The sequence below is a fragment of the Bubalus kerabau genome, chromosome 9 (genome assembly GCF_029407905.1).
Source record: "Bubalus kerabau isolate K-KA32 ecotype Philippines breed swamp buffalo chromosome 9, PCC_UOA_SB_1v2, whole genome shotgun sequence".
NCBI lineage: Eukaryota > Metazoa > Chordata > Mammalia > Artiodactyla > Bovidae > Bubalus > Bubalus kerabau.
Window position 1 is genome coordinate 52791383 of NC_073632.1, and position 265373 is coordinate 53056755.

The 265373-nt window shown below is 38.2% G+C and overlaps 4 protein-coding genes, 1 long non-coding RNA gene and 2 pseudogenes across 41 annotated transcripts; 3 read left to right on the plus strand and 4 right to left on the minus strand.

Annotated features, from left to right (window-relative positions):
• Positions 1-293: 293 nt before the first annotated feature.
• BVES (blood vessel epicardial substance) lies at positions 294-46441 on the plus strand. 6 transcript variants are annotated; one of them, XR_008698205.1, is made up of 9 exons: positions 915-967; positions 9058-9294; positions 11439-11563; positions 14104-14291; positions 15274-15382; positions 25242-25409; positions 26330-26471; positions 37742-37865; positions 38890-38904. XR_008698205.1 is itself a non-coding variant. In XM_055535326.1 (8 exons), exons 2-8 carry the CDS (start codon positions 9069-9071, stop codon positions 45948-45950), a joined length of 1083 nt encoding a protein of 360 aa, XP_055391301.1. In that variant the 5' UTR covers positions 294-431; positions 9058-9068; the 3' UTR covers positions 45951-46441. The 6 variants fall into 6 exon arrangements, 5 of the variants coding, with proteins under 5 accessions (XP_055391301.1, XP_055391303.1, XP_055391305.1 ...); XM_055535326.1 differs by lacking the exons at positions 915-967; positions 37742-37865; positions 38890-38904 and adding exons at positions 294-431; positions 45826-46441; XM_055535328.1 differs by lacking the exon at positions 37742-37865 and having other exon boundaries at positions 914-967; positions 38890-41405.
• LOC129619881 (uncharacterized) lies at positions 1876-22895 on the minus strand. Its single transcript, XR_008698224.1, has 3 exons — positions 22766-22895; positions 12487-12575; positions 1876-2001 (listed from the first exon to the last, which is right to left on the minus strand). It is a non-coding gene; the product is annotated as an uncharacterized LOC129619881 (long non-coding RNA).
• Positions 24080-54973, minus strand: LOC129619879 (uncharacterized). 20 transcript variants are annotated; one of them, XR_008698215.1, is made up of 6 exons: positions 52864-53390; positions 51553-51724; positions 48599-48766; positions 30803-30981; positions 26272-26508; positions 24080-24351 (listed from the first exon to the last, which is right to left on the minus strand). XR_008698215.1 is itself a non-coding variant. In XM_055535333.1 (5 exons), the coding sequence occupies exons 1-5, from the start codon at positions 53351-53353 to the stop codon at positions 24314-24316; spliced, it is 603 nt and encodes a 200-aa protein (XP_055391308.1). In that variant the 5' UTR covers positions 53354-53390; the 3' UTR covers positions 24080-24313. The 20 variants fall into 20 exon arrangements, 2 of the variants coding, with proteins under 2 accessions (XP_055391308.1, XP_055391309.1); XR_008698219.1 differs by having other exon boundaries at positions 26433-26508; positions 48533-48766; XR_008698214.1 differs by having other exon boundaries at positions 48533-48766.
• A 9157-nt stretch (positions 54974-64130) lies between these two features.
• LIN28B (lin-28 homolog B) lies at positions 64131-207693 on the minus strand. 6 transcript variants are annotated; one of them, XM_055535337.1, is made up of 6 exons: positions 207382-207693; positions 198391-198439; positions 190125-190312; positions 116998-117182; positions 92725-92766; positions 64131-66792 (listed from the first exon to the last, which is right to left on the minus strand). In XM_055535337.1, the coding sequence occupies exons 2-6, from the start codon at positions 198422-198424 to the stop codon at positions 66432-66434; spliced, it is 810 nt and encodes a 269-aa protein (XP_055391312.1). In that variant the 5' UTR covers positions 198425-198439; positions 207382-207693; the 3' UTR covers positions 64131-66431. The 6 variants fall into 6 exon arrangements, with proteins under 6 accessions (XP_055391312.1, XP_055391313.1, XP_055391315.1 ...); XM_055535338.1 differs by lacking the exon at positions 207382-207693 and adding an exon at positions 206484-206620; XM_055535340.1 differs by lacking the exon at positions 92725-92766.
• On the plus strand, positions 73836-74372 carry LOC129619884 (60S ribosomal protein L23a-like; annotated as a pseudogene).
• Positions 206502-226137, plus strand: LOC129619883 (uncharacterized). Of its 8 annotated transcripts, none has more exons than XM_055535344.1 (5): positions 206502-206993; positions 219034-219199; positions 219749-219918; positions 224012-224142; positions 225294-226137. In XM_055535344.1, exons 1-3 carry the CDS (start codon positions 206502-206504, stop codon positions 219808-219810), a joined length of 720 nt encoding a protein of 239 aa, XP_055391319.1. In that variant the 3' UTR covers positions 219811-219918; positions 224012-224142; positions 225294-226137. The 8 variants fall into 8 exon arrangements, 3 of the variants coding, with proteins under 3 accessions (XP_055391319.1, XP_055391318.1, XP_055391321.1); XR_008698225.1 differs by lacking the exon at positions 224012-224142 and adding an exon at positions 217012-217126 and having other exon boundaries at positions 206873-206993; XR_008698227.1 differs by lacking the exons at positions 206502-206993; positions 224012-224142 and adding exons at positions 207357-207433; positions 217012-217126.
• A 1550-nt stretch (positions 226138-227687) lies between these two features.
• On the minus strand, positions 227688-233624 carry LOC129659886 (eukaryotic translation initiation factor 4E-like; annotated as a pseudogene).
• Positions 233625-265373: the final 31749 nt, after the last annotated feature.

Here is a 265373-nt window from a genome sequence, read left to right on the forward strand (position 1 = left end):
CCCCAAGACGTTGCCCGCCCCTCACTCGTGCCGAAACACGGGCAGAACCCAGAAGAAGAGAGGAAACCAGAAAAGAAAAGGCGGGTGTTTCAAATGGACCACACTTGTGCCGACGCGGCAGCGGAGTTGCAAGAGCCAGGACGGGAATCCTGGCTGAGGCCAGGGACTCCGCCCGCCGGGGGGCGCAGGGACGCCGGGCGCGTGCGCGGTGCGGCCCCAACCCCAGCCGCAGCTGCCGCGATGCCTATTTTAGTCAAAGCCGCTGCCGGCGCCAGGACCCGGCACCGGAGGAGCAGCATCTCAACCCGGGATCGGCTGAGGTTTTCGCGTCGCGCGCCCGTCGGGTGGCCAAGTCTGTGTCCCCCTCAGCCGCCGCTGCTGCCCTAAACTTTGGCCAGCTCCGCCCGGGCTCCGCGCCAGGGACGAGCCAGGTAAGGAGCGAGAGGAACAGCTGCCTCGGGCTCCCTCCAGGGCGCCCGGTTATTTGCAGGCTCGCGCTCTCTAGGCTAAATTGGGAAGTGAAAGTTAGATCCCTGCTCCGCTGGGAGCAACTTTGTCCTCCCGGGCGGTGGCTGCGGGATCTCCGTGCTCCGGACCACTGGGAACCCCGCCCTCTCCTCTCTGGCCGCGCCCTCGTGGGGTTCCCTGTCCTTGGAAGCCGCCCTTCACCCGGGGTCTGGACAGCACGGTCACAAACCTTCAAATGTCAACTGCTGCCACTCGAGTCTGGCAATGCCAGCGTCCTCGGGTGCCCCGGCCCCTTCGGGTGTCCGTTCCCGCAGTCTGCTGCCCGTAAGCCCTGGGTGAGCTCAGCCTCTCCACTCCCCGCAACGCTCCCAGGGCTCCCCACCCGCGAACCCAGTACCGCTCTTCCTCACCCTCTGTAGGGCCTCCGGGTCCCACGAGTAGGCAGCGCGCACCCGGGCGCACCGTGTCGCCCGCCCTGGACTGCCGCTGGGAATGCGAGGTGAGTCAGGGCGCTCACTGCACACCCCTTGGGCCCGAGAGCTTCGGACCAAGAACAGTTGATACGGCCTTTCCTCTTTGAGGAGCGAGGTGAACCGGGCGCCTGGGGAGTGCAGATGGATAGGGGACCGGTGATCGACCCGCGCCCTCTCTCCGTCGTTTCGGAGGCTTTGGGAAACCGATTGTCGGCCAGACAACTCCCAGAAACTGCTGGCTTTTGAAGCAGGAGTAAGTGTGAAAAGACTTAGTAACATAATGCCTTTTACCATTCCGAAAATAAACAAAGGTTCAGTTAGGGTTATGGAATGAACTGAGCCAGTCTAGGAGCACAACTTTTGCTCATTGTTGTTACCTTTTACATTTCTGCAGTTTGGTAAAGGATTAAGGTTAGTTTCACCATCTAGCTACTGAGCCCTGCACACACCTATTTGAAAACCAACAGATCAACAGAACTTTACTAGAACAGGGAATTTAAGAAATTAGACTCCAAGGAAACTAATACAAGAAAGAAAATTGCTCTTGATTTAGTCAGAATTAATGTGAATGCTTATCATTTTACCCGTCTAACCGCTCTCCGTTAGACCCGTGCATTCTCTGCATAAGGATAATTCAGTGTAAGCCACATGAATCCATTAGGTAGTCGTCAAAAGAAATTGAAACCGGCAAGATCCTATCAATATTTATTGACAGTAGATCACTGGCATTTCAAAATAGACATATAGAAAAGTATACACAGGTAAATACTAGACCTATAGATAAATAGTAGACATATAAACATACAAGTAAAATGAATCATATGTTAACTATATAGTATATAGACTATGTATTTTAATAAGGTGTTAATAACTATATAGTATATAGACTATGTATTTTAATAAGGTGTACTACATCAAAATATGTTATAGGATTAATTCACTTTTTAAAAATCCATGTTACTGTGTCCTTGGTTCTTGGGCTAGTAGATCATAGTTTTCCTGTCATTTTTCTTGACCATAAATTGGTACTTTTAGTTCCACTTGGAGAACTTTTAAAAGCCTGAAATTGAATTACAGTGGATTAATTGACGTGGATGTGAGAGAGAATACGTATTAATTAACTGACTGTGTAAATCTCTATTAGAGCCACAGGCTGTTAAAACTTGAAAAGGTTTCAATGACCATCTAGTCCAGTTGTCTCAATTCCCAGGAAGAAACCCACCCAAAGAGCAGAAGTGACTTTCTCTTACTTAGGTTGGCTTTCCTGGAGCTCATAGTACAGAACCTGACTCTCAACCTCTGGAAGGCTTGGCACTCTCCTGCTTTTACTGCTAGGCTTGGGGAGACTGAAAGGTAGTTTCTAAAAGTGTTTGTCATTTTTGTATACCTTACATATGGCTTTTACCTCTGCCTCTGGCATTCTCTACAGAGACTAGGCTTGGATATACCTAGATGAATATGACATAGTCTGCCTTGTAGGGAACATATGGTAATTTGAGGAACAAATGGGACAATGGAAATGAAAACACATTCTAAAATGCAGTAGAAATGGCAGTTAATTTTAGCTTATATGATACTAATGCATAGGCTGATGTTGACATCATGAGTGATAGAGAAATTTAATATCATTCTCCCTCTTGAAAAAATTGTGAGATTAATTCTGATTTGGTTCTTGAAAATAAACTTTGTATAAATTGAGTTATTAAAATAATGATTCCACCATCCTAAAATGGGCTTGAATAAGCCTATTCAAATCCTTGAATAGGCTTATATTTTTATTGATTCAAACATTTGGAAAGTAGAGATTAAGAGGTACAAGCTATTATACAATAAAATAAGCTACAAGTATATATTGTACAACAACACAGAACTATAGCCAGTATTTTATGATAACTATAAATGGAGCATAACCTTTAAAAATTGTGAATCACTGTATCATACACTTGTAACATATAATATTGTACATCAAGTATACATCAATTAAAAAGTAGTTGAATTTCTATGATTTCTTTCTTTTCAGCAAATCAGTATCTAAGTCAACTATTTCTTATATGTATGAACCGTTTTAGAATTATGAGATGAGATCTTTGACTTGTTTATTTACTGTTTGTAAATTTAGGCATGCGTGTTTTTCTATCATCTTAAGAGATGTGGAATTCTTTCACATTAATGTATTAATAACATCCTTGAAAAATGGCCAACCTGATACCAATTCATTCTATCACCTGAAACCTTTACTTCAGTATGATGAAAAAGAAAGAAATGGAAACATATGGCTTATTGTGTGAACTTATTGGAAGGAAATTCATATTTTTAAATGAAATGTTTAACATATTTTGGGTCTCCATTTGGAATTCTTTCCCTGAAACAGAACAATTCACTTATTCTGTAAATCTACATAGTTTTTGTCAGGGACCAATTTGTATAATTAATAACAGAATTTTTAAAGTACCAGAGAAGACTGATCATATAGTCGTGAAGTAGTGCCATTTTGTGTTAAGGTTTATGTAAACGTGTAAAATGTATTTTCTTTGAAATGTATTTGCTACTGATTCTAATATTAAATAGTCAAATGCATACTTATGACCCCTCCTACATATAAAGAACCTGGAAGTTTATTACTTTTCAATTTGTGAGATCCTTCTAACTAGAATTTTTATGGGAAAGAAAGTAAATGTTTAAATTAGAAGGTTAAAGGAGTAAATGTTAACTCTCTCTGTATATATAAATGACTATAGTAATATAGTTATTATGTGTGTATATGTTAATGTCTTCTTCATGGAGCACAGCCTTATCACAGCGAAGGTGCTTGTGTAACTCAATGAAGCTATTAGCCATGCTGTGCAGGGCCACTAAAGTTGACTGGTTCTATGAAGATCTACAACGCTTAGAACAAACACCAAAAAAAAGATGTCCTTTTCATCATAGGGGATTGGAATGCAAAAGTAGGAAGTCGAGATATCTGGAATAACAGGCAAGTTTGACCTTGGAGTACAAAATGAAGCAGGGCAAAAGTTAACAGGGTTTTGTCAAGAGGACATGCTAGTCAGAGCAAACACCCTTTTCCAACAACCCAAGAGAGGACTCTACACCTGGACATCACCAGATAGTCAATACCAAAATCAAACTGATTATGTTCTTTGCAGTCAAGGATGGAGATGCTATATATATTCAGCAAAAACAAGACTGGGAGCTGACTGTGGCTCAGATCATGGGCTCCCTATTGCAAAATTCAGGCTTAAGTTGAAGAAAGTAGGCAAAACCACTAGGCCATTCAGATATGACCTAAATCAAATCCCTTATGATTATACAGTGGAAGTGACAAATAGATTCAAAGGATTAGGTCTGGTAGACAGAGTGCCTGAAGAGCTATAGATGGAGGTTCATAACACTGTACAGGAGGCAGGGACCAAAACCATCCCAAAGGAAGAGAAATTCTGCAAGATGGCAAAGTGGTATTCTGAGGAGGCTTTTCAAACAGCTGAGGAAAGAGGAGGAGCAAAAGGCAAAGGAGAAAGGGAAAGATATACCCAACTGAATGCAAAGTTCCAGAGAATAGCAAAGCAAGATAAAAAAAAAAAAAAAAAAGCCTTCTTAAATGAACAATGCAGAGAAATAGAGGAAAACAGAATAAGAAAGACTAGAGATCTCTTCAAGAAAATTGGAAATATTAAGGGAACATTTCATGCAAGTTCAGTTCAGTCACTCAGTCATGTCCAACTCTTTGCAACCCCATGGACTGCAGCTCTCCAGGCTTCCCTGTCCATCACCAATTCCTGGAGCTTGCTCAAACTCATGTCCATCAAGTCAGTTATGCCATCCAACCATCTCATCATCTCTCGTCCCCTTCTCCTTCTGCCTTCAATTTTTCCCAGCATTAGGGTCGTTTCCAGTGAGTCAGTTCTTCGCATCAGGTGGCCAAAGTATTGGAGCTTCAGCTTCTGCATCAGTCCTTCCAATAAATATTCAGGACATGGAACAACAGACTGGTTCCAAATAGGAAAAGGAGTACGTCAAGGCTGTATATTGCCACCCTGCTTATTTAACTTATATGCAGAGTACATCATGAGAAATGCTGGGCTGGAGGAAGCACAAGCTGGAATTAAGATTGCCAGGAGAAATATCAATAACCTCAGATATGCAGATGACACCACCCTTATGGCAGAAAGTGAAGAAGAACTAAAGGGCCTCTTCATGAAAGTGAAAGAGGAGAGTGAAAAAGTTGGCTTAAAGCTCAACATTCAGAAAATGAAGATCATGGCATCCGGTCCCATCATTTCATGGAAAATAGATGGGGAAACAGTGGAAATAGTGTCAGACTTTATTTTGGGGGGTTCCAAAATCACTGCAGATGGTGATTGCAACCATGAAATTAAAAGACACTTATTCCTTGGAAGGAAAGTTATGACCAACCTAGACAGCATGCAGAAACATTACTTTGTCAACAAAGGTCCATCTAGTCAAGGCTATGGTTTTTCCAGTAGTCATGTGTGGATGTGAGAGTTGGACTGTAAAGAAAGCTGAGCGCTGAAGAATTGATGCTTTTGAACTGTGGTGTTGGAGAGGACTCTTGAGAGTCCCTTGGACTGCAAGGAAATCCGACCAGTCCATCCTAAAGGAAATCAGTCCTGAATATTCATTGGAAGGACTGATGCTGAAGCTGAAACTCCAATACTTTGGCCACATCATGTGAAGAGTTGACTCATTTGAAAAGACCCTTATGCTGGGCAAGATTGAGGGCAGGAGGAGAAGGGGATGACAGAGGATGAGATTGTTAGATGGCATCACCAACTCAATGGACATGGGTTTGGGTGGACTCTGGGAGTTGGTGATAGACAGGGAGGCCTGGTGTGCTGAGGTTCATGGGGTTGCAAAAAGTTGGATACTGAAATGAATTTCCTTTAGGACCGACTGGTTTGATCTCCTTGCAGTCCAGGGGACTCTCAAGAGTCTCCTCCAACACCACAGTTCAAAAGCACCAATTCTTCAGCACTAAGTTTTCTTTATGGTCCAACTCTCACATCCATACATGACTACTGGAAAAACCATAGCTTTGACTAGATGGATCTTTGTTGGTAAAGTAATGACTCTTTTTTTTAATATACTGTCTAGGTTGGTCATAGCTTTTCTTTCAAGGAGCAAGAGTCTTTTGATATCATGGCTGCAGTCCCATCTGCAGTGATTTTGGAGCCCAAGAAAATGAAGTCTATCACTGTTTCCATTGTTTCTCCATCTATTTGCCATGGAGTGATGGAACTGGATGCCATGATCTTAGTTTTCTGAATGTTGAGTTTTAAGCCAGCTTTCTCACTCTCTCTTTACTTTCATCAAGAGGCTTTTTACTGCCTTTCACTTTCTGCCATAAGGGTCGTTTCATTTGCGTAACTGAATTTATTGATATTTCTCCCGGCAATCTTGATTCCAGCTTTCATGCAATGGTGGGCACAATAAAGGACTGAAATGGTAAGGACCTAACAGAAGCTGAAGAGATTCAAAAGAGGTGGCAAGAATACACAGAAGAACATTACAGAAAAAGGTCTTAATGACCTGGATAACCACAATAGTGTGGTCACTCACCTAAAGCCAGACATCCTGGAATGTGACATCAACTCTATACAAAGCATTACTACAAACAAAGCTAGTGGAGGTGACAGAATTTCAGCTGAGTTATTTAAGATCCTAAAAGATAGTGCTGTTCAAGTGCTCTACTCAATATTTCAGCAATTTTTCAAAACTCAGCAGTGGCCACAGGACAGGTAAAGGTCAATTTTCATTCCAAACCCAAAGAAGGGCAATGCCAAAGAATGTTTGGGCTTCCCTTGTGGCTCAGACAGTAAAGAATCCACCTGCAGTGCAGGAAACCTGGGTTCGATCCCTGGGTTGAGAATAACCTGTGGAGGAGGGCATGGTAACTAATTTTGGTATTCTTGCTTGGAGAATCCCCATGCACAGAGGAGCCTGGTGGGCTACAGTCCATGGGGTTGCAAAGAGTCGGACATGGCTGAGTGACTAAGCACAGCACAGCAAAGAATGTTCAAACTATTGTACAGTTGCATTTATTTCACATGTTCACAAGGTTATACTCAAAATTCTTCAAGCTAGGCTTCAGCAGTATGTGAACCAAGAACTTCTAGATATACAAACTGGGTTTCAAAGAGGCAGAGGAACCAGAGATCAAATTACCAACATTCACTGGAATCATGGAGAAAGTAAGTGAGTTCCAGAAAAGCATCTACTTTTGTTTCATTGACTATGCTAAAGCCTTTGACTGTATGGATGACAACAAACTGGAAAATTCTTCAAAAGATGGGAATACCAGACCACCTTCCCTGTCTCCTGAGAAACCTGTGCAGCTGAAGAAGCAACAGTTAGAACCAGACATGGTTCAAATTTGGGAAAGAAGTACATCAAGGCTGTATATTGTCACCCTGCTTATTTAACTTATATGCAAAGTACATCATATGAAACGCCAGGCTGGATGAATCACAAGCTGGAATTAAGATTTCCAGGAGAAATATCAACAACCTCAGAAATATCACCATCTACAGATGATATGCTCTAATGGCAGAAAATATAGAGGAACTGAAGAGCCTCATGATGAGGGTGAAAGAGAAGAGTGAAAATGCAGGCTTAAAATTCAACATTCAAAGAACAAACATCATGGCATCTGGTTCCATAACTTCATGGCAAATAGAGGGGGGAAAAGTGGAAGCAGTGATAGATCTTATTTTCTTGGGCTCCAAAATCACTGCAGATGGTGACTGCAGCCATGAAATTAAAAGACGCTTGCTCCTTGGAAAGAAAGCTATGACAAACTTAGTGTATTAAAAAACAGAGACATCACATTACAGACAAAGGTCTGTCTAGTCAAAGCTATGGTTTTTCCAGTAGTCATGTATGGATGTGAGAGTTGGTCCATGAAGAAGGCTGAGCACCAAAGAATTGATGATATTGAATTATGCTGGAGAAGACTCTTGAGAGTCTCTTGGTCTGCAAGGAGATCAAAGCAGTCAATCTTAAAGGAAATCAACCCTGAATATTCATTGTAAGGACTGATACTGAAGCTGAAGCTCCAATACTTTGGCCACCTGATGGGAAGTGCTGACTCACTGGAAAAGACCCTGATGCTGGGAAAGATTGAAGGCAAAAGGAGAAGGGGGTGGAAGAGGATGAACTGGTTAGACAGCATCACCAACTCAATGGACGTGAATTTGAGCAAACCCAGCAGAAGACAGTGGAGAACAGAGGAGACTGGAGTGCTACAGTTCAAGGGGTCATAAAGAGTTAGACATGACTTAGTGACTGAACAACAATATGATAATGCAGTACATACGTATATATGGTATAGTGATTAACAACGGCATTAGTGGTAAAAAATTCACCTGCCAATGCAGGAGATGCAAAAAATGCAGGTTTGATCCCTAGGTCGGGAACATCCCCTGGAGTAGGAAATATCATGCTACTCCCATTTTCTTGCCTGGAAAATTACATGGGCATAGGAGCCTGACAGGCTGCAGTCCATGGGGTTACAAAGAGTCAGACACGACTTAGTGACTAATCAACAACAAAACATCCTAACCCTTCAAATAGTAAATAACAAGTTGTTAATTTTTCAAAGTATTCAGAAAACCCATTTTCTAGTCATTTTTCCTGTGTTTGGATTCAGTGTCTCTAATGGCAGCATAATAGAAAACTATATTAAATAACTTTTAAATTGCTGTGGTTTATGAATATTGGTGATTGTTTATAGGCTAGTTAAATCCCTCCTTCCTCTCTACCCCACCAAGTATGTTTAGATACAAACATATTAATAGATAAATGTAGATATGTATAGGTATATACATCAGGGAATAGTTATGCACTATCCTAAGTATTTTATGTATTTCATCATAAAGTCAGTGAAGTATTATCATCATTAACAGATAAGAAAATGGATACATTTAATATGTGACAGAGTGGGAACTTGAACCTAGGTCTGTCTAATTCATAAGCACCAGACAAGTCTATTTACCAACATCTAGTTCACAGAAATAATTTTGGTATAATACCCATAGGGGTGGGTGATAAGATACAGCTGTCATTTTTTGACTGTCCTTTCGTTTTTTCATTTTTACAGGAATTTTCAAGATGAATTATACGGAGTCCAGCCCACTGGCAGAAGCAACTGCAATAGGTTTTACACCTGAGTTAGAAAGAATCCTACCTGTGCCTTCCAATGAGACCACTTGTGAAAACTGGAGAGAGATACATCATCTAGTTTTTCATGTGGCAAATATTTTTTTCGCAGTTGGATTGGTTATTCCAACTACACTTCACCTTCATATGATACTTCTTAGGGGGCTGTTAGCTGTAGGTAAGATACTTAACTGATGTTATATAAAATTTTTCTATAACTTGCATCCGATGGGCTTTGTATTGGAGAGGGTCTATAGCATACCAAAACTGTGAGCCTTCATTGGCAAATTAGCAGTACATCGAGTAAGTTAGAACATAGGCCTTCGCCCTTTTGTACTTTAGATAAAGCTAACAACATGTTCATATGTTGTTTAGATTTTCCAGACATCAGAAATCCATTTGTGTGTAATACTGCAAACTTTGGAGCCAGACTGTGTTATTACAATACTGGTTCCAGCACTTGCCAACTGTTTTGAACTGGGGCAATAACCTTTCTATAGCTCAGTTTCCCCAGGTGCCAAATAAGGGTAAAAATAATACCACCTCCTGGGGTTTGAGAATAAGGTGAGTGTTTATGAGTGTGTGTGTATATGTGATATTTGACTTACAATAGTGCCTGGCATATAGTAAATACTCTATAGTTTTAACTATCATTATTTGAATAGTCGTTTACTTGCTGGGAGCAGTAAAGCAACCCTGGGAACAAAAATAGTTGCCCAGACACAATAGTTCAAATAAAATTTTAGGGAGATACTCTGTGAACCCTGATGAAGCAAGTTAAATTAATCCATATCAAAATACTAAAACAGACGAATTTACCATTTTAGCCAGTGATTCTGGACAAGTTACTCTCTATGTGATTATGTCCCTGGTGATTCATTTATTCAGATGCATTTTTGAGCATGTGTAAAATGTCAGACAGAAAGTGAACAATGAAGTCTGCATCCTTGAGAAAGACACTCTTTGGGGGGCCAGAGAGAAACAGGTGGGCAGTCACATAGGACACATCAGATGCTGTGATGCAGGTGGGCGTTGCAGTGCCAGGGAGAAACGAACAGGGTGATGGGCTCAGCGGGAAAGCAGACCAGGATACACTGCAGAGACGGCAGTGGAGCTGGCTTTGGGAAGATGAAGGGTTCCTCATCTCACACTCAAAGGATTACTTTGAGTGTGAGTATGTGTGGTATCCAGGTAAAAGGACAGGAGGCGGAGATCCAGCACATTGAGGGAGGATGAAAAGTAGCTCACTGTGCCTGAAATATATGATAATGACAAGGAAGGGTCAAAGAAAATGCTGGAAGGATGGCTGGAAGGTAGGGTTCTGTGGCTGTTACCTCTGGGTCAGGTAGGGATTATAGCAGGAGGAACAGAGTATTGAGGGAAGAAATAAAACCACACTGTATAAAAAAGCAAAAGCTAATTATGACTTTTAAGACAGAACTTTGGAGGTGGAACAGACCAAGGGAGATCACCTAGTCCATCACTGTAGAAACAGAGCAAGTGAGGCCTTGGAGAAATCAAATCAATCATCCAAGGTTAAGACCAGAGAACACTAGCCAAACCAGGACTATAATTCAGGTCCTCCAGTTTCCCAGTCAGTCCTTCCATCATGTTACCCTGTCTCCTTTAAGTAATAAGATTTTACATGACTTCAGTACTTGCTATGGCAACCCACTCAAGTATTCTTGCCTGGAAAATCCAATGAACGGAGGAGCCTGGTGGGCTACAGTCCACAGGGTCGCAAAGAGTCGGACACGACTGAAGCGACTTAGCAGCAGCTTGGTCATAACTTTCCTTCCAAGGAGTAAGTGTCTTTTAATTTCATGACTGCAATCACCATCTGCAGTGATTTTGGAGCCCCAAAAAATAAAGTCTGACACAGTTTCCACTGTTTCCCCATCTATTTCCCATGAAGTGATATGAAGTGCTTTAATGAAATGAGAAAATCACTGCAATAAATAAAAAAGTAAGTTTTAAATTGTAGATTCATTAGGTTTCCCATCAGTTAAAAATACAGAAAAACTATGAGCCCGTATTAACTATCAACAGTGGCTATCTTTTAAGTAGCAGAATTATGAGGTCCTGTTCTCCTTTTAACGATGATTTTTATACTTTACAAATTTTCTGCAACAACATGTGGTTTGGTTTGGTAATCAAACAAAAACCAAAATGTGACAAAGTGATATTTGACAGGTATTTCCAAGGTGTGTTTGGTTTATTTCATATACAGAGGATGACAAATGTATTAAGCTACATGCTGAAGCTAGAAGACAAGCTTATTAAGCTACAAGACATCTAACATGCCCACTTCGTGGTTCACAGGATGTGCCCTTTATGTCGTCTGGGCCACTCTCTACCGATGTGCCTTGGATATCATGATCTGGAACTCAGTGTTCCTGGGGATCAACATTCTGCATCTTTCATATCTTTTGTACAAGAAAAGACCGGTAATTACTAACAATTAATTGATAAGTAAGAGATTTTAAAGCTAATCAAGTACTTTTTTCATATTTGAGAATGAGCATCTAATATCTTTAGGCCCTTTAATATCATTTTTCTGAAGATGAGACTTTTTGTGTATATATGCCTGAAAATGAAATATTTGAATAGCATGAAATTTGTTCCAAAGCAAGTTTTTAAAACATTTTTAATCATTAGGGCAATTTAGACATGAAAGAACATGACAGTATTCTTTCTTCTTAGTCATAAGTTCATTATTTCTTCTTCCTATTGATGTTCAAATGTCATTTGATAATATCTTTGCCTAGTTATAAAATTAAGTGCTCATAGACAACTTTTAGAACACACTAATGATTTACAAATAGCTCATGTTATGTTTTATGCTAGTTTTTAAGTGTAATAGCTTTTTTTTTTCCTATGTCCAAAATACTCATTTAAGGAAATCACCATTTTCAGTGAGTTGTAATGAAAACAGTAATATCTAACTTTTTCTTTTCCACTCCAATTTATCTTGCTGTGTTTCCTTGGTTATACCAAGAACAAACTGATGCTAACAAAAAAGGAAAATAGCATGGCCTCTAGCAATCACTGCATAGCTGTTTGTTGACTGGTGACTGTCAAAGCACATGCAAATATTCAGTAGAGCAAAAGACAACATGCTTGCTCTAATCTTATGTTCAAGGCCAGACATGCACATAGAAAAGTGTTAGAAACGATAATTCTTAGGAAGTGACAATTTCCCTGATACAGTTTGATATGTGTCATAGACATTCCACTAGATTGTGACCTCCTCAAACATTGTAACCCACTGTTTTGCTTACTGTATTAGTCAGTTTTCACTACGTTATGCTGTGTAACAGTCTGAAAGTCTCAGTGCCATATAACAGCAACACCTTTTTTCTTCACTCACCTAATATATGGACTGTGGCAGCTGTGTACAGCTGTAATTCTATTCCACGTGTCTTCTTCATTTCAGGGCCTCTGCTGAAGCAGCAGGTTCTATTTGGACATGCATTGTCACGGCAGAGAGAAAAATAGAACAAAAGAAACACTTATTGTTTCTAAAAACTTCTGCTCAGAAGGAGCATATATCAATTCCGCTTGCCAGAGCAACTGACATGACCAAGCCTAATGATGTGGAGTAGGATGGGGTAAGAGGATATATGATCCTCTTTCAGGGGTGGAAGCAGCCAGGAGCTGCAAACAATAGGATCATCTACCACACTTACTGTTGTGTTTCCTGTTCTGGCCAACCATGGCTGGCACGTAACTGGTGCTCAAGGAAACCTTTGATAAGTGAATGCTTTCAAAGAGAGGAATTTAGAGGGCTTCATGGAAGAACTGGGGCTTGAGCTAAAGCTGGCAGGATGAGCTGATTATGAATTTAAGTCAGTTTTTCAGTTCATATGTTTATCACGCCACACTGGCTAGTGTGCATGCTGAAAGTGAGACATCTATGAATTAAACACTCATTACGAAAGCTCTAGAGTGGAGAAGGTAGATGATAGTAATAATAAGGATTTCAGCTTCTCAATAACAGAATTTACTAGAATCCCACGTTCTGAACGTAAGATTCAGTAGTCATTGATGTGATAGTGCCGCCAAGGAAGTAAATCACTCAGTATCTGTGCTTTTGTTTCTTCTCAGGCTATAAGCCTATCTTTTTGAAAAATATAAATGCTAATTCTTCATTAAAATGAAACAGCAGGAAAGTGAGAGTGTCAGAAAGGCTGCAAGTGACATCTGAGCAGCCCTGATCTCCTGGGTCTGTAGCTTCATGGCATAGCTGCCACAGATTTCATTGAGATGGATGATCACTTGAACATCAAAGTTCATTTGCATGCAGTACAGATTTCCCAGACTAATGCTGGGCACACGGATAGGCTTGACTTGGGCCTTGGATAGTCTGACAACAGAGGCGACTGAGCCATTTGAATTTTACATTCTTCACTGTGCTTTGGAATAAATACATGAGAAGTAGTAATTACAGCTAAGGATATTTGATTTCCTGTATTAACTCACTAGATAATAATTGCACATAAGTAAAACATTCAATGCATCAATCTTCGTAAATGTATTTCCAAGTTGATTCCTAATTTATGTACTTATTTCCTTGCTGTAATATTTCAGAGTTAGTGTAACTTCCTTCTGTGAAATAGAAATGTTCTAAAATGAAAAGCTTTTATTAATATGTTATTTATAGAAAATGCTAAGATGGGCAAGGTGAATCCTGTGACAACAATCAGAACCTCCACGGTTGCTTGACAGTGCGTAGAAAGAGATGTAATCAGCGGTGCAGATCTTCACCATATGCCGTCAGAGTTCAGCTTAATTGCAAAAGTGCCCTTTTAGCATCTAAACTTACATCACCACTTACTCTTGGTGTCAGATTCCACTGACCAAAATATAGAAGGGTGATGGCATGTATTGCAGATCCATTTATTCTGAAAACTCTACTTAGACCACAGCAGCTGATGTTTCGGGGTTGCTGCATTAGATGTGGCGTTCGGTCACTGCTTCCTTTCAGGTAAAGATCGAAAAGGAACTCAAAAGCATCTACCGGCGATTGTTTGAACCCCTCCGTGTGTCTCCAGATTTGTTCAGAAGATTAACTGGACAGTTTTGCATGATCCAAACGTTGAAAAAGGGCGAAAGCTATGCTGTAGAGGAGCTAACCTCAGTTGACGACCGTCTAAGTATTCTCCTGAAAGGAAAGTAAGTGCTCTATGGAAATCAAAATGCCTTGTTTGCCTGGAATCTTCTGGCCTCCAGGTAGGAAATGAAAGAAAGGGAATGTTGTCAACTAATGGAGTAAGCGGTCATGGAGGTAAATTTTCAACTGGACGACTGCATTATAGAATGTTAGAGAGTAACGTGGTAAAGTTACGCAGGATTTATCTCAGTGAATCATGTTGCTATCAGGATTTTTACTTGTGAATAATTTTCACCTTTTTAGTAAGTTTAATGAGGCAGAACTGGAATAGGTTTAAATTGGGTATTAAAATTTAAGAAGCTTATGCGTGTTTTAGAGGTGACTTGCTTATTTTTTTGAATATCACAAAAATGCAACTTCTAGGAATATCAGTCTCCTAGGGAGACAGCATTGTCTGTTCTCTCTCAGAAGTATACCAGTTTGAATAATGAATTATGTGGTCATTCCAGCTAGACACTCGGAGAAGGCAATGGCACCCCACTCCAGTACTCTTGCCTGGAAAATCCCATGGACGGAGGAGCCTGGTGGGCTTGCGGTCTATGGGGTCACGAAGAGTTGGACACGACTGAGTGACTTCACTTTCATTTTTCACTTTCATGCATTGGAGAAGGAAATGACAACCCACTCCAGTGTTCTTGCCTGGAGAATCCCAGGGACAGGGGAGCCTGGTGGGCTGCCGTCTATGGGGTTGCATAGAGTCAGACACGACTGAAGTGACTTAGCAGCAGCAGCAGCAGCAGCTAGACACTGATGAAATTAGACATGTCTGCTTCAATATGGACACTTTTTTCCCCTTGTGGTTAGTGAAACTCATTTTGAAACTAATATGTGTGCCCCGGGAAGTGCTTTTTAATTAAGTCAGTCTCCTGTGGGGTCTTTAAGTTTTTACAAAATAAAAAAACCCATAAGATTATGGAGATTTTAAGGCTTGTCATGTTATGTGTGAATTATTATGCATTTATTAACACTAATTTCTGTTATCAGAATGAAGGTTTCCTATCGAGGACATTTTCTGCATAACATTTACCCCTGTGCCTTTATAGATTCTCCTGAATTTAGATCAACCCAGATGCACAAAGGTGAAAAATTCCAGGTATGTTTTGGCATGATTTTAAAGAAGATTGAAACTAGGTAATGTTTTATTCAAAATCCAAAGGATATGGATGGAAAAGTGGCCATGATTTATTGAAAAAACAGATTACCATATGGTATATAAAGTATGATCCCATTTTTTGCAAAAATTTTTAAAAAATTATTTTTGGCAGTCCTGGGTCTTCATTGCTGCATGTGGGCTTTTGTCTAGCTGCAGAGAATGGGAGTTACCCTTCAGTGTGGTGTGTAGGCTTCTCATTGAGGTGGCTTCTCTTGTGGTAAGGGCTTAGTTGTTTTGTAGCATGTGGGATCTTCCTGAACCAGGGATCAAACCTGTGTCCCCTGCACTGGCAGGCAGATTCCTAACTACTGGACCATCAGGGAAGTTCCTTGTTAAACTGAAAGTGGTGTGTATAGGTACACAAGAAGAGATCTAGAAAGATATATCCTGATTTAGCTATTATGTTAACACATATTTCTGAACGTTTGATTGCTTTGTTATCTTCCTTTTTGTTTAGTTGAATTTTTATATTTTTCCCATAGAGAACATCTAATGCTTTTGTTATTAAAAAAAAAAAGGAAAAGGTCAGTCATGGATAATCAGTGTGCTTAAAACATGTAATTGGTTACTTTTACTGCGGAAAAGCAGGAAATTGATTTTGCCCTAGAGAACCTACTTTGTTAATCCTCATGAAAAAAAAAATTTAACCACTATACTCTTTTAAATGTAATGAATATATTTAAGGGCAAAGAATGAAGTTCTTTACAGTTAGAATAATTTGAAGTACTCAGCCTGACTCTTTTAATATCTTAAAAAAAAATGAAAATGCTCCATTATGTGATACTTTGTTCTGATTCTTCCTGTAAATGTCCAGCTGTCCTATTTTATTCCCCTCAGTATTGTCAGGAAAGTAACCAAGAAAATGGATGAGAGTTTCCTTAGTCTGAGCCTCTAGCTAAACAGCAGTAAGGAAGTATCCTGAGAATAGGGTTTCTTATGAACGGGAGCCACGTTAGGCATTACTGACAGGAGGGTAAATGTAAACATTTAGGTGGGAAATGGAATAGAAGGGGATGCTACCACCTGACAGAGGAAAAATCAGTGTTTCTTGGTGACAAAGTCTTATTGTTGAGTCTCATTTTGAGATCCCACACTCTTGGGGATGCCACATGGAGATACAAAGGGACATTCACAGACACTAGTTAAGTGGATTTACAATGGTTTCAGGCCTGCTGCGCTCCTACCCTGCCTGAGTAACCACACAACATGTTAAAGTTATGTGCATTTACTAGAGGGTCTCATAAAAATTTACTACCTGGCTGCAATGCTGTCCCCAGGCTTGCTGAGCTAAAGATACAGGAGGAAAAAGCAGAACTTACATCCTGCCTCCTCTAACTTACACACTCCCTTGGGTTTTTCTGGGGTCAGCTCTGCACTGAGATGTATTCTTACAGTATCTTTAATCACTACCATCTATAAACTGGTCCAGGGCCACTTCTTTCCTCTCTCCCTCTTTTCCTCTGACCTGCTTCCAATTTCTTCTTCCAAAGTCCAACATTTATCTGTTGCATCTATTTCTGATTATAGTAGCAAGTGATTTTACACAATAACTGTTTCATAGGATCCTGAAGAGACCAGCATTTGGGGAAAGGAAGGGGACTGAACCTCCTGTGTTTCCAGCAGCTTGTAGCCCCTGGGACATAGCATGTACTGTCTTTAACACCGGACTTCAAATTATATGTGTAATTAAATTAACATACAAAGGAATTTCTACCTCTCATCACACTTCTCAGGGATTGGGATTTGGCATTTGAGAAATAGTCCTCATGATTGATTTGCTTCTCATGTTTCTAAAAACATGACCAAACTCAAGGTACCCTAACTGGGTGAAAGATATTGGTTCAGCCTCCCCAAGCACTAATTAGCTTTTCTCTGCATAGAGTCTGGTGTGGCTGATTGATCAATGGATAAAAACTGCTCTGGCATCATTGAGCCTAAGTCCCATACAGTTGGAGAAGACTCCCATCAGAGTAAGCCCTCGGGAGAGATTCTGTTTTGATTGTCACCAAATGTTCCTATTGGCGGATACTCAAGAGTAAAAATAGCTGTTGCACATCTGTGTAGGAGTATATTGCCTCTTCCTGAAGCGAGTTCCCAGATGAAAACCATCATGTGCTGCCAGGATCAGCTTTTCGCTCTCTATGCCAATGGCAGAGGACACTTGAAATTGTCAGTGGCCAGACTTCTGCACCCACACACCCTTTTACCTGCTAATTTCATTTTTCTCTAACTCTGGCGAGTTATAAGTGTTCTGACAAGGCGCTGCTTCCTTTGCATTTTTGCTTCTTTAAATTCATTCTTTGGTAGGGGTGCTAGTGAATTCAGCAGTAGGATGAAAGGAGGAAAGGAAGCCAGTAGAATTGGCGGCTGTCCCTTGAGATCACACAATGACTGTCGTTCAGGATCGTGCGGTAATAATGATGACAGGCAGTGACAGAGCTGACACACCAACTCTAAACATCCAGCTGCTCCCTTGGTACTCCGCTAGGACCTACAGACACAGGCTGCTGCTGAGAACTCTTGGGAGAATCTTGAGTATCAATATCACAAAAGGCAGAAGTAGTGTTTTGTGTCTTATTTCTTCTTTGTACAGTTATTTCATCTCCAGTGAGCTTTGCCATTTTCATTTTTCTTTTGGGTTCTACCTTCCGCTGTTGCCTTCCCATAATCGATAGCACATCCTGTGCTGTGAAGCTTGAAAAACAAACCTTTATTGACTTTAAGGGAAAAAGAATGTCTTGGAGGCAGATGTCCAGGCTCTGGTGAAATAAAGGAACACTGAGTTTTAACTGCTTTTAAATAAAACCTTCTCTTAGTGTTAAGTAAATCTTTGGGTTAAATTGCAAAGCAATTTAATCTGCCAGCCTTGGCTCTGCTGTGTTTTAGTGCAGATGAGAACTCAATAAAAATTAGCTGAATGGACCACTTCTGGGACATTTTCATGTGTGAAATGTTGTGTAGTACACAAAGAAAATAATAAATTCTCCCCTGAGGATAGTCAGTCAGTCATAATGTCAGACTGCCGTTTCCCATGCTAGCACATTCAGCATTTCCTTCCGACACCCTGGTTCTTGATAAGGTGTTTTCATTAAGTGAGGGTGTAAGATAGGTTTGGGACTAATCCAGCACCTTGAGTAATTGCAGCAAACCTGGTTACAAATGCTTTGTCTATTCTCTACTTGAGAGAAATTCTTTTGTCTTCCACTACTGTGTAGGCTTTTATTTCTTCTGTAAAATTCTTCACAAGAACTCAAGCATGGCACTGCCGAGATACCCTAATAATCTAAAAAGCAAATGTATTTTATGGAAGCTTTAAGAATTCCTAGGTGCTTCAAAAAATTCCTCATTAAAGATAGGTTTCACTTGGCTGCTGTGACAGGAAATCATTAAGTAAAACTGCCTATTTGACAGAAATGAAGCGTTAGCTATCGAGTGAAATGGCCTCAGTCAATATGCTAACTACCTGCTTCCAACTAAATGCTTGACCTTGACTTGGAAGACTCAACTTCCCAGGTATTGCTAGTGGTTAAGAACCCTCCTGTCAATGCAAGAGACATACGAATCAGGTTCCATCCCTGGGTTGGAAGATCCCCTGGAGGAGGACATGGCAATCCACTCCAGTATTCTTGCCTGGAGAATCCCATGGACAGAGGAGCCAGGGGGACTATGGTCTGAAGGATCACAAAGAGTTGGACACAACTGAAGTGGCTTAGCATGCATGCATAGCTTATTATATGAATAATAATTTAAACAGGTTTAAAGTAGTTTTCAACCGTCAATAAAAAATGGTTGCTTAGTCACATGTAAATCAATGAAGTTAGAATACACCCTCTCACCCACACAAAGATAAACTCAAAATGGCTTAGGGACTTAAACATAAGACATAATACCATAAAACTCTTAGAAGAGAACGTAGGCAAAACATTATCTGACATAAATCATACCAATGTTTTCTTAGGTCAGTCTCCCAAGGCAATAGAAATTAGAACAAAACAAACAAATGGGGCCTAATTTACACGCTTTTGCACAGCAAAGGAAATCATCAACAAAATGAAAAGACAACCTGCAGAATGGGAGAAAATATTTGCAAACGATGCAGCTGACAAGGGCTTAATTTCCAAAATATACAAATAGCTCATACAACTTGACAACAACAAAAAGTCCAATGAAAAAATGAGCAGAAGACCTAAATAGACATTTCTCCAAAGAAGAAATACAGATGGCAAATAGGCACAAGAATAGATGCTCAACATCACTAATTATTAGAGAAATGCAAATCAAAACTACAATGAGGTACCATCTCACACTGGTCAGAATGGCCTGGAGAGGGTGTGGAGAAGAGAGAACCCTCCTACACTGTTGGTGGGAATGTAAGTTGGTGCAGGCACCATAGAAAACGGTATGGCGGTTCCTCAGAAAACTAAATATAGAATTACCATATGATCCAGCAATCCACCTCCTGGGCATATGTCCATACAGAGCTATAAGTCAAAAAGATACAAGCACTCCATTGTTCATTGCAGCACCATTTACAACAGCTAAGACATAGAGAAACCTAAATGTCCATCAACAGATGGATGGATCAAGATGTGGTCCATACATATAATGGAATATTACTCAGTCATTTGCAGCAACGTAAATGGAACTAGTGTGGATCGCAATAAACTGTGGAAAATTCTGAAAGAGATGGGAATACCAGGCCACCTGACCTGCCTCTTGAGAAACCTGTATGCAGGTCAGGAAGCAACAGTTAGAACTGGACAGGGAACAACAGACTGGTTCCAAATAGGAAAAGGAGTTCGTCAAGGCTGTACATTGTCACCCTGCTTATTTAAGTTCTATGCAGAGTACATCATGAGAAACGCTGGGCTGGAAGAAGCACAAGCTGGTATCAAGATTGCCGGGAGAAATATCAATAACCTCAGATATGCAGATGACACCACCCTTATGGCAGAAAGTGAAGAGGAACACAAAAGCCTCTTGATGAAAGTGAAAGAGGAGAGTGAAAAAGTTGGCTTAAAGCTTAACATTCAGAAAACTAAGATCATGGCATCTGGTCCCATCACTTCACGGGAAATAGATGGGGAAACAGTGGCTGACTTTATTTTTCTGAGCTCCAAAATCACTGTGGATGGTGATTGCAGCCATGAAATTAAAAGACGCCTACTCCTTAGAAGGAAAGTTATGACCAACCTAGACAGCATATTAAAAAGCAGAGACATTCCTTTGCCAACAGAGGTCTGTCTAGTCAAGGCTATGGTTTTTCTTTTTTTTTTTTTTTTTAAATAGAAAATTATTTTTATTTTTTTTTAATTTTTTTTAATTTTTTTTTAATTTTATTTTATTTTTAAACTTTACATAACTGTATCCAGTAGTCATGTGTGGATGTGAGAGTTGGACTGTAAAGAAAGCTGAGCACCGAAGAATTGACGCTTTTGAACTGTGGTGTTGGAGAAGACTCTTGAGAGTCCCTTGGACTGCAAGGAGATCCAACCAGTCCATTCTAAAGGAGATCAGTCCTGGGTGTTCATTAGAAGGACTGATGCTGAAGCTGAAACTCCAATACTTTGGCCACCTGATGTGGAGAGCTGACTCATTTGAAAAGACCCTGATGCTGGGAAAGATTGAGGGCAGGAGGAGAAGGGGACAACAGAGGATGAGATGGCTCGATGGCATCACCGACATAATGGACATGGGTTTGGGTGGACTCCGGGAGTTGGTGATGGACAGGGAAGCCTGGCGTACTGTGGTTCATGAGGTCGCAAAGAGTCGGACACAACTGAGTGACTGAACTGAACTGAAATGGAACTAGTGATTATCAAACTAAGTAAACTAAGTCAGAAACACAAATACTATATGATGTCACTTATATGTGGAACCTAAAATATGGCATAAATGAACCTATCTACAAAACAAACAGACTCACAGACATAGAAAACAGATGTATGGTTGCCATGGAGGAGGGGGTTAGAGAGGGGTAAAGTGGGAGTTTCAGGTTAGCAGATGTAAGGTATTAAGTATAGAATGTTTAAACAACAAGGCCCTACTCTATTGCACAGGGAACTATATTCAATTCGTATGATAAACAATAATGGAAAGGAATATTTAAAAAGAATGTATATATGTATAACTGAATCACTTTGCTATATAGCAAAAGTTCAGTTCAGTTGATCAGTCACATCTGACTCTTTGCAACCCCATGGACTGCAGCACACCAGGCCTCCCTGTCCATCATCAACTCCCGGAGTTTACTCAAACTCATGCCCACTGAGTCGGTGATGCCACCCAACCATCTCATCCTCTGTTGTCCCCTTCTCCTCCTGCCTTCAATCTTCTCCAGCATCAGGGTCTTTTCAAATGAGTCAGTTCTTCCTATTAGCTGGCCAAAGCATTGGACTTTCAGCTTCAGCATCAGTCCTTCCAGTGAATATTCAGGACTGATCTCCTTTAGAATGGACTGGTTGGATCTCCTTGCAGTCCAAGGGACTCTCAAGAGTCTTCTCCAACACCACAGTTCAAAAGTATCAATTCTTCAGTGCTCAGCTTTTTTTATAGTCCAACTCTCATATCCATACATGACCACTGGAAAAACCATAGCCTTGACTAGACAGACCTTTGTTGGCAAAGTAATGTCTCTGCTTTTCAATATGCTATCTAGGTTGGTCATAACTTTTCTTTCAAGGATCAAGCGTCTTTTAATTTCATGGCTGCAGTCACCATCTGCAGTGATTTTGGAGGCCCCCAAAATAAAGTCTGTCACTGTTTCCACTGTTTCCCCATCTCTTTGCCATGGAGTGATGGGACCAGATGCCATGATCTTAGTTTTCTGAATGATAAGTTTTAAGTCAACTTTTTCACTCTCCTCTTTCACTTTCATGACGAGGTTCTTTAGTTCTTCTTCACTTTCTGCCATAAGGGTGGTGTCATCTGCATATCTGAGGTTATTGATATTTCTCCCGGCAATCTTGATTCCAGGTTGTGCTTCATCCAGTCCAGCATTTTGCTTGATGTACTCTGCATATAAGTTAAATAAGCAGGGTAAAAATATACAGCCTTGATGTACTCCTTTCCCAATTTGATGTCACAAGGAATGGTATTCAATCTTACAATAACCTATAATGAAAAAGGAGAAATATATATGTATAAACAAATCCCTTTGCTATATACTTGAAACACTAAATCAACTAAACTTCAATTTTTAAAAATAGTTCTAAGCAATGGTTCTAAGCAAACTATAATATGTTAAAAGTATTTTTGCCTCGTGGAAAACTTGAGGTTATTAAAATGGTTGAAAAAAAGTTAAATGCATGTGCAATACATCACCTGTGCAATGGCTTCTTCTTTTCCTGGATGATTTCCAACTCATCCTTTACTTCTTCCCCCACTGTGCATGAATTGTATCTTCCAAAGGCATGGATGACGTCTTTGCAGAATGAAGGGACTTCAACTCTCCTAACCCTTTCTTCAATGCTTGGGTGCAGGACTGGGTCATCCTGAGTGCCCGGTGCTCACCTTCTCTAAAAATACTCCCTCCTCGAGAATATTATTCAGTCGGCTTTTGTTTACATACACATCTCCTACTGTTTCTGGGAACTCCTAAGGACAGGCTTCTATGTCTCTTGATCTTATACTTTTCTTCCTATAAATCTTTTTGTTCTTGGTCACGTATCCGTACTTACTACCAGCTTGCTCCACTAGAATGTAGGCTTTATAACAGTATGTTCAGTTATTCTTTACACAGAGGATTCTCGATGGTGAGTCAGCCTTACGCTCACTTCACCAAATGGCTTTCTCGGTGATTGTCTTGATGAATCTAGAACATATTGGATTTCCCACCTGGTGGGAAAACATGTCTGGGCTGCAAGTCAGAAGCACTCACTCCACTGTTCATTAACATGTGTCCATATGGAAATTTTTTGGTGCTTATTTGGCATCTGGAAAATGAGGAAGAATGTTATCTGTCTTATCTCAAAGGCAGTTTTAAGGATCTGCTTACATGATAGATATAAAAGCACCTTAAATGTTTCAAAATACAATATATTCTTAAAGGAAGGGCATTATGTGTACCTGGAATTTCCTAGTCATTCTCTTCCATTTTCCGCTGTCCTGTAATTTGTCAAAACACTTACTGCCACCTGAGGTTGTCACATTTCTTTATTATCAGCTTCCTCCACTAATGTAAGCATCACAGGGCTAGGATCTTGTTTTCTTGTTCACCGTGATAACCTCGGTGCCTTGAACTGGGTCTGGCATAAATTACTAGCCTAAAAATGTATGTTGAAAGAATAAATGGAATTTAGCGTTTTATGGAACCATAGAGCTGCTGATGCGTTTCTTAAATGCCAATGTATTTGGTTTGGTGGATTTATTATTTAATATTATTTAATATAATATTTTAACATTAACATGATAAATAAGTACAGTTTTATTTTCCTGGGAACACTGACCCATCTTTTGTAGTCAAACCCTCTGATTTACTAAGGATCAGATTTCAGCCACTGACACAAGGAGAGAAGCTAGGTTTTTTGTTTTCTCTCCTAGTAGAGAGAAAACATATCTTGTCATCTGAAATACATTTAGTTCTGACTAACAAAGGGTAAAGAGCTCCTTTGGAAACATTTGCTCTGAGCCCAGATATGACTTCATGTCAATTTTGAAAACTTTTATTAATCTCCCACTTGGCATTGGGTTTAATGTTAAAGATATAAAAACACTTTTTGCCTTAAGTATTTGTGTTCATCTGTTAATTCCTTCATCAGTAAATCTGCACTGAGCACCACTCTGTGTTGAAAGCCAGGCACTCAGTATGAAGATGCAGTCCCTGCCCTCAGGGTGCTCAGGAGAGAGAATGGACCACGGATGAGCTGGAGTTCAGTGATAGGCATGCCATGTGAAGCTGATGGAAGGACCTGCATGGGAGGAATGGCATGTGAGGATGCGCTCCTCGTTCTGGAGAGAGGATTTCTTTACGGAATACTTGAGCTCTGCACAGTGCAATTACAATGCTCTCCCACTTTCTTATGTAATGACACTAAAGGAAATAGTATGTTTCCCAGTTCTGAGCTGGCTGGGGCTTCTCTGTGTGTCCCCATTGTGCTACCCTTGGTAGTCCACACACGAGAAATACCTATGACAGAAGGAACCAAAAAGGACCCCTACTAGCCTTGTTCATCAATGACAATCTGGGTGCTAAAATCAATTCACATGAGTTCATTTTTTCATTCTCTAGTATAATAATCCAGGTATAAAGAAATATTTAGCCATCTTGAACACCCAGTTGGGACATCAGTCTAGTACACTCTAGCAGTGCTATTGACATGGAGGCCAATCTTCTATCACCAGACCTCACAAAACAGAACAACAAAACCTGAAGACTTTATTTTCACTTAGTCTGCTGATTGCATACTCAGTTGCTTCAGTCATGTCCGACTTCCTACAACCCTATGGACCATAGCCCACCAGACTCCTCTGTCCATGAGGATTCTCCAGGCAAGAATACTGGAATGGGTTGCCATGCCCCCCTCCAGGGGATCTTCCTGACCTGGGGATTGAACCTCCATCTCTTATGTCTCCTGCACTGCAAGCGGGTTCTTTACTGTACACTGGGAAGCCCAGTGTACAGACTACTTGATTTTAAACATAATGTTATATTTATAGAAGCTTATGTTTATGAATCCTATTTTAACTTATATGATAAAACATTGCTATAATAATATCCACTAAATTATTCCACTCTTCCCTTGTCCCACGTTACTGACATCATAATTCATATACATTTTTCTTTCTGTTTCTTTGGCAGGTCACCATTATTGCAGATGATAATTGCAGATTTTTATGCTGGTCAAGAGAAAGATTAACTTACTTTCTGGAATCAGAGCCTTTTCTATATGAAATATTTAGGTATCTAATAGGAAAAGACATTACAAACAAGCTCTACTCATTGAATGATCCCACCTTAAACGATAAAGTACGTATTTTTCTGAGTCCTTTTACTTTGTTAAATATGTAGAGTGAGGTATCCCTCCTTTATGCAGTGTATAGGTTCCTGAATCTTCATTAACTAATCATGAATTAGTTCTTTGTTAAATGAAGTGGGGATGCTTATAATTGAGAGACCCTTCAGGGGATCATTTCTCAAGAGTGAGAAAATACCATGTAATTATTATATTTCCCATGACCTAGTGAGGTGTCTGCACATGTCAGACACCTCATGTGTAGTGAGGATGTGCTGTCCTCTTCATAATGTCTTTCAAGGAATCTAAAGAAGATGGTAATTGAGACGGAGGACTAAGGGCGATGTGTGTAGGCCAGGGGAGGCAGGGCAGACTGATAAATGCTGATCAACCCCAGCAAGCAGGAGGCTGGCATTTTAACCCCATGTCTTCCAGTCTTGCACATCCTACTGATCAGGTCCCTTTCCAGAAAACCCATAAGTGACAAGAGAGGTATAGGATGGAAGCCCGTGGCCATTCAGTGAGGCATTTCAGAGCTGTATGGATCTTCAACAATTTGATCTTCATTTCCCCATGTTTGATGAGAAAGAAATTTAAATGAGTCCAGAAGAGAACTTGTAAAACATTGTTTCCATAAGTATTGTTCCCCAGGGACTATGAGTATGGGTGTGTGCACTCTTCAAGTTATCTTGTCTAGGCTGTTATCAAATTAGGTTGGTGCTTAGCATTTTTCAGATTAATAAATAGTCCAGTGAGTATATTAAATTTTTATAATGTATCTGCAGTAATAGCTTATAATAAAAAATTATAGCTACTATTTATTTGGGACTATGTACCAACAGTTCTTTGTTTCAAGGAAAAGTAAATGCTACTTACAGGAAAGCTATGATCTAAGTCCCGTAGCATTCAGAAATCTTAAAACTTTGCTTTACAGAAGATCAAAAAGTTGGACCACCAGCTCAGCCTTTGCACTCAGTTGTCCATGCTAGAAATGAGGAACAGTATAGTCAGCTCCAGCGAAGACGAAGAAGGCTTACACCAGTTTCTTCGGGGCACCTCCAGCGTATCCTCTCTTCGTAAGTTATCCCCACCCTGGGATTCTGATGGATGTTGCTAGAAAAGGACAAATGACAACTTTGATCAGGAAAGTAACTTTTCAAGTTGAAATTATTTGACAACCTAAAGGTAACAATAAAAATAATCACTTTTTCTAGCTTTTTTTCTCTATTGCCCACCAGTTAAAATCTAACTCTAGAATTCCTATTTCCATTTCAGAAGTTGTCCACTTGTTTTGCCATATACTTTTCTCAAACTATTGAGTGGAATAGTATGAAACAGTCCATATGGCTTTCTGGGCATGGTCTTCTTGTTTTCAGATTTTTGTGGAAACTACACCCAGTGTTTAAAATGGTGGGAAGCAACAGCTGGAGGTTATACTGCCAGCTGGTTATCTCAATGTGACCACCCAGAGTTAACAGGTGGTCAGTTAACAGAACTTTCCCTAAGATGAAGGAGGCCACTCAGCTCCACTGTGAGTCCCCTCATTCACCAAAAGGCAAGTTTTTCAAGATTCTGCTATAGCTTAGATTGCTTTAAAACATTTTAAATGGCACTAATGACACAGATGTTGAGGTTAATAAGATGAAACAGAATTATTTCAAGAGATGCTTAATGTTAATACTTAAAATTATTTTATAATAAGAATTATTCCAATAATGGCAGTGTAATAATGTTGAACCAATTCATGGGAAATAGCAGACAGGCAGATTCTCTCGCTGCATAAACTAAAAACTATTCATCTTTGCAATCATATGTAAAACCAAAGTAACTTTAAGAACATCCAGATACACATTCAACAATCCTAAACATGTATGTAAATGGCCTTGTAACTTTGGATGCTTTAGAGAAAATGGATTAAGGATTTTAAGTATTGCACAGTATTGCTGGAATTGACAAGGCCATGTAATTAGTGTAAGTGTCAAAGCAAAGACTAGGCGCAGAAGTGCATTATGGGCCTAAAGGAGATTTCAGAAGTAATACAGATGAGAACCTGGAAATGGCTACATTTTATTCCAAAGTAACTGTTTGAAAGTACAACTGAGGTTGACCAAACTCTGAATCTACTAGCATGTCAGATGTATTATCTGCCTTATTGAAACATTTTGGTGGTCATTAATAAGCATTTTCCAATGGACCCATCTTAATTACTTGTACAGTGATTTCTAAGAAAGGCCAGCAGAAGGGGAATTACACTGAAATATTGTATGTGATTATTCTTCCTGTAGAATGGCTTTTTTTGTAGTCTTTACAGTTCTGCAGTATTGCTGAGGAAGCCCTGAGAACAAGCAGTATATGGGATGGCCATTCATTTTCTTAAAATCAGCTTGGTTTTTCTGTAGTACTTTATTGTATAATCTAAAGCTTTTGGACATTTTGAAAGCAAAAGTGTTCATTGCTCATTCATGTCCGACTCTTTGTGACCCTATGGACTGTAGCCCACCAGGCTCCTCTGGCCATGGGGATTCTCCAGGCAAGAATACTGGATTGGGTTGCCATTTCCTTATCCAAGGGATCTTCCCAATCCAGGGATCAAACCTGGTTTTCCTGCATTGCAGGCAAATTCTTTACCGTCTGAGCCACCAGGGAAGTCCTTTGGACATTTTAACATTTTAGAAAAGAAAACCTTCTCTAGGGTATGTTGTTTAAACAGAATGAGAACATTTTTTCAAGATTAACATCTGTACTATACTTGCCTCCAGAAGCCTAGATTTCCAGGTATCTTGTGGATAGATCACACATCTTGTGCATACAGACCTGGGTCCTTGCTCTAGTAATTATTAGTTGTATGACTTGGAATAAATTGCATGACCTTTCTAATCTGACATGAGCTGTCATATCAGATTGTCAGGGCACAATTCCTGGTCTGTTTCCTTCCCTCTTCCTTATAGTGAATTGTGAGTTTAATCCAAATGGCTGTTTCTTGCATGGGTAATTGAAACGTCCATGTCTGAAGAGGCAGGCAGCCCTGGGAGACAGGGTGGCAGCTTTCCTTCTCAGTTCCCTTGTTCAGTTGCACTTTGCTGTACTAAAAATGTGTACAGCCTGCTTATGTTGTTTATTTAATTATTAAATATATACTTTAGCCTCAGGTTTATTATACAAGTTATGATGTAAATGCATAGAGCCACATATATGCATAGTTCTGAGTGTGTGTGTGTGTGTGTGTGTGTGTGAACTGCACAGCAGATGGACGTTCATCCCTGCTTCCTTTTTAACAGTCCTCATTCTGAGTTTCTCAGCTTCACCTCTGCAGCTTAATGGAAGACATTAGTATTTGAGCACAACACTGATATTAATTATGAATTATTCATCCTACATGTGATTCATTAAAAATTGGTTAGTTCTTACTTTTTCTTACTTAGATTTTGTCCCAGAACTATGGAAGGCTGTTTTTGTTTTTCTTTTGCCCAACCCATCAATAGGGCATCAACTTATCCAATTTACATTCCTTGTAAAACAGAGAATACAAAACCAATCCCTTAGGACTGTCAGGCTGAAATAACAAAATTCAGCACACTTTGAGCATGTGAGGTCCCCAAAACAAATGCCTAAGCTCTGATTATTCTGGATTTTTGATGTGCACATGGGGGCAGCCAGGGCAACTGGACTCAGCAACAGTAAGTATCAGCTTCATGAATGCTAGTGGAAAGAAGGGAACACACATTTATTGACAATAGCAATTATTATTTTTTCAGGTACTCTCTAAACATAATCACATTTAATTTTCACTGCAGTCTGCATGGAAGAGCGGTATCTTAGCTTTCACTAGACGAAACAGTGCTAACAGATGGTTCCCCCAACCTCTGGCTATGATAGAGAGGCTGCTTTCTTTCTTTCTCACATGCACACAGGTGCTGCTGGGTCCTCCTCACTCTGGACACTGAAGGAGCAGCTGCTGTTTGGGTCACTGCCACTCGTGGCTGAGGGAAGACAGTGATGGCAGAATCACAACACAGCTCTTAAAGCTGTTTAATTCTTTTTTGCTCTCCTGTTGCTTCATTTGCTTGAGTTCCATGTTTGAAAGTGTGATTGTGAGACAGGATGTCAGGATGTGTGAGGAGGATTTAATGCCCTTATATAGATATAAGCTTTCTTCTCTCTGCTCCTGGACCAAGGTGTTCATCGAGGTGCCTTGTCATCTCTGTCTTCCCCTCCTTACAGGTTTAGCTCCCTACATGTAGTATATAAAACACGCATGCAGACTGACTGTCCTTGGCAATTCCATCATGATAAGTGGTGCTGAGCACAGGCATTGTCATGGCAACAGGTGGACATACAATGTTTCTTTGCAAGTTGAGAACTTTATTTTAGTTAGTTGGAGTTAAATAACCTATTGTTTGTTTTTTAAAAATCCTGAGTCAGTGTAGGTGATCCAGTCTGTTAGAACTCATCTTTGAAAGATTTTGCTAATTTAAACCATGTTTTTCAGAAATTATAATTAAAATTTATGATTTCTTTAACAGACTATGGAATAGTTAAGAGATATTTCTTCCTGACCAAAAAAACCTTTTCAAGTATTTTTTTGTTATTAATGTCAAGAAGGAGCTCTGGACAGTCTACTAATTTCATATGACCTAGGGAAAAGTGAAAGTGAAAGTCACTCAGTCATATCCGACTCTTTGGGACCCCATGGACTCTTTGGGACCCCATGGCCTGAATTCTCCAGGCCAGAATACTGGAGTGGATAGCCTTTCCCTTCTCCAGGGGATCTTCCCAAACCAGGGGTCAAACCCAGGTCTCCGCATTGCAGGTGTATTCTTTACCATCTGAGCCATCAGGGAAGCCCGACCTAGGGGTACAGATCTGTGCTAAGCTGAGTTCGTTTGCATCTGGTTAGTATTCTTGTCTGCTAAGACTAGGCAGCTTATCTGACATAATAAGTTTCCCTCAGCTCTCTTATATATTTCTTTACCTGGAAATATACAAAAAACCAATTCCATCTTCTGAGTTTCATGAAATAATCTTTTCAATCCAATTTGTATTTCATTTCCCCTGTGAACAACTGTAGGCTTACAAACAGGATTATAGGGAGAGGTGGAAAGGCAGCAGGGACCCGGAGATGAGCCTAAGAACTGTTCTCAGACCCACCAGAAGGGCTAGTGAAAAGCAGTGCCCCCACTTCGTAGATGAGCTGAGTGCAGCTTAGGGAGGTTAAACAACCTGCTCAGGGCCACTCGCCAGCCCTGAAACTAAGAAGTACTGAATTGGTTCCAAGGTCTTGCTTTGCCTCTGACCTTACAAATACCCGTGCATGAGTATAAACTTGTTTGGGAATATTCAGCCCCTGTTGCAGCCACTGACACATCCTGACCACTGTCATACATGTTCTCATTTCATCTTCACTGACCTTCACAAGGTAAGTGTTGTATTTCCCCCTTTTCATGGCAAGGAATATGCCATTCATCTCCTCTGGGACCTTAGCACACAAGCTCCTCCTGGCTGCCGGACCGTCTCCAGGGCCCCGGCCCTCACCAGTTCTTTAAACGGCCTCTCTCTTCACCCAGCATGTTCTCATCTGTGAAATGACTGTAAAAGAATTTTATTGGGCTGTGTACTTTCAGTCTTTTAATAAAATAAAATTAAAATTATCAAGTTAATATACAGTTATCAAATAATAAAAAAAATTTTTTTCAATGAAAAGAACTGACCCCTTCCAACCTAACCAGTCTTTAAGAGCAATCATATTGGAACAATTTTTGTCCAAAATGCTAAATAGTGTGCTGTTATTTATTGATTTATCCTCCTAACCTTTATCTTCTAACCTAACTTAGCTCACTTTTAACTTCCCTTCGCGCTTCTGCTCAGTATAAAATATGACTAGTTTTTATCCCTTTATTGTTTACATTTGTAACATTAAATAATACATATAAACCTCTATTCCTTTTTCTCTCTGAAAAGAAAGAAAGAAAGAAAGTCGCTCAGTCATGTCCAACTCTTTGCGACCCCATGGATTGTAGCCTACCTACCAGGCTCCTCTGTCCATGGGATTTTCCAGGCAAGAATACTGGAGTGGGTTGCCATTTCCTTCTCCAGGGGATCTTCCCAACCAAGGGACTGAACCCGGGTCTCCCACATTGTAGGCAGACGCTTTACCATCTGAGCCACCCGGGAAGTCCTTTCTCTCTGAAGCACTTCTAAGGTGAGGACATTAGCTTCCCTACAGTTACTTATTCTTTCCCCTTCTACCTTCAAACTCCTGTCTCTTCTTTAACTTTTCAACAATCAAGGTTGAAAACATATTTCTATTCCTTCTTTTTTCTTATTTATTTTTTAATCGGAGGAATACTGCTTTACAACATTGTGTTGGTTTCTGCCATACAACAATGCAACAAAATTAGTCAACATTTTATACATGTATATATATATCTCCTCCCTCTTGAGCTTCCCTCTCAGCCCATCCCACCCCTCTGTGTTATCACAGAGCACCAGGCTAGGCTCCCTGTGTTATACAGCAACTTCTCAACATGTTTTACACATGGTAGTGTATATATATCAATGCTTTTCAATTCATCCCACCCCCTCTTTCCTGCACTGGGTCCACAAGTCCATTCTCTATGTCTGCATCTCTATTCCTCCCCTGCAAATAGGTTCATCAGTACCATTTTTCTAGATTCCATATAAATATGCATTAATACACAATATTTGTTTTTCTGACTTACTTCACTCTGTGTAACAGGCTCTAGGTTAATCCAACTCACTACAACTGACTCAAGTTCGTTCCTTTTTATGGCTGAGTTATATTCCACTGTATGTATGTACCACGATTTCTTTATCCATTCATCTGTCATTGGACATCTAGGTTGCTTTTATGTCCTGACTCATTGGAAAAGACTCTGATGCTGGGAGGGATTGGGGGCAAGAGGAGAAGGGGACGACAGAGGATGAGATGGCTGGATGGCATCACTGACTCAACGGACGTGAGTCTCAGTGAACTCCGGGAGTTGGTGTTGGACAGGGAGGCCTGGCGTGCTGCGATTCATGGGGTCGCAAAGAGTCGGACACGACTGAGCGACTGATCTGATCTGATCTGATTGTAAATAGTGCTGCAGCAAATGTTGGGGTGGGTACTTGTGTCTTTTTGAATTGTGGTTTCTGGGGGTATATGCCCAGTAGCTGGACTGCTCCATCATATGGTAGTTTTATTCCTAGTTTTTTTTAAGGAATCTCCATAATGTTCTCCCTAGTGGCTGTATCAATTTACATTCTCACCAAAAGTGCAAGAGGGTTCCCTTTTCTCCACACCCTCTCCAGCATTTATTGTTGTAGACTTTTTGATTATGGCCATTCTGATTGGTGTGAGATGATACCTCTTTGTAGTTTTGATTTGCATTTCTCTGATAATGAGCGATGTTGAGCATCTTTTCATGTGTTTATTGGCCATCTGTTGTCTTAACTGGAGAAATGTCTGTTTAGATCTTCTGCCCATTTTTTGATTGGGCTGTTTTTCTGATGTTGAGCTACATGAGCTGCTTACATATTTTGGAGATTAATCCTTTGTCAGTTGCTTCCTTTGCAATTATTTTCTCCCATTCTGAGTGCTGTCTTTTCATCTTGTTTATAGTTTCCTTTGCTGTGCAGAAGTTTTTATGCTTTTTTAATTGGAGGAAAATTGCTTCACAATGTTGTGTTGGTTTCTGCTGAATTGTTTTTTAATGTGGTAAAATACATGTAACACACAAATTACCCATCTTATCCATTTTTTAAATGTACAGTTCAGTTTCAGTTCAGTTGCTCAGTCGTGTCCGACTCTTTGCGACCCCATGAATCACAGCACGCCAGGCCTCCCTGTCCATCACCAACTCCCGGAGTTTACCCAAACTCATGTCCATGGAGTCGGTGATGCCATCCAGCCATCTCATCCTCTGTCGTCCCCTTCTCCTCCTGCCCCTAATCCCTCCCAGCATCAGGGTCTTTTCCAATGAGTCCGCTCTTTGCATGAGGTGGCCAAAGAATTGGAGTTTCAGCTTCAGCATCAGTCCTTCCAGTGAACACCCAGGACTGATCTCCTTTAGGATGGACTGGCTGGATCTCCTTGCAGTCCAAGGGACTCTCAAGAGTCTTCTCCAACACCACAGTTGAAAAGCATCAATACTTTGGCACTCAGCTTTCTTTACAGACCAACTTTGACATCCATACATGACCACTGGAAAAACCATAGCCTTGACTAGATGGACCTTTGTTGGCAAAATAATGTCTCTGCTTTTTGAATATGCTATCTAGGTTGGTCGTAACTTTCCTTCCAAGGAGTAAGCGTCTTTTAATTTCATAGCTACATTCACCATCTGCAGTGATTTTGGAGCCCCAAAAAATAAAGTCTGACACTGTTTCCCCATCTATTTGCCATGAAGTGATGGGACCAGATGCCATGATCTTCATTTTCTGAATGTTGAGCTTTAAACCAACTTTTTCACTCTCCTCTTTTACTTTCAAGAGGCTTTTTAGTTCCTCTTCACTTTCTGCCATAAGGGTGGTGTCATCTGCATATCTGAGGTTATGGATATTTCTCCCGGCAATCTTGATTCCAGCTTGTGCTTCTTCCAGCCCAGCGTTTCTCATGATGTACTCTGCATAGAACTTAAATAAGCAGGGTGACGATATACAGCCTTGATGTACTCCTTTTCCTATTTGGAACCAGTCTGTTGTTCCATGTCCAGTTCTAACTGTTGCTTCCTGACCTGCATACAGATTTCTCAAGAGGCAGGTGAGGTGGTCTGGTATTCCCATCTCTTTCAGAATTTTCCACAGTTTATTGTGATCCACACAGTCAAAGGCTTTGGCATAGTCAATAAAGCAGAAATAGATGTTTTTATGGAACTCTCCTGCTTTTTTGATGATCCAGCAGATGTTGGCAATTTGATCTCTGGTTCCTCTGCCTTTTCTAAAACCAGCTTGAACATCTGGAAGTTCATGGTTTAAAAGGTATTAAATATGATTATTCTCTCTGCCAATTGTAGTTAGGTCTTCCTTGCTTCATCCATGGCTTATTTTATAAAGTTTAAAGCAAATGAATAATATTGACATTATGCTTTATTCAGAATAGTGGGCTATGACTACATTGCTTTCTTTGGGTTCCAATGTCATCATGATTCTTGATCTGTTCAAAGGAGGCTGTTCCTGATAAGTTCAAATGGATTCTCCTTTTGTAAAAACACAAATAATGCCACAGTAGTTTACTTCCTGCCATGCCTCTCCTTTTTTCCTTTAAAGTTTTTTTTTATGCCTAGCTGTCAGGACCGTCTTATTCACCAGATCCCCAGTATCTGCTAGTGGCTTTTTGCTTTGGGTGAATCATTTCATTTCTTCTTTAAGTCTGAGTAGTTATTTGATATTTGAGCCATGCCTTTTCCTACTGCTTTTTGTTTTCATGGGTATCTCTAGTGGCCTCTCTTTTTCCTTATCCTTACCTTTTTGGTCTCACATCCTTATTCTCCCCAGCCATCAGTTCCATGTCCCCTTTGTCTCAGACCTTCCTCTTGAAGCCTCTTACCCTCCTACCTCACCCCAAACTGGTGATTCTCTGGCTCGGCTACACAGCTGTCATCCTTGAACTGCCTTTCCTGTTCCCTTGAGCTTATCCACCAGCTCTGCAACCCTAAAGCTTTCTCTTTAGTGCAGAAGAGGACTCAGGCTATTCCTTGACTACTCACACCTGTTGCCCGGGCCTCTCAGGGCCCCGACCACCCATCTGAGAAGCCAGGAATTGATCTGAGAACCTCCTCTTGAGAGCCACTAGCCTCCTAATCCTCCCCATTTGCCATAATTTGTATAATTCTTTGCTGAGTCCCTCAGTGGTGCTGACTCCCTTTAAGGAAATTAGGTCTAAAGGCATACCTACTCTTCAGTATTATTGTTCAGAAAACTTCCATCCAAACTCAGTTTCTACAATCTGAAATAATCTTATGACCTCAATGAAAAACACATTTTTTAAATTTAACAAAGTCTTATAATATACATAAGGCAAAGGCATAAAGGGGATGATAATCCTTTTCTAGCAAAAAAGCCATTACATTTTTCCCCATCCTCATACATCAAAAAATGTATAATCTAATTAAAATTCTAAACCCCTGTAAGGTTTTTAATTACTTGTTAAAGCAGTCGGCCAGATGGTTAAACATAATAAAAGAACACTTTGAAAGGAATGAAGAAAATGTCATCAAAGTTAACAAAGGAAAGGGGAAAAACATCTTACCACAATTATACTGGAGAGTTTATAAAAGTGTCATTCCTTGTTAAAATTTCTGAAGCAGAGAGAGAAGTCACTTGACAAACTTCATATCCTGGTCCTTTGCTTACTTAAAGATCAAACTTGAGGTCACTTACTCATTCTCTGGAACAAGTGTGACCTTCACTCTGGATTTAATAAGAACAACTATGTCTGTTTACTTTCTCTGGCAAGGAGAAGCCCTCAGGCCCTCATGTAATCAGAAGCACACCAAAATAGAAATAAGCTCAATAAGGATAGAGCTCTGTCAAAGGGCATTTCTCCTACCTAATTTTTTAGCACTTATAGGAGAGTTTGGACGGATGGTTATGTAAGATCCCCTGGGTCTCTGTACAAAAAGGCTTCCTGTGTTTAATTCGGGACTTTAAGGTACAAGGCCTGGCAGGGCAGCCGGAGCCCATCGTCCGTGGAGGCGCCTGGCTGGTCTGCCCGTGCCGGCAACAGCCCTCAAGGGCACAAAGCGCTTCTTCGTTGCCAGCTCCTTTTCTTTTCAGCTGGGTTCACGCACAAGCTGCTAAGCAGGTGTGCTGAGAAGAGACCCTGCTTCCTGGATCCAAAGCCGCCTGTGGGTGTCCTCCTGTGGTCTGGCATGAGTAGAGGTGTCCACTGTTTGGTTCCTCTAAGTCTGTCTTCTGCATTTGCTCAGAGCCCATGTTTTTCAGTTTTACTCTCTTACATCCTAAGGAGGATGGCTACCTGGTGCTCCCATTCTCTTTCCCACCTAACACACCGAATTGGCACACAGCTCAGTCAGTTCTGCTCTGCTGGCTGTGTGTTCTCCAGGCCTTGCTATCTATGGAAGCAAGTATATGTCTTCTTGACAGAATTTTTTTTTTGCTAAGCAAAAGTAACTCTTGATGTAGCTGTTAAACAAGTTCACACCTGATAAGTCTGGATTGAAGTTCAGTCTGAGACATTTGTTTTATTTACTTTTAGAATAAATTGTGTTAATTGGCAGCTAGGGGCAATTGGATGATATTGATAACTAAAAGCCAAATATAATGCTAGTTATCACTTCTTGATTATAATAAATATCAAAGATACAGTTAACCACTTCTGTCTCAACTGTAGAAGTGGCTTTAAAAGAAGGATAAAAATCAGTTTCCCAGAAAATTTATGGAGATGGAATTATGTGCCCCTCTAGAATTTGGAATAAATGAAAAGTTAAGCATTATACAGAGGTCATGAACCTCATCGTCATGTCCTTGAGAGGCAAAAGTAATTTGAAAATGCACTCAGCTAAAGATTAGCTCAATTTCTCCCTCTGTTCTCTCCTCATGCTCTCACACTTAGGGTAGATATTGGGCCTTCTGGGCAAACTTCTGATGATGCATCAGTGCACAAGGTTAGTGAAAAACTGGGCAAACTTGCAGAAAGAATTTTTATTAATGCTCAATTTTTGAAATGTAACTAGTCCCCTTGAAGCAGGATATTCTTTTGTTGTTGTTGTTCACACTCCAAATTGGGTTTTCATTAGTGGACAAAAATGATTTCTGGCAGCATGGTGATGGCCTCTGAGTCTTGCCACTGAACCAGTGGTTCTCCTACAGAGGGCAGAGACCACCAGGTCAGGGTCAGTGAGCTCTTCTCCAGGAAGCTCCTGGCTGTGACTCTGGCCGATTCCCAGGTAGGGCCAGATGACTGTCATACTTGGCTCTTAGTGGTACAGAAGCCAGGCCACCTGAGGTTGAGACAAACAGCGGGCTCTCTCTGAGACTCCGATTCCTCTCGGGGGTCAGACAGCCTGCTGGCGCTGGCAGCTTCTGGCAGCTGTAAGTCAGGCTTCATTCCGGTCACCTTTCAGTGCAGCGGTCTGCTCGATGGAGAAAACAGCAACAGGCGCGGTGGTGGGAACTGGGATGAGGGGACTGTGGGCTCTAATGCACCACACAGCCTGAATTTAGTCTTCTCCGTGTGGAAAAAAAAAATCTTTAGCTGTCAATCTTGCTGGGCTGTCAGCATCTCCTGCTTTGCCCTGGCCAGTTCTGTTTCTCAGTGGTTCCCTCTCTGGTGGGAACGGGGTTCATCCACATCATCTCCCAGCTATTTATTCTTTTTTCTTAGGTGTCCAGGTTGTCTCTGCTTTAGCCTCTGAGTATAAAGTAGAAATACTGATATGGATGCCGTGAGGATGAATCGCTCCTCTATTGTACAATGGAGTTTCTGAGAAGACAGCGGCAGAAACTAGGTTTGGTTTGATTTCCCTAACATTTAACCTAGCCTCTTGGACAAGGTAGTCCCTTGGGGATTGTCTAGGCCGACTGGATGAAAACTCTGTAGCAGGTGACAGCAGCGATGCACCTCGCTGATGCTGACTCGGACGGACGGTACCCCTGCCTGGGCTGTAAGAACTGTCGAATCATTAGTGATATGAGTGATTTCCCTCAAGGCGTGTAGCACAGAAGCCAGTGATAACAATCACTTTTTGCAGTGAGGTGTTACTGTAAACAGACCTGCATGCATTTGAGGGCCACTGGTGGTGGTCCACCGGCAGGACTTGGACTTGACCCATCAGAGTTCAGTGTGTGGTTGTGTGGTTTCCCCACGTCCTCAGGGAAGGCCCCATGCAGAGTTTCGGAGCGGGATTTTTCTCATGTACCAAGTAGTTATCAAGGACCTAGCTACATGCGGGTACTTCAGAGAGGCTGCCCGAGAGAAAAGGCTGTGATGACAGCCCACAAGATGCCTGTTTTCTAGTAAGGGAGGGATGCAAGTACTTGTCTTTTGGTGGAAAACAGAATCTTCCTAGAGAAGGAATTAGGGAAGACTACAAATGAAGGAGGTAGGGCTTGAGGCTCACCTTGCGGAGTGGAGAGGCATTTGGTGGGGAGAGTGGAGAAACCAGTTGACGAGGGGAGAAAAGCAAGAGGAGAAGAGGAAAACACTGGGCTGGATTTGGGGCATTGCGAGTTGGCCAGGAGGGAGGGGGGCCCCGGGATGTCACCCCAGGACTGGAAGTTAACTCTTGCTTTACTTTTTAATGTTACATCCTAAGACTACAGTTCTTCCTTTCTCAGGCAAATAGAGTGGGAACAGAATAAATTCTTTCTCAGAATAGTGGTAAACAATCTGCCTGCCAATGCAGGAGACAAAAGAGATGTGGGTTCAATCCCTGGGGTGGGAAGATCCCCTGGAGTAGGGCATAGCAACCCACTCCAGCATTCTTGACTGAGCACGCATCAGTGAAAAAAAAATGCTTTCTGTCGTATCAGTAAACAAGATATTGCAGTCGTCAAGTCATCTCATGACAGCCACCCTGATGGTGAGCCCCGAGGGAACTCAAGATTCAAACAGGATGCCTGCCTCGTAGCAGTTAACCGCTGGAGCCACCCTGATCACACACCCTGAGGAGACTCAGGATGAAAAAGCACAGGACGCTGGCCCCAGACAGCTGAGGTGCACGGCAAAGGAGTGATTTCAGTCAGTGCAAACTCTTGCATCTTCTCATACATAGAAAAGTGCTAAATTACTTGAGATGTCTGCTGCTACTGCTAAGTCACTTCAGTCGTGTCCGACTCTGTACGACCCCATAGACGGCAGCCCACCAGGCTCCCCCGTCCCTGGGACTCTCCAGGCAAGAACACTGGAGTGGGTTGCCATTTCTGGTTTTCTTTAATTAACAGTAATCTTTTGATATTCTGACTACCTGGTCTTTGTTGCAAAAAATCCTGTATATCCAGGCCCCTCCCTTCCCTCCTGGGACCAGTCTCTCAGATATCTGAGAGACTATGTCCTGGGCTTAAGTCCTCAGTTTTGTCTGCCAAATAAAACATAATTCTCAACTTTTAATTGTGAATTTTTTTCAATTGACAATAGAGAAGCTAAAAGTTCTTCCAGAGTTTCTCTAAGTCATTTCTAGTTGTATTGGTTCCTCTCTTCATTCTCTCTCAACAGAAAAAGGCAGTGATTGGTGAGTTAGCTCAAGGGGCAGATAACATTTTGGCCCCAACGTGGATAACTATCTCAGATTGCTATAGAACCTGTAGTTCCATGCCTTTGGTTGGATAGTTCTATACGTTTAGTTCTCTAGTTTGATAGATGGGCTTAAAATCTACAGACCAGTTCTCCCCACTTGCCCAGCCAAAATGCAAAGGGCATGTTCGTGTTACGTGTATCGTAGGTCTTCGTACGTCTGGATGCTCTGCATAATTGATTTGGCATAATGCTCTTAGGCATGCCATTTTGCTTGTTCTCAGGGTTTATCTGATTGCAGATACTCAGCCTAAGTTAATATTTCATGAGATTCAATCATAACTTGAGGCTACAAATATGATGGAAGTCATGGCTATTGTTTTTCTTAAAAAAATAATAGACAATTTTGCTGCACTCTTACACTGAGCAACACAAAATGCTATTTGAGCACAAGTCTCATTTCCTTTATCTGCTATTCCTATGAGCGATGATGAATTTTAACAAGTTTTCTAATGATTTAGGCCATTGCTCTCCTAAGGCCATATTATTAAGTCATTTTACTGACTTATATTTACAAAGGGATTATGATATCCTAGGCACAGATATAAGAATTTAACAAGTTTGAGTCATGTAATTCTCTTAACAACCATATGAAATACATGCCATTATTATGACTTCTATTTTACAGATAGAGAAATTGGGGCACAGAAAAGTGAAGTAACCTGCCCAAGGTCACACAGATAGGTTACATTGCCATTTGAATAATTCACATGCAAATTCCAGGTTATGTTTGTTATGTCTGCTGTAACCTGTGTGAAAAAGGATAAAAAGAATATGTCTGAGAGATTCTCCCATGCTGTGCTCGAGGCAGAATTGTGTTCCTAGACTGTTTTAATAGAAGCTAATTTTCTACCAGTTACATCAGTAGTTGTCTCCCTGTAAACTCAGTATTTTAACTAACTGCAAATGTTGAAAAGTGAACAATTTCCATTTATATATGACAAACACACTAGCTCTGCCAAAGTCCAGCTCCGCACTATATAATTACGATCTTTTATGTTGAAAGATGTAGCTGTGGATCATGGCATCTTCCAAGATGGCGATGACTATACAGTTAAAATAAATGACAGTTACTGTACATAACTTTTTGTATATACTTTTTGCTTCCCCTTGTCCCCCTGAAAAAAACTCAGCCATAAAAAAAGAATGAAATGTTGCTATTTGCAACAGCATGAGTAGACTTGGAAGGTATTATGCTAAAGTGAAATAAGTCACACAGAGAAAGACAAATACTGTATGCTATCACTTCTGTGTGGAATCTAAAAAAATACAGTGAACTAGTAAATATAACAAAAAAGACACAGACTTATAGAAAGCAAACTAGTGGTTACTAGTGGGGAGAGGGAAGGGGAGGAACAATATAGAGGTAGGGAATGAAGAGGTACAAACTGCTATGTATAAATAAGTTACAAAGATATATTGTATACCATAGGAATCTAGCTAATATTTTATAATAACTATAAGTGGAATATAACCTTTAAAATTGTAAATCACTCTATTGTACACTTGTAACTTACAGTATTGTACATTGACTATACTTCAATAAAATTAACAACAAAAAATGTTAATGTTTATGTAATGGTGTTATATGAATCTCTAACTGGAAAACAGTGATAAATGTTATATATGCCAAAGAGACTTAAGTGAAAATAATTTATATGTAAACGAATCCTTTCTTTGATGGTATTGATGTGCTAACAATGGTGACTGATTCTGAAGCTGTCAATGGAAGGAACAGAGTCCCCAGAAGTCATTTTCCCAAGTATCTTTATCCTGATCTCAAAATTCGATCTAAAATAAGCAATGTACACAAGTTGAAATACATATATATATCTTGAAAAAAAAATGACAGCAACATTTTATATGTGCGAAGCACATTCCATGATTATTTTGTTTAATCCCCTGAACAACCCCATGAGGCAGGTCCTGTGAATGTCTCCTTTCCACAAAGGTGGAAACAGGCCTAGAGAGGTTTAATAATGGAGGACTGGTCACACAGCTAGGAAGCAGCACAGCAGGGATCTGAACCTTGGAAGTGTTTCCTGAGCCTCTGTCTTGGCCACTGTGCTCTGCACCCTTACCCCTGTGCGTAGAGTACACAGCTGCCTCTGGCTAGGGATTAAGAGCTGATCCTGATAAATTTCTTGTTGCCTTTTTGTGTCTTCATAAGATCCCACTACTGTTCTTTGCTATAGAGCAAGTATTTGAAAAGTCAGATTTCTGCCATTGTTCCTCCTTCATCAACCTTACACTTAGTCTGAGTTCAGCATTTGCTGATATATTGATTGCTAACTGACCTTGCCCTGGAGGGCAGAGCAAGAATATGGCACAAGCCTGGGTGGGGCCAAAGGAGACCCTCATAAAGTGGAGCCTGACACAGAATGTGGGAACTAGACAGGAGGGAGTTTGTGTATGCTATAATAGTAGGCACCTTGAGAAGCCTATGCACTCATTTATAATAACTTCTACTCTTACTTTTGGACTGTTTTTTTCTTCCATCAAGCATGGTGTCCATTATAGTAGAAGCTCAATTAGCATTTGGTGAATGCATGAATGAATGAAGGACAGACAGAATGAATGGGTTATTTGGTTTCTTTGATATAAGGGCCTCTGCTGCTTTTCTGTGGAGAAGGCAATGGCACCCCACTCCAGTACTTTTGCCTGGAAAATCCCATGGACGGAGGAGCCTGGTGGGCTGCAGCCCATGGGGTCGCTAAGAGTTGGACACGACTGAGCGACTTCACTTTCACTTTTCACTTTCATGCATTGGAGAAGGAAATGGCAACCTTTCCTAGGAAGGTTCCTGGGATTGCCTATAGAATCCCAGGGATGGGAGAGCCTGGTGGGCTGCTGTCTATGGGGTTGCACAGAGTCGGACACAACTGAAGCGACTTAGCAGCAGCAGCTGCTTTTCTGGGTTATATTTGCTCCATCCAGCTCTTCCCTCATGCATGCCTGGATTCTCCTCCTTGCCCCCTCCTCTCTCTCCCTCTCCCCTGTAAGTCCAGGGAATGACTGGACAGTTGGTGGCAAGAAATATTCTTTGGGGTGATGTTCCAGATGGTAGAGGTTCTATACTTTCAGAGTAGAACCATTCCTTAGGGAAAGTAGGAGTTAAATCCATCTTCAAGGGACTAAAATTACCATCTATGATATTAATGTAGGAACATGCATTCTGAGTCCTAAGCAGACTTTGGTGCAAACCACTGGGAATTGCATATGTTTGAGAAGCTTATACCATCCAAGCACCTGAAGTGACATCCTCTCTACATCTGTTCTCATGGACTAACAACGGCTTTTTGACTTTGCTGCCTTGCAGAACATTGGTCTATAAGATATCTGGTCCATGCTAAGAGCTTGATGTTTACAGGACCATGTAGTGCTGTCTAAAATGTCCAAAGACATTCGGTCCATGCCAAAAGGTCCCTAATATTTGGTCTTGCCCAAAATGATTTGGCATGCACAGTGATCAGAGAAGAAGTAAAAGGGACCCAAATTGGAAAAGAAGTAAAGCTGTGACTGTCTGCTGATACCATGATACTATACATAGAAAATCCTAAAGATGCGACCAGAAAACAATACTAGAGCTTATCAGTGAATTCGGTAAAGTTGTAGGATACAAAATTAGTACACAGAAATCTGTTGCATTTCTATACACTAAGAAAGATCAGAATGAGAAATTAAGAAAACAATCTCATTTACCATCACATCAAAAAGAATGAAATATTTAGGAATAAACTTACCTAAGAAGATGAAAGACCTGTACTCTGAAAACTATTAAGACACTAATGAAAGAAATTGAAGATGACATAAACAGATAGAAAGATATACTGTGTTCTTGGATTAGAAGAATCAATATTGTTAAAATGACTATACTACCCAAGGCAATCTACAGATTCAGTGCAATTCCTATCAAAATACCAGTGGCATTTTTCACAGAACTAGAAAAAAGAATTTTATGGAAACATAACCCGAGAAGGCAAAGCAAACTTAAGAAAAATGGAGCTGAAGGAATCAGTCTCTCTGACTTCGCACTATATTACAAAGCTACAGTAATTAGAACAGTGTTGTACTGGCACACACACACACACACACAACAGAAATATACATCAATAGAAGAGGGTAGGAAACCCAGAAATAAACCCATTAATCTATGACAAAGGAGGCAAGACTATACAATGGAAAAGAGATCATTTCTTCAGTAAGTCGTGCTGGGAAAACTAGACAGCTACATGTAAAAGAATGAAGTTAGAACATTCTCTAACATCGTACATAAAATAAACTCCAAATGGATTAAAGACCTAAATTTAAGAATGAATACTATAAAACTCCCAGAGGAAAGCATAGGCAGGACACTCTTTGACACAAATCACAGCAATATATTTTTGAATCCATCTGCTCCAGAAAACAAAATAAACAACTGAGACCTATAATTAAACTTAAAAGCTTTTGCACAGCAAAGGAAGCTATAAACAAAATGAAAAGACAACCTAGAGAACGGGAGAAAATGTTTGCAAATGGTGCGACCAACAAGGGATTAATCTCTAAAACATATAAACAGCTCATGCAGCTCAATATTAAATGAATAACTTTAAAAATAAGATTTCAACAGACACTTCTCCAAAGAAGACATACAGATGGCCAAAAGCCACGTGAAAATATGCTCAATATCACTAATTATTAGACAGATGAAATCAGAACTGTGAAGTATCATCTCACACCAGTCAGAATGGCCATGATCAAAAAGTCTACAAATTAATAAATGCTGGAAAGGGTGTGGAGAACAGGGAACCCTAATACACTGTTGGTGGTGATGTAAATTAGTGTAGTCACTATGGATATCAGTATTTAGTTTCCTTAAATTGAAAACAGAGCTACCATATGATCCTGCAATTTCATCTTTGGCATATATCCAAAGAATACCATAATTCAAAAAGATACATGCACAATAGCCAAGATGAGGAAGCAATGAAATGTCCATTCCTCAAATGTCCATCAGAGGAATGGATAAAGAAGATGTGGCACGTACATACAATGGAATATTACTAAGTCATACAAAAGAATGAATGAATGCCATTTGCTGGGCTTCCCAGGCGGCACTAGTGGTAAAGAGCCCACCTGCCAATGCAGGAAACACAAGAGATGCGGGTTTAATCCCTGGGTCTGGAAGATCTCCTGGAAGAGGGCTTGGCAACCCATCCCAGTATTCTTACCTGGAGAATCCCCATGGACAGAGAAGCCTGGTGGGCTATAGCCCATAGGGTTGCAAAGAGTTAGACAAGACTGACGCGACTTAGCAAACACACGAAGCAACATGGAGGGACCTAGAGATTATCATACTAAGTGAAGTAAACCAAATATCATATGATATCACGTGTGAAATTTAAAAAAAAGATATAAATGAACTTACTTACAAAGCAGAAACAGACTCACAGACTTTGAAAATAAACTTATGATTACCAAAGGGGAAAGGTGGGGGGAGGAGGGATAAAATAGTAGTTTGGAATTAACATATGTACACTCGAGCTCAGTTGCTTCAGTCGTGTCCAGCTCTTTGCAACCCTTTGGACTGTAGTTCACCAGCTTCCTCTGTTTGTGGGACGTTTCAGGTAAGAATACTGGAGTAGGTTGCCACTTCCTATTCCAGGGGATCTTCCCAACTCAGGGATCAAACCCGCCTCTCCTGCATTTCAGGCAGATTTTTACTTGCTGAGCCAAAGAAACCTCTACATGTACACACTACTACATATAAAATAATCAACAAGGACTACTGTATGGCACAGGGAACTTTACTCAATATTCTGTAATAACCTATATGGGAAAAGAATTTGAAATAGGGTAGATGTATGTGTAACTGAATCACTTCACTGTACACCTGAAATACAGCATTGTAAATCAACCACACTCCAATATAAAATAAAAATTCAATTTAATGTTGATGTATGCAGAAACCAACACAGCATTGTAGAGCAATTATTCCCCAATTAAAAATAAATAAAATTTTAAAAATTAAATTTAAAAAAAAGAAGATGCAGTATTAGGGAAACTGCATTCCTGGTACCAGCTATTATCTCCCAGAGAGTTTTATTTTCCAGTTGGAGTTTTTCACTGATACATCATGCCAGCATCAGAGCAGGCTCTACATTAAGTGGTTTTCCTTTCTGTGTCTTTGACAGATGTACCATCCCCACACCAGCGAGCCTCGCCCAGGATGAAACCGATAGAAGAAGGGGTGGAAGATGACGACGAGGTCTTTGAACCTGCACCTCCAAATACATTTAAAGTTCGTCAGTGGCCTTGATCCCAAGAGAGGATTCAAGTTACCCAGAGGGAAACTGTCTTGGAGAGATCCTGAAAAATACCAGCACTTTTTCACGGCTTTTAGATTTTTTTTCTGCTTTCATACACCCAGCTTGGTAGAGTCTGAGGGCAGGAAAGTGAGGGAAATTCAAAAATGGGAAGGTTACCTTCACTTTTTACTGGTCAGCTTTCAGTTTCACTGAGCCTTCTGACTAAAATGTGTGCTCTTTTTGAGAGAGACATTTTCACAGTGTTTTCTAGATATCATTTAAATTTTAAAAATTCTTAGTGCTTTGTCATTTCAAATCCCTTCACTTATCTTTCCAAGCTGTTGTTTGCTTTCATCAGAGAGTTTATTCTCTGCTGTGGCAATGGGGTTGTCCATTTGATTGAGGTGGAGGAAATGTTTTTTAAAAAATAAAAGGCAGGGAATCTCAGGCTTTGCTCAATGGATTTTCTGGCTGGAAAATTTTAAAGAAAGATGTGGTGTGACTCATGTATATTTTTCTCTCAGGCCAGATACATCATTCTACTAGAACATCTCACATTTGTGGACACTGTATGGATAGGTTGATAATGGACAAAGCTCATGAGACTTTACTCACATTACCCTGATATTACACTGTTTGGAAGTTGGGATGAACCCTAGACCTGGAAAGGTAACAGTGGGAGCAGTTCTGAGCTCAGGGTCACCCTTTGGCTAAGCCAGCTCAGCTGTGATGTGGGGCCATCTCGCCCCACGCTCTGCTGTAGGAAGCACATTACGGCAGTCAAGCGGCCAAAGAAGTGTCACAGAATGACGAGGCTGACAGAGCCACTGCGCTCGCTGGCTACTACTCTGACGTTCAGATGTTTCCTCCAGGGGCACAGATGGCTCCTTACTGTGTGTGGGGGATACCAGATGCCAGGGCTGCAAACGGAGACACAGCTGTGAGGCAGACGGTCCACCACAAGCTCTGCCGTGATCACCCAACCTAGAGAGTGCTGTGAGGACCTTGATTCTACATCTCTCTTTTCCACCAGTTGTGATTCCAGACATGGTGGTACTTGGGAAATTTGCGTAAGTCATCTAGCGGGTCAGTGTGACCGTGTCCCTTCACAGGCCACCCATTTGGGGGAAGCCCCCCTGAACAGCTGTGCTCCATCGTGCCCCTCTACCTTTATTTTGTGTACTCTGACTGAGTTAGTCCCATTATGTTAAATAATAAGAAAAGTTCAATATGAAATTATTTTCAGGTGAGCTGAGCCAAAAGCATCTTTTGCCAAGAGGTGATTTCTATGAGAGAAGATTTAAAACTTAAGTACTCCAGGGTCACTTCATTTTCCTAAACTCATTTTTTAAAGCCAGTTATTTTAGTAATTTCAATTGAGTCAAATTTACATGCTTGATCACTCACAGAAAAATTCCACAGACTGGGTATCCAGCTCCTAACACATTCATCAAATGAATAGCTTGTTAACCTCACCATAGAAAGACTGATTTCACTTTCTGCTGTAGTGGTCTCTTCTGTTTGCTAAATTAAGATTTTATTTTGGGGAAATGAAACAAAGGTGAGTGAATGACTTTACCTTGACTTTAAGACTTAAGATACAACAGGTTAAACTCTCTCAGTGCCTGAATCAAGTGTATGAAGTAATGGTGTTAACACCACTTTAACTATTGAAGTGATGCTATGTAGGCCATTGAGTTTATACATGCATAGGACTAATTTATAAAATCGTTCAACAGAGTAATTAGATATTACATCCTTGTCTAAGTAGAAAGCAATTTTAGATTCTACAAAAGCCATGTTTGTAATGTTCTATGAGTCCACAGAACCTTGAGATTTTCTTACCCTGACCCATTTTCAGACGCGTCTCACTTAATCAACCTTAGACAGCAGAGGGGAGCATCTCTAATGATCAACCTGGATGTGTTTAGAGGTTAATTTCTGTAGTGCTGGAAAAGCACACTGTTTAAAAGCACACTGCTAAAATTAGGTGATATGAAGTCATTTACTTTTTTAATGTGTTTGTGTGTGTCAGTGCCATCGATAATGAAGATTATAATCTCAAGATTAGGAATCTTCAAAGAGCCACTTATCTTGAATAGGAAACATAAAACTATCTGTAAATACATCCCTCTAAGGATGACAGTGAAGGAGCCAAAGCCATTGAGTAGTCCTCCCATTAGACTTGATAGCAACGAAGCAGATAAGAAAACATAAAAGATCTCCTATGGATGATTTTTATAGATTCATGGACACAAGTGTATCTTTGTATAACATGTAGATAAAAAACGAATTTGTTGCCAAAGCGACCAATAAAATGCTTCCTGTGTTTTTTTGGCCTTCACTTAGCTGTGTGACCAAGGTCCAGAAAATGGCCTACAAAAATTACTCTATCACCCCAAATCCACTATGTTGAAATGTAACATCAAATTCCTTGTATGAAGCTGGAGCCAACATTTATACCAGAATGTGTGGCATTTGTAATATTCTGCAAGCTCTCATAAATGTATTTATAAAATAATAGCACAAACCCTATGATGTTTATAGATTTAAATTAGTAATAATGGGTGCTATATAATTATTTTTCCGTTACCTCCTTGGCTTCCTGGGATCTTTTCTGTTTCTCCCTGTGGTTCACTTCACTTTAGTCATTTTGTACCTTTGTGCTTTGCTGCCAACAGTGTGCTGTGCCCGCCGGGAGACACCACCTTCGTCGCATCTGGTTCTCCTTCCACACACCTGAAGCTTTTCTGATTTTGTAACTTGGAGCTGCTGATTCTTGCTTCCCAGGTCCTAGCGTGGCCTCAAAGGCAGAGTCACTTACATGCTAGAAAAAATATTTAGTAGAGAAAGTTATGTAACTGTATACTTAGCTCTGCCCGTGGTGCACCCAGGTGACGACCTTGCCCTCTGGTGAGGATGTAATGCTAGCGTGCGTGGCACCCAGCCCAGCCCTTGGGCATGCTGGTTGGTCCAGACCCTGGGGTGCAGCTCCAAGGATTCACTGTTATTGTTTTTAAATCCATTTTCCTGGTCATTTGTAAAGCTGCTCTACAGAAACCGTTGACTTGGCCATGTTTCCCCTCCCTTCCCTCTTTCCTAACCTGGTTTCACAACCTTTTTCTAATTATGCCCAACTAGAGTGATTAGAAATTCCCACCCACTCAATTCCAATTCTCCATGTGAAGGGATAGGACTGTGCAGGGAACTCAAGGTTGTTCCACACTCACGACACATCTCACTGACACTCTGATCATTACAGGACCCCCATGACATACTGTAGGGGAAGTTTAAGAAACCCACTTTAAGCACTATTTACAGATTTTACCAATATACCTACAACCTAGTTTTAAAGTACCTGAGAATTTTGTGAATGCTTTATACAGATATAGTATTTCAAGGAATTGCATTCTTTCTGCTTTTAGGTGCCATTTACATGGATATCATTTTACTTTATAATAAATTTACATTTTGTCTGAATAGAGCTTTATAGTTTAAAATATCTTCATATTTTGTCATTTGATCAAATAAACTTCTTACTTGGAATAATGTACACCTTTTAAAATTTCATCTCTCTTATATGTAGCTGGTTTGCTCTAATGCCATGCCCAAAGGTTCAAGAAAGAACCTTCAGAGGTTATGGGAATTGCTCTGGTTTAGGCAATCTGAGCAGACATGCACAAGGCGTGCTCCTGGGTTAGCTCCACTTAGTTCCTAAGGCCTGCTATCTTGCTGCCTTTGGTCATGAAAAGGGTGGGCCACGAGGCAGTGGACAATCCTGCCTGGATGCAGCGACTGAGAAGCCTCCAGACTTTCAATGTGAGGATACATATATTTCAAATTTTTAATCCACTGTATTTGAAACTTCACTTCTGGTTTTCGTAAGGTTCAGCAATACAAGGAATCACATGAAGGGGACAGAACACGTCCCCTGGGTCTACTCTGTGGTGGGCAGTCTTTCTTTTCATAAAGAAACTCATATTTGCTTCTCTCACCTGTGCTCGATGTTAAAAAGGGACTGGAAAGCCCATCTCTTGGCTGTTTGTAGTAGGTCCTCGACACCTAATTAACTTGCCCTGATCAGCACCAAGACGAGACCCAGCTGGACCGGGCATCTTACACCACTAAAGAGTTAATTCTCTTGCCCGATAAGGCATGTCATTCAGGCCTAATGTCTGGTTCTAAGCCCTGACTTTCAACCTGACCCATCTTTGGGGCAGCTTCCCCTTACCCAGACTGTGCTGTGAAACTTAAGAGTTTCCCATTATGCCCATGAGGGGTTTTCTGTAGATGGGTGTGGGTACAACCCAACATGAGCTAAAATCAACAGGACTTGGTTCCAGATTTGTGGGAGCAGAGATGGTGGTGAGAGGGGAGAGTGTCACAGAGCTCCAGCTGGAGTTGCTGCTGGTTACTCCCTGGTGAGCACCAGGTTTGAGTGGAGAGACTGCTTTCTTCATGCTGTGTTTGAGGGGCCTCTGGGACAGCAGAGGGGTGTCAAATCTGGAACTCAGAGGAGGGCTTGGGGCCAAGGATACAGGTTTCTGAGCTGAAGATGGCACTGTGAGCTTGACAGCTTCCCGATAGGTCAAAATTTTCTGTTAAAGGGTGTGTGTGTGTGATGAATAAATATGAACGAATACACTACACCAATATTTCCTTAATGTGGATGGACCTAGAGATTATCATACTAACTGAAATAAATCAGAATGAGAAAGACAAATATATGAAATTGCTTATATGTAGAGTCTAAAATATACAGATGAAATTATTTACAAGTCAGAAACAGACTCACAGACATAGAAAACAAACTGACTGTTACCAAATGGAAAAAGGGATGCTACTGCTACTGCTAAGTCACTTCAGTTGTGTCCGCCTCTGTGCGACCCCATAGATGGTAGCCCACCAGGCTCCCCTGGTCCCTGGGATTCTCCAGGCAAGAACACTGGAGTGGGTTGCCATTTCCTTCTCCAATGCATGAAAGTAAAAAGTGAAAGTGAAGTCGCTCAGTCGTGTCCGACCCTCGGCAACCCCATGGACTGCAGCCTTCCAGGCTCCTCTATCCACGGGATTTTCCAGGCAGGAGTACTGGAGTGGGGTGCCATTGCCTTCTCCCAAAAGGGATGGGGATGGTATAAATTAGGAGTTTGGGATTTGCAGATACAAATCACTATACATAAAATAGGTTAAAAACAACAACAACAACAAAAACAAGGTCCTACTGTAAAAAAATTTTTCCTTGCTATTTACTAAGGGCAAATATATCCCCACTGACCTTCAGGTTCTCCCAGCCTCCTCTGTCATCCTGTCGCAAGATGATTCCCATCTTCCCAGCTGACAGCTAAGCTTTCTGCTTTTCTGCCCCGTTCGCCTGGTCCAGCCGCTCAGTACAGGCAGGACCCCACATCACAGGACTGACCCCGGGCCTGCTCCTGGGAAAGCAGCACCGTGGCTCAGGATTTCACTCTGACTTCTTGCACAACAGACCAGCAGAGGCAAATGTGGCTTGAATGAAGCTAAACTACCTTACAGCTGAGTAAACGAAGGCTCACAACCAAAACCCGACTGGTAGAGGAAGGGAGCCTTCAGGGAAAAATGATTAGCGCCATTTACCTCTTGATATTTCTCTGCGAATGCTGAAAACTTCAGAGCTGCTCCTGTTCCTTGGTGGTTACATATAATTAGGTCATTTGTGTAGAGACGGACAGAGATGAATCTTGGAGTCCCCTTGAAAAAGTTCGGACAGGGGCCAAGTTTTAGGCCCTGGCCTCCCACGGGGGTGATGCTGCACAGAAAACAGAACAACCATCAGAACGACCACTCTGAATTTCTTTCTTTTTAAAGGGTTTCTGTTATCTTGGAGGCCTCCCTAATGTTTTTCAGTGTGCTTCCCACTATTTCTATTGTTCTTATCTAACCTCTTTAACTCTTCTCTTTATTAGTACGGATACATTTTGCTATGAGAATAATTACAATATAATGTAGTAGTAATAGCTATCTATTAAGTGCATATTATTTACCAGAGATTGTTAAAGACATTTAAAACACACAATTTAGTATTTTCACAAAAATCCTGTAAGGTGGTTAACACAACAGAACTGAAGTTCAAATAAGCTGATTTTGCCAGAACAAACCAGCCAGGAAAAGGGCCGTGTTCCATCCCAGATATCTCAGCCTGTGGCCCTGCTCAACCTGCTGCTCTTTCCAGTCCTCTTCGACAGGAAGCCTGCAGCCGCCACTACCACCTGTTCTCAGCTTCTCACCTTAGGTTATCAAAGGAGTTTCCATGCTGAAATTAAAGACTATAATACTTCGTATTTTTTGTACAAAAAAATATGTATTTTTTTTAGGGAGAGGCTTTTTTTTTTTAGAAAAATGAAAAGCCAAGATTTGATATTGACCTTTAATATAATCTCGGAGAAGGCAATGGCACCCCACTCCAGTACTTTTGCCTAGAAAACCCCATGGACGGAGGAACCTGGTGGGCTGCAGTCCATGGGGTCGCTCGAGTTGGACATGACTGAGCGACTTCACTTTCACTTTTCACTTTCATGCATTGGAGAAGAAAATGGCAACCCACTCCAGTGTTCTTGCCTGGAGAATCCCAGGGATGGGGGAGCCTTGTGGGCTGCCGTCTATGGGGTTGCACAGAGTCGGACACTACTGAAGCGACATATCTATCTATCTTTAACATAATCTATCAGCTCATGTGAAAATATAGGGTCCTAAATACATGATGTCCCAAACTGGTTTCTAATCTCTGCTGTCCACCTCTCTCAGCTCAAAGCACCAACCTGAAAAAGGAGGCAGAGTCTTTGTCCTTGGACATGACTTTGAAGTCAGACAGATGTAGTTCTGAACATGGGCTTTGACCATGTGATCTTCACCAAGTTCTTATGCCTTTTAAAACTACTGTGTCCTTACCTGTATTCTGCTACTGCTAAGTCACTTCAATCGTGTCAGACTCTGCACGACCCCACAGATGACAGCCCACCAGGCTCCCCTGTCCCTGGGATTCTCCAGGCAAGAACACTGGAGTGGGTTGCCATTTCCTTCTCCTGTATTCTAGAACCTTTCCAAAGGCATAGTTGGCACAAAGTACAAGTTTGTTCTCATCCCCTTTTCCCTTTGGTTGCTACGTTGAACCCTTAATGATTCTGGAGTCTCGGTAACCACAGTTCTTGTAAAGAGTCAGAGAGTTGGTACCAGCAGGACCTGAAGGACAGGCAGGGTAGGGGACAGGCACCAAGGCCCCTCCTGCTCACAGCAGAAATGTCTGCAGGCCTAGGGTGCAGCTCCTAAGCTGCGGTCTCTCTGGACCTCTTTGGCTGAGGCAGAGAGAAGCCCATCTTGACTTCCACACGTGGCCCCAGAAAGCTGGAGGCGGGGAAAGGAGGCTGTAGGTTCCTCTCATGGGAAGTTGCTGTGAGTAGAAAATGCCAGCATTAGGTTAAATGAGGCTTTCCAGGAGGTGAAGAGATGACTGTCTTCAGCTGTGGTTGTTTTGAACAAATAAATATCTTTTGTTGAGCTCCCCACAGGGGCCACGTGAGAGCCAAGAACAGGTGTGCTGGATACGCGTGGATGGAGAGAAGCTCCTCTAGACCCCAGAGAGTAAGGGTGGAAGGGGAGGTCTCAAACACTAAGGAGATGTGTATTCCTAATGCAGTTTGATTATTCAAGAATGCTAGGAGCCTGGGCAGCTCATGTCTCCTAGGGGGGCCCCAGTTTTATCTGTAAAAGGAGGTGCAACCAGATGAGGGAGAGATATGCCAGTTCTGGTAGTTTAATTCCCAGTGTGTGGGCTTCTTAAGGAGTGCCATGTTGTCTTTTTGCTCCAAGTGTGCCGTGTGGTCCAAGCGACTCACGATTCTTTGTTTTGTTTTTGCTTGAGGATGACTTGAGTTAGGCAATGTCTCACCTGCTGTCTTTCTATCCAGAATTCCCCCATTCTTGGACTGTCCTTCACAAATGCTGTATCATCTGTGTGAAGTTGGAATAGTATTATCACGGCAATGACTCGCATCACCATGCAGTCTGTGATTCTGGTGTATCATTTAAAGTTTTCTCGAAAGTTGTCTTCAAAACAGTCAGCTTGCTGACAAATCCCTTCCAGACCTTTCCAGAATGGTGTGGATTGGGGTTTTCCTTTGGAGGGGACAGAACTGTAGAATTTTAGAGCAGGTAGGTAAATTTCACCAGGATCACCTGGAGGACCCTATTAAAAACCAGCTTGGGCACAGGTGTGGCGTTCTGCCTGCCCTAAAAGTCTTGCAAGTTCTGGCCTCTTATTGGAGCCTTTTGATGCTGCCCCGGGTTCTGCCCCCAGACCTCAAAGCCCCTGATGACCAGTATGTGAAGGACACCTGGAGAAGGAAATGGAAACCCATTCCAGTATACTTGTCTGGAGAATGCCAGGGGCAGAGAAGCCTGGCAGGCTACAGTCCATGGGGTCACAGAGTTGGACACCACCAAGTGACAAAAACACACACACACACACACGATGGAGCTTTCCCAGTGGCTCAGTGGTTAAAAAAATCTGCCTGTAATGCAGAAGCCTCAAGCGACTATGGTTGGATCCCTGGGTCTGGAAGTTCCCTTGGAGGAGGGGATGGGAACCCACTCTAGTATTCTTGCCTGGAAAATCCCATGGACAGAGGAGTCTGGTGGTCTACAGTCCACGGGGTCACAAAGAGTCAGACATGACTGAAGCAACTTAGCACACACACGTGAAGGACAAATTTAGGAAACATAGGACCATTGGTTATAAGGAGGCCAAGGGATTCTTGCAAGAGTGCTATAACAACAAGTTAATGAAAGCAGACAAAATGCAACTATAAAAGCATGTTTGGAATCTCCCTACCAGAAGAAAAACTTAATGCCATTTGTGGTGAACAGATTGGTAAATTGCAGGAGCTGATGCAAGAAGCCACTAATCCCAATGGGCAATTTAGTACTAGTGAGTCTAGGAAACCAAAATTTTAGTCTATACAATAAAGTTTAACAAAGGGAGAGGGTAACAACTCACCGGATCCCATCCCAGAATTTGAATTGATATAGCTGGGGTAGAGACAGAATGCTGCAGTTCTAAGTTCCCAGATAATGTTGATGCTGCTATTAAAGGGACCATTCTTTGAAGTCCCCTTAACTATTCCAACCCCCATTATTAGCAGATGAGAAGGGTGAGTGGCTGAGAAAACTGAACCCAAGAAAAACTAGAACCCAAGTATCCTTGTCCATAGTCCGATGGCTTTCAGTTAAAAAAATCAGCTTTTTTTTTTTTTTTTTTGCTCTAGATCAATAGTTCCCAAACTTTTAATGAGTCAATTAGGGAGTCCGTTAAAATCTGGCTCCAGTAACTCAATACACCTAGAACAGTGAGTCTTAACCTTGGCTGTACATTGGAGTCAGAGATTCTGATGTAATTTATCTGAGCATCAGGATTCTTGAAAGCTCCCCAAGTAACTCAAAGTGAAAGAAAGTGAAGTCACGCAGTTGTGTCCGGCTCTTTGCGACCCCGTGGACTGTAGCCTACCAGGCTCCTCCTTCCATGGGATTCTCCAGGCAAGAGTACTGGAGTGGGTTGCCACTTCCTTCTCCAGGGGATCTTCCCAACCCAGGGATCGAACCCTGGTCTCCCGCATTGCAGGCAGACGCTTTAACCTCTGAGCCACCAGGGAAGCCCAAGTAACTCAAAGAGGGTAATAAATTTGAAAAGTTTTGGTCTGGAGGAAGGTCAGAAAGCTTTACTAGTCCAGACATCCCAGGTAATTTGGCTGTAGCTGCAGGCTGGTCTGTACTTTGCAGGCAAAGGTTTTCCTGATCTTACTTCCTGGTTTAGGAAAACACTGAAGTGTTAGTGTGAGGTTTGAAGAGTGAATACCAGGGGCATAGATGGGTCTATTTTCCTATGTATAACAATATTTATTTTTGGAACATTTAGTCTCTTTTTATTAAGACATAATTAACCTAGAACAGTATATTAATTTCAAATGTACAACCTAATGGTTTGATATTTGTACATATTGTGAAATGATCATCAAAATATGTCTGATTAACATCCATCATGACACATAGTTACAAATTATTTTTCTTGTGATGAGAACTTTTACGATTGACTCCCTTAGCAACTTTCAAAGGTGTAAAACACTGTTTTACTAGGGTCACCATGTTGTACGTTACATCCACAGGACTCATTTGTAGCTGGAAGTTTGTACCTTTTGACCACTGTTGGTGTGTGATTTTGATTCTTCCAACTCCCTTACTTTCTTTGGCTCCCTGTGGCTTCCTATGTATCAGAATTAGAAAGAAGCTTTCTACCTGGTTTTGGTGTTTGGGAGAAAAAAAATTAATTAGAAGCAGAATCCTGAAGTGTCTTTTCTAGTTCCAAGTCTGTTTGTGTGACCTGAGCAGTTAATGTCATCTCCCTAAGTACAATTGTACATTTCTTTGTAATACAGAAATAGTTATATCTGCCATCTTTACCTTAGAAGGGCTTTGTGAAAACCAGACTTCAAAGCCCCTATAAACTATAAAACACTATAAAAGTGAAAGCTATTATTAACTAGCGACACACAAATGGGAGCTTAAAGTGAAAGAAATCTCTCTTCACTAAACTATGCCTGGGAATTCTGTTGGAACTTGTGTCTAATTTGTCCTTGCTCTTAGACTCCAACATTCAAACCCCAAATCCAGAAGACCTGGGTATGATAATGTGAGCACTTTAACAAAATATGGTTTCTTCTCAGATATTGGGAGCACAGACAGACTTAGTAAGATGTCTAAAGTGAAAAAAACACCACCAAAGATTTAGGTAATAAAATACCAAACAAAAATTTTAAGTCTTTTATTTCTTACAGCTTGAAAGGTAGATGAGAATTTCTGGGGTAATAATGCAACATGAGTATTTAATTCTCTAGGGTTGTTTACCGTTTTGAAGTTTCTTATTACAAGAAAACTTAGATAAAATACTTTGAAACAAGTTAGCATTATCAGTATCCCTTCAGCATCATTAACTCCACAATGACAGTCTCTCTCTCTTGTTCATAAGAGCCTATAAAGCCATTACTTATAAGTACACATTTTTCTAGGCAGAAATTTTCCTAGATAAGTTTATCAATCATGATCAGAAATTCAAATATGTAGTAGCTGAGGTGATGCAAAGTGAGTGAAGAGTGCCCTCTGGTGGTGTCATGCATAACTGAACTGTATCGAGGTTGTTTTAGTCGCTAAGTCCTCTCACGGACTGTAGCACGCCAGGCTTCTCCTGTCGGTGGGATTTCTCAGGCAAGAATACTGGAGTGGGTTGCCCTTTTTTTCTCCAGTGGATCTTCCTGACCCAAGGATCATGCTTGGTCTTTAATTGAAGAATTACTATACTACTGTTCTACAGTTTCTTAAAAATCAGACTTTCATCTTTTTTTCTTTGAATAGTTTTATTTATTTGGCTGTGCTGGATCTTTGTTGCTGCGCTGACTTCTGTGTAGTTGCAGGGAGCGGGAGCTACTCTATTTGAGCTGCACGGGCTTCTCATTGCCGTGGCTTCTCTTGTTACAGAGCATGGACAGGTGGCGGAGGCTTCAATAGTTGTAGCATATGGGCTAATAGTTGGGGCTCGAGGGCTCTAGAGCACAGGTTCAAATGTTGTGGCTCATAGGCTTAACTGCTCTGTGGCATGTGGGAGCTTCCCAGACCAGGGAGTGAACCCGTGTCTCCTGCATTGGCAGGCAGATTCTTTAGCACTGAACCACCAGGAAACCCCCAAAACGGAATTTCATCTTAATCAGAGAGAATTTTTACATCTCCAAAGGCCTATCGTAAAATGGACTGCATTAGATCACACCTTTTAATTGTTGTGTTATTTAGGTTATCTTTTACAGAAGTCCTAAAGAAAATTCTAATTGAGAGTGTTCCATTAAGAAATAATTTTTAATTAAATAAAAGCACTATAGGTTGTTAATATGGCACCTCCAAATGGAATCTCTTAAATAATCTGACCCTGGTCCAGAGTTTTTTCTATTGCTTATTTGTTTTGGTTTGGTTTGGGGTTGGGTTAGGAATTGTGTTGGAACATTTAGACATTGTCCTAGGGTTTTTACGGGACTTGTTGAATCTTTTCTGGCAGGCTTGGGAATAAAATCTGGGATGATCCATGTGATCTAGGCAAAGACAGAATATTGGCCCAAATGACAGTCTAGGGTGTCTTCCAACTGCTTTGTTCTATGTTAAACTTTCCTTGGCAATCTGATACATCTCCATTATTGCTGTGCAGTATTAACAAGTAGAAGGAAAATACAAACCTAAGGAAATAGAATGAGCTCTGCCACATCTCCAGAATGGTTCTGCAACGGCTGCTCACACTTCGGCCCCTCCTCTGTATTTTTTCCAATTTTTTACCATGAGAAAGTTTATTGTGGTTGTAATGAGATTTTATTATTGTTGTTTCAAATGGATTGTCCTGAATGAGTGGCAGAAGCAAGTTTAACACAGGACCGGCAAATTAATATCTGGACTAGCTAATGAAAGTTATTTGATCAGAATTAATTTCATGAAAAAAATGAAAGAATTTGAAGAGCCCATGTGAAGATAACTGTCGTGGCTTGAATACGTGAAATGACAATCTAAATGAAAGAAGTGATTATAAATAGGACTTGAAATATCTGCCATAAATACTTGAGGCCACATTCCTAGAGAAAAATGTGGAAAATACAAAGTATTACATGTCAATAATACACATATCTGAACTAAGTCAAATCAAATATGGTTTGTGTCTTAAATTTGAAATTATCTTTCACTATACCTTGATTTTTCAATATTGCTGCTGCTATAATACTTAGGTGTGAGTCCAGTTTTCCTGACAAAAGAACAGAATGAACCATGTCATTGGGGTGTAAGCAAAACACCGAAGGTTGAAAAGAATTTTTACAAACTGGAGCAGGCAGGTCTAGATGCTAGGCGGCTCGGAAATTAACTAACAATTGAGGCCCTTGACCTTAAAAAAAATAATTCACGTCTTCAAGAAACTTCATTAATTTTAGAAACAAAGTACACACACATGCGTCCTAAAGTCAGGAAGCTTTTAAAGTGGAAATACTGTGCTAAGGAACATGCCTGATATGCAGCCTCAGAGACATTTATCATTTTTCAAGGTACCTAAGATACTTCAGAAAGTATGTATGTGTGTGTGTGTGTGTGTGTGTGTGAGAGAGAGAGAGAGAGGATTAGACAGAGTAACATATGATGATTTCTGTACTGAAGATGGCTGAAATTACATTTGGATAACAGTAAAGGCTTTTCCTTTAAATTTCAATGGTTTCTAGAAAGCAAAACAAAGAATTCATAGAAGGAGTTTTTGAGGGGAAAGAAATCAGTATCATGAAAATAATAAGAAAACAGGACCAGGATTTAGCCACAAAATGGTAGACTGGCAAACAAACTTTTTTTTTTTTAATTTAGTAGCCTGGCAAGCAAAAGATTCATATCAAGGCTCTTACAAAAAGCTTATTCAAGAGATGGCTCAAACGCAGTGCTCTGTGGACATAGGATAGCCTAGGATTCTGGGGCTCCCTCTTATCCTGAATCCTGTACTCTGTAAGGTTGTTGCTGTTCAGTTGCTCAGTCCTATCTGACTCTTTTGTGACCCTGTGGACTGCAGCATGCCAGGCTTCCCTATCCTTCACCATCACCTGGAGTTTGCTCAAACTCATGTCCACTGAGTCCGTGATACCATCCAACCATCTCATCCTCTTATCATCCCCTTCTCCTCCTGCCCTCAATCTTTCCAACCATCAGAGTTTTTTCCAATGAGTCAGCTTTTCACATGAGGTGGCAAAAGTATTGGATCTTCAATTTTAGCATTTCCAATGAATATTCTGATTTCCTTTCGGATTGACTGGCTTGATCTCCTTGCAGTCCAAGAGACTCTCAGGAGTCTTCTCCAGCACCACAGTTCGAAGGCATCAATTCTTCTTTGGCGCATGACCCTTATTCCTAGGGTTCGCCCTACTGGGATCCAGACAAAAAGCTCAGGTGTTTACCAAGGCCCATCTCACTCTCTGAGAGTTCAGATTCTGTCTCTCTCCAGCAAAGATGGCTGAGGAAACATCCTGTAATTCCCTCAGCCTCCCAGCCAGCGGCCGCACTGGGACAGGACGAGGATGCTGCCTCGAGCAAGGCAGCTGCCTGAGTGGCACTCCTGAGCTTTTACACCCCAGACACTTCTCTGGCCTCATCCTAGTTGTGACTCTGCCCTCAACTGCTGTGTTCTGCTGGGTCTGCAGATTGTCAATGACTTGGAAGGAATCTGTATGAAGATTTTGGGGGCTCCCTTCTTCACAAGCCCTCCTCTCTGGGATTTACCCTCCCATTTTCTGTTGCTCCGATAGCCCTGCCTTTGTTTCCTCAGCTCAGTGAGACTGCCATCTCTGGTGTGGCCTGCCACCCTGTGTCACCTCCAAGACCTGGGAAGTGACCACAGGGGAAAAGCCTGGGGCAAATGTGCTCACCTCTCATGCTTTTTCCTTTGCAAACGGACACCCTTCACATTCCCGGCTGCATCAGTGGCCCTCCCCTACATTCAAAATGTTGCTTTTAAAAATGCTTTGTTTGGGACTTCCCCAGTGTTTCAGTGGCTAAGACTCTGCCCTCCCAATGCAGGGAGCCCGGGTTTGATCTCTGGTCAGGGAAGTAGATCCCACATCCCACAACTAACACTCAGTGCACCCAAATAAATAAATACTTAAAAAAATACTTCGTTCCACCAAATTCATCTCTTTACTGGTTGATTAAACATGCACTGCTTCGATTGGATTCCAACTTTTTGTTTATGCTATTTCTTCTGTCCCAGAATCTCTTTTTTCACCCTCCCAAACCAAGCCCATCTTCCTGCCCCACTGAATCTCACCTCCTCAAGCCACACCTGCACTTATCAAAAATGTTGATTTTGAACAATTTTTACTGATAAACAATATAAGATGTTAGAGTTGCAAACCATATATAATCTAATTTTATATTAAAATACCTGTATGTAATTTATTGAAAAAAAGACAATGAGAATGTTAATGGTTATTTATAAGTGATAAGATTTTATGAGTTTAAAGGTTGTCCATACTGGAAATTAATAAAATTTAAATTTAGAATAAAATGCAGGTGATGGGATTATATACCATTTTCTTTCAAAGTTCTCCGTATTTTCTGCAGTAAAGTACAGCACTACTTTTATAACAAAAAGCTACTATTTTCAATAATAATCAATGAAAGTAAACATGTTGAAATGTTTACTTAATAAGCTTCTCATGAGCATTCATGATCGAGCCCTTCACATCACTCACTGTTGCACGAGGTGAATATACTACACACTGCTGAACTGTACACTTAAAAATGGTAAAGATGATAAATGATGCTATGTTTTTTGCTTTTTACCATAATTAAAAGGTAAAAAGAGTCCAGCAGACCACAGCGGGGAAAAAGTGAATCATCCACGTTTAGACTGGAAATGAAAATCTGTGTGATGGTGAGGCTGGTCAGTTTATAGAACTCAGCAGTTTTATAAAGTTGGTTGCAGAGTATATCAAATCTACATTCATAGCTTGGTACTGGTGTCACAGGTCCCTGACTGTTCTTTTCAAATACTTAAATCCTTGGGAAAAAATTGCAGGAAAATTCTAAAATGGTTTCTCCAAAAGGGTGTGAACACTTTTGCTCCAGGCTACTTTTCCTGACCCCAGGAAGTATGTCTTGATTACCAAGCATGCACAGTCCATGCTGGTTGACACAGGATGACTCCTAATGAGGACAAGACCCACCTTTTCTCCTTCATTCAGGTGGAATTTATTCGCCATCTGTACTGTCACAGCTAAGTTTTATATTTAAAATCACTGCGACTTGAGGATATGCTAAAACTATTTAATTGATACTCATTTTGGTGTAAATACTAAGTAGCATTTTTACCCATTCATTAAATTTAGCCATCACACAACTCATGAAAACTCCAACACTCATCATAAATGCCAACGTTATATGTTTTATTTTTAATCAAGTAATTTCTTTAAACCTCAAAATATCCATAATTGACAGAATAAGACACTAGGCATGAGATGATAATATAAAATCCACGGTCTGCAGAAAGGCAAACAGTACTTGTAATCCATTGAGATGACTGTACACAAGTGAAAACGCCATTCTGACCATCTATTTCTTTTTTGTCCTTTAAAAACATACAGTTCAAGTGTTTTTTATTTTCACTTGTAAACAACATGAGCCAAAATGGACAATGAGGTCATCTAAAGACTACACAGGATAATTGTAAAACACTAGATAAAACACCATATTAAAGTCATATAGAAATCAGTGTTCACTTTGGTCTCTATTGTGGTTAAAGTTGTTAATACCAAAAAAGCAATACATACTAATTAAAGCCAGCTGGTGGTGGGTGCCAGTGGTTGGTAGCTGTAAGTAATTCAAGAGGTAGTCAACACCATCATTTTCAAGCTGGTTAACTCTCACACATGTGAAGCCACAGATATATGCAATGTTGCAATAGTTTCTCACTGTACAGTACATGACCATAACTTTGCAGCTTTGCTCCAGACAGACAATTTAACAATGATTCAGAGGTCAACCTCTCACTCTAACTGAACTATGACACAGATCACACAACCACCACATCTGAAAGAGGCTGTTGACAGCGATGTAAGACAGAATTTGATGCTTGTAACAAGTTGTTCTTCCCTAAAACAAATAAATCTCATTAAGACATCTAGAAAATTAAAGTCCGTGCAGCTGCACGTGTACACACTTTCCCAAATTTTATAACCAAAGGGGAAATACACATATATATTTTATGATAAACATTTCTTAGAGAAAACAGATAAATTAATTTAAATTATCTTTAAGACTTAATGAGATTTTCCATGTCCTGTATAACTCATCTTACAGTGAAAGTTACAAAGTCTATTAACACTTATGGGCTCCTATTCACAAACTACATACAACTAGCAGTAACTTGGGGCCACATTGGTGCAAAATAAAACTGGGCCAAAAAAAATATATATCGGCAATAGAAACACCTTTATATTTATTTGTAGATGGACCAATGCTAATAACATGACGTTTCTCGATCTTTTCCCATACATTGCACGCCAAATTTCCAAGTTATAAGCAGGTAAAAATCTTTCTAAATCTTTCAACTGTAAAAATACATCCAAAGGCTTCTAGTAAAGACGAAAAATGCAAGTATAAAAATGTTTCTACTATAATCTGCCACGTAGCAATGAATAGCTCACAGGGCTAGGAGACCGGTCGTGCATCTTTTCCTAGGAATTACATTTGTGTTGACGTGGGTGGGGAGAGGTCAAAGGGGAACTATTTCACAGACCTCCTGCCCAACCCATTAGCAACTCCAGTAAACTGATGCTTCACATGGATCCTACCCCTCAGTAGCTAGAAAGGGCATTGCACGTCCACTGTACGTTCACTCCTTGGCAGCCAGTGCTGTTAATTACGTGCCTGGACAACAATGCTGCAATCACTTGGCCTCAGGGCAGCACAGACACAAACGAAGGAGATTGGCATCTTTGATACTTTGGCCCAGCACACATACACTCATACAAGCAACCTCACTTCCTGACTTCTTCCCACTACCGACCTCTGGGCAAAGCAGCTATTTCGAAGATTGACTTGTGTGCTCTGTTTTGCTTCAGTAGAAGAGTCTATGTCTTTAAATACATGGTCACTTGAAGGAAATGCTCCGAGACTTTGCTAACTAGATGCTTCATTATTCACAAGTGTTTGTCAGAAATATGCAGTTATGAATTGCTATCTATACTTTAGATAAAAAGATTCTGTACCAGAGAATTATCAGCCACTGTAAGGCTGGAGCAGCATAAAGGTGTGCTATGCATCAACTATGAGGTAGCCTTTTGCTGTAAACAGAATATTTCACCCATGTAAATGGACACTGTGCTTATGTCAGTGATATTCACATCTGAAAGGAGTGGAGAAAGTCTCCTTGAGTAATTTTCACATGAAATTAAAAAAGGAGAGCTGATAATTGATATTTGGACATTTTGATCTATGTCAAACTCAGAGGTAGTTATTACTAACATCAGTACATAATACTTACATAAAGGTCTAAGTTATTTGGTTTGTTTTGAGTAAGCAGGACTGTAGACTATTCTGTAAAGAAACAACAATTATTATACGGTATGTTCCCTGAGCGAAGTTCTTTGTCCTGAGTATGTTTATGTAATAGTGATAATATTCTTATATAAAAAATAAACCCCAACTTTTCATCAAAGATAGGTTTGGTATGTGCTTAGTGCAGTCTGGTGAGATGCTGAAAAGTGATTTCAAATTGCACCCATAAGGTCCACAGTTATAAAATGTTTCTTTTTTTAAATCGTGATCTCAGCTCTGAACTTTTTATATGTAAACAGGGAATGTCCAATTCTCAAGTCCATAATTTCCTATTTCTAATAAGGTCAAGGAACTTTGGTTTGAATTTTCAAAGTGACTTATTACATTTTGCATTTTTACTGTTAACCTGCTTATTATACCTGCTAAAAATTAAGCAATGCCACTTTGATTTGTCTACATAATTTAAATAAGCTTACACTCCTCACATAAGGCAAGGAAGTACTTTTCTATACCTATTTATCACATTCAATATCGTCAAAGGTAAGCTTTGCATCACAGCATACTGAGATTTCAGTACATCCCATGGAGACTCTCACAAACACTGTCAACTCAAGCTGAGTTGGGAAGGGCTGGTGGCCCAGCCCCAGGCTCGCTTGCTCTCCTTCCACGTGGCTTGCTTACTGAAATGGGGGCAAAACCGTACAACAAGTCTCCCTCGGCAGGACAAGCTGGGAGGGAGCAGAAACTGTTCAGCAGAACGTGTCTCATTTGAATCATGCTATTTTCTGTTTCTGATTATCTGAGCTTACACCAACAGGCTTATACAAGACTCTATTTACTGCCAATGTTAAGCCTTACTACTACTTGGTACCTTCTTGGAGATGTTCCCAAAATTCATCCATAAGATCTAGAACCAGGATGACAGCAAAATGAGTGTTTTTCATGACTGGAAGCTGAAGGGATCAATACTGTGGTTGGCCCCTAGCCATTGACACTACTGTCTCTGTCTCCATCACTGAATGCTCATCCCGAATCTCCCATATTCGTCCCTTCAGTAGCAGTCATGAGGGAATTCTCGTAAGATCAACTGTATTGTATAAAGAACACTCCACTCTCTGGTAGGAGAGGTTTGGGAACCTTTCTCCCCAGGCTCGTCACTCTAGTCGCTTGCCACCAAACATGATGCTTTTTCATATTATTCAAGGTCATACATCATGGGCAATTGTGAGCATCCACTCAATATTCATTCTCAACCCTGGCATTTTACTGTGCTGTTTTGCGTGTTTGTTTTAGACACAAGTTAGGTAACTCTCCAGGGGGAATAAAAACAGCCACCAAAAACATACACCCAATGACTGGAGTTTTCCTCCAAGGTCTTCAGTAGTAAACAAGGAGGCCCCTGCTCGAAGTGATGGTTAGAAGGATTGACTTAGTCAAGGGGAGCTGCTGTCGCCAGAGTCCCTCAAAAACCTCACAACATGTAAGAGATTACAATGAGCTGGTATCAAAATACCACTGAAAACAATCACATCACTACATTTATACATTGCCCTCCCCCTTCATTTCTCTGAATAGGCATCTAATTTACAATCAAAACATTGGAATTGAAAACACTGAAATATCGGCACAGAGATTACACATTCATTGTCTTTTCTGGTTTGTATCCCAGATTCAAAAAAGCTTAAACGGCAGTCAGAGGCATATGGAGTTAAGGTACTGCCTTGAAAAGGGGTGGGGTTGGGGGATACACTGTACAGATACCAAGAAAAAGAGGCAATCCCAAATTCGGGAGAACTGATGTTTTAAAAACCTTTAGTACCATATGACGGGCAGCTCTGAGATCTGAAGTATATCCTTTGGTTCACATAAAAGGTAACAGTCTTTTTTTTCTCTAATGTAATGTAAAGGGAATGGTATTTCAAGAAAAATTCCAAGGGTTATTTTCAAAACCATCTAAAACTGCTTCACTGTGGGCTTTCAATTCTTGCAGGATGTCCAATTCTGTGAGAGAGGGTGTGTGCTTGTATCTCCATACACACATATATAAAGACAAGCCCTCTTTATATATATGTCTACATTCTAAAGAAAATTCTCCTACACACACACAGGCTCAGGCTCGCTCCCTCTCACACGTGTACATACAGATAACAGCATCTCATTCTCTGAGTCACATAACACATGACACCCTGCTCCAAGGTAATTTGCTTAGAGTGATTTGTCTGTTTAAAAACATTCACAGTTCCTCAACAGTAGTTAAAAAATCCCAGGTCAGCTGCTGTATGTGAAATCCTGTTCCCCTGAATTTGCATGAGGTAGACTTCCCAACCGGGGAGAGAAAATGATACGTTAAAGAAGGGTTATGTCTTTTTCCTTTTTTGAACGGAAGGCCCCTTTTTGCTTTGTTCTTCCGGTGCTGCAGACGACTTGGTAGAGGAAGCTTCTTGAGGGGACCTGCCTGGCCACTCTGAGAGCTCGGACCTCGCCTCCTGAAATGATGTACAGCCGTGCCCTCCCCCCACCTCCCGAGGGAACGCCGACGTGCACGGCTGGGGCTCCGCTTCCTGTCTTCCCTGAGAACTGGCTGGCGGCTGCACCGCAGTTTTGTGGGGGCAGTTCGCCACCATGTGCGTGATGCTCTGACAGCAATGGCACTTCTTTGGCTGAGGAGGTAGGCTACATTCCTTAGCGTGATGGTCAAGGCCGCCACAGTTGTAGCATCTGCAGCAAGAACAATGAAACACCTCTTAAGTAGGAGCAGGTATATCATAAAATATGTCAGAAATCGAAAATATGCTAAAATATAAGACTGTCCAAGAGATCAGCTGATTTCAGTACGCCTTCTTCACACACACACACAAACCGTGTTGTACTAAACACAAAAATGAAAAACCAGAATCTGAAAGCATGAAGGACTCATCACTTCCACAGATAAATGACTCCTTGATATTTGAGTCAGGTTATTGTAAAGGAAGTTTAGTCCATTAGAGGGCAGCCGCGTTCAACAAAAAACAACCAGCTAGCTTTGAAAAAAAGTTTAAAAACCCAGCAGTTGACTTAAAATGCAACACCAATTCAATCAGCAAATAGAAAAACTATAGAGCAAATTAAATTTTATGATTTAACAGTTCTTCAGGTGTTTATTATTTTGGCTATGGAAATTGGTTGAACTGGAGGAATTTTTTTCCTTTTGCACAGATGAGTGCAGCGAAATTTGATAAACAAAAAGTCAGACATCTATGGTGAATATCTGGGAAATTACCAAGTAATATTAGAGCAAAATAGAAAGTGCCTGATTCAGAAGAATGCTATAAAAGAAAGCTTCTAGATAGAAACCTACGTGAGATTAATAAAGGTTGATGCTAGTTCAGGAACAGGAAAAACTTTCTTTCTGTAAGAAATTAAGTTTTCCTTCAGGGTAAATTCTAAATTGAGATAAATATAAACCCATCTTTAATTAATAAATGCACACTGGGGGCACAGCTTGTACTATGTTTGAATTGACTAAGATTCTAAAAGCTGCGAAGTTATTCGGAAGATATATGTCAATGAGATTTTCTTTTAAAATTTCATATTAAAAACAATAAAACATCAAGAGAAAATGTATTTTTATATTTGTGAAGGTTTTTAATCTACTTAGTTACATAATACAAAATTTGTCTACAAATGAAATGTTTTAAGGGTTTTTCTATCCTAAATTTATTTTCCAAATACATTTATGATTCCATTAATTCTCATCAGGAAATACACACAATAGGTCATTTTACAAAATCAAAGCAAAATAGGTGGTAACTGGGAATCAGCTTAAGATCATGACAAACGAGTTAGTTATAATTCACTAGCCAGCTAGTGTGTGTGAGACTAGAAAGTTAGTAACTTAGATTGCCGAATATTTCCAAAACAAGCTACTATTAACCTACTGGGAAATATATGTAGGATTGTTGTTATTGTAACTGTTCAGTCGGTAAGTCATGTCTGACTCTTTAGGACCCCATGGACTATATATATGGCTCATCAGGCTCCTCTCTCTATGCCATTTCCCAGGCAAGAATACTGGAGCTGGGTATGCCATTTCCTTCCCCAGGGGATCTTCTCAACCCAAGGATTGAACACACATCTCATGCACTGGCAGGCAGATTCTTTAGCACAGAGCCACCTGGGACATCTGTTAATTAACTAGATGGGAGGAATTCTTTCAAAACACACATATATATCAAATCATCACAATGTACACTTTAAAAATCTTATAGTTTTACTTGTTGACTACACTTCAATAAACTGAAGTGGGGATGGGGCTTAGAATGTTTCCCTTAAAGGACTTTATGCCACCTTAACATTTTTTCTCTTCTCTCTTAGTTTATATAACTTTGCTAATTCACTGGGATAGAAACTCATTTGAGACAAAGGTCAGGAAACTTCTACTCGTTTTCAGCTCTACTATTCACCAACTCTCCATCTCACTTGCAAAACGGTGCTAGGACTTGACACCTCTTGATTCTCTTTCAACTTTATCTATGATCTTGGTCTCTCTCTAATTTCATAATGTGCAACTCAGTCTGATTTTAAGACTTTCTCCAAGAAATATCTGCCAGCCCTGTAGTGGGCAATGGGAGGGAGAAAGGATCCAAATTTATCTAGAGTTGGAATTGGGAAGGTGGATGGTGGGAAGCGAAAAAAGGATGAGGGAGACTTGTTTGTTCATAAAAGCATTACTGAAATGAGCCAGTCCAAGTTGGGAAGAGAGACTCCTGAGACCAGAAGCATCAATAGTCTTGAACTTCTCTAATTTCATTACCGTACCAATTATATAATCTAAATTCCAAGAACCTCTGGAATTGAGATTATATCATAATTATCAATTATTAATAATGAAATTATATAATAATTATCACTCAATTGCCCCACGCAATCCTAGTGCATCCAAAGCTGTTGGCAGAGAAAATCTGTTTAACATTATTCTATTCTACCTCCTGAATAATATATTAGTTACACAATTAAACAATTTTCTGATAATTGGTAAATAACCACATTGAATTTAAGGCTTTCATAGAAAAAAATAAGAAAATTTAAAAATGATGTGATCATCTAGAGGGATGATAAAATAATGAAATAAATAATGGCTATTTCATCATCTTTGTTATTGCACTGCCCAAGCTATTGTCTTATCTTTCCAGAAGGTATAAAATACATCAGGAGACAGGACTTTTGTTGTCTTTTTTTCTAACTCTTATTGAACACAGTTAAGAATTCAAAAATTTTTGTTTTCTGCCTAAGAGCAAAGAGAAAAAAACTGACAAGACATTTTGCAATTGTTAGATGGAAAAAAAATACAAATACAAAAAGACAGTAATACTCCAGACTCTAATGATGATGATGAAATTAATCATGTAAGCTAAATCTCAGATTATGAGTCTTCACATACTATATCCTAGAAATACATTTTATCAAACTCAAGAATCGATGAGTGAATAATATATGTCTATGGACAAAAAGGAAATTTATTCCTTAATTCTTCAGGGAGGATGTCATCAAGCAATATTTTTTGATGATACATGTTTGCTAAAAGGACATGCAACAGTATTCTTTCACCTTTTATCAAGTTTGTGCTAGGGAATTTACTTGACATGGTTCATAGGTGGAAAATGCTGAGGCACTTACTGAAACGAGATAAGTAGCACAGAAATGAAAACTCTCACTGAACTGATCATTCTAATCATATTTAGGAATATATGTGGGATATATAGATATATAGAACTAGATCCCACATATTTTTTTATCTTCTAAAATAAATAATAGAGTTTTTTTTAACATAGCAAAAACTAGGATAACGAACACCGTGCTTCTCCATTTATCAATATTATCTTGTAAATTTTAGAATAACGTGATCACAAGATGGGCTTTTATTTTTTCAGTAATTAACAAATACTTATGTCAGGGAAGAACAGTATCATATCTTCAAAAATTAAAGGGGAAAAAAATCACTTTTTAGAATTAAATTATTTATTATTATACTTTAATAAATTAATGAAATATTACAAAGCAGATTCAATACTGTTTTGGTGGTAATTTCTCAGAGATAATGCAAAATTAAACAATAAAAATTACTCACTAATGCTTAAATTCAGGGTCCCCAAATGTAGTCTAAAATGGCATCTTTGAGAAGTATAAGCCTATTACTTATAATAATGCTTTTCCACATACTTCTCTCCTATAAGTGCAAAGTGAATTCTTAAATTTGCCCATCTATAAAATACCTCCTTTTGAATTAAACTCACTTCCTTGAGGATAACACCCACTTAGGAGCTCATTTCTGAAGAGAGAGAAAATAGGTTAAAGGCTGAGTAATAGAGCTGCTCTCCCACAGACACATCAATTTCATCAGTCACTGTGGAATGCACACTGCTCTCCAATTCATGGAGCCACTTGCCCGCTCATTTACCAAGGGCCTCATGTCAGGATTTCATTTTTTTTCAAATGCGGTCTTCCATTATATTCCATATGTACATTTACCACTACATTTATTTGGGTTCTGAAAGTTACTTTTAAGAACACTGCATCATTTTGGTTTCCTTGCATTTTGATCTGCATAGTTAATTCACTCCCTTAGCTTTTCAGATTTGTTCTATGATTAGGCCAGACTGCCTTCCATGATGAAAAGACATTCAGTATATATGTGCTTAGCTTTAAAGGGGAGGAGTGGTATGTATTCTCCTCTTCTATTTAATCATTAAACGCCAATCACTATTTCTAAGAGTGCAGATCACACCCCATTAGGAAACCACTTCCTTCCCTAGGGACTGACACCAAAATGGAACAGCTCACAAATAATATCACACCACATTCTCTATACAAAGCTCTGCATGGTACTAGTCTCTTTTGTTCACTCTCACAACTCCTCCAAATCAGTTTGATTTGAATGAATTTTATGTTATGATGTGAGCATTAAAACAAGTCCCAAAAGTGACTTTAAAAAATGAGGAGTGACACTACATAGACAGAAATCCAGTTTTGTCTAAAAATGTAATGGAAAAAAAAAAATACAATGTAGGTGCTTCTAAATATTTGAAAGTCTTAATAAGAAGATATATAGAAACTTATATCCTGAGAGCTAAGAGGGAGGCATTAAGGATAATGATACAGGCACTTCCCTAGTGATCCAGTGGCTAAGATTCCACGTTCCCAGTGCAGCAGGTCCGGGTTCAATACCTGGTCAGGGAACTAGATCCCACATGCAGCAACTGAAGATCCCGTGTGCTACAACTAAGACCAGGTGCAGCCAAATAAATGAATATTAAGAAAAAAAGAAGATAAAGACACAGTGATCTGTAGGCTTCTAAAGAGAAAGGAAATGTTGAGAGAATACAAGTAAGGCAGTCTCAGTGAAAGAGAACAAAGTGGGATAAGTGCAGACAATAGGGCAGGAAGGAGGGATAAATACAGGAAAGGAGTACATAAAAATCCCTGGAAAAGAGAGTTGAAAGAAAAGATTAATCAAATTTCAAAATGGAAGTCCAGAGGGGTAAAGAAAAGTCAGGAAATGTGGTTCATCAACGTTTTCTAACTCTCCTCTTGGTATTTTGGGGGGTCCTATGTAGTGAATAAGCTATACCCCAGTTGTGAATTTAGCTTCTTGGGAAACTTTCAGACAAAATGGGGTCTTCTGGCCTACGAATCTGCCTCTCTTACCCTCAGAAGGTACAGGGGTGAGCAGACTGCATCTGTCACAGCAAGGCTGAATATACTGTTAAAACAGAGTTAAAATGATAATTATAGGAATACTGAAGTTCGATTTATTAAGAGCTTACTACATTCCAGACACTGTGCAAAAGGTTTTGAATATGTAAAATAAAACTGAATTCTCCCCTGAACCCTATGAAGTAGGTACTACAATATCAACATTGTATCAGGGCTTCCCTGATGGTTCAGCGGTAAAGAAGTGGCCTGCCAATACAGAAGACATGGGTGTGATCCCTGGTCTGGGAGGATCCCATGTGACACAGAGCAGCGGGACCCATACGCCCCAACTACTGAGTCTGTGCTCTGGAGCCTTGGAGCTGCGACTACCGAGCCCACACGCCACAAGCGAAGTCTGTGCGCTCTAGAGCCCACACTCCACAACAAAAGAAGCCTGAGCACTACAACTAGAGAGAAGCCAGTGTAGCAGTGAAGACCCAGTGTAGCCAAAAATAAATGAACGAATAAAAATTACTATAAAAACTCACAGCTTACTGCTGTTTATTAAAAAAGCAAAACAGTGTATTGATGAGAAAACGAAGTCTCGGACAGTATACAGAGAAGGAAATTTTAACTGAAAATAATACATTTCACTTGTATTTTCATTGTATAAAAACATTATACCCAACAATATTGATGTAAATGTTATCACATGTAATCTAAAAAATACAGGGTCCTCAATTTAAAACATCAACAAACACACGGATTTGAAGTTGATTTTTCTTGAGATTTGGTTATTGTTCTGTCACTGTCTGTGGGGAAGTGAGCTTCTCTTTTCATCTATAAAATGAAAAGCAGCAACTAATCCAGGCCAGACTTTTGACTGCCAATGCCCAGTTTTTTTCCTACTCCTCTTTTACTTTCTACTCCTCTTCTACTGTCCAAAGTTTTTGTCTAAAAAAAGCATTAAATAATTTTTCTGTTCTTCTTAATCATATATTTAAGACCCTAAGTTGGAACTTCAGGTTAATAAGCTATAATCAGAGCTATTAAAGTAACTCAAAGAAATTCCAGCCAAAATAAAGAAAATGAATTCCAATCACTGTAGTTGGAACTGCAGTTCCCATGCGGTAGTTGCCACTGCAGTGCCCATGCGATCACACTGATATAAACGATGTATTCAGGCCTTGAAATACAAACTGCAATGAGATTCTATTGGCTGAAGCAAATATAAATTGCTCTTGGAGGAAAATGTGATAGCATAATTCAAAATATTAATATATATCCTCTCTGAGCCAGCAACTCTAACTCTAGGAATTTGCCCTACAGGAATATTCACTGATAAGCACAATGATCTAGATACTAAAATATTAACTACAGTGTTGTCCATACTGGTAAAAAAATTGAAAAATTAAAATGATAATATCGCCAACAAGAATAAATGTTTATAGTCAAAACCAGGTAGTCTGGTTACAGGATCTTTGCTCTGTAACGGTGAGCTGGATATGTGAAAATGAGAAAGAAATTAAAGCCCATATACTGAGAAACACTCTACAGAAATTAAAAGGAATGAAGTAAAAGAATATTTTAAAAATAAGGTAGATCTCTATGTATTGACATGGAAAGATCTCCAAGATAAATTAAGTGAAAAAAGCAAAACACATAATAATACATAAAAGAAGGTATGATCTCCTTTATGTTTCAAAAACACTGCTGCTAAGTCGCTTCAGTCGTGTCCGACTCTGTGCGACCCCATAGACGGCAGCCCACCAGGCTTCCCGTCCCTGGGATTCTCCAGGCAAGAACACTGGAGTGGGTTGCCATTTCCTTCTCCAATGCATGAAAGTGAAAAGTGAAAGTGAAGCCGCTCAGTCGTGTCTGACTCTAGCGACCCCATGGACTGCAGCCTACCAGGCTCCTCCGTCCATGGGATTTTCCAGGCAAGAGTACTGGAGTGGGGTGCCATTGCCTTCTCCGTCAAAAACACTATATACAAGTAAATGTATGCATTTTTAGATGCATAGAAAACCACTGAAAGTGGTTACATCTGGAGAGAGTAGATGTAAGGTGAAGGGGAAGTTTCATATAAGAATTCCAGCCTTTTCATGAAGATGGCGCAGAAGGCGAAGAAGGAAGCCCCTGCTCCTCCTGAAGCTGAAGCCAAAGCAAAGGCTCTGAAGGCCAAGAAAGCCGTGTTGAAAGGTGTCCACAGCCACAAAAAAAAAAAAAGAAGATCCGTCGTCGCCCACCTTCCGGCGGCCCAAAACACTGCGGCTCAGGAGGCAGCCCAAATATCCTCGGAAGAGCGCCCCTAGGAGAAACAAACTTGACCACTATGCCATCATCAAATTCCCCCTCACCACCGAGTCAGCCATGAAGAAAATAGAAGACAACAACACACTGGTATTCATTGTGGATGTCAAGGCCAACAAGCACCAAATTAAACAGGCTGTGAAGAAGCTCTATGACATTGACGTGGCTAAGGTCAATACTCTGATCAGGCCTGATGGAGAGAAGAAGGCATATGTTCGACTGGCTCCCGACTATGATGCTTTGGATGTTGCCAACAAAATTGGCATCATCTAAACTGAGTCCAGCTGGCTAATTCCAAATATAAAAGTTTTCACTATGAAAAAAAAAAAAAAAGAATTCCATAAGTTCTTTATAGTTTCTTTTTAAAATAACCAGAAAATTTATAATTATTTGTACAATTGAAAAAGAAAAAAGAGCAATTCTAAAGCTGCATTTCCATTTTATAATTTGACCATTATTATTATCAGTCATCTAACAGTTTACTTGCACATGAGCAATTCTAGGACCACCTTGGAAGCTTTTTAAAAAATACCTATGCCTGGGTCCTATTGCAGACCACTAATCAGAATCTTTGAGGGCACACCCCGGGCATCAATACTTTTTTAAAAACTTCCCTGTTGATAGTGAGCAGCTACTTGAGAACCACACTGACAACTTTAACCAAGAGATCACCTCATGATCCCAACCACAAGAAATGTGGTTCAAAACTGAATACCAAATATTCCCCACTGTTTCACAGTTCACTGATGCCTGGAAAGGAAGAAGGCAGAAAGGAGGATGGGAGAGAGGAAAAAGGTTATGTATGGATCTTGTTTCTTTACTATGAACTAAAAATGATTCCCTGAAACTTCTGATTCTAACAGCACAAAAACCTACATCTTTTTATCATCACTGTGTGTGTCAGTTGCTCAGTAGTATCCAACTCTGCAACCCCATGGACTGTAGCCCACCAGGCTCCCTGCTGTCCATGGAATTCTCCTGGAAGAATACTGGAGTGGGTGGCCATTTCCTTCTCCACAGGATCTTCCCAATCCAGGGATCAAACCTGGGCCTTCTGCATTGCAGGCAGATTCTTTATCATCTGAGCCACCAGGGACGTCTCCTGCTTATTTTGGTAGGAAAAGACTACAAAAATCTATGGAGTCTAGGTTCCAAAGTAGTTTCTCTGTTTCTGACACCATTACTCAATTCTTAGTTCATCGTTATGTGTTAAATGTGTATGCACCCATATCATCAAAACAGATGATAACTTACAGCCATTGAATCAACAGCTCCTTTCTCTAAATTTCACTATTATCACCAATTAATATTTATTGACTTCTCATAATAATTCTTTTAATTCTCCATTTCTGTTGCCTCCATCTATAAATATTCTCAAAACCATATAAACTTGTTTCCTGTAGAGATATTCCTATATTTCTAATGGCCAAATATTTCTAATGGCCAAATTCTGTTGGCTATTACATACAAAATTAATATAAACATAATAAAAAGATCTCTGGTTTTATAAAGTATGTTAGCCATGGAATTTTTAAAACCTCTAAAATTTAAACTACATTTCACCTAAAAGACTGTCACTGATAAAATTACTCCTGCCTACTCTGTTTTTTTTTAAACTTAGAGATAAATAAAATGTATAATAGATTGTTGTTCAGTCGCTAACTTGTGTCTGACTCTTTGTGACCCCATGGACTGCAGCACACTAGGCTTCACTGTCCTTCACTATCTCCCAGTTTGCTCAAACTCATGTCCATTGAATTGGTGATGCTGTCTAATCATCTCATTCTCTGCTGCCCTCTTCTCCTTTTGATGTCAATCTTTCCCAGCATCAGGGTCTTTTCCAATGAGTTGGCTCTTTGGATCAGGTGGCCAAAGTATTGAGGCTTCAACTTCAGCATCAGTCCTTCCAATGAATATTGGTTGATTTCCTTTAAGATTGACTGGTTTGATCTCCTTGTAGTCCAAGGGACCCTCAAGAGTCTTTTCCAGCACCACAATTAGAAAGTATCAATTCTTCATTGCTCAGCCTTCTTTACGATCCAACTCTCACATCTGTACATGACTACTGGAAAAATCATAGCTTTGACTAGATGGACATTTGTCGGCAAAGTGATGTCTCTGCTTTTTAATATGCTGTCTAGGTTTGTCATAGCTTTCCTTCCAAGGAGCAAACATCTTTTAATTTCATGGCTGCAGTCTCTGTGCGCAGTGATTTTGGAGGCCAAGAAAATATAGTCTGTCACTGTTTCCATTGTTTCCCCATTTATTTGCCATGAAGTGATGGGACCAGATGCCATTATCTTAGTTTTCTGAATGTTGAGCTTTAAGCCAGCTTTTTCACTCTCCTCTTTCACCTTCATCAAGAGGCTTTTTAGTTCCTCTTCACCTTCTGCCATAGAGTGGTATCATCTGCATTCTGCCATAGAGTGGTATCATCTGCATATCTGAGGTTATTGCTATTTCTCCTGGCAATCCTGATTCCAGCTTGTGATTCATCCAGCCTGGCATTTCACATGATGTACTCTGCATGTAAGTTAAATAAACACGGTGACAACATACAGCCTTATCATACTCCTTTCCTGATTTTGAACCAGTCAATCATTCCATGTCCGGTTCTAACTGTTGTTTCTTGACCTGCTTACAGGTTAGACCACCCTAAGGATTGGTTTTCAATGCTATTTTTAAAAAGCGTAACTGAGTCTAACCGCCATTCAATTCTTTCTGGTGAATAAATGCTAGATGTTTGGATGGCTCTGTATGGCTTAGTGTTAGCATGCGTCAGTCTTATGAAGACAAAACTAACGTGAACTCTAAACCCTAAAACTACTAGCAGAGGAAATGCATATGCCTCTTCCAAACCTCAATATCCAGACCATTTGCTAAAGCTGAGTTCTAAGGGTACTTTTTACTTATCAACTGCTTTGCAGTAATGAAATTAAAAGACGCTTACTCCTTGGAAGGAAAGTTATGACCAACCTAGATAGCATATTCAAAAGCAGAGACATTACTTTGCCAACAAAGGTCCGTCTAGTCAAGGCTATGGTTTTTCCAGTGGTCACGTATGGATGTGAAAGTTGGACTGTGAGGAAAGCTGAGCGCCGAAGAATTGATGCTTTTGAACTGTGGTGTTGGAGAAGGCTCTTGGGAGTCCCTTGGACTGCAAGGAGATCCAACCAGTCCATTCTAAAGGAGATCAGCCCTGGGATTTCTTTGGAAGGAATGATGCTAAAGCTGAAACTCCGATACTTTGGCCACCTCATGCGAAGAGTTGACTCATTGGAAAAGACTCTGATGCTGAGAGGGATTGGGGGCAGGAGGAGAAGGGGACGAGAGAGGATGAGATGGCTGGATGGCATCACCGACTCAATGGACATGAATTTGGGTGAACTCTGGGAGTTGGTGATGGACAGGGAGGCCTGGCGTGCTGTGATTCATGGGGTTGCAAAGAGTCGGACACGACTGAGCGACTGAACTGAACTGAACCTCTTTTTACCACCTGATTCTACAATGTGCAATTACCTAAGATACCTTGCCTGTCAGTGGATTCAATTGCTTACAATACTCAAGCAATCACTTTCATAAATATATATGAAGAACAGGGAAAAAAACAAACAGTTAAGAATATCTACAATGAGTATGACTTCATACTAGATACTAATGAAATGTATGTGAATAGTTAGCTAAATGGTAATATATACGTGTGTGTGTGTGTGTGTGTAAAATCTTGTTTGATGTCTTCGCCTGACTGCTTTTTGGATTGCTTATGTTTATTAGTTTTTGGACACTCTCTCTGATTAATGCCATGGTCTGTCATCTGTATCATAACACCAGCTAAAAATGTACCGCAGTATCTTGACAACCGGCTAAAATATAGTAATAGCTCTATTCGCAAACCTTTCATCATCTTATAAAAACAAGAAGATAAGATGGAAAATGTGTGGGACAGACATGTGATGAATGATGGTGCAGGGTCAAGAGAAGTAGGGACAGAACATACAGCAGATTTTAAAGAATTGAGGACATGAAAGGGGAGAGAAAAACCATTGGAAAAATTGGGGCAAAGGGAGCCTTTTTCATGTAAGGGCCCTTCCATCACTTTTAAGTATAAACCAGGCATTTTTGTATTTCATTCCATTATGTTTAAAAGTACTTGGAAGTCATGCAGCAATTCCATGGAACAATAATTGTTTGTTGAGAACTGGCTACTTTGTACCACAACTTGAGAGGGAGCATTATAATGAATTCTAGGTCATAAGTTAAATCTGTATTTGGAATAGAAATGTTATCTCTCTTTTAGGTGGCAAACAACATGCCACATAGGTAATCTCTTCTGGCTAATGGAAAAGCTGAAAAAACAAGGAGAAAGATAGACTCAAACATAGATAACTTAATGCTTTCCAATTTCTGGGGAAGTCAAAACAGTCTGTTATACAACAGGACCCAATCTCACATGCAGTGGGCACTCTGACAGCTCAGCTTGCATGATCCCATCACAACTAAGAAGTGTCCAGGTCAGGACAACACGCAGACATACACATATACAAAAGTCATTGTCTTTTTGAAGTGGCAGAGTTGCAACTATCCAAACTGCTGGTTTAAATTCGCTCTAGTTGGAACCAAGGTCAATTTATCTATCATTTTTGGTCACACCGAACTTTAGGTATAAAGTGTTTTTAAAAGGTTAGTGCAGGTAGTAAAGTGAAAGAAAGACATTCAATATTTATCTATCTTGAGGTGGTTAAAATTAGGTATTTACTTTGATGAAAGAATCAGATTATAGTAATCTGATTACAGCAATGTGAAAATGTTGGTTCATTTACCTATTATAGCAGTCCTGCTGAAAACTTAAAACCCCAGTGCCGCTCGCTTTCCACCAGACCATTTCACATTCACCAGTGTCAGAGGTACGACACCTGCTGTAAATAAACACTGGTTTGCCCTGAAGAAAGATAATTCCATCACTGCTTTTATGTCAACTTTTATAAATTTTGGGTTTTTTTTTTTTTTTTTGCTCATTGCATGATTTCTTTTAGGCACTGGCTAAAAACTAGCTTTATTTTTATGGTTGCCATATTTCACAAATCATTCTAAAGTGGTATCTTTCTCTTATGTGTACACTGAATTTTTTATTAAACATTTGGTCCAAAGCACAAGAAATTTAAGAGGAATTTCATTATGATTACTTGATAGGTGAAAAAATAATTTGTTATCTACAGAAGTAGATATAAATATCAAAACAATTTATGAGATAATTTAAACACATAATAAAAATACTTAAAGATTAAAACACCTTAGGTATTCAAATAAGGACTGTAAAATTAAAAAGTGACTAGCTCCTATTTTGTCACACATACCTTCTCAGTTAAAGCATAAAAGGAAGAGACAGCATGAGAAATTTCAAAGGAAAGAATGATGTATAGAGGTCAAGAATCAATTTTAGTGGCATGACTGATGAACTGCACAGAATAAGGTTAGATAACAGTTCCAGATTTATGTTGGTTATTTGCAAGCTGGAAGCAAAAAAGAGGGCTGGATTAAGATGCAATCCTACTTTTAGCCAACTGAGGTATTGTTGTTGTTTTATTTAGCCAAACTGACTATTTAAAGCTTTGAAGTTACCACGGCTTAATTACCTTTGTGCCAATAATAATGTTGGTAGTGTTTGAGTTTCTATGAAGATAGTGTTAAAACAACTCCCTATTACTGAATCAATATTTTTCATATTAACACTGAATTGTTGCTATATTCCTGAATTAATAAGAACTACTTGTAAGCTTTCCATATTGACAATGTTTATATGAGTCATATTAAAATATGTTTTTAAAGGACCTATTGCCCTAGAGCATGTTGCTTGGTGTGATCCACCCAAAATGTCATTCTCAGGATTAATTCATGTGAAAGATGCAAAAGAAGATTGTGCCAAACCATCTTCCATCACTACAGCTACTCAAGAATCAGAAGGAGTTAAAAACTATCCTGCTGAAATCACCAAAGAAAGGTTTCTACTGATCGATAAGTTTGATCTCCTCCTGTTCCAGCACCAGCTACTGCTGAGGAAAATAATGAAGTACAGATGAGATGTAAATGACCTCTGTCCACTTCTCCCTCCAGCCCAATTGGTCTTCCTGTGACTGGCTATATAATATTGCGCTTTGTCAAGAATCAGCAGTTCTTACATCGTTTACCATGTCGGTATGTAGGTAAGTGCAAACTGAACAAAGAAAATCGCTACTATGTTCAGACAACCTTCATAAACTGTGATATTATCCCCTCTCTGTGTAGGTCTCATTCTGAAAATTAAAGCTTAAAATCATGTAGGGCTTCCCTGGTAGCTCAGCTGGTAAAGAATCCACCTGTAATGTAGGAGATCCCAGTTTGATTCCTGGGTTGGGAAGATCCGCTGGAGAGGGGATAGGCTACCCACTCCAGTATTCTGGCCTGGAGTAGTCCATGGGGTTGCAAAGAGTTGGACATGACTGAGCAACCTGGCTACTTCCTGTTTTCCTCCTTACTGGTTGCTGCCGCCCTTCATGTCATCCCATATGACTAAAGATTGATGGCCAAGCTGCTAAAGTATTCTTACAGATCTTCACTGATACCTTAAGAAATTTTGATTCCCTATTTGAGCATTTTAAGGCTGTGATTCTGTGAGTACACAGCCACTATAACAAAAAGAGATAACTGAGGAGCAAAGGATGGAGGTAAAATATGAACTATGAGAAGGGCAGGTAGCTCCATGGACACAGCTAAGCCAGGACTGTTTACCCACAACCAGATACTTTTTTTTTTTAATATTATTTATATTTATTTGCTGCACTGGGTCTCAGGCATGGCATGTGGGATCTTTAGTTGCACCATGTGAACTCTTAGTTGCAGCATGTGGGATTTAGTTCCCAGACCAAGGATTGAATCCAGACCCCTTGCATTGGGAACACGGAGACTTAAGTCACTGGACGACTAGGAACATCCCCCAATACTCTTAATAAGTAAAAACCATTAGGACTAGATTCTGCCCATTAATAAATTTACATTTGCAGATTCTATAAGCCAAACTATGGCTTGCCTTGGAAACAATTCATTTAACATTTGAATGATAAGAGTTTTCATCTCCTTTGGTCATCCTTTACATTTGGATGATAAAGTTTACACGAAGAATCTCATATATCTTCTCAGTGGGACAAAAGAAAGCCACTGAAGAATTTTTCTATGTGTCTCTAACAAAAAACTCTTTTCTTTTTTCACTGTGCCACACAGCTTACAGGATTTCAGTTCCCCAACTTGGGACTGAAACCAGGTCACAGCAGTAAAAGTCCAAAATCCTAACAACAAGGACACCAGGGAATTCCCTAACAAAAAAATTCTTGAAAAATATCCTAGTAGAATGGTAAAAGGAGGTGACCTTCTTTGGATAATACTTGATCTTTTCACTATAAAAATGTATGTATTTCAGAGAACAAATAAACACTGAAAAATATGATAGATGCAAGCGGCAAGGGGCTATTTATCACACTGAGTGTGAAGTTCTCTTTATATGTTTTATAATTAATTGCATACTTGTGTGCTCAATCGCTTCAGTCATGTTCGACTCTTTGCAGCCCCATGGACTGTAGCCCATCAGGCTCCTCGTCCATGGGATTTTCCAGGCAAGAATACTGGAGCGGATTGCCATCCCCTCCTCCAGGGGATCTTCCCAACCTGGGGATAGAACCCCCATCTGCCTGCGTCTCCTGCATTGCAGGCAGAGTCTTTATTTACCCACTGAGCTACCTGGGAAGCCTGAATACAACATATGTGTAAGGAAGAAGTAGTGCTTCACTGGAAAACTGCATTGTCTAGACCCAGCATTCACAATTATGGATTAGCTGATTCTGATTCTATGGGAGTTATCTTACAGCTCTTTAAATTGCCGATAACTGCAAAGTTATTCTTGCCCACACAGCGGCAAATTCTGCCCTGTCAGGTTCAATTAACTTTCCTTTCCCATGTGGAAAAAGCTAGTGCTGCCTCTATTTGCATGCTAATCTCAATATTTCTCATCTACACGTGTCTGTTCTTTGGATTCTCCTTTGAAAGTCTGTAACATCTGCTTGTTTCCCTCATTTGACTTTAAAAAAAATCTTTTAACACTTGCTTATTTTATATCTGTATGAAAGTCATGATGTCATCTTTTTTGAAAACTATCCTGTAATTCTCATACAGTACATCTATATAGAAGCCACTTCATGAGATGCAAAGATCATTATGACATCATGATGACCTTGTTTTTTAAGCACACAGAATCTAGAAAAGAGATCAGATGCATAAATGCACAGCTAACTCTAACCCTCAGGTTTTTTGTGTTGTTGTTATTGTTTTGGTTGGGCTAAATCTTCACTGCTGTGCAAGGGCTTTCTCTACTTGCAGCAAGTGGGGGCTATTCTTCGTTGTGGCACACGGCATAGTTGCTCCACAGCATGTGACATCTTCCTGGACCAGGGACTGAACCTGTGTCCCCTGTACTGGCAGGCAGATTCTTATCCACTGCACCACCAGGGAAGTCCTAACACTCAGGGTTAATGGACCGAATTTAAGTTTTTGTGTTTCTCTTCAGGAATGTTATTTTTCCTATACCTTGAAACATTTTGCTCTTTCATAATCCTGAGAAGTATATCCAACTATTGTAAGGAGTTGAAAAAAAAAATAAGAAAATTTAAATTTTTCCAGAGAAGATATACAAACAGCCAACAGGTACAAGATGCTCAACATCATTCATCAGGGAAAGCAAAGTAATATCACAATGAGTTTATCACCTTACACCTGTTAGAACGGCTGTCATCCAAAAGACAAGGGATAACAAGTGTAGGTGAAGATGTGAAAAAAAGAAAGGCTGTGCGCTGTTGGTGGGAATGTAAACTGGTGCAGCCATTATGGACAACAGCATGGAGATGCTTCCAAAAAATTACAAATAGAACTACCATAGGATCCAGCAATTCCACTCTGGGTACAGACCTAAGGGAAACGAAATCCTCACCTTGAAAAGATATCCCACTCTACCATTATTTACAATAGCTAAGACATAGAAACAACCTAAGCATTCACTGATGGATGAATGGATAAAGAAAATGTGGTATTTTTATACACAAAATGGAATATTATTTAGCCATAAGAAAGAAAGATCCTGCCGTTTGCAAAAACATGAATGAACCTCAAAGGGATTACACTAAATGTAATAAGTCGGACATTGAAAGACAAGTACTTACGTGGAACCTAAAAAAAAAAAAAATTGTCAAACTCATAGAAAGAAAAGTGGTTGCCAGGTGTTGGATGGTGGGAGAAATAGGGAGAGGTTGGTAAAAGGATACAAACTCTCAGCTATAAGTTCTGAAGATCTAATGTATAACATGGTAACTACAAATCATAATGCTGTATTGTATAACTGAAAAATGCCAAGAGAGTAGAACTTAAATGTTCTTACAAGAAAAAAAAAAGATAAATATGTGAGGTGATGGACATGTTAATTAACTAGATGGGAAGAATTCTTTAGTAATGTATACATATATCAAATGATCACAACGTACATTTTAAAAATTTTACAATTTAACTTGTTAACTACACTTCAATAAAGCTAGGGTGGGGAGAGGACTTAGAATGTTTCCTTTTCAGGACTTCATGCCACTTAATACTTTTTCTCTTCTCTTTTATTTTATATACCTTTCCTATTCTCAATTCACTGTGCTGGAAACTCACTGAGACAAATATCAGAAGACTTCCATTTTTGTTTTTAGCTCTACTATTAACTAACTCTCCATTACTTTGCATGCACTTGCCGGGCTTCCCAGGTGGTACAAGTGAAAAAGAACCTGCCTGCCAATATAGGAGACATAAGAGACGCAGGTTTGGTCCCTAGTCAGGAACATCCCCTGGAGGAGGGCATGGCAGCCCACTCCAGTATACTTGCCTGGAGAATCCCATGGATAGAGAAGGCTGGTGGGCTTTGGTCTAAAGGGGTGCAAAGAGTTGGACACAACTGAAACCACTTAGCAAGCACACACATCTCCGGTGCTAGGACTTGACTTTTCTTGATTCTTTCCCAACTTAAACTGTCTATATCTCTCTACTCTCATAATGCACAACTCAGTCTGATTTAATGATACTCTCCGAGAAATATCAGATCCATAGTGGGCAATGGTAGGTAAAAGAGACTCAAATTTATCTCAAGTTGGGGTTGGGAGGGGACCAAAGGATAAGGGGGACTAGTTTGCTCATAAAAGCATTATTGAAATGAGTCCATCCAAGCTGGGAGAGGGGCACTTGAGATCAGAAGCAACTCAGAGGATGAAAAAAGGGTGTGGGAGTGGGAGGGAGGATTTTAAATACCTAGACTCAAGAGTCTCAATCTTCTCTAATTTCATAACCCTAAATATCAATTATACTAAATTGATCACTCAAATGCCCTGCACAAACCTGGCATCCAGAACTGTTGGCAAAGAATCTGTTTAATATTATTCTGATCTGCCTCCAGAATAATCAATCAATTATACAATGAAATAACTTTCTGATAACTGGCAAATAACCATACTGAATTTAAAATTTTCACAGAAAATAAAGGAAAAAATTTATAAATGATGTGATCTAGAGGGATGATAAAATAATGAAAAAAATCGCTATTTCATTATCCTTGTTATTGCATTGTCCAAAGTATTGTCCGATCTTTCCAGAAGGTATAAAAGACATCAGAAGACAGGACTTTTGTTGTCTTTTTCTTTTTAACTCTTCACTGAACACAGTTGAGAATTCAGAAATTTTCACCTTTTGCATAATGGCAAAGGGAAGAAAACTGACAGAAGATATTTTGCAGTTGTTAGACGGAAAAGAACACAAATACAAAAAGATAGACAGTAATACTCCAGACTGTAATGATGATGATGAAATTAATCATATAAGATAAAGCTCAGATCATGAGTACTCGCATAATATATCCTAGAAATATATTTTAGCAAACTTATGAATCAATGAGTAAAAAATATACTTCTATAGACAAAAAGGAAATTTGTTACTCAGTCTTTCAGGGAAGATTAAATCATGTAATATTTTTTGAAAAGACATGTTTGCTACAAGGACATGTAACAGTATTTTTTCACCTTTTATCAAGTTTGTGCTAGGGAATTTATTTGATATGGTTCATAAGTGGACAAATGATGAAGGCACTGACTGTAAGGAGATACAGCACAGAAATGAAAAATCTCATTGAACTGATCATTCTAATCAGCATCTAAAATGAGAATATTTTGTTGCTATTGATTGAGGAAAATTACCACTCTCTTCCACAAAACTATGAACCATAAAGTTTTTAAAGCACTGTATTTTGATGATACAAGAAGAAACAGAGGTAATAAAAAGCTGGAATTCTTAGAAATATATTTGAAATCTGGATCACTGTAAGACGGCTATGTTCCAAGCTCATCCATGAGCAGTTACATTCATTCAAAGGATATTGCTCATTTTGGGTGTATATATCTTTACACCAGAAAAATATGGAATAAAATTTGAGTTTGTTACATTTAAATTCTTATTAACTTCCAATCCAGTTGTTTTTCACAACATCCCTTCATTTTTGTATCTGTAAATTATTTATAAAATGATTTTTTAAATATGTTTTACAAGAGGACACTGAACTCACAGAGTAACTGGCGATGACTATTCTTCCTGGTATGCTGCTGCTGCTGCTGCTAAGCTGCTTCAGTCGTGTCTGACTCTGTGCGACCCCATAGTCGGCAGCTCCCCAGACTCCCCCGTCCCTGGGATTCTCCAGGCAAGAACACTGGAGTGGGTTGCCATTTCCTTCTCCAATGCGTGAAAGTGAAAAGTGAAAGTGAAGTCGCTCAGTAGTGTCTGACTCTTCGCGACCCCATGGACTGCAGCCTACCAGGCTCCTCCGTCCATGGGATTTTCCAGGCAAGAGTACTGGAGTGGGGTTCCATTGCCTTCTCCGTCCTGGTATGCTGGTGGCTAATAAAATGTAGAGTTTGACAAATGGTGTAAGAGATAGAAAATGTTATATCTTTTTTCCAGATTAGTCATGGTCACAATTATTAGAGGCAATAAGAATGGTTTTGTAAGGGAGCTGACCTGGCTACAACAAGTTAGTCAAAAGCTACTTAAAATAAGTAAGATTTGTATAGATGGAAGAGAAAAAACACACCAGGTGAATCTATGGCTTGAATTAGAAGATGGAAGTGGAAAACTGGAGGATATATCTAGGAAGGCAACTGGTTAGCTTGCAAAAGCAAATGGAGAAGATTACTGAGCAGAATATTAAATATATTTTATAATTTAATATTTTTAAATCTTTCTTCCTAAGAGTTGAAAAAAAAATTGAGTTTCAAAGCTGATATATGCATTGCTCATGACCACAAACTTAATAATGGAAAGCCCAGGATTTCCCTCTACAACTCTAGTGATGCACGATAAATCACTTAATATTCTCTGGGTTTCCTCATCTAAAATAAGTTTCATCATTTAGGAATCCTTTTATAAAGATGATAATGATTCCCACTTACTTTTCATGGCCACTGTTGGTCTCAAGTGAGATAAATATTTTAAAATGCTTTGCAAACTACAAAGCTCTATATAAACAGTAGGTACAATTTCTCTCCCTTATCTTGGATATTATATTCCTGAAGCACTTCCACTTCATTGGTGGTGAGATAATGGTAGAAGAACTGAAGTTCTCATGAGTTAGGGTAAGAGAATGCAAAAATGAATAACAAGAGAAGCTTAAAATATCTTTTCAAGAATACTGAAGAAAACAAACTAAATAGCCTAATAATAATATTTTGCTTATCTTATAATGCTATATTTAATTTGTATTTACCATTCCTTGTCCACTCGGATTTTCTTTACTATCTCTTACTCTGAACTCTGATGAGCTATTAGCAAATTTATTTGGTTTGTTGCAGATGCCAAACATTTTTTCTTGTATATAGATAATTGTTGAAATGTTCAGTATTTTTCTGATTTATATCTTGGAGTACCTAAAAATCAAATGTAGAGTAACTTTGTTTTAATAAATTCTATCAGTAATTCTATAGATGAATAAAATTATAAAGACATTAATCTGTGTATACTGCAGTTTTATGTATGGCAAACTGGCTTACTATTTGCATATTCTAGAAACTACTTTTTTCATCTAGCTCTTAGGATACTGCTATAATGGCTTTCTTTCTACCTTTCTGACATAATTTGCCTAACTTATTCTCAGTATCTTCTTGGATTCACCAAGATCTAAATGTATGCTTATCTATTATCATCTCTCCTTTGAACAACTGATCCATTTCCTTAAGCAATTTTATTTATGTTGATCACTCATAAATTATTTCCACTTTGATGTCTTTCTGTAATCTCAAACCCAATTCATCTCTTCAAGGCCATCTGACCCCGTGTTTCCAGATGTCTTCCAATATTGATTAATTTTCCTGTTAGTTCCTTCATTTATCACTGCATTTCATAGTATCTACTGTCATATTAGTTGGTTGCCTCAAAGAAAAGGAAAAGGTATTATTAAAATCTACACTAACTTTTTGTCCTTTAGAAGCAAAATGGAAACATAAAGCTTATTCTTGGGTCAACTTTCCTAAACCTATAAACAGTCTTCTCAAGTACCTTGTCCATTTGGGGACATATTTCTGGTCTTCCATCATGATGTCATACCAAGACTGGTCGTTATAAGTGATATTCCAGGTACATCTATCAACCCACCTGTTCCACTCAATTACCAACCAGCAATGACCATGTTAGTATTATCTTAAATATTATAAGTGAAATATAAAAACTTATTAAGTTAGTCACCCTGTATTAGTTTTAGTAGCATGATAAAAAATTAACAGTGAAAAGGAAAATTACTATGAGCTGCTGGAAACTGAAGGTGGAAAGAGAGAATTTAGTACCAAAAGGGCATCATTATGCAAGTGAGTGAGGTATAGAATAACTAATGTCAAAAAAAAAAAAAAGAAAAGAAAGGCATGCATTCCCACCTACTTTACTTTCTGTACTGTCGTTACTATCATGTATTCTAGACAATACTGCAGAGGAAGAGGCACCTACTAGGCTGTCATATAACCCGAGGCAGCAGCCTTAGCTCCTGGGCAAAAACTACCAACTCAGCTCAATTTCCTCATCTTTTGACAAGTCTTTTGGACAAGCTTCAGTAATCACTACATAAGGAATTTGCAGAGACTTCCCTGGTGGTCCAGTGGTTAAGAATCCACATTTCAATGTAGGGGATTCAGGTTCGATCCCTGGTTGGGGAACTAAGATCCTACATGCTGGGGGGGAACTAAGATCCTACATGCTGGGGGGTAACTAAGCCTGTGTGCCAGAATGAAAGATTCCATGTGCTGCAACTAAGACCCAACGCAGCAAAATAAATCAGTAATTTTTAAAAAGGAGTTTCCAAAGAAGTTGTAACGGAAGAACTAAGTTATCTGTCAGCTGACATGCATTCTGGATGTACTGCTATTCTGAAAAAAAGAAAACACGAACACACACAAACAGCAAATTTACAAAAAGAGAAAGAAAAATGACATAAAAAATTTTAAATACACTAGCAAAAAAAAATTTTTTGAGGTGCTAAGGTTGAAGTTATGGATTTGGCAGACATCATTGAAAGGACAAATGGTAGTTTAAACTATAGGACAGAGGTCAACCAGCAAAACGTGAAGAGAACAGATCTGCAGACAAAGTTTTCAGAGATACTTCTATTTATAATTTTCAGGTGGAAGAACCAGCAAAATGTCTAACAAGAAATTGTCAAAGGGGTAGCAGTGTTGACTGAAAAAAACTGTACAACCTAAAAATTCAGTTATGTGAATTTTTTTTTTTTTTTCCGTTGACAGCAGGAAGGCAAGAAAAGGTTTTCTCCAGTTAAAAATGAAAATAGTTTTGTAGTGGAGAAAATGGCTAATAAGATGAGGTATTAAAATAACAGGTTGATGGATTTAGTAATCAGGCAGTAGTGAGAAGCCTCAGACAGAATATACAATAAAAACAAAAGAATTAAGGATCTAAAATTGAACTGCAGTGCCAGTATCAAACTTTACTTCCTGAGAGTCAAACACACATATCTTAGGGAAGTAGAAGTCTGTCAAAGAGTAGAGAAAAAGCCCTTTCCAAAGCTGTACACACTTTCTTGGAAAATCACCAGAATCAAATAGAAAAGCAGGAAAAAAAAAAAAAAGAAAGAAAAAGAAAACACAAACACACACAAACAGCAAATTTACAAAAAGAGAAAGAAAAATGACATAAAAAATTTTAAATACACTAGCAAAAATAAAATTTTTTGAATCATCCATACCAAAAACCCCATAACGAATTATATTCCCCTCAAAGTAGCATATAAAAATACTCTGACCATACCACCAAAAACAACTAAAAATACTGGACAAAATATTTTTAAAACATCTTTTGAAATGCATTACTGATCAGGCAAGAAAATAAGGAATGCTTAGAAGTCAAAAAGGAAGTGAAAACAGGAAACCAGGGTAGTAAGTGGAGCATTGAAACACTCTCACCCTGGAGGCATCCACAGAACCCTGCAAACCTTAAGCTTTGACCTTGTAAGGGGGATGATGAAGCAGAAGGGGAAGAAACAAACTCCAGGATATGCCCGGAAGTTGGGGCTGTCAGAGGAGATCCTCTCCCACGAGCTGGAACCCCCTCAAAACTAAACCCACAATGAAAAGATAAATGAAAAATAAATTTGCCCTGAAGAAGGGGATGGCATGGAAACTTTCCTAACCCCCAACATGATGCTGGGAGGAAGAGAAACCAATTTCCCCTGAGAAGTGATAACCACAACCCAGACTGCAGCTCATGTGGGGATGTGGCATGAGCTGAGCATGTCTTAAAAAATGGTTCCCAGTTGGTACAAATGTCTCCAGGTAAACACAAAAAATTCCTGGGAAAAAATGTATTTTTCAAGCTAGGAGCCAAAGAATTCCTATAGGTAAAAGTCCAAGAAATATGATTGGTTAAAAAAATAATAAAAAACAAAAGGAAAATAGGGTACCATGAACCAGCCAGCAGAATCAGACCCAAAGATCTCAGATATTGCATTGATTAGATTCAAACTGTAAAATAAATATTTTGATATGTTTAAAGCAATGGTTTTTATCAGGCCCATATCTACTTTTTTATAATAAATATTTTTGTAATGCCCCTATTTTTTTCATGAAAGAAATTTAATATAATCTACATACACATTATATACCATGTATTTATAAATACACATATGCAAAATATAAAATATAGGAGAAAAGTAATTAATAGTAAAGTAATATATATTTCAATAAAAAATGCAGTATCAAAACCACACTAGATGACACAGTAAAATTGTCAGTGGATGATACTTGATTATGAGAAATAAATCTGAACTTAAGAGAAGCCATTCTGTACAAGCAAAGGAAAATGAAAAGAGGTACAGAGGAATACTAGAAAAAAAGTTAGTGTGAATATACTATACACAAGGAGAAAGGGAATGACTGTAATTGAAGTAACATAACATATCAAGGCAGGTTTGAAAATAATCAACATATAAAATATGAGAAAATAACACTCTTTAAATGAGCTGCTGCTGCTGCTGCTGCTAAGTTGCTTCAGTCGTGTCCGACTCCGTGCGACCCCATAGACGGCAGCCCACCAGGCTCCCTTGTCCCTGGGATTCTTCTACAATTATGTAAAGTTTAAAAAAAAAAAAAAAAAAAAAGAACACTGGAGTGGGTTGCCATTTCCTTCTCCAATGCATGAAAGGGAAAAGCTACACCTTATTTATAATTGCAGTATCCCATTCCCCATACTGTAACATGGTAGACAATCGTGCTGAAGTACAGCAGAAAACATACATCTTTCAACTCTACCTCATAAATTCAAGACATAAATTCAGTGTCAAGTATATAAAAAGACCTTGGAAATCATGCCTTTTAACAGGTGACAAGAAATAGCTGATGAACTGGAAAATAAGATGATAATACGAGAGCTTGTAGAAAAATTGTTTCTGGAGACAGTATCACAGTAGCTCTCATAAACAACCTCCAACTCCCAAATAAATAATTTCTATGTTCAATTTTTAAATCTCTATGTTACAGAAAAATTAAGATTATACAGATTCAGTAGGCTTCTGACCATGACAGACTCACTAGACTTGCTCTTCTTCAGTAAACAACAACTGATAAAGATATATGAGGTAACTGTTTACAGGCACTGGATGGGACAACAGGCAGTGACCTGATGCTTTATGGAAAGTTAACATTCAGTGTAAGCAACTTTTGTGACCTGGCTTCTCAAGCAGACCTGGGACTAAGAGAGTCAGACAGACAGAATCCAGGCATAGCACAGTGATGTCCATGAGCAGAAGAATTAAAAATTTGAGTTAAAGGTTTACAAAGAAGTTCAAATTGTGAAACAGACTACTGGATAGAAGAAATCTATGCAAAAGAGCATCCCCTACCCCCATACACAGAGTGAGACTACTAAACACAGCAGAAAGAAGCTGTTACTTGGTGGAAATATAAGCAGATACCTAAGGTCACCCAGTGCTGTAAGATACAGGAGATCTACACAGACAAAGTAGTAAGACCACACTGGATTCCTAATCCAGTATCTTGGGCATTCATTTGAGATCCCAGTAACTAATAATTAGGAATAAGGAGCATACCCTAGAGGAAGGGCTGCATCCTAGGACTAAAACCAGAACAGATCTACACTAAGTTAGAATAAAAACAAGGCTGGCAGAATAAAAAACACTAACAGTAATTCAACTGCCCAGAAGAAAACTCAACATCTTATAAAGAAGGTCAAAAACTCAGACTCCCTACAACTATTAGCAGCAACATTCTGCGTTTAAAAAAAAAAAAAAATACTAGACATATAAAGAAGCACCGGGGGGGGGGGGGAGGCAGACAAAAGACGCTGAAAAGACCCAAATGTTGGAAATAAAAGAGCTCAACACAACTATGAGAAATATGTTCAACAACATAAAGGAAAAGGAAGACACGCTGAATTTTTAAAAATGGGGAATCTTGGCAAGAAGATAAACAAAATAAACTGACTGGAAATTCTAGAACTGAAAACTGTAGCTAAAACAAAAATTGCACTGACTAGCAATTTCAGAAAAAGAATCAGTGACTTTAAAAAGACTGCAAAATAACATGAACTGGATTTCAAATAAAATAAAGGACTGAAAAATATGAACAGAGTGTCTGTGACATGTGAGATAATATGAAATAGTGTGTTATATATATAAGTTGTCCCAGAAAAATAGGAGAGAATGGAGCAGGAAAAAAAATACTTGAAGAAATAATGGCCAAAAATGTCCTAAATTTTATGAAAAACATCTTGGATCAACAGATTTAAAATGCTCAGAGAACCCCAAACATGATAAATGCAAAGAAAACATACCTTAGCACATGATACTTACTACCAAAAATCCAAATATAGCGGCAAGGGGAACAAAAGGACACATTTCACACCATGGAACAAAGAAATGAATGACATTTAATGCCTTTTCAGAACTAATGGAGGCCAGATAACAAACAACATCTTCAAAGTAGTAAGATAAAAAATATACACTTTCAATTGAGTATTTTGAATCTTTAAAAATATCCTTCACAATTGAGGATAAAATAAAGATACCTGAGAGAACTTGTGGCCAGCAGACCTCCATAAGAAGAAATGCTAAAAAAAAAAAAGGAAAAAAATTTCTTCAGGCTCAAGGGAAATGCTACCACATGAAAATTTCGATCTATACAAAGAAATGAAGAGAAATGGAAATGGGCAGTGTGTACATAAACATAAAATGCTATTTTCTACTCTTACTTATTTCTAACATAAATATCAATCTAAAGCAAAAGTAATAACACTAAATTGTGGAATTTACAAGTTATATCAAAGTAAATATATGACATAATAGGACAAAGAATGACCTAATAGCACAAAGTGTGACATAGGAGTGAATGAAATTACCCTTTTCTAAGTGCTTACATTTTACAGCACATTAAACAATATAAAGCAAAAAAAAAAAAAAAAAAAAAGACAGGGAATGAAAAAAGAGAGGAAAACAGCTAACAAATAGCAAAGTTGTAGACTTACATCTAACTATACCAATAATTAAATACAAATAGTCTCAGTTCTCCAAATAAAAAGCAGATTGTCAGGTTTGATTTAAAAAAACCACATTTTTAAAATCAGTTTTTTATTTTAAAACACTGGTTTTGTGTCCTTGGGGCTCTCTATTATACTTTCTATCTAATAAAGAAGTTGAATTAGTAATAAAAAATTTTTTAACAAGTCCAGTGGTTTTACTGGTGAATTCTATCAAATATTTAAAGATAAAATCTTAAATAAATTATACAATATTACAAAATCTTTTTCCTTATAAGGAGGGAAATTGTTTATAAGATTTAAATAATCCTAATACCAAAGCCTCACAAATACATTATAAGAAAATAAAATTATATACCCATATCCTTCATGAATACACAAATCATAGCAAAATATTAGCAAAAAGAATCCAGCAATATAAAAGACTATGTATCATGACCAACTGAGGTTGATCCCAGAAATACATTATATGTTGGTACTATCATTGAAAAGTCAATTAATTGACTTAAAAGTCATATTAATAAAGGAGATAAAAACAGCTGATCATTTCAGTACATTCAAAGAAAAGCACTTGAGAAAATCCAACATTCATTCACAATTAAAAATTTTCAGAAATTACAAACAGGAGCAAACTTCCTCAAACTGGCAAAGGATTATCACAAAATAATTAATATTGAAATACTGAACACTTTCCTCCAAAGAATGAGAAGGTAATGATGTCCATCACTCCTAAGGAGAAAAAAAAAATAAAAAATAAAACCAAGAAAAAGGAAAGAAATAAAAGGCATAAAGATGAAAAAAGGGTTATCTTGACTGTAGACAATATGATGGTTAACACGTAAAATCCTAAGGAATCTACGAAAGATAATAGAATTAATAGATAAATACAGTACTTAAGAAGTCAATTGTATTGTTATATACTAGCAGCAAACGTTAAACAAAATTTAAGGAAATCATATATAATGGTATCCAAAACATAAAATACTCAAGAAAAAATTTAACAAATGATATGGAACGCTTTTAATACTAAAAACGGTAAAACATTTCTAAGAGACATAAAAGAAAGCTTAAATATAATGATTATACATCAGATTAACGAATCCAAAAACTCAAAATGGTTAAGATATAAATTCTCACTGAACTATAGATTAAATGTAATCCCAACCAAATTTCCAGTTTACAAGTTTATTTGTAATTTCTATAAAATGCAGAGGACTTGGAGAAGGAAATGGCAACCCACTCCAGTACTCTTGCCTAGAAAATTCCATGGATGGAGGAGCCTGGTGGGTTACAGTCTATGGGGTCACAAAGAGTCGGACACGACTGAGCGACTTCACGACTTTAAATATCCAAGGCAATTTTGAAAAAGATAAACAAGGTTGAAGGACTGATACCACCTGATTTCAAGAGTTACTGTAAAGATAAAGTTTTCCCGACCCAAGGACTGAATCCGCATCACCTGGGTCTCTTGCATTGTAGGCAGATTCTTTACCAACTGAGCCACCTGGGAAGCCCAAAGATAACGTAGGGTTCATCAATCTCAGCACTATGACATTAAGCCAAAAAATTCTTATTGTGGGGGCTGTCCTATATACCGTAAGATTTTTATCAGTGTCCCTAGCCTCTAAGCACTAGATGCCAGGAGCAACTCGGCTCCTCAACTGTACCAACCAAACATGTCTCCAGGCATTGCCAAATGTCCCTGCCAGGGCAAACTCAACCCCAACTCGCATACAATAAACAAGACAGGGTGATACTGGGACTAGGATGGACAACTAGGTTAGTATAAAAGAAAAGAATCCATAAACATGCTACCTTTGTGCAGCCAGTTGATTTTCAACAAAAATTGAAGTTAAATCAATGAAACAAAGAAAGTCTTCATTAAGAAGACATTACTAAAATGTAGGTAGGACAATGTGTGGGTCCTCTGAGACTGTCTCACACACTGAAATCATCTAACATTCCTAAATAGTTAACTACCCCTTCCCATTACTGACCAAAGTAGAGGAGATAATAAAAAAAAAAACCCTTTCCCATCACTGACTACCATTTGTAAGGAAAATAACCAAATCTCCCCCACAAATTTCCAAACATCTTCTGTGTGACAGAACTGTGCTCATAAAGAACCTCTGATCTAGAGAAATAACAAACGACTGAAAATATGATCATGAGCAAAAGGCAAACAGATTCAAAAAACAAACAGAGTACATAGAAATTTTTTAAAATGTAATTGGAACTAAAAAGCAAATGGATGTTTTAAGAAGTAGATCAGAAACAGCTGAAGAGAACATTAAGGACTTCTGCTTCCAGCAACATGACCAACCAGGTTCTCTAAACAATGCACAGATTAAAAAAAACATATACACTGGGCTTGCAGAAAATAAAGGTAACAGCCTCTCCAAATAAAAAGGTAAAGTTAGAGCAAGGAGCAGTGAGCTGTAAACAAGCTGGAAAGGCAGGGCTTCCCTAAGGATGAATAATATTAGTGCTGTAATAGGTGACTAGACTGAGTCATAGGCCCCACAGCACCTAACTGTCTTCTATACCAAAGCAAAGATTTTTGAAATTAGTTATAATGATCAAGGCTATGGAAAGCCATAGTTCCAGGCAGAAGCAAACACAATTCCTTCTAGAGGAAAGTTTTCTCACTTAAAGCATGTACTATTTCCATAGATTATAATCAAACACGTATGACCTTATAATCAAAGATGATGAGACACCAGGAAATAAACCACCATGAGGTAAGGGTCAGTAGAAACAACAAATCACCAAGTTAGATTTTTAAAATACTTAAATCGTAAAGAACAGCTTATAAAATAGCTAGAGACAAAGTTTATAAAGAAATAAAAGATGAAGTTATAAAAATGAACAATCAACAAGAGACCAGCAAAAATAACCAAGTATATTTGAAAATACAAAGTTCAATAGAACTGTTAGATATCAAACCAATACTGCTGACATTTCAAACTTAGTGGAGTTATAAAACAGCACTTGCTGCTGCTACTGCTAAGTCGCTTCAGTCGTGTCCGACTCTGTGCGACCCCATAGATGGCAGCCCACCAGGCTCCCCCGTCCCTGGGACTCTCCAGGCAAGAACACTGGAGTGGGTTGCCATTTCCTTCTCCAATGCGTAAAAATGAAAAGTGAAAGTGAAGTCACTCAGTCGTGTCCAACCCTCAGCAACCCCGTGGACTGCAGCCTTTCAGGGTCCTCCGTCCATAGGATTTTCCAGGCAAGGGTACTGGAGTGGGGTGCCATTGCCTTCTCCAAAAACAGCACTTAGACACAGCTAAAGGTTAGATTAGTAAACTGGAAAACAAATATGAAGAAATTGCATGGAATACAGCACAGACAGGTAAGATTAAAAATTTAAAAGAGAGTTTAAGAGATATTGAGAATAGAGTAAGAATGTTTAAAGTACATCATAAACATGTGTAATAAAGAGAGAGCATAGAGAAAATAACAGAAAGCAATATTTGAAGATATAATGGTTGAAAATTTTCCAGAAGGGAGAAAAACTTGGAATATACACATTAAGGGACTATTACTCATACTAAGCAAGACAAAGAGAAATGAATCTACATCTGTATAATACACTGAAAGTGTAAAAACCTAGGACAAAAAAATTTCACAAGCAGCTAGACAGAAAAAAAGCATCTGCAAAGAAACAGCAACCAGAATGATGGCAGATATCTTAACTACATTAATGGAAACCAAGAATCAGTATCATAATATCTTTATAATGCTGACAGAAAATATCTGTTAGTTAGAAACGCATACCCTGTGACACTAGTTTTTTAGGAATCAGAGTAAAATAAAGATATACTGAGATAAAAACAATAGAGTTTACTTCAAACAGGTGTACTTATGGAAAATTCCAGAATTGAGAAAAATTATCCCAGAAGGAAAGTCAGAGATGTAAAAAAAGTGAGTATACAATTCATTAAGCATGTATGTAACAGTGACTGATATAATATAAAAATTATAATAACGATAATAATTATTTATAAGGTCAAAAAATAAAAATTGAAACATAATATAAAGGTTTGGAGGAGGTTCCTAGGTTTTACTCTAGTATTACTGTTTGATGGAAAGGAAGCAAAAGCAGAAATAATACTAAAAATATTTAACAATTATTACATCATGGATACTAGCCAATCAGAATGATCAATAAAATAAACAGTATGGTAATACCAGACCATCTGACCTGCCTCTTCAGAAACCTGTATGCAGGTCAGGAAGCAACAGTTAGAACTAGACATGGAACAACAGACTGGTTCCAAATAGGAAAAGGAGTACGTCAAGGCTGTATATTGTTACCCTGCTTATTTAACTTCTATGCAGAGTACATTATGAGAAACACTGGGCTGGAAGAAGCACAAGCTGGAATCAAGATTGCCGGGAGAAATATCAATAACCTCAGATATGCAGATGACACCACCCTGATGGCAGAAAGTGAAGAGGAACTAAAAAGCCTCTTCATGAAAGTGAAAGTGGAGAGTGAAAAAGTTGGCATAAAGCTCAACATTCAGAAAACGAAGATCATGGCATTTGGTCCCATCACTTCATGGGAAATAGATGGGGAAACACTGGAAACAGTGTCAGACTTTATTTTTCGGGGCTCCAAAATCACTGCAGATGGTGACTGCAGCCATGAAATTAAAAGACGCTTACTCCTTGGAAGGAAAGTTATGACCAACCTAGATAGCATATTCAAAAGCAGAGACATTACTTTGCCAACAAAGGTCCGTCTAGTCAAGGCTTTGGTTTTTCCAGTGGTCATGTATGGATGTGAAAGTTGGACTGTGAAGAAAGCTGAGCGCCGAAGAATTGATGCTTTTGAACTGTGGTGTTGGAGAAGACTCGAGAGTCCCTTGGACTGCAAGGAGATCCAACCAGTCCATTCTGAAGATCAGCCCTGGGATTTCTTTGGAAGGAATGATGCTAAAGCTGAAACTCCAGTACTTTGGCCACCTCATGCTAAGAGTTGACTCATTGGAAAAGACTCTGATGCTGGGAGGGATTGGGGGCAGGAGGAGAAGGGGACAACAGAGGATGAGATGGCTGGATGGCATCACTGACTCGATGGACATGAGTGAACTCCGGGAGTTGGTGATGGACAGGGAGGCCTGGCATGCTGCAATTCATGGGGTCGCAGAGTCGGACACGACTGAGCGACTGAACTGAACTGAACTGATGATGACTATACCAATGCATTACTGATGAACATCAGCCTTAGTTAAGCTGCAGACTAACTTTAGACTTTGATAACTTATGTTAAGCATGGTAGAATTTCAAGGGAATCATAGAAGACTAGAAATACATGGTATAACTTCTATACAACTGAGGGGGAAAGGTGAAAGAAACAGAGAGTAAATGATTGAAACTTCAATCAAGGAAAGGAGAAAGGAAAACAACATAAAAAAAAAAATAAAAAATCCAGAGTGAATAGACAGCACAAAACCTATAGTAAAAATATATCAATAACAGCTTTTAATGTGTACAGACTATATGTACAAGTTTAAATACTAATTGTTAGACTAGATTTAAAAATATAAAAATCAGATATATGCTTATATATGTTTATAAGCAACATATAAAACAAAATAATATAAATAGATTGAAAAGAAAGAGATGGAAGAAATTATATTAGATCTTATATATCCCCTCCAACTGCAGACAGTAACTGCAGCAATGAAATTAAAAGACGCTTACTCCTTGGAAGGAAAGTTATGACCAACCCAGACAGCATATTGAAAAGCAGAGACATTACTTTGCCAACAAAGGTCCATCTAGTCAAGGCTATGGTTTTTCCAGTAGTCATGTATGGATGTGAGAGCTGGACTATAAAGAAAGCTGAGTGCCGAAGAATTGATGCTTTTGAACTGTGGTGTTGGAGAAGACTCTTGGGAGTCCCTTGGACAGAAAGGAGATTCAACCAGTCCATACTAAAGGAAATCAGTCCTGAATGTTCATCGGAAGGACTGATGCTGAAGTTGAAACTCCAATATTTTGGCCACTTGATGCGAAGAACTGACTCATTTGAAAAGACCCGGATGCTGGGAAAGATTGAAGGCGGGAGGAGAAGGGGACAACAGAAGATGAGATGGTTGGATGGCATCACCGACTCACTGGACATGAGTTTGAGTAAACTCTGGGAGTTGGTGATAGACAGGGAGGCCTGGCGTGCTGCAGTCCATGGGGTTGCAAAGAGTCGGATGTGAGTGAGGAACTGAACTGAACTGATCCCCTCCAAGGGGCTTCCCAGATGGCTCAGTGGTAAAGAATTCACCTGCCAGTGAAGGAGACATGGGTTCCCTGCCTGGTTTGGGAGGATCCCCACATGCCATAGGGCAACTAATCCCATGCACCTGTGCTCTAGAGCCTGTGAGCGCCAACTACTAAGCCCATGTGCCACAACTACTGAAACCTGTGTTTCCAGGAACCCATGCTGTGCAACAAGAAAAGCCACCACAATAAGGTGCCCATGCACTGCAACTTTAGAAAGTAGCCCCTGCTTGTTGCAACTAGAGAAAAAAGCACACAGCATTGACGGCCCAGCAGAGTCAAAAATAAAAATAATAAATAAATAAAATTACACACACACACACACAGTAATCAAGGTTAAATAAAGTCTTAAGGGTGATACTGTAATACAAAATGACTAGTACCCTTATAAGAAGAGGAAGAAACACCAGAATGTGAGGACATAGTGAAAAGGCACCATCTGCAAGCCAAGAACAGAGGCCTCAGGAGAAACCAAACCTGCCTTGATCTTTATACCTCGATCTTAGACTTTTAGCCTCTAGAACTGTGAGAAATAAATTATTATTTGAACCACCCATCTGTGTATTTGGTTACGGCAGTTTTAGCAGACTAGAACATCAGACAAATATTAACCAAAAGAAAGCGGATTTTATTGACATTTACAGTAAAAATATACTTTGAGGCAAAAATATATTCTTAGGAATAGAGGAGTATGCTACATAATGAAAAATAGTTCAATTTATAAATGCTTCTATACATACATACAAAAATGGACAAACATAGAGGGAGAAATTCACAAATTCACCACTTTAGATACTAATTATGTAAACCACCTTTAGAGGACATTTTGCAGTTATTTAGAAGAAATATGAATATGGTATGGGTTTCAGTTAAGATGAAAATGTGTAACAATGGAAAATAGATTAATGACTAAAAATTACCAGGTTATAGAAGAACCATATATTTAGGCAAATATGAATATATACATATGTAGACAAACACCCACACACAGACATTGGAAATATTTACCAATCACTAGTTATATACCACACTAGATATACAATAAGAAATAAGGAATATCAGATCCTATTCTCATGGATTTTATACGTCAAAGTAACTCAGATTGTAGGTCTCATGGCCTTCTGATCTATGACACACACTTCTATGAATCTTTTAAAAAATCCTTTGAGAGAACTGAACACAAAGCTAGAACAAAACATTCTTTAATAATTCAATTATAACTAGGTGTCCTCTGATTATCTGTTTCTTAAAAATTGAGTTATAACTAACATACAACATTAGTTTCAGGTGTATAACATAATGATTCATTTTATATATTGTGAAATGACAACCACAAAAGGCTAGTTAATATCCATTACAGAATTACAAAATATTTTTCCTGTGATGAGATTTACTCTCTTGGGAGCGGGGTTCAGGATGGGGAACACATGTATACCCATGGCGGATTCATATCAATGTATGGCAAAACCAATACAATATTGTAAAGTTATTAGCCTCCAATAAATAAATAAATAAATAACTAGACTAAAAAAAAAAGACTCTCTTAACAACTTCCCATTATAAGCACTTTTTTTTTTTTTCATTTAGATATACCTACTTAGCTGCGATTCATGGGGTGGCAAAGAATCGGACACGACTGAGCAACTGGACTGAACTGAACTGAACTTAGCCTACATGAGTCCTACATACCTTTTACATCATTTGTAAAACACAGTCTTCCATTTTATACCATGTATTGAATGTCCTAATAAAACAAAGTGGCTAAATCAACATTTCTCAGATACTTTGGTGATCTATATCTGATTTTGGAGAAGGCAATGGCACCCCACTCCAGTACTTTTGCCTGGAAAATCCATGGACAGAGGAGCCTGGTAGGCTGCAGTCCATGGGGTCGCTAAGAGTTGGACACGACTGAGCGACTTTACTTTCACTTTTTACTTTCATGCGTTGGAGAAGGAAATGGCAACCCACTCCAGTGTTCTTGCCTGGAGAATCCCACAGATGGGGAAGCCTGGTGGGCTGCCGTCTCTGGGGTCGCACAGAGTCGGACACGACTGAAGCGACTAAGCAGCAGCAGCATATCTGATTTAAGAAACAAATTTTTTAAAAATTAATGAGGCCTATAATTGACCTGATAATATAAAAATAGTGATTTTAAAACATTAAAATCCACTTAATATTGATCAAAATTATAACTATAAAAAATGCCAAATAGAAGGAAAACAGTTCATGAATTTAAGAATATGGAAGCTTCAGATTTTTTAAACAGCAGTATTAGATAGCAAGGACATTGTATACTGACCATTTGGAGGCATGTGGTAAAGTTTACAGATCTGAGTTCTGGCCAGGTTTTTGCTTAGCATCCAACCAACTGGACTTTGAAAAGGAGCGTGGCCATGCACAAGACATCAGACTTCCTTCCTGAGCCAAAAAGTGAGTGATTTTTTAAAAGCACGGCTCAAGTGTTTGCCCCTGGGTCGGGAAGATCCCCTGGAGAAGGAAATGGCAACCCACTCCAATCTTCCTGCCTGGAAAATTCCATGGGCAGAGGAGCCTGGCGGGCTACAGTCCACAGGGCCACAAACAGTTGTGCACAACTGAGCACACAAGTGTTTGCAGACGTGATAGCTTTTCAATTTCTTAAGAAAATATACTTTAAAATGACCGGGTAAAGGATCACTCAGTATTTAATTAAACAGATCTACCTATATAAAATGTACCTAGAATAGACAAAGAAACAAACGAAGCCTTCAGTTACTCACATAATTTTCAGTCTGTGATGGGATTATTTATCTGCTTTTCCTGTTTCTACTTTTAACAATTTAACTGCTATACATGAACATGTACCTATAGAATTATTGTTCCCTTTATTTAAAAAAGTCTATTTATTTATTTGGCTGTGTTGTGGCACATGGGATTTTATATCTTCGTTGCAGCACGCGAGCTTCTTTTTGCAGCATATGGGATCTAGTTCCCTGATCAGGGATCAAAGCCAGGACCTCTGCATTGGGAGTATGGAGTCTTAGACACAGGACCACCAAGGAAGTCCCCTCTCTTCTGTCTTTAACAACATCTTTTTAATACACCAGAGATCCAAATTTACTTATTGCATAGAGGTAAATTATTTTTAACAAATATAAAGATATTAAACTGTTGCCATTAAAGTAATATCCAATAACTGTATTAATACAATTTTTAGAATATGAAAAAAAAACAGATCAAGGTATATAAAGTCATAGTTTACAGCTATGATCAGACTTATGACTCTATTATGAAAATTTAAATTTCTATTTATAGTATTGTTCCTCAGATTTATCAATTGTAAAGTTGGGATTCCTGTACCTCAGGAATGAATAAAATGACTTGAATTCCTATCAAAATACCAGTGGGATTCTCTTGGTAGTGATGGGAAGACCTGACAAAGAGATTTAAAGTTCATCCAAGAGCTACAAGAATATTTTAGAACAGTAATAAAGGGAGAATTGTTTTCTAGGTATTAAAAGGTATTAAAAATACAGAGAAATAAAGACAACTGGGTGAAGAAAAATCAAGACAAACAATACAAAATTAGAGTCCTGAAACATACACATTAGAAATAATAATAGAAGAAATCATTATAAAACAAAAGAAATTTCATAGATTAATAGAGTTCAAACAAGAGATGCTGAGTATGCGGAAATTTAGAATGAAGCTTTATTTTAGGTAAATTTTCAAATCAAATTTTAGATGGATTTAAGAGTTAAAAGAAATAAACCAGAAAAGAATGTAGATCAGTATTTATCTGATATATAAGAAACAAAGACAGAAACAAAATGCAGGAACTCAACAAATGAAAGAGCAATAAAATCAGATACGCCAAAAATGATCAGAGATGAAGTAGAATTATTATTTGTAGGTAAAAACATTTCATACATGGGAAACCATAAATACTTTGAAAAATTATTAAACAAAATCAATTCTATTTAGAAAAAAAGATGATAAAAATAAAAGGAAAAACTGTCACTTTTAATAGTACCCAAACACATACACAATGATAATAGAATCCAGGATAGATTTTAGATGTGTTTACTTTTCTTTTACACTAACAAAGCATTCATTTTCTCTATTTAGGTCCCACATATTTCTCATTAATATTTGTTGCTAAGTGTTTTTGTGTTTTGTTCCTTTGGTAAATTAAATATATTCTTCAGTAAGCAGAGGAAAATACAGCTTCTCTCCTCTGCCCTCCATCCCTTCATCTCCCTATCTCCCTTAGCAGAAGGGTCATGTTTTCAGTCTACTGACAGCTCAGAACAGCAGAAACTATACTTTTCACAGCTTAGAGATTTGCCTCTACACAAGAAATGCTAAAAGGCAGTGCTGTATTCTTGTGAAGGGAAGGAAAACCATGACCTGAGAAATAAACAGTTGGGAGAAAAACATACGGACAATGTAATCTGATGAAGAAACATATTCCTTTAGAAAACGCGCCCACTGAAATTTCTCTGAAGAAAATTTTAACCTAAACCAGCTAGTTTAGAACAGAGGGGGAAAAGTCTGTCTGGAACTAAAAGCATGATTTTAAATTTTAAATTTAAATAGAAAGTACAGCGAAGGGAGCAAGTAACACCTGAGAACTCAATATTCTGGAAGTTCAAGAGGGACAATATTACAACAAAAAGTAAGACAGGAGATGGAAATGCTAAGTAAAGAAGAAACATTAAAGGCCAATTTTGGAACTAATGGTTGAATAAAAGGGCTCTAAAAAGAGAAGAAGGAAACAAGAAAAGAAATATGTGAACAAATTACAGTAGAAAATTTCTAAACACATAAAGAAATGGATATTTAGCACAGGCAACCCTGTTTTTGTACTATGACTTTATCAGTGAAGGAAATACGATGTTTTACATTATAGCACAAGTTCCTAGTGTTGTTGAAGAACGAAAGCAAACAGTTTGCAGACCTGCTTCTCTGGATAGCACTGTTTTATGGATATCAATTGTTTCTGCCTAACTCATCCAACATTTCTTTTCATAATAGCACTTTGGTTTCTTTTGGAGACTTCTCTTTCCTCTACTTTAAATCCTTATGGTTTGGATAGGGCTCACCTCACTCCTCAGCTCAAGGGTAGGCAAATGACTTCTGTCTAACAAATTAGAGTCCCACATTACAGGTTAGCCATAGACTCAATCCTGGGCTTCTGCTAGAACTGCTGTTAATTCTGTCCCTCCTGGCATGTGGATTGAGCACTTCAATTCAGATGTATCTAAAGCTATTCTAATTCTTGGAATTATAAAATTCTGTGTTAATACCTTTCCTCTTTTCCTCCTTTAGGAGGAACCAGTGGTTTGCAAACTTCAGAACACATCAAAATTATCTGGAGGGTTTGTTAAAAAAAAATAAAAGACAGACTGCTGAGGTCCACATCCTGAGGTAAATCTTGATGAGGCCTGAGACTCTCCATTTCTAACATTTCCATGTAATGCTGGTACAGTGACCACTGCCTTTATGAGTTGGTTCATTTACTTACACCAAAAGGATTAGTAACGAACATATCTCCAGCCAGGTGAAAAACAATGAAATAATCCTTGAAGCAAAAATTAAAGTGTTAGACACTCAGGCAAGTCCGATGCTTTGCGACCCCATAGACTGTAGCTCACCAGGTTTCTCTCTCCATGGAATTCTCTAGGCAAGAATACCTGAGTGGGTAGCCATTTCCTTCCCCAGAGGATCTTCTTGATCCAGGGATTAAGCCAGAGTCTCCTGCATTGCAGGAAGATTCTTTACCCTATAAACCACCAGAAAGCAAAATGAATACTAAAATGAAAATTTTAAGTTATCTAGAAAATAATTAGAAATTCACACCAAAAACCTATGCAACACAGTGAAGCTTTTCTTAAAGGAATACTTAAGTGAGATCTTTATTGTTAATAAAAATAATGACTAAAAATAAGTTAAATACTCATCTTCAGAAAATAGAAAAGTACAATAAAATTAACAAAAGCTGAAGACTTTTTACTGTAAGATCTGAAAGTAAAGAAGTAGAGAAAACCAACAAAAGCAGCAGAAACTATAAACAAGAGAAAAGCTAATTCTTTGAAAAGGTAATCCTCAAGAAGCCTGAACAGGAAGAGAGAAAATAAAAATGTAAAATCCTAGAGATTATTAAAATCCAACTGCATAATGGAAGAGACTAAAATAATTAAGTGACTCTCATTGCAACTTTATGGCTATATATACTGGTGGCACTAGTGGTAAAAAAATCCATCTGCCAATGCAGGAGATGCAAAAGTCGAGTTCAATCACTGGTCAGAAAGATCCCCTGTAGGAAGAAATGGCATACCACTCCAGTATTCTTGCCTGGAAAATTCCATGGGCAGAGGAGCCTGGTGAGCTACACTCTATGGGGGCACCAAAAGTCGGATGGGACTGAGCCCATGAGAAAATATAAAGGAAGTAAATAATTCCCCAGCAAAATATACTAAATTTGACCAATAGGAAGCACAAAAACCTAATAAAAAAGACTCTGAAAATTAAATTCTTTAAACTACAAAAGGCAAATGAGGGGCTTAGATGTTTTGTAGCTCCATTCTATAACCTTCTAAGCTGCGGGTTCCAAGTCATTTTGATCACACACACTAATCAGGAAAACATTTTTGAAAATCCATCCCAATATACGTATATTTGTTTGTATTCATAAAGTAGATGCACGTGAAAGTCACTCAGTTGTGTCCGACTCTTTGCAACCCCATGGACTATACAATCCATGGAATTCTCCAGGCCAGAATACAGTAGTGGGTAGCCTTTCCCTTCTCCAGGGGATCTTCCCAACCCAGGGATCAAACCAGGTCTCCCGCATTGCAGGCGGATTCTTTACCAGCTGAGCCATGAGGGGAGCCCAAAGTAGATGCCTGCTGCTGCTGCTAAGTCGCTTCAGTCGTGTCCGACTCTGTGTGACCCCATAGACGGCAGCCCACCAGGCTCCCCTGTCCCTGGGATTCTCCAGGCAAGAACGCTGGAGTGGGTGGATGCATGCTACTATACATAATAAAACAAAAAATAAAGTAAATAAAACAGTATCAAGACGTATTTGTTTCAAGTATGAAGAAAATGAATCTATTATCTTGTCTATCTATTAGAGTGTAGATTTTCCAATTTGAAGACCAGTACTTTAGTTCTCGGGGCTTCCCTGATCACTCAGTGGTAAAGAATCCACCTGCCAATACAGGAGGCCTGGATTAGATCCCTGGGTAGGGAAGTTCCCCTGAAGAAGGAAATGGCAACCCACTCCAGTATTCTTGACTAGGAAATCCCATGGACAGAAGACTGGCAGGCTATAGTCCACAGGGTCGCAAAAGAGTCGGACACAACTCAGTGATTAAACAACAACTTTAGTTCTTATGTATATTAAAATCCCTCACAACACAGAAATAGAAACCTCCCTAAAACATGAAATAAAGTAAACTTAATAATCAAATATGATGAGGAAAACACCTTTTACAGCCCAAGTTCATGAAGACAAATAAACAGGAAACTGAATACATTAGCATGTCATGACTAAGATGGGTTTCTCTGCCCCCAAGAATCTAAGAATTATTCAACTTCACAGACTTTGTAGATGTAATTCATTTTATCAATAACTTGAAGTAAAAAATTACAGAATTATGCTAACAGATGAAGTCTTTTGATATAATCCAATCTATTCACAATAAAGAGAAGGGAAACAATTAAAATGATGATTATTAACTTAAAAAATTAATAGATTAAATCTGAAATTTAATAAAATTAAATTTTAATTTTTAAATTAAATTTGAAATATCAATATTTTAAAAGTAACCCAGATTGATAAAGGTAGCTGTTTATTTGCTCATTTGGGCTTTTACTTCTTGATTTGTAGTCCTTTATACATTATGGATATTAATTCTTTCATGCTACACACATTGCAAATATCTTTTCCCACCCTATATTGTATTTTCTGACTTGGTTTACACTGTTGGTGCTGGACTATTTTATCTCAGTTTGGTTACGTCTGGTAACTATACTTTCCAGAGTCTTTTTCCTGGATGATTCCAGGTTGAATAATATTGCATGGATCACTCTGCAACTTGCTTTATTATTCAACATTATAGTGAGATTTTTAAAAGCAATCCACATTGATAAAGGTAGCTGGAGTCAGCCAGAAGAGAAACTGGTATCCTACAAGAAAGCAAAAATAAAGCAGAAGCCACAGTTGTTGGAAGGGTATCACGGTGAGACACAGTAGGCCACACAGGTCTGCCAGGCAGGCCCTAGTGTGTCCTCTGTGGCGCTCTGTACCTAGCTTGTCTTCCCAAATTTGGTCCTGCTGACCATCAGCCTGACACCATCACTTGTTTGCAAACCCAGAGCATGTGCATGCTCAGTGACTTAATCATGTCCGACTCAGCTCCCATGAGTTCTTTGCAAACCCAGAGAGGTGTGGCAACACAGAGGCAGCAGATTCCACAGCTCTCCCCAGTTCCTCTGCCATACCAGATATGCTTGGCTTTTCAGATTTCCCTGCGAGCTCTGATTTGTCTATCTAGTTCAGGGCTTCTGAAGACTGGTTAGTGAATAGTTCTCTAATGCGCTGACTCTTCCCTTCCCCACCAACTTTCCCACATTTGTCTAAGTTCTAAATCTTCGGTTTTCATAACCCTTAAAGTGGTACTATTTTCCTGACTGAAATCTTTGCCAGGTAGAAGTTTTGAATTCTGAAGTAGTGAATTTAACCTTATCCCTTAGAGTTTGTGTGTTCTGGGTCTTGTTTAAGAAAACTAAAATCCTTCCCAAATCTAAGAGCTGTAAGTTTGGCTTTATACTTTTAGATCCTTAAATATCAGAGTTTAGACATACAACTTCTACTTATTATCAGTTGCTTCTGGACCTTTTTTTTTTTTCCCAATAGGCATTACTTTACTCTTTATTTTGATTAGAATAAAACAGCAATCAGAAAATTAACCTAAAATTCTGATTATTTGCCACTTGGCTTCTGACCATTTTTATCAGTCATCTTGGGAGACCTATGCAGCGCCAAATGAAACTCAGCCCACACAATGTCTTGTGGAGGGTGATGAGAACAGCACATTGTCTGCCTGGTCTGAACAGAGGTCACAGCAGGGAGAGCATCTGCTAAGATAATGTGAATGAAGGAAACAACCATAATTGCCTCATTAAGAGATCTCTAGCCAAGTAATCACAAGAAGAAAGGAAACACCCTAAAATTAAGTATATAATAAGGAAAATTTGGGGGAGAATAAAACATGCAGGAGAATTAAGGAGACTTGGGTATTCCTTTGGTGTTACTAATTTCCTTAGTCACTGTATGAATGAATGGAAATGTGGACTCAACAGTTCAGTTATTCAACTCTAGTCCTTGCCAGTTATTAGTAGGGAAGCAGAAGATGCAAATTCACAGCTGTCCAGGCTACAAACGTAAAAGGGTGGTGGGAATTGCTTACTACAGACCAAAACTTAGGAATTAAGATTTAAAGTCTATTTAGAAATTACAATGAAAAGCATACAATTAAAGGCATAAGCAGGAAAGAGGTAAAATATAAAAGAGCAAAGTCTAGGAACTAGCAGGGAAAAAAAGGAAATTGTCTCCGCTTAATCAATTTACTTTCTTCTATTTTCTATCTCTACTTTTTAAAGAGATTTTTCTTAAAAGTCAGCAGCATATAATTACAACTAAAGCCTTGGTCACTTTAAATTATATACAACTGAACATATATTTTATTCAACATGTTGATAAAATAAAATTATTTCACATTCAAAGCTAAGGTTAATTTGTTCCCAATTTTAATTTAAATTAAGCATCTAAGCTGAATGAAAAACTAATATGTATTGAAATTGTGACATTTCCACATTTCCTGATATTTCAAAAGATGAAGCTTTATTAATTTGTATTATACAGTTAATAATATATAAATAGAATCTTGAGAATTATGATTATTAAAATTTTCTGATTCCAAAAAACACAGTAAAATTAGCTTGTTACAACCACAAGCCAGGTTTAAAATAAGCAAACTATTTGATGACTTTGATGTTTTGCACCCAAAATGTGCTGGCTAATTTTTCCATTCCATTTACCATTCCAGTCTTTAAACTGCCTTAATCTCCTGCCCTCAGATGTTGACCTTGTAAGAATAGGGGTCATAGGTCAGACTAGACAGACCTCAAAGGATCTGGACTATCAATTCATGCCTGAGAGATTTCTCTTCCACAATAGGAACCTACTAAACAGCAAATTCCTAAATCTAATCACACAAGGATCAGGGTGAAACAGTTATTTATTGGAATTTGTTGATTTACATTTTTTAAACATCTTCAGCATTTTTATTTTTCTTTTGGGAGCAGGTTCTGGGACATAATAAATATTAAAAAAAATTCACTGAAAGAACTTTTAATATAAAACAGATATCCTTAGTAAAATAGCACCATAACTAGGTATAGTTTCATTATTTCTGGAAATGCTATGTGGATTTCAAAAACATAGCACAAGAATTCCTAACTATAAAGTACCTGGAAAACGTCACATTATACCACAGAGATAATAGGAAGAGATTATTTTGCCATAGAGGTTTGTGGGGAGAGGTGTGGAGGAGGCTCACCACCAGTCAGTTTTGAGCCCCCTTGCTCTCAATGTGAATGAGGGCATTAAATAAATATTTTTTTCTTTTTAATAGACAAGTGAAAATATACAGTCCTTCAATGAGGACAAAGTAAATAGATTAAAAACAAAAGCAAAAAAAAAAATCATTAGGACTTCGAAACCTTGCAAATTTAAAGAATTTGAAATCACAGAACTAGGACCCTGTAAAAAATAATTCTTCTATCATACCGCTCTAATTTTTTTTAAAAGACAAGTAAGCTCTTCGAATAGAGAATAATTTAGACATATACAATGAGTTTCTATTTACATTCACCTTGTTCAAATAAAACAATGTACCATTCTAACACCATTTTAATACTGAACTATAAGGATTTTCAAATTTCATAATCAATTTTTAAGTCTAAATGAAAAACATCTTAAAAATGATAAATTAATAAGTATTTCTAACATGAACAAATGAAAGGAATTTCCTGCACTTCCATGCCAAAAGCAGTAATACTGAACATCATAACAATTAGCCTTCTTTCTAAACAAAAAACATTTAAACTTCAACTCATGTAGAAAATCAGGAAGCTTACTCATGTGCCAATGCAGTGATGCAAACGTATTACTGCCTGAAATAGAATAAAAGCAACACAACGTTGACATTATTTTCTAAGTTATTTTGTAAATCTCAAGTCAACATTGTTGAAAAGGAACTTGCATTATTATTATGAATACCACTTCTTGGACTGTGTGGTTGGGTCAAAAGATGTGGAAGGTTCAGGAGAACAAAGAAGATACTCACTCTGCTAGAAAAATATCAGAATAAAAGAGGAGGTTTAGAAAAAACATAAATTAAAAAAACACAGTTTTATGTATATACTCAATGTGTATATACCTATCATATATATATATATGCATTTCAAATATTTTAAAATTACACATATTTTTGTTCTTAAAGGATTAAAATCATTTAACCTACATATAGAAACATTATCATACCATCTGTTTCAGTTCACATCCTTTTTACTTAATCTAACACATTCATTAATAGGAACTAAAATTTCATTATATAAAATATTTAATTCTATATTATAGGTTGACATGATTATTTCATATAAATAGGAAAGATAGTGACAAAAAAATCATTCTATCTTCCCTCACAATTTTATTCTGTTAGAGGTCACTTTTTTCCCCTCAGAGTAAACTGCAGCTCTTCAAAGAAGAAAAAGATACCAAATATAGGCCAGTTTTTGAGAATGAGTTTTTAAATTTTTAATTAACAACAATTTTTATCAGTAGTATAAAGAGAGCTTTTATAAGATCATTAAATCTCTTTACTCTCTAATAATGAACATAAGAAAAAAGTAAACAGCAAATATAAATAAGAAATTATTCCATTTAAAATTTCAAGAGAATATTTTAAACAAGGAGGATTTAAAATAAAACAAGTTAACATGTACTGCTATTACATAGCTGGACACTACTATCGGCATACTAAACAGCATTCAGCAGAATTAAGACAGAATTTGAAAGTAAACCCATTTTCTTCTGTTAATAGTTTACTTAAAATTGACAGAATCTTTAAAATTATTTTTATTTCTTGCCACAGAACATAGATCTTCAAAACATATAATTCTGTTATATGTATATACATATATAGAACAAATAAGTTCTGAGTGATGAAACCAAATTTGAATGTGTTAAACATTGATACTATATAATAAAACTTTAAAGTTTTAATCTTTTAACCTGAAATGATAGAAATTAAGCTTTTTAATTTAAAACATTTCAAGAGAAAAGATATAGTTTTCAACAGATGTTGTTTCAACAATTCATGTTATTCAAAGGTGAAAAATGAGCCTAGACTTCAACCTCACACCTCACACAGGGGAAAAAACTTTGTGATTAATCAAATCTGGGGTTAATCAAAGATTTTTTTTAAACATGACATAGAGTAAAAGATTGATAAATATCTTTATCAAAATTTAAAACTTTAGCTCTGTAAGAGATTGGAAAGATAAACTATAAACTCAGAGGTAAAAATATCTGCAAATCATGTATCTAAGGACTTGTATCCACATTTTATGTAAAGAACTCTCAAAATGCAACAATAAGAAAAGAATCCAGTATGAAATAGGCAAAAGGTATGAACAGACACTTCACTAATGAGGATATAAGGATGACACAAAAACATAAAAGGAGCTGCTGCTGCTAAGTTGCATCAGTCATGTCCGACTCTGTGTGACCCCATAGACAGCAGCCCACCAGGCTCTGCCGTCCCTGGGATTCTCCAGGCAAGAACACTGGAGTGGGTTGCCATTTCCTTCTCCAATGCATGAAAAGTGAAAGTGAAGTCGCTCAGTCGTGTCCAACTCCTAGCGACCCCATGGACTGCAGCCCACCAGGCTTCTCCGTCCATGGGATTTTCCAGGCAAGAGTACTGGAGTGGGTTGCCATTGCCTTCTCTGATAAAAGGGGCTAAATATCAGTAAATACCACTAGCTACTCGGGAAATGGAAATTCCATGATGAAATATCACTGTAGATTAGAATGCTTAAAATTCTGTAAGAAGTACTGACAATACCTAATGCTGGTCAAGATGCAGAGCAACTGGAATACTCATATGTTGTTGGAGGGAATTCAAAATGGTACAATCGGTCTGGAGAAAAATCTGGCAGGTTCTTATAAAGTTAAACATAAACTTAGAACCAGATTATCCAGAAGCCTCACTCTTAGATAAATGAAAACTTATGTTCACACAGAAACCTGTACACAAATATCTGCAGCAGCTCTACTCATAATTATCAAATGGAAACTACCTAAATGTCTTTCAATAGTTAAGTGGAAAAACAGTGCTATGTTCATAAAATGGAATACTACTAAACAATAAAAAGGAATGAATTATTAGCCCCCATTGTCTATGGGGGATATTAATATATTGCAGGACCCTGAGAAAATGCCTGAAACCATGAACACCACCAAACCCTATACATAAGATGTTTTTCTATATACACACCTATGATAAAGTTTAATTTATAAATTAGGCATGTGTGCTTAGTCGTTCAGTCCTGTCTGACCCTGCAACCCCATGGACTGCAGCCAACCAGGCTTCTCTCTCCATGGGGATTCTCCAGGCAAGAATACTGGAGTGGTTGCCATGCCCTTCTCCAGGTGATCGCCACAGCCCAAGAATCAAACCCAGGTCTCCCACATTGCAGGCAGATTCTTTACCATCAGAGCCACCAGGAGATTAACAACAACTAATAAGAGAAACATTATAACAATATAGTATAATAAAAGCTATATGAATGTCTCTCTCACTCAAAACATCTTACTATATAAATTTAATGCCTTTCTCATCTTAACTATGAACTTATCATGCATTGTGACCATGACTTTTGCAGTTTGGTGTGCAACAGCAGAATTATCACAAACTTCCTCTTCCTTCTCACAACTTCATACACAGAATTCTTCATATTGTATATTAGTAACCTTAGCATATGATTTTTTTTCATTAAGTCAAGAACTTTCTCCTTTTCACTCAAAAGCAGTACTTCGTGGATATTCTTTGGCAAATCCAAATTGCCTGCATCACTACTCCTCTGCTTTGGCACCATTAGTAAGTTAAAAAAAGGGTTATGTGAACACAAGCACTGCAGTATCATGACAGTCAACCTAGTATACAAGATGGTACTAAGTGACTAATGACGGTATATGCTGGACAAAGCGATGATACAGATCCCTGGTAGGACAAAGAAAATGTTGCAAGATTTCATCACACTACTCAGAAGAGTGCACAGTTTAAAACTTACAAATTGTTTATTTCTGGAATTTTCCATTTAATGTTTTTGACAGTTGTTGACGATGGATAACTTTCTGGGATTTCATGAAGCCCCAGAAAACAAAACTGCAGATAAGAGGGAAATACTGTATTGATATATTCAAAAACCTGTATAAATTTCAAAACCATTATATTGAGTAAAATAAGTCAATTTCAAAGTCCGTTGCAAATGAACAAAGTCAAGATTAGTAGAAAGAAGAAAATAAAGACCATTAAATAGACAATAGAAAAGATAAATGAAACTGATATTTCGAAAAGATAAACAAAATAGACAAAGCTTGAGCCAAACTTAAGAGAACTCAAATAAATAAAATTGGAAACGAAAGAGAAGACATTACAACTGATCCAACAGAAATACAAAGATTATAAAAGACTGCCATGAGCAATTATACACAAGCAAATTAAATAAATTGGCTTCCCTGGTGGCTCAGATGGTAAAGAATCCTCCTGCGAATGCAAAAGACATGGGTTTGATCTGTGGGTTGGGAAGATCCTCTGGAGAAGGAAAGGGCAGCCCACTCCAGTATTCTTGCCTGGGAAATCCCATGAAGAGAGGAGCCTGACGGGCTATAGTCCACGGGGTTGCAAAAGAATTGGACACGACTTAGTGACTAAGCAACAACAAATTGAAGAAATGAAAATAAATAGATAAATTCCAAGAAACATGCAAACTACCAAGCCTGGATCATGAAAAAAGAAAATCTAAGCGCATCAGTTACTCGTAAGAATCAGTAATCAAAAGAGACTGAACGAGTAATCAAAAAAATCACACCTTATCATTCCCATCAAGATAAACAATTTCTTAATATTACTCTAATATCAATTCATATGAAAGGTCCCCAAGTCTCCTCTGGCAACCACCAATCTGTTTTCTGCTTACAAGACCTTGGTTTTTGCTTTTAGATTCTATATGTAAGGGAGATTACATAGTATTTGCAAGGCAAATCGTATCATATTTTATCATATACTATTTGATCATATGGTATTTTACTTAAATGTATACTATGTAAAAAATACATACAAACACACACATACATAAGTATATTTCACAAGCTGAAACAGATATTTCCTATCTATTTGAGAAAAAAGATTAATATGGTAAGTATACAAAGAGAATGTGAGATAAGAAGAAATATATTGGTCTCTGCCCCTACTTCCTGACACAGAGCTCCTAAAACCCTTGTAATTTCATAAGTGATAAGAACACTAGGAGTACCTCTTTATCTGGTATCAGTTTTTGACCTCTGTTCCTGACACAGGGCTCTTGAAACTCTTGTAATTTCCTACATGATAGGAGGGTCTTCCATTTAAGGAGGTGACAGACACTGAGTGGGCTCCTAGATGGCTCATGAGTGAGGGCTGGTCACTGGAAAGACCAAGCTATGATTGAAGCCTGGAATTTTCAGCCCTATCCCAATTTTCTTGAGAGTAGTGAAAGGGGCTGAAAATCAAGTCTATGTAATGAAATCTCCACCAAATTCCAAAAGTAAAGATCCAGAGAGCTCCCAGACTGGCATACACATCCACACCAGGAGGATAAAGCACTCAAACCCCTGAGAACAGAATCTCCTATGCTTGGGACCCTCCTCGACCTCATCCTATGTAAAATATCTCTATCTGTATCCTTTATCTGCTGTTATCATAATCTTTAATAAACTGGTAAATATAAGGATTTCTCTAAGTTCTGTGAGCTGCTGTAGCAAATTAATCAAACCTGAAGAGGGGGTCTTGGAAACCTCTGATTTAAAGCCAACTGAGAAAGAAGTTGCAAGGCAATCAGCATCTGAAATATGTTAGAATGGTCCTGTAAGACTGAGCCCTTAACCTGTGGGACCTGATACTATCTCCAGGGAGATGTTGTAAGAACTGAGTTCAACTGTAGAACATCCAGCTGGATTGTGGAGCATTTCTTGGTGTGGGGAAAAACCTCCGCACATTTGGTGATCAAAAGTTAAACATTCTGTGTAAAGGTAATAGAGAAACGAAGGAGGGAAACATAACATGGAAGAACTGAGTTTTTCCCAGCATAGGAAAGAGGAAAACTGAGATTTCTTTTTCTAAGAGAACTTAGAAATCAACAATGACAAATGAACATCTCAGAAGAAATAAGCAAAGGACAAAGAACATGCAATTCATAGAAGAAAAAAATAAAACTGAAAATCAACATATGAAAATATATTTAACCTTAGTCAAAGGATGCAAAGGAAAAAAATGAGCTGCATTTCTTAACCTATGTAATTGGCAAAATTTTAAAAGATGACATTATTCAATGAATAGTCCCACTTTTAAAGGGGTTATCCATTGACCTTATTTCTGAAGAACAGTTTGGAAACAGATATCAAAATTTTAAAAGGCATAGTCTCTGATCCAGATTTTTCAGTATTAGGTATGTATCCCTTAATGACAGAATCAGACAATTTTTTAAATGTACATATAAGCATTCTTACTACGGTGCTATCGGTAAATTAAAAATATTGGAAATAGCCTAAATTTAACAATTACATTAATTTAACAGAGCCTTGTTTAAATTTTGTTACATTCACACAGTGGGAATTTATGTAGATGACAAAGACTGACATGAAATGTTGCAAAATACACTGTTAAGTGAAAAAAAATGCAAAATCAAAAATATTGCACATATATCATGATTCCAACCTACCTGTAGTTAAGATATTTGGTGATTTTTTTTTTATATTTGAATTTTCAGTTGTGAATTATCTTTCAAAACAGTCAAAACAATGAGTATATTCTCATTTGAAACAAACAGGTGAAGTGTTAGGATGTACTGAGGGGCACCTACCTCTGTCTATTAGGAACTTCACTTATCTCAATAGTCTGGTGGAAACAGTGGTTAAGGGACTGCTGAGTGCCTAATGCTGAAGGCTCAGTTAAACATATTCTGCAGAGAGTTCAAATTGGAAGACAGCCTATATTTCTGATAAATTCTTTTCAAACACTCAGTGGTGGCATTTTATTTTATTGTGGCAAGATTTAATAGCATAATAAAAACATAAATTGAGATTTCAGAAATCTTTTCCAAATAAAATAAACTCACAGACTAACAAAGTAAAATGATTACCTGTCTCCCTTTGGTTTTCTCTTTTGTAGTGTCTTCCCTTTGGGTCTTCTTTCGCTTCCTAAACAGGGAGTCCCACCAGGTCCTGTTACCCGTATTGATTCAAGGCCTTTGGAAGATTTTTTAAATGTGAACTCCACTGGTTCTCCTTCTTTTAGGCTTCTAAATCCTTCCATGAATAATTTGCTCTGAGAAGAGCAGAAGAAGAAGAGAGAAAAAGAGATTATGATTATTATTAATGCTTTATAAATTATCTCATGAGTTTAAGATTAACATAGCAAGACATCTCCAGTTATTCATTATTAAGTATAAAATCATTTTTTTTCAAATTCAGTGAAAGGGATACATACCATTTAAAAGTTTCCTGTTGTAATAACGCTGGCAGTGAAAGAATAAACTCATACCATTTCATAAAGAATCTGCCTGCTTCTGCTAATGCAGGAGATGCAAGAGACAAGAGTTGAATCAGTGGGTTGGGGAGATCACTTGGAGAAGGAAATGCCAACCCACTCCAGTATTCTTGCCTGGGAAATCCCATGGTCAGAGGAGCCTGGAGGGCTAGAGTCCATGAGTTTGCAAAGAGTCTAAAGGGGACACAGCGACTAAACAACAATCACCCTGAAGTCCACCAATGGGGAACTGATTAAATACATTATAATAAAGCTATATAATGTAATACCACTGAATCATTAAAAGATCTACATGTATTACTGTGGGCAAGATATATCTGTAATACTGCTGAGTAAAAAAATTAAGGGGAAGAACAGTGTATCTACCATAATATTGTCTATACAGAGAAGTTTTTAAAAGGTACATGTTTACTTATATAGTTATGGGGTCTGGAATAACTGACAGCAAATTATAAATAGTCATTTTCTTCAATCTTTTTTGGGGGGGAAGCTCTTGGATACACACATTATTGTACCATTATAGCTTTTTTTGGGGGGGGGAATTTGAAAGATAACGTGATTTTTTTTTTAAATTTCCTGATTGTAAAAATGTAACTTAGGTTACAAATAATAATTGGCTCTTTCAACCTATGTGCCAATTCAAACAATAATAAAGTAATTAATTCATTCTAATTTTATTTATTTTTCCGAATTCCCTTGTATGCATTTAACAGATCTAGTTTCAAGTACCATGTAGCAGTCTTAAAGACTTGTTTGAATCTGGGGGAAAAAAGGAAGCCAATCTGAATATGGTAGGTAGGAAACCCTGATTCAAGTCCAATTCTTTAAGTCAACAGTCATGCAACTTTGAATGAGTCAATTCTCTCTTTTTTGAATTTATCTGTAAATTTAAGGAACAGTGTTCTGAGGAATAATAGTTAGGAAAAAGATTTCATGAGAAAAGGATGGTGGTAAAATAAGTTTGTGAATTGCTGCTAAATGTAGTTTCCTCTTAGTTGGATCATGTATATGCGTATGTGTGTGCTCAGTTGCTCAGTCATGTCCAACTCTTCTCAACCCCATGTCAGGCTCCTCTGTCCATGAGATTCTCCAGGCAAGAATATTGGAGTGGGTTGCCATTTCCTCCGCCAGGGGAATCTTCCCAACCCAGGTAGTGAACCCAGGTCTCCTGATTCTCCAGCACAGTAGGCTGATTCTTTACTGCTGTTAGCCTATTTAAGTCTGATATTTCATGCCCTCCCCCACCTCCACTAAAAAATCTTGTTTAACAATGTTTAACCCAGCAAATTCTCAACCTAATTGTTCACAGAGACCTTTCGTAGATATAACTACAGATGACTAACATCCTTAGAGAAATGCTGAATTAGAGAAATCTCTAACTTTCCCAAGTTATGACTCTAAAGGCAGCTAAATAATTACATATAATCAAATAATTACATGGAAAAGATAAAACCAACACTTCAAATTCCAATGCAAAAGGAGAATACTCATTGGAAAAGTAATACAACACACAAAACAGGGGGCTTTTTGGCAACTTAATTTTGTAAATTGAAGGATATTTGCTTTACAGAATTTTGTGATTTTCTGTCATACATCAACAAGAATCAGTCATAGGAACACCCATGTCTCCTCCCTCCCAAAACTCCCACCCCATCCCACCCTTATAGGTTGTTATAGAGACCCCAAAACAGGTTTTTTTTTTTTTTAAAGAAGTTTCTCATGCAGGTAATCTGACACTGAGAAGTCCCTCATGTGGAAGTATAATTTGGCAGCACTTTTCTGCTCTCTGATGCTATGTAGGAATCAGAAGGGAAAAAAAAAAAATCACCACTGCCTATACAGTATACAATTGTTTAAAAATTGTTTTTAGAGCTTTATATAGTATTTCAGAAAAACATCTATTTCTGCTTTAATGACTATGCCAAAGCCTTTGACTGTGTGGATCACAATAAACTGTGGAAAATTCTTTAAGAGATGGGAATACCAGACCACCTGACCTGCCTCTTGAGAAACCTATATGCAGGTCAGGAAGCAACAGTTAGAACTGGACATGGAACAACACACTGGTTCCAAATAGGAAAAGGAGTATGTCAAGGCTGTATATTGTCACCCTTCTAATTTAACTTATATGCACAGTACATCATGAGAAACGCTGGGCTGGAAAAAGCACAAGCTGGAATCAAGATTGTCGGGAGAAATATCAATAACCTCAGATATGCAGATGACACCACCCTTATTGCAGAAAGTGAAGAGGAACTAAAAACCCTCTTGATGAAAATGAAAGAGGAGAGTGAAAAAGTTGACTTAAAGCTCAGCATTCAGAAAACTAAGATCATGGCATCTGGTCCCATCACTTCATGGGAAATAGATGGGAAAACACTGGAAACAGTGTCAGACTTTATTTTTTGGGGCTCCAAAATCACTGCAGATGGTGAGTGTAGCCATGAAATTAAAAGACACTTACTTCTTGGAAGAAAAGTTATGACCAACCTAAATAACATATTCAAAAGCAGAGACATTACTTTGCCAACAAAGGTCCATCTGGTCAAGGCTATGGTTTTTCCAGTGGTCATATATGGATGTGAGAGTTGGACTGTGAAGAAAGCTGAGCGTTGAAGAATTGATGCTTTTGAACTGTGGTGTTGGAGAAGACTCTTGAGACGCCCTTGGACAGCAAGGAGATCCAACCAGTCCATCCTAAAGGAGATCAGTCCTGGGTGTTCTTTGGAAGGACTGATGCTGAAGCTGAAACTCCAATTCTTTGGCCAGCTCATGCAAAGAGTTGACTCATTGGAAAAGACCCTGATGGTGGGAGTGATTGGGGACAGGAGGAGAAGGAGACGACAGAGGATGAGATAGCTGGATGGCATCACTGACTAGATGGACTTGAGTTTGAGTGAACTCTGGGAGTTTGTGATAGACAGGGAGGCCTGGCATGCTGCAATTCATAGGGTCACAAAGAGTTGGACATGTCTGAGTGACTGAACTGAACTGAAGTATTTTTTTTCTCCTAAGCTCCCTCCTCACTAATTATAAATAGTCCTTTACTTTCATTCCCTTTCTCAATCCCCACTCTAGAAAGTGCAGATTATGAACTCAGATGAAGTGGAGCACAGGTCAACTACTATAATTAAGAGAAGGGAGAAATAGCAGTTTTAATTAGAGCTATCATATGTTCATGCTTTGTGTAATCAAAATTCTGTCACTTATTTCCTCATAGTTCCTAGTATATGGGTGCACTTAATTTGATTTCATTTTCTACTATTACAATTCTTGATATGGATCATCTGTAACTGAATTGCTCTTTCAAATCTAAAGTAAAATCCTGCTCTTACTTCTAATCTTCATAATATTCTGAAAGAAAACTTTTTTCCATTCTATCATATACTCCCATCCTTCCCCAAATGAGCACACAAGGCAATTTGGATTCACAGTCATTAACCAAAAAAAATCCCTAAGAAACTATAATGGCCTGTAAGAAAAGGACGTGAATTCACAGAGAATATTCTGCTATTATACCAAAATTGCTGCTACATAAGTCGGAAGGATTTGTTGAAAGATGGGGAATTAGCTCATTTTACTTCTTCAAAAAAATCAACTTCTTGCCTCAGCAATTTTTATTAAAGGTGCCTCCGTTTTTCCAGTCACACTGGTTCCAATCTTACATTTATCCAATCATTTATTGAATTGCATGCATCCTTTCTTTCACCTGCCCCAACCATTTCATTGGATTGCCACTGCCCTACTTCTGGTCCTAACTACCTTCTACCTGGATGAGTGTAATAGTTTTCTTATTGGTATTTCAGCATCAGAACTCCTCTCTTATCCTTAGCTTCTTCTACACCTGTATATGTTCTCTGAATAAACTGTAGCTGGTTGGTCTCCCTGTCTCAAAAATTTACAATACTTGTCTTAAATTATAGGTTAGACCACTCATAATGTTACCTCTAGATATATTTTCCACTTCCTTTCCCATTACTCTAATAAAGCTGGCTAACTTAGCTTCCCTGGTGGCTAAGTGATAAAGAATCCACCTGCCAATGCAGGAGAAGCAGGTTTGATCCCTGGGTCAGAAAGACCCCCTATAGGAGGAAATGGCTACTCACTCCAGTATTATTGCCTAGAAAATTCCATGGACAGAGGAGCCTGGTGAGCTACAGTCCATGAGGTTGCAAAGAGTCAGACACGACTGAGGGACTGAGCATACATGCACAACTTGTACTTTCCTAAACACACTTCATGTTTTCTTATCTCTGTAGTTCAACTTAGGCTGATGGGGGTACATTATTCTCTTCATCCTGGCTGTCTATCAAAATCTTACTGAAGAGTGAAGTATCATAACTCATGTGATCCTTTATGCATTCATTCTCAATCGCTCAGGTCAGAAATAATCTTCTCTCTCACTTAATTGATTCTTTTATCTACGTTTTACAATATATATCTACATAATGTGGTATTTGTGTATGCATTTGCACTTTTGGATTTATCTTCTCCTGAAGGCCAGGGGTTGTGATATATGTATCTTAATATTTCCCAAAGGACTTAGCCTAATACCTGCAAACAATTACCATTCAGTAAGTGCTTAAAGAATCCCGGATTTAGTATCAAATAGTATCAAATAGATTGTTAATGATTATTTAGTCCAAACCTCACTTGAAAAAAAGGTGAACTGAATTATAAGGGGTTAAGTGAATTGCTCATGCCAAGTCAAATTTCTCAGCTGCTACTTCTGCTATATAAAATAAGTTCTATTTTTAGTGCCAAGGTGACACCACACATGGTACCTTTGGAATAAAATACTGATAGGATTATAATGATTCATGGTAATACGTTATACTCTGACTCCATTCAGAGGTTTAAAGTGAAAGCGTTAGTCGCTCAGTCGTGTCGAACTCTTTGGGACCCCATGGACTGGAGACCACCAGGCTCCTCTGTCCCTGGGATTCTACAGGCAAGAATACTGGAGTGGGTAGCCATTCCCTTGTCCATGGGATCTTCCCAACCCAGGGATCAAACCTGGATCTCCTGCACTGCAGGTGGATTCTTTACCATCTGAGCCACGAGGGAAGCCATTCAGTGATTCAGTTCAGTTCAGTTCAGTCACTCAGCTGTGTCCAACTCTTTGCGACCCCATGAATCGCAGCACGCCAGGCCTCCCTGACCATCACCAACTCCCGGAGTTCACTTAGACTCACGTCCATCGAGTCAGTGATGCCATACAGCCATCTCATTCTCTGTCGTCCCCTTCTCCTCCTGCCCCCAATCCCTCCCACCATCAGAGTCTTTTCCAATGAGTCAACTCTTTGCATGAGGTGGCCTAAGTACTGGAGTTTCAGCTTCAGCATCATTCCTTCCAAAGAAATCCCAGGGCTGATCTCCTGCAGAATGGACTGGTTGGATCTCCTTGCAGTCCAACGGACTCTCAAGAGTCTTCTCAACACCACAGTTCAAAAGCATCAATTCTTTGGCGCTCAGCCTTCTTCACAGTCCAACTCTCACATCCATACATGACCACAGGAAAAACCATAGCCTTGACCAGATGGACCTTTGTTGGCAAAGTAATGTCTCTGCTTTTGAATATGCTATCTAGGTTGGTCATAACTTTCCTTCCAAGGAGTAAGCGTCTTTTAATTTTATGGCTGCAGTCACCATTTGCAGTGATTTTGGAGCCCCAAAAAATAAAGTCTGACACTGTTTCCAGTTTCCCCATCTATTTCCCATGAAGTGATGGGACCAGATGCCATGATCTTCGTTTTCTGAACGTTGAGCTTTAAGCCAAAATTTTCACTCTCCTCTTTAACTTTCATCAAGAGAGTTTTTAGTTCCTCTTCACTTTCTGCCATAAGGGTGGTGTCATCTGCGTATCTGAGGTTATTGATATTTCTCCCGGCAATGTTGATTCCAGCTTGTGCTTCTGTCAGTCCAGCGTTTCTCATGATGTACTCTGCATAGTAGTTAAATACGCGGGTGACGATATACCGCCTTGACGTACTTCTTTTCCTATTTGGAACCAGTCTGTGGTTCCATGTCCAGTTCTAACTTTTGCTTCCTGACCTGCATACAGATTTCTCAAGAGGCAGGTCAGGTGGTCTGGTACTCCCATTTCTTGAAGAATTTTCCACAGTTTATTGTGATCCACACAGTCAAAGGCTTTGGCATAGTCAATAAAGCAGAAATAGATGTTTTTCTGGAACTCTCTTGCTTTTTCCATGGTCCAGCAAATGTTGGCAATTTGATATCTGGTTCCTCTGCCTTTTCTAAAATCAGCTTGAACATCAGGAAGTTCATGGTTCACATATTGCTGAAGCCTGGCTTGGAGAATTTTGAGCATTACTTTACTAGTGTGTGAGATGAGTGCAATTGTGGGGTAGTTTGAGCGTTCTTTGGCATTGCCTTTCTTTGGGATTGGAATGAAAACTGACCTTTTCCAGTCCTGTGGCCACTGCTGAGTTTTCCAAATTTGCTGGCATATTGAGTGCAGCACTTTCACAGCATCATCTTTCAGGATTTGGAATAGCTCAACTGGAATTCCATCACCTCCACTAGCTTTGTTTGTCATGATGCTTTCTAAGGCCCACTTGACTTCACATTCCAGAATGTCTGGCTCTAGGTCAGTGATCACATCATCCTGATTATCTGGGTCATGAAGATCTTTTTTGTACAGTTCTTCTGTGTATTCTTGCCACCTCTTCTTAATATCTTCTGCTTCTGTTAGGTCCATACCATTTCTGTCCTTTATCCAGCCCGTCTTTGCATGAAATGTTCCCTTGGTATCTCTAACTTTCTTGAAGAGATCTCTAGTCCCATTCTGTTGTTTTCCTCTATTTCTTTGCATTGATCACTGAGGAAGGTCTTCTTATCTCTTCTTGCTATTCTTTGGAACTCTGCCTTCAGATGCTTATATCTTTCCTTTTCTCCTTTGCTTTTCACTTCTCTTCTTTTCACAGCTATTTTTAAGGCCTACCCAGCCAGTCATTTGCTTTTTTGCATTTCTTTTCCATGGGGATGGTCTTGATCCCTGTCTCCTGTACAATGTCACGAACCTCATTCCATAGTTCATCAGGCACTCTATCTATCAGATCTAGGCCCTTAAATCTATTTCTATCTTCCACTGTATAATCATAAGGGATTTGATTTAGGTCATACCTGAATGGTCTAGTGGTTTTCCCTACTTTCTTCAATTTAAGTCTGAATTTGGCAATAAGGAGTTCATGATCTGAGCCACAGTCAGCTCCTGGTCTTGTTTTTGTTGACTGTATAGAGCTTCTCCATCTTTGGCTGCAAAGAACATAATCAATCTGATTTCGGTGTTGACCATCTGGTGATGTCCATGTGTAGAGTCTTCTCTTGTGTTGTTGGAAGAGGGTGTTTGCTATGACCAGTGTATTTTCTGGGCAAAACTCTATTAGTCTTCGCTCTGCTTCATTCCGTATTCCAAGGCCAAATTTGCCTGTTACTCCAGGTGTTTCTTGACTTCCTACTTTTGCATTCCAGTCCCCTAAAATGAAAAGGACATCTTTCTTGGGTGTTAGTTCTGAAAGGTCTTGTAGGTCTTCATAATGTTAACTTCAGCTTCTTCAGTGTTACTGGTTAGGGCATAGATTTGGATTACTGTGATATTGAATGGTTTGCCTTGGAAACGAACAGAGATCATTCTGTCATTTTTGAGATTGCATCCAAGTACTGCATTTCGGACTCTTTTGTTGACCATGATGGCTACTCCATTTCTTCTGAGGGATTCCTGCCCGCAGTAGTAGATATAATGGTCATCTGAGTTAAATTCACCCATTCCAGTCCATTTGAGTTTGCTGATTCCTAGAATGTCGACAGTCACTCTTGCCATCTCTTGTTTGACCACTTCCCATTTGCCTTGATTCATGGACCTGACATTCCAGGTTCCTATGCAATATTGCTCTTTACAGCATTGGACCTTGCTTCTATCACCAGTCACATCCACAGTCTTTTTGCTTTGGCTCCATCCCTTCATTCTTTCTGGAGTTATTTCTCCACTGATCTCCAGTAGCATATTGGGCACCTACTGACCTGGGGAGTTCCTCTTTCAGTATCCTATCATTTTGCCTTTTCATACTGTTCATTCTATCATTTTGCCTTCAACATGGGATAGCTCCTCTAGGCCCTCCTGCGCCTGACATTCAGAGATTAATATGGATCTGTTTTTCTTGTTCTTCCTTCTTCTAATATTCTCTAATCAGTCTCATTGATAATATGCTTCACAATACATGATATTCTGCCTATAAGAACCAAGAAATACAGATTTATGTAGATTTTTATTCAATCTACATGTAAGACTTGCTTAAGGAGAAACATTTGGTGTTTGGGCTTACACTGTCATATGTGACATCTGTTTGGACAAAATAGGCATTTATTTTTTATAGGAAGTAATCACAATTGTTGAATAAATAAATGAACAAAGGAATGATGAGAAAAATACAGAAGCATTTAGAAGCTGCAGACATGCCTGCTAAAGATATCAGGCACTTACAAAGGGAATAGGCTGATTTTGAATGTGCACATATTGAGTTAACCATCTTCTAACACCTCTAAGACTCTCCCACTTCCCTTTATTCCACATTTTAAAATTCATGTTGGAAAAAAATTATTTCAGAATTATAAAAATACTGATGCTCAACTGTCTTGCTATATTCCTTTTCCTCCTCTGAATTGTTTTTAATTGACTTTCAAATAATGATAGAAACATGGAGTCAAATCAGAGTGGTCCAAATACTATACTTTGTTTGCCAAGTATTCTACCTACAGTTCTAGTTAGTAATGAGATTCCTTATCTCTTTTGGCATTTGCATTTTCTCTCCAACTAGACTGGGAAGGCAATGAAGTGTTGCCACAGTTTTATACTTGATTCTCCTTAGAGAAGCGTACGCTAACTTCCAATTTAAGACAGCAGGATGAATAAACATGTCTCATGTTACTCTTTAAAAGCCATGAAAACTAACAATAATAAAAAGAAATAAATTCACAATAAGGAAGAGAAAAAGAGGAGTGTCATCAAGAAATAGCAGACTTAAAGAAATTTCTGGAAATTAGAAAGATTGCTGACTGATCAACCAACGTGAAGGAGCCATATCCTAGGAAATGTCATAAAAGGATCTGCAGAAGAAGTAGGAACCAGCATTCCTAACAGAACTCAAAGAGACTGTGCTGAGACACGACATGTACTATGAAAACAGAAGGGTTAATGGAAAGTTTGTATATAGACTAGATGCCCATTTAATTCTCCCACCCCTCTCCCCACCTATACACGTGAAAACAGGCAAACAATATCCCAGTGCAAATAATGTGAGACTCTTCTGTTAAGAGACTAAAGGAAATATCTGGACAACTTGTGAAATACTGGATACTGCACATGAATCTCTATTCATTTTGACAGTTAGGAGGCTGCTGGTAAATGAGCTGTCTCCCTATCTACCCACTCAACTTTAAATCATTCCTATCCCTTATTCTTATATGTCCCCCATTCATACATCTGAAGGGTCAACCAAGAATCACTAAACATGCAGCATAATGAAGAAAAGCCAAGATAAATGAAGAAACAAAAGAAATTTTATCCACCATCTAATTAATATCTCCAGATATTTGAGACAACATACTATGAATAAAATAAGAACAAAAACAATCAGAGAAATTTAAAAATATACTCAGATAGTTAAAAATGACTGTTGAAATTGTGAGTTGGAAATAAACATTTAAGAAAAATCTCTTAGCACATAGAATAAACATAAATGGATCCCCAAAATATATGAAAGAAAGGAGAAACAAAGGATGAATCCAAAAGGGCAAATATCCAAACCTGGGACTAGGGGGTCCAGCAAAAAGAATATAAAACATGGAGGAAGATAAACTGAAATGAATAGTATGAGAAAATGTCCCAGAGCTAAGGGGAATGCCAAGGAAAAGCTTATAGTGGGTAAAGCGTATTTTATGGAATATGTATCATGGAAGCTTTTACATGTGAGCTACATTTTTGCATGCATGAAGAGAGAGTAAGATTTCAATGGGGAGTGAAGACAGTAATCCAAAGTGAGATAATGGTTTAATCATGTGCTTGTACAGCAAGAATAATTAACAGATACTTGGGGAAGGCAAGAAGCTTATTTTAAGTGTATTAGTGTGAAAAGGGTGACCAAAATGAGGCTGGAAAATGCAAGTTAAAGCTAGAAAATGGAAAACTTTGACTAATATCCCAAGCATTTTAGTCTGCATGACATAAACAATGATACTTTTTTGCTTTCACAAGTTGCAAGATCAAACCTGTGTTTTAAAAAATATATAACTTTTTTGGCAATATGGATGCATGGAGACATGAGGAATGTATGCCAGTTACAGGTGGATACCTGTTATAAGGTAACAGTCACAGTCTTAGCAAGAGATGGTTACAACTAAACCAAAAAATTAAAAGAGGAACTGGTTTTGCAGAACACATTCTGAGTCATACATATCACCTGGTATAAATTTATAATAATATATATTATTATAAATTATTATAATAATTATTAATTATTTGTCCCATGTAACAAATAATTGGTAAATGGATAGCTATGTTATACGAGTAACACAAATATCTTTGCAAGACTGCTCCAAGTGTTTCATCACAGAAAAGATTATCTGTTGATAACACTGTCCAGTGGAAGACAACAACTCTAAAAATCAAAATTTGGCATTTTTTAAAACCACCACTCCCTGAACAGGCCAATTAACACCTTCTTGATAGTTGACTTACTCTAATAACAACACACTTAAGTGATTCACTTCATTGTTAGACAGTATAATAAGAATATAATTAAAAATCAAGTTGTAGAAGAATGTCAGTCCAATAAAGCTGGGTGATAACAGGTTTGTTAGAAAAAAATTCTTGAATATCTTATAATATTAGGAGGCAAAAGTGCTGAAAAGTCCAATATATGGTTTCTTTCAATATTTTTATATATTTTTTATAAGGCAAAGACTATTTTTTCTAAGGTATCAGTGGAAAACTAAACAATTAGTGAAGGGCAAATATGCAGTAGAGATAGTACACAATATGCATGATTAACAGTCAAGACTCTTAAGGACAATATGCTTTTGATCTGCACGCCAAGATACTCCAAGAATCATGAAGTCTGAAGTCTGAACAATAACACAACAAAAATATCAAGAGACTTAAGTATTAGGCGATCTGGGATCTAGCCTTAGCAGAATCTTGCACAACAATGGACAAATTGCTTACGACTGAGTGGATCTCCTTCTTTTCTTTCTGTTATAGGACACAGGTCTTTATCCTTTGTTAAAATATATTTTTTAAATTCTATGACTTCACTCTATGTGGACATAAATTAAAATGAATGAGTATATATTTTCTAGTCAATGCTCAAATTTCCCTTTATGCTTTCTTATTATTTCCCAATTTACTAAAGAGGAACAAGACTTTAATTCTTAAACTTAAGTCAAATCCTTTAAGAAAACAGAAGCTAAAAGAAGTATGGTGGCGCTGTAGAAGTCAATGTTTACTGAGCTTTATCTGAACAGATAAAATTCAGTTTAGCCCCAGTCAAATCATTCAATTTCACATAAACAGGATTAAAAATAATGAGTTTTATACTTTCCTTGCTATTAAAGTAAACCTTAACTAAGTTCCTTCACCTGATCTGTACTTCAAAACTGAGAAGGCTACACTAAAACTGACAATATTGCTGGTCCAGTGGTTAGGAATCCAGCTGCTAATGCAGGGAACATGGGCTCAGTCTCTGGTCCGGGAAGACTCCACATGCCACAGGCAGCTAAGTCCATGCACCGCAGTTACTGAAGACCGCACGCCCTAGAGGCCATGCTCTGAAACAAGAGCCGCCACTGCAATGAGAAGCCCAAGCACTGCAAATGCAGAATCGCCCCTGCTGGCTGTAACTAAAGAAAGCCCACACGCTCAACAAACAGCACAGACAATAAATAAGTAAAAATATAAAATAAATATATATTTTTTAAGTTTTTTTAAAAAGAGACATAATGGAAAGCAGGCAGAGGTTAAAGCTGGATTTGAATACTAAATCCCAATTCTACTACTTACAACCTCACCTTGCACGACTAGAGACATGTTAAAAACTCCTGTGCCTAAGTTTCTTTATCTATCAACTGGGGATAATAATATCATCAACAAATAAAAAAACATCTACTACTCAGAGGACATGATTTTGAGCAAACCCCGAGAGATAGTGAAGGACAGGGAAGCCTGGCATGCTATATATAGTCCATGGCATCAGAAAGAGTCAGACAGGACTGGGTAAACAACACCAGTTAACAACAGTTATTATTATATTCTAAGTAATTAATGTAAAATGCCTAGAACAGTGCTTAGCAGGTTGAATAGCAGCTCAATAAATGGTTTATATTATTTCTATAAGCAGCCACTCTGCATATGGGAGAGAGGTAAGAGAAAAACAAACAGGTTCAAGAATCTATTCAAAAACAAGCACTGTCTCCACTACAGTAAAACAGAACAGTACTGGCACAAAAACAGATATATGGATCAATGGAACAGAATAGAGAATCCAGAAATAAACCTACACACCCATGGTCAATTAATCTTGACAAAGGAGGAAAGAATATACAATGGAGAAAAGACAGTTTGTTCAGCAAGTGGTATTGAAAGAGCTGGACACTCAGTGCAAATCAATGAAGTTAGAACACATCCTCACACGATACACAAAGATAAAGACAATGGCTTAAACAATTAAATATAAGACATGACATCATAAAATTCCTAGATGAGAATATAGACAAAATATTCTTTGACGTTAGTCATACCAATGTTTTCTTGGTCTCCTAAGACAATAAAAATAAAAGCAAAAATTAACAAATGGGATCTAATCAAATTTATTAGCTTTTGCACAGCAATGGAAACCATAAACAAAATGAAGACAACTTACAAAGTGGGAGAAAATATTTGCAAACTATGCAGTCGACAAGGGCTTAATTTCCAAAATATACAATAGTTCATACAACTCAGTAACAAAAATACAAACAAGTCAATAAAAAAAAAAAATGGGCAGGAGACTAAAAGACATGTAGATGACCAATAAGATACTCAACATTACTAATGAGTAAAGAAATGTAAATCAAAAGTACAATGATGTACCGCCTCATACCAGTTAAATGGTCATCACTAAGAAGCCTACAAATAATAAAGGCTAGAGAGGGTGTGGAGAAAAGGAAAGCATACTACCGTGTTGGTGGGAATGTAAATTGGTATAGCCAGAGTGGAAAACGGTACGGCGGTTCCTTAAAAAAAAAACTAAAAATAGAGTTGCCATGCAATCCAGCACTCCCACTCCAGAAAAACTAATTCAAAAAGATACATGCACCCCTTTATTTAAAGCAGCACTATTTGTGATAGCCAAGACATTGGTACAACCTAAATGTTCATCAACAGATATAAAGAAGATGTGGTATATATATATAGAATACTAATCGGGCATAAAAAAGAATACAATAATGTCATTTGCAGTGACATGGATGGACCTAGAGATAAACTGAAGACAGATATCTTCAGATATCTTCATTAACTGAAGACAGTCAGACAAAGACAGATATCGCATGATATCACTTATATGTGGAATGTAAAATTTGACACAAATGAATTTATTTATGAAATAGAAACTCACAGACACAGAAAACAAACTAATGGTTACAAAGGGGAAGAGGGTGGGGGAGGGATAAATTAGGAGTCTGGAATTAGCAGATACAAACTGCTATATATAAAATAGATACATAAGGTCCTACTATATAGCACATGAAACTATATTCAATACTCTGTCATAAATCATAACAGAAAACAAAAACAAAAACACAGGTACTTTCTGAATGCTTTCATTTGATCCAACCTATCCTTAGCCCGGACCACAACTTGGCAAATGTCTGCACATTACCAAGTTTCAGTTTAAACATTATCTCATCTTTAAACTTCTTCATGACATTGTTAAGCAAATACGAGTACCTTTTAATCATATATGGCATATATCACCATTTTAACATCTACCATTCTGCATTATCATGTGTTTTGTTATCAGGCTACAAACTTCCCCAGAAGAAATACCATAAATTTTCATTTATACCCTCATCCCAAAACCATTCCTGAAACACAGCAGGTGTTTAATATATATTCAAGGCAGAGGAGGACAATCAGGCTGGTAGGGAGCAAAGGAAAGAGGGAGGGAGGAAGGACAAAGTATCTGTGACTTTGTCTCTTTTAGATGAGGACACTGAGAGGTAAAATTTTATTAATGGTAGAGCCACAACTCAAAGTCAGATCTTTTGACACCAAAAGCCCTGTATGCCACAATGCCTAATGTAACATTCTCCGGAATATTTCTACTGTCCCTCAATATGAAGGTCAAAACATTAGGCTTAGAATCTTGAAGCTACAGGTCTCTATCAGGCCTCCCTACTCAACTCATGCTCTTCCTTTATCCCTTAATTGTTTGGTTAGATACTTTCAAAAAATTTTTGCAAAATTTCCTAGCTGATACACTGAATTGTAAGAGATCCCCAGGAGGAGGGCATGGCAAGCTACTCCAGTATTCTTGCCTGGATAATTCTATGGACAAAGAAGCCTGGCAGGCTACAGTTCAAGGGGTCACAAAGAGTTGGACATGACTGAACGATTCACACTTCATACATATTTAATCTATGTCTATTAGGACAAAGTGATTAATTGTATTTTTTAAGATTTTCTTTTGGTCCTAAGTGATTTTTGTTCTATCCACTTCTACCAATTGCTGTGAATAACCTATTTAAAAAACTCCAACTATGATTGGGCTTTGTCTGTTTCTCTTTATAATTCTGTCAATATTTGATTTATACCTTTCAGAGCTCTATTACCAGATACATATTTATGACTGTTATGATTTATTGCATGCATGTATGCTAAGTCGCTGCAGTCGTATCTGACTCTTTGTGAACCTATGAACCTTCCAGGCTCCTCTGTCCATGGGATTCTTCAGACATGAATACTGGAGTGGGTTGCCATGTTCTCCTCCATGGGATCTTCCCCACCCAGGGATCAAATCTGTGTATCCTGCAGCTCCTGGACTTCATTAAAATTAAAAATTTCTGTTCTGCAGAAGACAACGTCAAGAAAATAAGATATTGCACAGACAGAGAAACTTATGTGCAAAAGACACATCTGATAAAGGACTGTTATTCAAATATAAAAAGAACTCTGAAAACTCAACAGTAAGAACATAAACACTGATTTAAATATGGGCGAAAGATCTTAACAAACATCTCACTAAAAGATATATAGATAGCAAATGAACACATGAGAAGACACTCCATATCATATATCATCAGGGAAATGTAAATAAAAATGAAATATCATTATATTATCTATTAGAATGCCCCAAATCTGGAATACTGACAATGCCAAATGCTATCAGGATATTTAGCAACAAGAACTTTTATTCGTTGCTGGTGGGAAGACAATTTGGCAGTTAAAAAAAACTAAACATACTCTTACCACAAAATGCAGCAACTGCATGACACTCCTTGGTGTTTACTCAAAGAAGCTGAAAATTTATGTCTACACAAAAACCTTCACACAGATGTTTAATGTAGCTTTACTCATAACTGTCAAAACCTGGAAGCAACCAAGATGTCCTTCAGTAACTAAATGGATAAATACAGACATTGGAACATCTAGACAACCAAATACTATTCACCATTGAAAAGAAATCAGCTATCAAGCCATGAAAAGACATGGTAGAACCTTAAATGCATATTATTAAGTGAAAGCAGTCAATTTGAAAGGGCTGTATATTGTCTGATTCCAATTACATAATTTTGTGGAAACAGTAAAAAGATCATTATTTCCCAGGGATCTGTGGAAGCATGACTGATTGAACAGCTAGAACACAGAAGGCTTTTAGGGCAGTGAAAACACTATGATATTATAACAATGGTATATATCATTATATATTTGACCAAACCCACAGAATATAAAACAACCAAGACTGAATCTTAAGGTAAATTATGGACTTTGTGCTTTTACAGTGTGTCATGGTAACACACAGCTATAACAAATGTGTGACTCAAGCAGGAAATGTTGATAATGGGGGAGGCTAAGCATGTGTGGGAGCAGAGGGTATATAGGAAATCTCTGTAGTTTTATCTCAATTTTGCTATGAACCTAAAGTTACCTTAAAAAAACAAAATCATAAAGGATATAACTTCAGTTCAGTTCAGTCGCTCAGTCCTGTCCGACTCTTTGCGACCCCATGAACTGCAGCACACCAGGCCTCCCTGTCCATCACCAACTCCCAGAGTCCACCCAAACCCATGTCCATTGAGTCAGTGATGTCATCCAACCATCTTATCCTCTGTCATCCCCTTCTCCTCCTGCCCTCAATCCTTCCCAGCATCAGGGTCTTTTCAAATGAGTCAGCTCTTCGCATCAGGTGGCCTAAGTATTGGAGTTTCATCTTCAACATCAGTCCTTCCAATGAACACCCAGGACTGATCTCCTTTAGGATGCACTGGTTGGATCTCCTTGCAATCCAAGGGATCACAAGAGTCTTCTCCAACACCGCAGTTCAAAAGCATCAATTCTTCGGTGCTCAGCTTTCTTCACAGTCCAACTCTCACATCCATACATGACCACTGGAAAAACCATAGCCTTGACCAGAAGGACCTTTGTTGGCAAAGCGATGTCTCTGCTTTTCAATATGTTATCTAGGTTGGTCATAACTTTCCTTCCAAGGATAAGCATCTTTTAATTTCATGGCTTCAGTCACCATCTGCAGTGATTTTGGAGCCCAAAAAGATAAAGTCTGACACTGTTTCCACTGTTTCCCCATCTATTTGCCACGAAGTGATGGGACCAGATGCCATGACCTTAGTTTTCTGAATGCTGAGCTTTAAGCCAACTTTTTTACTCTCCTCTTTCACTTTCATCAAGAGGTCTTTTAGTTCCTCTTCACTTTCTGCCATAAGGGTGGTGTGATCTGCATATCTGAGGTTATTGATATTTCTCCCATCAATCTTGATTCCAGCTTGTGCTTCCTCCAGCCCAGTATTTCTCATGATGTACTCTGCATATAAGTTAAATAAGCAGGATGACAATATACAGCCTTGACGTACTCCTTTTCCTATTTGGAACCAGTCTGTTGTTTCATGTCCAGTTCTAACTGTTGATTCCTAACCTGCAGGTTTCTTAAGAGGCAGGTCAGGTGGTCTGGTATGCCCATCTCTTTCAGAATTTTCCATAGTTTATTATGATCCACACAGTCAAAGGCTTTGGCATAGTCAATAAAGCAGAAATAGATGTTCTTCTGGAACTCTCTTGCTTTTTTGATGATCCAGTGGATGTTGGCAATTTGATCTCTGGTTCCTCTGCCTTTTCTAAAACCAGCTTGAACATCTGGATATAACTTAAGATGTCATAAAGATAATTTTTTAATTTAAAAAAATGTAACTGATTTTACTCAAAGTGTGGCAGGATATTAAGTCTATGTATATTATGAAAAGTTTAAGAATGAAGACTTTGAGACAAGTATTTCTCAACCTGTTCTTCATCATCTCCTCTTAAGAAGCTTTTTTTATTTGTCTCTCCCATGAAATTTTAATAACATAGATATACTGAATATTAACTTATGTACTGTGGCTCTTTGCAGGGCCACAAACTAATACAATATCCAGGATTTTTTTTTTTTTTTCTCCTACCCCTAAAACCAATTTACACATTCTTGAGATATCATCCTATTTGAGAATGCAAGCCTTAGAGCAACCAATAAAAATAATGCCAAAAGGTATAATCAAAAAGTCAATGGGTGAATTAAAATAGAACTTTAAAAATATCATACCAATACAAAAGAAGGCAGAAATAGAATATGGGTACAAAAAAAAAAAAAAAAAACCAAGATAGGGTAAACAAAAATAGCATAGTAATAGATCTAAATCAAAGTATATAAATAATACATCATATATACATAACTTAAAACTCTAACCAAAGCACAAAGACTGATAGAATGGATGAAAAGGCAAGATCTGACTACTGGTTGTTTACAAAAGATATAGAACACACAAAAAAACGAGGATAGAAAAGACATGATGTGAAAGCAATAAGCAGTAAGAAGGCTACAGCCATGTTAATAACAGTAAATGTGACTTTAAGATAGAGTAGTACCAGAAATTAAAAAGGACACTTCAAAATGAAATAACACACAACTTAATAAGAAATCAGGGCTTCCAAGATGGTGCTAGTGGTAAAGAGCATGCCTGCAATGTTGGGCAGATCCTCTGGAGCAGGGCATGGCAATCCCCTCTAGTATTCTTATCTGAAGAATCCCACGGACAGAAGAGCCTAGTAGTCTACAGTCCACAGGGTCACAGAGAGTCAGACACGATTGAAGGGACTTAACACGCATGCATGCAATAAATAATAATGATCATAAATAGGTATCTGGTAATAGAGCTCTGAAACATATAAATCAAACATTAACAGAATTATAAAGAGAAACAGACAAAGCCCAATCATAGTTGGAGGTTTTTTAATATGCTATTTGCATCAACTGATAGAACTAGAACAAAAATAACAAGACAGAAAATCTTAAAAAATACAATTAATCACTTTGTCCTAATAGACATAGATATAAATATGGATGAAGTGAAGTATGAGTCACTCAGTCATGTCCAACTCTTTGCAACCACATGGACTGTAGCCTGCCAGGCTTCTTTGTCCATGGAATTCTCCAGGCAAGAATACTGGAATGGGTAGCCATTCCCTTCTCCAGGGAATCTTCCCAATTCAGGGATCAAACCCAGGTCTCCTGCATTTCGGGCAGATTCTTTACCATCTGAGCCACCAGGGAAACTCATAAATATGGATATACAGATATTATATAGATAGATAAAGATAGATCACATACATACATACATAAACTACATCCATTGACTACAAGATACAATTCTTTACAATTCCATATAGCCCATTCACCAGAGTCTCAATTCATTTCAGATGATCTTACAGAGTATATTCTCACATCAAAACAATTAAATAGAAAACAATACTAATTTAAAAATAGAAAAGTAAACAAATGTAAATATTTGTAAGTAAACAAGATACTTTTGATTAAACTGGTAAAGAAGAAATCCCCCCAAACTAGGAAAATGTTTTATATGAATGATAATGAAAAATACAACATAGCAAAATTTGTAGAATGTGGTTAAAACCATCCATAGATAAAAACTTGTAGATTTAAATGCTTATATCAGAAATAAAAGAGAGGTCTCAAATCCGTGTCATAGAGTTTCACCTAAGAATCAAGGAAACAAGAAAATCCAAAGTTAGTAAATGAAAAAAATACTAAGAGCATAAATCAATATAATAGGAAAAAATAGAGAAAACTAAGAAACTCAAAAGTCAGGGCTTTCAACCAAACCGATAAACTCATAGGTAGACTAATAAGAAAAAATTAGAACAAAATTACTCAAAGAAGGAACCAAAGAACTAGAGCCTACATTGAAAGAATAATAAAGGATATCATGAATTAAAGATTGCCAATAAAATTGGAGACCCAGGAGTAAAGGACAGTTCTTTGAAAAATAGGACTTAACAGTTGAAAGAGAAAATAGTAACTGAAAAGAAAATAAAACTCAACAAAAATTGTCAGCAAACTAGGAACAGAAGGAAACATCCCAATCCTTTAAATGACATGTATGAAAAACCTATAGCAAAATCACACTGAATAAGTATTGAATACTTTAATTCTCAGACTGGGGCTAAGCAAGGGTGCTCACTGTCAACACGTCTATTAAACATTGTGCTGGAGGTCCTAGCCACTGCAACAAGAAAGGGGGAGGGAGAGGTAGAAATATATTTGGTCTTCATCCCAATTTCTGACATAGAGCTCCTAAAAACCTTTGATTTTATTTAAGGTGTCTTTTGTTATGTTAATAAGGTGACTTTGGGATAGCATTGGGGGCGCTGGTTACCAAGGAAATTAATTCTGTGATTAGAGGGTTGGAACTTTCACTCCCCAACTTCTCATCAACCTCTGGGGATGGGAGTTGGGCTAGAGATTGAGTTCAGTTGCCAGTGGACAATAGTGTAATCAATCACTCCTTTATATTGAAGCCTCTATAAACACCAAAATAACTGAGTTCTGATAGCTTCTGGTTTGATGAACACGAAGAGGTGATGGAGAGTGGTGTGCCTGAAGAGGTCAGGGAAGATCCCTCCCTCTTCCCACACACCTTGCTCTATGAATCTCTTCCATTGAGTTGCTCCTTATTGATATTCTTTTATAATAAAATGTTACTCTGAGCTCTGTGAGCTGCTCTAGCAAATTAATCAAAACCAGTGAGAGGGTCATAGGAGTCTCTAATCTAACAGTTATTAGGTCAGGAGCACAAGTGACAAGGTGGACTTGCAGCTGCCATCTGAAGCGGGGGTTGCAGTTCGAGAGGACTAAGCCTTTAACCTGTGGGATGTGATGCTATCTCCAGAAAGACGACGTCAGAATTGAGTTGAATGTAGTACACCCAGTTGGTATCACAGAATTGCTTGGTAGTGCGGTCAAAAAATCCACAAATCTAAATTGGAGTCAGAATCTTATGCAACAGTTAAACTATCATAAATTGTAGGTAGGAGTATAAAATGATACGTCTACTTTGGAAAAAACTTCTGCAATTTTTAATAGACTTAAATATATGCCTGTCATATGGCCCAGTATTTCACTCCTACGTACTTACCCAAGAGAAATGAAAACATGTCCACCCAAAGATTTGTATGCCAACGTTTATTATAACAGGTTTATCCATAATAGCTAAAACCTAGGAACGGTGTCCTTTTTTCATCCTTCAATGAAAGAACAAATAAATAAACTGTGCAATGCATATACAACAGAATACTGAGAAATAAAAAGAAATGAACTACTGGTGTACATATCACAGTACTTGTCAAGAACTATAAAGGGTCTTTGATTTTACCCCAAATGCAAATTAAAAAATTAGCCTGCTAAAATTTCAGATTATGGCAGAAGGCATAGTACTACAGATTCACACACAAAGGACAGTTTATTATTCAAACCAATAGTAGTAACCAGGGACTATCAGCCTCTTTATGCTGGTTCAATAAGTCCTTACTCCTACAGGGTGATGTGAAAAAGGTCAAATAAAACATATACACTATGAGTTGCATTATAAGAGAGAAACACTGACCTCAGGGAACCTGAATTTTTATAATGGGCAGTACGCACTGCACTTTACACTGGAAGGAAACATCTGTCTCTATGTTCCAAGGCTGTTTGCTATATAAGTATTCTTGAAAATATAGCCGAGAACAAAAGAGTGTTAGTGCCTCACACATAAAACAGGCAGCAACCTAAGAAACCAAGAGAAAATTGTCTCCCAATGGTACTGGAGTGAAAGTAGATCTATACAAAAAAAGTACAGAATTGACTAGGAAGGACATAAGGGATCCTTTTGGAGCAATAATAATGTTTAACGTCTTAAAAGCGGCTCAGGTTACGAAAGTGCAGTCATCTGTCAAAGTTATTGAATGGTGCACTTACAGTTCGTGCATGTCATTGTATATCAATTTTTACTCAAGACAGACACTGAACTTTAGTTAATGATCTGCATACAGAAGGATTTAGGGAATGGTACATTGATGTTTGCAACTTCTTTTGAAACACATTAAAAAGACAGATTAATAGATCCATATTAAAATGAAAAATGAAAAAACTAATTAGGAAAATGCTAACTATACAATCTAGGTATTGCATATAATGGTTAACTGTTAAAAGTCAACTTTTCTGTATATTTCAAATTTTTCATTTAAAAATATTGTATAAATACATCTTTGATAGATACTTTGAATGAGAGATATGTTGCCATTCTTAAAACCGTTTTAAAGTACTCAGTTGAAATTAAAGTTATCATTATTATATTTATAAGGCAATTAATAAGACCAGTTTGTATATGGCACTGTATTGGTGATTACCCTCTAATTTTAGAAAATTAAATATTCGAGTGACTTCAACATCTAACATTTTTAGGGTCTGCCCTGATGGTCCAGTGGTTAAGAATCCACCTTCCAAACTGCATGGGACTCAGATTTGATCAGGTTGGGGAACTAAGATCACACATGCCACAACTAGAGAAAGCACACACACTGCAATGAAGACCCAGCACAGCCCCTCTCAAAACCTGCCATTTTATATTACTTGTAAAATTGGAAAAGGGGAGAGGTGGATGGTGGGGAGAAAGAAAAGATGAGTAAGAAATAATGAATATAAACATGATTGGAACTGAAAATAAATGAATATAAGAACTTTGGGATGAATTAGCAGAATTATTTTCAGACTCTACATTCTGGGCTGCTGCCTGAATTTGAAAGGCAGCAGGAAGGTGATTTAGACAACAGCACAGAAGAGCAAAGATCTTGAACCTGAAGAGGACAACTGAGAGAGGAATACTGCTCTCCATATTAGCATTTATTCTGAGAGGAATGACATTTGCTCCTTTCCTCCAAGGCAGTTTCTGCATGGAGCTGATTTGGGTTTGAGAACAACATGCTATTCACCTTTCAGTACAATGAACATTGGCAGGGATGGGTAGCAGAGAAGATGATTCAACAAGAAGCGCATCCACTTTCCCTTTAGAGCTAAGAAAAAAATTAGGAAATTCTCAAGCTGCACAGACGGTAACAAAAACTCCGAACTTATCTTTCTAGGTTTATCCAATGCAGAAAAAAAAAAATCAATAACTAAGGCTTCCCAAAATTCCCCTTATTTACCCCCATCTGAGGCCCTTTGAAAGAATGACTCTTAAACTTTGTTACTGAAAAAACTCTGGAATTCAGAGAAATACTTCAGTGATTCTACAATAATTGATTTGAATTTCTATTTTTAATTATCATTTTTAAGTCTGTAAAGATCTATAACTTGCAACAATCATAATATACACTTAAATTAAGTCAGTAGGACGTCTAACATATTATACAGTGCCACTAGCTTTATACATTTGGGTGGGGGGGCATGCAGATTTCAGAAGTTTCAACTAGTATCTTCCAGTGTATATATTAAAACTTGGGCTTCTGATTTAAAATAGTATAGCCTTCTATTGCTCTTTCATTAAAGCTTATGACTTGTTCAAGGCTACTCACAAAAAAATAAGAGCAATTACTTCTAAAGCACATGTGACATATACAAATGTGGCAAGACCCAGCCATATAATGTAAATTGTCAGCTGTTCATTAGGAAATAAACAAAACAAGCTTTGTTATAATATCTTAAGTGTTCCTCTGAGTTGAATATCAATGCGATGTGAGCTGAAAATAACTACTTTTAAAGTTAAAAAGAATTTTCTATTTCTTCCTTAAAAGTAGGACATTTAAAAATAAATGTGTTGAAAAAGTATATACATAAATAATATATCTGAATCACTCTGCTGTATACCTGAAACTAACACAATAAATATTGCAAATCAACTATACTTGAATAAAAAATAATAATTAAAAATATGTTGAGTCTATTTAGAATTAAAGCAAAACACATTTCCATTATACTGATAACAAACTGGTCAGTCGTTTCCACTATGTGAACAGTGTCCAAATCTTTCACATAAAATCATCATTTAAAGGCAAGAAAATATTATAACATTATTTCATGTGGGCATATTCCTTTTTGAAAATAAAATTTGTTCAAACATACATATATTTCAAATAATGAGGCTGAACAAAGTGTTTGTATGGTCACTGTCAAGATACTATATCATTTTCTAAAACAGAATGAAAATAAAGCTGTTAATTTATTTTTAAAGGAAATTAAACAACTTAGTGGTTTGGAAAACAAAATTATATCATTTCTTTAAAAAGTACTAAATGGAGTATTTTGGAAAAACAGTCATGGACAAGGAAAAAGCTTACTGGGTTAGCACGTAGTGCTGCAATGTCCCTGGGCTTACAAAGATAACATGGGTGGTAAAATTACAACAAAGTTTGAACATAAAGCACAAAATAAATGAAAGTTAGATTTAAAAAAATTTATCTAACTGAAAAGGTAGTAAAATATTTGAAGTATTTTTTAAATGATAAGATAGAATAATATAATTTTTAACAAGATTTTTTTTTAAATACATGTTTATTTTCACCCAAGACCAAGGTATCTGGTTGTTTAAAACCCCCAATTGGATGTTTATAATTCAAGAATCAAGGCAGCTGTTAAATACTGCCAGTCATTCAACACAGAAACAAAAATGTCCTACCATTCTCTCAAGCGTCTGAGTCTTTCTTGAAAAAAATAAACTGCTTTTGAGGAAAATAGTTCCTATCTTCGATAGAATATTAGTGGGTTTATTTTTACAACATTTTTTGAACACAGTAATTTTCAACAAGTTGTCAGGGGTGAGTGGCAGTTTGCAAGTCATATACCCATAGACTTTGAAGCTGTAAGGGAACTTAAGACATATTATTCTCTTTTTTATGCCTTTTCATACTGAGCTATTTCAAATTCTAAAAGATGATGTTATTAAAGTGCTGCACTCAACATGCCAGCAAATTTGGAAAACTCAGCAGTGGCCACAGGACTAGAAAAGGTCAATTTTCATTCCAACCCCAAAGAAAGGCAATGCCAAAGAGATATTCAACTACTGCACAACTGCACTCATTTCACATTCTAGCAAGGTAATGCTCAAAATCCTTCAAGCTAGGCTTCAACAGTACGTGAACCAAAAACTTCCAGATGTAAAGGTGGATTTAGAAAAGGCAGAGGAACCAGAGATCAAATTGTCAACATCCACGGATCATAGAAAAAGCAAGAGAATTCCAGAAAAACATCTACTTCTGCATTATTGACTAGGCTAAAGCTTTTGATCATGTGGATCACAACAGACTGTGAAATTTGTAAAGAGATGGGAAAACCAGACCACTTTACCTGCCTACTGAGAAACCTGTACACAGGCCAAGAAGTAAAACTTAGAACCGGACATGGAACAACGGACTGGTTCAAAATTGGAAATGGAGTACATCAAGGTTGTTTATTGTCACCCTGATTATTTAACTTATATACAGAGCATATCATGTGAAATGCCAGGTTGAATGAAGCACAAGCTGGAATCAGATTGGGGGGAGAAGTATGAATAACCTCAGATACGCAGATGACACCACCCTAATGACAGAAAGCAAAAAGGAACTAAACAGCCCCTTGATGAAGGTGAAAGAGGAGAGTGAAAAAGCTGGCTTAAAACTCAACATTCAAAAAATGAAGATCATGGCATCTGGTCCCATCACTGCACAACAAACATATGGGGGGAAAATGGCAACAGTGACAGACTTTATTTTCTTGAGCTGCAAAATCACTGCAGACAGGGACTGCAGTCACGAAATTAAAAGATGCTTGCTCCTTGGCAGAAAAGCTATGATCAACCTACACAGCATATTAAAAAGCAGAGACATTACTGTGCCAAGAAAGGTCCGTCTAGTTAAAGCTATGGTTTTTCTCAGTAGTCATGCATGGATCTGAGAGTTGGACTATAAAGAAAGCTGAACGCTGAAGAATTGATGATTTTGAACTGTGGTGTTGGAAAAGACTCAAGACAGTCCCTTGGACAGCAAGGAGATCCAACCAGTCAATCCTAAAGGAAAGCAGCTCTGAATATTCACTGGAAGGACTGATGCTGAAGCTGAAGCTACAATCCTTTGGCCACCTGAGATGAACAGCAGACTCACTGGAAAAGACCCTGATGCTGGGAAAGACTGAAGGCAAGAGGAGAAGGGGATGACAGAAGATGAGATGGTTGGATGGCATCATCGATGCAATGGACATGAGTCCGAGCAAACTCCAAGAGATAGTAAAGGACAAGAAAGCCTGGAGTGCTGCAGTCCATGGGGTCGCAAATAGTTGGACATGACTGAGCGACTGAACAATTCTCTTTTTAAAAAATAATTTATTCATTTATTTTTGGCTGTGCTGGGTCTTCCTTGCGGCATGGTTTTTTTTCCTCTAATTGTGGTGACTGGGGGCTAGTCTCTAGTTGCAGTATGTGGGCTTCTCATTGCCGTGGCTTTTCTTGTGGAGCACAGGCTCTAGGTCACTCAGGCTTCAACAACTGCAGCCTGTGCACTCAGTAATCACAGCTTGCCAGGCTCTAGGGCATATATTCATCAGTAGTTGTGGCACATGGGCTTAGCTGCTTTGAGACATATGGGATCTTCCCAGATCAGGGATCGAACCCACATCTCCAGCACTGGCAGGAGGATACTTTACGACTGAGCCACCAGGGAAGCCTAGGCATCCCATTCTTGAAAGATACATCTATAGTACAATCCATGAAAATGCAAGAGCATAAAGAAATTAAAGAACATACATAAGTGGAGTACCATTGTGATAGCCACTGTAGCTATTACAAACATTCTGGTTGTTCTCTCCCTCAGTATAAATCGTAGGCTTGTACTTAGCCAGTGTCTTTTAAATTGGGCATGGCCATGTGACTAGCTTTGGCCAACGAAATGTGAGTAGAAATGACTTCCGTAACTTTGGGTAGAACTTTTAAGGGCTAGTGCACAATCTGCTGTATTACCTACTCCTGCCTCATCAATTAGAGAAGTTAGTTTCATGATACAGCCTCCATTAGCCTGAGTCCTGAAGTGAGGATCATGAGTACAAGGTCCTGCAGACCACACTGTACATGTAAGAGAAAAAAAACTTTAATTGTATATGTCACTAAAAATTTGAGGTTGTCTGTTATCAAAATATAGATTTTCCTATGTGGTACAGAAAAAGGAATCTAGAACTGAGTTGTAACCATACCCCAAACCTAAAAGTATCTGCCATTATCTCACAGACTGGCAAGTGGGAGAAAACAAAATTATACTAGAAGGCAATCTATACCATGTGGTGTCAAGGCATTCAGTGAAACTGTCACATAACAAAACATCTTGGTCATTCTTAAGAATGGACAGCCAAGAATCACTGTGCTTTCAACATGGGAGAAAGAAGTCAACGTAGGCAAACAGAAAAATAAAGTCTGAAGGAAAAATGGCAAATAGCGAAAAGAAAGCTGTAAAAATTTGCAATTAACACCCTCAGATACACAAAAAATTATATTGCATTCATAAAACAAGTTAGGGTTCTCCTGAAAACAAGAGCTCTTAGAAATTGAATATATGATTAGAGACACTGAAAGTTCAACAGAAGTGTTAGAAATCTGATTAAATACTCCAAAAGTGCATAAAGACAAAAAGTGATGGGCAATAATAGTGAAAAAATTTAAATACAGCATCCACCTGTAGGAATTACAGAAAGAAAGAAATAAGAAAGGAGACAAGGACTTTGAGAATAGTTTCAGTAACAGAAGGGCATGAGTTTCCATATGGAAATAATCTCTGAAACCTCAGAGCAACCCAGGTTGGTGAGGGGAGTGGCCTAAAAGTTTCTAGGGAGAAAGAAAAAAAAGCTGGAGTCTCATAAAAATGGGTAAGTATCAAAATGGCATCTGACTTTTCAACAGCAACAACAGACACTAGAACATGACAGAAAAATATTTGTAAATATGAGAAACTATTTCCATATGAATTCTATACGTAGCCAAACTAACAGACATGTGGAGTCTTAAAACATTCATCTCCTTTTTACTCTTTCTTAGGAAGCAGTTTAAGGATGTGCTCCATCCAGGCATGGGATAAAACTAAGAAAGATGATGACGTGAGTTCTAGAAATAGTAAAGAAGCAAAAAATTTCACAAAATGAGTTTTTTTTTTTTTAAAGCATAGGGACAAGAGCTATCCAGTAGGTCTTCACAACCGAGTTTAGACTGGAGCAAGAGTATGGCAAACTTCAGGAGAGATACTCCAAGAAAAATGAAATGAAATTGGCAAATGATCTGAGATGTCTGAAGCTACAGAGCAGCTTTCCAGTTCTGTTGAATATTTTGGAGACACAGGAATGATGTATACATAAAAAATTAAGAAAAAGAAAAAAGCAATTATTAACTCTAAAAATTGCTTTAAAAAAGGGGGAAAAAATCACAGTACACTGTGATTCCTATCTTAACTTTCATGCACTACAATAATACTAAATATTTCTTTAATCAAAAATTTTACTAAACTTTTTCTTTGAGGACTGAGGAGGTAAAGGTAATTTTCTGCAGTAGAACATCTATAGATAATATCTAAGAAGCAAAAGAAATAGTATGAAACACAGCAGTCAATTCCAGAAGAAACAGCTGGACAATTTTGTTTCATTTCCTCTAGAAAAAGGAAGTGGCAGAGGAGGAATGGAACACAGGATTGCTTTTTGTTGTTTACCTACTAAGCCTAACAGAACTATTTCATTTTTTAACCATTTGATTTTTTAACTATTATTTTGATAAAATTAATTTTTTTAAAATCAGTGAAAGAGAGTGGGAGAAACATGAAAACTCACCATCTCCATTACATCTTCATCCATTTATTCCTCAGGTCTTCGTAAAGTGACCTCTGCCCTAAACACTACAAAACTGCTCTCACTGTGAATCCAGTGGACCCTTCAATCTTCGGTCTTTATCGTATTTTGTCAGCTTTACAGCATTTGACATCAATCATTCCCTCACTGCCCTTAGTATCCAGGATCTGAAGGCCTAATTTTCTTCTTTATGCCTCTGGTCACTGCCCTTTAGTGATACCCATAAGCCCTTCTTCCTTGACTTGTAAATTATCAGTTTCCTGGAACCACACTGTGGCCTTCTACTCACTATATCTGCTTCCCCTGGAAGAGTTTCTATATTCCACTAATTTCAACTACTACTTACATAACAACTCTCATTAAAAAAAAAAAAAAAGAAAATCCAGTAAAACTTCTGCTTCACTGACTAGGCTAAAGGCTTTGACTGTGTGGATCACAAAAAACTGTGAAAAATTCTTAAAGAGATGGGAATACTAGAACACCTTACTTGTCTCCTGAGAAACCTGTATGCAGGTCCAGAAGCAAGTTAGAAGTGGACATGGAACAACAGACTAGTTCAAAATTGGGAAAGGAGTATGTCAAGGCTGCATATTGTCACCCTGCTTACTTAACTTATATGCAGAGTACACCAAGCAAAATGCCATGCTGGATGAATCACAAACTTGGAATCAAGATTGCTGGGAGAAATATCAACAACCTCAGATATGCAGATGATACCACTCTAATGGCAGAAAGCTAAGAACTAAAGAGCCTCTTGATAAAGGTGAAAGAACAGAGTGAAAAGCCTGGCTTAAAACCCAACATTCAAAAAAATGAAGATCATGGCATCGGGTCCCATCACTTCATGTCATATAGATGGGAAAAAAGTGGAAACAATGACAGACTTTCTCTTCTTGAGTTTCAAAGTCAATGCACATGATGACTGCAGCCAGGAAATTAAAAGACACTTGCTCCTTGGAAGAAAGGCCATGACAAACCTAGGCAGTATAAAAATCAGAGACATCGCTTTGCCAACAAAAGTCTTTATAGTCAAAGCTATGGTTTTTCAAACAGTCATGTACAGATGTGATAGTTGGACCATATAGAAGGCTGAGTGAAAAGAACTGATGTTTTTGAATTGTGTTGCTGGAGCAGACTCTGGAGAGTCACTTAAGACAGCAAGGAGATCAAACCAGTCAATCCTAAAAGAAATCAACCATGAATATACATTGGAAGGACTGATGCTGAAGCTGCAGTCCTTTGGCCACCTGATGTGAAGAGCCAACACATTGGAAAAGACCCTGATGCTGGGAAAGACTGAAGGCAGGAGGAGAAGGGAACAACAGAAGATGAGATGGTTGGATGGTATCACTGACTCAATGGACATGAGTTTGAACAAATTTTGGGAGATGGTGAAGGATTCTGAAGCCTGGCCTGCTGCAGTCTATGGGGTCACAGGGAGTCAGACATGACTGAGTGACTGAACAACAACTCTCTACTATGTCTAAAACTTAACTAATTTGTATCTTCCATGAATAATAACAGCAAATACATACAATGATTATTTGCCAGGCATTATTCTAAGCATTTTACACATACTAACGCATGTATAAATGAATCTAATCCAAGAATCAGACTAACCAGTCCTGTGCCACAAAACTAATCAATGGCAAAGCTACGATTTCAGACCAGGCAGTCTGGTACCGAGATATAGCCTCTGAGACACACTTTATTACCTCACCAGTCACATCACTGTTTTCCTTGCTGCTGCTGCTAAGTCGTGGCAGTCGTGTCCAACTCGGTGCAAAGCTACGATTTCAGACCAGGCAGTCTGGTACCGAGATATAGCCTCTGAGACACACTTTATTACCTCACCAGTCACATCACTGTTTTCCTTGCTGCTGCTGCTAAGTCGTGGCAGTCGTGTCCAACTCGGTGCAACCCCATAGACGGCAGCCCAACAGGCTCCTCTGTCTCTGGGATTCTCCAGGCAAGAATACTGGAGTGGGTTGCCATTTCCTTCTCCAATGCGTGAAAGTGAAGTCACTCAGTCGTGTCGACTCTTAGTAACCCCATGGACTGTAGCCTTCTAGGCCCCTCTGTCCATGGGATGCTCCAGGCAGAGTACTGGAGTGGGTTGCCATTGCCTTCTCCACTGTTTTCCTTACCCAGTGAAAACTGACCATCATCCATCTAGTTGCTTCACAGAGAGACATCCATTTCCCTCAACCCCACATCAACCAGTCACCAACTCATACTCATTTATTTAACACTTGTAAGCATCAGCTCCTTTCCCCCCATTTTACTAATATGAGTTTTCCTCATATCTCACTTTAACTGGAATAATAGCTTCCTACTTGGTCTCTTTGCTTGTAAGCCATTCTCCACATTGCTTCAAGAATGAACATCTTGGGGGTTTGTTCCTTCTCTCCTCATACTTCACAACGATGCTCACATATCCAGTCTTGAAACTTTCAGTGTAGCCCTGCAGGGTTCAGCATGAAGTTTAAACTTCTTGGTCCTTTAAATTTCTAGCCTCTGCTTGTATTCCCAGGCTTAAGTCGTACCACACTTCAGTGTTTCACCTACTTACCTTGCATCCCAGTGTCCACGAGCACTCTCCTCTACCCTGAATACCCTTCCACTACTCTCTTCCCTACCTTGGCCAGGTCTCAAGTGACAACCTTCCTTTCTGTTTTAAAATACCTGGCACATATGTATAATAGACTTTCCCATCTATTACTATAATAATGTGTCTTTCCCTCTGATTTGACTGCAAGTTCCAAGAGCTACCACTTCATTTCACCCATCCAACTGGAAATGGAGACAGGCAGGTTATGTAACTTGCTCACAGTCACACAGTTGTTGATCAGGGGAAATGTTATCAAAATCCAGATCTGCATGAGAAGGTTTTTAGGAAGTTTGTGATCAACATGTTCAGTTCAGTTCAGTTCAGTCGCTCAGTCGTGTCCAACTCTCTGTGACCCCCTGAATCGCAGCATGCCACCCTGTCCATCACCAACTCCTGGAGTTTAGGCAAACTCATTTCCATCAAGTTGATGATGCCATCCAGCCATCTCATCCTCTGTCGTCCCCTTCTCCTCCTGCCCCCAATCCCTCCCAGCATCAGGGTCTTTTCCAATGAGTCAACTCTTCGCATCAAGTTGCTAAAGTATTGGAGTTTCAGCTTCAGCATCAGTCCTTCCAAAGAACACCCAGGACTGATCTCCTTTTGGATGGACTGGCTGGATCTCTTTGCAGTCCAAGGGACTCTCAAGAGTCTTTTCCAACACCACAGTTCAAAAGCATCAATTCTTCGGCGCTCAGCTTTCTTCACAGTCCAACTCTCATCTATACATGACCACTGGAAAAACCATAGCCTTGACCAGACGGATCAACATGTACACACTGCTATACTGAAAATGGATAACCAATAAGGACCTACTGTATGGTGCAGGGAACCCTGCTCAATGCTATGTGGTACCTGGGTGGATGGGGAGTTTGGGGGAGAATGGATACATGTACATGTATGGCTGACTCCCTTTGCTGTCCACCTGAAACTATTATAGCATTGTCAATTGGCTGTACGCCAATACAAATTAAAAAGTTTTTTAAAAAAGAAGGTTTTTTAAAAAAGAAAGATTTTAGGCAGAAGGAGTGAACATAATGAAAACAATATTTTAGGGTGAACTGCTAGAACTTAAGACCAACAGAGCCCTTCTCATATTCCTGGGCAGTGGTTTAGTGGTTTCTAACTGCTCTCTCCTAAGATGATTGTGAACCAGGGCAGGTTCTCTTAACAGCTTCATCAATACCTCTTTCTCTTTGCACTACCTCTTCCATCAGGTCTTTGATCAAAATTCTATCTGAGGGAACAAAGGGCCCAGAATTTAATATTATAATTTAAAAAAATGTTAAAAATATTTTATTCAAACCTATAATACAGAGATAAAGAAATTAAATTGCAAATTAACTTTGGAAAATTAAATGCCTAAAGTCTTATAACTAGTTAGTGGCAAAGCTAAGACAAGATCACATTTCCTGTCTTCAAAATTAAGTGTTCTTCTTTACTACCTACATAATGCTTTTTCCCACAAGCCCAACTTTTTGTTTTACAGCTTAATACTGTAAATCTCCATTACTGATTAACTTGAATGAAACTCCCCTATAGTAGAGTTAGCTAACTCACAAATCCACTGCCATTGTAATATACCATCGAAGTTACAAGAACAACATCTACCCAACTCGAAAAAACACAATGGTTTCTCATCAATAAACCTACACTTTAAAAGCTACAGATAAAGCAAAATCAATGACTGCCTCAAAACATACATCCTCTAGAGGAATGCTGACCAATACAATTTTATGCAATGATAAAAATTCTCTATATTTCAGCCATCCAAGATGGTAGCTGCTAACTAGCCACATGTGGCTACTGAGCACTTGAATTACTGTCAGTGTAACTGGGGGACCAACTATTTTATAATTTGTACTACTTTCAATTAAAATAGCCACTCAGGTTAGTGACTGCCATCTTTAACAGTGCAGTTTTAGAATTATGTCAGAAATCTGATAGGTACTTTACAAAGGAAGTTTGAAAATTGATCACTATACTGTTTGATTGAGGTTTCTGTTGTTGCTTCTGGCTGCACAGTGCAGCTTGTGGGTTCTTAGTTCCCTGACCAAGGATTGTAACCAGGCTTTCGGCACTGAGAGCAGAGTCGTAACCACGGGGCTACCAGGGAATTCCCTACAGTTCAGTTCTATTAATGTAAAAGAATGAACATAGGTATGACCATAAGATAGATTACTTTGAAATTTTTTTATAAACTGCATGGCCACTTTCATTTTCCAAGCAATATATCAGATTGTGGGTTATTATTTACCGTGGGAGAAAATCTTTATGGCTGGTGCAAGGTTGGGCAAAAAAATGAACAAACCCTCCTCCTCTAAAAAAATCACAGGATCTCTTCAAGTGTCCAGTCTGCTCCAATGATCACAGAAGGGTCACAAAGCCCAGGGGATCTTCCCAGGCATGAAACAAGTTCCACAACTCTTCTCTAATTCTTTCACTGGATAAATCACTGGATATATGTACGGCAATGCCCCAGGTATGCCACAATACAATCTCTACATTATTACAAATTGTTCCAAATAATCAGACAGAAAAAGATGCAATTTTAAGCAAGGGCTTCATTAATTTATGATGTGCTATGTATTTTATCCTTCCTCCTCTTTTTCTCTATTGTTTAAATACTTGCTAAAAAATCAACTTCCAGCTTGGAATATGTTGTTTTTTTATTATCAAGAAAATCTTAGAGGAGGGCTCATATATCCCTTTTATTCATAGGGATACAATATTTCTACAATTAGCTTATCATCTTTCAGTAATATTCTTTCAGTATCCATGGTATTTTCACTAGCATGTTTAACCCCAAATTTATATTCTCCTGTCTTCCCTATCCAATTGTTCTGAGTACTTCATTGCCCTACTTAATAATTCTTCCTTTCTCTTATGCATATCCCATTTTCCCTTAGAATCTTCATAATTTTTTCAATTTTGGAAATGAAAGATCTCTTCTTGAGAAAAAGCACATCCATAGAAATGACTGGTGTCTAAATGCACCTGGATCTCTCCCAGCTTTTTTTACCTAGCTTTGTGAAGGCCCACAGGATCACAGATAACAGAGTATGTGAATGCTCAAGACAATCAGTTACTACCATAAATAAGTCAGGCATAAATCTTACTGACAGTGGGAAGTCTGGACCAGGAAATAATACTAAAAGAAATGCCATGTTCAAATATAAAAAACTGATTTGTGTATGTTCCAAGGACAAATGACTTATACATGTTCCAGAGGCACAGTATATGGACACTCTACATTTCTATATAAGTGTGGTGCTCAACCTACTTTAAAGCAAACACAAGAACTCAGGGCCACGCCTACCAAAGACAGGTTTCAAAAATGTTTTAATGAGAATGGGCATTGAATTGACTTAGAAGATCCTCTTAATTTCCTTTCTGCATAGATAGTGGCAATGACTGAAGCAACAGCAGCAGCTCCAGGTGGTGCTAGTGGTAAAGAATCTGTCTACCAGTGCAAGACATATAAGAGATGTGAGTTCAATCCCTGAGTTGGGAAGATTCCCCTGGGGATGGCATGGCAACCCACTCCAGTATTCTTGCCTGGAGAATCCCACAGACAGAGGAGCCTGGGAGACTACAGACCATAGGGCCATGGGGAGTAGGACACGACAGAGCACCTCACCTTACCTTATAAGTGGAAACTAACTCAAACTCATAAAAAGAGGAAAGTAGGGTGTTGGTCATCAGGGATTGTGGAAGGAGAAAATGGAAAGATGTTTGTCAAGGGGTTCAAAGTTTCAGTTTTTCAAGATGAATTTGTTCTGCAGATCTAATACACAGCAGTTTGACTGTTGGTTATAATAGTGTATTGTGTAACTGAGATTTGCTGAGAGGGTAGGTCATAAATGATAAAGTAAAATAAAGAAAGAAAAAAGGAAAAAAAAGGAAGGATGGAAGGGCAAAAAAGGTAACTGTGAGGTGATCGATATGTTAATTAGCTTGATTCTGATGATTATATCAGATGTGTATATTATAGCCCCATCTTAAATATGTACAATTTTAATTTGCTGTTTATATTTCAATAAAGTTGGTAAAAAAATCAAAAAAAAAAAAAAAAAAATAAATGCTTCTAACAGGATGAGATAAAAAAACGGAAAATCTTTAGACTTCTCTGATGGCCCGTGGCTAGGACTCTGCACTCCCAATGCAGTGGGCTGGATTCAATCCCTGGTTGGGGAGCTGAATCCTACATGCCACAGCTAAGACCTGGCACAGCTACATAAATAAATATTAAAAAACAAACTGAAAATCCAAACAAAATATAAAATATATACAAACATGTCAGTACGTTTGTATATTCTGACATCTACCATCTGAGAACTATTCCTGAAATTTAAAGCAATTAGTATTATAAAATGGAATTCAAGGAATGGGAGTTCTTTGAAAACAAGAGAAGATATACCCATGTAGTTTGAATATGACCTTGATCATATTACTTAAGCTCTTATATAATAAGAGTACCTAAACTTGAGTTATTATAAGAATTCTATGAGTCTATGAGTTCAACCACTTAGAACAGTACATGGTATATAGTAGATCTTATAATTAGTTGCTATTATTCATGGGTAAAGAAACATTTTCTATGTTTTTAATTTAATACATATTTTTAATTCAAATTCTGCTTATTTCCTTTACATATTCTTTAAACTTAAACCATTTTATCAATTAAAAATAGTAATGAAAGAGAACTCAGTTACAACATACCATCTATTATATAAATAAAGTTTTCATGAATAGCTAGCCAATGAAGCCAAAACTAGTTCTGACCACATGCACATTTAAAGGGAAATTTGTATGTAAATTTAATAACATTTTAAAAGTATAAGTAATCGCTATTGTCTTTTTTCTTATCACAAGTAGCACCTGTAAATTTTATAAATTTAATAAAAACTTAATTGGAACATTAATTTTTAAAAATATAAAATCTACAAATACAAAAAAGAGAGTAAAAATCACCTGAAATTCCATCTACCACTGGTATCATTTTAAAAATCATTTTGTTACTCATCATCACTAAGCTTCCATTTTTTCATAGGCATAGATAGATAAGAGATTTGACTTTTTTCAAACATTGCATGTTACTATAACCCAATCTTTCACACTACTATTTTTCATTTAGCAGTAACATGTGGAACTTTTTATTGCACTGAACCTTTTAAAGTTGCACATGCAGTACCCTTTCTTCAGACTCTTATTTGAAACTTTTGTATAAAAACACTACCATATGATCCAGCAATTCCACTTCTAAGTATTTCTAAAGAAAACAAAAACACTAATTCATAAAGATATATGTACCCCTATACACACTGCAGCCTTATTGATAACAGCTAAGATATGGAGGGTCCGTCTAGTCAAGGCTATGATTTTTCCAGTGGTCATGTACGGATGTGAGAGTTGGACTGTGAAGAAGGCTGAGTGCCGAAGAATTGATGCTTTTGAACTGTGGTGTTGGAGAAGACTCTTGAGAGTCCCTTGGACTGCAAGGAGATCCAACCAGTCCATTCTGAAGGAGATCAGTCCTGGGATTTCTTTGGAAGGACTGATGCTGAAGCTGAAACTCCAGTACTTTGGCCACCTCATGCGAAGAGTTGACTCATTGGAAAAGACTCTGATGGTGGGAGGGATTGGGGGCAGGAGGAGAAAGGGACGACAGAGGATGAGATGGCTGGATGGCATCACCGACTCGATGGACATGAGTCTGAGTGAACTCCGGGAGTTGGTGATGGACAGGGAGGCCTTGTGTGCTGCGATTCATGGGGTCGCAAAGAGGCAGACACGACTGAGCGACTGAACTGAACTGAACTGATGGAAGATATGGAAGCAACCTAAGTGTCCATCATCAGATAAATGGATAAAGAAAATGTGTGTATACACACACACACACACACACACACACACACAATGAAATAGTACTCAGCCCTAATAAAGTATAGTATCTTGCCATTTGAGACAATACACATGGACCTAGATGGTATTATGCTAAGTGAAGTAAGTTAGACACTGAAAGATGAATTTGGTACTATCTGCCTTATATGTGGAATCGAAAAAACAAAACAAACAAAGACAACACAACAGGAACAGTCTCACAGAGACAGAGAACAAAGTGATGGCTGCCACAGAGGAGAGAAGGATGAGCAAAACAGATGAGAGATTAAGAGGTATAAACTTCCAGTTATAACATAAATAAGCCAGAGGGAAAGAAGTATAGCAAAGGGAATACAGTCAACAATACTGTAATGACTTTAAGGACAGGTGGTGACTAGATGTATTGTGGTGATTATTTTGTAGTATATAATACTGAATCATTATGTTGTACATCTGAAATAAATATAGTATCATAAGTCAATTATACTTTAATAAAAACAAAACCAAAAACAAGTAAGACAAAGCTGATGTGGTTGAAGCAGAATGAAGTCGTGTTCTGCCTCCTCCACTTCGAGGGTCCTCAAACTTCCTCCAAAGAAATCAAGGGCATTCTGAACACAGTTGAACAATCTAAGTTTGAAAACATCATTTTATAAAACTGGCTACCCAGTATTACATTATGTGGGTGTTCATAATTTAATTACATAATGAACATTTAATTGCTTCTAATGTTTTGTTATAAAAAATGTTAGAGGGTCGTCCCCAACAGCCCAGTGGTTAAGACTATGCACTTCCAAAGCAAGGGGCAGGGGTTCAATCGCTGGTTCAAGGAACTAAAATCCCCTGCGAGAAGCACTGCATAGCCAAAAATAAAAAGACCCAAAAGATACTTCCACTAGAGGGTAAGCATCCCTGGTGGGGGAACTTCAGTCCCTAGTGGGGGAACTAAGATTCCGCATGCCAGGTGGAATAAATAAATAAAATTTAAAAAGATCCTATGATAAAAACATTCGTGTACATCCATCTTTACAGATTTTTGACGCGTATTATCAAATTATGCCCTAGAAATTGTATCAGTATGTATCTCTGCCAGAGGTAAATGAGACTGATCATTTCTCTGCAACTTTACTAACATCAGGTATGACCATTAAAATAATAATAAAAATTTGCCAAACTTAAATGCATTAAATGCTGCTTTAAACTTAATTTTTATATATACTTTTATGAATTTCTATGATCCTGTCCTTTGCCCATTTTTACAAGGATACTTGTTTTTTTTTTTTTACTAAGTCAGAAGACTTCTTTATACTGCAAAGATAGTAAACTTCTGCCTCTGCATTGCAAATAGTTTTCTTCTTTGGCAACTTTCCTTTTAATTTCCTAACAAGTTTCAATAAGCTTTTTAAATCTAAGTAAAAATTAAAATAGAGTTAATATGAAAAAGATTCATGGTCATGCACAATACAAAAATAATCTGGTTTATCTATTCTATATTATTTATACACTTTACTTAAATGTATACGACTCCAATGTGTAACTACACTATAGTATATGGAATTAAAATATATTTGGAATAAAAGATTTCACTCATTAAATAGCTCTCACTACTTTTATAAACAATAGGTCATCTAAATTAAAAACTGACTTTAAGTGTCCATGTCAGTGAATGATTAATAATATTGGATTCTAAGAGGAAATGAATGAGCAAGAAGAAATTAATTTTTTATACATGCAGCTGTAACATGACACAGCTGGCACATTTGGAGAGCAAAAGGCAGTTAAATATAAGTGGTGACAGTCAAAAAAGTTTTAAGTCACAAATAATTACTTGGTCATTATTGCTATCTATATTTTAAACATAAATTAAACTATTATACTAAGAATAAAATTAGATAAAGTAAATCATCTAACTCTAAACTATTTTAAGGTATGTTCGTTGTTAAGTTTGTTTCCCGCTAAAGTTTAACATCGAATAATCTAAATAAAATGACAATGTTAATTTTATATCCTTCTTTTTCTGAACTTTATGAATGTAGTCTCAGGACTTGAATTATACAGTAAATTGTACTGCAGTGAACTTCAACCATTTCCAACTTCTTTACTTATTAATTTTTACAACATGAAACACTTCTTAAAATTATGATCCAGGAATTACACGTATGAACTTCAATATTCTGTTATACTATGGTTTGATTTGTATAACAGTACTATATCTAAAACTATTCTAAATATAATTAAAACAAATCAGGTGGATTAAAAAATTGCTCATGTTTTACAGTATAAAAACATTTAAAATAATTATTTGAACAATCAGACTTCTCCAATAATGGAAACTTTCTGTCCTCAGTTTATTAGTGTGTTTAAATAAGACAGTTTTTCAAAGGCATCTAAAGAAACCACTTTATCAAATAGGCACCAGGGAATAAATTAAGGATGAAAGGCTAGTGTTCCTTCTGATGAATACCAACACTAATGGGGATGTTAGGCATCGAAACCCGTTAAATGTCAGCCTTCACTAATGCTCTGAGACTAATTTTTATGGGATGTGAACCCAGCCACACACAGATTACAAATTCTGAGTTCAATGTAAGTATGAACTTCTTAGCACTAGCAAATTCTACCACCATAATAATCTTCTCATTGTCACCAAATGTCAAATCTTTTAACTAAAAACACATTTTGATAATCAGGCATAGCTTGAAATTTTAAAGGTATCTTAACAGAAATAGCATTGGTGGGTATTACTTACTTTGTTGATACTCTATTATTTAACAAAGAAACTATGTATATATAGTGTGCTCAGCTGCTCAGTCATGTCTGACTCTTGGAGAGTCCATGGACTATAGCCCACCAGACTCCTCTGTTAATGGGATTTTATAGGTGAGAATACTGGAGTGGTTGCCATGCCCACCTCCAGGAGATCTTCTCAACCCAGGAACTGAACCTGCATCTCTTGAGGCTCCTGCATTGGCAGGTGGATTCTTTACCAATAGCTCCAACTGTGAAGCTATACTTCAAGTTTGTCATTGTCGAGGGTTCCAAATTTTTTATTCTTCTCTTCCTTTACTCCATTTATCTGTAATAGAGGCTTGTTAATTCTTATTCTAAAATGTTTGCCATTTCCTTTATACCACTGTATTTACTGTCTCTCCCTGTCTGAGAAAACTGATAACCTCACATAAAACTACTGAAATGATCTTCTTCAAAAAGGTAATCAATCAATCAACTCAGTCACTCAGTCATGTCCGAATCTTTGCGACCCCATGGATCAGAGCATGCCAGACCTCCCTGTCAATCACCAACTCCACCCAAACCCATGTCCATTGAGTCGGTGATGCCATCCAGCCATCTCACCCTCTGTCCTCCCCTTCTCCTCCTGCCCTCAATCTTTCCCAGCATCAGGGTCTTTTCAAATGAGTCAGCTCTTCACATCAAGTGGCCAAAATATTGGAGTTTCACCTTCAACATTAGTCCTTCCAGTGAACAGCCAGGACTGATCTCCTTTAGGATAGACTGATTGGATCTCCTTGCAGTCCAAGGGACTCTCAAGAGTCTTCTCTGACAAAACACAGTTCAAAAGCATGAATTCTTCATCACTCAGCTTTCCTTATAGTCCAACTCTCACATCCATACAGGACTACTGGAAAAACCATAGCCTTGACTAGACGGACCTTTGTTGGCAAATGTCTCTGTTTTTTAATATGCTGTCTAGGTTGGTCATAACTTTCCTTCCAAGGAACAAGTGTATTTTAATTTCATGGCTGCAATCACCATCCGCAGTGATTTTGGAGCCCAGAAAAATAAAGTCTCTCACTGTTTCCACTGTTTCCCCATCTATTTGCCATGAAGTGATGGGACTGGATGCCATGAAAAAAGGTAAAGATGCAGAATAAAGTGTATCATGTGCATGGTGCACTGAGCAAAAACTTTTTAAAGTTCAGAATACAAAATTATAACTATAAAAGTGCAAGAAAGTATAGTGACAAGTATTTTTAATAAAAATAGAGTTATTTTAAGTTACAGGCAAGGTGAAATATTCATTAAAATCATTATTAGACATTTAATAATTTCAAAAGCAATTGTATTGTCCACAAACATTCATTTTCATCACACCATGACCTGATTTAGGTAACCTACCTTGCCGGGGACCAGCCCCGGCTGATCCAGGGTATTCGAAGGAGAGACGGCTAGGCGAGGGTCAGGGAATAACTGCTTAATTACACTTTAATTAAGGATACAAAGAGTAATAGAATAAGGATAGCTCAGTGAGGAAATTCAGTGGAGAAAAGCGGCTGAAATAAGGATAGCTCAGTAGGAAAATTCAGTGGAGAAAAGAAGCTGAGTGGCTTGGTTTACGCGGAAAATCAATATAACCCGTGACACCAGGTTAGCTCTGACCACGGAGGCCGCAGGCGCCCTCTCGAATAGCGGAAGGTGCCCCACCTTAGACACCTTCTCGAGTGGGTCTTAGAAGCCCAGGCAAATAAATGGTCGCAGAGGACATCCGCGCTCCAGATGGACACTCAGCTGGAATTTGGGAGAGAGAGTGACATGGGGAGACCAAGTTTCAGTGAACAAGGCCCGCACTTTATTTTCCAAAGTAGTTTTTATACCTTAAGGTATGCATAGAGGATAATGGGGGAAGGGGTGGAGTCATGCAAGGACAGCAGTTCCTGGTTCTAATCTAAGCCAGGCTTTCAAACTTATCATATGCAAAAGTTCAGGTGATTGACATCATCTTCTGGCCCGGAGGCCTGTTAACATTTTAAGAAACTTATTTTTCTCTAAAGGTGATTATTCCAAAGTCAGGCACCAGCCTTCCAAAAAGCATTAGACAAAGCTGCATTTTACATTTCTATACACCCATTATATCAATCAATACACTGCCAAAGACACAGTAGGTAAGGAGTATGGAGACTTAGCAGCAAACATTGGCCCAACAAGTGAAAAACCCTTCACCAATACATTTTCTAATCAATCTTTTAACTACTCAAAGGAATCTGTGTTTAGGCAGTTTAGAACATCTCCTGCCTCTCACAGTTGGGAGGCTCTGAACAATCACATGTGGCCGGAAAAACCCATTCAGGCAGGCTAGAGGATTTCCAAAGGAGTTTGTAGGTTCAAACACTGTCACATCCAGGAATTATTAACTGAAGCTGTAAGCTAACTCTCTTTTCAGAGAGAGGTAGTGGGGGACAGCCCCCCGTAAAGTCAGAGGTGTAGGTGAAAGCACAAAGCAGAAAGTAGGCAGACTCTGGTTTTGGGGGTAGATGCTCGAGAATTTCCAGGGGGACTCCTGAGGCTCGATCCCGCCTTTGCGTATGCCGAGCCTCCTTCCTCATGACCTTTGTCATGGGCGGAGTGCCTCACGCTGGCTCCCGGCAGTGATAGAATTCCAGTTGAGCTATTACAGATCCTCACTCAATATGCAATATGCCGGCTCCCAACACTACCTGAACTATATTCTAAGCTGATCATTTAAAACATTTCACCAATGGTCTCTTCTTACCCTTCCAACCCTCCTAATCTTACTTACTATCCTTACTGTACTCCAACTACAAACTTACTAGAGCAGTTCCTAATGACATCCAACATTTATCTTTTCTACCATGCCTTTCTATCCTTTCTACCTGTGTGTGGATCACAACAAACTGGAAAATTCTTAAATAGATGGGAATACCAGACCACCTGACCTGCCTCCTGAGAAATCTGTATGCAAGTCAAGAAGCAACACTTAAGAACTGGACATGGAACAACAGAATGGATCCAAATTGGAAAAGGAGTGCATCAACACTGTATAGTGTCACCCTGCTTATTTAACTTCTATGCAGAGTACATCATGAGAAACACTGGGCTGGATGAAGCACAAGCTCGAATCAAGATTGACGGGAGAAATATCAATAACCTCAGATGTGCAGATGATACCACACATATGGCAGAAAGCAAAGAAGAACTAAAGAGCCTCTTGATGAAAATTAAAGAGGAGAGTGAAAAAGTTGGCTTAAAACTCAACATTCAGTAAACTAAAATCATGGCATCTGGTCCCATCACTTCACGGCAAATAGATGGGGAAACAGTGGAAACAGTGTCAGACTTTATTTTTGGGGCTCCAAAATCACTGCAGATGGTAACTGCAGTCATGAAATTAAAAGACGCTTGCTCTTTGAAAGAAAAGTTATGACCAACCTAGACAGCATATTAAAAAACAGAGACATTACTTTGCCCACAAAGGTCCATCTAGTCAAGGCTATGGTTTTACCAGTAGTCATGTATGGATGTGAGAGTTGGACTATAAAAAAAGCTGAGTGCCAAAGAATTGATGCTTCTGAACTGTGTTTTGTCGGAGAAGACTCTTGAGAGTCCGTTGGACTGCAAGGAGATCCAACCAGTCCATCCTAAAGGAAATCAGTCCTGAATATTCATTGGAAGGACTGATGCTAATGCTGAAATTCCAATACTTTGGCCACCTGCTGTGAAGAACTGACTCATTGGAAAAGACCCTAGGGGCTGGAAAAGATTGAAGGCAGAAGAAGCAGATGACAGAGGATGAGATGGTTGGATGGCATCACCGACTCAATGGACATGAGTTTGAGTAAACTCCGGGAGTTGGTGATGGACAGGGAGGCCTGGCGTGCTGCAGTCCATGGGGTCGCAAGGAGTCAGACACGACTGAGAGACTGAACTGAATTGAAGTGAACCATGCCTTTGCTAAATTCTCTTCTTCTCTTACTACTGTTATAGACTGAGAAAGATATAAGCAGTGCCTGACACCGGGGGGCTGGCCTGTCACTCTGAGTCAGGCTGTGATGCTGGCTTGGCACTCATAGCTATGCTACAGTGTGCAGAGCATGACACTGTATTCTCAACACAAATGATTTCAGAACATCAATACCAGACAAAGCCACTCTGACTTTATCTGAACAGAAACCAAAACAAGAAACAAAATCATCATCTAAATGAAACAAATGATCAAACACTCCCTTTTTCTGACTAATTTATATGCTTCCTTACCAATTCCAGTCATAGCTACACTCTGTTCTTTCTGCCTACTAGAAAAGTATTATTAATATTAAGATACCCACCATAGAATGATTACGTTCTTCTCATAGCATCCATTCCAGAGCAAATCTCAGCTTCCTTGACCCCTTTCCCAGATCATAAAGCAAAACCTCTGATCTTTTCTAACATCCCCTTTACGGAGATGCTCCAACGTGACACATGATGTACCATGCTCCTTGCTGCCTCAAGATCATGTATCTAATTTTTTTTTACTCTTCAGGTATATTCTTGATGGCACTTACACATATATAATTATATAATGTATTTTACTTTTACCTTTTAATCTTGTTCAAATCACATAGTAACTAAAAAGTCTCCATCATCTGAAACCAAGCTATTTTTAGTTTCAGCACATACTTATAAACAGGTCATATTGAATTTTATGCATTTACTGATATAATGTGTTTCCACCACAAGCCAATATACACTTGTTCCTTTAAAAAAAAAAAAAAGAAGAAGAAGATAAGCTCCCTGTGATCCAAACATTTATATCTTTATTTCACACAAAGTGGGAAGGCACAGATATGTCATTAATCCCTTTTATTTATTGATACAGCCCCAAATTCTATACTGGCAGTAGAACAGACTGGTTCCAAATAGGAAAAGGAGTACATCAAGGCTGTATAGTGTCACTCTGCACATTTAACCTGTATGCAGTGTACATCATGAAAAATGCTGGGCTGGACAAAGCATAAGCTGGAATCAAGATTGCCAGGAGAAATATCAATAACCTCATATATGCAGATGACACCACCCTTAATGGCAGAAAGCAAAGAACTAAAGAGCCTCTTGATGAAAGTGAAAGAGGAGAGTAAAGTTGGCTTAAAGCTCAACATTCAGAAAACTAAGATCATGGCATCCGGTCCCATCACTTCATGGCAAATAAATGGGGAAACCGTGGCAGACTTTATTGTTTTGGGCTCCAAAATCACTGCAGATGGTGATTGCAGCCATGAAATTAAAAAACGCTTACTCCTTGGAAGGAAAGTTATGACCAACCTAGACAGCATATTAAAAAGCAGAGACATTACTTTGCCAACAAAGGTCCGTCTAGTCAAGGCTATGGTTTTTCCAGTGGTCAGGTATGGCTGTGAAAGCTGGTCTGTAAAGAGCTGAGCAATGAAGAATTGATGCTTTTGAACTGTGGTATTGGAGAAGACTCTTGAGAGTCCCTTGGACTGCAAGGAGATCCAACCAGTCCATCTTAAAGGAGATCAGATGTTGAAGCTGAAACTCCAATACTTTGGCCACTTGATGTGAAGAGCTGACTCATTTGAAAAGACCCTGATGCTGGGAAAGATTGAGGGCAGGAGGAGAAGGGAAGGACAGAGGATGAGATGGCTGGATGGCATCACTGACTCAATGGACATGGGTTTGGGTAAGCTCCAGGAGTTGGTGTTGGACAGGGAGGCCTGGCGTGCTGCCTTTCATGGGGTCGCAGGGAGTTGGACAAGACTGAGCGACTGAACTGAACTGAACAAAACAATTTAGCATTTTTGAATCAAGTTGAAAACACACATACCATGTGATTCAAAAGTTCTATTTTGAGATACAGTCTAGAAAAATTCTTGTATATGTGTACTGGAAGACTTAGAATGTTCAGTACAGTATCGTTTGAATGGAACAAACTAAACATCAATTGATAATAATGATGATAATATGATATATTCATAGAAGAGAATGCTATATAATTCCAATTATAGATAGGTGAAAATCCATATAAGAATATGGATTAACTACAACTATATATGATGTCTTTAAATATTAAGCACAAAAACCAGTTTTAAAATAAACTATTTTAAAAATAGTTTTTAAAAAGCCATAATAAATAATGATTTAATCAATTTCTAGTCTCCTAATCCCAAAGAAATATAAGTGGGAGAACTATGGCGTAACTAACAAATTAAAAAATTCTTAAAATTAAAAGTTAAGCTGACAACTACTAAACTATTATTTCCTATAAATTATTATTTCCTATTTCCTATAAAATAAAAATGAATAAGTCAGCATTGTCCAACAGAACTTTCTGTGATGATGGAAATGTTCTATATTTGTACTGTGCAATACAATAGCTACTAATAATATTAACTTCTGAGCACTTGAAATATGGCTACTGCAGCAGAGAAACTAAATTTTTAATTTTAATCCATTTCAAGAGTGATTTTTTATAAACGATTTTCTTTATAAGTGATTATCACATGAGCAGCATAGACTTAAGTATTTCCTTCATAGAAACAGAACCTAGAAGAATAATTATTCAATGCATAAATATATAGTTTTGGCATCTTAATAAGTTGTTGATTTGCTTTAATAGTAAGTCTATATAAATTTATAATATTCTTTGCTCTTCAACTTTCACCATTAAGTCAAACATCAGATGTTAGATAGAAAGATGTTTCATTAGAAAAAAGACATTTTACATGTTTTCTCTAAGTCCTTCCACATCTAAAAATCTTCACCAAAACTGTGTAACTACTGAAAGCACACAACTAAATTAAATTTCCATTCTCCCCCCAAAAATATAATAGGAAAGTCTCTATTGTCACAGATGAGAATACTAGCTAAGGCACTTACTACTCTATGATGTCAGTCAAGTTTATTTAAACTTCTGAGCTTCAGTCTTCTCATTTTAAAATGAAATAATCTCTAATCCAGATGAATACCACGATGAAATGAAATGAAATAATACATTTACATTACACAGTGTCTGATCTTTATTCAGTTCAGTTCAGTCGCTCAGTCGTGTCTGACTCTTTGCGACCCCATGAACCGCAGCACGCCAGGCCACCCTGTCCATCACCAACTCCTTAAGTCCACCCAAACCCATGTCCATTCAGTCGGTGATGCCATCCAACCATCTCATCTTCTGTCGTCCCCTTCTCCTCCTGCCCTTAATTTTTCCTAGCATCAGGGTCTTTTCAAATGAGTTAGCTCTTTCCATCAGGTGGCCCAAGTATTGGAGTTTCAGTTTCAACATTAGTCCTTCCAATGAACATAAAAGAAGGACCGATCAAAATTTTGGGGGGGAATTCCCTGGCAGTCCCACAGGTTAAGAGCCTGTGTTTTCACTGCCAAGGGCACAGGTTCAACCCCTGGTCAAGGACCTAAGATCCTGGAAGTCACATAGTATAGCCAAATGCATTAAAAATGTATTTATTTTCAATTTTTCTATGCGTATCAATAATAGTACTAAAATTGTACTTAGTAAGTTTAGCTTTATAACACTTAATAGCTCATAAAGAACTTATTCTGAGTCATTAGTTATTCTTCAAATTATTTTTTAACAAATAACATATTTTATGCAAAGCCAGGCAAAATGAATACCTACATGTAGTAGGTATTCAATAAATACTGGATGAATGAATAGGCCTAAGTTTTTCCATTGTATGGATATATCATAATTTAAAGATATGCTGATTCTTATAGATTTTCTTAATGTCAATATTTGCACTATTATCAATAATGAAATAAATTCTGCCATAAGCCACTGCTTAACTATTTCCTTATAAGCCTGACTCTTCAACGAAGAATAATTTTTTATCTATTATGAGTTTCAACCTTTTTCCCTCTACCTTGGTCAAACTCCCTTTTCTTGAGAAAGCGTATTAGTTGGACTACCTCTTCAGGCACAAGAATTTATATTTTATACAACTGTATTAGGTACCTACATTTAGGTAGGTACTTTTAACTTATTTTCTGAACTGACATTTAGATGTTAAAAAGAAGTTGCCTTTTTAATTAATACATTTTAAGTAATTAATTACTATTTAGACTTAAGAATTAAATACAATCTTGTCTTCACTATTTTATAAATGTTAGTACCTTCACTCCATTATTTTAAGTTGCTCATTCAAGAGATTAAATTGTTATGCACACTAAAAATTAATTTCTATTCTGAAGGAAACAGCTATTGGGTTCAGATACAATTTTTAAAGTTTTATTACATGGAAAGTGTTAACATAGCCATCATTATATTTCAGTGAGACATGATGCATTTAGTATTTGCAGTAGACAGAATTCTGTCACTCACAAACAATCATCCCTAACCCTTTACTAATTCCCTCCTTGGTGAAGGTGATGGAATATCACTCCTGCCATTATGTTACACAGTTGTAATTACAGTTACTAACAGTTGACCCTGAGTTAATCAAAAGAGAGATTACGGGGTGTGTCTTGGGCTCTATATAACCACATGAGTTTTTCAAAAACAGATTTTTTTTCTGGCTGGTGACAAAAAGGGAAGGCAGAGAGATTTGAAGCAGGCAAAGAATGTGACCCACCATTGCTGACATGAAGATATTGGGTCCATGAGGCCTCTAGGACTCTAGAGTGGTATCTGGCTCCTAGCTGATGAGAAAATGGATTCTTCAGCTCTATAGTCACAAAGAAGTATTTTATACTAGCAACAGGAATAAGCTAGATAGACAGCACTGAGCTAGAGATGAGAACAAGTTGATTGATACCTTGATTTCAGCCTTGTGATAATCTGAGCACCCAGCACTAGAGAACCTAGCCACAGTGAGGAGATTTCCGACCTATATAGACTGTGAGCTAATAAATGGGTACTGTTTTAAGCCACTAAGTTTGTGGTAATAGAAAGCTAATTCAGTATCGAAGTGGGAGGAAGGAAAAAAGGAAGAAGAGAAATATAAAAAAACGTATACCTCATAAACAGCAGGAAGCAGTGTACAACGTAGTGCTCAAGGACTATCTTACAGCTGAAAAAACAGCCCTAAGAGTAATAATAGCTCTTACACAGCAACCACCTACCAATGCAGTGTGGAAGTTAAAAAAAAAAAGACTACACAAAATTTTAAGTCTTTGGAGTTTGTTTTCTACATTCTTTCTTATCTGTGAGTGCCCTTCCTCATCCACTGAAGATTACAAAATTCTTAAGACTAACAGTAACTCACTATCTCAACCAAAACAGAAAAATATTTGAGTGATCCCTGGTATGTATTCACTAGCTAATAAAAATTAGCTTCATTCGGATGCTACTTACACTATCCAGCACAGTACTTCCCTTATAGCTGTGCAGAAACTCACATGACATTTTAAATGCTGCATTGCAGAAATGTAAAACATAGGGACAATGTCAATGCTTGCAAGTTGTCTTTCTTGGGGTATTTCCTTTACTCAGAGATGATATCCCTCTTATGAACTGACAGTAATTACAAATACATGTTCTTATGTGGCAAAATAAGAAACAGGCTATGCAGCAACATGCCAGAGCTGGCTCATACCAGCTAAAGACAGCTCATTGTTAAATTTGTATGAATTTCATGAGATAGTTGTTAAACATGGCCAGTATTAAAAGTTAACATAAAGATAAAAGTAAATAAATTATAAGAAAAATGGTTAAAAAAATACTCAGAAGTTATTACTCCCTAATTATTTTACTACCTTTACTATTACCTACATTGTGAGGTTATTTACATCTTCTGAATATGTACAGTGGAACTAGTACATAATTGTGTGTCACTGTGCATTTCTCCCCAGTTCCACATCACTGACATTACATTGATAGCTTCAGATTGGCTATGGGGGAAGTATTGATACCATGAAAACTGCCAAGCAGTATAAATCATGGCACGATGTATTGTTTTACTGATTGTCTACACACTTAGGAAAGTGATGGAGAAAATGTTAATAATACAGATTAAACATAACAGTGATTCATTTCTATAGCTGTTACATTGTAAATAGCACAAAATTAAGGAAATAGTCCAAAATATTCAAAATCTGTTATCCAGTTCAGCAAAAAGTCACAATAAAATTCGAATATACATCTTTGTCTTTGTTGTTTGACTTATGGGCTAACTCATTAATGTAAAAATATCACTTAACATTCATGTATGAACTATATTTATTCATCAATTGCAAGCACAGTTTGGCTCTAGATAAAAAACAGTTCAGAAAAAAAAGATGTTCTGTGAGAATCAAGTGGCCACATGGAATTGATACTAAAAAGTACTATATATTATTATTTGCAAATTGTATTCTACATTAGTAGAACTTATATCAGTAAAACTTATAAGACACAATTTTTTTTAGAAAGCCAATTATGAAACAGTTACCATGTCACCCTATTTTTTTTTTTCAGTGTTTACTAGTCCACGAAAGTAACAAAATTACAATCTCTGAAACAGCACCTAAATTTTTAAACCATTTTTTTCTCTGGTTGTAGAATAAAAGGTTTAGTTTGTAATAGGAAGAATTTCTGGCAGTTGTAAGTGGTGAGATATTTACCAGCTGAGAGCAGGGAGGAAGTGGTGATAATCTAGCAATAGTTCTGGTGCAGTCTGAGGATAAGTGCTGCTAAGTAAGCGGTTCATTACTGGACCATGACAAGTATACAAACTGAGAAAGGATTTGCTCCAAGGTGTATCATCTGCAAGAGATCAGAAATTATTAACACTGGGAAAAAAAAAAGCTCAGAATCACTACTCTAGGATACCTAGAGTTTGCCAGGAGACTACACCTGATACAATCCTGTTGAGTAACAGAGGTAGCCACCTTCAAGCAGACTCTGCTCAGTTCAGTTCAGTTCAGTCGCTCAGTCGTGTCTGACTCTTTGCAACCCCATGAATCGCAGCACGCCAGGCCTCCCTGTCCATCACGAACTCCCAGAGTTCACTCAAGCTCATGTCCATTGAGTCGGTGATGCCATCCAGCCATCTCATCCTCTGTCGTCCCCTTCTCCTCCTGCCCCCAATCCCTCCCAGCCTCAGAGTCTTTTCCAATGAGTCAAGTCTTCGCATGAGGTGGCCAAAGTACTGGAGTTTCAGCTTTAGCATCATTCCTTCCAAAGAACACCCAGAGCTGATCTCCTTTAGAATGGACTGGTTGGATCTCCTTGCTCTGCTACTACTCAAAAAAAGGGAGACAGCCATAAAAAAGAATGAAATTTTGCTATTGCAACAACATGTACGGACTTGGAAGGTACTATGCTAAGTGAAGTAAGTTGTACAGAGAAAGACAAATACTGTACGATAGCACTTATAAATAGAATTGGGATTCCCTGGTGGCTCAGAATGTAAAGAATCTGCCCACAAAGTAGGTGATCTGGGTTTGATTCCCGGGTCAGGAAGATCCCCTGAACAAGGGAATGGCAACCCACTCCAGTATTCTTGCCTGGAGAATTCCATGGAGAGAGAAGCCTGGTGAGTTATAGTCCATAGGGTCAGAAAGAGTCAGACATGACTGAGCAACTCAAACACACACATATGTGGAATTGAAAAAAATACAACTAAGGAATAAAACAAAAAGGAAACAGACTCACAGATATAAACAAGCCAGTGGGGAGAGGGAACAGAGGAGGGGCAAGATAGGGGTAGGGAATTAAGAGGTACAAACTTAAGTTTAAAATAAATAAGCTACCAGGATATTTTATACAACATAAGGAATATAGATAACATTTTATAATAACTATAAATGGAGTTTAACCTTTAAAAATTGTGAATCACTATATTATACTTCTGAAACATAATATTGTACATTAACTACTGCTCAATTTTTTTAAAGTTTAAAAAAAAAAAAAAGATGCAGGAAGCCAGGTGCCACAGGCCAGAGGCCCAGAAGCTGCTAGTGAGAGACAAATGTGTACCATTTTTCTTTTTATTCCACTTAACACAGAACCTTCAGCCAAATTACAACTTTCTTATAATCACCACCAATACCATTTACCAATCTTGAGCTATGTTCACTCTCCTTTAAATGCCCAAATGCATGGCTAATGTTTTCTAAATGCTTACCTGATTTTAGTTCGTCTCTTAGGCTATTTTTATACGATGAACCACCCCCTTCTCCCAGCTTTAATGGATGTCCTAAATATTATTTATATCTATGGTTTTGTAAAATAAAAATATATCATGAAAATGTTTAGAAGATGTTTAAAAGACCTTTAATTTCTTTCAATTTAAGGATAAACTGTGAGCTAAAGAGTAAAGATGTTAACATTTATTGATATACAGTATTATTACACAATAATAATTATATGGTAATTGTAAAAGGAAATGGCAACCCACTCCAGTATTCTTGCCTGGAAAATCACATGGACATAGGAGCCTGGAGGGCCACAGTCTATGGGAGTCGCAAAGAGTCAGACACAACTTAGCAACTAACCAACAAATTAATTACTATTGATTAATTTGTGACCGTCCTGCAGTCCATGGGGTCGCAAAGAGTCAGACATGACTGAGCGACTGAACTGAAATTTGTGACTGTCACCCAAGAATTTCTCAGTTTGTTCTCATGGAACCATGCCCCACGAGATGATTCTTTAAAAAAAAAAAACAGTGGTACCATCAAGGTGCCAATGTTCAAGTGTGTAAAATATAATAATCTGCATCTTTATCTTAGAAGCTGATAGCATACTTAAGTATAATATGGCATTGAAAAGTCATACATTAAATGAATAAACTAGCTGAACTTTGTGTAACCAAGAATTTCCAGAACTTAATGAATAAGGACTTCTTTCCCCTTTCAGGGAACACTTACTAAAACACCATAGAACACTCATTTGCAAAACATGCTTTGGAGAATTAGCCATCATTCAGTTTCACCACTGGGCCTGAAACCATTCAAATTAACTCCTTCCTAGGAATAGTCTTGTCTATATCTAATACCACTATGTGCAAACACCTTTATATAATACCTAAGGAATAGTCCAAATACATTTTGGTCATTTTGTAAATTCTCTCATCAGATCTTATAAACCTTATTATCAGGCTAACTGGCAGCTCAAACTTGCCCATGACCTAAAGACAAATTCTTTTAACTCTGTATCTAAGTATAATAGTACTTGACATGTTTAAAGAAATACCTCTATTAAAGAAAAAGCAATACAGAAACTCTCCCTGGTTTCTCTAGATCTCACTGCATTAGTTTCTATGACAGCATGATTTTCTTTTAAGTGCTTTGGAAGTGCTTTGCCTTGGTTTTGTAGGAAAGTCAACAAGAGTTAGGAAAGAAATGCACTCATTTTGATTTGCAATCATTCCCTTCTGAATAGGAAGCAGCATTACAAATTAAATTGTGCAAGTATTAAAATTAGCTGTAATTGTCAAGGATGTATGAATTAAATGAAATTGGCCGTTCATCCTCCAGTAAAAATGAGGTAACTGAAAGTCAAGATTTAAAAGTTTATAATAAAAAGCTAAAGTGATAGATAGAAACAGAAGAGCAGATAGAAGCTTTGGCAGCAATGGGCAAATGATTGAAATTTCAAGCTAGTTTTCTTTTGTTAAAAGCAGCTTCTCCAGTAAAGAAAAATTGATTAATCAGAGAAACTGACAAGGATCACAGGAACCTGGTCAATTTCTCTTAGCAGCCAGCTCCATGTGTTAAAGACTTTGAAGCAGAAAGACACCGATTATCAATTTCCTACAGAAGCTCTTTACACCAGGAAGAGAGAGTGGGGGTGGAAATTGAGCAAGAGGAGAAACACACACACACACACAGCACGGTGAGAGGAGCAAAATGAGTGAAAGATTTCAAAACAGCAGTATTTTAGAAGAGATGGGGAAAATAATAGCACAAAGAAAGCAAAGGCTAAGGTGAATTTTAAAATGAGAAAGAATATATCCAGGATCCTTTGTGATGCTTTCTTTTTACTAGCTAAAATAATATGTTCCCGAACCTACTGTGAAGTCCAACCTCCATTCTGATTAGCATTTATCTTGAGAATGGGCCAAATATTCAGGAGACAAGAGAAAATTTACAGCATGAAATCCATAGCAGAAACTGATAGCAACAGGCGTACCTTTGAATATGTGGTAGGAACAAAATTACTGACATTAGACTAAGGATGGACATTAGATTTCTCAGCACAACTGTTCCTCGTGGTTGTGTTGAGAAAATGAGTGGCCTAGCCAACAATTTAAGTGCACACAATATGAAAATGTTAATCCCATCTGAGTGTAGAAGGGGAATCTCAATGAGTAAAGATACATGGGTGATAACTAACAAATATGTGAATGAGCAAATAATGAATCAATCGCTGTTGAGAAACAAACATATAAAGAGGGTACAATAAAGCCTATTTCCTTTCATATTAAGTGAAAATTAATATAGGTTCCTTTAATATAGGTTTTTAATTCCTATAGTGCCAGACAGACCTAAAGTATATCTGCCACTGAAATCTACATCATCACGTAATCTTCTGAGCATAAAAAAGGAATATATACTTTTGTGCATCTTTGAAACCAATTTGGGAATTTCAAGTTGAGAGTGGCTCCAGGGAACTCCCTATGTCATATATAAAAATTTTCAAACTCAAAATAAGGACAGTTTTTACCTTTGACTATCTGCATTAATTTTCCTACCAAGAATGTTTATTTACTTTTTGCTCTGTGGCCAAACATCTTCCTTTCTAAAAGAAATAAAAACTCACCTTCTCTCAACTGCATATAACACTAACAAGGTACTTAATATGCTTTTGTTATATATATAGATTCATCAAAGCTTGTACAAACTGATAAATTTTAATAATGATTCTTTCATGGAATTTTACTTAAAAAATTTAAGATACTAAATTACAGAATTTCAAATAATATATTTTAAAATGAGGTCATCTCTAAATATAATTAACAGAATTGAATTCCATATCAGCTAGGAGAAAAAAATATTAACTTGCCTATAAAACTGAAAACTAGTCAACCATTTAATAAAGACCTTCTAAATTTTTATACAAAATAAACAGAACATACCAATACTTTCTATATTTAGCATGCAAAAATTAAGACATATTAATATAACGTATTAATATAATGCCATTGATTTTTTATTGAATTTTCCCAGATGACAAAATTTTCTATATTAATTTATAAATTTATTTTCCTATTATAGTTTAATTAGTTTAAAATTTCTCTAAATTGGCAATAATTTGACAATTGAAAGTTATTTTCCCCATTTGCCAAAAAAAAAAAAATTTTTTTTTTTGGTAAATAGCATAAAAAAAAATAAATGAAAGGTAAGCAGTGCTTAGCTCTGGATGGTGGGATAATGGGTAATTCTTATTATACTTTCCTTTGTCTAAATTTCCTATAGTCAATATATACGACATTTATCATCAGAATGATATAATATGACATTCTGAAAATAAAATGTTAGAATGTTTGATACTTAGCTTTCAGTTCACACGGTTATATAAATATGAATTTATTGGTCTTATCCCAAATGTTCAGGCCCTCTAAAATCATTTAGCCTAATTCTGTATAAACAAAAGACTACAGATAATAATTATGAAATGTTAGATATTTAGTAAAGCACTTAACAAAGTAATTTAATCAGAGGTTCTCAAATAGGGGCAATTTTGTCCTCCAGGAGACATTTGGCAATGATGAGAGATGTTTTTGGTTAACGCAACTGGGGAGGTGTGTTCCTGGTATCTAGTGGATAGAGGTCAGAGATATTGCTACATACTCTATAAAGCAAAGGATAACCTCTCACAACGAAGAATTATCTGGTCCCAAAGCTCCAACTTGGCCCAAAGTGCTAAGATTGAGAAATCCTGCTGTGAATCATTAACCTCTACTCCTCTTTATTAAGAATAATACTCTATGTACCTCAAAGTATAATTAATTCAGACTTACAGCCATCATCTCATATGTGTTATTTTTTTTTCTTTTCTCCCAAAATAAAACCTTTTTTAATGCACATGTGCCAATTCTCCTGAGATTGTTTTCCAGAGTTCAAATATCACTATGGAATTTCTTAGAGATGCCATATTTTGTACTGAGTATTGTTAGTCTATGTCCCTATTTTTAACAATGAAAACAGAAGATAAAAAAGAGGCAGAGGAATAAGAGTTAGTGCATGAAAAAGGTATTTTTGTTCTTCTTCTTCTGCTCATTGCTATATCTCACATACTAGGTGTTCAATCTGTTGAATGAACTGATGGAGCTAAGTCCTGATGAAGACTGCCTACCACCAAGTCCCCTCTGGAAAGCGATCTACTTGCAGAAGCTCACCAATGGAAGAAAGACCTCAACATCACATCTTCAGTCAGTCAGTTCAGTCGCTCAGTCGTGTCCGACTCTTTGCAACCCCATGAATCACAGCACGCCAGGCCTCCCTGTCTATCACCAACTCCCGGAGTTTACCCAAACTCATGTCCATCGAGTTGGTGATGCCATCCAGCCATCTCATCTTTTGTTGTCCCCTTCTCCTCCTGCCCCCAATCCCTCCCAGCATCAGGGTCTTTTCCAATGAGTCAACTCTTTGCATGAGGTGGCCAAAGTATTGGAGTTTCAGCTTCAGCATCAGCCCCTCCAATGAATACCCAGGACTGATCTCCTCTAGGATGGACTGGATGGACCTCCTTGTGTCCAAGGGACTCTCAAGAGTCTTCTCCAACACCACAGTTCAAAAGCATAGATTCTTCAGTGGTCAGCTTTCTTCACAGTTCAACTCTCACATCCATACATGACCACTGGAAAAACCACAGGCTTGACTTACGCCTGTCTAATTCCAAGGCTTCTTTCTCTGATTTGCCTAACTTTCAGGTCTTTGCTCTTTTCAGTATGGAACCTAGGTAGCTAATCAAGGCTGGGTTCTGATCATTAAGATCTCAAGTACAGATGATAGGAAATTGTGTGAGATTTTGAGATTATAAAAGCAGCAACAACAATTACTGGTTGGACATGAAGGATAAAGAAGAGACGTGAGTCAGAAATGACACTAACTTTTCTTAGGCAACTAAAGCACTTTGGTGAATGTTTGCGATCAGATCAGATCACATCAGTCGCTCAGTCGTGTCCGACTCTTTGCTACCCCTGAATCGCAGCACGCCAGGCCTCCCTGTCCATCACCAACTCCCGGAGTTCACTGAGACTCACGTCCATCGAGTCAGTGATGCCATCCAGCCGTCTCATAGGGAGAAGTGAAAAGGTATGTCCTCCAGACTGGAAATCAGTATATATGAAAGGAATTGTCACAGATTTAAGTTTTACCCAAGGAAAAAGAATAAAGTTCAAGCTCTTTGGACTTAAATAGAAGATGAGACACGTAAGTCCTTCCCCTCCAATATACTGGAGACATTTTAGACTTAGCAATAAACTGTGGCAATAAATGCAGCACAGAAGACACCATCTTTTCTCCTAAAAAATAAAAGAGAGGGGCAGAAGCCCCAAGGTGTTCTGGGCCCACAAAAGCAGAGTTTAACATGTATAAATTGATGCAAAATGAACATGTTAGAGTGATATTAAAAGAGAAGCAAATATAAGTTGAACACTGCTGCTGCTAAATCACTTCAGTCGTGTCCAACTCTGTGCAACCCCATAAACGGAAGCCCACCAGGCTCCCCCGTCCCTGGGATTCTCCAGGCAAGAACACTGGAGTAGGTTGCCATTTCCTTCTGCAATGCATGAAAGTGAAAAGTGAAAGTGAAGTCGCTCAGTCGTGTCCGACTCTTAGCGACCCCATGGATTACAGCCCACCAGGCTCCTCCATCCATGGGATTTTCCAGGCAAGAGTGCTGGAGTGGGGTGCCATTGCCTTCTCCGAAGTTGAACACTAGGTTTTCTTAAAGAAGAGTTTACATATGGTTTCTTGAATAACATCCGTATCTTTTATTCAATGGAAGATAGGGGGAATGTTCCTAATGTATTATACTTTTTTAATGTTCAAGAAATATTTTTGTGTATGAATTATGAAAAGCATTATACTGCACAAAATACAAAATTTGGTAGGACAATTCCACTCAAGAGTTTACAATTTAGTCAGAGACACAACAAAATTTAACAGAAGACAATCTATGACAGAGTTTTGAAGTTTATAAGAAGTAAGCAAGCAATTGTAGCTAGAATGATGAGGAAAGTCTTCAGGCAAAGAAGGATCTGAATTTGGGGCTGGATTTTCAAAGACGGCAAGAATTTTCAAAGGTGAATGTAGGAAGGAATCTAGGGGAAAGACAGTATTGTCTGTGCCAAGAGGAAGAGACAAAGACATATAGGCTATGTTGTGACTTGACAAAGACAACAATTTAAATAAGTATGACAAGAAAGACTGTAAAAGTAGATTCAATCAGGTCATGAAGAGTTAGAATGCCTGGCTAAAAAATCTAAATTCTATTTAAAAACAAATAGCCAATGAAGCTTTGGGGGGCGGGAGTCCTTTAAAGAAATTCATAAATAGCAATGTTTAAGGTGAGGACCAATGGATAAACCTGCCTAATCTCTAGCTGGCCCACCCAGGCCTGAGAGTTTCATCCTTCAGCACAGTTCCACCTTGCCCTTTGCCTATTCCTTCCACCCAGCAAGCATCTGGCACCCTACCTGCACACTGGCCTGTAGAGGTTCTTTCACTTGTCATCTCTACACAAGTATGATGTGAAATGCCCTCCCAGGCTACCAAGTTCCTATGTATTTCCACAGCAAATCTCAAATGTCCTCTTCTTTCATCAAACTTTTCTCACTACTAAAAGCATAGGCAATGCCTTAATGCTCTTATCTTAGCACTTATCACTCTGTGGTAACCACTGGTCACATACACAACACACACATACACACACATGCCACTAACTGCAAGCTTCTTAAAGACAGGGACAGGATATTACTGATCTTTTAATCCTTACACATTGTAAAGCTAATGTTCATTTTCCCTCCTGCCTCTCTATATTATTCTCCCTTCCTCTGTTGGAGTATTCTTTTCCTTATTCATTATCTATTAATTTTTCTACTCTCATTACAAATTTACTACCCCAAAGTAGTCATCCTGACCCTGAAACTAGGTTAGAGCCCTCACAATTATATACTCACAGGACCATGTACCTTTTCTTCAAGGCACTCATTGTGGTTTTTATTTTACTTTCATTTATGTGGTCTGATTGTCTGTCACCCCTACTGTTCTTTAAACTCGTGAAGTCAGAATCAGAATCCCTGTCTGCTTGTGGCTCACAATTGAAACTGAAGTACTTAGCATAAGATAAGCACATCAATATAAAATTAAAACACCTAAAAATGTGGCTGGAACCCAGAGAGTCAAGAGCACTGCTCTGGAGTCATACTGCTGGCTCAATTGTGTAAATTAGGCAATTCTAATTCTAAGAGCATTGTTTTCATCTGTAAATATGAGACAATAATAGTAACTATCTTTCAGACTTGAGAATATTTAATGGCTGTAAAATGCTTAGTATGGTACCTTGCACATGCAAACACTATAAAATTACATGATACTATTATCGTTCTGTTGTTATTGATGTCATAATCACTGTCATTGCTACCATACTGATTGGCTGAAGGTGCATGGTCTCTTGTGTTGGCCGAATAGAAACCTTGATACAGGGGAGTCTGGATGATGGGAAGACAGGATCAAATGATGGTAAACTGGGGTCTATCCCCAGGGAATGGTAGTAGTGGGAACTTAGCATCAGCAGTGGCTATAACAAACTAAATACAAATGTCTGTTGATCTGGAGAGGGGCTAGACTAACAGGAATATATGATTATATTCTGTCTTTTTCAAGTTATTCTACCAAAATTTTACTTATACTCATCATTTTTACATTATTTGAAATATGCATGAAATTTTACTTTTATATTTGCCCTTTCAGTAAACAACATTCAAAATTTTCAAACATCTTTGATTTATTCTATAAAAAGTATTATACAATATTATTTATTATTTATTTTTATCTTTCAGACATGAACTATGACTTCTAAAATCCTCTTTAAGTTCATTGTGAGATTCCATGGCCATACTGCTTAATTTTTTCAAAGGGTCAAAAGTATGAGACTTAAACACAGGTGGAGCTAAGAAAAGGGACTGCCCTTTAAGATGAAGAAATGCTGGCCCAAGTATCTATAGCACAAAGAAACTTGGGCCTTTCAGCAAGCTTATGCCAAAATTTACGGTGTTTACCCTACTAAATCTGCATTTCTTTACTCATCCTGAAACCAACAAAAAAAGCACTTTATGAACAATCTAAGGAAGTAGACAATTAAAACATTTCTAGATCTATCAGTATCAGTATTTTCACTGTTAGCCTACTCTATGAGTCAGTCTGTGGTTTAAAAAGCCTTCTAAGCAAAAATGTGCTAGACATACAAACATTATCTTTAGATGACAACTTACATTGAGTGAAACATTTCATATATACTTTCTTTACGAAATCTAGGAAAATACTTCAAATAATCATTAAGTGTTGAGAAACGTTAAAATTACCTAACCACTCATGGTTTTCATTCAGAACTCACTCTCCTCTTCAAAGTTAGGAAAACCATTGGCAACACCCTTTAGAAACAGCATAAAAGATTTAATCGAAGCTAAGAAAGAAAAGTGGTGAAGGACTAAATTTGACTTTGCTAATGCCTGAAACAGACGAAGTTGACTTCTTTTTTCATAACACCACAATATCCAGCTGTACCAAAAATGTATTCTAAATGAATGTAAAGTAAATTTGATAAACTCTAATTAATCTGTTTTTAACCTCTTCTCAACTACACGCTTGTGCAAGGGATGATACTTCTGCTAAAGACAGACACTTTCTGCTGAGTGATTGCTTTTCCTGGTATCTCTAGAGCCAGGGCCCCAGGCTTCCTTCCCGAAGGGGAGTGGGGGAGGGGAAAAAAGGGAGGCGGACACTAAAGACAGACCACTTAAAGCAGTAATAATTCCTGGTAGCAGATCAAATGATAATGTTGGGCAGGGAATATTTTGGGACAACATAATACTTTAATAACTGGAGTAATTTCTTTTTTCAATTTACAGCTAAAAATGGAAATCTATACATGCATATCAAAATAATGAATTCTATTCTGTCAAAATCTTACTCTGAGAACATTATCCTATGTCTTAAGAGATATTCAAAAAAATCGTTTGAATTTTGTAAATTTGAATAATTGAATACATGTTCAACACTGAATCTCATAGCGCATTATGGATTACCTTTAGGAATATTAATGACTTAATAGTGACCAGATACTTTAAAAATAAAGGCAGAGAATCAGGAAAAGTGGTCAATAACTAACAAGACAACTTCCCTAAGGTTACATACTAAGACTTTTTTATATTAGAATATCTTTAAAAGAAAATACCTTTAAGAACGTGTACTGAAACAAATGTCCCTGTTTACTTGCAACTTCAGATATTTCAACAATTTGAAAAATCATTTCCCATTTACTATAAAGTTTATTTTAGGAGAAAAAGTCCAGAAATCAAGTGATTCATCAATCATATATTTACAATAACCCTCATGAAAACATGTAGCAATATCCCAGGTGGTATTACTCCCCACAAATAAACCTTGTATTAATACTTCTGACTGAACATGAAGAGACTTAGAGTCATCTAATTTCATTTAAAAATGACTTTTCTCCACACAAGTTAAAGAAAACTTTAGCAGGAGGAAAATAAATGATAAAGGGAAAAGCAACCAACTTTTCACTTTCTGATATCAAAGTTTAAAAAAACCATGTTACACAGAAAAACCTGGTAGTAATCTTTTTTAACTAGTCTTTATTTCTTAATCTTTTATGTTAAATTCAGAGTGACACTAAGATACTAAATGGGTTATTTCAACCAAAAAATGCCAGTACTAATTCAAATACTTAAAACTAGATTGCTGGTGTTTTATGAATATTTTGTTCTCCAAAGAGTAAATAAAGGAGTATCACAAATTTGAAATATTTAGTATCTTAAATCTTTTCTAAATGGAAAATTTTAGTGGCAATTTATAAACATTAAATAAAATATCAATAAATATTTAAAAGTAACGTTAATGAAATAATTGGAAGTTCAAATATTCAATTGTAAAACACATGCAAAATAAATCACTTACTATGAATTTTAATCCCAATGAAAACATGGACTAGCACATTACTGACTTCAAACTAGATCCTGGTTATTTACAAATTAATAACCCAGTATTATTAAACTTAAGTAGCTTTTCTACATAACTTGGCAAAATTTTCATATTAAAAAATCTTATCTAACCAAGTAACTTTGGATAATAGCAAAAATCATAGCATTAAATATCATTGCCTTTTTTTAATCTATTAGACCATGACAAAATGTAAGAAAAATGCTTTTATCTTACACTAAGAACATATTTTATTGAAACACATTTTAAATAAAAATGCATACAGGATTTTAAAACACAGAAGCATTCTTCTTAGAAGTCTTAAAAATACTTATTTGCAGGGAAATAGCACTCTCAAAGAACATTATATTTTAAAAATACTTCAGAACTACTGTTTTAAAAATATTTATTATTTGAGGACAGCTCTACTGTTTACTAAAATATATTTTAAAGGTTTGGGAAAACAGCTTAAAACTGGTTTAAAACAATTTTAAAGATTAAAAATTTAATAGTAAATTGTAACATCATGACTAAATCACCAAATTGAGACTTAACATCAGCATAAATACTCGAAGAGCTGGATAGCATTTTCCAACAGCTAGCTACACTGCTTATTATTATAGAGAGGTGAGAGAAAAGAAGAGCAAAAAGAAATATACCCAATTAGTTCCTTCTTGTATTTACACATTTCTTTTTTGCTATCAGCAAATTTTCCTTGCTAAAATCATCCCAAATACCACTCCTACTTTTTTCACCCTGAGTTCTGAGAAATAAGCTACAGTTTAGAAACCTCAAACAATGCTACAAGATAACTGACAGAAAAATGAGTAAACTAAGCAATTACCATGATATAGATAAAAAGATCAGTATTATTTTTTAAATCTATTTAGTTATCTTTTTGGCTTCCTAAAAAACTGCATGGATGTAAAATAAGGTATAGTTATTAAAAATAAATATTTTAATACATAAACACAGGAATTAAATAAGGGGGAATTAAATAAGTATTTCAATAAATACTTCACATAACCTTTGATATCTTATGTATTTTGAGATTCATTTCAACTCTGTAACTAACTAATAGGGAAGTCACATGACTTACACAATGAGAAAGAAAGAACAGTTTTCTTTCCTTTCCTTTCCTTTCTACAGGAAGAAACAAAAGCTCGGTATTAGCTATCCAAGGCCAATGGGTGGGGCCTGCAAACCAAAAAGCTGTAATGGATTGAGGTTAATCTTAATGGACGCCCACTCTAACCTTCTGAAAGCATCAAAAATGTGAAAACTGCAACCAGCACTTGCGTAAAATAACACATATTTAATGTAAATTAGGTTTTTACAACTAGGAAATTCTACGGATACTGAAACACAATTCAGTTTATAAACAACGGTGCTGTTTTGTTGGGATAAAATCACCTAACTGTGATTCCCTACACAGATACACACACCATCCCCCCACTGACACACAGATACTTCACAAGCTTCTTGAATAAATAGGAGTATCCAATGTCCAGGGTGATGGGTGGTCCTGAGGTCTTGAACCAGAGCTGTATACTTTTAAGGGATGCTGAGATAAGAACAAAGTGTTTTGTGTTTGTTTAAACCTGGGTCTATATTTAAAGTCTTTACACCATTATTGATACAGTTCATAAACTTGTGCTATAATTGATTCTGGCAAATTTTAAGTGTCAGCATACATGCTAGAAATTAAGCACTTGAAAACAAAATACTTTGGTGCTTTTTATAGATCTAATTCAAATTAACTAATTTAATTCACTTAACAGTAATTACTACATTTCAAGGGTGTTAAATCTCAACCTGAGATATAATATTATATATCATACTTTCACTACCAAGAGGATACTTTTCTGGTGTCTTTCAATGAAATAGCATGCATTTAAACAAAATTATGTACATCAAATAAGCTGTAATGCCATGAAAAACTTCAAAAAAAGTGAAATTAACCCATGTGGATTCACAATCAAGCATCAATTATTAGGCATATTTTCATTCTCCAGACTTTATTATAAGTCTAATATAAAGAGATTTTTTTGCTGAGCAGAAAGGCAGGATTTACAAGTGGCCCAAGGAAAAGATAAGCAATGAATAGTTCTGACCCTGGCTTCTCTGGCTTGATCAAGTGGGTCTGCAACCTGAGCCAAAGGGCGCAAATTCCTCCCCATTCAAAATTCTTCAATGGCATGGGGGAGGAAACAGTGAAAGGGGCAAACATGCAAATCCAACTGTCCTGAGATTTAGTATTCAACTAAAAATTTTAATTAGAGAGCTAAAAAAAAAAGTGAGGTCAAGACTGTGATTACGTTTCTGACTCATAGTTTAACCAATCTTAAAAAGAGAAGCTTTCTGTTTTTTGTTAAAACTGAAAAAGATTTATTCATTTATCTTTTTAAATGTATGGCTTATACTTAACTGTGTTAGGTACGCATCTCTTGTATCATTTAATCTATTTAAAGGAGTTGCTGAAAAGTGGAATTAGTTTCCAAGCACCAGTGTTGCCATATTGTAAGCAAAATGATGTGTTATAAAAATCTGAGCTTCAGAGAAAAGTTGATGGGATTCATTCCAAGCTTTACAACACATCAATGATCTATTAAGTATTTAAAGTGATATAACCTGTGTTGTCAGACTTCTGTTACAGACTGAATTAAAGATAAAGATAATTCATTTGAAAGAAAACATGTTAGGATAAAAAAAATTTAGTAGCTAGGAACATTCTAGTCTCTATCAATAATGACTTAGAGAACTGCTTACAAAGCTTAAGAAATCTTCATGAACAGATGAAGGCCAAAGTACAATTAATTTGAAATTTACAAGGAGTATTTATATAATATAGAATAAAACAATAAATATTTTAGCTATTAACAAACATAAAAGATTGTAAAATAGAAGCTACCTTTAAGATTAACAAAGGTAATAAATTTCAGTGGGGTTTGATTTTTAGGTGTCTTATAACAAAAGTTGGTAAAAATTAAGCATATTATTAATAGCACAATAAAATAACCTGATTCTCAGCAACACTAAAAATAGTTTAGTTTCTATACATGAAATCTTAAAACTATATAAGACTTAATGAGAATGACTGTGAGAAATCATTGCATTTAGTTCAGAAGTTTAAAAACATTTTTTTCATCATAATTATCCCCAAATTACGGGTAGAGGAGCACAATTAAACTTTGTAAAAAGAAAGTGAATAATACATGGGAAAATGAGTCTCTGCTCCATACAGTGTATGAAAGAATGTGAATTAATTGGAAAAATCTTATTAAGAAGTTTGCTAAAAGGAAGAAAATAGGAAGAACATACAGCAATCTGGAGAGCAAAACTCTTATTAAGTCTTTACACTTAGTATGTGATCAGTTAAAAAAATAGTTGAATAGATAAATTACTGAACCATAAGTTTTTCTCAGAGTAACCATTTTCTTAAAAGTTAATACTTGGATACAGCCATCTTGCTGATTTAAAACTCTAAGAATATCTATACAAAAACTCAGTTGAGAAAGAAATCCATTAAATTTCGGATAAGAAATATGAATATCAATAAGCTTAATTATGTCCTTTAGGCAAGCAGTTTATGTGTGTGAAAAAGTACCATTAGGATAAATGAAATTAAGATTGAAGATTGGTGAAATGTATACTAATTAATCTTACTTTGACAAGCACAGAAAACTACTGGTGGGGAAAAGGTCATTGGCAAGCAGAAATAAACAAAAACAAAGAACATAAAATAAGGGTGGAATGTACTTCATAAAGGATACTGGATTGTTGCTTATAGTTAAAGACACAAAGTTAAAAGAAAACAGGGTAGTTAACTAGTTAATATGACATCGATATCATACAGGACAACGGAGCCTTTCTTCTTCAAGGATGACTACAAATGGGCACAAGGGATCTTTTTGGGGTGATGAAATGTTCTGTATCATGATGGTGGTGGTGGTTACACAATGTGTAAAAACTCATCTCATTTTATACTTAACTTTGGTGAACTGTATCTATATAAATTATACCTCAATTAAGTTGACAAGGCAAAAAATAATTGACACGAGCTTAGTATCTTTTGAAAATTGTGACAATGATTTGGTGAAAGTGTTACTAAAAATACAGGGCTTGAAATAAAGACTAAAACTAAATCTGGATCATTAGAATTCTTAAATGACTTTCATGTATGCTACCTCAGTTGACCCCTACCCCACCCCTCAAAAAGAGAGACCAAAATTATTATTGGCACATTTTACCTATGAGAATACTGATGCTCCTTGGAAGCAACTAGCCAAAAGAAAGAACTCCACCAAGTGGCACAGCCAAACTCAAACCTTCCTTTCTGGTATTTTCTCCCTCATTCTACCACATGACATCTCCTTTGTAATAACTATGTACAAACACTGCTGGGTCCTTACGATCTGCCCAGCTCTGTGTTTAATGCTTTACATGTGTAATAACATTTAATCCTCATAATAACCCTATACAAAGAGGCTACGTTCTTGTCCCTTCCTTTCTAAGATACTGAAATACTGACAAGGTAACTTACTTGCCCTACAAACATAATAAACTGGGATTTGAACACTGATCTATTTGACCAGACTCTATACCACTGTATCTGATGAGGATTAAATAATTATTAATAGAGCAATAGGTATTAAATTATCACAATAGGTCTATTGAAGACAATATTTCATATCTTCCCCTTAGCTTACACTGAAGAATATACAAACTAAATATGTATACCTGAATACACAGGTAAAACCTCAGAATACAACAAACCATTAGCAGTAAAACAAAAACATCACAAAATTACGTCCAAGTCTCAGTTTATATAACTGATGTGTTAAACAATATTAAACCATACTGTATGCCATAAAATTATAATAATAAGACATAGTTCACTGTCATTAAAATTAAGCTATAATATTATGCAATACATTTTGTCTAATTTGACAGAGAGCACATAGGAGATACCAATTTAATTTTCGACCACAAATATATACTATGAGTTACATACCATATATATAACTTACTCAAGATTTTATCGTGGCAAAGACTAGTTTACATTTTAGTTTATTTAGTCAACACATACTTGCTAGGCAGTTTATACAACAGAGCTCTAGTCTTCAAAACCCACTGAAAGTTAGGTATTTTCATTCCAATTTAAGGTTGATTATAGAAAGAAATATAAGACTAAAGCTACCAATTATCTATACAAGTTATTTGAGACAGCATTTCTAAACTGTCAAAATTTAGATATAGGAAGGGGGGCAATCATCAGATAATCTTCTAATTTATTGCCAGATAGAAGATAAGATTAATCCTGATGTATCAAAATACAACACAATCAACACTTTTGTTACTCAATTGATACTCTTCAAAAAGTCATTTCTACATGTACTCCCACTGATCTACAATTTGTTTTTTAACATATTACTGCTATCAATTTGTCTGATTATTAGAAAATGTTATCAAATTAGAGAAGAATACAAATAATTTGTTTCATATAGACTGTATGTTACAATGCCATACTACATATTTAAAGTAAAAATTTTCCAGTTTCATTAGTCAGAAATACCCTTACTTTACTTATTGAGGTTATACTTGGTTTAGAAATAAAAACTACAGTACATCATATTTTTAACTAGTAAATTTAATACCCAATACCAATAAAACTGCTCAGTTAAGATATACAAAACTATCTGCAATAGAAATTACATAATTTCTGAACAGGAAGATAATTCAAATTCAAACCCTTATTATGGTTTCTTGGTGTCAAAAGCAACAAAATTTACAACAAAGGACCTAGCATGTTGAGGGCAGGTAACAAAACAAGTTTTTAATTTCTTAAGAAACCCAAGAACTCTGAGATGCGTTAAAGATAGGTTAAAAGATTTTATGCTACACTTGTAAGTGGCTTGCAACTTACATATTTGTTTAAAAAAACAATTCTTCAATTTATCACCTTCATTTGCTGTGAATGGTCTTTTTAAAAAAGGAGAATCAAAAATAAGAGGGAAATATTTAAGAGTTACAGCAATACTACTTAAAATGAGGAGGAAAGACAATGTCTTAATTATGTACACAATTCACATTTTATGTTTAAACCAAATAAGACTATCACTTTAGAAGTATAAAAGGTCCTGAAGATGGATCACCATTTTCAGAAGGAAAGTACCCAGTATCTTTTAAAATAATTAAAGCCTGATAAAATTTTTATTTAAATACCTTTAAATGTGACTTTATGATTAAATAACTTGAAAGCATTTCACTTGGGATTCTTTCGAATTGGTCACCTGGGAAATTTATCTGGAAAACTTGGTAGTTTTAGGAACCATTTTCAAAATGTTAACATGCATAACTCACTAACAAATCAGCTATAACTGTTACATGATCACATTTTAAATTTCCAAGATTTCAATCTAAATATATGTATTTTTTTACAGTGACATTTATCAACAGCACCAAGGATAAAAATAATCATATGTATTCTGAGTTTGGAAAATGTTTTCATACTAAACTATAACAAAAGTGATATGGCTAATAAATTAATAATTAACTATTATGAAAAACCCTTAAACATGAGCACATTGTAGTAAATTAACTCTCATAACTGTGTAGCTAATTAATGTTAAAAACACAGAGACATGAACCCTGTCCTGTCAACTGAACTTCAATTTTTATATATTAAATATTAGCAATCTCCAAATATTTTTACATCCTATACTGTAATAATTACTCTTATTTCTTCTATTTCCATTATTCTTTGAAATGTTTTTGAGCAAAGTAATAAAAGGAACATAAAATATATAAAATCTTTGTAATACAGGCATTTGTATTCTCCATAAACATCAAACTAAAAATCAGAAATAGAAAGCGTAAGAAAACATCAATAGTTAAAAGGTAAATAAAGACTTCTAAACCAAATTAAAATACTATTGAAGACAACTAAGATAATAGCTAAATGATGGTCATTTTTGAAAAAACTTCTTCCATAAATTGTGAAGCAAATATTTATGTTAAAAATTCTTTGTATCCTAGTTGATGGCTAACACTCCCAAATATATAACTCAGCAAGAAAATATTATTATGCAAATGAGCTGTAGAGAGGGTAATAAGGAGAATGGATTCTATCCTTCCTCTGGACAAAACAAAGTTCAAATGATCATTTTATCTTATCAGTTGAGGTAATGACTTTAAAAATAAATGTAAAAATCTACATAAAGAAAAAGTTACATAATAACATCAACAGGTAGTTATTGAGTAATACTGCCCTTCTTCATAAAGGATCTAGTATTTAATTACCATGTGATTCATTTAAAAATATCATCACATATTAAGTCCTATTAAAAGATTACAATATTTCAGAAAGTTGACAGAGACCTTTCCAGGTAATTTAAACATGTTACTCTACAATCTAACTGTGAGTGCAGATTTTAAAAAATTTATTAATAATAATAAACTGATAAGAGTATTAATTATTAGCACTTACATAACTTGAAATAACCTGAGTAGGAAGCAGTACTTACATATCTGTATTAACCATCTATATTCTTCCTTCAGTTGAGAGACAAAATTCTGTTTTGCACTGTTTGCTTAAGTAAGAAATTTCTACAAATTTATACTATTTACAAACTATGTCATTATCAAAAATTTTAAGGAACATCTTAAAACGATGACAAAATTCACAAATATAACATTTATACCTGTTTGTTAAGTTTTAAAAAATACTGAATGCTATCAATGTTTCACTATTAACATGTGTCAAAATACATCTATTCATTACAAATCCATAAAAATACGATTATTTAAATCACCAGTTAATATCAGGAAGTCCAATGAAGACAGTCATTTTAAACCAATGGTCACATACCATGTTCAAACAGCAGTCTCATTATATTTATCAACAAGTCTGAAGATAGAGAAAAGACAGTACCTAAGTCTTGGGTTTATTTTTTAGGACTTGGTGACATTATAGAAACTGAATCAAAGTTTGACTGTATTGTTGCCAATAAATTTTAAACAGAATTATGTAACCAAAAATGTCCAGCTCTATTTTAAGAATACATTCATATATTCTCTTAATTTTCATAGCAACTTAATGCTTTTGATGTGCAGTTCTTTGCAGTCAATATTTTTAAAGGAGAAAAAAATATCCTGGGTGCTTTGGCATGAATTTTTAAATATTATTTTAAAGTAACTAAAATCATTTTTTTATTTCCCCATATACTCTTAAAAACAGGTTTCAGAATACTTTTTTAAAACTCCAGTAACACATGTACTTCTAAACAGTCCAAAAAACTCCACTCCATTATTTCATATATTTAAAATAATAATTAGATGCCACCGCAGTTAAACATTTAAAATTCCTAATTATCTATGATGCCTTTTCATTACAAAATAATATATATATAATGGGGAAAATCTAATTTATAATTATACATAAAATCTAGTATGCTTTCAAAAATGCCCATACAGTAAAAATGGCAGCTAAGAAATAATTTTTTAAATGTCTTAAAAACTTTTATGTAATCGTCATGAAACACAATCTGATTTTGTAAAGTGATGCTCACATGATACCTGCACACATCATTATGGCCATCAAATTGTTACTTGCAGTTGCATTGCTGAAATCAGTGGAATTCTGCCTTCCTCAAAATAATTATTCATGAGTTACATGCAATTTATATGTTACCAATATAAAACAGAAATCCCTTCACCTAGGCATCAAAGTCAAGAAGAAACAAAACCAGAAACAATAACAAAGAAACTGATTCAAAATAATTTTCCCTGGAGAAAAATAAATATATTTTAAAACACAAATACTGTAATCATTAAAAAAGACTCTTAAATATCACTTTTTAATTTTAAATTTAAAGATTATTACTGCCCTGATTTTTCTTACATCACAAAAATACTAATACTTGAGTTTTATTGACTTTTACATACTTTTTCCTAAGAATATATCTAGGCTGTTCTTATGAACAATACACATATATTTGAGACATTTTTTAAATCACATATATCATTTTAATACTCTTCTTTAGTAAATACATGATGTGTAACAGAAGATTAAAGTAAGTCTAATATGAATAATCTATGTTGTACTCTAGAAACTGTTCACTATTTATTTAAAAAAAAAAAAAAAACTTTTTCAGCAATACAGCATTTCTTAATTTGGTAGATATAGAAATGCTTATCAACATATAACCATGAAATAGCTTAAAACTGGATGACTCATTGTTCTAAACAATATCAGTTAATAAAATGTCTAATAATTGAATATATTAAAAGGTAAACATAGAAAACCAATTGTAACAAGGTGTGATAAGACAAAGAAGAAAAGGGCTATTTTTTTTCATTCATCTATAAAACAAATTTATGAGATTGTAAAGAACAATTTAACAACCTAAAGAAGGTTCAAAGAGGGGAAAGCCAGAGCCTGAGAGAAAATGGATTTGTCAATGATTTCAGTCATTCTGTGTAGGGAGGAGAAAAGCAGAAAATGTGGCTTCATTCTGACATATAAAATAGGAGGCATAAAATCCAGTAGCCTGTCTGTGGACTTCTATTTATGTATTTAAACCCTGTTTCAATTCACAGATTATGCTGATCCTTCCACATGTAAACAGCCAATAATGATAGCCAGGCCTTTAGGAAAGGAAAACACACCACACAGCAAGGTCAGGAAGCTACCAAGCACAGGACAACAGATCAAAACAAAATGGTTTCATATGTTTCTATTGTTTATATACTTAATTTGAAGATGATATTCCTTAGGGAGAAAAAGAGGTTGTAAATTATTACCAGGAACATGCAACATACTATCAATCAAAACATAATTTTTTGCAAATACACTATTTCCTGCATATATCTATGTTAGTGAACCTGTAGGACTGATATCCATGCATTCAATTCTTTTTAACTCAGATGTCAAGCTAAAATAAACCTTTTTAGTCTTAAATCCCTTTACTTCGAATAATTCTTTACAGATCATTTATATTTCTCCAACTTCTTTGGATTAAATAATCAAGCCTGCAAACTTGTAGATAACTTTTTTTACTATGAAGAGAAGAGTGAAAGGGGAAGACCTATTCATTTTCTTGTTTCCGGATAAAATTTCGAAAATGAGAAGAAAAGACATCATATTTGGTATTTAAGCATCTTTTAAAATTACAACACAATATAAGCAACGGTGGAAATTTGTCCCAAGTAGCCAACTAGTACATTTTAAACACACAAACTAGAGCCGCCACTGGCCACATGTTTTTTTTGAGTTCAGTCTCTTAAAGAGACAGTATCCTTGGATCTATGCCCTACACGGAGCACGTTTCTAAAATGTTTGATTACCAAAAATCCTCTCCTGCATTTCTTCATATCCATACTAGATCAACAATGTCCGACTTTATTTTACTGTGAAATCAAATTATTTTAACTTGAATCTACAAATGACTACAGGCAAATATAAAATAATTGGAGAAGCTACCGTGATTAGAGGCGTCTAAAGTAAGGGTACCTAGAGATTCTTATAGTAAAAAATTGGCGGTTTTTTTTTTTTTAACTTAGTATGATCACCGTTTCTTAATTCATTTCCCACTCATTTCCCAGACACAAACCACATAATATTGTAACCAGTTAACACCTGAAGCTACACTACGAAAATTTCGCTGTGCAAAGAGGGGAAATTACTGAAGTCAACCAGCACCCAGAACTGAAATTTCAAAGATTTGATTTTCTGTTTAGGAAAAGACACGCAGGAAAAAGCCCATGCACATACCCTAAAAACTGCAATCACTCGTGATTTTAAAGAAGATTTTGAAGGACACACTATTATAAGTCAGTTGACAAAACTACCGGTCAGCTCCTCCACAGAGAAACAAGTAAAGACGGGAAGCAAAAAACAAACAAAAAAACCACAGTCTGGCTTACTTGGTGTACAAATACATCGACTGGAATATCCAAGGGGCTTCCCTCTCGGCTTATCATGGAGATGAATCCAAATCCCATTCGCACGTTGAACCACTTGCAGTGGCCAGTTCCGTGCAAAACCTGGGATTCGTCCTCTGCCTGCTCTGGCAGCTTCCCGGGCTCTTCTCCACCACCTTTGCCTGCCCCGCCTGAGTAGAACAGGACAAAAAAGTCAGTTAGTCAGTAGTCCCAAACAGTTCATTGAAGGGGCGGGGGGGCGGGGGGGGGGGCACTGCTTGGGAGTGGGGATCGGGGAGCGGAAATGGGGGGGGGGAGTTACTAAATGGCTGATTCCTTTTTTTCTGCAGAAAATAAATTAAAGGGTTAAAGGGGGAAACGGAGGAGGGAGGAAGCCACAATGTTCTATCGATCACAACTTCCACGTTTCTGTACATACGTGTACTTTTTCATTAAACTGTTTTTCAGCCATATATTACAGTACAGCATGCGATACTTTACTTGCACATTGCTGATTTAACATTGATCTCATTTATAAAAAGAAATTTTCAGCGAAACTAATTCTTTCCGGCATGCACGAGGAGGAAAGAAATCGTGAAGATGATTAGAACTAGTTAATGCACATGCGGCAGCATTGAATCCAGGGTTATTTGCAATGTGCATTCCCCTCCCCCCCAATAACTTTCAATTAAAGTTGGGGTGGAATGGGGGAGGGGGCAGGTGTATAAAAGTTTTCTCGGGCTCACTAACTGAAACTGCGCTTAATCACACTCAAACAATTCAAACAATAGCCCCCTGAAAGCTTTTCAAGTTGTGAATCAGTGTGGGCGGTACAAAACATTTTTGGAGATCTATAACAATAGGTTGCAGAAAGCCCCACTGCGCGACGGGGGGTGGGGGTATTGCTCAGTATTGGGGTAAAAAGGGGAAAGGGGGGACGGGCAAAGAAGGGTGGGAGAGGGGGAGGGGGAGAAGGAAGAGAGAAAATCACAGTAAAACAATAGAAAAGAAAATTAACCTTCGGCCATGTTGCCCCACGGGCCCTCTGCTCCAAACTCGTGAGATGAAAACTTTCCCTTTGGAACGGAGTGGTCTTCTGCATCAATCTAACATCTTGATTTTGTGCGATCACAAATTTAGCTCGCATGGTCTAATGTGCTTTCCCTCTTTTGATTTTTTTTTCCCTTCTCTCTCCAGTTTCTGGCCCCCTGAGCACACGTGACTTTGTCAATTACATGCTTTCTTGCTACTAATTTCACCTCGGATCCTTAAGGGGCTGGCAAGAGGAAGAGATAACCAATCGCCATTTCATCTATGCTGACATCAAAATAATTTATGAATGAACACGAAAAACTCAAACATGTTATCTTAAAGACAATTTGGGACGCTTCTTTACGATAAATCAGAATGCCGATTTCGTGCTTTTACTTAAACACAATGGAGGGTCCTTGTGAATCGTCGATTTAGAGAAACGGCACAGTCATATATGTGCACACGCGTGCCTTACACACAAGCCTGTCTAAATAATCTCATTTAGGGGGGAAAAGCCATTTAAATAAAGCAACCGATGTTATGCTCCCCTCCACCCCCCAAGAATTCAACTGATCGGTAACAACAAACCTGCTTAGGATGCAAATTTCACATTTAATTCAATTCTTAGAGGAAAATATGTAATTTACAAAGGATCTAATTGAACCTAATTACACATCCATGAAACTTTATATAATGGTAACCTACACTCACTGTAAGAGAAATGCACACAAGTACCTGATTGTGCCCTGAAATATTTTTCAAATTTAAAATAAAATCCTACCGGAAAAATCGCTATCACCTTCATGCAGTCAAATAGTGTTTAGGTTTACCGTTTCGGAACATTTTGGAGGGGGTTGGTAAGGAATTGTACTTCACAGGTTTCTCCGCCATCTCTTTCCGGGGGAGGAGATGTGATTAATGACTTCCTAAATAACAGCCCAGTTTTCCAGCCTAACATAGAGTGAACCTCAATCAGTGGCGATTGTTCCCCAAGAGCAAGGCGACGTATGTATAGGCAGGGAGGGGGAGGGGAGCGCCAGGCAGGCGAGGTGAAGAGGAGCCAGAGAAAGAGGTGGGGGAGAAACAGCAGGCGAGGGTGGGGGGAAGGGTGAAAAAGAGGGGCCAGTGGGAGGAAAAAGGTAAATTCACATCTTATTGACTGGACCCTGACATTTTAAAAGTGCACTACCAGTGGATACAAGAGTTGAATAAACGAAAATTTAATAATGGATTAGGCTCCTACCGTCCCTTCCACAGCCAGCACCCCAGTTTCAAAATGCTTATCCTTTTACCTTTCAGATTGTTACAAACGATTGCTGATTACTAGATGCTGACACCAATATTGCCTCCCTCATCGACTACTACAGTAAATACTACAGATCAACTGGAAATGCTTGATTTCCTTTAGAATATAAAATAACACCGGTTTGAAACATTTAAACGCACCACCACCCTTTCCCCACCCCACCCCCCATTTTCTTAAACAAGCAGTTTACCGAGAAACTGTACAGATACCACTTCCCTTCGGCAAAGCTACCGAGTTTACCCTCCCCCACCAAACCCGCAATCCACCTCCCCCCCCCCTCCAACACACTCCTAACTCTTAACACTGTTTCACACAAACTAAAACGTAGGGATTCTGAGTCCAAAAGCTTTGGAAAACCCACAGAATCCACCTATTTACACCTCCTCCCCATATTAAACAATGAAATGGACAATTATACTAATTAGTTCAGATCTGAAATAAATGGATGTATATAAATGTTATTTTCAGCTGTTTGTGGTAAAAGGCTTCATTGGAGACTGATGAATTTGAAAAGATTTTTCGTCTGTTTCTTTCTTTTGTTGTTTCTCAAGAAAAGGAGCAAAGCTATCTCATTTTATTTACTTTGGTGGAGAGGGGGAGATAACCATGTGCCAGCTGGTAGGGAGCAAAGAAAAAGTATAAAAATGCAAATTATTTTGCAAGAGTCCCAAAAGCTTTTAGCTCTTAAAAAAAAAATTGCTAACAAAACACTTATTTGGCATCACTTTATTAGAAATCAACTGATTACACTGACCTATAATGAAATAACTTTAACAATGGTACTCCAGGTTAAATGTTTTGAATAATAGGAAATACAAAAATTAATTTAAATCAATTGTGGGGGTTTTAATATTTTAAATGAATCACTTTTAAAAATCAACATCTGATAATAGAAATAACATGAAAAGTATTAACACAAATTGAGGAAATGTCACTATTTATGTAAAATTATCATAAAATTCACAGGCAGTGTAATTTAGTCACTTACACACATCTGATAAACAATATTTTGTTTGTTTTTAATCAGAAAATGGCCTAATCAGCATAAACTCAGAAACATGTAGGTGGGTTCTGAATTCTTATTTGTTCAATATGATGAAATTCAAACCTATAAATACATAGATGAAAAGTGGGAAATACCATAAGTGAGCCACATTGGATGATATGCGTTATGAGATTCAGTTTAGCCGGAATGGGGGCCTCCAGTATTAGTGGAATTAAGGTAGGGTTCACTGGACTGGTCACTGGTGTCAGAGGTTATCGACTCATTCATTTCCTGAGAGGGACATCGGCCTTTCAAGTCGCGTAGAAAGCTTTTTCCAACCGGGAACTTTGAGAAATCCTCTAACATTCATTCACAGAGAATTTAAGGCAAATGCATTTACATACCTGGGGGAGGGAGGGGGAGTGTGGAGAGTAAAAGAAAGGAGAGGAGGGGAGAGGAGAGGGAGAAGCAGGGAAGGGAATGGGTAGGGAGGGAAGAGAAAGGAGACAGTGACATAGAAAATACCAGTTTCCATTTCAGGGATATGGCACTGTCTTTGAAAATAGACTCATCTTTTCCTGCTCCCTGCCCTCAATCTTTTGAGCCTAAGGCCCTTGTTTAAAACTAACCATAATCTTTTTAAGCTCATAGAGTTCTTTCACCTAAAATGGTCCCTTGAATCTCCTAGAACGCTTTCCAATTTGTCACCTTCCTGAAGTCTTCTGGTTTTAATTTTTGTCTCATTTCCTACTTGTTTTTAGTGCCAGAAAGACCTGTGCTTGACTCAAAACTCATGTTTTATACTTGTGGAAGCCAAATGTTTCAGTAGCTTGATTTATCATACTTCTTTCAAAATGTCTTTAAAATGAGTTCAAGTAGCTACAAAGAATCCTCAATGCACTAGGGGTAAAAAAAAAAAAAAAAAAAAAAGGGAAATAACCTATTAAACCCCGTTGGTTATCACAATCTAAAATTTCTACAGTTATGAAACGAAATACACAATTTTTTCTTTCTTTTAAAAATTCCAACAGTACAATGCAAGGAGCCGAAAAAGGTTCCAGAGCCCACCGTTGTTGTTTTCAAGTAAAAGCAATGAGTGACTTCTATACAGCTGAAACAATGCTTCGGTTCTTCTTAAAACTAGGAGGGGCTGCGGCACCATGGCGAGCGGCTCCACCCGTGCTCCCCTCCCGGCAAATGAGGCCGGGGTCTGCAGCCCGCTCTGCCCTCGCAGCCGCGGAGCTTCACGCGCAGCCCCGCGCCCCAAGGTCGCCGAGACCCCCAGGTCAGCGGATCTGCCCCTTCCCTCCACCGCCCGCCCTTGCCACTTCCTCTCCCCTTTCTCTCTTCAGTCACCTTTTCCTTTATTCACCACATCACCACCTCAGTTCTAGAAGTTGAGCCCTTCCAAGAAGGGTGAGGATTTTTCACTAGTTAGGGTACTTTCACATTTGTCATTTTGTCCCAACCAAATGAACACCGAACAAAAGGAACCCTTGCCTCCACTGGGATGGAGGCAACGTTTGGCACAATCTGCTACCTTCACTGCATTTCCAGACATATATCATTTATAATCTGATCTCTTCATTTGTGATATGTCAAAGTCTCCGCAATCAGAAAAGTGAAGTCGGGGGGTGGGGGGCGGTTATCAGAAGCGGCCAAGAAAAGGAGCACCCCACCCCCTACTCCCTGACCAGGCCATGCCTAAAATGGAGCTGTCTTCAGACCCCTGGCGCCGCCGTCCTTTCGGGAAGCCACGAAAACGTCACCGTGCGCCTTTGGAGGGTCAAGAAAAGCCGTCTGTGGGGAAGACGGTGGGGGGCAAAGGGAGTGGAGGGCGACCAGGGGCGATTTTAGGGAACCCCTTCTCTGGCCGCGGCGTGAGGTTTCCCGCGCAAAAGCTGCGGACCCGCACGTCGGGCAAACTGTTGCCGATCCCTCCCACTGCGTTTCAGTAAACTCCTTTACCCGCAAGTAACTTTCTTGAAATTCTTACAATACGGAGTCAAATGAAAGGAGTGCCTCTGCTGTTGATCTTACAACAGAGGCACTTTAGAATATGGGGGCTATTTGTTTTTTTTTCCCCAAAGGGCACAATTCCGTTCTCATTTAATTTCCTTATCTGAAAGCAAAATGCTCTGTCTTAACACACTTGTTCCGATTTGGTAATTTTTACACAGCTATAAAAACCTCTTAAAATTTTTCCTTAAATATTTTAACATATTTCCCCAGGTATAATTAAATAAAATTACAGAAATACAGAAAACAATAGCATTTTAAGTTTGCCAGACAAATTGCCTCTATAGTTCAAGCATTGAACAACAATGCTTGAAAACAACCATTTACAAACGTTTTCTTCATTTTGGTTAGTTAAGTATTTAGAACAACAAAAGTATTTCAGAAAGGGGATATTATTTTAACACCATCCTTTTATAAAAGTTTATTTTTTAAAACGAATAGCAAAAAATCAGTTAGCATACTTCAACTGAAACAAAAAAATAAAAATTTTATCACTCCTCCCAAATATTTTCTGAATTGTCCTGAACAAACACTTGACTATGTAATTTTAATTATGACAGCAGTATGTTAGAGAAATCATTTAGTAATAAGCATTTAGAAATCATTTAGTAATAAGCATTTAGTTATTTTACCTTGCCCAGAATAGCACAAAATGAAGGTTGTGTTTTATTTGAAACGAGTCCCATGTTTTTCACCTGTACTACTTGAACAGTTATGCTTCATAATTTAAAGATCTTTTGCAATAAATATTGAGTCTACAGAAATGACACTAAATAATGTAAACATACAATTTTTTCCCCTCTGAAAGCAATGAATCAAAGTTTATTCTTTAAAACTTATCTCATCAAAACAAATAATTAAGAGTAGGGGCTGTTTCCTAGGTATTTCCTTTAATGTCTTCATTTTCAGTTTATTTAGGGGAAAAGGATAGGTAGGAGGAAAATGGAAAGGGAAAACACACTACAAGAGTAAAAGATGAGGCAAATGAGAAGAAATCTTCAGGCTTTAAAGATGTCTGTGTGAGAGGAAAATCTGTGGAGAAAAAGCATCCAGCTACAAACTGGAGGCCAGAGTTCTGGTCCCATTTAATGACCTTGTGACCTTGGATCATTAAGCTTCTCCAGCCCTCAGTTTCCTTACCTGCAAATTGAGGACCTTGGAGCAGTTGACATTCAAGTCTTAGGCATAAATGTAATCTCTGACAATAATCTTTATTTTGGGGAAAGTGCAACCTCTCCCTGGCCAAACCCTTTTTAATCACAAGGAAACACAGACATGAAACTTTATTGCACTCACTTAACACATTGGTGTTAACATTACTTCCAGCAGAAGAGAAAAGGGCCTCTGGACTGCCTCCAGCATGCCCCCAGAGGAAAACCACAATCCAGAGTAAGGGGAAACTAGTTGGTAAATTAATATATTGTGGCAACTTTTCAGAATCTTCTTTTTCATGGTACTCTTTAAAGCATCACCTCTATGTCAAAGGATTCACTCTAGAAAAAAAGTAAAGTGCTGTCAAAAGACAATGCCAATCAGTGGTCTACTCACTAAACCTTTTGATCCCTAATGCTTTCCTCTCTCTACCTACAATCCTGTATTTGATAAGCTTAATACTAGACTAATATCTTTTTACTTGTACTTATAAATGCTCATGAACTCTGTCATCTTATAGCTTTTAAGAGTTTTGATAGCATTAGTCAAGAGAAGAGCCAAGACATTAAATCCACAAGAGCAGAAGCCAGAATAATACATTATCGCATGCGTGAGTGCTCAGGGGCTGAGTGGGTCCAACTCTTTGCAACCCCATGGACTGAAGCCCACCAGGCTCCTCTGTCCATGGAATTTTCCAGGCAAGAAAACTGGGTTGCCATTTCCTCCTCCAGGGGATCTTTCCCACCCAGGGATCAAACCCCCATCTCCTGTGTCTTCTGCATGGCAGGTAGATTGTTTTACTGCTGAACCAAGGGGGAAGCCTGGCAATACACTGTTACTAATAAAACCATTTGGAAAGAAGAGTGCTGTCAGTTTTCAGTTAGTTTCAGTAATACAAGAGAATATTTATACATCAAAAACCTAGGTTTTAAAGTACACCTAAACAAATGAAAGGGTATATATATTTTTGAAGTGTTAGGTTTAAGATGTTAAAAGTTCACATGATACATTTTGTATTAATAGTATGTTAGTTGCTTAGACATGTCCACTCTTCACAGCTCCATGGACTGTAGCCCACCAGGCTCCTCTGTACAAGGAATTCTCCAGGCAAGAATACTGGAGTGGGTAGCCATTCCCTTCTCCAGGGGAATCTTCCTGACCCAGGGATCAAACCAGGTCTCCTGCATTGCAGGAGGAATTTTTACTATCTGAGCCTCCATAGAAGCCTATCAATAATAAAATGAGCAACTAATTTGATACAAACTGGTGAAAAGCAAAATAAATGGGACTGTCCTAGATTAGGAAAATTCTCTAATCTCCTGAAAAAATGGCTAATATAGGACTATTTATCTTATAGTAAATTATTTAAAAACAGCAGCAAGTCTCTATCGTTAATTTAACAAATACTTGTGAGGCCTCTTTTCAAAATGAACTTACAAAAGGACTTACAAAAATGAACAAGCCAAAACTACTTTTTATTCAGGTCCATAAGCATGTAAATATTATCTATTTTGCCTGAGACAGGGAAAAAGCAATCACAAAATTCAATACTGCTAAAATTAGGAGGAAAAAGTTAATTAGAAGATTTCACCCTTACAATTCTGGTGGGAGTACTAGTTTATAAATGAAGTGATCCGGAGTACAGTAGAATATATGGTGCCCATCTTGCCACAGTGGAGAATTTCTGAGAGCTGTCACATTTTCTCATATGCCTCCAGTGATCTTTTTTTAATAAATGTTAGTTAAGTAAAAATGTAATTGAAAAAAAGACTAACCTGGGGCTGATGAAACCTGGTTGAATGACCTCATTGTCTTCTGAAGAACCTAAAATCAGAGAGCTCAAGTCAGTACTACATTAATTGCTCATTTAATTGACTCTTCTTCAGCCTAATGGCTCATTAGAAAGCAGTAAAATGCTTAGGTTTTGACTCTGTGAAGCGACCTGTAAACTTTTCTCTTTTTACAATGTAAGACTCACCTAGCAAAATTAGATAACCAATTGGCATAAACTTGCCTTTCATTCCAATTCAAGGACAGTATTTTAAAAAAACGTTCTAAAACCTATTAAGATGTAGTCAAAGATTCAGATTTCAGAAACGATGCAGTTTAAAAAATTTTTAATATTTAATTTTACACTGCAATTCAAGAATCCCATTCTTTTTTAATCACAGTTAACAATGAACCCAACCCACAATATTGTGTTCCTTGATGAACTTATTTGACTATTCTCTTCAGACATCTTTTAGAAGATAAATCATGAGACTCTAATTGTGACACTACACCACTGATTCTGGGTCTATTACATATAAATAATTTTGAAGAAAAATTAACTTTAATGGTGGTAAATTTAATCACTGAATAAATTTAACTAAAGGAATCTAATGTGCATTAACACAGATTTTAAAGAAAAAAGTTCTTTTTAAAAAAATGAGTAAGTAATGATTTTCAAATATATCCACTGGCAGATGTCACGGTACAATAAAACTTGCAATAAAGAGGTCACCCAGTAATGAAATACAACAACTGCAACAAAAACTCCTGATGACCACTGAATTGTTATTTTTATCTTCAGGTCAGAGTTATTATGGCTTGCAAAATAGATTAGTTTGAATATGCATCCACTCACCTGCTACTACCAGGATGTCATTCCCATCTTAACTTTTATACTCTATATCTACTAAATCAATTCACAAAAAATAAATCATGTGTAAATTCTCAAGTCACAATCTCATTTTTTTCTCAAAGCAAAATGGAGGGTTTTCCCAAATTCAGAGTTCTATTGAATGTTGACACAAGATTTTTCTTACAAAGGATGACAACCCCACTGAGTAAGATTTGAAAATAGAGGCAGAATGTGAACAAAAGGCACGTGAACCTCTGTATATTAAATCCTTCAGTTATCCTCTGTTTACAACCAAAATACAGAGATACTGACAGATCCTAATGTTAACAAAATTCATTATCAAAACTTACTGAAGTTCTTTTCCTTTACATTGAGCCTATATTAATTTTACACATTTGGTTTATGTGAGGGTGTATTTAAATATTATACATAAATTTCAGCAAAACCTAGCTCATATTTTTCTAATATCCCACAGCCCAGGCTTAATTTTCTCTGCTTATATTTACAAAAAAGTTCAAAATAACATATTCAAAAGCTGTGAGAAAAACAGAAAATGTTTTCAAAAATTATTTTTTCAAATAATTCAGGTGCAAAATTACCATAAATGACAGATCTAATAAACTAAACATCAAATAGTATAAGAATTAGCTGAATAACATCATTCAATTTTAAGATTTCTAACTAAGAGCTTTCTGGGTTTAATGAAATCCAGTCAATCTGAATGATAAAGATGTTCAGATTTTTCACTATTCAAACTTACATGTGATGTTTTCAGTTATTGATAGTTTTAAGGTTATCATCCTTTTCAAAGGAAAAGGTGGAATTATTTCAAAGATATCAATATATTCCAATGATGTTAAATAATGATTTAAAAATTTTCAAAAACAAAAGAGTTGGAAGAGAAAGTACAATTGTTTAAATACGAATATTAAAATCTACCTATATGAACAACTATGATAGGAATGATAGATTAATGTTATATAAAATATTCATAACATTAAATGTTCATATTCTTACTATAGGTGACTATTTTTTGAAAAGAAATAATAATGATAAATAATGAAAACAATTCTTTAATGGCAATGAAATATTCCCAAAACAGCTTTTTGTAATTTTATACATAGGCATTTTTATTTATTATAATGCATTTATCTGCCCCTTCACTAGAATAATCCCTAATTATCATTTACACCTCCACTTGGCCCTCTTTTTCTCACTGTTCCATACTGAGTACAATGCCTCTACCATCCAGCACTGTACTATAGTTAACTCTAAGTGCTCAAGAAGATGCTGTTCGCTCTCTATGCTCTATGGTGGGAAGGAGAGTGTATATTTAGCTCATCATTGTAATCCTAACATTCTTTAGTGTTTAATACATTTTTTTTAATTAATCAATGACAATGAACTTCTGAACCTGGGTTGACTATCTCTAGGATGCCTTTTATGAATTAAATGGACATATAAACCAATTTTTCTTAAAAACTATCTTTTCTTTAAGAGAATGTGATACACAATCATTGATTATTGCAAAAAAAAATATGCACATATAAAGTGACTTCAATAATTTTATTTTAAATATACCATAGACTTACCAATATAAAATCGCCTAATTTAACACCATTCATTACAAACACTTGATTTCATATTTCCTCATAGTAAAATATGTAAAATAATATTCTCAAGTACATTACATAATGTTGTTAATCCACTATTGTAACTATTCATTGTAAAAGAAAACGATTACTACTATGCATTATACACTATAATTTATTTAAACTGACAAGTTGTTAAGCCCAGAGAATTGAGTAATAATAAATAAAATACTGCTACATATTATTGAGAACTTTATTTAAATTCAATTTACATCATGTTAGCTTTTACTTCTAATATTAATAAAATGCAACAGTAACTTCAGGTTGGCAAAGAATGGTTTAGTAATCAAGAATATTCACCATAATAAAAGCAAATTTATTTCATTATTCTCATCACCATAATTTCTCAACATCTACAAAAAGTTAACAAATTTTTGTTTCTTATCTTAGTATTTTCAAAATAATGTAAGCATAAAGTACATTATAGTACTTCATGCATGGCTTATAAATATTCACTGTATATTCACTTCATGCATGGCTTATAAAAAATTACAGTCTATTCACAGTATGTCTCAATCTGTCTTTGTAAAGCAAAGTAGGCAGGAATGTGACTTTCCTTGCTTAGAAGAACAGTGAGTTGGGGGTAAAGTTTTGAAATGATTACTTAAAGTCACACAGCAAACCTAGTACAAACACCAGAGTGAACACAGTACAAACATCAGAGTAATACCTAAAGCACAGTATTTATTTACACTTACTATAACTTAAATATAGCAGATACACATATGAAATAAAACATTACATGTGGAAGTTCAACGCTGACACTAATGTGTGCACTTTATGAAGAATATTTTCTTAAACTGTCCTGTAAAGGAATGTTTCATAAGTAGGAAATGTTTCAGTGTAATTATTATTTTTATGAATTAGTCAATAGACTAAATTCAAATGCCACCTAAGCAAAATCAGGGCAAATTATTGTGTAATTTAACTCAACATCCTACTGTAACTTCAGAAAAAACTGAAAATGCTACACCTTCAACTATACACAGATACAGAAAATTTAAAGAAATAACCTATTTGAAACTGAAGTTAAGACAAATATTTACTTGTGACTTTATGTAATTGTTTTCCTGTTAAAACAGGAAACCTCACTGAACTATTTTGAAATTATCTTTAGAGAATGGAAAAAAAAATCAGTATCACTTTAGAAAACATTTCAAAATTATATTTTTTATATTTATGAAGCAAAAATTACTTTTTATAATATATTTTAAAAAGTTAACCTTAGAGGCTAGTACGTGTCATACTGCTACTCGATCAGAGATGAATTTAACTTTCTTGACCATTTTACATATTGAAATTTTATTGATTTCACATAAAATATGGGCAGCTCTAGTCTTCTCTGCAACTACTGTAGTGAAAGATAATATATAATAGAAAATAAAAAATGTCAAAGAGTAATCATTTAAGTCAACTGGCATATTGTCAAGATTGTTTAAAGGTACCAACCATAGTACAAATAATTGGTAAACACAATTCTTTAGCTTAAATGTGAATGTTGTAGCACAACTAAGCCATGGCACAGTTGGGTTTGCTAATGCAAATAGTTTGTATTTTCTACCATATCAAACAACAGTTTTATATAATAAAGCTCACAGGTGAGTCATTTGTTGAGGTCATATTGAATAGGAGGAAAAAATTAGTGGTTTTAAATTTAAAAGAGTCAAAATAATGGCAGAAGTCCCATCTTTAAGAAGCTGATCACATGTATTTTGACGGCTTACCATAACTTTAAGACAAAACTTTAAAATAACTTCATTTTTTTTTTTTTTTTTAGATAGGTAAGAAGTGGATTTATTTAGAGAAACATACTCCACGGACAGTGTGGCATCTCAGAAGGCGAGAGCAGCCCCAGGGCATGGGGCTGTCAGTTTTTATAGGAGTGGGTAATTTCAAGGGCTAATGAGTGGGAGGAGTATTCCAGCTAGGGGAGCTTCTTGATATGATAAACAAAACTGATTCTAAGTAAACCGAATATTTCTACATAAGTACAATATTAACAAGAAAATTTTATTTGATATACATTAAGTTTTGATATACATTAATGATTAAAATTTTATATCACAAGAGATTAACAACTAAATGAAAACTTAGTGCACTTGAAATAGTTTCAATAAACACTTTATAAAGATCAAGAGATGTTTTAAAGGCTGCTCACTTTTACATTACAGCCAGTGACCAAATACTGTAATAAATGTAATTTTTTTTTAATCAGGATTTTAACTAGCAAAGAAGATTACAGCAAAAATGTAATGCAAAAAAGACAAAACATAATTTATACATGTCTTCTAAAATTTTTAATCTATAAAAAAGTAAATTTTGTTTTTAACTTATACAGTATAAGTTATTTAGCTGAAATGTTTTTGTAGTGCCTGAAAGAAATGTTACATAAAAGAACTGTTTGAAAAATATAAATATAGTATTTTGGCTCTCACATTCCCCAATAAGAAATATTGATTTGAAAATTTATAAAAAACTTAAAACATGTTTTCCCACCAATAGAACTGGCCATTCAATGCTTAGTCCTTTTTCCTATATAATTAGGCTTTTGTTCAGCCATGAAAAAACTAGAAACTGATTGCTTGAAATGAGCTGCATGCCCTTTGTCCTGGTTTGTCACCTTTGACCCTCAATTGGATGATCCTGCATGTCAACCCATTCTATTTTTAGGAAAATAATGTCAAAGTTCTATGCCTAAAATAGTACTTTTTACTGAAATATTAAACACATTACAACATTCCTTTCAGGTAATTTCTATAATGGTTTCATTTAGTGTTATTTTCACACAATACAGAACACAATAATATTGTTAGAGGTGACAGCCTGGTGTTTATCTTGCTTCAAACAATAGAAAATTCCCACAAAATGCTAACTCAAGATTATTATAATTTCAAATTTATATTTTTCTCTTTATGTAAAAATGCATATATGATTATTATTTCTAGTAGAACTTATTTCATGAGTCATTTAATTTTATTATTTTGGTAACCACATGTTTTGATGTCAGTTGTCATAGTGCCACTTTGACAGTGATACAAAACCAAGTCAAAAATTGCAAATATCAAATTCATACTGAAGTTTACAGTTGTGTTCCCTAGAATTGGACAGTTTTTGAGAAAACTCACTGGTCTCTTAAATTGGTTTTAAAATCTTGTCTTCATCTGTAAGTGGCAACTTGCAAAGAAAGAGAAAACCTCTAGCACTGATCCCATTGATTTTACTGACAGTACCTAAAATCAATGTTATATTAATATACTTCAGAGATGAAATTTCTCTATCATAATTTTTGGTTGATTTTAATGATTACCAAATTTCATCAGGGTAAAAAGAATATATAAAAAATTATGTATGAGATATATATTATATTTTCTTACAGTGATGATGCTATTTGAACATCTACACAATTTCTGTGTGCAGCTTTCAGTCAGATTTAGCAATGGCCAACATGGCTGTCTTGGTTCAGCACTATGGTCAGCGACTTCATAGAGAGTCACTGTCAGAGAAATCCAACACATTGTACACGTTTATACTGGCTAAGTTTCTCAAACCAATATGATTCTATACTCCACACATTCCTAGATATGAGCATATAAATCAATTTTAGGTATTGTAATGTAAAGAATTTTTAGGTATGTGTGACAAAGTAGAAATTCTTTACTATGTGGCTCATCAAAAACAGTTCAAAAACAACACATATAATCCACACAGTTCCTTCAAAAGACAAGAAAATCAAGTACAGGCTCTAAAGCAATTAAACATAAAACCTTAGAAGTATTTATGACTACAGATTTTTAAAAGAAAATAATATTCTATTAAAAATTACCAAATAAGAAAACTCTTTAGTTGACCAAAATTTTGTATAGTCCCTTTCATAATCAATAGCTTAATTACTTCTGAACTGATTCATCTCTAAATCTCCATTTTCCTTTTTCTCCAATCAGTTCCACTATGGATTAAGATAAATGTTAACAGATCATTTCCTGACTCTCGCTTCCTAATAAGATCCCCAAAACTGGCAGTTTTGAATAGCATTTTGTTTAAAGAAACGTCAACTCTATACCTGAAGACTGTCATGAAGACCATTACCTGAAAACATGCATACAAGATTTATTTAATAACTTATTTTTCTCTTAATTATGATTTGTAAATTACAATAGCAGTGTGTTATAAATACAAAAAAGTTACATGATTAGATACCAAACATTATCAAACTATTAGGTAAGATCTGCTTAATCTCTTTGTTCAGCGTAAACAGGAAAAAAAACGCTTATATCCACTGTATTTATTAAAATTCTAGTGTTTGTTTTTTTAATTTACATGTACAACACACTTTAAGTCATTCTGAAGATTAATTCTGAATACTACCAAACTAAAACTTAATCTATTTCGCTTACACAGAAATATAGTTCACTTCATTTACCCCCATTGATACAATTTTTAATCTAAATCCTGATTAACTTCACAAATTTTTCATTGTTTCTGAAAGAAATTTGGCACAGACATATAATTAGACACTCTACAATTTGACAAGGATTAATGGGGCTTGATCGCTGAATTATTTGGTTCCAGATCTATTGAGGAGCATCAATAAACAGTTCTAATAACCAACATGAACTACGAATTGATTCATATCCTTAAATTCTCTTCGATATTTTAATATCAAGCAATGATTAGCTGATCCTATTTGTAAAATGGGAAAGTCAAGTAAAGCATTTTATTCATTTTTAGTACCTTCCCCTCCCCAGCAAGTACTAGAAAGAGGCCTATGTCAATTTAATTCTTAAAGCTCTTTAGGAAATTTGAGCACACTGGATTGCCCTATTTCACACATTCAGAGAGAAAGAATAATGGGAAGCAAGAGCTGTCCCCCAAATGAACAAGAATCTATTTAATCACTAATCTAAATGGAACAGTATTACCTATTGTGTTGTTAATTTATAATATGACTTCTCTATTACGTTAGTGCAAACCCATAACAGAAAAAAACTAATGGCATAAATTCCATAATAATTAAATTTGTATTTTGAAAATCACACAAATTGGCATAAATTTTCAGTAGTTCAATTTAAAATTTTGAAGTTTCCCTGAAGTCCTTAAAAAATTAAACTGTGATGTTTCATAAGTTATTGTTGGACTTTAAAATGTCCTTTACCATCAGATGCATTTTAAAAAGCGTTACAGCATTATCACCTAACTAAATACGCTAATAATCTGAACAAAAAAATGAAAGGATTTTTTTAATCCGAGTAAATATCATTTTGTCATACTTTTCTAAGGATGGTGTTAAATGTTTTAAATTCATTCTAACATCAGTTGCCATGTGTAATTTTAACTTCCACAATATTTTGACCAAGAAATTAAAAACTGCAATAAAACACGAGTCTATATTTTCCCTTGCGTTAACAGCTATAGGGATAAAAATCCTCAATGGAGAATTTAGTTCTATGAGCAGTAATAATACTTGATAACGTTAATATCCTGTGGATGAAAACAAATCCACAGAGAGATCAGAAAGGAACTCAAGGAAACACAGGAACCTAAGATTTCAGTCTGTGTTACATGAAACAATTCAAAATGGCGGACTATTACTTACATTTAAAAATTTTCCGCAATGAGGGCACTAAATACATACTGCAAGATGTTACTCGAAAACACTCAATATTTGCCAACGTGTAGTTTAAAAAAAAAAGTTTTGGGAGTACAAATCCTCGTAAGGCACCCGCATTCAGTGTTCCAGTCAGTAGTCAGTTACTGTTCCTGCGAATGTATCGATTCTTCTTTGGCTTTTTTCTTTTTCAAAAGCAACCTAGATCCAAGTGCGTTTTTCTCTGTTCTCCTCAAATCCTTAATTTTAATTCATGAATTTACATTACCAATCCCGAAGCAAAAAGGATCCCCGACGCCTGCGGCTACAAAGCAGCTCCGCAGCGGAGTGCGCGAAGGGCAGGAGCGGACGCCCCCTGGCGGCGCAGCCCCGCGGGCCCGAGGCGCCCGAACCGGCCGCCAGGACTCCAGCCCGCGCCGCACCATCGCACCCCGAGTGGCCCGCACCCACTCCCGACCCGGCCCGCCAGCTCCAGCGGCCCGGCGGCAAACCGCTACGGTAAGACCTGGCTGCCGCGTAGGCAATGCCGCGCCGGCACACAGCGCCGACCCAGCGGCTCGGAGCTGGGAGAGAAAGGTGTGAACCCGGAAGTACATCGCCTGCCCGCATCTCGGTGGGAACACGGGGGCAATAAATCAGGGCCGGCGAAGGCAGGACACCGCTCCGGCTTCCGAACAACAACTTGCTGCGAGACCTGTTACTTCCCCACCTGGCCCCATTCTTCCCCCTCCCTGGCGCTCACGCCTCCTCCCTTCTCCCGGCTGCGCCGCACCGAGCTCCCCTCGACGTTGCTCACGTGCCAGACCCGGGGCCGCGAGCGCCGTCGGCACCCGCGCGCACACCCAGCCCCTCGAACACTCGCCCGGCCGCGGGGCGCGCTGCTTACCTCCGGGGCCTCATGGTCGCGTTGCTCGCTCGGGCAGAGCGGGGGAGAGGGTGTGAGTACGTGTGTGGCGTTCAGTCCGGGGACGGGGCGGAGGAAGGGGCCTGGACTCAGCCACTTCCTGAGGGAGCGCGGCGGCCGGACACCCGGGATGCGCGCGGCGGGGCCGGGCCGCTCAGCACATTGTGAGCGGGCGAGGGGACGCGGCGCGGAGGGGCCGGGGAGCGAGGGCGGCGCTCGGCTGCCGGACTGGAATCCGCTGTCGCCGCCGCTCGGCCGCCACAGCCCGGCGGGGAGGAGGGGGCCGGGCCGGGGTGGGGGGACCGCGGGGCGCGGCGGCGGCGGCGACACCAGACTGCTCGACTGGAGCCCTGCGTCAGGCGGCGGCACGCGCACACCTGCCCGCCGCCGCTCCGGGCCGCACTATTGGCTGTCCGCGCGGAGCGCGCGAGATTGAACTTTCCATTCATTCTTGGGCCTGCCGGGCGCGCGCGGCGGCGGCGGAGCTTTCCCCGGGGGCTCTCGAGGACGCGCGCTGCCCGCCCCAACCGAAAGGCGCGTCCCCGCGCGGACTGTGGGCGCGCACGGTCGCTGCCGCCGGCTCTTCGAGTGGCGGTTGCGAGCGTCGGGGCCTGTCACTCGGGTCCCGCTGCGCGCTGCACGGGCTCCTGGAGGACCCTCAGCCGGCGGTCTCTGGGCTGCGCCTGGAGGGAGGCAGCAGCGAAACTGTAAGAAGGTACCAAATAGTATTTTCAGCCCCGTGTCTGCTCCTTAATCAACAAACCCTCTGGAGGTACTGGGAGATAATGAATTCCTAACGGCGGTTCAGAGCAGTGAGTAACGTATCTCAGAATCTAGTGAGCATCGTAGTGTCAGAAGTTTGGTGGAACCTAATATCACTTCTACATTGTATTTCCTAAACAACAAAATACTGAACCTCAAATTAAATACAGACGTTGCCTCACACAATGCCCGAAGATCTGTGGCCAAAAATACCGTGCTGTGTGTATCTATGGTATTTCTTTCCAAAATAACGCTTCCTTCGCCCCTGTTGTTTTCTACCTAACGACTTCATAGTTATTTCTTGTCAAAGTTTCTGTTTTCTCAGAACCAGATGCGAAGTTCTGATCAGTCATTGTCTGACCAGCTACAAAAATGACAGCCTTGTGATTTGTGAATGGATATGATCAAATATAGACTATTTGGTGGAACTGATTAAAAGGATTAAATATTTCAGCCAACTAAAAACTAGATGTGTATATATATCCGATTAAAGTCGAAAAATTTAAACATGATCAATAAAGGCCAGTTAGCTGGATAACCTGTAACTAAAAGGCAAGCCTCGAAACCATTCCTGTATAACGTTGATCATATTTTCCATTCCAGCTCCTGCATTAGGATTAGGAAGCCAATTCATCTGTCAGGGATAACCACAGTCTAGAAAAATCACTTCTAGCCTGGGGTTGAGATAAGTGCAGACAAACTAATCAGAAGCAAAATTCCATTTGACTCCCTAAGAATTTTCCAGGTCGACCACCTTTGAAACATTCCCTAAATGGCTGCCTAATTTTCCACTGAGCATGTGTACAACTTGACTGACTTTAAAGTTGCCTTTTCATTGGGAAGTTCATAAAGTAGTTCTCATTACTTATGGAGCAATACTGAGGATTCTTTTAGATACAATTCTTAGTTTTAACCATTGTATCAATCCATTGCAATTGATTTGCTACAATGCTGCATACTTTACAGTATGATTTCAAAGATAATTTAGTGGAAAATGATGCAGACATTGATCACTGGAAATAAAAACAGCAATTAATTATATCACCATCTGAAATATATGATATGCTTTGATTTAAAAGCATTATGGTAAGTTTTTATTTATGAGTAGAGCTTACAAATGATATACTTACACCTACCAGGACACTTAAGGTCCCTTGGCTGCGCCTGGAGGGAGGCAGCAGCGAAATGGAAGACGCTCCCAAATAATATCCTCAGCCCAGGTGTCTGCTCCTTAACCAACAAACCCTCTGAAGATACTAGGAGATAATGAATTCCTAACGGCAGTTCAGAGCAATGAGTAACGTAAGGTATCTCAGGATCTAGTGAGCATAGGAGTGTCAGAAGCTTGGGGGAACCTACTATCAGTTCTGGGTTTCCTCCTGGGCAATACTATTTCAGATGCTTTGTAAGACTTTAAGTATACTTATGTAATGTCTGTTTAAACTCCTGAGAAGACTTGTAATCAGGTAACAAAAATTAAAACATTAAAATATAACCTAGACTTAGTATTCCAAACAGTCACAGAGTCATCTTTCTTTTTTATTTCTAACTGATTATTACAGTGGTTCCATGCCACTGTTACAAAAATGAAAAATGAGACATTGTAATGCTTAATGTATTATTTCATATCAGGTGACAGGAAGGGGAGATAATGAACTTTGATAGACTAAGCACTTAGTAAAGAATATCTTAGCATGATTAGAAGTGGATGAAAAGCCACAAGAGAAAGTTAAAAGCAAATGAATTTATCATTTGGGCATGGCTCATGGCAATTATTAAAAGTGTATTTTTCTACCTGAGGCTGTGGTGATAATTTGTAAGTGAGTGAGTGAAGGTCGCTCAGTCATGTCTGACTCTTTGCGACCTCATTTACTGTAGCCCGCCAGGCTCCTCTTTCCATGGAATTCTCCAGACAAGAATACTGACATAGGTAGGCATTCCATCAGCAGGGGATCTTCCAGACCCAGAGACTGAACCTGAGCTTGGTCTCCTGCATTGCAGGTAGATTCTTCACTGTCTGAGCCACCAGGGAAGCCTAATTTGCTTTACTTTAAAAATTATATCTGATAATTACTCCCAGGGAGCACAAGTTTTGTTTTGTTTTGTTTTGTTTACCCATGTTAATATCCTCATTGCCTGCAACATTGCCTGAAACATAGTAGATGTGAAAGAAATGTCATTTTTTAATTAATGCATGAGGATGCGTTCTGAATATATTTTTAAGCAATAATTAACAAGACATTTAGAAAATATAGAATGCAGTGTGTTATATCTCACCTTCCCCTTTTTTAGTGACTATAGTGTATGAAAATAAATCCCAGACATCATGACATTTTACTTATGCATTAGAAGTATTGAGTGTTATCATTTGAAAAACTAGACTCTATATGTCTTTATTCCCCTGCTCAAAAACAACTTCAAAATAGAGTTTAAGAATAATGAAAAATTAGATTTAAAAAAAGAAGAAATATTGTATTTGTTTGCTGGAGCCCACTCTAATTACTTCATCTTCATTTGATCATCTGCAAAGACCCTATTTCCAAATAAAGTCACATTCACAGTATTGGGGGTTAGGACTTAAGCAATTTTTGGAAGGGGCACAGTTCAGCCCATAAGGTATCGTTGTTAGAGCTGATGATTTTTCTTCTTAACTGATAGCTTTCTGCAGGTACTGACTAGATGCACATAGGATTTTTTTCTTCCATATTATGGTAAGAGAAATAACTCCAGTCACGAAAGCTTGTTTTAGACTGCTATATGCCTATCACAAACATAATTTATCTTCTTTTCAAAATTAAAAGTTTATAAAGCAAGCACTGTCACCCAAATTGTAAGGTAAGGTATCTATTGAACTCTCTGTCATATACAAAAGAGAAAAATGAAAATGGACAGGAAGCTTAACCTTCATAAAAGTTATGACCAACTTGTACTTGCCAATAGAACTAGCAAAAATCCTAGTTTGACAGCACTGAGTGTTGGCAAGACTGAGTAAATCACTACCTTCATACCCTACTGAGGGAATGCAAAAGGGGTATGACATTTAGAAAGGGCAATTTTGTGACATCTTTTGAAATTATAAGTGTAGCCTATGACCTAGCAATCCCTCTTTTGGAAAATTATCCTACAGATACAAATGCCCACATGGCAAATTATGTATATACCTGGGTTGAACATTCTTATCATAGCATATCATAGTAAATAGAATGGAAATAACCTGGATCCATCGACAGAGGTCAAATAAATAAAGAGCAATGGTACATTGATACAATGGATGGAGATTTTCTCTGTACACTTTCATGGAAAGGACTCTAGAATACATTATTAAATATGAAAAGTCACATGCCAGATTCCACATAAACTGCCTTTTGTGTGAGAAATAGAGGCAATAATATGAGTATACTGCTTATATTTGTTGTTATTTGCATATAGAAACACTGGAAAGATATTTGGGTAATCAAACATTTGCCTATAGGGGACGAATAGGTCAGCGTGTATAGACTAGGGGTGGGAGCAAGACGGTATATGCCTGTTTAATAGTTTTGGTATGTGAACCATGTGAATGTGTTACTTTTTGAAAAATTTTAGTGAAAACAGTGAAGAATGACAAGGTATTAATCCTGCTTCTATGAAAACAAATGCTACTTCTATGAAAACAAATGCTGCTTCTATGAAAACCAATGCTACTTCTGTGAAAACCACTATTTAAAATCTTTCTGCTTCTTGAAAATTCATTTGTTAAAAAATATCTCCAGAAAATGAGAGAGAATGGACTAATGAAGCAAATGTAACAAAACCTTAACTGTTGAATCTTGGTATAGGTATGTGGTAGTTCACCATATTAGTCTCTCTAATAAGATGTGTTTGAATATCTTCATATTTCTAAAGTTCTCTCTGTTTATGTATAGGTTTTTCATTCTTCTCATTTATTTTTAGCTGTGCTGGGTCTTCGTTGCTGTGCATGGGCTTTCTCTAGTTGCAGAAAAAGGGAGCTATTCTCTAGTTGTGGTGGGTGGACTTCTTATTGTGGTGGCTTCTCTTGTTGCAGAGCACAGGCTTAGGTGCCCTGCAGAATGTGGGATCTTCCCAGACCAGGGATCAAACGCATGTCCCCTGCATTGGTAGATGGATTCTTAACCACTGGACCACCAGGGAAGTCCCTCTAATGTTCTCTTAATCATTAGGATTTATAAAATCTCATGAGTTACATAAAAATTAGATAAATTTCTAAAAAGTTAGAGAAATCAGATGTCACTTAAAAATTGTTAATGTTGAGCTTCCCTGTGGCTCAGTGGTAAAGAATCCGCCTGCCAATGCAAGAGACACAGGTTCAAACCCTGGTCCAGGAAGATCCCACATGCCACAAAGCAGGTAAGCCCATATACGAGAACTATTGAGCCTGTGCTCTAGAGTCCAGGAGCTGCAACTACGGAGCCCACATGCCCCAACTTCCGAAGCCCACGCGCCCTAGAGTCCATCCTCTGCAACAAGAGAAGCCACCTCAAAGAGAAGCCAGCGCACCGCAACTAGAGAGTAGCCAGCCCCGACTCTCTGCAACTAGAGAAAAGCCCACACAGCAACGAAGACCCAGCACAGCCAAAAATAAATAAATAAAATTATTATTTTTTAAATTGTTAATGCCTAAATTTCTTGGCTTTGGAGGAGTCTGCCTAATTCAGAGCTTTAAGGCAGTTGGCTAGAAATAACTAGTAAAGCCTCCTTTGAATGGGTAGTCTGGTCAAGTAAGCCAACCAGGAGAAAAGGAATGCTTGGTTGAAAGATTACTTATTATTATAGTATCTTTATATATGCAACCAACAGCCTTGCCAATAGTATCTATCATAGTCATACCCAGAACTGTAGACCCCAACTTTTTAAATTGAACTGCCTCATCTAGCTCCAACTTTTAAAAGAATCATTATAGTTCATTTAAAAATTTTTCATTTTAATTGAATTTTAAATTATTAGAGCTATGGTATAAAAATTGTATGTTTTACCTCATCAATGAGCATATATCTCCTCCAGTATATATATGTATTTATAGCATGTATGCATACTTCTATACTAAAAGCATTATACTTTCTTTTGCTGCTCCCCTTTTCCCAGCATGTGTAATTCAGTGTTTACATTATTGACTATGATTAAGAATGTTTATATAGTTAAGATTATATAACATAATCTTATATAAGTGACATGTTATTCTTACTCTGTACTGCATTTTTATTTCCTTGAGTTAATAATTGACTTTGTTTGCATAGGTTTCTGCGTATTATTGCTGATTCAATCCAAAACTCTATGTTCAGACCATAAAAGTATATTATGTACATTGTAAAACATGTACAAAGTAGAAATTTAAGATAATGAGGTAAAAATCAAATTTTGATTTTGTATTTTCCATTTCTCATTGGATTGTCTTCTGCGCTCTTTCCACTTGGAAACCACTGGATTGGAGCATCTACGTTGCATGCTAAGGACAGTGCACAGTCCTGATCCTGCCCTGCTATTGCTTAAGGGCACAATGAAAATAGAAAAGTACAGATTAATAGAAAATGTATCCTCCTTTTTGAGCAAACTCTGGGAAGTAGCAAAGGAGAGGGAAGCCTGGCATGCTGCAGTCCACAGGGTCACAGAGAGTCGGCCATGACTTGGTGACTGAACAACAACATCGTCCCCATTTCTTTACTTCTGCAAAACTAAGATCCAAGATTTAATGATGTGCATCAGTAGCATCATTTTTGTGTATCAGTTTAGCCCCACAAGGACAGGTGTGTTTACTTTATTCTTTGGAGTAGGTACACAAAAAAACAGTTGTGGATTAGATCCAATAGATGAATACTTGCACCAGTTTCACCCAATTCTCCCAAGTCTTTGAGACAAGAAAGGATTTATTAATACTAGCCACAGAAAGTCCAAAATCCAGGGTCTTGCAATACTAAAAAGGCAACTACATGTTTACCTCATAGAGTAAAACATAAAGAATTTGAAAAGCTTTGGCTAATTAAAAATTAGTCTTGAGGGGCTTTCCTGATGGCTCAGTGGTAAAGAATCCACCTGCCAGTGCTGGGGACACAGTTTCAATCCCTAGTCCAGGAACATCTCACATGCTGTGAAGCAACTAAGCCCACATGCGACAACTGCTGAAGCCCACATGCTCCATTTGCATATGTAATCACAGGCAAGAATTCTTTTTATGTGGCTTCTCACACAACTTCTCCTACCTTTGCTTACTAACTAGGAAGCAAAGATAGGCAATTTTAGTTATTTAGGGAGGGAGGGGGCAATTGCTTCTAACTTTATTTGAGAAAAATACAAGGTAAATGTATCAAAATAGAATAGAGGCTTGGTGGGTGGGGATGGTGAGTGTTGGCTACTGCGGAGTGGGCAGCTGGGTTAAGGCCTTTACTTGGTTGCAGGCTGTTTGGACTTTGCAACTTCTGGGCCCCCGAGCTGGGCATACACCCGGAAGGTGACGGTGATGGTCATTTCTGCCAGTGAGGTGGCCAGTGTGGGCAACAGGACAAGAATTTCCAGGATAGACACATTTGTTCTGAGTTGCTTGCAGGATGGGGGGAATAGGGAGTGGTATGTGGGCAACATAGGTGGAGGCCCCTTTGTTAATCTTCAAAACATACCCATCTTTTTTTACATAAAATTATGGTTGATTCACTAGCCACTGAATCAAAAGGTTAACGAATGACATATATATATATAAATAAATTCAGGTACTTCCATCTCTTCGATAATATTACTCAGAACTTCTTCTAAATGTAAATCGTAAGAGGTACTAAGGCAGTATAGTTCAAGGCTCTGTTGTGTAATCATCATTTAATGCAGAAAAGGAGTGCCTGGCATCATCTGCTTTTAGTTTCATCAGAAGCACAACATATGAGACAATATATTTTAAATAATTGTTGTAATGGTTTTCTTTTTTTAAACTGGAAGTGCCCTTCAGACTTGTAGGTAGCGGTAGCCATGAAGCTGTATCTACTCATTTTTAGAGCCTATTTTCATTTAGATTTTCCCTCAACAAAAATTCACAGAGGGGTCAGGGACTGACCTTAAAAACAGAATTATTGAGGGAAAAAAAGACATTGGATTTATTATGTTGCAACATATTTTGAAATGTCAAAAAAGGAAAAAAAGGATGCCTCAAAACTTTGCAGATTTGCACACAGCTTGTCTTGTTATTTAACTTTAGCATAGATTATATTAAACACTTGACTTTTTAAAGTATAAAGTTGATGCATGAAGAATTCCAAATTGAGATCTGCCCTGGGTCATTTTCTCCTTTAGTCTTACCTTAGTAACTGAAATTGCTGTGCTTTCAGCACTACAGATCAAGCTAGAAAGCTAGTGTTAAAGTACAAATTGCACTTGGTATTTAAGATAAGCATGGGAGCTTAAATTCCCTTGTTATTTAAGATAATCATGGGAGTGTCCCTCAGTGTTAAAGAAACCACCTGCTCGAGCAGGAGCCACAGGTTTGATCACTGATCCGGGAGGATCCCACATGCCGCAGAGCGGCTAAGCCCATGAACCACAACTATTGAGCCTGTGTTCTAGAGCCCTGAGGCCATGTGCCACAACTACTGAAGCCCCTGCACCCTGGAGCCCGTGCTCTGCAACAAGTGAAGCCACCACTATGAGAAGCCTGCACTCTCCACGACAAGAGAAAAGCCCTCGCAGCAATGAAGACTCAGCACAGCCAAAAATAAATAAATAAAATGATATATAAAGAGGATAAGCATGAACAAGTTAGCTCAAATTATGCAACAGAATTAAAATATTGTGATAGCCAACTTGATTCCCATTTATTAGAAATGCAATATAATAATGGATGTTAACCTGAAGCAGGTGATAAACTAATGTTAAGCAGTCAGTAAAGCTATTCAGAAGTAAATTTGGCTGAAAACCAGAATGTATTTATTGTAAAGTGACTAGGGAGAAATTATATTGTAATTCACCACTTTTTTGTATAGTGGAAAATAACTTCTAAAACTGAAAAGACGGGGTATGGGTAAAGAATTAACATGTATGAATCCTAAGTGCCAGACCCTGTTCTAAGCATTCACGGACATTATCTTATTTTCATCTCATAAGAAATCTATGAAATAAGCACAATAGATTCCCTTTAGAGAGGAGGATTCTGAGGCTCCTCAATGTTTCTTACAGATCTCCTACACCAAAACCACCCAGAGAGCTTAATAGAAGTTTAAGTTCTTACACCTCAAATCAGATTCCCCTGAATCATAATTTCTGGGGCACCTTCAAGAGAACCAAAAGGCATAAAATACATAAACTTTTTTAGTGAGTGGATGTTAAAGTCATCAGTGAATCTTTTTCTGTTCATGACAAAGTTCCTTAGTGACCAATATCTGTATCTAGGATTACATTTCTATGTTATAAATGGTCAATTACTGATTTTCCACCTGTAAGTAAAGACAGCATAATCAAGAGGAAAGACCAGCATTCTAGACCTTGATGTTTACCTAATCTCTTCCTCAGTTGACTGTCAGGAATAGCATCAAAAGCAATTGTTAGTGCCATTCTTAAGGCACACTAGTGGTTATTTTAGTAATATATCCTTTTTATTTTGCTTTCCTTATTTCAGTCTCTCTTTTTCAATATCTTATTGTACACCAGTTTTTTTTCTTCCCTTACTGTGCCTTGGGTTTGTTACTAGTTTCTGCTGACTTGATGAAGTATTGAATAATACTCCATTCTACTTTCCCAGTTCTGAACTACTTACAATATATACAGAGAAGCAAGACAGATGGAGATTAAAAAGCTATATTGAAAACTAAGGCTTAGATCAACAACCAATCAAGCTTCCTAATACTTCTCACCATACAGACCTTGGAATGGCCCACTTACCTGGAATCACTGCTTCAAATGTCGAGCCTGGAGATTGGGAACAGAGACAAGTGGTAGCCTCCAGCCATGCTTTTAGAAGACAGTTTCAAGTCAGGTATGGGTATTAGTATAATTGTATTGAGACATATTTAGAATATGTATGAGTATGTATTGTGACTGTGTAGCAGAGAGTTTTGCTTTTTTTTTTTTTTTTTTGCTGCCATGTAGCAGAGAGTTCTGGATAGAATAGTATGACAGTCTGTGGCAATGGTGACATTAACCGTGGAGTCACTCAGCTTCAGATGAAGCCTCCTAAAGTGGTATACAGAGGAATAAGACTGTCCCACCCTCACAGCATTTATAATTTAGTAAATAAAGGAGATAGGAAGAACTTATTTCAGTAGTAGAAATTAGAAGAGTGACAACAGCCAACATTTATCATGTGTTTACTGTATTCTAGGTGATCACTGATCACAGTTGATCCTTACCACAGAATCAATTTTTCTAGGTACTAAAATAATTCTTTCTGTATAAATGGATAAACTGACACTTGGTGGGGGAAGGAGTTGGTATTAAATAGTGTGCTCATGGACACACATGTGTAGGTCCTTAAACTAAGATTTAAACACAGGAAAAAGCATATGCCAAGTATTATGAACACAAAACCCAGCATATAAGATGGAAAGTCAGACTTAACTGGAAAGATGGTTGGAAAGTATGGTTGCTTTCCTTAACAGACCAGCCCCTTGCCTAGAACACTATAGCTCTTGTTGAATTGTGGATATATGACTAACCATGATCAGCTCACCTTGAGTTTTGGAGAAGGAAGTGGCAAGAGTCATGTGATTTTTGATTCGAGTCTGTGTTTCCATGTTTTGCTCATGGTCTGAAGAGAGACAGAAAGGAGAGGGTTTAACAGGCATGCTTCAGAACAGACAGAAGCCAAATCTGACAGTAAGAGAAGTGCCAAGAAATCAGGTCCCAGAGATTATGGTGGGTTCAGACATAGATAGCTAGGGCAATTAGAATATGCAAGTAATTAGTGAGAACTAATTAGTTAACAACAGACTTCCAGCCTAAGCCTTGACCACATAAAGTTGCAAAGCCGCTGAAATAGCTAAAGTAAAGCTTTAGAATAATGTTCCCAAAGTAGAACATTTAAACTGAAGCAGCAAACATAATTGTGAACAGGTCCAAAATACCTGAAGTGGGATATTTCTACTTTTCATAGCAGTAGCAAAGAAAACTAAAGATCATCATAGATGTAAGTTAAGATTTACTCTGAAAGCAATGTGACTTGTACCTAAAAAGATGTATTTCTTTTATATCATTTTGTATATTTTTTTCACTTTGTATAATGAATAACTGCAGATTCACCAAGCGAAAATACTGGAGTGGGTTGCCATGCCCTCCTCCAGGGGATCTTCCCAACTCAGGGATTGAACCCAGGTCTCCCACATTGCAGGTGGGTCCTTTACTATCTGAGCCACCGGAGAAGCCCCCAATAAAAGTTTATTTACATTAAACATTTACTTAGTTTAAAGAATTGTCATAGATTCCAGCTAGTAGCCTGTGCTTCTGAATCCATGTAGGGAAGCCCAATGCTATCTTATATGAGGAACTATAAGAAATATCTGATGGACAGGAGATGCAAGGATGCAGAAAGTGACATTGCTTATTAATCTACCCATGTGAACCTCAAAGCAGGTCATAGAATTTCCTTTATTGTTTAGAGACTCAGGAGCCCTTGGAGAAAACTTTGCACCTAACAGCTAGGTCCTTGTGATAATGAAATTAGTAAAAAGGGGAGATGAAATCCCCTCAACATCTATACAGAATGAAGGTTGAGATTAATGCATCAAGCAGAGAAAACAGTTGACCACATAGCAAAAGAGACTTTCTTGCTGATCATCAGGAACAGAATACTCCTTTCAGCCTTTTTTTTTTTTTTTGGTCTGTCATTCAGGTTCAGTGAATTTTGTTTATCTGTCCTTTCCTGTTTCCATCTGTTCTTGCCCACAGGTGCCTGTGGGAGGTGAGGTGGAGGGTGTGAACATCCCGGGGCTGGTGGTGTTTGCCATCATCTTTGGTGTGGCCCTGCAGAAGCTGGGCCCTGAGAGAGCGCTGCTCATCTGCTTCTTCAGCTCCTTCAGTGATGCACCCTGGTGCTGGTGTCCTGGATCATGTGGTAAGTGGTGGAAGGAGGAACATCTGCTCCTTCAAACCAGATGGCGTAGATTCAAATTCAGCGTCAACTATTCCTTGACTGTGTGACTTCAGGCAAGTGACTTTCTCTGTGCCTGTTTCCTCATCTATAAGATGGGGACAGTGCTGTAGCTAAGACTGACCCCAGAACCTTCTTGATCCTACTGGAAGGTAACAAAAAGACAGCCGAGCTGTGGCCACAGCCTGGCTGTGGGCCACCTTAGTTTTTGAGATTTCAACGTCATCAAATGTTCACCTTTGGATCGATGACCAAAAATAGTGCCTGCTTGATAGGGTTATTATGAAGATGAAATAAGTGACTGAGGCATAAGTAAAGCACTTAGAAAGTGTTTTAAAAGTCTAGCACCTACTAATCATTCACTTAATGTCAGCTACAATTATTACCATTATGTATGTGCTTTTGTTAAATGGCCTCAGATAAGGAGGGGAAAAAACACATGCAGAAATATTCAACTTCACCCTTGCCACTTCTCTCTGCCTTGTCTCCACATGGTATCACACTGATTCTCAGGATGCATCCTGGATCAGAAGGTCAGAAATCAGAAGGCTAGTGACTTCCTGGAGGTCCAGTGATTGAGACTCCGAGCTGCCAATGCAGGAGGTGTGGGTTCGATCCCTAGTTGGGAAACAAGGATTCCCACATGCCATGTGGCACAGCCAAAAAGAAAAAGAAATCCGGAGGTAAGTTAGGGCTTCTGCATTTTTACCGAGTCTTCCCCCAGTTCAAACCTGAGTCTGGGGTAGTTGATATCTAAAAAGTTGCTATGTGGAACTAATAGAAACACTTGGTGGTCAGGTCAGAGCAGGCTCTGCAGCTGGACAGCCTGGCTTCTCATCCCAACGCTGCCATTTCCCAGCTCTGTGCCCTCAGTAACAACGAGTTACTTATCCTTCTGTTTCTCAGTTTCCCATCTGGAAAATGGACTTGATGGTACCAGGCACAAGTGAGTTAATACATTTAAAGTTCATAGGACAGCGCTTAACCCATAGTGTGGCTATAGTAAACAAGCTTAGCTTTGTCAAGTACTTGTATAATTTTTGGGCGCATCCCATTGGCTAGAACCTGGGCATTTGGCCAAACCTAGGTGCACAGGTGGCTAGGAAATGGTGCTTTTCTTCTGTTATTAAAGAGGAAAAGAGGTCTGAAGACTGGTGGCTCAAGTGGTAAAGATTCTGCCTGCCAATCCTGGGGACATGGGTTTGATCCTTGGGTTGGGAAGATCCCCTGGAGAAGGAAACAACAACCCACTCGAGTATTCTTGCCTGGGAAAGTGAAGTTGCTCAGTCGCGTCCAACTCTCAGCGACCCCATGGACTGCAGCCTAGCAGGGTCCTCTGCCCATGGGATTTCCCAGGCAAGAATACTTGAGTATTGGACTGCAGCACTCCAGGCTTCCCTGTTCATCACCAACTCCTGGAGCTTGCTCAAACTCATGTCCATCGAGTCAGGGATGCCACCCAACCATCTCATCCTCTGTCATGCCCTTCTCCTCCTGCCTTCAATCTTTCCCAGCATCAGGGTCTCTTCCAGTCAGTCAGATCTTTGCATCAGGTGACCGAAGTATTGGAGTTTCAGCTTCAGCATCAGTCCTTCCAATGAGTATTCAGGACTGATTTCCTTTAGGATGGACTGGCTGGATCTCCTTGCTGTCCAAGGGACTTTCAAGAGTCTTCTCCAACACCACAGTTCAAAAGCATCAATTCTTTGGCACTCAGATTTCTTTATAGTCCAACTCTCACATCCATACATGACTACTGGAAAAACGATAGCTTTGACTAGGCGGACCTTTGTCAGTAATGTCTCTGCTTTTTAATACACTGTCTAGGTTGGTCATAACTTTTCTTACAAAGAGCAAACGTCTTTTAATTTCATTCCTGCAGTCACCATCTGCAGTGATTTTGGAGTCCAAAATTTATTGCTGGGTAGGGAGGATCGTAAGATACCCAGCCACTGGGATGGTCCTTTATTCTTGGGTCTCTAGCCAGTCTGCCTTTCCCTTTTCACCTTTCAGAGTCCTCTATGGTTGCTGCTTTTGTTATTTCCAGGGTTTATAGTTGTACTTGGACAGACAAATCTATACCATTTTGTCTGGACCAAAAGCCCACCAGAAAGTCTATTTTAAAAGGCAGTGTTGTCATAAATATTCTCCAACCAATCCTTGAAGGACCTGAAACATTCACTGAACAAATGTTGTTGAGCACTAACTATGTGTCAGGAAGTGTCATGGAGATAAAAAATGAACAAAGTATATTTGGTGCCTTCCCTCGTAGAGGGGACTGACTGTTCAGTAGAATGGGGAATTATTTCATAGTAAAAGTTATACTTGGAGGCCAAAATGGTACCACTTAGAAAGAACACTTTATCATCTCTCTATCTTCCACTGTAGGGTCAATACAACAAAGACCAGGAGCACGTTATGGCTAGAGATGCAAAGAGTGCTGACTTCAGAATGACTGTGAAAATAGTAGCCCAGAAAGCATTGCCAAGGAACAGAATCCTGCCGTGTTTACCAAAGAAGAACATGAGCTACATGGGTTGGTCAAAGGAATGGACTTAAGAGTCCTGATCCTGATAGTAGGTAGAAGCTCAGGCCAATTCTCATCACCTCCCAGAAACACGCTGGGGAGAGATGTAGAGGATGGTTTGATTAGTCCAGAAGTTGTTTGGACAGTAATAAGAAACATGTACAGGAGACAATTAAGGCTCTGTTTCACACAACTAATAAGAAGCCAAATTGGGACAAAAATATCATCTCTGATATTGAGTCATGGAACAGTGTTTTTATCTAACAACTCCCTTTGCTATGGTGATGTTCCTACCTTCAAAATAAAGCTGTGGGGCAATTGGCCATAAAATAAACAGTGGATTCAGAGTGTTGTAGAGAAGCTCAAAATCTTTAGACTCTCAAGTTTTTTCAGGGTTCCCTAAAGGCTTGAAGCGCAGGCATCCCTACTAACCTGAGCAGGTAACCTGAAAGGGGTTTTAATAATGATTAGTGTATTATGAGAGAATTGTCTGATTCAGGTTAATATCTGTGTGTTTGTGAGCATCTGCAGTATAATCACTGTCTCACAGAAACACTTGGGAGGTTGTTTCAAGGGCCAATGATTGATGCCTGTGGTCTACTGAGCTGTAATAGTTTTCATGATTATTGGGAAAATCAGAGCACATCTATAAATGCAAAAGTAGTCCCAGTATCTTCAAATATTTGAATATTTGTAAAGTCAGTTAATTCAATAAGAGGCCCTAGACCCCTTTTTCTTGAATATCTTCTTCAAATTGATAATTAGATTATATTGAATACAATTTTTGTTGCATTCCAATAAGACTAGTGCCCTTTCTCGGCCTGTGTACTTGTTCTAGTGTATTTATCTTCATTTGGAAAAATTTTTATTATTGCTATTTCTTTTTAGTCATTTTTCTATCCATTTTTCTACAAGGTATTTTTATTTATACATAACCATTCCACATGTAAATTTCTGGTACTAAAATTTTATTTTCTGAAATATTAAAGCTGCTTAATTTTCTAAACTTTAATCTTAAAGTTATTGAAATGAAACAAGTTTAGAACAGGATAGAGGACATAATGTACCAAGTAGAATTTTCAGAGATACTAGTTTGGTATATACTTTTCCATAGCATCAACAAAGCATTCCAATACTTTTGGTCATTTGTAGTTATTATCAGAAGTAAATCAAGATATTCAGCTGCCCAGTGTACCCCCATTTAAAAAAATTTTTGGCCGCACCAAGTGGCTTGCAGGGTCTTAGTTCCTGGGCAAGGGACACAACCCAGCACCCTCGGCAGTGGAAGCACAGAGTCCTAACCATGGGACTGCCAGGGGATTCCCTGTACCCCCATTTTGAAAGTGCATGACTAAAAGCATGGGTGGTAGCAAGAACAGCAGAGACCAAGCTGCCTGGAGCCCTTTCTCCAGTGCAGATGATCAGTTGTAACAGACCCTGTGGTCCCTCAGTTCAGTTGAGTCGCTCAGGAGATATGGATTCAGGATTGGGAAGATCCCCTGGAGAACGAAATGGCACCCCACTCCAGTATTATTGCCTGGGAAATCCCATGGACAGAAAAGCCCAGTGGGCTATAGTCCATGGGGTCACAAAAGAGCCCGACATGGCTTAGTGACTAAACAACCTGGATTCTTAATCAGGGCAAGAGGGCTCTGAAGTATAAGAGAGAGAGGAGTCTATGTTGGAAGTCAAATTTGCTGCAAAGGAACAAAAATGATGGGATGAAAAAGGATCAGGAAAGAAAGAAAGGAGGGAGGAACGGAGGGAGGGAAAGGAAGGAAAGAAGGGAAAACGAAATGGTTAACCAGTCAGTGTCACACTGACCTGATTTCTTAACTAAAGTCTTTGGGGTTTTGTTTGTTGTCATTGTTATTGTTTTTATTGAAGTATAGTTGATTTACAATGTCCTGTTAATTTCAGATGTACAGCACAATTATTCATATGTATGTGTACATATATATGCATGTATGTATATGTACTCTTTTTCAGATCTTTTCCCTTATTGATTATTATAAAATCTATAGAGGTTAGGGCTTCCTAATGGCTCAGTGGTAAAGAATCCACTTGCCAAAGCAGGAGACAAAGGTTTTATGCCTGGTCTGGTAAGATCCCACATGCATAGGGCAACTAAGCCTGTGCGCGACAACTACTGAGCCTGTGCTCTAGAGCCTGGGAGCTGCAACTACTGACCCAGGTGCTACAGCTCCTGAAGCCCGCACACCCTAAAGCTCTTGTGTGTTCTGCAACAGGAGAGGCCACCCCAATGAGAAGCCTGTTCTCTGCAACTAGAGTAGCCCCAGCTCTCTGCAACTAGAGAAAAGCCTGTGCAGCAACAATGACCCAGCACAGCCAAATAAATAATTCTTCTTTTAATATTAAGGTTAGTTCCCTGTGCTATACCCATTGTTGGTTACCCATTTTATATATATAGTAGTGTGTGTATTTAACCAAATTTTGACTCATCCTTAAAGTAGAGAAAAAGCCAATACCCAAGGACATTCCACTGAATAAGAACAATAAAATACTCTTCACAATTTGGCATACCTGGACAGGGGTGGAGTTTCTTTTTTTTAACATAAAGCTATAACACCGTGGCTTCTTTCAGCCAGAAGCTTTTAACCCCATCCACCCCTCCACCCTTAGGCAACAAGGGGACTGGTTGATTATAGGATAAAAAGCATCAAAATGAAACCTCTACCTTTGTATTCTAAGGTAGTGATTCAGAGGTCCCCAAGTGAGTAAAGACATGCATTAAGATGGTTCTACCACACTATTTTTTCAGCAAATTGCAAGAAACACTCCTATGAAACCTGTGCAAAAATGCTAGAACAAAACCAGAATGGACTAGAGGATGAAGAGCACACTTTGGAAGAACAAAACTTTACAAAATTTCTTTGATTCTAGATTAAAGAAAATAAGGACTCTACAAAGCAAGAAAAGAATGTCAAATAACCCAAATTCTATCTCTAACTGTCCATATAGTATTTACTAAAACAAGTAAACAAAAGCACTCTAAGAATTTTTTTCTTCGTCTTTAAAATGTAAAGGAAAACGTATGGTCAAGTTGTGTAGGAAAGACCTGCCAATATACATTGAACCCACTTAAACACAGAATTAAGTTCAAATCACTCTGGTAATTATACTTAGAAGGCAGAATCTAAATCTTATAATCACTAAAAGAAAATCTTGGTGTATAACAATAATTTAACTAATAGTCGGGGACAAAATTCTCAGAGCATGCAAACAAAATGGTGAGGCTGGGGAAAATGGAAAACAGGATTAGTGCCTTATTTTCCTTCTCTGTCATAAGACATGCTCAATAGAAACGTTAATTCTGTGGTATGATTTTTGCCATGTTTTTATTTTTAAGTGAGAAAAGCCTTTTTTATTTTCTTAAAACTAAATTCAGGTGATGCAACAGACTAGCTGTATTATAGAGCCTCGCATATTGTAGAACTGTTACAGAAGAGATCTCTGAGGCTATCTATGAAAATATCTAATGGCCTAACACATTCTATTGTTTCATTTCAGACTCGGAGCAAAATGATGCCAGTCAGCTGAGCCAAGTGTGTACATTCCTCACTCAACCCCAGACAGCTTAATAATGGTTCATTAAGCAGCTAATTAGACTTGCAGTACTTTCATCCAGGCTCACAGACCCCGCCCAGTCGACACACCTTTGCCGTGCTCCTTTCTCTTGGTGCTTCTCACTTGGTTTTGCTGTTTAGAAGTAGCCCAAGAGGGATTTTTATATTCTAGGAAAAACAAGCAAACAACTGTTACATTTTAAGCATTCTGTTGGTGCAGTGATTTTTGGTTTGTTTTGTTGACTATGCAGCAAAAGAGGTGCACTAGGGAACTCAGTGATTCCATGACCTAAATCTAAAAGAAGAGACTGAAAATAGTTGGGCAGGTGCCAAAAAGCTACACAGGCAGCACGTGTGCAGGACCATAACTAGCGTGGTTCTTTCATGAAGAACATCTTGCTCTCATGACCTGAAGGAAATCCCAAAGACAGATTCAGACTCCACTTATTTGATTGAGATGATTCGGTATTGCTTGTGGAGAATCCTTGCACTTAGAATTTTGTCCTGGTCCTGCCTTGGCAAAGTGCCAGTTTGTGAACCTCCAGGGTCTGCAAACTGGTCACTTAAATTGAGATTTTGTTCTTGTTTTGAGAATTGTCATAATTGAATTTATTATTTTCTAAATATAGTGTTTTATGTATTTGAAGCAAACATTTTATTTATTTACCAATTATCTTTTTTCATCAATCATAAAGAAAAAAAAAAATGAAATGGACCTCAGAACCTGTGGGCAGGATTGCCGTTCATAAGTGCTGACATCTAGTGGTTACACTTTAATAAAAGTTCTTTATTAAAGTACTATCCAGGGAGTCTTTTCTGCGAGTTCTATCTTAAGTGATTTATTTATTTATTGTCTAAAAGACAATTCATGGTACACATTTTGTTTACACTTTTGTACATTATCTTAATGTGGGTGGAACCGCTTTTCTACTTGAGCTATTTTTTAACCAAAGCAAAATAACCTATGTAGTACAAAGTGTTAAAATACAGCATAAAGATACAAAAACAGAGATACTAATTCTAATTGGGGCTTCCCTGATGGCTCAGTGGTAAAGAATCCACCTGCAGTGCAGGAGACGAGGGGCCTCAGGTTCAAATCCCTGGGTCAGGAAGATCCTCTGGAGGAGGGCTTGGCAACCCACTCCAGTATTCTTGCCTGAAAAATCCCACAGACAGAAGAACCTGGTGAGCTACAGTACACGGGATCACAAAGCATTGGATGCGACTGAAGTGACTGAGCATGACAATTCTAATTAGGAATGTAATTATCATTTTTTTTTAATAATCCACAATTTTGTCTAGAAAATCACACAAACAGATCACTGATTTGAAAGAAATGCATAAATTTGTAGCAAGGCTTTGTAGTTACAAAAAACAAACAAAGTTACCAAAGAATGCACAGATTAATGTTTATTTCACCTTTGTGTCATATTCCTGTACGCTTCACTAATGTTACATACGGGAATAAAAAAGAAAAGCAAAACAAATGAAAAACTGAAATCACTAATGTTATCACTAACATTAACTAACATCGCTAACATTAACTATCACTAACATGTTATCACTAATCACTAATGTTATCATTAGAATCATCAATGTTATCAAGTAGGGAAACAAAATCTAGCAGCCATCAGCAAGAGTACAACACAGACAATTCTGTAAAAAGAAACAGAATTGCTAGAAAACTGTGAGCATCATATTCTTTCAAACTAGCAAAATGTGTTCCTGCATACAATGGAATATAAACAGAATTGTTCTCTTGTAAGGCACAGAAATGCAAAGTCTTTTTTTTTTTTTTACTATTATAGATGAATCAAATGTGTTTGTAATGGTTAATTAAGCTATTACAGAATGGGCCAGGAACATTATGGATTCTGGAGATGATGCCTACTCGAATTCTTTAAGGACAGTGGACCTAGTGATGTAGACCTAGTGAAAGTCGCTCAGTTGTGTCCCACTGTTTGTGACTCCATGGACTATACAGTCCATGGATTTCTCCAGGCCAGAATACTGGAGTGGGTAGCCTATCCATTCTCCAGGGGATCTTCCCCACCCAGGAATTGAACTGGGGTCTCCTCATTGCAGGCAGATTCTTTACCAACTGAGCTATCAGGGAAACCCCAGTGGACAGTGGACACTCTAGTCAAAATTTTTAAAAAAAATATAAACACAGAAATACAGGATAAAGGTAACTGAGGCTTCTCTTAATTCTTAACATCATTTAGATGGAAATCAAATTTAAATGCAGTCCAATGTGCTTTTGAATAGGCTTTGGTTCAGCTCCCAAATATTGATTGCTTGACACAGTCTTCTATGAGAATACTCGGAAGGTGTCGTCTTAAACAACACACCTTCTTTTTACGGTGGAACCACTCTTAGTAGCTGTGCCTTCATGAGACAGCTATCTTTGGAGGAAGTTCTAACCTTTCCTTGTCTCAGTTCAGTTCAGTCGCTCAGTCATGTCCAACTCTTTGCGACTCCATGAACTGCAGCACACCAGGCTTCCCTGTCCATCTCCAGCTCCTGGAGTCCACTCAAACCCATGTCCGTTGAGTCAGTGATGCCATCCAACCATCTCATCCTCTGTTGTCCCCTTCTCCTCCTGCCCCCAATCTTTCCCAGCATCAGGGTCTTTTCAAATGAGTCAGCTCTTTGCATCAAGTGGCCAAAGTATTGGAGTTTCAGCTTTAGCATCATTCCTTCCAAAGAAATCCCAGGGCTGATCTCCTTCAGAATGGACTGTTTGGATCTCCTTGCAGTCGAAGGGACTCTAAAGAGTCTTCTCCAACACCACAGTTCAAAAGCATCAATTCTTCTGTGCTCAGTCTTCTTTATAGTCCAGCTCTCACATCCATACATGACCACTGGAAAAACCATAGCCTTGACTGCTGCGAACCCATAAACAGCACACCAGGCTCCCCCGTCCCTGGGATTCTCCAGGCAAGAACACTGGAGTGGGTTGCCATTTCCTTCCCCAATGCATGAAAGTGAAAAGTGAAAGTGAAGTTGCTCAGTTGTGTCCGACTCTCAGCGACCCCGTGGACTGCAGCCTACCAGGCTTCCCCGTCCCTGGGATTTTCAAGGCAAGAATACTGGAGTGAGTAGCCATTTCCTTCTCCAATAGCCTTGACTAGACGGACCTTTGTTGACAAAGTAATGTCTCTGCTTTTTAATATGCTGTCTAGGTTGGTCATAACTTTCCTTCCAAGGAGTAAGCGTCTTTTAATTTCATGGCTGCAATCACCATCTGCAGAGATTTTGGAGCCCCACCCCCCCCCGCCAAAAAAAGTCTGACACTGTTTCCACTGTTTACCCATCTATTTGCCATGAAGTGATGGGACCGGATGCCATGATCTTAGTTTTCTGAATGTTGAGTTTTAAGCCAACTTTTTCACTCTCCTCTTTAACTTTCATCAAGAAGCTCTTTAGTTCTTCACTTTCTGCCATAAGGGTGGTGTCATCTGCATATCTGAGGTTATTGATATTTCTCCCGGCAATCTTGATTCCAGCTTGTGCTTCCTCCAGCCCAGCATTTCTCATGATGTACTCTGCATATAAGTTAAATAAGCAGGGTGACAATATACAGTCTTGATGTGCTCCTTTTCCTATTTTGAACCAGTCTGTTGTTCCATGTCCAGTTCTAACTGGTGCTTCCTGACCTGCATACAGACTTCTCAAGAGGCAGGTCAGGTGGTCTGGTATTCCCATCTCTTTCAGAATTTTCCACAGTTTATTGTGATCCACACAGTCAAAGGCTTTGGCATAGTCAATAAAGCAGAGATAGATGTTTTTTTGGAACTCTCTTGCTTTTTTGATGATCCAGCGGATGTTGGCAATTTGATCTCTGATTCCTCTGCCTTTTCTAAAACCAGCTTGAACATCTGGAAGTTCATGGTTCACGTATTGCTGAAGCCTGGCTTGGAGAATTCTGAGCATTACTTTACTAGTGTGTGAGATGAGTGCAATTGTGCAGTAGTTTGAGCATTCTTTAGCATTGCCTTTCTTTGGGATTGGAATGAAAACTGACCTTTTCTAGTCCTGTGGCCACTGCTGAGTTTTCCAAATTTGCTGACATATTGAGTGCAGCACTTTCACAGTATCATCTTTCAGGATTTGAAATAGCTCAACTGGAATTTCATCACCTCCACTAGATTTGTTCATAGTGATGCTTCCTAAGGCCCACTTGACTTCACATTCCAGGATGTCTGGCTCTAGGTGAGTATGAGTGATCACACCATCGTGATTATCTGGGTCATGAAGATCTTTTTTGTACAATTCTTCTGTGTATTCTTGCCACCTCTTCTTAATATCTTCTGCTTTTGTTAGGTTCCTACCATTTCTGTCCTTTATTAAGCCCATCTTTGCATGAAATGTTCCCTTGGTATCTCTAATTTTCTTGAAGAAATCTCTAGTCTTTCCCATTCTATTGTTTTCCTCTATTTCTTTGCATTGATCACTGAGGAAGGCTTTCTTATCTCTCCTTGCTATCCTTTGGAACTCTGCATTCAAATGGGTATATCTTTCCTCTTTTTCTTTTCTCAGCTATTTTTAAGGCCTCCTCAGACAACCATGTTGCTTTTTTGCATTTGTTTTTCTTGGGCATGTGCCAGGGTCCAGCCCCGGTGGATCCAGGGAAATTCGAAGGAGAGACGACTTCAGCGATCAGAATACGATAGCTTTAATTAAATATTAATTAGAGATATAAAGAGTAATAGAATAAGGATAGCTCAGCGAGAAAATTCAGTGGAGAAAAGAGGCTAAATAACTTGGTTTATGTGGAAAGCTAATAAAATTCCAAAATAAGGAATTTACGTCACCTACGTAGGCCACAGGCGTCCTCCCGTTCTCCCAAAGGAGAGGAGACACTAAGGCCTCCCCAGTCAGATCTTAGAAGCCCAGGCATAATTAGTAGGCTTGACAAGCCTCCACGTTCCAGATGGGGATTCAGCCAGAAGGTGAGAGAAAGAACGACATGGGGAGACCAGTCTTTCGAGGAACTGATCCCATTTTTTATTTTTCCAGGGTCTGTTTTTATACACTGAGATGTTATACAAAAGTCACGTGGGGTCAGCAGTCCTGACTTTTATTAAAGTCAGGTGCTTCATACAAATGTATACAGAGGTCTTAGGGGTGTTACATCATCTTCTGGCCAGGGGGCCTGCTGACAACTTATGACCCTCTCCTCGTGACAGCGGTCAGTCAACCAGAATACTTATTTATCCAGGGGTGATTATTCTTAAAACAAACGCCACCTTCCGAAGGCACCAGATAAAGTTACATCCTTATAGGGTGAGGGTGTAGTGTGTTTTAATTAAGGAAAGAATTTGCTTAGCCTAAGGTCTAACATAATTAATATCAAAGGTTAATACTTATTTCTTCTATATATTCATTAATGTGTGCCGGGAGCCGGCGAGAGACATTCCACTCGTGACAAAGGTCATGAGGAAGGGGGCTCGGCATACGCAAAGGCGGGATCGAGCCTCGGGAGTGCCCCCGGATATTCTCGAGCATCTACCCCCCAAAAACCAGAGTCTGCCTACTTTATTGCTTTGTGCTCTCGCCTCTGACTTTACTGGGGGCTGTCCCCCACCACCATCTCACTCTCTCTGTCAAAGAGTTAACTTATAGCTCCAATTAATAAAGTTCCTGGGCAATTAGGAGTGTTTAAATCCAAACCCCTCAGATGGCTCTCTAACTCGCCTGACAAGTTTACCCGGACACCTACAGCTATGCATACGATTGTTTACAGTCTCCCAGCCTCCAGAGGCACGGGAAGCTTAAGATATTCAAATAGCTTAGAGCCTCTCAGAGAATTAGAAGCTGTCAGAATAAAACTAGTAAAAGATTTCATTGATGAGCCAATGTTTGTTGCCAAGTTTTCACATCCCCTGAATTGTATCCTTGAATGTGCATTAATTAATATAGTTGGTATGTAGAAAAAATAAGTAGTGGCCTGGTGTTAGTAACTTTAGACCCTTAAGGTAGTAAATTCTTTCCTTTGTAAACCCATTACACATCCACCCTATAGGAACGTAATCTTATCTTCGGAAGATGGCGCCAAACTTTAGAATAATTACTCTTAGAGAAAATAAGTCTTTGTTGATAAGTCCTTGTCAAGAGTCATAAAATGTTAATAGGCCTCTGGCCAGAAGATGATGTAAATCACCTAAACCATTTGTATACGATAAATCTGCAGGAAAGAAACCCTGGTTTTTGATAAGCATCAAAGACTGCTGACTTTGCATCCCCTATTGTCCTCTATGTGTAACTTAGGGTATAAAAGCCCCTGTTGAAAATAAAGCTATGGGCCTTGCTCACCAACGCTTGGTCTCCCCATGTCATTCTTCCCTTTAACTTCTAGCTGAGTGTCCATCTGGAGCGTGGATGTCCTCTGCGACCATTTATTTGCCTGGGCTTCTAAGACCCACTCGAGAAGGTGTCTAAGGTGGGGCACCTTCCGCTATTCGAGAGGGCGCCTGCGGCCTCCGTGGTCAGAGCTAACCTGGTGTCACGGGTTATATTGATTTTCCGCGTAAACCAAGCCACTCAGCTTCTTTTCTCCACTGAATTTTCCTACTGAGCTATCCTCATTCTATTCCTCTTTATTATATCTAATTAACATTTGAATAGGCCGCCTAGCCGTCTCTCCTTCGAAGACCCTGGATCAGCCGGGGCTGGACCCCGGCAAATGTGTATAAGGGCAGGGGATGTGGAGACTTAGCAGTAAACATTGGCTCAACAAATGAAAAACCCTTCACCAATACAATTTCTAATCAGCCCACTATACTACACTAATAATTTTCTGACTTCTCAAAAGAATCTGTTTTTAGAAGGTTTAAAGCATTTTGTGCCTCTCACGGTTGGGAGGCTGTGAACAATCACATGTGGCCGGACAAGCCTGTCAGGCAGGCTAGAGAACCTTCAGAGGAGTTTGTAGGTTGAAACACTCCTATCACGTCCAGGAATTATTATTAACTGGAGCTCTAAGTTAACTCCTTCTCTGAAAGAGGTGGTGGGGGACAGCCCCCCATAAAGTCAGAGGTGTAGGTGAGAGCACAAAGTAGTAAAGTAGGCAGACTCTGGTTTTGGGGGTAGATGCTTGAGAATTTCCAGGGGGACTCCTGAGGCTCGATCCCACCTTTGCGTATGTCGAGCCTCCTTCCTCATGACCTTTGCCACGGGCGGAGGTCCTCACCCTGGCTCCTGGCAGGCACGGTCTTGATTCCTGTCTCCTGTACAATGTCATGAATCTCCATCCATAGTTCATCAGGGACTCTGTCTATCAGATCTAGTCCCTTAAATCTATTTCTCACTTCCACTGTATAGTCATAATGGATTTGATTTAGGTCACACCTGAATGGTCTAGTGGTTTTCCCTAGTTTCTTCAATTTAAGTCTGCATTTGGCAATAAGGAGTTTATGATCTGAGCCACAGTCAGCTCCCGGTCTTGTTTCTGCTGACTGTATAGAGCTTCTCCATCTTTGGCTGCCAAGAATATAATCAATCTGATTGTCTACCCTCCCTATTATGTGTAACAGTGTCTCTCTTTTCACAGTCAGGAGTCCATATTGCTATTTATCAGCTTTAGCTCTAACATTAACAGCAGCACCACGTATATTATCACTGTGAAAAGTGAAAGTGAAGTCGCTCAGTCGTGCCCGACTCTTTGCGTCCCCATGGATAGTAGCCTGCACCAAGCTCCTCCATTCATGGGATTTTCAAGGCAAGAGTACCAGAGTGGGTTGCCATTTCCTTCTCCAGGGAATCTTCCCAACCCAGGGATCGAACCCAGGTCTCCCACGTTGTAGACAGATGCTTTACCGTCTGAGCCACCAGGGAAGTCGGTACTCATCAAAAGATTCTTCAATAAGGCACAGCAGCATCTGTAGCCAAAAGCGATTGAGATCACTTCACCTCTGCTGTTTGTTCAGTGTAAATAGCTATCATCCTCCTTGTTTGTTTTTCTCATCTTCCCACATAGGCTTAATTCCATCCTTAAAAAGTGAGTATTCACAGCTGGACATTAAATTACTAGGCAACTGGATATGGTTGTACAGAGCCCAAAAGCCTTCAAGAGTATCAAACTTAGAGATCAGTTGAAGGTTTGCTTTTTGCCAAGTTTTGCTTTTATCATTTTTAAAAAGCCAGAGTGCCCATCTGTTCTGTAAGGGATGTTTCATATATTGTTCTGGATTAGCCACCTCCTGATAGATTTCTCTTTTCTCTGCAGGTAGGAATTAGGAGTAGAGGTGGTTTCTGGTTCCACAGTCACCATCTTAGATCCCTGTCCATAATAAGTGATTTTAAAAGTACTTCAAAGCATGGGTTATTTTATTTCTCCTTATAAAACTCTGTATTTCAAATGCTTTGGTTAAGAAAAACCAGTCTAAAACTTTGAAACTAAACACAGGCTTTTCAATCTTCTCCCCCATGCAACTATGCCCTTCACAGTATGGTGCTTTCTCTTCATAACATCCTGCTCGATGCAGTGATTTTTCAGGAGGGTCATGGAGGAGAGGTGATGAGTCCTAGGGTGCAGGTGAGGAGTTTCCTGAACCTCTTGAAACACTAGTTTTAAATCAGTCTTTAGTTACTGCTTTTGAATGTGGATAGCATTGCTGGATAGTCATGATGCTTAAATTTGTTGGAATTTCCTGGAAGCTTAGATCGCATACTATTTTGGTGATTAAAAAAAAGACCACTTAGAATAAAAACATACACTTATTAGGCAAGTGCCCAGACTAGCCCTAGGGATACAACATGAATTATTGTGAACCTTAACACTGAGAAATCTTAAGGTCAGGAAGCCAAATGTGTCATAAAATAATTTCGATTTAGTATGAGAGGTAATGCGTTGGAATTCCAGTAGAACTATTCAAAACCCAAAAGGAGGATGCCATCAAGGTGTTGCATTCAATATGTCAGCAAATCTGGAACACCCAGCAGTGGCTACAGAACTGGAAAAGGTCAATCCTCATCTCAATTCCCAAGGGTAGTATCAAAGAATGTGCTAACCATCGGACAATCGCACTCATCTCCCATGCTAGTAAGGTCATGCTTAAAATCTTGCATGCTAGGCTTCAGCATTATGCAAACCAAGAACTTCCAGATGTTCAAGCTGGGCTTAGAAAAGGAAGAGGAACCAGAGATCAAATTGCCAACATTTGCTGAATCATAGAGAAAGCTAGGGAATTCCAGAAAAACATCTACCTCTGTTTCATCAACTACACCATTTGACTACAGCATTTGATTGTGTGGATCATAATAAATTGTGGAAAGCTCTTATGGAGATGGGAATACCAGACCACTTTACCTGTCTCCTGGGAAATCTGTATGCGGGTCAAGAAGCAACAGTTAGAACCCTATATGGAACAACTGATCTGTTCAAGGTTGAGAAAGGAGTACGACAGTACTGTCTGCTGTCACCCTGTTTGTTTAATCTATACTCTGAGCATATCATGAGAAATGCCAGGCTGGATGAGTTACAAGCTGGAATCAAGATAGGTGGGAGAAACATCAACAACCTCAGATATGCAGATGATACCACTCTAATGGCAGAAAGTGAAGAGGAACTAAAGAGCCTCTTGATGAAGGTGAGGGAAGAGTGTGAAAGAGCAAGCTTACAACTAAATATTAAAAAAAAGTAAGTTCGTGGCATCCGGCCCCATTACTTCATGGCAGATAGAGGGGGGAAAGGTGGAAGTAGTGACAGATTTCCTCTTCTTGGGCTCTAAAATCACTGCGGATGGTGACTATGGCCATGAAATCAGAAGATGTTTTCTTTTTGGCAGAAAAGTTATAACAAACCTAGACTGTGTATTGAAAAACAAAGACATTACTCTGCTGACAAAGGTCCATATAGTCAAGGCTATGGCCTTCCCAGTGGTCACATACAGTTGTGAGAACTGGACCATAAAGAAGGCAGAATGCTGAAGAATTGATGCCTTTGAACTGTGGTGCTGGAGAAGACCCCTGAGAGTCCCTTGGACAGCAAGGAGATCAAACCAGTCAATCCTAAAGGAAATCAACCCTGAATATTCATTGGAAGAACTGATGCTGAAGCTGAAACTCCAGTGTTTTGGTCATCTGTTGTGAACAGCTGACTCATTGGAAAAGTCCCTGATGCTGGGCAAGATTGAGGACAAAAGAGGGCGTCAGAGGATGAGATGGCTGGATGGCATCACTGATGCAATGTACATGAACTTGGGCAAACTCTGGGAGATGGTAAGGGACAGGGAGGCCTGGGGTGCTCCAGTCCATGAGGTTGCAAAGAGTCAGACGTGACAGGACGACTGAACAACAACAGCAAATGAAAGGTAAAACTTTTGACTGTGCAAAGCACAAGGAGAAAATTATCTGAGAGATGGAAAATCTTTACAAAGAAGTAATCTATAAGCCAGGTTTTGAAAATTATTTATGAATTACCTAGGAGACAAAACAGGCATTCCAGACAGGCCATTAGCCATTCAATAAATATTTATTGAGTGTCTACCATTGCCTGGAAAATCCCATGGGCAGAGGAGCCTGGTAGGCTGTAGTCCTTGGGGTCGCTAAGAGTCGGACACAACTGAGCGACTTCACTTTCACTTTTCACTTTCATGCATTGGAGAAAGAAATGGCAACCCACTCCAGTGTTCTTGCCTGGAGAATCCCAGGGACGGGGGAGCCTGGTGGGCTTCCGTCTATGGGGTCGCACAGAGTCGGACACGACTGAAGCAACTTAGCAGCAGCAGCAGAACCATATAGTAGGTGCCTCATGGGGTATAACGTGCAAAGGCTGGAGATACAAGTGATATTTTAGAATATGTTATTGTCAAAGCAGAAAATATAATAAATAGATGGAGCAGTAGGAAATGAAGGTGTGAACTGAGGAAAGATATATCCAAATTCATATCCCATATCCACCACACTTACTTGGTCTATGCTGCTGCTGTTGCCAAGTTGCTTCAGTAGTGTCCGACTCTGTGTGATCCCATAGATGGCAGCCCACCAGGCTCCCCTGTCCCTGGGATTCGCCAGGCAAGAACACTGGAGTGGGTTGCCATTTCCTTCTCCAATGCATGAAAGTGAAAAGTGAAAGTGAAGTCACTCAGTCATGCCTGACTCTTAGCAACCCCATGAACTGCAGCCTACCAGGCTCCTCCGTCCATGGGATTTTCCAGGCAAGAGTACTGGAGTGGGTTGCCATTGCCTTCTCCGTACGTGGTCTATAGACATCAGCAAATAACATAAGCTCATTAAATATCAGCTCTCCCATCCGAACAATATAAGAAAGACTGTTTATTAGGTTATTAGGAAAGTTAAATGAGCTTATAGTTGTAAAAGTTCATGGCATCGAATAAGGACTAAAATATTAATTATTATATCTATCATCTTTTGCTGAATAATAACTACAAAATATTTGTGGTCTACAATAATTAGCATTTATTTTCATGTTCATTGAGTCTGCAGGTCAACTGGTGATCAACTGATCTAGACTGTGGTTGGCCAGGAAGTTCTGCCTCAGGCTTGTCTGCTTAACCCACATATCTCATTCTGGGCTCAGATTTCAGGGACAAAGGCAATCAGGGTATGTTCTTAGAGTGATGGCAGAAGCACAAGCCCAACCATGCAAGCTCCTTTCAAGCCTCTGTTCATGCCACATTCCTAACATACCTTCGGTCAAAGTAATCACATGGCTAAGTCAAAAGTCAGGGCGGGAAAGCACTCTATGCCTCCATGGAAAAATGACAAGGATGTGGATGTATAATACAGAGAGGAATAAGGTTTGGCAGTGATTTACTTTGTTATATATATATATATATATATATATTTTTTTTTTTTTTTTTTTTTTAATAGCAAAGGCCTTATGTATCAGCCTAAGGAGTTTGAACTTCATTCTTCAGGTAATGGGAAAACACTTGATCAAACCTGTGATTTTATTTATTTATTTTGGATATTTATTTTATTTGGCTGTGCTGGGCCTTAGTTGTGGCACGTGGGATCTTTCTTTCTTTTTTTTTTCATTTTTGGCTATGCTTGGTCTTTGCTATTGCACCAGGGCTTTTCTCTAATTGCAGCGAGCAGGGGCCGTTCTCTAGTTGCAGTGTGAGGGCTTCTCATCACAGTGGGTTGTTTTGGAGCATGGACTCTAGGGCACATGGGCTTCAGTAGTTGCTGCATGTGGGGTCAGTAGTTGCAGCTTATGGGCTCCAGAGCACAGGCTCAGTAATTATAGCCCATGGGCTTAGTTGCCCTATGCCATGTGGGCAACCACTGAACCACCAGCGAAACCCCCAAGGCAGAATCTTCAATCTTGGTTGCAGCACATGGGCTCTTTTAGTTGCAGCATTTGGGATGTTTTGTCTCAGTATGTGGGATCCAGTTCCCCAACCAGAAATCAAACCCAGGCCTCCTGCATTGGAGCTCAGAGTCTTAGCCACTGGACCACCAGGGAGGTCCCAAACCTGATTTTAGAACACAGGTCGCCCTGATGTTGTGGAGAAGAGAATTGAAGACAAATATGACTAAAAGCAGAAATACCCTGACTAAATACAAATAATATGATTTCTTAAAAATGACAAAGGCCTGAGCTAGAGTGGTGCCTTGGCCTGCATCAAAGCAAGAGACTCCATTGAATAAAAAGAAGAGAGTAATACAGTAGGCTAATCCTGGGGCTGAATCTTAAAGAATTTATTAATTTTATTTTATTGCTTTGTTCTTTAAGATTATTGAATAAATCTGACCAGAGCAGTTCTTCAGGCCATGGAATTTAGACTTAATAAATGAGAAGTAATCTTTAATTGCATAAAATAGTCTCCTGTTGGATGATGTAGAAAGTGAACTCAGAGGTTTACTAGAGGCAGCTTATACTGACTGGGTAAGAACCAACTGTTAAGTTATCAAGAATTTTGTGAGCCAGTTGACTTACATATTAAAAATTAAAATATTGATTTATATTATTAAAAATTAAACTGTATAAACTTACAATGAAATATACTGAAAATAAAGATAATTACTCTGCTTCCAGTCAAGATGAAGTAACAGGAAATGGATTGACTTGTCCCATGTGGCGCTAGTGGTAAAAAACGCACCTGCCAATGCAGGAGATGTAAAAGACATGAGTTCAATCCCTGGGTCAGGAAGATCCCCTGGAGGAGGGCATAGCAATCCACTCCAGTATTCTTGCCTGGAGAATCCCATGGACAGAGGAGTCTGGTGGGGTCTCAAAGAGTTGGACGTGACTGAAGTGACTTAGCACACACATGAAAAACAATTTTTTTTAAACTTAGACAAAAATATGAAATAGCAGTTTTCTGGACATTGGGCATCTGGTAACAGAAGACAGTGATCCCCAAGGGATGAGAAACAAATGAAAAGAAGCCTGCAAGTGGCCCCAGCTTACTGCCCTGAGAAGCTTCGCAGCCATGGAGCAGAGAGGGAGCATGCCAGGAGAGCCCAGGACTCGCTGAGCTGAGGAGACAGACCTGAGGGTCCAGGGATAGATAGCAAGGGAGCTCCAGTTCTCAGGCCAATACCAGGGGAGAGACCTGCAGGGAGAGAGCATCTTAGAACTCTGGATAGGGTCCCACTGGAATATTATGCAGAGTACCAACCAGTACATGCATCTAAGAAAATAATTTGATTCTGGAGAAACAACTATCTGAAAGGATTACAGGAAATAGTAGTCTGTGCTCACACATGATCTGAAATAGTGCCTGTTCCCACAGCTGGAAAAACTCAAAATTTGGATAAAATACTCAGAAAGGCCTTGTCTTGGTACTAGGGAGCATTCAAATCTAGACAAAACACTGCTCTGGCCTCACCTTAAAAACCCTGAAAATTGAGGCCCAAAAGGAACAAACCATTTTCAAATAACTACATCTCAGAACGGAGAAGGCAATGGCACTCCACTCCAGTACTTTTGCCTGGAAAATCCCATGGGCAGAGGAGCCTGGTAGGCTGCAGTCCATGGGGTTGCTAAGAGTCAGACACAACTGAGCGACTTCACTTTCACTTTTCACTTTCATACATTGGAGAAGGAAATGGAAACCCACTCCAGTGTTCTTGCCTGGAGAATCCCAGGGACGGGGGAGCCTGGTGGGCTGCCATCTATGGGGTCGCACAGAGCCGGACACGACTGAAGCGACTTAGCAGCAGCAGCACATCTCAGAAAAAGCTTAAGAAGATGTACAGGAGTACATCAATATGCTGCACTCAACAAAGTAAAATTCAGAATGTCTAACCCAAGATTACAGGATTGCAAAGAATTAGGAAAACAGGAGCCGGAGAAAGAAAAATTAATCAATTAAAACCAACTCAGAACATACAGAGTTCATAATTGGCAGAAAGACTATAAAACTTATTTATTTTAGCTATATTCCATGTGCTCAACATTTAAGTTCAAATACAGACGTTAGGAAGTTGGTGAAATTGAATACATAGCAATAGAAATAAAACCCAAAGAGAGAAAATAAATTTTTTAAATGAAATGAGCATCACTGAATTTGGAGATAGAAACAACCCCAATATCAATCAGTAGGTAGATGGATAAACAAATTATAGTATGTTCATATGATGAATTTGGCTCAGCAGTGAAAAGGATAAGTTATTGATATGTACAATATGGGTGAATCTCAAAATAATTAGTCTCTGAGAGAAGTATCATAATGAAAGGGTATACATTGTATGATTCTACCCATATAAAGTTCTAGAAAATCCAAATTATAGTGGCAGCAGTTATCATTGATTGCCTGAGGAACAGAGTAAGGATGGGAGGGGCAGAAGGAAGGGATTACAAAAGGGTACAAGGGAAGTTTGGCGGGTGATGGATATTCTATTGATGGTTTCATGGGTACATAAATATATCAAAAATTATCAAGTTGTACACTTTACACATGTGCTTTTTATTTTATATCAATTAGACCTCAGTTAAAAAAAGTCTGACCCACAGTGGTGATTGAGTAAAATTTAGCTGTATTGAACACACACACACAGAGATAAGAAATATTTAGAACTTATCATTTCCTAATTATTTTTCCACATTCTATTGTCATCTATGTTCTTGGGATTACTGTTTACACATATTGTATCAGTATGGTGACATACGATATTGTGCCGCTTTTCATCTCTGCACAATTCCACATTCACTGATATCATGCTGATAGCTTGAAATGGGTCATGTTGGGAACATATACCTCACAGAAACTGTCAAATGCTACAAATCATGGCCACTCACCTTCCACCCCACCCCCACCCCAATTCCAAGAGCTGTAGTTAGAGATGCAGGTCTAAAACCAGGTATTCTGTTCCTAAGTCCAGTGATCCTTTCACCAAACCATGCTACGCATCTCACCAGCATACCTAGAAACTGCTCAGAGACACACAGGGGAGTGGCAGACTGAAGCTGAGACTTAAAGGGCCATTTCCTCCCCCTTCCAGCCCAAGGAGCAGCATGAGTTAACACTGTGAGGCACAAGACATTTTCTTCACTGTTTCCTCTCGTTTTTACTTCTTCCCTACTCCCTTAACTCCCTTTCCATCTTCTTTTCATCTGATAAAGAAACAGATCTGCTCTCAGACAGCAGTGCTTAACAAAAAGGGATACCTTATTTATAGTGGAATTTCAGCAATCTCTAAAAATGATTTTTTCTTTTAGCAAGGGTTCTTCCCAACACTTCTTGATAGTAATATATGAATATGTCAACTATATTTCTGCTCCCAAATAGGACATATAATTTAAAGATGAAATTTATACATTTCCACAGTTTTTTGAAATCTGGATTTTACCAGAAAATCCACATATGCCAAATTTCTGTCTTCACAAGCCTGTGTGTATAACAAATAGAGTTAAATTAGTTAGTTAAATGTTAATCATTTAGTTGTGTCCAAATCATTGTTTCCCCTTGGACTGTAACCCTCCAGGCTCCTCTTTCCATGGAATTCTCCAGGCAAGAGGATGGCCATTCCTCCTTCAGGGCATCTTCCCAACCCATGGATCAAATCCAGGTCTCCTGCATTGCAGGCAGTTTCTTTGCCATTTGAGCCATCAGGGAAACCTGGAGTTAAATAAGGGATCAATCAAATTTCACATTCCTGACCCCAACAACTATCACTGGACTTCCAGAATCCCTTTGAATTCTTAGGGCATGTTTCACATCAGCTTAGGAAGTCCTCTCAAATGCTCTGGGGTTCTGGTTATCTGGTTAATGTGTTTTCCAGGAAGGGAAGCCCCTGAAAGTTGTGCCTGGCACTGCTGCCTCTGTCCAGTATAAGGTAGAATCTATTGAAGGTGTCGTCTTTCATTGCTTTCAGAGCTGCCAAATCTGGAGGCACCAAAGCAGCCCTATATTTTCTATTGCTGGTGATGCCAAGTCATGCTGATCTGTGAAAAGACAAGTGGAGGATACCCCTCTTCGTGGATTATCTCAAGCTGTGTTCTCCTAGCTCCTAGAGTGCCATATAATACATTCCTTGGAATTTTTGGTAACTTTTCTTTCTGGAGGGCTCCAATAAGAACAAATGTAGTGGAGTCTGGGGACAAGTATCCAAGACACAGAACTTACTGTTTCTTCCATCTTTGGCTTCCCCCTTCCTCCCAAAGGGAGGAAGGGGGACTATGCAGGTGTCAGAGATGGCAGAGGAGAAAAGAAAAGTAGAAAAACAAGATAGAAGTCTGGTCCAGACATATCTAAATGCTGGTTTTGATTCAGTAGGGCTCTGCTACATCCAATAATGTGAATAACCTTTAATTTTTCCTATTGTGGTAAAAATTGGTCTCATTTAAGCTCCTTGAACTAATTCTTACCATACTGGTGAGATGTCTGGGTGGCACATACAGAGGTGGTCCATGGTTGTTAAAGGAAATTATACAAGTGTTAGATCATATTGCCCAGTAGCTTAGCTTTTGTTTTGTTTTTTTAACTAATGGTCCTTCTCATTCTATCACTGAAACTGGTATTTTTGTTTTTGTGGGAAAAAAATTGAGAAGGGTGCATTCAAACGGCAGGAAGAAATGCACAATAAAGAATCTTTTCCTCTTCCTTCTTTTAGATAATGTTAGCATTAACTAAGGTATAGATCCTAGCACATGAAATCAGTTTTATAAAGAGAAAAATGAGGCTCTGAGGGATTCAATGTGTTAAATTCACAAAGTCCTATCAGGCAGAGAAGAACTAAAAGTCTGTGTCCCTGGACTCCTAAATCAGCAGCCAACCCTCTGTGTTGGCTGCTTGCTTATCATTTTATATTATCTACTCAAATCATAAATTCCAATCTGTTGATAAATGTTATGAAGGGAGATCTTTCTGTTATATTTTGATATTTGTTCATAACTGCAACCCATGCAGTTGCTGAGGATTTTCACGTGTACAGCTTTTACGTGGTAGATATTTGGGAAATCATGAAAGCTTTACAGAATGGTAAAGTAAGAAGTCAAGAGATACCTGGAGTAACAGGCAAATTTGGCCATGGAGTACAAAATTAAGCAGGGCAAAGGCTAACAAAGTTTTGCCAAGAAAATGCACTGGTCATAGCAAACACCCTCTTCCAACAACACAAGAGAAGACTCTTCACATGGACATCACCAGATGGTCAACACTGAAATCAGATTGATTATATTCTTTGCAGCCAAAGATGGAGAAGCTCTATACAGTCAGCAAAAACTAGAGCAGGAGCTGACTGTGGCTCAGATCATGAACTCCTTATTGCCAAATTCAAACTTAACTTAAAGAAAGTAGGGAAAAACGCCAGACCATTCAGGTATGACTTAAATCCCTTATGATTATACAGTGGAAGTGAAAAATAGATTCAAGAGATTAGATATGATAGACAGTGCCTGAAGAACTATGAACGGAGGTTCATGACATTGTACAGAAGGCAGTGATCAAGATCATCCCCAAGAAAAAGAAATGCAAAAAGGCAAAATGGTTGCTTGAGGAGGCCTTATAAATAGCTGAGAAAAGAAGAGAAGCTAAAGGTAAAGGAGAAAAGGAAAGATATACCCATTTGAATGCAGAGTTCCAAAGAATAGCAAGGAGAGATAAAAAAGCCTTCCTCAGCAATCAATGCAAAGAAATAGAGGAAAATAACAGAATGGGAAAGACTAGAGGTCTCTTCAAGAAAATTAGAGATACCAAGGGAACATTTCATGCAAAGATGGGTTCAATAAAGGACAGAAATGGTATGGACCTAAGAGAAGCAGAAGATATTAAGAAGAGGTGGCAAGAATACACAGAAGAACTATATGAAAAAGATCTTCATGACCCAGATACCATGAGGGTGTGATCACTCACCTAGAGCCAGACATCCTGGAATGTGAAGTCAAGTGGGCCTTAGGAAGCATCACTACAAACAAAGCTAGTAGAGGGAATGGAATTCCAGTTGAGCTCTTTCAAATCCTAAAAAATGATGCTGTGAAAGTGCTGCACTCAATATGCCAGCAAATTTGGAAAACTCAGCAGTGGCCACAGGACTGGAAAAAGTCAGTTTTCATTCCAATCCCAAAGAAAGGCAATGCTGAAGAATGTTCCACATACTAGCAAAGTAATGCTCAAAATTCTCCAAGCCAGGCTTGAACAGTACATGAGCCATGAACTTCCAGATGTTCAAGCTGGATTTAGAAAAGGCAGAGAAACCTGAGGTCAAATTGCTAACATCCGTTGGATCATTGAAAAAGCAAGAGAGTTCCAGAAAAAAAAAAAATCTACTTCTGCTTTATTGACTATGCCAAAGTGTTTGACTGTGTGGATCACAACAAATTGTGGAAAATTCTTTAAGAGATGGGAATACCAGACCACCTGACCTGCCTCCTGAGAAATCTTAATGCAGGTCAAGAAGCAGAAATTAGAACTGGACATGGAACAACAGACAGGTTCAAAATAGGGAAAGGAGGACATTAAGGCTGCATATTGTCACCCTGCTTATTTAACTTATATGCAGAGTACATCATGAGAAATGCTGGGCTAGAAGAAACACAAGCTGGAATCAAGATTGCTAGGAGAAATATCAATAACCTCAGATATGCAGATGGCACCACCCTTTTGGCAGAAAGTGAAGAACTGAAGAGCATCTTGATGAAAATGAAAGAGAAAAGTGAAAAAGTTGGCTTAAAGCTCAAATTCAGAAAACTAAGGTCATGGCATCCAGTCCAATCACTTCATGGCAATTAGATGGGAAACAATGGAAACAGTGAGAGCCTTTATTTTTTTGGGCTCCAAAATCACTGCAGATGGTGATTGCAGCCATGAAATTAAAAGACGCTTGTTCCTTGGAAGAAAAGCTATGACCAACCTAGACGGCATATTAAAAAGCAGAGACATTACTTTGCGAACAAAGGTCTGTTTAGTCAAAGCTATATTTTTTCCAGTAGTCATGTATGGATGTGAGAGTTGGAATGTGAAGAAAGCCGAATGCTGAAGAATTGATGCTTTTGAACTGTGGTGTTGGAAAAGACTCTCGAGAGTCCCTTGGACTGCAAGGAGATCCAACCAGTTTATCCTAAAGAAAATCAGTCCTGAATATTCATTGGAAGGACTGATGCTGAAGCTGAAACCCCAATACTTTGGCCACCTGATTCAAAGAACTGACTCACTAGAAAAGACCCTGATGCTGGGAAAGATTGAAGGCGGCAGGAGAAGGGGATGACAGAGGATGAGATGGTTGGATGGCATCACTGACTCAATGGACATGATCGTGAGTAAGCTCCGGGAGTTGGTGATGGACAGGGAAGCCTGGAGTGCTGTAGTCCATGGGATTGCAAAGAGTCAGACACAACTGAGCGACTGAACTGAGAGAATCTTTCAATGAATCATAAACCCCCAGGAATGCATTATTATTAAATAGTGTGTTTTTATATCTCCTGTAATTCCCCAGAGACACATCACTTGAAAATCAAAACTTGGAACGTTTAAAATCATACTTCTAAACTTCTAAAGCTGCAGAAGCAACTGCAGGGGGTTTGTAGGACTTGGTTCTAATATTAGACAAATCAGTTCCCTCATCTCTTGCTGACCTATTTGTTCATCCATCCAAGTCATTACCCTAATCTCTCTATAGCTTCTGTGTTCTGTACAGTAATTAGCACATATGGGATCCATTTGTAGCAAGCAGTGTCACAGTCTGTAGCAGGCTGTCTTTGATAATAAGTTTAAATGCAAACATTTATGAAAAACTTCCTCCCCTAAGAGGAGCAGCAGATTGATTAATTAGAAACAGTTAAGGAGTACATTGCTTCCCAGGGGGTGCTGGCAGTAAAGAACCCGCCTGCCAATGCAGGTAGATGTAAGAGACGTGGGTTCAATCCCTGGTTCAGGAATATTCCCTGGAGGAGGGCAGGGGAACCCACTCCAGTATTCGTGCCTGGAGAATCCCATGGACAGAGGAGTCTGGTGGGCTGCCGTCCATAGGATCGCAGAGTCAGTCATGACTAAAGAGACTTAGCACACAAGCAAGGTGTACCTTGGCAATGGTTGACAGGCAAGTGAAGAAGTTTCTTCACTCCAGATAGGAATACTGTTCTACAGTGTGGCACTGGAAGACCTCTTCGCTGCATGAATGAGTATGTCTGGTACCTTATGGGGTGGGAGGCACTGATTGCAAAACTAGATGGCTGTGCAATGACCATTTTTGAAATTATATATGAAAGCTGTATTCTGCAAATGTGGGAACTGTGAACTAGAGAAAATATGTAAATATAATTATATGTATACATATTTTATACATTCATTATTATAGGTGTGTATGTATATATATTTACATATATATAGACATATATTTTATCTGTTTCCTATATTAAACACACACACTTATACTCAGATGGTAAACAGTCTGCCTGTAATGCGGAAGACCCGGGTTTGATCCCTGGATCAGGAAGATCCCCTGGAGAAGGAAATGGCAACCCACTCCAGTATTCTTGCCTGGAAAATCCCATGGACAGAGGAGCCTGGTGGGCTACAGTCCATGGAGTTGCAAAGAGTTGCATATGACTGAGCGAATAATGCAGACTGATGATACACATACAGATTTTCTCCACATAGAAAAAAGTTTCTTCTCTTGAATTGTTGCTTAAATGGCTCTACTGTGAGGAAGAAAATCAAGGAGGATAATGATACTCCACCTGAGTCTGTCTTATTAATTTGCTCCTCAATCTTTGCAATAAACACTGCTATAAACGTTACTGCTCATATGGAATGGACATATATTCCTTTCCAAAGGACAGTGTCAAAAACAAAACATATATAGCATGGCTTTATCATTCCTTTGAAAAAAGGAGTTGGCCATCTTTAGAAAGTTATTTATATTTCCCTGGTTTTCATTGATAGACCCTCATCCCAGTACTTTTATTTAGGCCAAGTAACTCTAATCTTCTAACATTTTTCCTGGCAGAATTTGACAAACTATTTCCCATGGGTCAAATCTGGCTTGTTGTCTATTTAAGAAATTTTTTTTTAAATATTTTAAAATTGTTGTTTAAACTTTTTTTTTAGTGAAGGAGAATATGTGCTGGAGAAGAATATAGGGCCTACAAAGGTCTAAAAATATTTACACTATGGCCCTTTATAGATACAGTTAGTTGATCTCTATTCTAGGAGTTAGCTCCAAGGCCCTAATCATTGCATGGTCAGAATGAAAATCATGATGGTCCAGGCTTGTTTCTTGATAGTCCTAGTTATTAGGCAAGACCTGACTGTGTTAAACAGTAGTATAGTTTCGTCTATATCTCTGACCAGAGAATGAGTCTCTAATCTAGAAAGTTATCCTGTAACCAACAAAGCACAAGTTTGGCAAAAGTACACATGGAGCATTGAACAAGTTTGAACACATCCACATAGTCACATCATACCAGATCCACTGAGATCAATGAACTTATGTCAGTACCACAATTTAGTTGCATCCATGATAATTATGCAGGTGATGTAGCAAAATAAAGTGGGTATATGGTCCATTACTATTTTTGCTTGCTCATTTGCCAAACTCTTGAACTTCTACTTTCCACTTAATTGGCCAGCATTGTCAGTCTCTGAGGGAAGAGTCTCTGATGATAAGCATCTTACCTCTTATATGCTTGGTTTGTTTCTTTAAGACTGCCCTTTATTTAAATTATTTAAAGGTACTTCCCTGGTGGTCCAGTGGCTGGGACTCCAAGCTCCCTGTGCAGGGGGCCTGGGTTGGGGAACTGGTCCAGTTGGGGAACATGCCACAGCTAGGAGTTTGCATGATGCAACTAAGACTCAGTGCAGCCAAGTAAATAAATAAAATGAAATATTTAAAAATATGTAATAAGAGATTATAAGGATTCTGTTTTTACCCTTAAGTAAGAGGTGATTTTCTTCTTGAATGGAAAAAAAAAAAACTTTATCCTATATACTCCGCTTACTTGTTTATTTTTCCCAATTGTTTTGGCATCCCTTTATCTATTTTGGATAAAATCAAGACAAAAAGGTCTTCTCAACTTATATGCATGTGTACACACACACACACACACACACACACATTTGTGGTTTTCTTCCTAAAGCAGGTTCATATAAAGTCATTTTTTGTCTTGAGAGAAAAAGTTAAAATGAAATTCCTCACATAAGGATGGGAATAATCATGTCAGATCTTTTCAGTTTTTCCTGTTCCCCAGTTACCTCACTTTCTTTTCATTAAAAAAAAAAAAAAATCTTCTCTGGTTCTCTGGGTTAGTGCAAAATAATCAGTAGTGAATTAAGTTACTTGCTTCCAAAATGTCAAGACCATGAGGGCTCCAGAGGACCTAGGTCACAGATGTGACCTCCAGTCAGTGGCCTCCAATTAATGGTGCTCATGACTGTAAGCACTGCAAATGTTAGCTCTTATCTATCCACACAGGATCATTGTTTAAAATGATTATCTCACTATTATTGGCATGCATGGAGTACTTTTGAATTTGAATCGAATTGAATTGAATCAGATCAAAGGGCAGGAAGACCTTACTCTCTGTGCCTTGTTGTTGGCATATGCTTGCCTGCTTCTTCACTTCAAAGTGCTGTTTCTAGTTCTCAAGTCTGAATGCTTTCCCTTTTCTATTTTATTCAGCCTCAGCTTATACCTCAATCCTTTTTGTCCTCAGATTTGACTTTTCCTTTCCCCAAGTGTGACTTTTGGATACCTGATATTAAGACCTTTACCGTGCCTCCTCCTGGGCTCTGTGGATGCCACATTGGCCTCTGTAGTTGCCCCCTGAACTGTGTCTGTGCTGTCACTCCAGCCACTCCTGCCTGATACACAATAAAATATGCTTTTCTGTAAAAGCAAACGATCTGAAGTAGAGGGCCACATATCCCTGTCCATGGTCCTGAATTGCCACTGTACTAAAACACCATGGTGGTATCATCTTCTCAGATCTGCCTACACTCCATTTATCTTACTCTCCAGTCTGGTTCATGGTCTTGGCCTCTGAGTTCTATTCTGCCAAGCTTTGGACGTGAGCACTATTTTTAAGTTGAGAAGCACCTCTAGGAGGATGCTATGTGGAGACCCTGAAATAGTGGACTTGGCCTGTATCTGCCACCTGAGTTTATTTTCATTTGATGAAAAGATGTTTAAAACCAAAGGCAATGGCTTGAAAGAAAATGTTGTGTGTGGGTGTAACTCTTAGATCTTTCAGATCTTTTTTCCAAGTTCTTTTATTTTCCAATCCCTCTATATTACTCAACACTTTAACTATGCCCTGCCTGGGCTCTGTGTGTCAGTGTACACTGATAGGTTTATATACATAATTATCATTTTGGTACTTTGCACAGGATTTTAATTTTTATTTTTTTGGAACTTTATTTTTGTCACAGGGACAGAGAAAATCTTAGAGCGTCTAGATGTTAAATAAGTTTGCTCAGAGAGTTGTGAAACTCTGATAAATGACTATATCATTAATGAAAGCTGATTTCAAAGCGTAATGAACACCACTGAGAATGCTGAGTTGATAAGAATCCAGATATTATAAAAATTTTCCTTTATCTTTAGATAAAGATGATTACAAAGAAGAATAGGTTATATGAGTACAGAAAGTGAAGTTTTCATTTTAGGCAAACAAATTTGGCCATAAATTGATAATCATAGAAGTTGGGCTAACAATACGTGGGGGCTTCTTACATATATTCCCTCTACTTTTGTTCATGTTTGAAAATCATAAAATTTTTTAAAGTTGTTTTAGATAGTTGGACGGAGAAGGCAATGGCACCCCACTCCAGTACACTTGCCTGGAAAATCCCATGGGCAGAGAAGCCTGGTAGGCTGCAGTCCACGGGGTTGCTAGGAGTCAGACACGACTGAGCGACTTCACTTTCACTTTTCACTTTCATGCATTGGAGAAGGAAATGGCAACCCACTCCAGTGTTCTTGCCTGGAGAATCCCAGGGACGGGGGAGCCTGGTGGGCTGCCGTCTCTGAGGTCGCACAGAGTCGGACATGACTGAAGTGACTTAGCAGCAGCAGCAGCAGCAGATAGTTGGAAGTAAGAGACTTTTGAAAAAAATTGTACTACATCTATATGCTAAAATACCAGATACATATTAAATTATTTCGGAGTGTTTTATGTAAATAGGCTTATAATTAAGTCATAGAAACAGAGCTGTTAGAAACATGGGAAATTCTATCAAGTCTGTGTCAAATTCTGTTTAACCAATTCATGAAGTTTTTTTGTTTTGTTTTTAAACTGGCAAGATTAATACTTGAGATTTTGATTAAAAACTTAAAAAATATAAAGACATGAAGAGTATAAATTTCTGCATATCGCCTTAACCTTTCTTCTCTTGATACAATGTCTCTCCTCAGAAGTGACACCTTTATCAGGTTCATGGTATTATCCTTGACAATTGTTTAAAAAGTGAATTAATATCAGTGTGCAAATTTATAAATACATAGTTCTATTATACATATATGTGTTAACACATTATGCAATGTTTTCCTGACAACTGAATTTTAAACTTAACTGTATTTGGAAGATAGTAGTAGTCATTTGAAGGAAATTACTCCTCCATTTAAAATACGTATTTCAACCATTTAAAATACCTATCTTACAACTTGGTCTGTCATCCCACTATTCTAGTGACAAGATTCTGAACCTTGCTGGTATAGAAGAGGGAAAAAAGGATGCAATTTTAAAGATAAAAGAAAATATTTACCACCTATTATTACCACAGTCCATGTAGGTATGACTAATTGTTAGCCTGAGCTAATAAAATATCTGGCAGTATTTTATAAGGAAATACTTCTCTAGTTTTCTGAGAGTTCTGGTACTGAGCCAAAATTAGACCTCCAATCATGGTGAATGTTGCTCTGGTCCATAATTACAGCCTAACCTGCAGAGTCTGACAACATTGTTCTGGGTCATCCATGTGCTCAGACTGCTTGTCAGTTGTTCTCTGTTAGTTTTGTTGCACGTACAATTACTGCAATTACAGCATCAAAGCTCTGTCAGGGACATAAACAATTATCTAATTTCCTTAATGAGGGTAATAGCATAAAGCCATCTTGCATTATTGACATGTTAGTGTTTCAAAACGTTACCTGCTCCCTTAAATGCCAGATTATTTTTTCCTCTTGCATTAAAAGTTTTCTTTGTGTTTTTTCCCCATTTTATTGGGATGTGTTGATTTAAGTTTAAGGTGCTCAGTATATTGATTTGATACATTTGTAAATTGCAAAATGATTACCACTTCTCTGCCATCACATTGTTACCATTTCTTTTCTGTGGTGATAACATCTGAGATCTACTCTGTTAGCAACATTCAAGTATATGTATGATACCATGTTGGTAGATTTAATCACCATGCTATATACTACATCCCCAAACTTGTTAATCTTATAGCTGAAAGTTTGTACCACTTAACCAAGATCTCTCCCCTTCCCCCCGCCCCACCATCCTCTGGTAACCACCATTCTACTCTCTATTTCTCTGAATTTGTCTGTTTTAGATTCCCCATATAAATGATATTATAGATTATTTGTCTTTCTCAAAACCCCAATTTCTTTGCCTTTGTGTAAGTTACATCACCTCAAACATCACTAAGGCAGCTCAGCAATGGTGTTATAAGATACTGACTTTTTTTTAAGAAGAGTTTTTTTTTGGAGGGGGGCTGTGCTGGGTCTTCGTTGCTGTGTGTGGGCTTTCTCTAGTTGCAGCAAGTGGGGGCTACTTTTTATTGCAGCACTAAGGCTTCTCACTGCAGTGGTTTCTCTTGTTGTGGAGCAGGCTCTCAGGTGCAGGCTCAGCAGTTGCAGCCCATGGGCTTAGTTGCCCTGAAGCATATGGAATCTTCCCATACCAGGGATTGAACCCATGTCTCCTGCATTGGCAGGTGGATTCTTAGCCACTGGACCACTAAGGAAGTCCAAGACATTGACTTTTAAATAAATTATGATAGAATTTCTGTGTATATGAAATTGATAAAACCTGGGTAACTTTTCCTGAGGCAGTGTAGCCTCTTATCAATGAGACTTGCTGCTGGGGTGATATTAAAAATATTTTCTACTTAAAATCATATGTCCCTTCCATATCATGGTGGTAGTAGGTTAGTTGCTAAGTCATGTCTGATTCTTGAGACCCCATGGACTGTAGTCCACCGGGCTTTTCTGTCCATGGATTTCCCGGGAAAGAATACTGGAGTGGATTGCATTTTCCTCTCCAAGGGATCTCCTCAATCCATGGATTGAACCTGAGTCTCTTGCATTGCAGGCGGATTCTTTACCATGGTTTTTTCAGTTGCTCACTCGTGCCCGAGTCTTTGCAACCCTGTGGACTGCAGCACGCCAGGCCTCCCTGTCCCTCACCATCTCCTGGAGTTTGCTCAAACTCATGTCCATTGAGTCAGTGATGCCATCCAATAATCTCATCCTCCATCATCCCTTCTTCTCCTGCCTTCAATCTTTCCCAGCATCAGGGTCTTTCCCAGTGTGTCAGCTCTTCATATCACATGGCCAAAGTGTTGGAGCTTCAGCCTCAGTGTCAGTCTCTCTGGTGAATATTCAGAATTGATTTCCTTTAGGATTGCCTGATTTGATCTCCTTGCAGTCCAAGGGACTCTCAAGAGTCTTCTCCAACACCACAGTTCAAAAGCATCAATTCTTTGATGCTCAGCCTTCTTTATAGTCCAACTCTCACATCTGTACATGACTACTGGAAAAACCATGGCTTTGACTAGACAGACCTTTGTTGGCAAAGTAATATGCCAGGTTTTTAAATATGCTGTCAAGGTTTGTCATAGCTTTTCTTGCAAGGAGTATGCATCTCTAATTTCATGGCTGCAGTCAGCATCTGCAGTGATTTTGGAGCCCAAGAAATAAAGTCTCTCACTGTATCTATTGATTCCCTATCTATTTGCCATTAAGTGATGGGACCAGATGCCATGATCATAGTTTTTTGAATGATGAATTTTAAGCCAGCCTTTTCACTCTCCTCTTTCACCTTCATTAAGAGGCTCTTTAGTTCTTCTTTGCTTTCTGCCATAAGGGTGATGTCATCTGCATATCTGAGGTTCTTGATATTTCTCCTGGCAATCTTGATTCCAGCTTGTGCTTCATATAGGCAGGGTGACTATACACAGCCTTGGCATACTCCTTTCCCAGTTTGGAACCAGTCCATTGTTTCATGTCTGGTTCTAACTTTTGATTCTTGGCCTGCATACAGGTTCCATAGGAGGCAGGTAAGGTGGTCTGTTTTTCCCATCTATTTACGAATTTTCCACAATTTGTTGTGATCCACACAGTCAAAGGCTTTAGCCTAGTCACTGAAGCAGAAGTAGATGTTTTTCTGGAATTCTCTTGCTTTTCCTATGATCCAGTGGATGTTGGCAATTTGATCTCTGATTCCTTTGCCTTTTCTAAATCCAGCTTGAACATCTGGAAGTTCATGGTTCACGTACTGTTGAAGCCTAGCTTGGAGAATTTTGAGCATTACTTTGCTAGCATGTGAGATGAATGCAATTGTGCGGTAGTTTGAACATTTTTTGACATTGCCTTTCTTTGGAACTGGAATGAAAACTGACCTTTTCTAGTCCTGAGCCAGCAGGAAAGACCAACTCTTCCATATACAGGAGTGTATTTCCAGAATCAAATCTGTGGTAAGATTTTTATAGGAGGCAATATGTTTTGAACAAGAGGTGGGCTGCCGTCTATGGGGTTGCACAGAATCAGACACGACTGAGGCGACTTAGCAGCAGCAGCAGCCATAGTAGGAAGGAGAGAGTAGTGAGTTAGGTATTTAAAATTCTAGTTTTAGTTTTGCCATAACTAGCCTTGTAGATCTGGACAGCTCATCTAATTTGCTTAGATCTCAATCTCATCTGTCCAATGGAAAGTCTTTTCTGCCTGCAGTGATGCTTTTTTTTTCCATCACCAAGTATTTTTTGAATATTTAAGGCAGTGAGAATGTAGAGGTAGAAAGACTACCTCAAAGAAATCACTTAGTGAGAACTTCCTTGGTGGTCCAGTGGTTAAGATTCCAAGCTTCTGATAGCTTACAGTGAAGGGTGTCAGATTTGTGATCTCCAAAGAAGAGAATTTAGCTTCAGGACCAGAGACAAGGCTTGATCACTCAGAACTTATGTGTGCTGCTGCTGCTGCTAAGTTGCTTCAGTCATGTCTGACTCTGTGAGACCCCATAGACGGCAGCGCACCAGGCTCCCCCGTCCCTGGGATTCTCCAGGCAAGAACACTGGAGTGGGTTGCCATTTCCTTCTCCAATGCGTGAAAGTGAAAAGTGAAAGTGAAGTTGCTCAGTTGTGTCCCACTCTTAGCGACCCCATGGACTGCAGCCCAGCAGGCTCCTCCGTCCCTGGGATTTTCCAGGCAAGAGTACTGGAGTGGGGTGCCATTGCCTTCTCCAGAGCTTTTGTGTACAGAGTTTTATTACAGTCAAAAATGGACAGAGAAAGGTTCAAATATAAGAAGGGGGCAGAGTGTGCCCTGCTTACTAGTTTAGATAAGGCTTTATATCCTTTTTCCACTGGTTACCAAGAATAGATTTAAAAAATGCCTCAAGGTTTTAAAGGTCTTACCAGACCCACTCCTGAAACATAGGTCTTAAAATAACAAGATTAGTTAGAAGGTTCTTAAGAAGGAGAAACATGTCCTGGAGCAAGATATATTGTTGTTATATAATCAGTACAAAGTTTAAGGAAAAACATACTCTTAAGCAAGATGAGTTGTTTTGTTGTGTAATCATTAGCTCTAGGCTTAAAGGAAAAAACATCTTATGTGACTAAGAAGAACGAATATGGAAAAAAACATTTCTCCTTTTCTCCTCTTCGAGGGTTCTGGACCCTCTCTCCTCCTCCTCCTCCTCCTCCTCCTCCTCCTCCTCGAGGGCTCCGTACTCCTTATCAACCTACCTAAGAATTTACTCTCTCACTTCCAAGAGCTTCTAATGCAATGGCCATGGGTTCAATCTCTGGTGAGGGAACTAAGATCTCATATGCCATGGGACATGGCCAAAAAAATATTAAAAAAAAGAAAAAGAAATCAATTTGTGAGGAGGACAGTAAAATAACCTAATGTGGTGATAAAACTGTAATGTATGAAGTGAAAGTATTAGTTGCTCAGTTCTGACTCTCTGTGTGTAGAATAAGCAGTGGGGTCCTAGAAGCCAGACCCCTAACTCATCTAAGGAGTGGCATGAGCTGAGTCTTGAAGAAACAGTAGGAGTTAGGCAAGTAAATGAGGCTGGAAGAACATTTCAAGGAAAGGCAACAGCACATCATAGATGTGATATGTGAGAAACCACTATATATTTAGATAAAAAGTATTTTGTCATCGTTGGAGTGAGGGGTTCATCTACCAGAATATCAAAGGAAGATGAAGCTGAAAATGGAGCTTTAGAAGAGCCTTTTATACCATTCCACTAATCTAAACGGTGTCATGAACATGATAAAGACCACTTGATAGTGAATTCTCTGGTAGTTCAGTGATTAAGACTTCAGGCTTTCAACTGTTGAGGGTCAGGGTTCAATCCCTGGTTGGGCAACTAAGATCCCACAAGCTGCATGGCATGGACAAAAAAGACCACTTGACAGACTTTAAGTAGGGGAATGATATGATTAAATATTCGAAAGAGACATATTATAGGAGTATGAAGATTGATCGCAAAGGGTGAGGCCTGCCTCAAGTGAACCAATAGAATACTATAGCAAATATTCAAGAAGAATATCCAAGAGGAAGGGATGAATGCCTAATTGTGGCCATGATAATGGGGATAGAGATAAAAGAATAGATACAAGAAAGACTTAAAGGATGGGATGGAGGAAATGGTGAAGGTGATCAAAAGGTGCAAACTTCAAGCTATACAGTAAATAAGCTTAGGAGATGTAATTTACATCATGGTACAGTTAATACTGCATTTTGTAGTCGAAAGTTGCTAAAAGAGTAGATCTTAAAAGTTTTCATTACAAGAAAAAAGTGTAACTAAAGTGAATAAATGTTAACTAAACTTATGTGGTAGCCATTTTGCAACATACACATATATCAAATCAATATGTAGTATACCTAAAACTAAAAGTAATGTCAATAGTGTGTCCATAAACCTGGAGGGGGAGAAGAAGTTCTTAAGTTGGGGGGGGTAGTAGAATTCAAAGATGATGTATGATTTCTGGCTTATGCATTTGGATGGATGTAGATAAATACTGAGATAAAGAATATGGATACAATAACAAGATAGTGGACATTTGTTTTTGTGGCTGCCCAGCAGCAGACCTCCTTTCTTTTTGGAGGGCAACTCTCCATAAGTCTTAGCTACAGTCAGCACCCACCTCTCACCACAGAAGCCAAGTACCAGCTCTGCTGTGGCATCCAGTGCTTGTGTCTGCAGCTAGCAGTTGATAGCAGCCGCGTGGCTGTGGTGCTTGGCGTTCATCAGCAGTCACACTGGACTCTTTCTGTGCAGTGATCTGGCTGCTGTCCAGATCCCCATGAAACTGCCTGCTTCCTAAGCCTGGCTGTACGCTTTCTAATGTCTTCTCTTCAGTTTAAATCAGTCAGATAAGTTTCTGATGCTTGCAATTAAGTTCTTTGATCATACTAGCAAATTTGGAGGGTAAGTGTGTAGGGCTGTAGAGAAAATATTTTTATGTTTCTCTCTAGATAGGGCTTTCTGAACAATGTTACTGGAACTCGCTCTAGCAAGCTCTTAAAAGTGACTTATGACTAACCAGATAATGAGAGAACTCTGGAGAGATTTACCTCAGAGAGGCATGTATTTAGAGTTGGGGATGAGACATGTGAAAGCCAGGATGTTGGCGGCATCCTGGGCTATAAAGCTGAAGACAATTGTCTTACCTTTTCCACGAGAGCTCTATTTTCAGAGAATAGAGACAAGGACCCTTTTCCATCCTACCTGAGAACCCAGGACCCTTTCCATCCCACCTCTAAAGAGACTTTCTGAAGGAAAGAGGACAGCTACCTGATTCCTTTATATAAAAGTAGTAGTAGTAGTAGTAGTGTTAGTTGCTCAGTTCTGTTCAACTCTTTGCAATCCCATAGACTATAGCCCGCCAGGCTCCTTTGTCCAAGGAATTCTCCAGGCAAGAATATTAGAGTGGGTAGCCATTCCCTTCTCCAGGAGATCTTTCTGACCCAAAGCCTGAACCCAGGTCTTCTGCACCGCAGGCTGATTCTTTACCATTTGAGCCACCAGGGAAGACTTATGTAAATGTACTGATTGCTTTTTGTTGGTGGTGGGAACTCCTTTCGTCCAACACAATCCCTCTATTTGTAGAGTAATATCTGGCTTTTGCTGTATTACCCCAGGGGAAGGAATAGGGACATGGGGAACCACAGGGTGGTTATTTGCTTTTTGTTAAATTAAAAAAAAAATTACTGAGGCATACTTGCTTTACAATTGTGGTTAGTTTCTTCCTGGTTAGTTTCTTCTGACAAAGTTAATCAACTATATGTGTACATATATATAGAGAGCCCCCTCTGAGAGCTCCCTTCCACCTCATTCCCTGTTCTTCTGTTTTTAAGTGAATAATAAGGCTCTGTCTCTACTTTAGAAACTTCATGTGTGTGTGTGTATGTGTGTGTATTCAGATTAATACTAACAAACAAGGAAAGAGAGGAAGAAATAATAAATATGTTCATGTATCTTAGAGATATCAATGGACTAAAGATAGCAATTTTCAGATGATCATAGAGTAATGACTAGGGGACTAAAATTTTGAAGTGGTGGCAAAAGATAAGAAATGGATTAAAGTTTTACTAAGAAAAAAGTTGTGCTGGTAGAGAACTGATAGTTGGAGAGAAACAGGAGCAGAGAACTAAGGGCTTACCACTTGGAGGATACACATCCTCAGGGACAGGGTCTAATCCAACTAGTCAGGAAATTAGAATAGGAATCATTTCCCTCCTGAGCCTCATTCTTGCCAACAAGTATTTGTGTGCCTACACTTGCCAAGTACTATGATAGGTCCTGAAGATATAGCCATGAGCAAAAATAAACAAAGGTCCTGCCCTCACAGATCATACATTCTACTGTGGGAAGATTAAATAAACAACTCTGTGTGTCAGGCAGAAATAAATATGATAAAAAGTAAGATGAATGATCTTGAAAATGACAGGAGGAGTCAGACAGGTATTGTTTAAAGATAAACTGGGGCATGTTAAAATTTTTAAGGGTTTATTTGAGCAAAAATCCATTCAAATTGGGCAGCATTCAACTGGAAGTGGTTAGAAGTGCTCCACTAAGAGGAGCTGGGGCAAGACTTTAATAGAGAAGACAGGAAAGCTAAGCAAGGAAATTATATGATGGCTATAGGTTGAGTGGTTGCCTTATTTGGGAAAGCCTAGTTGGTTATTTGTGATTGGCTGTTCTTAGGTTTTGCGATCTTAAAATTGAGAAACTAACAGGCTTAGTATGTGTTCAGTGAATTAAAATGTGCATGTCTTAATTGTTTTCTGTCAAGTATTTCACCTCTCTCTTATCTCCACCACCAGCTTTTACTTTCTCTTTTCTTAAAGACAAAGATAGCACCTTAAATTTAACCAGTGTTTCCTTCAGCATGAAACACACGTTCTGCCCTTGTTCCATCTATTGAGCACATGATGAAATAGGGATTTGGAGAAATAAAGAGGTGTCAGAAGGATGAAAAGCTTCCTTTTAGCCTTACAGTCTGATGATATCTTCCAAAAATGTTTAAAGTTATAATCAACTCAATTATAAAAAGCTGTTCAGAAAAGAATAGCTAATAGAGAAGCTATTCTATCATTATATTAGAATAGCTATACTAGAATAGTGCTAGCCTACTGGCACTTCTCTGAGCAACATTGTAAGAGGTTCATAGGCATATGGGTCTCTCACTGAGAATCTGACTTCTTCCCACCCTCAATACTCCTGGGAACACCCCTTCCAGAAATGAGGTGTTCAGAGCCATCTAATTCGATAACAGAAAGCTTGGTCTGAGCACAGGAGTGTAGAGGATCCCCTCCACCAACCCTGACTATTTCTCAGACATCCAATCTGGAGCACCCACTTCGCCTTTCATCTGCCTTCTGCCACGGTCCCCACCAAACCTCTCTCCATGTGATGCAGGAAGTATAAGTGGACCTATTGTATTGAAGTTCAGGGAGAGAGAGAGAGAGAGAGAAACTAGAGATTCTATATAAATTAATTCAGAAAATGAAAAGAAATTATTCCCCTTCAACCTATTGCTCAGCTAAGAAAGTATCATTAAGCCTCAAAGATTTGCTACATCCTATTTCTACATCTGCATACTTGCATTCCCAGGTATCCGCATTTTAGGTAATTGTGAAGAAAAAATAAATCCAACCATCTTTATTGTTTTTTGGCACAGATTTCCATATGAAATGAAACCCTGGGCTTTGTGAATGCTATAGGTATACAAATCACAAATGTAATTTGAAGCATCAATGCCAAAAATGTTAAAATGTAGAGGAGGTCCAACCAGTCCATCCCAAAGGAGATCAGTCCTGGGTGTTCATTGAAACGAATGATGCTAAAGCTGAAATTCCAGTACTTTGGCCACCTCATGCGAAGAGTTGACTCATTGGAAAAGACCCTGATGCTGGGAGGGATTGGGGGCAGGAGGAGAAGGGGACGACAGAGGATGAGATGGCTGGATGGCATCACCGACTCGATGGACATGAGTCTGAGTGAATTCCGGGAGTTGGTGATAGACAGGGAGGCCTGGTGTGCTGCAATTCATGGGGTCGCAAAGAGTTGGACACGACTGAGCGACTGAACTGAACTGAACTGAGAGGATAAACTGGACTCTGTGATCAGGTAGTAAGCAGGGTGGGGTCCCGGGATTCTCTTGTAGCTCAGTCAATAAAAAATCTGCTTGCAATGCAGGAGACCAGGGTTCAATTCCTGGGTCAGGAAGATCCCCTGGAGAAGGAAATGGCAACTCACTCCAATATTCTTGCCTGGAAAATCCCTCAGACAGAGGAGCGTGTTGGGCTACAGTCCATGGGGTCGCAAGAGCCAGACACGACTGAGCAACTAAAATAACAAAACAGAGTTATTATAACAAAATGCAGAGTTATAAATAACAAAACAGAGGGGCCCAGAAGTCAATGGTTGGTTGACTAAGGTTAAATAAGGACTTTGGAGTTGTGGTATGTATCCAGGTGAAATAAAGCTGTAAGAAAATTGCTCTCCCTTGATAGCATGAAATACACCACCTCCAAGGCTCAGAGTAGGGACCAAATATTCTGGACCTTGTTCCAAATGGCTAATTTGGGTGAGGAGGCAGAATCTTCCACGATGGCTATTATGGAGGCAAGGTGGGACAGCAGGTTCTGTTAGATCACCTCAGCTTACTTTTTTTTTTTTTTTAACCCTCCCACCCCTGCCCCATATACTAAGGTATTCAATTAATCAAGAATTCTTGGGGGTGTGATAGTGCTAAAAATGAAGAATTCAAGAGACAAATGCAAGGCTGGGGAAAAAAGCAAAAACAATTAAAAGAAGAAAAAAATAAAAAATTTGAAAGAATAGATGTCAGGGTTGTGCCAAGTAAGGATGTTATTTTCCAGACACAGACATAGGGTTGAATAAATAAGTCTATTCCTCTATATTGGCCAAAATTATTTAGCATCTCTCAGCTTCTACCTTTTGAGGAACTATAATACATCTCCCATGCACATGGTTTCTAAGAAAACAGCCTATTTAAATAGTTTGACCCTGTGCCTTGATCCAGGAATGAGCCATCAAGAAAAGCTGTAAAATGTGAGATCATGTTTCCCACCATGAAATGCAGAATGAAATGAGTGAAATAAGACAGATTACTGGAATTACCCCCATTTTGCAAATGATGAAAATGGAGGTTTCCAGAGGTTAAAGAAGTTTTTTCAAGACACATGGTTAGTAGGGATAAAGCCAGGAATTCTAATCATAGCTTGTTTCCTTCTAAGACAAATCCTGGTTGCAGTAAGCACTCAGTAAACACAGGCAACAATTAAAACAAGCCTGGAAAATTTGTTTGAGAACAGATTGTGTCAAGCTTTGGATAATTTGCTTAGGAGGTTAAATTATGGAGAATGAGGACAGCTGCATAGATTCTGAGGCAGGAACTAAAATGTTTCCAGTTGTTTTTTAAGAAGATAACTCTGACAGAGACCAGAGAACATTCTTCTAATAGTGCTTCCTTCCATCAAGCCATCTTTTTGTATTAATGAATTTTTATTTTATATATGCTAGCTGAAGTCATGTTTCTGTCACTTGCAACTGGAAAAGTCCTGATTAATAAATTTCAGTTTGTAGATGCGGAAGCTTGAAACCAAACAGTTGAAATGAATCACAGTTTTTTGGTGTCAACATCAATACTATGTCTCCAAAGAGAGTTCCAGAAAAATATCTACTTCTGCTTTATTAACTATGCCAAAGCCTTTGACTGTGTGGACCACAACAAACTCTGGAAAATTCTTCAAGAGATAGGAATACCAGCCCACCTGACCTGCCTCCTGAGAAATCTGTATGCAGGTCAGGAAGCAACAGTTAGAACAGGACATGAAACAACAGACTGGTTCCAAATTGGGAAAGGAGTACATCAAGGCTGTATATTGTCACCCTGCTTATTTAACTTGTATGCAGAGTACATTGTGAGCAACGCTGGGCTGGGAGAAGCACAAGCTGGAATCAAGATTGCAGGGAGAAATATCAACAATCTCAGATATGCAGGTGATACCCACCCTTATGGCAGAACGTGAAGAAGAACTAAAGAGCCTCTTGATGAAAGTGAACAAGGAGAGTGAAAAAGCTGGCTTAAAATTCAACATTCAGAAAATGAAGATCATGGCATCCGGTCCCATCACTTCATGGCAAATAGATGGGGAATCAATGAAAACAGTGAGAGAGTTTATTTTGGGGGCTCCAAAATCACTGTGTATAAAATAGATAGCTAATGAGAACCTACTGTATTGCACAGGGACCTCTGCTCAATGTTCCTTGGTGACCTAAATGGGAAGGAAATCCAAAAAAGAGGGGATATATGTATACATATAGCTGATTTACTTTGCTGTATGGCAGAAACTGATACAGCAGTGTAAAGGAACTATACTTCAATAAAAAAATATATATATATTAGTAGGAACTGTGAAATTTTTGCAATAGGTGTATGAAAATTTGAAACATCAAGATTATTTTAGTGATAGCACAAAGCTCCTACTTTCCACAATCCTAATTTATATGGAAATCCCATACTTTATGTCTCTCCCAAGAGCTAAGACATTTTAAATCCTAAACTTTATATAGGCTTGCAGTAACTTACTCCTGAGATTGTTCTGGTGGCTTGTAATTCATATCCGTGAGGAACAGTTGCTGTTGGCATAGACTTCCTTCCCAAGGTTGAGATGCAGTGAGGAGAATTGGTTTTTATAGTGCTTGGAATTCGTAGTTAGATATGGAATTTTTTTTTTTAATGGATGAACGCTTTTTTTTCTTTCAAACTGAAGGATAATTGCTTGACAGTATTTTGTGGTTTTCTGTCATACATCAACAAGAATCAGCCATAGGTACACCCATGTCCCCTCCCTCCTAAACCTCCTTCCCACCTCCCTCCCCATCCTACCCTTCTAGATTGTCACAGAGCCCGTCTGAGTTCCCTGAGTCATACAGCAGATTCCCATTGGCTATATATTTTACATATGGTTTTGTAAATTTCCATGTTACTCTCTCCATACATCTCACCCTCTCCGTTCTCCACTACCCTCTATATATGGATTTTTAATGTATATCCTCAATGTCTGTAGTGTGTTATCTCAGGACACAAGAAAATAGAAATAACATTTATTGCAGTTATATTTTTCTAGAACTAATTCTTTCCTGTTTATTAAGCATATATATTGTCTGGAAAGGAGAATGTCTTCCACCCTATCCACAGTTTGCTCTGTTTATATTTTCTGTGATTATGGCCATAGATATATTAGGACTTATTTTTACCATCTTATTTTTGTGTTTTGTTTCAACAATGGTAGTTCTTTTTTCTTTACTTTGTTCTCCCAATCTCTTCCTGTTTTTTAATTAAGTTAATTGTGTTCTTCTTTTAAATGGAGAAACTTAAGCAAGGGTATATCCAATAAAACCAATTTTCAGGGAGGAAAAAAAAAATCCAGAAATAGAAAAAATAAAGTTAAAACTAGGTCACAGAAAAATCTAGATTCTTATCAGTGAAAAGCTCTATGCTTTTGATAATGGATGTTATGATACAAAATATCCTTTTAAAGCTTTCATTTGATATTCTTGGTGTTGGCTTCCACCAGCAAGTGAGAATCTTAAATTCTTCAACTATAAAGTATGAGGAGCTATTTGGTTTTTTTGTTGTACTCATGGGCAGTTCATTCTTGGTATGATAAACTGTTCTGTCCAATATGGAAACCAGCAGGCCCATGTGACTACTTCATTAATTAGACTAATTACATTTAAATTCATATTTAAAATCTAATTGCACTGGGCGCATCTCAAGCACCCAGTTGCACCATTTGGTTAGTCACTACTATTCTGGACAGTGCAGATTATGGAACATGGCTGTCACTGTAGAAAGTTCTATTGGACAGGCAGTGATAAGCCTATAGTGGTACTACAGTTTCATATGCCTTACAGCAGAACTGTTTGAGAGACTGAATCATGTTACAGAATTCAGAACTGACAATCCACTGCTGCATTCTGTAACTGTAATTCTTCCATCATCTTCTGCTCCTATGGTGAATAGTGACCATCATAGGGAGTGATGCTCACTATGGAGGTTATTGGGGGCTTCTGCTCTGCACATAAACTCCAGACTTGGTGCCCACAGGGCATCAGAAATGATTTATATGGAGTAACAGCTTAAGGAGTGGCAGCGATAGAGGCTGAGATGCTAACATCTGTAGAGCAGTGGGGATCTTGACTTTCTGAATGGTATGAGGAAGCCAAGAAAAGCAGGAGCATTTCCAGCTGAAGCGAGGTTGCCAAGGGTTGGACATGGCCTGGTCCATAGTATTTGAATTCCTTTGAAGCTCTGACATCTCCACCTTGTTCGATTGGTTTAGGTCTAATCTGAATCAACTGGTTAGGAGGTCTGTCCTGAGCCTGTTGTATCACTGGTACATATGACTTATGGCAGCAGGTGGAACTGATTCAGGATGGCATTGGCAGGGAACACCCAGGCCAGCCACCATCTGCCCTTCTATATCCTGGCAGGTGAGATTCTCTTATGCCTCCTGGGCCAGCCAATATATAACACCAACATATATGGGCTCATTCATTGCAGGAACAGCTTTGCCTCTGAGGAAGGAGAAGCTGAGAAAGAGCAACCTCTTTGGTTCTCTCTTAACTCCAGCATTATTTGGACATAATATCCAAATAAGTTATATTTGGATATATCCAAGTATATATATCTGGTTGTATCCAAGAAGAGAAAAGATTCTCCCTTTTTGTTGTCAGTGTTGTCAGTAGGCCCCTATTCACTTGACTTGGATTAATTTTTTCAAGATTTAGCTGCTTCAAATTTGTTTTTATCCTGACTTGTGCTTAACTTCTGTGTTGAGCTGACAAACATGATTTCCCCCCAGGAATTTCTCTGTAGTTCATTTCCTCCACACGTTGTTGGTACTGTCAAGTTTTTTGCAGCTCCCACAATCAGCCTCTGAATTTCCCAGTGGTATCTATGATCACCTCGATGCTTTAGCATTGTGCCAAATAAACAAGTTTTCTTTCAGGATATCATCATCAATATCTTCCCCAGTTTTAACTTTGTATTAGGTGCTGTGGTAAATACGAGAATGCAAGGCACACGATAGAGTGACAGCTTTGCCCTCACAAAATCGCCCAGCAGATAATTAAGCTACAGTTAAGTTACTTGACTCTGTGGATCACAACAAACTGGAAAATTCTTCAAGAGATGGGAATACCAGGGTACCTTACCTGCCTCCTGAGAAATCTGTACACAGAACAGGAAGCAACAGTTAGAACTGGACATGGAACAACAGGCTGGTTCCAAATAGGAAAAGGAGTACATCAAGGCTGCATATTGTCACCCTGTTTATTTAACTTATATGCAGATTATTTCATGTGAAATGCCGGGCTGGGTGAAGCACAAGCTGGAATCAAGATTGCAGGGAGAAATATCAACAACCTCAGATATGCAGATAACACCACCCTTATGGCAGAACTAAAGAGCCTCGTTATGAAAGTGAAAGAGGAGAGTGAAGAAGCTGGCTTAAAACTCAACATTTAGAATACTAAGATCATGGCATCTGGTCCCATCCTTCATGTCAAATAGATGGGGAAACAATGGAAACAGTGAGAGACTTTAATTTTTTGGACTCCAAAATCACTGCAGATGGTGCCTGCAGCCATGAAATTAAAAGATGCTTACTCCTTGGAAGAAAAGCTATGACCAACCTAGACAGAATATTAAAAAGCAGAAACATTACTTTGCCAACATAGGTCCGTCTAGTCAAAGCTATAGTTTTTCTAGTAGTCATGTATGGATTTGAGAGTTGGACTATAAAGAAAGCTGAGCGCTAAAGAATTTATGCTTTTGAACTGTGGTATTGGATAAGACTCTTGAGAGTCCCTTGGACTGCAAGGAGATCCAAC

What these genes read in the sequence shown, in the direction of transcription:
- BVES (XM_055535325.1), top strand. An exon ending in ATCCCACCTTAAACGATAAA is followed by an intron (nt 25,410 to 26,329) that starts GTACGTATTTTT and finishes TTTGCTTTACAG; the next exon opens with AAGATCAAAAAGTTGGACCA. An exon ending in CTCCAGCGTATCCTCTCTTC is followed by an intron (nt 26,472 to 45,825) that starts GTAAGTTATCCC and finishes TGTCTTTGACAG; the next exon opens with ATGTACCATCCCCACACCAG.
- LOC129619879 (XM_055535333.1), bottom strand. Translation starts at nt 53,353, where the DNA reads ATGAGAGGAACCTACAGCCTCCTTTCCCCGCCTCCAGCTTTCTGGGGC. An exon ending in GGCCTGCAGACATTTCTGCT is followed by an intron (nt 51,725 to 53,204) that starts GTGAGCAGGAGG and finishes TTTTCTGTGCAG; the next exon opens with CATCACCCCCGTGGGAGGCC. An exon ending in GGTGCCCCGAAGAAACTGGT is followed by an intron (nt 24,352 to 26,432) that starts GTAAGCCTTCTT and finishes CCTCCCATGCAG; the next exon opens with GTCCTTCCATCAGCTTCACA.
- LIN28B (XM_055535337.1), bottom strand. Translation starts at nt 198,424, where the DNA reads ATGAGGTCATTCAACCAGGTTTCATCAGCCCCAG. An exon ending in TCGATGTATTTGTACACCAA is followed by an intron (nt 117,183 to 190,124) that starts GTAAGCCAGACT and finishes TGCTCTTCTCAG; the next exon opens with AGCAAATTATTCATGGAAGG. An exon ending in AGAAAACCAAAGGGAGACAG is followed by an intron (nt 92,767 to 116,997) that starts GTAATCATTTTA and finishes TTTTTTTTTTAG; the next exon opens with CATTTCTTCTTATGGAGGTC.
- LOC129619883 (XM_055535344.1), top strand. Translation starts at nt 206,502, where the DNA reads ATGAGGGCACTAAATACATACTGCAAGATGTTACTCGAAAACACTCAA. An exon ending in CCCGGCGGCAAACCGCTACG is followed by an intron (nt 206,994 to 219,033) that starts GTAAGACCTGGC and finishes TCTTGCCCACAG; the next exon opens with GTGCCTGTGGGAGGTGAGGT. An exon ending in CTGGTGTCCTGGATCATGTG is followed by an intron (nt 219,200 to 219,748) that starts GTAAGTGGTGGA and finishes ACTGATTCTCAG; the next exon opens with GATGCATCCTGGATCAGAAG.